At 36.6% G+C, this 233,456-nt stretch overlaps 2 protein-coding genes across 13 annotated transcripts; one reads left to right on the top strand and one right to left on the bottom strand.

Annotated features, from left to right (window-relative positions):
- Positions 1 to 16,274: 16,274 nt before the first annotated feature.
- On the bottom strand, positions 16,275 to 172,300 carry ATM (ATM serine/threonine kinase). 6 transcript variants are annotated; one of them, XM_015100899.4, is made up of 64 exons: positions 172,165 to 172,300; positions 171,841 to 171,980; positions 160,905 to 161,000; positions 160,710 to 160,822; positions 158,080 to 158,225; positions 154,090 to 154,254; positions 146,972 to 147,137; positions 146,080 to 146,318; positions 144,325 to 144,488; positions 135,496 to 135,665; positions 133,784 to 134,155; positions 132,842 to 133,033; positions 132,006 to 132,101; positions 130,676 to 130,901; positions 125,984 to 126,109; positions 125,304 to 125,429; positions 124,346 to 124,435; positions 121,917 to 122,088; positions 120,899 to 121,098; positions 118,378 to 118,460; positions 118,125 to 118,280; positions 117,238 to 117,313; positions 116,977 to 117,107; positions 113,554 to 113,668; positions 111,733 to 111,906; positions 110,710 to 110,879; positions 109,049 to 109,295; positions 105,789 to 105,904; positions 104,596 to 104,722; positions 103,845 to 104,044; positions 98,367 to 98,541; positions 97,655 to 97,819; positions 93,885 to 94,017; positions 92,460 to 92,555; positions 88,882 to 89,053; positions 84,966 to 85,107; positions 82,929 to 83,105; positions 78,421 to 78,598; positions 76,443 to 76,530; positions 73,698 to 73,853; positions 71,024 to 71,132; positions 69,045 to 69,133; positions 68,843 to 68,945; positions 62,333 to 62,481; positions 60,875 to 60,979; positions 59,506 to 59,625; positions 56,635 to 56,869; positions 55,997 to 56,164; positions 54,087 to 54,200; positions 53,318 to 53,535; positions 52,621 to 52,828; positions 51,638 to 51,751; positions 51,107 to 51,265; positions 50,513 to 50,651; positions 49,381 to 49,463; positions 47,938 to 48,078; positions 47,004 to 47,120; positions 38,802 to 38,951; positions 35,890 to 36,055; positions 34,479 to 34,565; positions 26,888 to 27,002; positions 26,104 to 26,167; positions 18,503 to 18,639; positions 16,275 to 18,408 (listed from the first exon to the last, which is right to left on the bottom strand). In XM_015100899.4, the coding sequence occupies exons 3-64, from the start codon at positions 160,974 to 160,976 to the stop codon at positions 18,225 to 18,227; spliced, it is 9,186 nt and encodes a 3,061-aa protein (XP_014956385.3). In that variant the 5' UTR covers positions 160,977 to 161,000; positions 171,841 to 171,980; positions 172,165 to 172,300; the 3' UTR covers positions 16,275 to 18,224. The 6 variants fall into 6 exon arrangements, with proteins under 6 accessions (XP_014956385.3, XP_042088820.1, XP_042088817.1 ...); XM_042232886.2 differs by having other exon boundaries at positions 71,024 to 71,111; XM_042232883.2 differs by having other exon boundaries at positions 171,841 to 171,977.
- A 245-nt stretch (positions 172,301 to 172,545) lies between these two features.
- Positions 172,546 to 225,324, top strand: LOC101104855 (protein NPAT). 7 transcript variants are annotated; one of them, XM_004016542.5, is made up of 18 exons: positions 172,546 to 172,681; positions 184,435 to 184,553; positions 197,592 to 197,652; positions 199,244 to 199,316; positions 200,857 to 200,897; positions 201,389 to 201,607; positions 202,714 to 202,795; positions 203,726 to 203,801; positions 207,549 to 207,640; positions 207,722 to 207,809; positions 211,579 to 211,675; positions 212,506 to 212,634; positions 214,853 to 216,520; positions 217,948 to 218,060; positions 218,136 to 218,244; positions 221,201 to 221,261; positions 221,363 to 222,518; positions 223,711 to 225,324. In XM_004016542.5, the coding sequence occupies exons 1-18, from the start codon at positions 172,645 to 172,647 to the stop codon at positions 223,786 to 223,788; spliced, it is 4,299 nt and encodes a 1,432-aa protein (XP_004016591.3). In that variant the 5' UTR covers positions 172,546 to 172,644; the 3' UTR covers positions 223,789 to 225,324. The 7 variants fall into 7 exon arrangements, with proteins under 7 accessions (XP_004016591.3, XP_060255674.1, XP_060255675.1 ...); XM_060399691.1 differs by having other exon boundaries at positions 221,363 to 225,324; XM_042232887.2 differs by lacking the exons at positions 172,546 to 172,681; positions 197,592 to 197,652; positions 199,244 to 199,316 and having other exon boundaries at positions 184,453 to 184,553.
- Positions 225,325 to 233,456: the final 8,132 nt, after the last annotated feature.

The raw sequence follows: 233,456 nt of genomic DNA, 5'->3' as shown, positions 1-233,456 counted from the left end.
CCAGGGAACGAGCTTAGGTCTCCTGCATTGTAGGCAGATTTTTACTGTCTGAGCCACCAAGGAAGCCCAAGAATAGTGGAGTGGGTAACCTATCCCTTCTCCAGGGGAACTTCCTGTGCTAGGAATCAAACTTGGATCTCCTGCACTGCAGGTGATTCTTTGTCAGCTGAGCTACCCAGGAAACCCCAATGTATATTTAAGAAAAACAAATTTATTCATATAATTTACATATACATTTACCCCTTTTGAGTATTGTTTGAATTTTGACAAATGTATAAAGTTATGCAATTTTCTCCACAATCAAGATATAATCCATTTTTATCACCCCTAAAATGTACATCTTTGCAGTCAATCCACCACCCCATGCCATGCCACGCCACGGGAAATGACTGATCTTTCAGTCACTACCATACTGCCTTCTCTAAACTGTTACATAAATGGAATCATACTATATGTAGTCATTGTTGGTCTTGTTTCTTTAGGATTATGCTTTTGAAATTCAATCTTGTTGCTGCATATTTCAGTAGTTTATTTCTTTATTGACTACTGTTCCATTACATGGCTATATTACAATTTCTTTATCCATTCACAAGATTGATGGACATTTGGTTGTTTCTAGTTTTGGACCATTACTGAAATAATGGGGAGTGGAATTGCTAGGGCAAATAATAACTATAGGTTTAGTTATCTATTTATTGATGTATACTTGCTTTACAATGTTTCAGGTATATGTCAAAGTGATTCAGATATATATCAATATTTGTTCAGATTCTTTTCCATTATACTTTATTACAAGATATTGAATATAGTTCCTTGTGCTATACAGTAGGTCATTGTGTATTTTATATATAGTAATGTGTATCTGTTAATCCAAAATTCCTAATTTATCCTTCCTCCCTTCCCCTTTGGTAAACAAATAACTTTTTGTTTTCTAAATGAGTCTATTTCTGTTTTGTGGATAATTTCATTCATGTCATTTTAAGTGCTACATATAAGTGATATATAGTATTTGTCTTTCTCTTTCTGACTTATAACACTCAGTATGACAGTCTCTAGGTCCATCCATATTGCTGCAAATGGCATTACCTCATTCTTTTCTATGGCTTGTATTCCATTGTGTATATGTACCACAATTTCTTCTATTGATGGACATTTAGGTTGCTTCCATGTCTTGGCTATTGTAAACAGTGCTGCAGTGAAAATTGGGGTGCATGTATCTTTTGCGGCCATGTTTTTCTCCAGATATATGCCCAGGAGTGGCATTGGTAGTTCTATATTTAGTTTTTAAGGAATCTCCACACTGTTCTCCATAATACAATTTACATTCCTATCAGTGTACGAGGGTTGGCTTTTCTCCACACCCTCTCCAACATTTATTATTTGTAAATTTTTGATAATGGTCATTCTGAGCAATGTGAAGTGATACCTCATTGCAGTTTTGATTTACATTTCTCTAATAATTAGTGATGTTGAGCATCTTTTCATGTGCCTATTGGCCATCTTTATGTCTTATTTGGAGAAATGTTTATGTAGGTCTTCTACCTATTTTTTGATTTTTTTATATTGAGTGGTATAAATTGTATATTTTGGAAATTAACTCTTTATCACTTGCATTTGTTTACAAACATTTTCTCCCATTTTGTAGGCTGTCTTTTCACTTTGATTATGATTTCCTTTGCTGTGCAAAACTAACTTTAACTAGGTCTCATTTTTGTGCTTGTTTCCATTACTCTAGGAGACAGATCCAAAAAAATATTGCCACAATTTATAGCAAAGAGTGTCTTCCTTGTTTTCCTCTAGGAGTTTTATATTATTCAGGCTTATATTTAGGTCTTTAATCTAGTTTATTTTTGCATGTGGTGTTAGAGACTGTTCTAATTTCACTCCTTTACACGTAGCTGTCTAGGATTTCCAGCAGCATTTATAGAAAAGACTGTCTGTTCACTATTGTATAGTCTTGTTTCCTTTGTCATAGATTCAGTTCAGTCGCTCAGTCGTGTCTGACTCTTTGCGACCCCATGAATCGCAAAGGCCTCCCTGTTCATCACCATCTCCCGGAGTTCACTCAGACTCATGTCCATCGAGTCCGTGATGCCATCCAGCCATCTCATCCTCGGTCGTCCCCTTCTCCTATTGCCCCCAATCCTTCCCAGCATCAGTCTTTTCCAATGAGTCAACTCTTCGCATGAGGTGGCCAAAGTACTGGAGTTTCAGCTTCAGCATCATTCCCTCCAAAGAAATCCCAGGGTTGATCTCCTTCAGAATGGACTGATTGGATCTCCTTGCAGTCAAAGGGACTCTCAAGAGTCTTCTCCAACACCACATAATTGACCATAAACACTTGGCTTTATTTCTGGGCTTTCTATCTTGTTCCATTGACCTACATGTCTGTTCTTGTGCCAGTACTATACTGTTTTGATTACTGTGGCTTTGTACCTTCATTGTATAGTATGAAATCAGGGAATGTGATTCCTCCAGCTCCATTTTCCTCCCCCCGCCCCACCCCCACCCCCGCTCGCCTCCTGCCGCACCCCCCCCCACCCCTGGCCTCCGCCCAAGGCTATTTTGGCTATTCAGAGTCTTTTGTGCTTTCAAATAAATTTAAAAAAAGTTTTGGCCCAGTTCTGTGAAAAACATCATTGGAAATTTGAAAGGGATTGCACTGAATCTGCATATTGCCTTAAATAGTATGGTCATTTTGTGTGTGTGTGCACATTGTTTAAGTTGGGTCTGACCCTTTGTAATCCCATGGACTGTAGCTTGCCAGGCTTCTCTATCCATGGAATTTTCCAGGCAGGAACACTGGAGTGGGTTGTAATTTACTCCTCCAGGGTCATTTTAGCAAATGTTTAACTATCCTAGGGGATGTAGAGTGAATAGCCTTTCACTGTGATTTTAGTTTGCATTTTCTAAATGACTTATGATAGTGAAGATCTTTCCCTGGAGAAGGCAATGGCAACCTACTCCAGTATTCTTGCCTAGAGAATTCCATGGACAGAGGAACCTGGTGGGCTATAGTCCATGGGGTCACAAAGAGTCAGATACGACTTTGCCTGTGTGTACTGAACTGTAACTTCCTCCAGTTTTAAAGGAAAACTGGAGAAGGAAATGGCAACCCACTCGTGTTCTTGCCTGGAGAATCCCAGGGACGGGGGAGCCTGGTGGGCTGCCATCTGTGGGGTCACACAGAGTCGGACAAGACTGAAGCAACTTAGTAGTAGTAGTGAAGATCTTTAAAATGCTTATCCACAATTTGGTATCTTCTTTGGTGAAATGTCTCTCCAAAAATCTTTGGCTAATTCTAAATTGTTTATTTCATTATTGTGTTAAAAGACTTTAAAATGTTTTCTAAAAACAAACCCTTTATCAGATACTATTTTGCCAATGTGAGTGGTGTTTTCATTTTCTTTTACGATGTCTTTTGAGGATAAAAAGTATTTAACAGAGTTCCAGTTAATATTTTTTTCTTTTTTAATTCAATTTTTAGTTTATGCTGGGGTATTGTTAATTTACAGTGTTTATTTCAGATAGACATTAAAGTGGTTCATTTATACATACATTTATCCATAATTTTTTCTTAATATATACATTTTATTTAAGTATAGCTGATTTACAATGTTTTAGGTGCACAGCAAAATAGTATTCATGTACACATATATTATATTTGAACTTATTTTCCATTATGTTATTATAAGATATTGACTATAGTTCCCTGTGTGATATAGTAAACCTTTGTTTCTTGTTGCATATCCATTTTTTAAAATTAGAAATCTAGCATGCTATTTATACTAAGTCAAATAAGTGGAATCAAAATGTCATACAGTTCTTAGGCAAAAATTCATAACATTTGTAATATATATATTACACATATTATTTATATCAGTTCAGTTGTTCCGTCATGGCCAACTCTGTGTGACTCCATGGACTGCAGCACACCAGGCCTCCCTGTCCATCACCAACTCCCAGAGCTTACTCAAACTCATGTCCATTGTGTCAGGGATGCCACCCAACCCTCACATCCTCTGTCGTCCCTTTCTCCTCCCACCTTCAATCTTTCCCAGCATCACGGTCTTTTCCAATGAGTCAGTTCATCGCATCAGGTGGCCAAAGTATTGGAGTTTCAGCTTCAGCATCAGTCCCACCAATGAACACCCAGGACTGATCTCCTTTAGGATGGACTGGTTGGATCTCCTTGCAGTCCAAGGGACTCTCAAGAGTCTATATATGCATACAAAAACTTTTCCATTATGCTTAATAAAGGTTTGAGAAAGAACATCAAAAAACAAAATGAAACAAACTAGATAAAAATAAAAGATCATCATATAGCTCAGTTGTTTTTAACCATGGCTGCTCACTAGAAATATATCTGGAGCTCTGGAGAAAAAAAGGCAATAACTAGGCATTTGTATTTTAAAAAACTTTCAAGATAATTCTGATATGCATCTGGATTTTTAAAAGTGACCACAGGTTTTTCTATTTTGGTGTTATAAATTTTTGGTGATATAGAGTACTATTATTTTTCTCTTACCAATCATGATACAATGGTATCAAATGAGTAATAGTTACATAACCACAATAGTAAAACATGTTTATCAGTTTTCACAATCAATAGCCAGACAAAAAATAAAAGATAATTATAATTGCAAGCCATAATGGGAACATGATTAACCTAACAATAGAAAATAATTACATATAATTTGAGGGTCAGGCAGACTAATGTGGTAATATATGGACGTGAATACATGCATAAGTTTTCATCTACCCAACCAGTCTGTCTTTTGGTTGGTACATGAATCCATTTACATTTTAAGGTAATCATCCATATATATGATACTATTGTCTTTTTAATTTTTAAAAATTGTTTTAGGTTTATTTTGTGTAGGTCTTTCCCTTCACTTGTGTTTCCTGCCTAGAGAAGTTCCTTTAGCATTTGTGGTAAAGCTGGTTTGGTGGTGGTGAATTCTCTTAACTTTTGCTTGCCTGCAAAGCTTTTGATTTCTCCATCATATCTGAAGGACAGTCTTGCTGGATAGAGTATTCTTGGTTGTAGGTTCTTCCCTTTTGTCACTTTAAATATATCATGCCATTCCATTCTGGCTTGTAGAGTTTCTATTGAGAAATTAGCTGATAGTCTGATGGGAGTTCCCTTGTATGTTGTCTTTATTCCCTTATTGCTTTTAATATTTTATCTCTGCCTTTAATGTTTGTCAGTTTGATTACTATGTGTCTCGGTGTGTTCTTCCTTGGGATTAGCCTTCCTGGGATTCTCTGTGCTTCCTGTACTTGGTTGATATTTCCTTTGCCATGTTCAGGAAGTTTTTGGCTATTATCTCTTCAAATATTTTCTCAGGTCCTTTCTCTCTTCTCCTTCTGGGACCTCTATAATGTGAATGTTGTTGCAGAGGTCTCTTAGGCTGTCTTCATTTTTTAAATTCTTTTCTCTATATACAGTTCTGTGGCAGTGATTTCCACCCTTCTGTCTTCCAGGTCATTTATCCATTCTTCTACCTCAGTTACTCTGCTACTGATTCCTTCTAGTGTATTGTTCCTTGGAAGAAAAGCTATGGAAAATTTAGAAAGCATATTAAAAAGCAGAGACATTACTTTGCCGACAAAGGTCCATCTAGTCAAAGCTATGGTTTTTATAGTAGTCACATATGGATGTGAGAATTGCACCATAAAGGATGAGCACTGAAGAACTGATGCTTTTCAACTGTGGTGTTAGAGAAGACACTTGAGAGCCCCTTGGACTACAAGGAGATCCAACCAGTCTATCCTAAAGGAAATCAGTCCTGGGTCTTCACTGGAAGGACTGATGTTGAAGCTGAAACTCCAATACTTTGGCCACCTGATGTGAAGAACTGACTCATTGGAAAAGACCCCGATGCTGGGAAAGATTGAAGGTGGGAGGAGAAGAGGACGACAGAGGATGAGATGGTTGGATGGCATCACCGACTCAATGGACATGAGTTTGAGTAAACTCCGGGAGTTGGTGATGGACAGGGAGGCCTGGCATGCTGCAGTTCATGGGGTCACAGAGTCGGACATGACTGAGCAACTGAACTGAACTGAACTGAACCAGAGAAAGTGTGCTGCTAGGCGCCCTAGGAAGTTTTCTAAATAAGGTCACTTCACCAAGATTGGAAAAGCTAACCAACCTACCTAGTACTTAGAAATAAACAGAGAATTAGGCAAAATGAGGAGATAGAAATTTATGTTCCAAATAGTGGAATAAGACAAAACATCAGGAAAAGAACTAAACAAAATATCTATCTATCTATCTAACAACAAAATATTTATCTATTAGATAAAGAGTTCAAGGGAGATTGTAAATGTGCTCACTGAACTCTGGAGAAGAACGGAGAACACCATGACAATTTAAGCAAGGAATTAGAAAATATAAAGAAAAACCAAAAACAGTTGACAAATAAAATAACTGAAATAAAAAATAGACAAGAAAGAGTTAACTGTAGATTAGATAATACAAAGGAATGGATAATCAGATTAGAAGACATAGTAGTAGAAATTCCCAAACTGAACAGAGAAATGAAAAAAGAATTTTAGAAAATGAGGATAGTTTAAAAGACCTCTACGACAACATGCTGCTGCTACTCTGCTAAGTCACTTCAGTCGTGTCCGACTCTGTGCGACCCTATAGAGGGCAGCCCACCAGGCTCCCCCGTCCCTGGGATTCTCCAGGCAAGAACACTGGAGTGGGTTGCCATTTCTTTCTCCAATGCAGGAAAGTGAAAAGTGAAAGTGAAGTCGCTCAGTTGTGCCTGACCCTCATAGAACATACTATTAATAGCATTCACTTTATAGGGGTCCTAGAAGAGGAGAGAAAAGGGAAGATGACTTATCTGATGAATAATCACTGAAAACTTTCCTAACAAGGGGAAAGAAAAAGACATCAAAGTTCATGAAGCACAGAGAATCCCAAACAAGATGATTCAAAGAAGTCCACATAAAGACACATCATAATTGAAATTGCAAAGGTGGCCTAGCGGTTAGGATTCTAGGCTTTCACTGTTGTGGCCTGGGGTTCAATCTCTGGTCAGGAAACTGAGATCCCAGAAGATGCCCAGTGCAGCCAAAAAAAAAAAAAAAAGTTTTTAATTAAAATCACAGAAATGAAAGGTAAAGAGAATTTCAGGAGCTTCATGAGAAAAGCAGTTAGTAAAATACAAAGAAACCTCCATAAGGGAATCAGCTGAATTTTCAGCAACAATTTTATAGGCCAAAAGGGAGTGTCATGATATAGCCCAAGTGATAAGTGGCAAAAACTTACAACCGAGAATTCCCTACCTGGCAGGCTGTCTCTTAGACCTAAAGGAGAGATAAAGAGTTTCAAGGACAAACAAAAGTTAAAATGGTTCAACACCATGAAACTGGCTATATTTATATGTTATAGGGAATTCTCTGGTAGTCCAGTGGTCAGGGCTCCTTGCTTCCACTGCAGGGGGGATGGGTTAGATCCCTGATGAGGGAACTAATATCCCACATAGTGAAACCAGAAAAAAAGAAAAAAATGTTACAGGGACTTCTCTAAGTAGACAGGGAAAGGTGACAATCTACAAATAGGAAAATTATGAAAAGAAAAATCTCCATGGTAAAGACAAACACATAGTAAAGGCTGTTGATAAACCACTTATAAAATTACTGTAAAAGTTAAAAGACAAAAGTACTAAAACACCTATACAGACAACAAGTGAAGAAATATACAAAACAAAGCAAAAAAGTAAAATACCATGTTAAAAACATTAAATGCTGGGATAGGGGAGTAAGAATATATAGTACAAATGCAGACTGGTTGGAATGCATTTGAATTTAAGAGATCATCAACTAAAATAATCACATAAACATATATCGTATTATATAGGACCTTTGTGGTAACCAGAAACCAAAACCAATAATAGATACAAAAGAAGCATAAAGGAATGCAAACATAAAAGTAAAGAAAACCATCAATTCACAAGGAAAGAAGAAAAAAGAAGAAAGAAAAAGTAACTGTAAAATCAACCAGAAAACAATTAACAAAATGACAATAAAAACATGTGTATCACTAATCACTTTAAATGTAAATGGACTAAATTTTCTAACCGAAAGACACAGAACAGTTGAATATTCACTGTTGAAAGACACAAAACAGAAAAACAAGACCCATACATGCTGCCAACCAGAGACTCATTTTAGATCTACAGACACACACAGACTGAGTCATAAGATGAAAAAAAGGTATTCCATGCAAAAGGAAATCAAATGAAAACCAGGATACCAATACTTAGATCAGACAAAATAGATTTTAAAACATACTGTAACAAGAGACAAAGAAGGACATTACATAATGATGAAGGGATCCATCCAAAAGGGTGAAACTATGTCAGGGTTCAACAAACATAGGAACACTTAAATACACAAGGCAAACATTAGCAGACATAAAGGAAGAAGTTGATAATAACACAGTATTTGAAGGGTTAACACCTTATTTGGGACTTCCCTGGTGGCTCAGACGGTAAAGCTTCTGTCTACAATGCGGGAGACCTGGGTTCAATCCCTGGGTCAGGAAGATCCCCTGGAGAAGAAAATGGCAATCCATTCCAGTACTACTGCCTGGAAAATCCCATGGACAGAGGAGGCTGGTAGGCTACAGTCCATAGGGTCGCAAAGAGTCAGACACGACTGAGCGACTTCACTTAACACCTTATTTACATCGATGGATGGATCATCTGACAAAACCAGTAAGGAAAAACACTGGCCTTAAATGACACATTAGACCAGATGAACTTGATAGACATATACAATACATTCCATCAAAAGTAGCTGAATATACATTCTTTTCAGTGCACGTGGAACATCTTCCAGGAAACATGCTAGGCCAGAAAACGAGTCTCAATAAACTTAAGAAGACTGAAATTGTATCAAGTATCTTTTCTGATCACATGCCATGACACTGGAAATCAATCTACAGGAAAAAAACTGCCCCCCCCCCAAAAAAAAATGGGGAGGCTAAACAACATGCTACTGAACCAATGAGTCATTAAATAAATCAATGATGAAATTAAAAACTGCCTGAAGACAAATGAAAATAGAAACACAATAATCCAAAATCTATGGAAAAAAGCAAAGCAGCTCTAAGATGGAAGTTTATAGTAATACAATCCTACCTCAGGAAACAAGAATTATCTCAAATAAACAATCTAAAGTTAGATCTAAAAGAACTAGAAAAAGAACAAACAAAACCCAGAGTTATTAGGAAGGAAATCATAGAACTCAGAGCAGAGATAAATGAAATGAGACTAAAAAAAAAAAAATTAATGAAACTAAGAGGTAGTTCTTTGAAAGATAAACAAAATTGACAAACCTTTGTATCAGAATCATCACAAAAATGAAAGGCCCAAATAAATGAAATCAGAAATTAAGGAAGAGAACTTACAAACAAAAGTCCAGAACCAGATAGATAACTTCAACTAAATTCTGTTCAACATTTAAATAAAAATTTACACCTGTTATCAAACTATTTCAAAAACTTGAAGAAGAAGGACACTTTTATAAGACCAGCATCACTCTGATATTACAACCAAAGATATCACAATACGAGAAAATTACAGGACCAAATTACTGACAAATACAGATGCAAAGATCCTCAACAAAATATTAGTAAGTGGAATTCAACCACATATTAAAAGGATCATAAACCATGAAGTGGGATTTATACAGGGATGAAAGGACAATTCCAAACCCACAAATCAATGAAATATACATCAACGAATTGAAGAATAAAAATCCCATGATTATCTCAATAAACACAGAACTTTTGACAAAACTGAACACCCATTTACGATAAAAAGTCTGAAGACAGTGGGATAGAGGGAACATAGTTCAACATAATAAAGCCCACATATGACAAAACTATAACCAACATAATACTCAATGGTGAAAAGCTGAAAGAATTTTCTTTAAGATCAGGAGTAGGACAAGGATGCTTATTCTTGCCACTTTTATTCAACATAGTATTGGAAGTCACAGCCATAACAGTCAGATGAGAAAAAGAAAGAAAAGGAATCCAAACTGAAAAGGAAGAAATAAACTGTCACTGTTTACAGATGACCTGATACTATATATAGAAAATCCTAAAGATGCCACCAAAAACCTATAAGAATTAATAAAGGAATTCAGTGAAGTTGCAGGACACAAAATTACTATACAGAAATCTGTCTTGTTTCTATACACTAAAAAACAAAATATGAGAAAGAAAAGTTAAGGGAATAATTCCAATTAAAATTACATCAAAAAGAATGAAATCCCTAGGGAAAAAATCTAAGGAGGTAAAACTTTTCCAACATACTTAGAAAACTAAAATACATTAATGAAAGAAATTGAGATGACACAAATAGATATACTGTGCTCATAGGTTAGAAGAATATTATTAAAATAACCATACTACCCAAGGCAATCTACAGATTTAATGCAATCCCTATCAAAATACCAATGGCATTTTTCACAGAACCCAAACAAATAATTTTGTAAATTGTATCAAAACACAAAAGATCCAGAATAGCCAAAGCAAACTTGGGAAAGAAGAACAAAGCTGGTGGTCATCATGCTTGCCGATTTCAAACAATACTACAAAGCTACAGTCATCAAAACAGGATGGTACTGGTATAAAAACAGGCAGATAAATTGAACAGAATAGAAAGACTAGAAATAAACCTCCACACTTCTGGTAAATTTATCTACAACAAAGGATCAAAAATATGGGAAAAGACAGCCTCTTCAATAAATGGTGTTGAGAAAACCAGATAGCTACATGCAAAACAATAAAATTGGACTATTATTTTTCTATACCATATACAAAACTAAATTCAAACCAAATTAAGTCATAAAATTCCAAGAAGACAACAAAGGCAGTATGATCTTTGACATTGATCTTAACAGGGAAATTAGGACAAATAAACTAACATGATTAATGAAGAAAGCTATCAGGAAAATGAAAAGGCAGTCTATTGCAAAGGAAAAGACACTTGCAAAGGACAAATCCAATAGGAGGTTAATATCCAAAATATATTCAACTAAACATCAAAAAAACCAAACAACCCAATTAAAAAATAGAAGTCTTAAGTAGATATTTTTTCCAAAGAAGACATACAGATGGCCAACAGACATGAAAAGATGCTCAACATCACGGATCATCAGTTCAGGTTCAGTTCAGTTCAGTCGCTCAGTCGTGTCCAACTCTTTGCGACCCCATGAATCGCAGCACGCCAGGCCTCCCTGTCCATCACCAACTCCCAGAGTTCACTCAGACTCACGTCCATCGAGTCACTGATGCCATCCAGCCATCTCATCCTCGGCCGTCCCCTTCTCCTCCTGCCCCCGATCCCTCCCAGCATCAGAGTCATTTCCAATGAGTCAGCTCTTCGTATGAGGTGGCCAAAGTACTGGAGTTTCAGCGTCAGCATCATTCCTTCCAAAGAAATCCCAGGGCTGATCTCCTTCAGAAGGGGTGGCGGCTGAGAGGAGCTAACCCGCGTCCGAGGCCAGGGGTGGCAGCCGAGAGGAGCTACCCAGCGTCTGAAGTCACTGGCGGCCGGGAGGAGACACCCCGAGTCCGAGGCCAGGAGCGGCGCCCGGGAGGAACCATCCCCTGCTGGAGGCCAGGGGCGGCGCCCGAGGCCAGGGGCAGCGGCTGGGAGGAGTACAGATCAAGGAAATGGAAAACAAAACCACAATGATATCACCTCTCAAAAAAGCCATCATCATAAAAGCAACAAATTACGTGTTGATGACAAGGATGTGAGGAAAAGGAAACCATGGTGCACTGTTTTATGAGAAACAGTTGTGGAGGGTTCTCAGAAAATTAAGAGTAGAATCGAAATTTCGCTTCTGGATGTCTACCCCCCACAAAAAAAACAAAACTCAAAAAGATATATGAATTGCAATTTTCATAGCAGCATTATTACAACAGCTAAGAAATAAGTGCAACATGAGTGTCAAGCAGTAGACGAATGGATAAAGATGTGGCATATAGAATGGCATATCAGTCAGCCATTAAGAAAAGAAGGAAATATCACCATTGGCAGCAACACAGATGGATCTAGGCAGTAGAGTAAGTATAGGAAGTGAAATAAGTCAGAGAAATACAAATAGCACATTATGTCACTCATATGTGGATTCCAAAAACCAAAACAAAGCAAAATGAAAGAAGACTGACATACGCAGAGAATAGGCTGTTGTCAGAGGGGAGACAGTGTAGGGGCAAAATGGGTGAAGTGAAATTAAGAGGTACAAACCTCCAGTTATAAATAAGCCTGTGGGATATAATATACAGCATAAAGAATATGGTCAATAATACTGTAATAACCTTATATAGGGACAGATGAGTATCAGATTTATGGGAGTGATTTAATAAGGTATACAAATGTCAAATCACCATCGAGTACACCTGAAGCTAACATAATACTGTACATAAACAATATTTCAATTAAAAAAATAAAGTAAAAACAAAGCAAACAAAAAGCAAATCTGCAATCAGTTGAGTGATTACCATTTTCTCTTAAAATGCTTCCAACTCTTCAGTCATGGATAAAATTTTTAAATGCTGCTTAAACAGTAAGAAATATTAAGTATTTACAAAGAATTATAAATCTACAGTGAATATTCTAATACTAGGCAACATTTGGGGTGGTTTTCATATGAAAACCTAACATTAACCAAAGCAGAACCAGGTTTTCAAGAACTGTCAAAGGAGAATTGTTTTCCTCCTAAAACTGATGGTTCCTTGCAATAACACTCATTGGATTTATAAAAAGTATACAATGTTTTTTTCTTGCAAGAATGACTTCTACATGCATTAAGATGGCTACAATTGAAACAAAAAAATTCAGAAAATAACAGGTGTTTGTGAGGATGTGGAGAAATCAAAACCCTTGGGCACTGTTTGTAGGAATGTAAAACTTTGACCACTATGGAAAACAGCATGGTGTTTCCATCAAAAAATTCCAAAATACCATATGATCCAGTAATTTCAATTCCAGTACATATCCAAAAGGATTAAAAACTCTTAAAGAGATATTTGTACACCCCTGTTCAACAGCAGCATTATTCACAATAGCAAAAAGAGGAAAGTAACGCAAATGTTTATAAACAGATAAATGGATAGACAAAAATGTGATCTATACATACCATGAAATGTTTTTCAGTCTTTAAAAAAGAAGATTATGATATAGAGCAACAGGAATGAACCTTATTAATAATAAGGTGAAATAATAAACCACTGAAATAATTCAGTCACAAAAAGACAAATGCTTATACGAGGAAGCAAGGGCAGTGAAATTCAGACAGACAGAATATAGAATGGTGGTTGCCAAGGGCTGGGTGGAGGGGAGCATGGGGAGCTGTGGATGTGTACAGACTTCAGTTTTGCAAGGTGAAAAGTGTGCTGTAGATTGGCTGGATTACAGTATGAATGTACTGTACCACTACTGTATACTTAAAAATGGTCAAGATGGTAAATTTTATGTTACATCTATTTTACAGTTTTAAAAAACAGCAAATCACATTAACAGGTGACCAGCTATGAACACACACAAGCAAGGCAAGATCTACAAGCCACACCATGACCATTTCTTTCCTGGTTTGGAAATATGTACTAACCTTACACTTTCAACACTATGTATCAATGTTTCACGCTCTCAGCATGTTAGTGACAACAAAAAATGTCTTCAGATGTTGCTAAATGTGGGGCAGTGGGAAAGTAAAATAACCCCCTAAGACCTACTGCTTTAGAATTACACATTGTACATTAGTGTAAATGTATGTACTTTTACATATTGCTGTATGTTCAAAAAAATTAAACATGTTGTACCTCATGGGAAAAGTGATTTTCAGGGAATAATTTTCATTAGGTTTTTGCCTTATTCATCAAGTTCAGAGTCTATTCTCTGTGAACACTTTGTACTATTTTCATGCAAAATTCACTTTTTCAGAAACTGGACAAAGGAGCTTGAAACTCTAAGAGAAGACCAAAATTACTGATTTTTTAATAATGATAAATATGCAGAATGCAAACTTTACATTTAGAGTATCACGATCTTTGTGTCTGTCATATTGTAGTATATTTCTTATAGACTCTAGAAATGTCAACTAGATCGCTCTCTGGCCTCTGCTCCCAAAAAAGAGCATTCATTTGGCTTTCTGTTACAAGGTAATCAAGAAAAACTACTATTTAGAAAGAGATACATCATACTGGTCTGTTGACATGTAGCAGACTTCCCAGTTCACACTACACTGTAAACTGCCTATATACCCCAGACTATGAGCTCTACAGGGATGGATATGCCCTTCTAGCTTACTGTTGTGGAGGAGGCAATGGCACCCCACTCCAGTACTCTTGCCTGGAAAGTCCCATGGATGGAGGAGCCTGGTAGGCGGCAGTCCATGGGGTTGCCAAGAGTTAGACATGACTGAGCGACTTCACTTTCACTTTCAGGCATTGGAGAAGGAAATGGCAACCCACTCCAGTGTTCTTGTCTGGAGAATCCCAGGGACGGGGGAGCCTGGGCTGCCATCTATGGGGGTCCACAGAGTCAGACACGACTGACGCGACTTAGCAGCAGCAGCAGCAGCAGTTTACTGTTGTTTCCCTATGAACCAGCACCATGCCTGCCACACAGAACACTCAAAATATTTGAATAAAATGAATGAGTCAGCATATTTTTTAAAAAAGATTTATTTTAAAACAGGTAACAGAGTAACTGCAGCCATGAAATTAAAAGACGCTTGCTCCTTGGAAGAAAAGTTATGACCAACCTAGACAGCATATTAAAAAGCAGAGACATTAGTCAACAAAAGTCTGTGTAGTCAAAGCTTTGGTTTTTCCAGTAGTCATGTATGGATGTGAGAGTTGGACCATAAAGAAAGCTGAGCACCAAAGAATTGATGCTTTTGAACTGTGGTGTTGGAGAAGACTCTTGAGAGTTCCTTGGACAGCAAGAAGATCCAACCAGTCCATCCTAGAGGAAATCAGTCCTGAATATTCATTGGAATATTAAAGCTGAAATTCCAATACTTTGGCCACCTGATGTGAAGAACTGACTCATTGGAAAAGACCCTGATACTGGGAAAGATTGAAGGCAGGAGAAGGAGACGACAGAGGATGAGATGGTTGGATGGCATCATCGACTCAATGGACATATGAGTAAGTTCTGGGAGTTGTTGATGGACAGGGAAGTCTGGTGCACTGCAGTCCATGGGGTTGCAGAGAGTTTGACATGATTGAGTGACTGAACTGAACTGAACAGAATAATAAAGATATACATTCAACAGTACTGAAATAAATCTACATAATATATATAATTTCATTAAGATGCAGTTAAAATATTTAAAGTGGAACATATGTTCATATTTCAAGCCAGTATACTAGCTTCTAGGTATTTAAAGGCTAGCCTACTTTAATCTTTAAAAAGACCAAAGATTTTCCTCTGTGTTTATTTGCTTTAAGCCATATTTAAATTTTTAGCCATTTCTAAGCATATATATTTTAAGTATATACTCTAATGACCATGGATTTATTTTACCTACTAATTAGGAAGATGCTTTGGGGTGGTATGATCAGCACAGAGAATAGTGGAAGGGATATTATCTCCCTTAATCTGAACACAACTGTCAAGTCTATAATTTATTTGCTTTTCTAGTAGCTTCTCTCCTTGGTTTCCAGTGACCTTATGAGCAACTGACTGGTGAAGCCTAAATTCTTTTCACTTGAAAGATTTCCACATTAAAGACTGTCCATATTAAACCTGTACCTTCTTCAGTTTATTATATTTGGGTCTTGGACAAGTTATTTTATTTCCCCAGCTGTAAGCTGAGATAATATCACTAATCTTGTAAAAGATGCTGCATATAAGGTATGTCAGGTACTCAGCATACAATAAATATTCTATCATAAATATTTAAGAAATTCAACCACTCATTATTTGTTCCCAGTAAATTTCTATCTTATTCATTTCCAAATAGTGTTCCAGATGTCATAATTTTTAGAATCTTAATTCTATCACCTATGAATTAGTTATTCCCTCTGGTTGTTATCTGGCAAGCTTTTCACAGCCTGAATAAGACAGGAGTTTTACAGCATATCATTCAAGGTTGAAGAGTAGATTAATAATGTTACTCAAAACTATCTGGATCTATCAATTAGCAAGAATCAGCGATGAATTCACTTACCTATGCTATCATCTAGCTGATCATTTCTTATTCCAAGCATCAATATTTCAAGGTTTTTTTTTTTTAATTTTTAAAAATCTTTTTACTTCTCAAGGCTTTCTTAAAGACATTCTAAGTTTATTGCATTCCTTCGATTCACTATGGTAATAAAACTACAAATATATATTAAATATTCATTTAGGAAATTTATAAGAAAAAATATATATCACAATAAGCTTCTAATTTGAAATACAAAACAGAAAATTTAAAAAGTTTCCCAGAAATCAAACTAAGAAATTTATAGTACGAAAAGTTCTGAGATTGTTTTTGGAGAGAAGAGAAGGTAGAGAGATCAGATGAGTGAAAACCTGACACTGGCAACAGAAACAAATACCAAGAAACTGCTTATATAACCACCTAAGGTACAGACAAAAAGAACGCTCAACCACCCATTTCTTAATCTCTGCAGATACGGACAGCTTCCTAAGGATGGAGGATTATATTCACCAAGAGACAAGTCAGTAGTTTTACTTGTTTGTCTAATGACAGTGTGTGGACAGAAGGGTTCCATTTCTAGCTGTATATCAAACTTGATACCTAAACCCCTCCCTGCCAACAAAACACACAGAAATGCTATATACGGTACAAGAAATGTTTTTTAAATGCATAACAGAAGTTATAAGAAAGAGGAATTTCTTATGGTCAAAAATTTTTCAGTTTCAGAAGGAAACTAAAAACCAGAGTAAACTTGCCAAATTCACTAATCTATGAATTCAGCTGTAACATCTCTAAGAGGACTTTAAAAGGGCAATAATTAAATGCATCTCCCCTCGTGTCTACAATAAAGTTGGGACACAAGCAGCTTTACACTAGCCCACTAGCACAGGAACATAATGAGGAAAAATATCTGTTTTGGCCTGGTAGTCTTCTCTCAGTAAGTGTATGGTTCTCTTCAGGTCAGAGCCAAGAAATTAAAGTAAGAGTAGTCCTCTGTCAGTGATAGCCCTGGAACTATGACATAACCAGACATAAAACTTTTCTGGAAAGAATTATTCTTAATCCAGGCCACTCAAGATTCCCATGAGAAAGTTCTACTGAAAATTAGTACACCTTGTAAAATCACAAAATACATGGATAAACAGTCCACCAAAGATAAGACCCAATATATACAAACAGAACCTAAAGTTAAAAAAACAAAAACAAAAAACTGGACATCATGAAACAAATAATAGACAAACCTGAAGAATGGTACATACCTAGAAATGAATAACAACTTTTAAAAGGAGAAATCCAATGAATAGTTTAAAAAGATTATATAGCGAGTGACAAGAGAATTCATGAACTAGAAGACAGATATGAAGGCATTATAGAAAGATAAAGTACTGGAAACACAGAGGGCTTAAAAGATAAAAAGAGACTAGAATGAGAAAGTCTAATAAACATTTCTGAAAAAAAAAAAAAAGTAACCATACTGTATCTGTGAAATTTGTTTTCCATATCATAACATCTTCATTATTGAGCAGCACTGAGTGACCTTACTATTGAAAATCCAACATATTTACTTACAATGGTATATAGATGGTTATAATTTTTAAGTTTTTCTTTCCTTTTATAGACTAATATTAAATAATTTATCATTCATATGTAATATCTGGGAAATAAGTTTTAATTAAAAGCTACATCAAAGTTAGCAGTATATTTATTTGTTCTGACTGTAACAGTGATTTTACTGATTCAGTGATTCTACTGAAACTGATACAAGTATGTACTTGAGAAGAAAAAACAAATGTTTAGCCTAGAATTAGAGCATGATTGACAGTTATATCTAAAGTATGAGAAAACTGTTGCTTGAGACTAGTAAAGCAACTTTAGGGAACTGAAGCAAGTATTAAACATTTTTTTAAAAAACACAGTAATTCACTTAGTTCAATATTAATACTTATTCAGAGTATGTGGGTGGGTTAACAATGAAGGCCAAAGTACAATTTATAAAGGCTGAATCCAAGGCAATCACATGCTTAATATCACACCCAAGCTTTCCATCCTGGGAAAAGTCGGCTGAGATTTTTCGGGTCCATGGCCTGCTGTATGAGCAAATTCACCTGTCCACCAACACTGAGCACGGTTCCTTCCTCTACTCCTTTTAGTTTCTCTTGCAGTCTCATCAAGACACGTTCAGCTACTTTATTGAAACTCTGGTCAATATCACTAATGACAAAAACAAAGATTTTAATGAGGTGGAACAGTTTAAAGGGTCTTGGGAACAGGAGAATCGGAACAACTGTCAACAGATCCTGCTCACCTGAGATTTCGTTTGCATTCCTGGTCATCTGCATTTGGAGTGGAATGGAGCTCACTTTCATCATCTGGCCTCTGTTGTAAATATAAAGCTTTTAAAGGATTCATGGTCCAGTCAAAGAGAGGATCATATAGGAGGACCTAGATAGAGAACATATGCATTAGAAGAACAATGTGCACTTTGACCAGTATTATAATAGAGACCAATTACACGGCAGTTGATTGGAATGGAGGGGCAAACTTATCACATGTGCTTCATACTTCCTTGTGGAGAAAACTGCACTAACACGATGCTCTGGGCTTCTCCTCCCATCTGAATCCATTCTTCGTCCCAACTGGGTGCTGTGACATTGTCTGACCCATGGTTCCTGATGGAAACTTAATCAATTAAAAGGGCATAAGCACTAGTCACGTTCTTTCTTTCTCTCTCATGTCTTGATGAGTATGGTCCTGGGTAAGAACATTTGCTTGCAGGCCTCAATTCTCCCGGTGAGCTGGACCAAGGGATAGATTGGGGTGTAGGCGGTGGACAGCAGAAGCAAGTCTATTTGGACCTTACTCCTAAGCCATATTCTCCAACAGTTGTATCAGTGATAAACCTGACATTCCAATCTCTTACTTTTTAAAGTATTATTTAATCTAATTAATTTATTATATTTCTACACTATAAAGCTATTCTTTACTCAAGTTCAGACCATATTCTTTTTTAAAAAACTTATTTAATTGGAGGATAATTACTTTACAATATTGTGATGGTTTCTGCCATACATCAACATGAATCAGCCACAGGTATACATGTGTCCCCCTATCATGAACTCTTTTCCCACCTCCCTCCACCCCCTAGCTCTCTGGGTTGGCCCAGAGAGAGCACTGACTTTGGGTGTCCTGCTTCATGCATCAAATTTACACTGGTTATCTCTTTTACATGTGGTAATATACATGTTTCAATGCTATTCTCTCAGAGCATTCCACCCTTGCCTTCTCCTAGAGTCCGAAAGTCTGTTCTTTACATTTGATCTCTTTTACTGTCCTACATGTAGGATTATCATTACTGTATTTCTAAATTCCATATATACACACACATTAATATACAGTATTCATGTTTTTCTTTCTGATTTAACTTCACTCATATAATAGGCTCCAGTTTCATCCATCTCATTAGAACTAACCCAACTGCATTCCTTTTTATAGCTGAGTAATATTCTATTGTGGATAGAATATTATGGAAGTTATGGATAACTTCCTTATCCATTCATCTGCCAATGGACATCTAGGCTGCTTCCATGCCCTAGCTATTGGAAAATAGTGCTGCAATGAAGAGCGGGGGACATGTGTCTTCTGTTTCCCTTGGGGTGCCTGCCCAGCAGTGCAATTGCTGGGTCATATGGCAGTTCTATTCCCAGTTTTTTAAGGAATCTCCACACTGCTCTCCATAGTGGTGGTACAAGTTTGCATTCCCACCAACAGTGTAAGAGGGTTCCCTTTTTCCCACATCCTCTGCAGCCTTTATTTGTAGACTTTTTATTTTTTTTTTAATTTTTTTTATTTTTTATTTTTTATTTTTTTCACCCTGCAAGAAATAACAGCACTTTATTTTAACTGAAGTTAAGGACAAAAGCTGGCGGTTCTCTGGAACCACCTCACTGGATATCATCATCATCAAGAGATCTTCAAAAGTCTGCGTGAACTGCCTTTTCATTGGCTGCCAAGTCCATCAGCGTGTAGACTTTTTAATGATAGCCATTTTGACCGGCATGAGATGATTCATAATTGTGGTTTTGATTTACATTTCCCTAATAATAAGTGATCTTGAGCATCTCTTCATGTGTTTATTAGCCATCTGTATGTCTTCTTTGGAGAAATGTCTGTTTAGTTTTCTCACTTATTTTTTGATTGGGTTGTTTGTTTTTCTGGTATTGAGCTTCATGAGCTGCTTGTATATTTTGGAGACTAATTCTTTGTCAGTTGCTTCATTTGCTATTATTTTCTCTCATTCTGAAGGTTGTCTTTTCACCATGCTTCTCATTTCCATCGTTGTGCAGAAGCTTTTAAGCTTAACTAGGTCCCATTTGTTTATTTTTGTTTTTATTGCCATTATTCTGGGAAGTGAATCAGAGACGATCTTGAGGTGATTTATGTCAGAGTGTTCTGCCAGTTTTCCTCCAAGAGTTTTATACTTTCTGGTGTTACATTTAAGTCTTTAAATCCATTTTTGAGTTTATTTCTGTGTACAGTGTTAGTTTCATTCTTTTAAATGTGGTTGACCAGTTTTCCCAGCATCACTTATTGAAGAGACTGTCTTTTCTCCATTGTATATTTTTGCCTCTTTTGTCAAAGACAAGGTGTCCATAGGTGTGTGGATTTAACTCTGGACTTTTTATTTTGTTCCACTGATCTATATTTCTGACACAAAGCCAGTGCCATACTGTTTTGATGACTGTAGTTTTGTAGTATAGTCTGAAGTCAGGAAAGTTTGATTTTTCCACTCCCATTCTTCTTTCTCTAGATTGAGTTGGCTATTTGAGGTTTTGTGTGTTTCAATACAAATTGTGAAATAATTTGTCCTGGTTCTGTGAATAATACTGTTGGCAATTTGATGGGGATTGTGTTGAATCTACAGATTGCTTTCAGTAGTATACTCATTTTCACTATATTGATTCTTCCAATCCATGAACATGGTATATTTCTCCATCTATTTGTGTAACCATCTATTTGTGTAACCTTTCATTTCTTTCATCAGTGTTTTATAGTTTTCTATATATAGGTCTTTTATTTCTTTAGGTAAATTTATTCCTAAGTATTTCACTCTTTTCATTGCAATGGTGAATGGGATTGTTTCCTTAATTCCTTTTTCTGATTTTTCATTGTTAGTGTATAGGAACACAAGGGATTTCTGTATATTAATTTTATACCCTGCAACTTTACTATATTCATTGATTAGCTCTAGTAATTTTCTGGTGGCATCTTTAGGTGTTTCTATGTTGAGGATCATGTCATCTGCAAACACTGTGAGAGTTTTATTTCTTTTCCAATCTGGATTCCTTTTATTTCTTTTTCTTCTCTGATTGCTGTGGCTAGGACTTCCAAAACTATGTTCAGTACTGGTGGTGAGAGTGGACACTTAAGTATGTGCTTCTGTCCTGAAGAGTTTCTATTGAAAGACCAGTAGTTATCCTAATGGGGATCCCCTTGTATGTTATTTGTTGCTTTTCCCTTGCCGTTTTTAATATTTGCTCTTTGTGTTTAATTTTTGTTAGTTTGATTAACATGTGTCTTGAGGTTTTTTGCCTTGGGTTTATCCTGTTTGGGACTCTCTGGGTTTCTTGGACTTGGGTGGCTATTTCCTTCCCCATATTAGGGAAATTTTGGGCTATTATCTCTTTAAGTATTTTCTCATGCCCTTTCTTTTTGTCTTCTTCCTCTGGGACATGTATGATTTGAATGTTGGTGTGTTTAACATTGTCCCAAAGGTCTCTAAGGTTGTCCTCATTTCCTTTTATACCTTTTTCCACTCAGCTTCACTTATTTCCACCATTCTGTCTTTCACCTCACTTATCCTTTCTTCTGTCTCAGTTACTGTACTATGGTTCCCTCCATAGTGTTTTTAATCTCAGTTATTGCACTGTTCATTATTGATTGACTCTTTCTCCCAGATTCTTGTTAAACATGCCTTGCATCTTCTCAATCCATGTCTCCAGTCTATTTATCAGTAACTCCATCTTGTTTTCAAGATTTTGGATCATCTTTGCTATCATTATTCTGAACTATTTTCGAGGCAGACTCCATATCTCCTCTTTTTTGTTTGGTTTGGTGGGTTTTTATCATGTTCCTCTACCTGCTGGGTATTTCTCTGCCTTTTCATTTTGTTTAGATTGCTGATTGGAGTCTCCTTTCTGCAGGCTGGAGGGTCATGGCTCCTCTTAATTGTGGTGTCTGCTTCCTGTGGGTGGGGTTGGACTAATGGCTTATTAAGGTTTCCTGGTTGAGGGAACTTGTGTCTGTGTTCTGGTGGATGGAGGTTGATCTCTTCTCTCTGGAGTGCAATTAAGTGTCCAGTAGTGAGTTTTGTGATGTCTATGCGTTTGGTATGGCTTTGGGCACTGTGACTCCTAATATTCAGGGTTGCGTTCCTGTTTTGCTAGGGAATTAGCATCAAGTGTCTCACACTGTAACTTGCTGGCTCTTGGGTGGAGCCTGGCTTCAGTGTAGGTATGGAGACTTTTGGGTAGGCTTATGTCTATTAATATTCGCTGGCATCAGGAATTCTATGATGGTCTAAAGTTCTGGAGTTGAGCCCCCTGCCTCTGGGTTTTGGTTCTCTTCTTAGTAGCCTCAAGATTTCTCCACCCACAGAGCTTCTTTGCTTATCTTGGCTTCCTCTGTTTGCAAGTCTCTTCAGTGTCTAATCTCTGCCCTGACACGAGGAGGTGAAGGTGGCCACTTATTCATGCTCACTCGCTCAGTTGTGCTGTGGAGAGGAACACTGCAAACAAAATTGGCTGGTATGTGGGTATGTGTGGGGAGTGCTCACAGTGGATGGACCACACTGCGTTTGCAGCAGCCCAAAGCGGCATGTACTTCCCGGGTACACTGCTCAGGCTCCCAGGTGCTCTATGAGGGCACTGTCCCAAGTGGACCCTACATTTTGTGCACTTCACAGGTCCAAGCTGCTCAGGTGACCGGGTGCTCAATGAGCACACTGTCCCAGGTAGGCCATGAATCTTATGTACCTACCCAGTCCTGACCGCTTGGTTTCCCAGGTGTGCCACAAGGGCACAGTCCCAAGTGCGCTATGTATCTCTTCTGGAAAGCTGGTTTCAGGTTGTGACACTCCCGGCTGATGTGACCCGTCCAGGATCCCAGCAAGATGTGGTTAGTGACAGGCAGCCTGCTCACAGTTTGGTGGGAGATGTGATCTCGGGGCCAAGACTGCAGTGGCCCCTTGCCTTCTGCCTCTGGCTGCCGCACTCCTGCCTCTCTGCCTCCAGGAAAGGAGGGTCATAAATGGCAGCAGGCTTGCTTTCCTTTAGTATTCTTTAGGGCACAACCCTTTGTTCTGTGAGCATGCCAGGTGTCACTGTGCCAGTTAGAGCCTTCCTGCAGGAAAGGTTCTTTTTTTTTTTTTTTCTATCTGGTATTCCCACGGTTAGGGTTGCTATGTCCCTTTAGCCCCCTTAGACTGTCCTCAGGCCATTCAAGCCCAGTCATCCTAAGGACCAATGATGCAGCCCACACCTCCACGCCCAGCTTCTATTTGCTGCAGGCAGACACAATCATCTGAGCTGTTTCTCTGTGGTAATTGTGGTTAGGTGCATATTCTTGGTATTTTATTTTCTGGTTATGTTGCCCTCTGAGATTCCAAAGCTCCCCACTGATCCCTCCTGTGAGAGGGTTTCCTCTTGTGTGGAATCTTCTCCTTCACGACTCCCTCTCCAGGACAGGTCTCTGTCCCTAAATCCTGTGTCTCTCTCTTCGTCTTTTATCTTTTGTTCTACCTCCTTTTGGGTTGCCTTTCTGGGTGTTTGGTGTCCTCCACCAGTGTTCAGAAGTTGTTTTGTGGAAGTTGCTCCACATTCAAATGATCTTTTGATGTACTTGTGGGGGAGAAAGTGATCTATCTCCCTGTCCTATTCCTTGCCTTCTTCTATACATTATTCTTAAGGCTCTTTCTTTTTCACTAAGTTCCAAATTTGGGTAGGAGAAAAAAGGTATAATTTATTGAAAACTTCTCAGAACCAAAGGTCTAGTGCTATGACTGGCATTCTGAAATCTATATATGGAGTAGTGTTTGAATACCAAACTAATTTGTAAACATAATGACAGGAGAGTAGACTAAAATAACATTCCAGAGGACTGGGATCCAGCAAAACTCTTGAGACGTACCCTGATAAAGCTGAAGATACAAAGTCCATAGTGAGGTCAATTGGGAAACTATTCTTGACGATTGGGACAACCACACCAAATAATTTGAGGAAATTCAGACAGAGTTACAGAGGAAACAGTAGACAGATCAGTAAAACACACAAAGTTTATAAAACTCATGTTACAGTTATTACAGGTGAAGATGCGGATCAATTATCAAGTCTGAAACTCCCCAACAGTTTACATCTAAGTAAAATCTAAAGTACTCACACTCATGTAGGAACCCCTAGATAATCTGTTCACTTTTAGCTATCTAATTTTATACTCTACTACTCTTTAAACAATGAGGCTTCTGAGCAATTTGGCATTCAACCAGTAAAACTTCTGAGGCATTGAGGGAATTACCCTCTTTCAAATACCAAAGGAACCCCTAAATCAACCCAGGCACAAAAAAACCTTTTGACTGAGACTGAGCAGAGTAAAATACTGGGGAATATATTAAGTTTCTTTGGATCTTAAATCAATTTGAAAATTTAGATTTTTTTGGCTTAAAGGCAAAAAAGCAAGATAATTTAATTTTAGAACTTGATTTCTGCATTACTGAGGCATCCATGTTATCATTTATTCTTGCTGCAGAACTAACGGCAAACTGTAATAAATGATAACTTGTATAAATATAATATGGGAAAAAGGAAAGCTTTTCCAGCCTTGAGAACAGCACATCCTTGGAATTAATTTTATCAACATAGTATTGGGACCTATTTTAACACTCTTTGTACCAAAAATCTATATTGCCACCAGCAGTTGAAAGATCTATAAAGAGGACTTTGGTTTATAAAGGTTGCAGACACAGGACCACCTTAAAAGACTATTAATTTCACCCTCCTTGGCATATAGTTCTGGCCATTGTTGATCATAGGTTTAATGGTTAATGCCAGTGAATTAACAGAGACTCTCAACCTTGGCTGCCAGTAGGAGAACTTTTATAAAATACAAGTGTTCTTGCCTCATCCCTAGAAGTTCAAATTTGATCAACATCAATGTTGTTTAACTCAACTCTACTTCCATGCTTCTCTGCGGAGGATACTCTCCTGGTCTCTTGCCCCCCATACCCTGTACTAGGAGAGAAAAGGACTGCCTCAGATACTCAATTCTCACTTGGGTAGAATTAATGTCATAAGCACTGGAAATTCGCTGGACTCCCTTCCCTTTCTGCCCTGATCAATATGAAGCAGTAATCCTGATGGGGTGTTTAGGCCCTGTAGGCCCAAACCCCACTTAGTGGGCTGTCCCCAGGTTAAGAAAGTAGAGAGGCACTGAGGTGGCAGCAGCAGCAAGCCAGTTTGGCCCTAACTCCTCAGTCATGTTCCTGCAGTAACACTGCTGACACTCTGATCTCCATCTATCTCACTACATGGTTATGAACCTGGGCAGTGGAAAGGAGATATAATTTACTGATTTCTTTTAAAACTCCAAAGGAAACCATTCTGGAAATAATACCATACAAGATAACTAAGATGTCAGTGCTGATGTACGTATTGGAGACTAGAGGTTACTTATAGTGCTGTACATTCCAAGAAACCTGAGGGGGCTGAAGGCATTTCTAAACCACCATTAACTCTCCTGCTGCCAGTATCATCCCACATCTTTAAAACAAAGTACTGAACCTCAAATCAGTGCCCTCCTAACAAGACAGCAGTCTATTAGGCAGAGAAATAAAAATTTCCTTATAATATACTTTACCTCTACAATGGTTAACAGGGTTTCCTTAGAATTTCTCATTACCTCCATGGTTTTCTCACAGCATCTACAAACACATTGTAAATATGAATTTACATGAACATTTTCAATGTATCTTTATCTCCTATATATTCCTGTCTAGTGTGCTGAAACTATTTTTGTTAATCCCCAAATTAATATCTCAAAGAGCACAGTACTTGGCAGAGTGAGTTTTCAGTAGATGTTTCTGAAAAGAATATAAATAGGTATGTGAATATAAGCTTAGCGTTTATAAGAGTAACAAGGTACTACTATGAAACATTTCTTTCAGTTGATTATTATGGTAATCAATAGTTTACTTTCACTAGAATCTGCCAAGTTAAAAGTTGAGTGTGTAGACTAACGAAATATTGAGTATTGTAGACCTATGCTGGGAAAGCTACAGGGGACTGTAAAGTTGGCAGGAATTGGTATCAGACCATAAACTTCTTTAGGATAAATTATGCACCCAAGAATGAGTACCTAATAGAAGTTCTGAGCAACAAACAAAGATTTAGCTAGGACAGAGGTGTGAAAAGTAAAGGCAGGCTGCTTTCAGAGGTAGTAAGGGAGAACAGTAACATTATGTGTATTATATTGAGTGACATCCTAGGCGGTTTGAAGGAAAGGGAAACTACTGTTTTTATCCATAGTCAGTAAAGCACTGGAATGTAATTCTAGCAATGAATTCTACAATCTATAGAAATCAATAATCTGAATAATTTTGACACCAAAAATCATCTACCCTACCTTACCTTATTTGGCTTACCTTCTGAAGACACCTTCAACACCAGTAATGCCCATCCCATCCACAATATCTCTGGTAAGTCTAAAAGGAACTGTTTCAGGAGTAGGAAGGATTTTGCCCTGTTCAAAAGCAACTCCTAAAGTAAAAAATATAGTGAGGTTAGGAGGTCACAGAGCTAATTTACTTTCCTCTCAACTGGCCTGTGAACTTTGCAGAGGCACCAAATAACTTGTCACCAATATTCAATCAGTATTAGAACACACAGTCATTTATTCTATGCTCTGCCTGCCTTATCTTCAAAATGCTCCAGAAAAATCAATCTCAAATTTTAAAAAACAAGTTTAAAAACTATTTATTAACATATAATCAGAGAAACCTATACTAAAGGGTGACTTTTAAGAATGAGGTAGTGAAGGGTAGAATTTAAAATGCAGAAGATATGTATATATATCTTTTACTGATTTTTCCCCAATGGTAATATCTTGCAAAAAACTATAGTACAATATTACAACCAGGAAGTTGACACGAATACAATTAAGATACAGAATATTTTCATCACTATAAGGATCTCTAATGCTATATTATTGTTGTTCAGTCGCCAAGTTGTCTGACTCTTCATGACCCCATGGACTGCAGCACACCAGGCTTCCCTGTCCCTCACCATCTCCCAGAGTTTGCCCAAGTTCATGTCCATTGAATTGATGATGTCATCCAACCATCTCATCCTGTGTCACCCCCTTCTCCTTCTGCCTTCAATGTTTCCCAACATCAGGGTCTTTTCCAATGAGTCAGTTGTTCGTATCAGGAGGTCAAAGTATCAGAACTTCAGCTTTAGCATCTGATCTTCCAATGAATATTCAGGGTTAACTTTCTTTAAGATTGACTGGTTTGATCTCCTAGCTGTCCAAGGGACTCTCAAGAGTATTCTCCAGCACCACAACTTGAAAGCATCAACTCTTTGGGCTCTGCTATATTAGCTTATGCTGTATCAGGCATACCTATTTACCTCCCAAGGCCTACCCCTACTCTCTCTTCTTCCAGTAATCACTAATCTATTTTCCATTTTTATAATTTTGTAATTTCAAGCATGTTTTATTAATGGAGTCAAACAGTATGTAACCTTTGGGAATTAGTTTTCCCCTCAACATTAATTCTCGAGAGAATCATCTAAACTGTCATCTATACTGAGTTGCATTCCATGGTATGAATGTACCATTTTGCTTAAGCATTTGCCCATTTAAAGGACATCTGGATTGCTTCCAATTTAGGGCTATAATTTGTGGTACAGGTAAGTATCCTTTTGTGTGCTGAATTTACTGTTTATCTTATTTGATGAAATGGCTATTCATGCCTTTTACCCATTTAATAACTGTTTTGTTTTGTTTATACTGGTGAAGTTTGAGAGTTCTTAGCGACTATGCTTTAGGTGTCAAGTCTAAGAACTCTTTGTCTAGCCCAAGTTGCTGAAGATTTTCTCCTTTTCTTTCTCTGTTGTCATACTGGATGATTTCTACTCTTCTGTCTTCATGTTCACTGATCCTTCCTTTTGCTTCTTGAGCTTAACCACTGAGTTTTAAAATTTTAATTATTGCATTTTACTGTTCTAAAATTTTCACCTGGTTCTTTCATATGTCCTATTTTTATGCTGAGACTGCTTCCATGTTGAGACTTATTACCTTTTCATTTGTTTTAAACATGTTTCCAATTGCTCCATGAAGCATTTTTATGATGGCTGCTTTAAAATCTTTTTCGGATAATCCTTTGTCATCTTAGTGCTGATATTTTTTATTTTTCATTCAAACTATGATTTTCCTGACAAATGATTTTCAATTGCAATTGACCTTTTTGTATATTACATTATGAGACTCTGGATTTATACTTCTGCTTTTGCTGGCTTTTGAAGTAACCACACTGAAGTAACTGCTAAGTGATGATAGAAGACCAGATTCCTCAGTTGGCCTCCTCTGACATCCAAGAGGAGAGGGGGTTCCTTGCTATAGCTGGGTGAGACTAGAAGTCCAGGCTTCCTGCATGGTTTCCACTGACACCATGGGTGAGTTGGAGGAAAAATAAGGTTTGAAAATATAGACAAGGAGGTAAACAGAATATATGTTACAGTGAGATAGTCTAATATATTGTTATTGGAGTCCCAGAAAGAGAGGGGAGAATCTGGATGGGTACTATAGCATTACTATGACTTAGAATATAGCAGAAGTGACACTGTGCCAGTCGCATGCTAGCTCTTAACTTCCACTTCCTTCCTCTTGGAACCCTGAGATGTGTTATAAGAAATTCAGGTTATATGGCTGATTCATGTTGATGTTTGGTAGAAACCAACATAACACTTTATGGTAATTATCCTTCAATTAAAAAAAAAAAGACCTCAGGCAAAGATGAACAAATCTTAGGGAGAACTACTTTAAAAAAATAAACTAATATACTTTTAATCACACACACACAAAAAGTTCAGGTTACTTTGCAATACAGAGAGGTCACATGGAGGAGCAATGAAACATCAAATGTATAAGAAGCCATCCTAGAAACTGGCCCAGTTTAACCCTAAGGCAAATTCAGCCCCACGTTCTGACTACAATAGTATGAAAGATCCTAAGTGAGAACTGTCCAACTGAGTCCAGTCAACCCATAGACTATGAGAGATAATAATAGTAGTTTTAAGCCACTAAGTATAGGGTGGTTTCTTATGCAGCAATGGATAGTCAAAGAGATACACAAGAAAAGCAAATCAATTAACAAAGTCATTCAAGTGTATGGATATTGAGATTTTACAAAACCTATGTAGCCAGCATTCCAGAAGCCCCACCCCATCTCCCTAACAATCATGAACCACCTCTTCAAAGGGTTACCACTATCCTGACTTCTAACACTGTAGATTAATTTTATCAGTATTATACAGTATATATTCTTTCATATCTAGATTCACTTAACTTTGTATTTGTGTTTTCCATGTTGTGTGTGGCTATAGTTCATTCAATGTCACTGTTATACAGTATTTCATTTTATGAATACAATGCGATTCATTCACAGATTTTCCTTTCCAAGTACTAACCAGCCCCAATCCTGCTTAGCTTCCAAGATCAGACAAGACTGGATGCATTCAGGGTGGTATAGTTATAAACTATTCATTCATTCTATTTGTGATGGGGGTTGGGGTTATTTCCAGTTTGGAGTATTATGAATAGTACTACCATGAACATTCTTATACACATGGTGTATATTTCTACTGCAGTGGAATTGCTGGGTCACAACTCCCAGCTTTAGCAGATAATGCCGAACAGTACCACAAAGTAGCTATACCAATTTACTTTTCTCATTTATAGATGCATTTAGCATGGCCTGAACATAGGTTGGCATACTACTATCTCTACTTTGTCCCTTCTAGACCACTGTCCTTTCATTCTCATGCAAAATTTCACTCCTCTACTGAGTTCCCACATTCAGGCTCTAACAACTCCACTCATTCTCACATTTACTATACCCCAGCTTCTAAGAAATACTCTCAAATTCATTGAATGTTGACATGGATCTAGCTCATGATCTTCCTCTCTGTCCTAATTCTGGAATTCGTTCTGGGGAAAATCACTTTATTTTTTTTTAAATTTTTGTTTAATTTTTATTTTTACTTTATTTTACTTTACAATACTGTATTGGTTTTGCCATACATTGACATGAATCCACCACGGGTGTACATGCGTTCCCAAACATGAACCCCCCTCCCACACCCCTCCCCATAACATCTCTCTGGGTCATCACCGTGCACCAGCCCCAAGCATGCTGTATCCTGCGTCGGACGTAGACTGGCGATTCGATTCTTACATGATAGTATACATGTTACAATGCTATTCTCCCAAATCATCCCACCCTCTCCCTCTCCCTCTGAGTCCAAAAGTCCATTATACACATCTGTGTCTTTTTTGCTGTCTTGCATACAGGGTCATCATTGCCATCTTTCTAAATTCCATATATATGTGTTAGTATACTGTATTGGTGTTTTTCTTTCTGGCTTACTTCACTCTGTATAATCGGCTCCAGTTTCATCCATCTCTATGATCTTATCTGTTCTAATGAAATTCAGTTTTACTCTCTCTTAGCAAACCACTAAGTGAAAACTTACACTATAAAACTTCGGTTCAGTTCAGTCGTGTCCAACTCTCTGCGATGCCATGGATTTGCAGCATGCCAGGCTTCCCTGTACATCACCAACTCCTGGAGCTTGCTCAGACTCATGTCCATCAAGTCGGTGATGCCATCCAACCATCTCATCCTCTGTTGTCCCCTTCTCCTCCTGCCCTCAATCTTTCCCAGCATCAGGATATTTTCCAATGAGTCAGCTCTTCGCATCAGGTGGCCAAAGTATTGGAGCTTCAGCATCAGTCCTTCCAATGAATATTCAGAGTTGATTTCCTTTAGGATTGACTGTTTGATCTCCTTGTCTAAAGGAATTTCAAGAGTCTTCAGCACAACAGTTCAAAAACATCAATTCTTGAGCACTCAGCTTTCTTTATGGGCCAATTCTCACATCCTGGAGATGTGAGAACTCCTGGAAAAACCATAGCTTTGACTAGATGAATCTCTGCTGGCAAAGTAATGTCTCTGTTTTTTAATATGCTGTTGCTAGGTTGGTCATAGCTTTTCTTCCAAGAGGCAAGCATCTTTTAATTTCATGGTTGCAGTCACCATCTGCAGTGATTTTGGAGCCCAAGAAAATACTGTCACTTTTTCCATTGTTTCCCCATCTATTTACTATGAAGTGATGGGACCAGATGCCATGATCTTCATTTTTTGAATGCCGAGTATTAAGCCAGTTTTTTCACTCTTCTCTTTCACTTTCAAGAGGCTCTTTAGTTCCTCTTCACTTTCTGCCTTAAGGGTGGTGTCATCTGGATATCTGAGGTTATTGATATTTCTCCTGCAATCTGGATTCCAGCTTGTGCTTCATCCAACATGGCATTTTGCATGATGTAATCTGTCTATAAGTTAAATAAGCAGGGTGACAATATACAGCCTTGACATATTCCTTTCCCAATCTGGAACCAGTCCATTGTCCCATTTCTGGTTCTAACTGTTGCTTTTTGATCTGCAGGAGGCAGGTAAGGTGGTCTGGTCTGGTATTCCCATCTCTTTAAAAATTTTCCAGTTTGTTGTGATCCACACAGTAAAAGGTTTTATCATAGTCAATGAAGCAGAAGTAGATGTTTTCATGGAATTATCTTGCTTTTTCTACAATCCAATGGATGCGGGCAATTTGATCTCTTGTTCCTCCACCTTTTCTAAATCCAGCTGGAACATCTAGACTATAAAACTTATCATCTCCTAAAACAGTACTTTCTAAGTAATCTTAAATTCTACATTCTAATCAAAACCTCTTCTTCTACCCCTTTATTCTTATTAAATACTCTTCAAACTCATCAAGATTTCTAGTCTGTTAGTCTCTCTTCTTTCCCTACTCTGCTCAGGATATAGCCTGCAAAGTTGATTACTCTTGCTAGTACTTTAAATCTTCCTGGCCCCTTGTTCCTCTATGCTTACCATTTCAAAGTAGAACTTAACTCTAAGGTTATTGAGTACTGCTGGAAGAAATCATATGATGACACTACAAATTTAGGATTATGATCCTAGGAAAGCATCCCTTAAAATACTTGGCCAGTCTTATATATCCCTTTCTAGTCAACTTGTGGTATCATCTCCATGGTACCCATTTAAAAATTTTTATTGTTCTTTTAGGGTCCGTTACCATCCCTCCAATTCTTAGCAAATAAACATATTTTTCAGTTCTCAGAGAAGATGGAATAGCAAATATAATTTCTCAAATTACCCTCTAGTCAAAGAGTTTCCTAATGATAATGTGTTCATCCTTTCTTCTACATGCTTCCAGTATAAAGCCAACTCTATACACACATACTTTATGATTTCCCTTGCTATTTTAATCTTTTTGTCTCTCCTATAAGTACATCCCATCTTAAGAAAGCAAATGCGCACATTCTCTGGCAGTCCAGTGGTTAGGACTCCACACACTCACTGCCGAGGGCCCAGGTTTGGTCTCTGGTCAGAGAATTAAGGTCCTACAAGCCATGCAGTGCGGCCAAAAAAGGAAAGAGAGCAAATGAATAAGAATAAATACACCTCAAAATCCCAAAAATGGGTGGGGGAGGGGACCAAATATTTACCTCCCATCTCTGTAACAAATTTCTCTTTATTATTCTCTCATTTCTAAACTTCTTGCAGAACAGTTCCACATTATTAGCCTACATGTCCTTAACTTCCAAACCTCCATTCCATCCTTGCCTTTTCACAATCTCACTTCCTCCATTCTATCGCAAATTTACTAAGATTGATTAATTAAGTTCAAAGGCCTATTTTCAGGATTCATCTTATTTGACCTTTCTGCATCAGATACTACTGAGCAGAGAGCTTCTTTGTCCATGAAAATTTATTCTCTCTTGGCTTCCAAGATAGCCCTACTTTAGTTTCTATGATTCTATTACTTGGTGGTTATTCCTCATTTTTTTTTCTGACTCAGCCTTTTTCTTCCCCTTCTTTCTTTTGGGCCCTGCTGTGTAGCTTGTGGGATCTTTGCTCCCCAACCAGGAAATGAACCTGGGCCCTGGGCAGTGGGAGCACTGAGTCCTAACCACTGAACCACTGGGGAATATTCAAGACTCAGACTTCTGTTGGTATTCCTTACAATTCTACCATTAGTCCTCTTCATCAAGAATGATGTATAAGATTAGCACCTCCCCTAGTCCAGTGACTAACTGTACTCTATTTGCTTAAAGTTCTACATCTCTTACTATTTTCAACATCTTTACTTTCCTATATATTAAACTGCCTACTTCCCCTGGAAATGCCATTAATATCTCAAAACTACGCACAAAACTAAGTTCACCAGTTTCTTATTTTCCACGAAACCCGCTGTTTTCCTTAGTTAGAAGCTTCAGTTATCTTGGAGTACCCTCTCCCTTTTTTTCCACATCTTATATCACTGGTGCAAAATTACTACAAAAATGTCCCTAAATCCAATCTCATGGTCCATACAACTTTAGTCCAAATCATCTCTTGTTTAAACTATTATAATCTCCCCTAACTTGTATTCCTACTGCTAATACTGTTCTCTAAATTATCTTTCCAATAAACAGGATTATGTTCTGATCAAATATATCTTCATTCACTTTCCATTGTTTAAAAGATTGAAGTTGAAACTTCTTGGCCTGGCTTTTTATAATCTCGTACCAGTCTATATCTCAAGCTACTCAACTACATACAAACTTCACTCCAGCCACACTTAATTTCTCACCATTCCTACAACATTATATCTTCAATATCCTTCCCTTCATTATCTGCTCTATCTTCTCTCCAGATTATCCTTTCTTTCTCTTCAACCTGGCTTAAATGTCACTCATTATCTGAGGCAGAATTAGCTACTCCTTCCAGTATCACTGTGTTTAAGCTTTTTTTTTTTTTAAATAAGCAATATTTATTGTTTTGATATATCTGTCTCTCTTTCAAAATCGCAATCCTGGTAGGCAAACAACAACAAAAATTTCTTGATGACCAAATATTTACTGAACAAAGAAATATATCTTTGGTTACTTACCTAAATCTATATGCACAAGTTCTGCTGACTGCTCATTTATCAAGATATTCTGTACATGTCTATCACCAAGTCCAAGTATGTAACCAACTAGGAAAAAAAAAAACCAACACTTAAAATCACTAATATCATCTATTTCTATAACACAATTAGCCATAATTTGAACTAATACTATTGACTATTAGGCTTTTTTGCCTACTAAAGGAAATGTCGTATATTTTGTACATTTCCTTTTGGCCATGTTCAGTTTAAGTTAAATCTTGCCAGCTATTTTAATTTATACTGCATTTTACAAATCCTAGATGATTTGTTTAAAAAAAAATTTTCCCTTTACTAATACATACATTTATTCAAAAATTTGTACTTCAAAATAAGTGTGGTTAAAATTGAGACCCATTATTTACCAAAGCAGCACATTATATATACTCAGATATTTATTAAGTATACTTTTAAATTGAGATGCCTATGGGTAAGTTCTTCATTCTTCAGTGAAACTTTCTTCTGCTTGATGAATTATATGTAACACAAATTAATCATTAATTCATTTAGTTAGGTATATATCCAGGAAAAACTACATTTCTATTTTTAAGACAGATGATAGCATGCTTTGAAATGTTTTTAACCTAATCAAAAACACCATGAGATGTTACAGAAAAAATAGTGAACAGAATGTCAGGATGCCTGGGATGCATGGCTAGCTCTGTCATTAACTGGGCCTACTTTCCTGTTCATAAAATTAGTTGAATTCAATGTAGAAAAAAAGAGGGTTTCACTATTACCCAGAAACTTTTCAAAACATACATGCCCTGCCTTCCTGGTATACTGTACCTAAGTGATGAAAAGAGTGTTCTTTCATTAAAAACAATAGATCACTGATATTCCTGTTAGTTTCGCACTCTAAGATATTGTTAACTGCTAATTACTGTTAATTCCAAACTCTTAGAAATTAGAAAGTCAAAATATATATTGTACACAGAATATTTAAATATATATCATTATTCCTATTCTTATTAAACAGAATCAATCATTGGGTGTTAATATCATAGTGTTACAAAGGTTGTATGCAAAAGACCAGTAACAATTAAAGGAAATAACTTAAATGGAATTATCATGAGTTTTATTATTTTCCAAAGAAAATCCCAGAAAATAATACATTGACGGAAGAGAAAATAAGACATATTCATTATTAAGTAAAGAAGAAAAATAATCAGTCTTATTTCTCTTCCTGGAAAAAAAAGAAATTCTTTCCTGCCAAAATAAGAAGAGCTATATTTAGAAGCTAAGAATCAGGATCAACAAGAAACACAATGATCTAATGATGGTGGCTTGGTAAAAACCATGATCACCATCATCATCTCCCTGGAACACAGAATGCAGGAAGTGCTGAATCTACTAAAATGTAGAAGACGATTACCAATAGAAGAAGTAGCCACACTCCGAGTATAAGCCAACCGTTTCTCAAACCACACTGCTGGATCCAGGAATTTTTCCATGCAGAAGTAACGGAAAACTGGTTGAAAATTTTGGCAAATCTCCATGAAAGTTTCATATTTCTCTTCAAAAGACTTTTTCTGCATATCCTTTAATAGATAAAATATAAAATTATTTTCTCAGTATTGTGTTCAACTAATATGTACTAGTAGTTTCAATAAGAAAATGGTACAGTAGGTATAAAGGCAATAAAAAGAACTAGACATTATCTTTGCCTACAAGAAACTTGTCTGTCTGGAAAATTCCATAGACAGAGAAGTCTGGCAGACTACAGTCCACGGGAGTCACAAAGAGTCGGACATTACTGAGTGACTAAGCACACACACACGAAGCTACAAGTCTGGTCAGGGAAGCAATTAATAACAAAATATAAACCTTTTAGGGTTTTCATGTTAATTTTAGGAGAAAGAGGCACACCAACAGTGACTGTTATTTGTTTTAATTCAATTGTAATTTGAATGATTCTGTAACCTATGTGGAAGTCAACACAAAAATGCCAAAGATAGCTCCATATATTATTAGGTATATCACAGATCTAGGGGTATGATAAGAAAAAGGAAAAATCAATCACGGGTTGATTGAATCTTGACTGTGGCAGCAAGGCAGCCGAACATCTCAGATCTGTTCTTCAACACTTCCTTTCTATATAATAACTTCCTGAAACAAAGCTTATCTACATTGAAGGGCTCAATTCTCATCTATGGACTGATGACTTTAAAATCTGTATCTTTTTAAAAAAGTTTATTTTTAATTTGAGGATAATTACTTAATATTGTGATGATTTCTGCCATACATCAACACGAATCAGCCATAGGTATACATATGTCCCTTCCTTTTAAAAAAATTTTTATTGGCGGATAATTGCTTTACAATATTGTGCTGGTTTCTGCCATACATCAACATGAATCGGTCACAGGTACACATACGTCCCCTCCCTCTTGAACTTCCTTCTGTCTCACCCCATCCCATTGCTCTAAGTTGGCAGGGGGCATTGGATTGAGCTCCCTGTGTCGCACAGCAAATCCCCACTGGCTATCTATTTTTCTTGCTATTCTCTCAATTCGTCCTACCCTCTCCTTCCCCTACTGTGTCCACAAGTCTTCTCTAAGCCTGTGACACCACTGTTGCCCTGCAATAATATCTACACAGACATTTCTGTGTAGAAGACATACAGATGGCCAACAAACACTTGAAAAGATGCCTAACATTCCTCATCATTGGAGAAATGCAAATCACATCTGTGTCTTTGGCTCAGGTGTTTTCATTAAGTTCCAGCCTGGTGTGCCTCTCCAACTTTCAATCAATATCTTCACTTGGATCACTTCCAAATCGACACTAATTCACCTTCTCAGATCTGGCAAACCTCAACCACTTCCTTTATTCATCAACATGGTAATAATAATTAGCCTCTCCATCTACTCCATTATCCCAATCAGGAAACTGGGCACCACTGATACTCTTTTTCACCAACCCCACTTATAAACAGCAACCAAATCATATCAGTTTTGCCTCCTTAATTTTTCTTATGTGAACTGCCTGTTCTCCATTCCTACTGTTATTCTCTTAGACTGAATCTCATGCTTCTAGTCAGCTTTCTCAAAATATGAGTGTTGTCAGAGTTAGTTTTCTAAAATGCCTATCTGATATTACTATACTTCTCAAGGGTTCTCTATTGCTTACAGGACAAAGTCCAAATTTCTTAACACTTCCTATGGCAGCCCTCCACTTTTTGATTAATGACTACTGCTTCAGTCTCATCTATTCCTCCTCAAAAACTAAGCCTATACCATCTTTACCTGCCTGTTTGTGCCTCCTTCCCTTTTGCTTCTATGTTCCTTCTTCCTGGAAAACCAATTCATTTATAAAACTCACCTCAAACACCATCTCCTCTATGAAGTCTTTTTTTAAAAATAAATAAATATTTGTCTATTATTATTTGGTGCGTTAGCTCTTAGTTGCAGTACATGGGATCTTTCATTGTAGCAAGAGGGCTTCTCTCTAGCTGCAGCACATGGGCTGTTGCACGTGGGATTTAAGATCCCAGACCAGGGATAAAATCCACGTCCCCTGCTTTGGAAGACGGGTTCTTAACCACTGGACCACCAAGTCTTGAATCTGATTCTCTCCATTCTTTCCTGTCCCAGGTAGAACTGATCACTTCCTCCTCTGTCCCTACACAAACCCTTGCCTCACAACACCTATAGTGCTTTACCATACATTTTAAAAAATATATAACAGAAAGCACAACAAAAGAAAAAGTAAATAGATTTTAGAGTTGGACAGACAAAGTTTAAATCCTTGTTCCATTATTTATTAGTTCACTGACCTGGGGGAAGCTAAATTCTCAGAACTTCTTTTCATCTTAAAATGGGATAAGTATGATAGTGATTACTCATATTTGTGAAGTCCTACCATAGAACCCAATAAAGAGGAGACATTCAATAAATGTCACTGATTGGGTCAATGAATGTCAGACCAGATGGCCAGTGTGATGTGATGTGGCAAAAGTCTTAGAAAGTCTCTCTCTCTTTCATAATTTTTTTCTTTTTTGGTTTTAGTTAGTATTTGTTTGTTAAGAATTACCTTACCCCAAACTGGAAGCAAATTAGCAAACATTGAATAATGTTACGTTTCTCATCCAACAAGGGTTGACACAACATAGTTTAAAAACTTTCCTTTCTCATTCACACAAACTTTCATTCTAGTGAGCATACTGTCTTATACAATTACCTGATGAAATTAAAACTTTTTATATTCCCCAATATTTGATAACTGTCCATTTTAATAAGCTACCAGATAATCTTGTAATAGCATATATATTTGAATGTTACTCACCATCATTTTCTTTTGGCAGTGAATGGCACTGAAATCCTTTGGCCTGTATCTTTTATGAGCACCATTCTCATTGTTAACAAGAAATTCACCAATAGGGACAGTTCCTGTGCACCATTCAAGAACACCACTTCGCTGAGAAAGGGGAACCACCTGAAGTTACAGATTAAATATCTTTTGATTATGGATAGGCGTTAAAGAGCATGTGAAGATTATTTAATTATCAGAGTTGGTGTGAAGCATTTTTTCAAGTTGCATTACTGCAAGTTGCATTACAGAATGTCCATAGGAAGAAAGCAAATAAATAAATGAAATAAATAAATGAAAATAAATGAGCTCAAACAGTAAGATTTTCTATCCTGATGCTTAGACTTCTAAGAACGTGCTCTTCTCTCAATCTTCATGGTTCTCTGAGGGGTCAATTCTGTTCATTGTACTCATCATTTGTGACTGACCAAGACATACTTAGGTTACTCCATCTAGCGGAGGAATTAACTTTGCTTTTCTTATGCCTTTAATATAAAATTCAAAGAATTTTACTTTGGAAGACATCAAATGTAGTCTTAATTTGGGTATACTTTAATAATTGAAAGTGTATGTATTCTTGCTTTGTAGTCTCGTTAGCTACACCAAGAGGAAATGTATTCCTAAACATACTGTAAAATGAGCACTTTTACTAGAAAGATTAAAATGATTAAAAATTATGACATTATAAATATACATAAAAGTAGAAAATAATATAAAAACCCTTTTACCTACTAAACAGCTTTATGAAATCTAAGATTTTTCATATTTGCTGGGAAAGAGACAAAACTCTCTTTGTATTCCTCACTGACCCTATGCCCCTCCATACCAACAAGATGACTGCTACCTTACTGCTACCTTGCTTATCATGTTCACATATTTGGGGGTATACAGTACTTTTATTTCAAAGCTTTATATATATATGGCTTCCCTGGTGGCTCAGCAGTAAAGAATCTGCCTGTAATGCAGAAGGCACAGGAGCTGTGGGTTCAATCCCTGGCTAGGGAAGATCCCCCTGGAGGAGGGCATGGCAACCCATTCCAGTATTCTTGCCTGGAGAATTCCATGGACAGAGGAGCCTGGAAGGTTGCAGTCTACAAGGCTGCACAGAGCCTGAAACGACTGAAGCAACTTAGTACAGCACAGCATGTATATATATGTAACTATAAGCTTTAAATAAAGATATTTAAACTATATGTATGTTTTGCAATTGCTTTTCTCTCAATCAACATTATTTTATTAATACCTTTAACTGTGTTAGTACATTTAACAACTCTGAATTAAAGAGTTATTCATTTTATTCATTTTAACAACTAAGTTATTCATTTTAACAACTCTGCATTGTATAAATATACCATAATAATCCAATTTATATAACTGGAATACTGATTAACATTTACATTGTTTCCAGATTTCCCCAATGCTGCTATCTCCAATGCTATTAGTTTAATAATGAATATATTTCAGTTTTTCTAGGGTATACATGTACCTGCAAATTGAAGAGCTGTGTCATTCAGGATATGCATCTTCAACTTAGTTAACATATACTGGTAAATAACTATCCAAAGTAGTTGTACCAATTTATTTTAGCAGAGTCTATTCTATAACCTCCCAACACGTAGTATTTATCAAGACTTCCACATTTTGTCAATCCAAGAGATGTGTAACAGTATCTTATTGTGGTTTTCATTTGTATTTTCCAGATTCCCAGGAAAGCTGAGTACAACCTGATAGGCTCATTGGCTATTCAAATGTTTTCTTCTTTGAACTGCCTTGTTTGTATCCTTCACCCTTTTTTACTCACTGGCTTGTCTTTTTATTACTGGTCTGTAATAGCTATATCCATATTCTGTACATAAATCCATTTTTGTTATTAATAACAATCCTTTTTATTATCAACATTTTAAAATTTGTCTTCTCAGCCACCTGTCTTTATAGTATCTTTAATTCCATACATTTTTAATTTTAATATACTCAAATGTTTTATTATTTTATGTTCTACATCTTAACATAGAGGAGATTTCATTAATTTACTAACTATGTGTTTTGAGAGTCTATTATGTCTTACACATGATGCTAGGGCACTGAGAATAGAGCGGCAATGAGGCAGATGAAGAATATGTCCTTATAAAGCTTCATTCTGGTGTGGGAACACATACACTAATAGACATTTAATGATGCCAGATAACAAGTATAATAGAACAAAACAGACATTTAAAAAAGTAACAGTTACTTTTTTATATGGTCAGAGAAGGCATCTCCGAAGAGGTGACACTGGAGAAAAGCCTGAAAGAATAATAACCTAAGGGAAAAGGTTCATGCAGAGATCTGAAGAAAAGAGTAGTACAAGCAGAGGGAAGTGAAAAGCCCTGCAGCGAAACAAAATCGGCATATAAGGTGCTTCAGTCCTAAGCCACTACTCCCCGACCCCCTTGCCTGCGCATACCCCTACTGTCTTCTGCCCCCCTGCCCTTCCCCTGAAGTGGTCCCCAGCAGCTGTGATCCCACAGCAGGGTACATGCCCCTCCCGTGTGGGCTCCCCCTCAGTTTTTACAGTGTCTGGGCCTTGAACCCTTTCTGATTGTCATCTCTGGATGAGTAGGCTCAGGGCTGGCACCCTTTCTCAAAGATACCAAAATGAGGCTAGTTCTAGATGAGCTAGTTGGTGGAGGAAAACACTGCTGCTCAGATCCTAAGACCCTAAGCCTCCAGATGTTCACAGGCCTAAGCACTGGAGTCCGGCAGAACAGGAGCTATGCCCTGAAGCTCCTAAGAGGAGCCTCTGCAAAAGATTTGTGTTTTAAAGCCTTTTTCAGGGCTTCAGGCTTCCTTTTGCCCTGTGCCCAGCCGCCCTGGTTAAAGGGGTGAGTGGAAGGGTTTGCCAAGGATCATGGACACAGAGTAGGCCCTGTTACCGTGGGTCTCAGGCTACTCATCACTTTTCTTGTAGGAGCATAACCAGGAGCAAATGAGGCAGGGCAGAGAGGGCTGGCCCCTCCTTTCTTCCCATCCTCCCTCAGATGTTAAACTGTTTCCAGCAGTAGAAGGAGGCCAGTGATTTTGAGTCCCATGCTGTGTATCCTTCCTGAGCCTGTGCTCATACTCAGGGCCAAGAAGTTCCCAAAACAAGGCCCTCTCTTTAGGGGCAGGGCCATAATGTCAGGAGCAGTGCTAGATCACAGGCATTTTGGTAGGCAACAATTAAACAGGTTCTGGCTGCCTGTTAATGTGGGAAGGTCTCCTAATTGGGTACAAGAAAAAGGAGCTAGAAGAACCCTGGCTCAGAAGACTCCACTTGCTCCAGTACGTCACAGTGACCCTGTGGGTGATGGCCTTGTATTGAGGGTCCACTGGGAGTTGGTGGCTCATTGGAGCCTGTTCCTACCCTCAGCCTGGGTCTTCCCCAGTGATGTTAAAGATAAATATGATTTCTCCATCTTCAGCTCTTTTCATTCTCCAAAAATGCACTTAAACACTCTGCACTGTAATTGTCTGTCTGTTTCCCCTGGTAGACTATGAGCTTCTTAAGAACTAAGACTATGTTTTATTACTTCTATATCCCCAACACCCGGTAGAGTATCTAATACACCACTAGGCATGTAAACAAACAATTATTGAACAAATGAATGAACAGATCTCATAGTCTTTCCAACTTTTTTCCTTCCTGCTTAAGTACCTCTAAATACCTTCCTCCCAGAAAATCCAGCTTTATCTTTGACTTTGAGCTAGCTGTGACCCTAATGCTTGATCACATTAACATCCTTACCTCCTAATATATTCCATCAAAGATCTCTTTTCTAAAATTACTCTCCATTACTCTCTAGTTATTGGGGGGCGGGGGGGGGAATCAAACCCTTCTTTTGTTAAGAGACTGATGGAGAAAGGAGTAGGCTGGCTTCTTTCTATCTCATTTTAGAGATGTTGGTTGATATAAAAACATTGAACTCAAGTTTCAAAAGGCAAATGGCAATGTTTTTCATAAGACATAATGAAGAATTAAGTACAAAGCTTCTTTCAGTATTTAAATATTATTTATAAGACACTGATTTTAAAAAATGAATCCTCTCATATCTAAGATTTTAGGCTAGTTGTTCAACATACTTTCTAAAAATGTAGTTTTGGTAGAGATAAATTAGCCCAGTCCCAGGAATTCTGGTTATCAGAGGGCTATGTCTCAGTGCCAGCAAAAACAATACTTTGTCTTCCTCCATTCCATGTGATTCTCTCTGATATCTTATGTTCCTCAATATACAAGTCTCTCCTTTGAGGCTGCATTTTGACATCTGGGTTGTTTTTGTTGTTGTTGTTTGCTCACCTAGTCGTGTCTGACTTTTTTGCCACCCCTTGGACTAGAGCCTGCCAGGCTCCTCTGTCCATGGGATTTCCCAGGCAAGAATACTGGAGTGGGTTGCCGTTTCTTTCTCTAGAGGATCTTCCTGACTCAGGAATCGAAACCACATCGGCACTGGCAGGCAGATTCTTTACCCCTGAGCAACATTTGCACACCAAGAGTTAATTCCAGGCAGTCAATGACCTGGCTTGTTGTTACAATGGTCACAAGAAGCCTGAATGACAGATTGGGAATGACTCCACAGAAGACTAGGCAGACTGCTTCATTACATACAAGATAGTACTTTCAGGAACCTTTAACTGAAATCAAGAACAACTAGCAACAAAGCTACAACACAGCTTTCACATTTTTGGAGTAATCTCAAAATAATATAGATCTATTGGCCTAATAATACAATTTTAAACAATAAAGTCAAACCCAAACTCTCGTATTTAGGGGTCATTTAAAATTTTTATTATTATTATTTTTCAGTTTACTTAGCTGTGCCACGTCTTAGTTGCAGCACATGGGATCTTTGATCTTCATTATGGCAGGTAGGATCTTTAGTTGCAACTTGTTAAAACTCTTAGCTGTGACATGTGGACACTTTCTTAGTTGCAGTTTGTGGCATCCAGTTCCCTGAGAGAGCTTAGACCAATGCCCCTTGCCTTGGGAGCACACAGTCTTCCAAAAGGACATTTTTTAATATTCAAATATATAACATTAAATAATTCCATTATTTAACTGGTAAAATAGTTCTCTGTGAAAATCAGATATTTAAAAAGTTACCAGGTAGAGATGGAGTTTAGTTATTTTTGCCTTCAAAATATTTTAGGTCAAGGTCTTCTCTCATGCTTTATAGCAATGAACTCTGGAAACCAAATTGTATTATTTGCTTGGAAGCCTGAGCTGCTTTCTGAGAAAACCAGGGTGATGCTATAGCCCAAGGGCTTCCCTGGTGGCTCAGTGGTAAAGAATCCACCTGCAATGCAGGAGATGTAGGTTCGATCCCTGCGTCAGGAAGATCCTCTGGAGGACGCATGACACCCCACTTCAGTATTCTTGCCAGGAAAACCCCATGGACAGAGGAGCCTGGCGGCTACGGTCCACGGGATTGCAAAGAGTCAGACACGACTGAAGTGACTGAGCACTTACAGCCCAAATCTGCTGCAACATATCGGATCCTAGCTCTCTAGTCATTGCTTTCACCATCTAAAAGTCTAGCACTTAGAGCACAAAACTTCCCTTTCACTCATGTTACTGAATATCTGCCCTCTAAAAAATTCTGAGCAATCAGAGGAGAAAGTTAACAGCTCATCAACTTTGCCCTACAATGACGCTAAACCAATACATAGCAGATTAACTAGACTGTTGGGTCTCAAAGTGTGGTTCCTAAACTGCAGATGCATCAGCATCACTTGGTATCTGGTAGAAATGCATATTCTCAGGCTCCATTCTAGAATCAGAAATTTTAGGGGCTCAGCAATCTGTGTTTTAATAGACCCTTCCAGGGACTAGAATGCCTATTAAATTTGAGTAGCACTGATCTAAACCATATCAAAGATCAGATTTCACAGATCTTGAATTTTAACTTTTGCTCTTAGCATTCCATGAGAACTCGCTTTTTGTTAACTGGTACTGGAAAGCATCAAGTTAACAATAAATTTCTCACAACTTTGAAAGTAAGAAAAAAGTGTGCTTTTTTTTTTAATGCTTTCCCACTCTTCAACTTCATCCAACTAATAAGTGAGTTTTATATTTCTATTTCTGTAGGCAGTTAAAAAGCTCTAAAAAAAAATCTCAGTTTTCAGTTACAATTAGCCTGACTCAATCAGAATTTTGGTGGGTAGATTTAATTTCTTCCCTGCTCCCCTATTTGGTGTTTTTAATTTAACAATTATTTTTATAATTAAAAAAATGTTCACTGAGGGCAATTCAAAATATATTTAAAAAACAGGTACTACCCATAATCCCATCATACCCAGAGTTAATAGCATTTAGGGAATTTTATGTCAAAGCTATATACTGATTTCTTACACATGTATATATAAACATCTGTCAAGGCTACTTTGGTTTCATATGACTGGACAGAGTCCACTTTCATGTATTGCTTTTATCAAGAACATTTTAGTCATTCTCACCAATATATTTTTCAAGATAAACTTTTACATCATGTTTCCACATTACAAAATTTTTACTGGAATTTCATTGTCTATGCTAATTTGAAATCAGCTGACATTTTTCAGTCTGTTCCCATTTACGATGTGGTACTTTTACCTTATGCTAATTTTCCTTTTTTCTTTCTTGTTACATTTGTATAATTTTTTTTTCATACAGTCTTGCATCTTTCTTATTATCATTAATCCTAAGCAGCTTATTCACATTATAAACATTATTGTATTTTTAATTATATTTTTAAACTAATTTTAGTTGATGGTTGGGATACCTTGAGTTTAAGTAGGGTTAACTTGCTGGAGAAAATAAACACTTGTTGTTTATATACCATTTTGCAGGTTTAAGAAACAGATATGGGGCTATCCTAAGTGTCTCTGAAAGACTGCTTCTCTAGTAACACACAGTAATTATCTTAATTTGTTTATATCTTCACAGAAATAGAAACAACGAATAAATAAATAAGCCTTGTTACAGCAGTGACAGAGGAATAAAAGGCAAATAGGACACAGAGGAATGAAACCAGAAAGGAACACCTATAGAAAACACATCCTTCAAAATAAAAGTTTATTGCAATTTTTAAAAATGCAAATGTGCTAGATGAGCATTCATGTAAGGGTCAAAGATGATTAATAGAATAATGTGACTTAAGAATTATCTTCTCAAGCAAAATGCTGGAGGAAATGCAATTGGGACATCCCCCTATTAAAGGTAATCTGACAATATCTACCAAATTATACTGTTACCCATCAACTTTAGGAAATCTATCCCACAGATTCACCAGTGCATATATGAAATATGTTCAATGTTATTTATTGCAGCACAGCACTGCTTGCTACAGTAAAGGACTATAAATGACCCAAATGCCTATTTATATGATGAGGACTTGTATGATAATTATGTACTAATACATAAAGCAGTTGTTAAAAAAGCAAAAAATTTCTATAATATATTGCTGAGTTAAAAAAATATTGTTGTCTCTACTCTAGGAAAGTGGGGAAAATAAGGAATTATATTCATATATTCTATTTGTATAACACTGGAAACAAATGAAAATGGTACTTATACGAATAAGAGATGGTGGGGCATGAGGTTTACAGGGAAAGGGAAGGGGTGAGAGAAGGCTTCCCTTTTTATACCTTTTGCTACTATTGGATTTTTGAACCGTGCAAATGTATTACCTAGTCAAAAACTAGCATATTTAAAAATTTAAAACTCTACATTATATAATGTATTCTTCACTGAATCAGTATTTTCTTTTTAACATCATTTCTCTTCTAAGAGCACTTTTATACCAGAAATAGGCCAAATGGTCAAAGATAAAGGGAAAATACTTTAGCTGATTATAAGAACAAGATTTCTTGAAACAAAAAAATAGTTGCAATTAACAGTAATGTATACTTTACAAAAGAAAAATACTGTTTAAATCAGAGCTTAGCAATATATGGCCTTTGGACCAAACCCAGTCCCAAACTATTTTTGTATAGCCTGCGAGCTAAGAATGGTCTTTCAGGTTTAAAGGGCTATCAAGGAAAAAAATAAAGAATATGCACCAGAGACCTATGTATGTGGCTCACAAAGTCTAAAATGTTATCCTTCAGGAAAGTATTTGCTGACCCCCTACCTCAATAATGGCGTCTTTTATATGTCCTTTATGAAGCAGCAGAAATAAAAGTTACCTTATAAGTACAAATAGTCAATTTCCTCTTCCTGGTTTCAGTATTTCTCTGCAGTAATGTATTACACATCTGGAAAACCTGCTGCATGACGGCATCTTGTCTCAGGTCATCACGGCCCTTCAGAATAATCAAAACACAAATAACTAAGCACAGTTCATTTTCTTTACTATAAAATCACGCAAAATCATCTGAGGACAGCCAAAGGGCACTTGGAAATCAATCTGAGGATCTGTGCTCCCCTTAATAGTCTCTTAAGTAATTAAGACCTAATACTATTCTTTCGTTTGTGTGTGTAACACACAAACACATGAACAAAAGAATAGTATTAGAATAAACTACATCACTGTAGACCAATTTAGAAAAAAGAAGTATCCTTCCCCACTCCCCATCATAGCTGCTTTTGTAACTAAAATAATTAGAATGCCTACACTTAAGGGCACACTGCAAAACACCAAGGTGGGGGAGCACTGTTGTCTCTCTGCTACTTCCCAGCAAGGCCCAAAGCGTAAAAGCAGAGTAAGGGAGGCGTGCTATTCCTTTCAGATACGTTTAAAACAGCACTCAGCACACTGTCAGACCCAGGACATTGAAGCAAGGACCTTCAACTTGAACTATTCAAGAAAATAAGCAACACTCAAAATTTTTTTTTCATAACAAGTAGGCTAACGGTTAAACCTAACCATATTTATACATGTAAAAAGTATTGTTTCATTTCAACCAACTGTTAAAATAAGGCTGGTCTTTCAGATACACACACAAAACCATGAGGAAAAGCATTCTGCTTCTAGAAGACAATTTCTTTCTACTTGTCTTCCTCACCTGTAATTATTGAGAACAAAACCAAAGAGCCAAAATAAGAAGAAAATATCTGTTAGTTTTTCTTTGATGTTTTCATTAATCCACTAGGAACCACACCACAAAAGCAAAGTCTCACCTTGACAAGCTGTCTCCTTTCCTTTCCATCAGAGCCCACACAATCTATTATTTTTGGTAAATTTAAACCTCCTGCTAAACGAAATTGTTCTTTAAATGACTTTATAGTCACCAGATTTCCATATTCTCCTGTGGGGTCCACCTAATAAAGTATATGATAATACCTTAGTATTCAATTTGCATTTAAAGAAAAATGAATTTTAAATGACAATTTTAATATTAAGCAAAGGAATGAATGACAATATGCTGTTGGTTAAGAACAGAAGTGGTAACTTTATAAATGAAAGAAAGGAGATTTGACATTGGAAATGCTTCAAAAAGCAATATAGATAACACAATTTACCTCCTTAAATATCTCTAATATAAGAAGTTAGATGAGTGTTGCTGAAAAAACTATATTCAATAACCCTGGTTCAGGAGTTACCACTGATCTGTGAATGCTAAGTCATCAATATAAATTAACTCATCTCCTCACAAAAACAATAAGAGAAATTTTAGAAAAGTATGGAGAAGAGTTTTCTAGGTTTTAATTGCTAAATCTGGCAGTTTCACAAGATATTTAAATAAGTAACTTTGCTGATAGGTTATTACACGATGAAGCTACAAATAACCATACATATTAAACATTAAACTGCAAACTCAAAGGAGAGATTTTACAATGTAGTTAAAATGATCATTTTCTAAACTGTAATCTTTATTTATTATGGGCTTCCCAGGTGGCTTGGTGGTAAAGAATCCACCTGCCAATGCACGAGACGTGGGTTAGATCCTAGGGTTGGGAAGATCCCCTAGAGAAGGAAATGGCAACCCAGTCCAATATTCTTGCCTAGAAAATTTCAAGGACAGAGGAGCCTGGAGCGCTGCAGTCCTTGGGGTCACAAAAGAGATGGACATGACTTAGTGACCAAACAACCTTTATTATTATATTTACCCCTGCCCACATCGTACTTCCAGCAATAAAAAACCATTAGGACATAGCTGAAAGTGTCATGTATATTACAGTCAATACTGTAATATATATTGTATTATTTAATATTGTAACACATCGCAGTCAATACATTCTAACATGTACAGAATTTTAAAACTCAATATAAAACAATTAGGAACTTTCTTGCTCAGTTAAAAATTAATATTGACATAAACACACAAAATATTTCCTTCTTCTGGCCAATGAAAATACCAATAACAGCTTACAGACTTCTTCATAAGAAAGATGACAACTGTAAAAACTGAAGGAAATAGAAAAGAAAGCAGGAGAGATCTTTAAGTATTTTAAGTCTTGGGCAAAGGGAATCCAATAAAGAAAAAACTATTGGTTGAAACAAATGAAATTGCCAATAATTAACCAATTTTGACCTACAATAAAAGGCTATTTCAAATGGTTTAACTTGCTAAAAAGTAATTTAGTTTAATTAAAAAATCAAAACGGTTAATAGCAAATTACCTTAATTTCCATAGTAGGGACAACAACATCTTCTAAATTTTTAAGTTTGATAATGGGCTGGTCTGCTGGAATATTTATGCCTTCTGTATTTAAAATAAAGAAGTTTCAGTGACAACTGCAAATTGAGCAACAGTATTGTAGGTAAAGCAGGAGAATTCAGCAGATACCATAAACCCAAACTATGGCTAATCTGTGGTTCTGATTTAGAAATGAAGACCAAAGACTTGGGACATAATGCCGCTCAGGGTCAGGGCATAGCAATGAGTAATGTGGCTTACAGATGAATTTGCAGGTTACCTGGCACTGGTAATTAGACCAGACTCCACCTGAGGTGCCAAGTTGGACAACTTAAGATAATTATATAATAGTATGAACAGCACATAGATAATGCTATACATATTATTATTAAATGTGACTAAACAACATGACAGTATTCTTTGTTTGCTTAGAGGAACACTATGAGAAGCCTCATTTTTATTTTAAAATAGTAAGAATTTAACTATGAAGACATGATTCTGAACGGAAAAAAAGAACATAATTATTAAAGTTTGGGGAGACAGATACACACAACCAAATTATAGCAGCTTATAATTATTTAAAGAGACACAGCAAGAAGAGTGATGGAGAAAATGATAGTCTTTTCATTTTTAAGTCCTAGAATGCAGTTATCTGTTAAAAATCAGTTCCACAACAAGATATTAAGCGAAAAAGTAACTGGAGGGGTATTGAAGGCTTTTAGATAAAAATAAAGTTTTGAATTACGTGTGAGTTATAATCATCAAAACTTTCATATCTATAATTAATGTGAGTTGAGCAGATTTACATTCTGTTCTGTAATTAAAATATCCCTATAGAGAATAAGTGGGCTTCCCTGGTGGCTCAGCAGTAAAGAATCTGCCTGCAATGCAGGAGACTCAGATTCAGTCCCTGGGTTGCGAAGATCTCCTGGAGAAGGAAATGGCAACCCACTCCAGTATTCTTGCCTGGGAAAATGGGAAATCTTATGGACAGAAGAGCCTGGCAGACTATAGGCCATGGGGTCACAAAACAGTCAGATATGACTTAGCACCTAAAAACAACAACAGAGATTAACATAGCAAGAATGCAACATTCATTCTTTCAAATTGCATACTTCTCTGAGTCCTCCACTGAGTGGCATCTAAATTTGCTAGTATAATATAAGCATCACAAAGTGCCTCAACACTTCTGACCATCTGAGGTCTCCTACTTCGGATAGTACGTATTATTTTGTTAGCAGCCTCGGTTCGATCCTAATAATAAAATACAAACAAAAAATATTACAAAAGCAAATATGCAACATTAAAACTTTTAGAGTTATAAAAACAAAAAAATGGAATTTATGTACATATCTAGACAATGGAAGGACTATAATTCCTCAGAGACAAAGCAGTCACTGTATTATGAATGAAACATATCAAAGGTATAATAATCTCAAGAGTAAATGACTTGGGTGCCTTGTAAAATCTATTTTTTCTTTCCTCATTACGCTGAGGAAAAACAGTAAAATACCTTTGGTATCTCTTATGCTTTGAGAAATATTCAGGAATTTTGAACCAGTTTTAGGTAGCATCATAATAACAAAGGATTTACAAATTTAATATTGTAACAATACATACTCTTTGAATTCCTGAGACTTAAGAAAGGAATATTTTGAGAAAAAATGAATATCGCAATTAAAAAAGGTATGCATGTTCAATCCAAATACCTCATCAAGCTGAGAGCTTTGTTTAGGTGCATTTTTAGTAATTCTACTCCTTCTGGCTGCCTCTGGTTTGGTCAAAAATTCATCTTTGTTTGCATTTGCTAAGGCCAATATGATAAACAAAGTGTGATGAGGATGATCCATTGAAATTCTAGAGATGAGCTGTCAGAAAATTAAGAACTGTTAATTTTATGGAAAGAAAAAAATTAAAAATCCATAACTTTTTAAATTTAAATTTTGCTTAACATTAAGATACGTTTTACTGTGCTAGATGCTACAGTGGGTGGACTGTGTGTGGGGGGCGGGAGTGGTGATGTGGTATGTATGGGTGAGAGAAGTATATGAGGAAAAACAAAGAGAAAGTGAGTAACATGTGGCATATGAAAGGAGACGAAAGAGAATATTCTTGCCCTTATATAACATAATAAATATGACTGATGATACTTTTTTGTGTAGCCACTTTCTAGAGTGGAACAGTAATATACAATAATATAAAAGAAAAGCAATTGTGGTTTGATTTTCATGTTTACTTACATTATTGAGGACTTCATGAAATCCTAGACCTCCCATCATCTTGGTCCCCATTCTAGCAGCCAATTGGTACATAAGAGGCAAAAATTTGTATGATGGAATCTTCATTCCATCTCTCTGCCATTAAAAAAATACAAAATTAAAAAGCAATGCATTTCAACTAGACCTCATATCTAAAAAAATACAAAATGCTCCTCTATTAGTGCAATCATCAAGCAGACATATTTTTTCCTTATCATTTATCTTAAAGTCTAGATTGACTCACTGGTAAATCATGTTTGAACCTGTACCAGATTGCATTCAAAAGTGGAATACTTGGTACTGCTTATATTCCAATGAATCCAAGGAGGACAAACATTGATCTAAGGACTATTGTAATCTTGACTCCTGAGAAGTCAGTGTGAATAAAATGGAATAACTATTTTCCCCTCCATTCTAAAAGTAACAGGATTTAATGTACACTAGTAGCAGAAATTTGTTGTATCTCTTATGAGTATTCTCTTCAGCCAGAAGAACTATTTTAAGCTTCAAACTGATTGAAATATAACTTTAGATGTCAATAAAACCCAAGATTTTTAAATAAAAATTTATAAAATTCTACTGCCTTAATGTTTTCTTAAAATGGTTTTTTTCCATTTAAAAAATAATTTATTGTAAAAAAAAAAAAAAAACAAAGAGAAAATAATAGAGCAGGGGTTAAAAAAACACCACCTGTGATCACATCATCTTTTAATTGCTTTCCAAATTTCCCAGTCTAGCATTCTGGGTACTTTCCAATGGTAATTTAAATGCTACAGGAAAAGACTGACCTAAATTCTCTCATATCCACATAAACCTATATCATTAGAGTTAGTTAAGTACCTATGTGCAGTGCCCTAAACCAACTGCCAAGGATACAAAGTATACAAAATGCATGACATTTGAGGGGCTAATGGCTTAACTTTTAAAGCACAGGCTAGAATACTGGGGTGAAAAAGAAAACTTGCCTTCATCATGCCATTGACTTCAGAAACTCCAGAATTTTCAAGCCAGAGAGAACAAAGACGAAATATCCACATATCATGCCCTTCACCACTTAATAAGCAATTGATGTAATTTTCAACTGCTTTACATAAGAAACGTTTACGATCCTCTTTCAATGCACGGAGTGCACATTCATCCAACTCTAGCTCTCGCTGAACCTTTACTGTGTATCTTACATTGGATAATTAAAATAAAACACAAAAGCTGTTAAATTTTATAGAACTACAAAATCAAATAAGATATAAAATATAAATGAAAAATCAGGTGTCCATCTTTGGAGAAAAAGCAACATTCTAAGAATTATAAAGAGAATAAACTTACTTTTGTCTTTAAGTTTCTGCAATTCAAAAGCTATTTTAGGCAACCAAAGTAGACTCTATGCAAGGTATTTCATTAACTTTATTTTCTACTTACACTAAAATATATATAAAAGCAGGTTTGAAAAAAGTATTTAATTACATCAAACTAAGTAACTCCTCTCTAATTTCAACACATATCTCTTTTTCAACTATGATACCAACAAACAAACTAAAAAAGCAAAACAAAAAGTTAACACCAGTATATTTCACAATTAGTATAGAGCCACAGCATGAATTCCTATCTGGTTCTGTATACCTGTATAAATACTGTATATCTTGTTACTTGTAGACCCTCAGTTACCTGTTGGTCTGGATTTTATGTTCCCTAAGTAGGCCAACTTCCTCCTTGGCTCTTTTCAGAAGAGCTTGCTTATTTTCAAATTCTGAGGATTTCATGTAGTTTTCAATTCTTTGGTATTGAGTATCTGAGAACCGTGCTAATGAGAGAAATGCCTTCATTTTTCCATTTCTCAGGCCATCATTGCTTTCTCCATCATAATTTTCAGCAACTTCCACAGCCTTCAAGAAAAAAACAATCCATTTATATTTACAGATACTAAATGCATCTAAAGAATTACTCAGATCAAAGAAATATCCACAGTAAAATTTAACATATATATATGTATATAAGCTAAATTATACAAAATACAGTACTTTGAGTTTTCAAAACAATTTTGACAGAGCAGAAACAACAAATAGCTAATATGTGTAAAGAATGGTACAAAAACATAAAGCTCTATAAAACTAAAAAAACATATTAGGCTTTTCATGTTCATTTATTAGTAAAGTAGCTATTTTAAAAATTAAACTATATGAATAAGAGGGAGAAACAGGAAGCTCAAAGGTGGTAGAAGCACTGGGTTGAGAAGATCCCGTGGAGGAGGGCATGGCAACCCACTCCAGTATTCTTGCCTGGAGAATCCCACGGACACAGGAGCCTAGCAGGCTACAATCCATGGAGTTGTTAAGACTTGGACACCACTGAGCAACTTTCACTTCATTTCACTTCTATGAAAAGATCAAATGTATTTATGCTAAGCGATTCTATTAGGGTTCCTCAAAAACCTTACCTTTTCTAGATAGGTCTGCATGATGACTGCAGGATTTTCTAAGCAAGTTTCTGCTAACCAAGTGCCACAAACTCTTAGACATTCTGTGTATATAAGTTTTAAGTTGGGATCATTCTGTAAAGGAAAGCAAAGTCTTAAAATGTAATTCATTATCATGACTGTACAAAAATATCTTCCATGTAGGAAAAAAACAGGTTAAAAATGTCTTTCATCATTTGCTTTCAACTTACAACTATTTTAATAATTCCAAATATTTACCTTTATAAAATAATCATTCTCTACTACTAGTACTATTATTACTATTATTGAAACAACTCACATATATTGAGTACTTTTATATGATTGGCATTATTACTATATAAAATAATATATAATAATTCAGTTAATCCTCACAAGAATCCTATGAAATAAGAACAATTATTATCCTTAATTAGAAAACTACAACTGAAGTACAAAGAGGGTAGGTAACTTCAGGGTCCATCAGTTCAGTTCAGTTGCTTAGCTGTGTCCAACTCTTTGCGACCCTATGGACTGCAGCACGCCAGGCCTCCCTGTCCATCACCAACTCCTGGAGTTTACTCAACATCCTATCCATTGAGTCGGTGATGCCATTCAACTATCTCATCCTCTGTCATTCCCTTCTCCTCCTGCCTTCAATCTTTCCCAGTATCAGGGTCTTTTCCAATGAGTCAACTCTTCACATCAGGTGGCCAAAGGATTGGAGTTTCAGCTTCAACATCAGTCCCTCCAATGAACACTCAGGATTGATCTCCTTTAGGATGGACTGGATAGATCTCCTTGCAGTCCAAGGGACTCTCAAGAGTCTTCTCCAACACCACAGTTCAAAAGGATCAATTCTTCGGCCCTCAGCTTTCTTTACAGTCCAACTCTCACATCCATACATGACTACTGGAAAATCCATAGCTTTGACTAGATGGACCTTTGTTGGCAAAGTAAAGTCTCTGCTTTTTAATATGCTAAGTTTGTCATAGCTTTTCTTCCAAGGAGCAGGGTCTTTTAATTTCATAGCTGCCAAAACCATTTGCAGTGATTTTGGAGCCCCAAAACACAAAGACAGACACTGTTTCTCCTGTTTTCCCATCTATTTGCTATGAAGTGATGGGACTGGATGCCATGATCTTAGTTTTCAGGGTCCATACTGTTAAGCAATATTTAAAAAATCATACCATGTGAGCTCCCAGGGCTTGGTATAATGATACATTCTCTAATAAAGGAGGATGTTCTACAAGTTTCCATTATCCAAAAGTACAAAATGTTGATATTCACCTAGTAGGTATATGTCAGAGGGATATCACTGAGTCCAAACCTTTAAAATACTTCATGATTCCTACAAATGCTGCTAAATTTGTCCATCATATGCTGGAGACAGAGTTGAAGAAGCAATCAAGTTTATAACAACTAATATAAAATATATATGTACATTATAGGTAATGGTAGATAAAATATCAGATGTGATGTTTTCAGGGTCTTTGAATTGACCACCTAATTATTTCAACTTGCCTTTTAAAAAAAGTTTTATTCTCTTATGCATTTCCTCTTGCACTTTTTGTCATTTCAGATCTATAGTGTCTATTTCATCTTTGTTTCCCACACACCCTCCTTGATTACTGTAGAAAGTTTTAAAAAAATAAGGCTTATAATTGGGATGAATTAATCTATGATGAGATGGACTGATAGAAATGTTGTAAATAGGAAAACTGAATACTGTCTAAACTTTTACAAATACTAATTTTCAAGACTCCTTTTTATAATTTCTTGTTCATGGATCAGTAATTTCAAATCTTTAATAAAATTAGTAATTATATTAAATTTTATTTAAAATATTATAAAGCACAGTAATCTTTCTTATTACAGTAAAAACTAATTCAACCAATAGAAAAAAAGTGAACCTCTGTACAACTGGCATCCAGCTTCTTGATCATTTGCTTGAGAATACTCAGGGCAAGACTCTGTTCCTTTTTTGCCCAGAATACTTGTGCCTCCTCCAGTTGCCACTCAGAGACTCCACTACTAGCTGAATTATACTGTTTAATTTGAAATATTGCCCTTTCAGGGAGCTGAAATGAAAATAAAAAATGGAAATAAACATTTTTACTATTACTACTACTACTTCTACTACTACTGATAAAAGCAGTAAGGACTTGACAATTTTTAAGATTGTCTTGTAAGTGCATCTCTGCCTTCCCTAGCCCCCATATCTGCCTATCTGTTTTTCTCTTTACATAGAGACACATATAATTATGTGTGTGTTTATACACAGTATATACAATCACTGAAATGTTATACATATAGAAAGTTAGGTAGCTCCTCATTATTTAACCAGGAAATTGAGGATTAGAGAAAGACTTGTGCAAGACTCAAATTCAGGTCTAATTCCAAAAGGAGAAATCTTAAACAACTATGCTATACAATGTTATAATAGCAATCTGTCTCTCAATGACATTTCTTTTTACTTATGCTTTCTATTTTCTAGGTAATAAAAAGGCAAGGTCAACGAGTGAGATGACATAGTTTTAAATCTGATTACCTGTGTGTTCTTGAAAGTTCGGGCTAATACAGAGAGTTCTACGAGATGCTTGGTGAGAATGTCCTTCAAACACTCTCTTTGGGAGTTTTCCATTTCCTTTTCCATCAAGATCTCCAAAATGACTGTGCGTAGGGCCATTATAGGCTCCTGAAAACTAAAATCACTGTCTTTGAGAAGCTGGGAATGTTTCCACCACTTCATGTACACTTCAGAGGGCTGCCTATCTGTTACCGATCTGAAAGCCAAACCACAAGGTTCACATTAGCAACAGAAATGAAAAAAGGGTGCTATTATGCAGGTTCTAAAACTTAAGATTTAATAAACACTAAAGGAATTTTTGCAGCAACATGACTGGAACTTCTAAAATAAACCAAAAGAAGAATCAAAGTTTAGAAATCTACAATATGGTCAGACCTCGGAAGGTCAGTCAGCAGAGAACCCAACAGACGATGAACATTTTAAAATTTTCTTTCTTTTTAAAATTGAAGCATAGTTGATTTACAATACTATAGTAGTTTCAGGTATATAGAAGAGCGATTCAATATTTTTATATAGATGCTACTTTTAAGGTATTCTTAAAAATACTCTTCAACCTCGCAAAAAGCAGCACTTTTAAATTACCATTCTTCTGAAATGAGAACGCATTTATCAGGCCTCTCATTCAGAACATCTACACCTCTAGTACAACTTCAATGATCCTCAAAGAGGACCGTCACCAAGGAAATGAAATAAACTCATTATCTACCGTACCCATCAGGCACAGGGCATGACTCTGCAAAACTGTAGCTATTAAAGCAAGCACAATCCAATGAAGGAAATGCTGGCATCTGGCAAAGGTTTCATATACCAATATTATTTATTAAAGGAAGAGAAAATACATCTTGTACAATTAGTTCATATGAGCAGAGTGCTTCCCAGGTGTTCAAATTAAGCAATACTGTCCAATCCTTCAGGAGTACTATACGGGGAGAAATCAAGATAAATGAAGCAGGGAAACTAAGATGATGACCTTAAGGTGATGTAGGAAATGAAAGTTCTTTTAGTTGCTTGATGAAGAACGAAACAGTAACACAAACTCACAGGAACCAAAACTTTAATTCCTCCCAAAATGATCTTAAGAGCAGCAAGTCTCAAATTTTTTAATCTCAGGAAATCCTTTATACCAGCACTCCCCAACCTTTTTGGTACCAGGGATGGGTTTTGTGGAAGACAATTTTTCCACAAACTGGGGAGCTGGTGGGGTGGATGGTTTTGGGTTGATTCTCATAAGAGCTCATAACCTAAATATCTTGCATGTGCAGTTCAGTAGGGTTCGTGCTCCTATGAGAATCTAAGGCTCCTGCATGCGAACCTTGAGGAAAGGTTGTAAATACAGATGAAGCCTCACTTGCTTGCCTGCTGGCTCACCTTCTGCTGCGCGGCCTGGTTCCTAACATGACATAGCCCGGGGTTTGGGGACCCCTGCTTTACACTCTTACAAATTATGGAAGACTCCTAAACAGCTTTCATTTACAGTTCAGTTCAGTTCAAGTCGCTCAGTCCTGTCCGACTCTTTGACCCCATGAACTGCAGCATGCCAGACCTCCCTGATTATACTTATTAATATTTGGGCTTCCCTAGGGGCTCAGACGGTAAAGAATCTGCCTGCAATGCAGGAGACCTGGGTTCAATCCCTGCATTAGGAAGATCCTCTGGGGGAGGAAATGGATACCCGCTCCAGTACTCGTGCCTGGAGAATTCCATGGATAGCAGAGCCTGGCAGGCTAAAGTCCAAGGGGTCACAAAGAGTCAGACACGACTGAGTGACTAAACATTTTCACTATTAATATTTACCTTATTAGAAACTAAAACTGAGAAAAATCTAACATGTATTAAAATTTATTTCAAAATAAGAATAATAAATCAACTAAGTATCACACAAAGTTTAGTGAGAAGAGCACTATTTCACATTTCTATGAATCTCTTTGATGTCTGGCTTAATGGAGACACTTGAATTCTCATCTCAGATTGTGCATTTAGTTTGCTGTGCTATGATGTTTGGTTAGAGAATGTGAGGAAAATCTAGCCTTATATAGATACAGAAAAGGCAGGAAGATGATAACAGTCTTTTCAAATAATTGTAGCTATTCTCTGATACCGCACCAAAATGTCACTATACATCATGAAAGAATGAAAGCAAAAAAAAAAATTTTTTTTTCCTATAATTTTAACAATAGTTTTAATTTCCTGAACCCCTGAATGGATCTTAGGGCCTGCAGGATCTCTACACTACATTTTGTGAACTGCTATACTAGAACCTAGGTATTTGTTACCAATTCGTCAAACTTTTCTTCTTTAAAATTCCCTAGCAGAGAAAGATCCAGAAATACTGCAAAGTGTATTCCTTTCCACTATTATAAGGGGCAATCTCCCTTAAACATTCCATATTCATTAACATTGACTGTTTACTAAGAATTAGTCACCACGAAATAGCAATAGGGATACAAGAAGAAATAAGTCCCACTTTTAGGGATCTTCTAGTATAGCATGGCAGAGTATACATAAAGTAACAGTAATGCAATGCAGTACTAAAACAGTGGAGTATATATAATATGCTATGATAAAAAACATGAGGAAATAATTTCATCTGGGGTAGAACAGGGGAAAAGCTGTAAAGAGAAAAACACAAAGTTAAATTTAAAAACTTGAATTTTTATAGTGAGTATTTTTGAAAATGTTTATTTTAACAAGATCACAGATCATTAGGTCAACTAACTTATACTGTGATAAAAGGAAAGGAACCTATGGCTGGTCTCTATACAGCTTTTATGTTTTAAAGTCACTTTGGTAACAGGTTGTGCTTAGGGATACATAGTCATTTGAATCACATACCTTGAGAAAAGTTCTCCAATGTTTTCAAGCTCTCCAATGGCCTGCAATCTGCTAAGTGTAGGGTAGAGGGAATACACAGACTCAAGACTGCCCTTACACAACTCTTCCACTTCTTTAACTCTAGTAGCAGAAAAGACAAGACACTTGAAAACTAAGATAAAATTTTTTTTACAGATGATAAAAGTTGAGTTCTCATTATAGACCTGTGTCTTGATTTAATAATAGCAATATTCAGAAGCACCAGCATAAGTTAGTGGAAACAAAGTAAGCCTTGGAATTGTATGGACTGAGATCTAAATTCTAGTTTTAACAGTAATGACTGTATAACTTTGCGCACATTACTGGATTCCTCTGAAACAAAGTTTTTTCACTTCCAGAATTATTTTGAAGGTTAGAGAATACATACAGAAAAAGTCTAACAAAGTAGCCACCACACGATAAGCATTTAAATGGTAGTATTACTTCTGTAAAAAAATACAGGATTTATTAGGTCACAACTACTGTTAACCAAAAAACGTTACATTTGTTTAGCCTGTTATAGTTAAGCTCTTTTTTGTGTATTATCTCATTTGTGCCTTTAAGTACTAACTCATTTTACAAAAAGAACATTAAATGCTAAGAGAGGTAAATGACACACAACCACTAGAGACACGATTAAAATTCTCAGTACATTTGTCCAGGAAGAGAACCAAGGGATGGGAAACAATAAGACTTTTCAGGGTTCAGCATAAATAATGGATCACGGTTCCAAAAGGAAATTTTATTTTTAAAGATAGCATATATTTGAACACATAAGCAAAGAAAAATGTATTATATAAGAAAAAAAAAAAGCTCATATAAGTACCTAATGTATGAGAATGCTCTTACATTTAAAACAAAAAATTTAAAGGTAACAATGGTTATATATATATAAACATGTGTGTACACATACGTGTGTGTATATATATATATGTATATATATTTGTCAAGTGTCTGTTAAAGAATTCTTTCATATAAAGCATTCAAAATATGAAGATACAGAAAACAATTGTTAAGACAGGAACACTCGTAGTTCTTATGCAAACATGTTTGCAAAAGATAAAATTCATCTGAGCACTCATTTCTCAGATGTAGAAAAGCTATGAAATTGTCAACTGTTGAATATTTCCTCCCACTTTGGGAATTCTGAGTTTCAACACTGATTCGTATGAATTATGAATTACACAAGTAATTTTTTTTGAGGGAGTCAAGGGAATGACAAAAAACAACCTGACCACAGCTATTAGGTCCTTATCCTTTCACCAGTGTAAATCTTTGTGCTGAAAGTATTCTTTAGGTTTTCAGAAAAGCAGCAATGATCAAAAACAATAACTCTTTCTTTTTACAATACCTGGCATGTTTGAGACTTTCATAAAAAGTGGAGAATTCTCTGTCTCTTAGAGATTGCAGAGCATTGTACAACAACTCGTGGTAACTGGTTCTTTCCATTTCTTTGCTGTGAAATAATTTAAAAATCAGAGAAAAGAAATTTTTAAAAACAGAGAATCCTGGTGTATGTGTATAAACAGCTTCACCAAGAGGCAAAATTTTAAGCTATAAGTAGAATTATCTCCATTTTAAAAATGCATTTCTAGAAAATTTGGTAAGAATCATGAAGAATTCTGTGGATCTTTAAATTCTTCAGGCAGAAAAAAGCAAATTTCTCAGATTTTTTTTCCCCTAGGCTCTAAACATGTTATATTCCCATTTATTTAGGAGATGAACACCTACTATGTGTCTAGTACTAGTCACCAGGTTCTAGATGCAGTGAGTCCATTAGTAGACAAGTCAGATCAGGCCCCCATTCTCATGGAGTTTATGTTCCGGTTTGGAGATGGACAATAAATAAGAAAAATACCAGGACAAAAGACATGTAGAAAAGTAAAACAGGGTAACAAAACAAATGACTGAGTGGTTACTTTAGAATGGAAGGTCAGAAAAGATCTCTCTGAATATGCCACATTATTAAATTACAATCTGACAAGTAGCCACCTTCATGGTAAGAGGAAAAAAAAGAAGATATATATTTAAGGCTTTAGGTACAGTTTGGCCTAATGGAAAAAAAAAAAAAAAACAAGGAGGACTATGTGGCTGAAATACAGCATGCAAGGAGAAAAACAGCATACGGAGATTCAGAGGCAAGTAGGAATCAGCTCACAGAGTAAACTGTTTCTAAAATACAAATGCATACCTCTGATTTTACAGCAATCTAACAGTTTGAAATCTGACTTTCTAATTAATGAATTTTTTTTCTATGAAAGTGATTAAACATACAATTAATGTGATTTAATTATTCTTTGGTTTATATCATCAAAAGACTTTTACATGAATGCATAATCTTTTATTAGATTAGGTGCCTGGCTTTTCATTCAGAACACATGGGGACCTTACATGTAGGCTAAAGTAATTGTCTTCCTATGCTATTGATTTAGTAGTATTTTATATAAATTATTTCACAAATAAACAGTCTTTTGTGTACCATCCAGTCAATAAAAGGGCCAGCTGAATAAATAAAATGTTTGCAGCAGGTAGTGGGAAGGAAAATGCCTGACTTTCTCTTTGGATTTGTAAATAATACATGAGAAGATTCTCATGAGAAAAGAACTTTTATATTTCTCTTTTCAAAAATATCATGAGGGTAGAGGTGCAAAGAGAATGAAATTCAAGCCTGTGTACATTGCTTATTACTATGTTACTCAAACATTTAGCTTAACAGTATCTACAAAACATAAAAACACAACTCCCACTATAAAAACAGCTCATTGTTTATAACTAGAGAAATGGCAGTTTTAAATGTCTCAGTTCTTACTTGACAGAAATGCAGTGGTCCCACTGCATATTCCTCCATGCTACTTGGTAATGAAGTTCCTGTAGTTCAGCACACCACTCTTTATTTTCATGATCTAATCCTCTTAAATAGATGGAAAGAATATGGCAGAGTCCCAAATTCTGCAAGGCCTGAGCAGGAGTTAAAAAAAAAAAGTAAACAAATAACAATACTAGAGAAACAAAAAACAGCAATCAAACATAAAAAGTAAATTTCAAAATTTCAGTAGTTCACAATATCACTTAAAATCCCAAAATATTGTTTGTGTGTTCCCCCTAAAACATGAAGACAGAGCTCAAAGGGCTCTGACATTTGATAAAAGAATGGATAAGGAATATTAGCCAGGAATATTAGTAACAGAAATGATAACTTCTGGGACAAACTCTAGTTCAAACTATGAGAAATAGTTTACATGAGATTTTTCATACAAAGGAATTAATTCATGACCAGGCACACTGTATACAGTTCAAGAAATGTCTTCTATTGTTAGCTAAGATTATGACCAACAAATATATACTATCTTTTTAAAAAATTATTTTTAATATAAATTTATTTAATTGGAGGTTAATTACTTTACAATATTGTATTGATTTTGCCATACATCAACATGAATCTGCCACAGGTATACACGTGTTCCCCATCCTGACCGCCCCCTCCCTCCTCCCTCCCCATACTATCCCTCTGGATCATTCCAGTGCACCAGCCCCAAGCATCTAGTATCATGCATTGAACCTGGACTGGTGATTCATTTCATATATGATATTATACATATTTCAATGCCATTCTCCCAAATCATCCCACCCTCTCCCTCTCCCATAGAGTCCAAAAGACTGTTCTATACATCTGTGTCTCTTTTGCTGTCTCGCATACAGGGTTATCGTTACCATCTTTCTAAATTCCATATATGTGTGTTAGTATACTGTATTGGTGTTTTCTTTCTGGCTTACTTCATTCTGTATAATAGACTCCAGTTTCACCCACTTCATTAGAAAGGATTTAAATGTATTCTTTTTAATGGCTGAGTAATACTCCATTGTGTATATGTACCAATTTTTGGTAGAATTCAGCTGTGAAGCTGTCTGGGCCTGGGCTTTTGTTTGCTGGAAGATTTCTGATTACAGTTTCAATTTCTGTGCTTGTGATGGGTCTGTTAAGATTTTCTCTTTCTTACTGGTTCAGTTTTGGAAAGTTTTACTTTTATAAGAATTGGTCCATTTCTTCCACGTTTTCCATTTTATTGGCATATAATTGCTGATAGTAGTCTCTTATGATCCTTTGTATTTCTGTGTTGTCTGTTGTGATCTCTCCATTTTCATTTCTAATTTTATTGACTTGATTTTTCTCCCTTTGTTTCTTGATGAGTCTGGCTAATGGTTTGTCAATTTTATTTATCCTTTCAAAAAACCAGCTTTTAGCTTTGTTGATTTTTGCTATGGTCTCTTTTATTTCTTTTGCATTTATTTCTGCCCTAACTTTAAGATTTCTTTCCTTCTACTAACCCTGGGGTTCTTCATTTCTTCCTTTTCTAGTTGCTTTAGGTGTAGAGTTGGGTTATTTATTTGACTTTTTTCTTGTTTCTTGAGGTATGCCTGTATTGCTATGAACTTTTCCCTTAGCACTGCTTTTACAGTGTCCCACAAGTTTTGGGTCGTTGTGCTTTCATTTTCATTCATTTCTATGCATATTTTGATTTCTTTTTGATTTCTTCTGTGATTTGTTGGTTATTCAGAAGCGTGTGGTTCAGCCTCCATATGTTCGAATTTTTAATAGTTTTTCTCCTGTAATTGAGATCTAATCTTACTGCATTACGGTCACAAAAAATGCTTGGAATGATTTCTGTTTTTTTGAATTTACCAAGGCTAGATTTATGGCCCAGGATGTAACCTATCCTGGAGAACGTTCTGTGTACGCTTGAGAAAAAGGTGAAATTCATTGTTTTGGGGTGAAATGTCCTATAGATATCAATTAGGTCTAACAGGTCTATTGTATCATTTAAAGTTTGTGCTTCCTTGTTAATTTTCTGTTTAGTTGATCTATCCATAGGTGTGAGTGGGGTATTAAAGTCTCCCACTATTATTGTGTTATTGTTAATTTCCCCTTTCATACTTGTTAGCATTTGTCTTACATATTGCGGTGCTCCTAGGGTGGGTGCATATATAATTGTTTTATCTTCTTCTTGGATTGATCCTTTGATCATTATGTAGTGTTCTCCTTTATCTCTTTTCACAGCCTTTGTTTTAAAGTCTATTTTATCTGATATGAGTATTGCTACTCCTGCTTTCTTTTGGTCTCTATTCGCATGGAATATCTTTTTCCAGCCCTTCACTTTCAGTCTGTATATGTCCCTTGTTTTGAGGTGGGTCTCTTGTAGACAACATATATAGGGGTCTTGTTTTTGTATTCATTCTTCCAGTCTTTGTCTTTTGGTTGGGGCATTCAACCCATTTATGTTTAAGGTAATTATTGAGAAGTATGATCCCATTGCCATTTACTTTATTGTTTTGGGTTCGAGCTTATACACCCTTTTTTTGTTTCCTGTTTAGAGAATATCCTTTAGCATTTGTTGGAGAGCTGGTTTGGTGGTGCTGAATTCTCTCAGCTTTTGCTTGTCTGTAAAGCTTTTGATTTCTCCTTCATATTTGAATGAGATCCTTGCTGGGTACAGTAATCTGGGCTGTAGGTTATTTTCTTTCATCACTTTAAGTATGTCTTGCCATTCCCTCCTGGCCTGAAGAGTTTCTATTGAAAGATCAGCTGTTATCCTGATGGGAATTCCCTTGTGTGTTATTTGTTGTTTTTCCCTTGCTGCTTTTAATATTTGTTCTTTGTGTCTGATCTTTGTTAATTTGATTAATATGAGTCTTGGGGTGTTTTGCCTTCGGTTTATCCTGTTTGGGACTCTCTGGGTTTCTTGGACTTGGGTGATTATTTCCTTTTCCATTTTAGGGAAGTTTTCAACTGTTATCTCCTCAAGGATTTTCTCATGGTCTTTGTTTTTGTCTTCTTCTTCTGGGAATCCTATGATTCAAATGTTGGGACACTTAACACTGTCCTGGAGGTCTCTGAGATTGTCCTTATTTCTTTTAATTCGTTTTTCTTTTTTTCCTCTCTGATTCATTTATTTCTACCATTCTATCTTCTACTTCACCAATCCTATCTTCTGCCTCTGTTATTCTACTATTTGTTGCCTCCGGAGTGTTTCTGATCTCATTTTTTGCATTATTCATTATATATTGACTCTTTTTTATTTCTTCTAGGTCCTTGTTAAACCTTTCTTGCATCTTCTCAATCCTTGTCTTCAGGCTATTTATCTGTGATTTCATTTTGATTTCAAGATTTTGCATCATTTTCACTATCATTATTTGGAATTCTTTATCAGGTAGATTCCCTATCTCTTCCTCTTTGGTTTGGTGGGCATTTATCCTGTTCCTTTACCTGCTGGGTATTCCTTTGTCTCTTCATCTTGTTTATATTGCTGCATTTGGGGTGGCCTTTCTGTATTCTGGCAGTTTGTGGAGTTCTCTTTATTGTGGAGTTTCTTCGCTGTGGGTGGGGTTGTACAGGTGGCTTGTCAAGGTTTCTTGATTCGGGAAGCTTGTGAAGGTGTTCTGGGGGGTGGAGCTGGATTTCTTCTCTCTGGAGTGCAATGAAGTATCCAGTAATGTTATGAGATGTCAATGGTTTTGGAGTAACTTTGGGCAGCCTGTATATTGGAGCTCAGGGCTGTGTTCCTGTGTTGCTGGAGAATTTGCGTGGTGTGTCTTGCTCTGGAACTTGTTGGCCCGTGGGTGGTGCTTGGTTTCAGTGTAGGTATGGAGGCGTTTGATGAGCTCCTGTCGATTAATGTTCCCTGGAGTCAGGAGTTCTCCGGTGTTCTCAGGGTTTGGACTTAAGCCTCCTGCTTCTGATTTTCAGTCTTATTTTTACAGTAGTCTCTAGACTTCTCCTTCTATATAGCACCATAGATAAAACATCTAGGTTAAAGATGAAAAGTTTCTCCACAGTGAGGGACACCCAGAGAGGTTCAGAGTTACATGAGGAGGGAGTTAGAGGTGACCCGAATGAGATAAGGTGGAATCACAGCAAGCTAACCAGTAATCACTTCCTTATGGGCACTCCACCACTGGACCACTCAGAGATGTTCATGGAGTTATACAGAGAAGAGAAGAGGGAGGAAGGAGACAGAGGTGGCCAGGAGGATAAAAGGGGGGAATCAAAAGGAGAGAGGCAGATCCAGTCAGTAATCAGTTCCCTAAGTGTTCTCCACCGTCTGGAACACACAGAGATTCACAGAGTTGGGTAGAGAAGAAAGGGGGTAGGGAGGAGACAGAGGCGACCTGGTGGAGAAAAAGGAGAGTCCAAAGGTGGAGAGAGCAGTCAAGCCAGTAATCTCTCTCCCAAGTAAAAATGGGTACTGAAGATTGGGTTCTTACAGGTACAAAATTGATAACAAATACCAAAAAGCAAAGATTAAAAATCTAGAGTAGAGTTTGGAATTTCAAAAATACAATAATAGAGAAAAGAAGAAAAAAAGAAAGAGAAAAGAAAAAAAAGTCACAAAAATTATAAAATATATATATATATAAAGTTTGCTTTTAAAAAATAGGGTTTTTTTTTTTGCAAAGTAATAGTAGGTTATAAAAGTGAAAATTTAAGGAGTAATAGAGGACTTAACATTTTTTTTTAATTAAAAAAAAAGAATGATTGTAAAAATAGTAAAAATATATCTAGGACTTTTTCTGGTGTTGTTGTGGGTATTGTGGGGTCAGTTCATTTTCGGATAGTTCCTTGGTCTGGCTTATATTTCTCAAGATCTATAGGCCCTTTCCTATGTAGTCAGTACTAACGGCAGGGTTTTAATCTATTGCACCTGTCACTTCCAAGGTGGTTCCCTCTGTTTTAACTTCTTCTGTTTGCTGATCCCTTCAGTGTCTGATTTCCACCCTGACACAAAGTGGGTGGTGGTGGACACTTTTTTTAGGTTTAGGCTAACTTGTTCAGTCATGCTGTGGGGAGGGAGGGATGCTGCAAACACATAACACTGGCGTGTGCTCGCAGTGCCTCAGCCACACTGGGCCTGCCCCCACTCACGGTGCGTGTGCCCTCCCTGCCCACACTGCTCAGGCTCTAGGTTGCTCTGTGGGGAACCGTCCAGAGCCGGCCCTGGGCTGTATGCACCTCCCAGGTCTAAGCTGCTAAGGTTCATGCACTCCGGTAGTCCTCAGAGGCGCAGACTTTGGCCTGTGTTTTGTGCCCTTCCCAGGTCCAAGCAGCTCAGGTTGATGAGGTGTTTGGCAAGTGTGGTCACTGCAACTTATCGCCTTCCCCATCCCTGCCACTGGGTTTTCTGGGTGTACAACTGGCGCACCTTCTCTGGCGGATGTTGACCATCCAGAACCCCAAGAAGTCTTAGTTAGCAAAGAAGCCTGCTTGCAGTTTAGTAGATAACGTCTCTCTGGGGCTGCGATTGCCCCCTTCTGGCTCTGGCTGCCTGTCACCGGAGGGGGATGGTCTGTAGCCGGCTAGTTCTGTTCGGTCCTTTGTTCTGCGAGCGGGCCTGGCGGTGTCTTAGGTTAGGGCTTCTTGTGTGGTAGCTATCCCACAGTCTGGTTTGCTAGCCCAAGTTAGTTCCCTCAGATTGCCCTCGGGGCATTCAGGTCCAGTCCTTACTCTAAGCGGTGCAGCCCGTGCCTCCCTGACCATCCCCCACTCGCTAGTGGCAGGTGCAGGCGTCTGTGCTGCTTCTCCTCTGGGGGAGTAACCATTGGGCTTGTAATCTGTGGGTTTTAATTATTTATTTATTTTTCCTCCCAGTTATGTTGCCCTCTGTGCTTCCAAGGCTCACCACAGATTCAGCAGGGAGAGTGTTTCCTGGCATTTGGAAACTTATCTTTTTAAGACTCCCTTCCTGGGACAGAGCTCTGTCCCCACCTCTTTTATCTCTTTTTCTGTCTTTTATATTTTTCCCTACCTCCTTTCGAAGACAATGGGCTGCTTTTCTGGGTGCCTGATGTCCTATGCCGGCATTCAGAAGTTGTTTTATGGAATTTACCCAGCATTTAAATGTTCTTTTGATGAATTTGTGGGGGAGAAAGTGGTCTCCTCATCCTATTCCTCAGCCATCTTAGGAATGCCCTCCCACTTTCACTTTTTACTTTCATGCATTGGAGAAGGAAATGGCAACCCACTCCAGTGTTCTTGCCTGGAGAATCCCAGGGACGGGGAAGCCTGGTGGGCTGCCGTCTATGGGGTCACACAGAGTTGGACACGACTGAAGTGACTTAACAGCAGCAGCAGTTCTATACTATCTTTCAGGTCAGTCATTTGTCCAATTTACTTGTGTATCCTTCTGAGTATTAATCCCAGTGAAAGAAAAATAACCTTCAGTCTTAGCCTTGGAGTTCATCTGGTTATGTAAACAGTCCACTGATATACTGAAATAATCTGAGCACTACACAAGCAGTGCTTTACTAAAGCAGAAAAAAAGAGTACCTGAATTATTCCTGCCTGACGAGTTGATGAGGAGATTGTTGTCTCAAGGTCATATGTTACTAAGGCCTTCCCCCACATTGCTTCATGTTCATATGTTCGTAGTCTATAAGAGAAGAGTTTTTAAATGCCTTTGAGTTCTATATGCATGTAACTTCTTTCATAACAGAATTACTATAGCATTATCTATGAAAAAGCAATATACCTAGTAAGGGGTTGTAACATTTTCCCTCCACCACAGCCATAAAGACTATCTGGCTCTCCTATACTTCTGTAGATTTCTAAAAGCAGATCCTAAAAACAGAAAAAATTTTTTTTAAAAATTGAAGGGAAAAAATATCAGTTAATGAATTTAACAAATTTAAATTACATAACATGTTATAAAGGTAAAATATAATGATATTGAAATATATACTAAAGATATGGATTACCAATACAACAAACTGATCCGAGACAACAGAATGACTATGGACTACTTGAAAAGAATTGCTCACAATTTAATGAATTAGATAAGATATAAATCCCAACCTATGATGCTTCTAACATATGCAAAAAAGCCCATAAAAACAAAAGCAAACAATCCTGTCAACAGCTAAAACTGTACATGGGAAAATGAAGTTCTGCAAAGTCTTACTCTTCAAAAGTGAACTTGGTAAAAAAAAGTTGTAAGGTTTTCTTTGAAAGAAAATTCAAAGTTGCACTATGTAATAATTGGCAAAATGTGATATAAAGAATTGGTTTGAAGATTCAAACTTTGCAATAAAATTTACTCAGGAAAGAATTGATTCTGTTTAAAATAATCTCAGTAAAATAAAAATGAAAACAGAAAACAAAACAGAAAGAAGCAAAGGAAAAAAAAACAAAGAGAAATGACATTGCATAGAAAATTGATTAAGCACTTTAAATAACTTAATGGTAGTTGCTCCAGGAAATATTTTCTAAATACAAACTGATATTGGCATGTTTATCATTCTAATCAAATTGTTTCTATTCATAAGGATGAAATCAAGCCCACAAGTGTTGGAACATTTAGTCCTGAAGCTAGCACAGTACCTGGAGCACAGGAGATACTCCAAAAACTCAGAAAAGAGGATAAAACTATAAACTAGCAAAATAGAGGAGAAAAATCAGGAAAACAGTATCAAAAAGGCAGACAGAATGTATTTCAAGTAAGGCACAGTTGATGGTGTTAAGTGTTAAGTCAAATTAAGGAAGAGGCTGAATGAAAGGTGAGGACTAGACTTAGTAACATCAAGTTTATGAGTGACATTAGCAGGTGCTATTCAGTGGAAATTGAAACCTTCTTTCACAAGGTTTGGCTGTGATGGGAAGGGAGAAAAAAGGGTGTCACATTAAAGAGATCAAAAGGAAAAGGGAAATGATTCTATGTTCATTTGAAGGAAAATGTTTTTAATAAGAAGAGTCTGAAATGTTTGAATATATTGAGAAGAAGCATGGCACAATAAAAAAATAAAGTTCTTGACAGTTGAAAAACAAAGCACAGAAAAAAAGACAGCAGGAGAAACTGTTTCTCCGCTTTAACAAAAGGAAAGATTACAATGGGAGCAGACAGATGCAGGAAGATTTCTGTTTGACAGTGTCATATGGTGGCACTTCCTATCTATGTCCCCTATTTTGTTTAAGAAGTAGGAGACACAGTGAAAGCAGAGAAGAGAACATCAGAGATGTAAGCAAACTGAAGAAGATCAAACTCATTTTAAAGGAAGAAAGGTCAAATTAAGAGTCAAATTTAAATTTTTAAATTTAAAAATTTATAGAAGAAGCAATCTGCCCTGAGATGTGATATACAATAAACAAGTAAACAAATAAAAATATAAATGTTAAGTGCTATGAAGAAAATAAACAGAGTACTGTAGCAGAAAAATATATGGTATAATTCACCCTATGAGATAGGTGGTTGTACTTTCATCTTTCTGATAAAGGAGCTCAAAGTTGAAAAGATTAAGTAATTTCTGGAAGATTATACAACTAAGGAATAAGGATAGAACTCATTTGCCTAATCCAAGGCCTAAGCTTCAAACCATGAATTTAACATATTTGACAGTCCAAAAAGTAACTTCAGTTTGAAAATCAAATGACAAATCTATATAGTCTTTATAACAAAACAATAGTCTAAAGTGTAAAACAAATATTAACATTTATAATAAAGTCTATAATATATACCTGTAAACTTATCCCAGTTTCTTCCTTACTTTTTTCACTCAAACTGGAAATAGTTGTATTTTGGCTTCCTTCTTCAAATGTAAGACTTCTGTTTGTCACAAGAGCATCTCTTTTAATGGGAATATACTATTTTGAGACTTGCTAATATGTATACCATAAACTTTGAAAGAAAAAACTAACAAAGGTTACAAATAAAATATAATAAACCATTTATACTTGAAAACAATACCAAGCCTAGAATAGAAAAGGAATTTGTGAGTATTAGGTCTTTGAATGAAAATTACATTTTAACCACAGTCTCATTTATGGAAAAGCAATATGCCAAAATATACTTATTTTTACAGAGCTTAAAAATAGAGCAGAAGCCCTTGAGTTCAATTCCTAAATGTTCTGTCAGTGATTTAACCTGAAGTTTAACCTCACTGGGGCTTCCCTAGTGGCCCAGAGGGTAGAATCTGCCTGCGATGTGGGAGACCTGGGTTTTGATCCCTGGGTCAGGAAGATCTCCCAGAGAAGGGAATGACTACCCACACCAGTATTCTTGCCTGGATAATTCCACAGACTGAGGAGCCTGGCAGGCTATAGTCCATGGGGTTCAAAAGAGTCGGACACGAATGAGCGACTTAACACTTACTTACTTAACCTCATTAATAAACACAGGCATGCAAATTAAGACCACACCTGAGATACCACTTAACACTTGATAATTTGGCAAAACTTAAGAAATCTGATAGTGTTGAAAAGGAAGTGGACCAGTAGAACCACAGGTAATAAGTGACAGAATTAGAACTCAGATTTGTCTACATTTTGCTATTAACTAACTTGAATAGGAAACCTAAGAGAGCAATTCACTTTTGTGACCTGATACGTTTGTAAACTATTGATTTGTATTTTGCTTTTATACTTTTCCTGATCACTTTAGATTTACCAAATTCTCAGTTCACCTGAGTCACTGAAGAAAATCAGCATTCCCTACCCTTTCTATGGGAAAGGGAATACCCACTCCAGTACTCTTGCTTGGAGAATCCCATGGACAGAGGAGCCTGCCAGGCTACAGTCCATGGGGTTGCAAGAGTTGGACATGACTTAGTGACTAAACCACCACCACCCTTTCTATACACCTCATGTCTGTTTGCCCTCCCTTGTCCGTTAGGCATTTGAAAAACAAAAAATCAGATTGTCAAAGCAAACAGCAAGTCCCATTTATGAAGCACTTCTCCCCTAAAGCTAACCAAAATAAAATCCAGGCACCTTTGCTTGTTAAACAAGCAATTTTGCAAAAGTTTGCCACATTCTATATAATCACTTATTCTCAAATTAAAAGAGCTTTTATTTATACTCAGGTAAGAACTGTTATTCACCCCTGATTAGTAAAAAATGTTATTCTATGGCACCAAGATACTGAGGTACACTCACATTAAAATTACTACAAAGTATGCAGGGTTTCTGCCAAATTTTTAAGACCTAAAGTAGTCAAAAATCAATTTCTTAGTCATTTCACTTATCTTTATACAAAGTAAAGTCTTAAGCGTTCACAAACATGTCAATTACACATTATACATATGATCTACACACTGTCAATTTTGGGGGGTATTTTAATAAAATCTAGAAATTACATTCCAATTCTATTAAGCTATAGTTTATAAGTATACTGATATATAAGGGTATACTGATCACACTGTAGATTTTTAACAGTTTTTAATTGAAAAGGAGAAATTAAATGAGAGCATTAAGCGAACCAGTCTGAGTCTACTAAATTAATCATATCTGAACTAGGATCTGAACTCTGGTGCCTGGTTTTCCACAATCCAAAAACCATACTGCTTTCAGCTTAATGATAATCCAAAATAGAGATTATAGGTAGCAAGCATAAGAAATGCATCAATATAACACTTCTTTGCTATTTCAATTTTGTAGTATGAGTGATTTCATGGTGGGAAAGTGAGGCTAACTATAAACATAAATATTTACTGTAAAGCAATTATTCTCCAATTTAAAATTAATTAATTAATTAAAAAAATAAACACTAAGCTATTTCAAATGAACGAAGATTTGAGGAAGGCCATTCGGACAGTAAACTGTATTTTTTACTCTTCAAGTTTCTTGGCTACTTTTTGCTTTTTTCTATTATCTAATATTATACTTGTTAAACTCTTATGAGAGTTCTAACTCAGAGGAAAAGCAAAGTAAAGAAGTAGGAATCCAGGCAGACACCAAAACAATGAAAGCAATTTAGTCACAGAAAGCAATCAGGTTACATTACTTCTAGTCAGTAAGTAAAATGGATCTTGAATAAAGTGGGAGAACAGTGGTAAACTTAATTTAAAATTAGGGAATCATTCAACCATTTGAAAAATAATTATTGATCACTTACATAAAGTTCCCAATGCTAATTACTACAGGGAATACAGAGAAAAGTAAGGATGATCTCTGTCCTCCAGAAGTTTATCTGTATAATTTTTATAATTATTGAGTAATAAACATCTCTAGTTCAGGGCAGAATTGCTTATTTCTTTAACATACTTTTATTATCTTTCTCCTTAAAAGGTAGAAAGTGCTTATTTAAATTATCTTTTAAATGGGAGAGTGGTAGTAAAACACATCTTTAATATATACTTTTAATGAAACAAATTCAACACCAATTTTACAAACCAAAACTTCCAAATCCCGTTACCTTTTCTCTTGATCATCCAAGTTCTTCTTATCTGCATAGATTTCTGCATAGAGCAATGCTGTAAAATGAGCAGCACAAGACTGAGCTACTTTGGCAACCTCTAGATAATTCAACTCCAGCCAGAAAGCATCATCAAAAACTGTTCCTGAAGAAGGTCTAAAGAAAAAATTTAAATATAGTCACATCCATTTCTTTAACTTACATACCAAAAGTATGCTGATATAGAATACAATGGTAGCCAATGCTAGTTAAAAAGAAAATTACATTCAAATAACCAAAAACTACATATCCCCAATATATAACAATAAACACCTAAGATAATACAGAGTTCCAGCACTCTTTTTGGATCACATACCTATTAGAAAATCTGATAAAAGCTATGGACCATCATCCCATAAAATTTTGAGGTTCATACTTGCCCCTCACCAAGGGATCCATGGACCACAGGCTAAGAATAGGCTATACAGTATACAGTAAAAATACATACACAAGTCGTATTAAATGATCAATTTAATGAAAATATTGTTCTTCTAAGACACTTTTACACGTCATTCCTATTAGTTATTTTTCTTCTCAGCTAGTTGCCTAGGTTGAGGTTATTTAACAAAAATTTTCCATGGTTATAACAGTAGGCCCTAATTGGAAGGGATGATATTATCTTTCTCAAAACAATTTTATAGAGATGCGACAAGGCAGTAGTTAAGAAAATTGGTATTAAAGCAGGAAACTCTAGCTAAGTTCAAATCCAGCTGGGTTACCTACTATAAGCTGTATGAATTTTGGAATGTAACTTCTTAAGCCTCAGTTTCTTCATTTGCAAAACCAGGAAATAATATATACCTCAGAGAACAGCTGTAATGAGCAAATAATGTTTATAAAGCTGATGAATAAAGTACCTATCACATAGCCAAGACTTTTAACTATAGCTATTCTGAGAAACCAGTCCTAAAGGAAATCAGTCCTGAGTGTTCATTGGAAGGATTGATGTTGAAGCTGAAACTCCAATACTCTGGCCACCTGATGCGAAGAGCTGACTCATTTGAAAAGGCCCTGATGCTGGGAAAGATTGAAGGTGGGAGGAGAAGGGGACAACAGAGGATGAGATGGTGGGATGGCATCACTGATTCAATGGACATGAGTTTGCGTAAACTCCGGGAGTTGAGATGGACAGGGAGGCCTGGTGTGCTATAGTCCATGGGATCACAAAGAGTCAGGCATGACTGAGCGACTGAACTGAACTGATTCCGAGAAACATGAACCTGAACTCAAGTCCTTACTCTGTATTCTATGTCCCAGCCATATTCTCTCAAGAATCTTCTTTAAGGCCTTATTTAGAATAAAAACTTAATATTGAGAAATTTTATCTTCTTGAAAGCTAACCAAAGTAAATACTTCTCTAACTCAATGGTAAATATAAAATGAATAATTCAGAGGTGAAACTGCCTCCCAACACTGAGAAAAGAGATGCTGCCAGTTAAAGTTTTGAATGGGGTTTCTCACAAGAGGATTCAATATAAAACAATACAGTGAATCAGTAACTTTCTAACCAGAAACACAGACACTGAAAGGCCAAAGACTTCTTTTTCTAAGCATGAGATGGCAAGCATGAGGAGGATACAGAGGAGTAAATTTTTAAGATGTAAATGCATTTAGGTCAAAAAATGTTTTCAAATTCCACTACCAATTTTTTATTTTTCTCCCACTATTCCCTCCCACTCTTTATCAGTCACTGCCACTACCACCATACAAACTAATGAGACATCAATGCTTACCTATTCAAGTTATAGGCTTACTACATTATTTCTTTAAAGTTCTGGTCAACTCTGGAGCAGTACAAACCTGTCGACCATCCTCTCTATCAATTCCTGTACTCATTGTTAAACATCTCAAAAAAAATAATAGGAACAAAAATACTGAATTATAAAGCAATTAATCAGAATCAAGATAATAACACTGCTATAAACAGTATCACTATATAGAATCACAGATTTTGAGGACCATGTAACACAGTAAAGAAACTTGTGCTTCATAATAAAGACAAATAAAGGAACTTTTTTACATAATTCTAACTACTTTTGAGACAAAAGTAAAGAAAAAAGTTAAAAGAGGAACAATGCAACTAAAAGCAACCTGGAAAATCACTATTCCTTTCCCATTACTATAAACGAAATAAACTAAAGCCCCCAGAGACTGAATGATTTAGCAAAGATAACACTGTTCCTATTATAGCTGGAGCTAGAATTCAGTGCTCAGTCGCTCAGTTGTGTCTGAGTCTTTGTGACCCCAAGGACAGTAGCCTTCCAGGCTCCTCTGTCTGTGGGATTCTCTGGGCAAGAATGCTGGAGTGGGTTGCCATTTCCTTCTCCAAGAATTCAGAGTTCCTACAGTATTCAAAGTCTCATAATTTATCTTGTAATAACCTATAATGGAAAATAATCTGAAAAAAAATACATATATATAACTGAATCACTTTGCTGAACACCAGAAACACAATATTATAAATCAACTATACTCCACTTAAAAAAGTATTTAGAGTTCCTGACTTTGATTTCACCAAATCAAAGTCATATTCACCCTGAATATGGATTTATTCATATGGATTTATTTCAAGCAGATATAAGCACCACACATATTAAATAGAGCACCTTGTAACAGCCATTACCTCAAATAATCATGTTAAAATTCAGTCAGCAATAACCAGTTACACTTCTAAATACTCAAACTCAAGACCAGTAGTCACATTACCTCTTTTGTCTCCTCATGTAGTCCACAACAGCAAGCATCGTTCTTTGTGATTTTTTATCCACATGGCATCGAAAAAAGTGCTCTGACTCTGACAAAGAAAGAGATGTCCCATCAGTCCCAGACAGGTGTGCTTAGGCGTCCTCTTTTGCCTGGAATTATCTTCCTTACACTATAAGGTTCTAGCACAAAATGGGCTCTTAATAAATATGAATCAACAAATGGAATTTAATGACATTTCTTTTTCTTTTAAAAGAAACTATATACTTAATAAGATTAAGAATTTAACTAATTTATATTTATTTCTGAAGAGGACTAATTCATTGATTTAGAAACTATTTACATAGGACTTTTTAATGTACTAGGTAGGTGCTCAGTATACAATGGTATAAGAAAGACTATTTCTGACCAAATGGAACTCAATGACTAGCCTAAGAGACTCTTAACACAGTGTGATGTATGCTATGATAAAGTTTAGAATATCAGAGAGGTATATTAAAAAAAACTCTGAACAAGAAGCGTTTCACAGAAAAGAATGGTATCTAAAAAACTAATGTTTCATTTGGAGAGGAAGAACGAATAGTGTTCCAGACAACAGTAAGATGGCTGAAACAAGAACGAACATGGAGAATTTACTGAAAGATTTCACTGTATTGAACCACAGAGCTGGAAAGCAGCTGTGGACAAAGAAAAATAGATGGACTAATGTTATTTATAACACAGAACTCCCAGGATTTGGTGATGAGATGAGACATGTGAGAAAGGTTTCAGGCTTAAACTACTGCATGCTCTTTATTGAAAAGAGGAGGCTGGGGGACAGAGGTGAAGATGATAAATTTACCTTTGGACAGCTGAATCTGAGATGTACTAGGACATTCAAATGAAGGCAGTGAGACTTATGGACATCAGAAAAGAAACCATTTGATAGACATCTATATACTTTCCTTTTCAATCGTAGGTTTTACATGTGAAATTTAAAGTTTCATTTACAACAATAAAAATATTGGCATAAAATAAAACTGCCTGGTTTTATGTTTGAAAGGCTATAGCACAAACATGCATAAACAACTGATAAAGATGAAAAACAGTCTTAGTTAACTGTACTGGTCTTGAAGTACAGTATGTGAATCTAGTTTTATGTTTGTACATAAAATACATTAATAATACATATTCAGGATGTATTAATCTGTAAGTTAACATCACAGATCTATAAATCTTTTCCTTTTTTCAAATTTAGGTTTGAAAAACTGACCAACAATGAGCCCTCAACAATGTATTGATGTTATTGTTTAGTTGCTAAGTCATGTCTGACTCTTTTGCGACACTGTGAACTATAGCCCACCAGGCTCCTCTCTCCATAAAATTTATCAGACAAGAATACTGGAGTGTGTTGCCATTTGCTTTTCGAGGGAATCTTCCCAACCCAGGGATCAAATTCACATCTCTTGCATTGGCAGGCAGATTCTTTACCATTGAGTCATCAAGGAAGCCCATGTGTATTCAATTCTTGGTTTAACTTCTCCTGCAATAAGCTCTCAGCATGGGAAATACTTCTTATACAACAGCACGGAAGGAGGGTAAGTTACAAAAGTTTAAGTAAAACATAGTCCAATTTTTCTTTAAAAAAACTAATGTATATGCCAAATGTTAATTATAGTAATCCCAGATCACAGAACTATAAGTAATTCTGCCAGCAACAAGCACAGTGTTTAATATGCACTAAATACTCAATCAGTTGCTCCATTAATACTAGTCTATATTTAATGAGAGGGTACTATGCATTAAGTATTATCCTAGGTGTTTTACACACAATATTTCATCGAAAACTTGTTATAACTTTTATCTCCATTTTACAGATGGCAGAATAGATGTTTAGAGGTTATGAGATTAAGCCTACAAAGTGCCTTGATGGGACTCAAACAATATCTTTCTCTAGAACTGAGACTTTAACAGTATAAAGTTGAGAAATTTAACAGAATACCTGAATCCAAATTTGCAGGGGTTGTAGATCGGCTTGTTTGTGAAGAGTGTTTGAAACAGCTAGTGAAAAATCCCTGAATGTGTGTAGAAAGGAGATTTCTCCATGATTCATCTGTATCTTGTAGTAGAATATCATGAATCAAATATGGAAGCACAGTCTGACAAAAGTCAGTTTTCACCTAAAATATACAAACACATCCAGTCAATAGTTTTGAGTAAAAACATTTTACTTAAAATATTCATTCCCTGTTAATGACATAAGCCACGAACTTCATATACTACAAAAAAGGTACAAAAAAATATGCACGAGGTAGTGTTGTTTTTTTTAATCAAACTAACCTGGAATATCCATATAGAACAAATATATAACACTGAAATAGTTCATTTCCAGTCAAAGCTATTTGCATATAATGAAATAGGGTATTGCTTACAAATATAATTACTATGTGACTATTGTAAAAAATATTTGATATACGAAAAGTGTTACTAATAACAGATTTGACAAAGGGGAAAATGAGGATCAACATTTAAGAGAAAAAGCTGAAAATAGGATTTTAGCACTTTTTCTACATAGAATGAAGAACTCTAACAGTCATGTTTAAAAGTTTACATTTTTAATAAACCCTAATTTCGGAGCTGACTGTGGCTCAGATCATGAACTCCTTATTGCAAAACTCAGACTTAAATTGAAAAAGGTAGGGAAAAACACTAGGCCATTCAAGTATGACCTAAATCAAATGCATTATGACTATACAGTGGAAGTGACAAATAGATTCAAGAGATCAGATCTGATAGACACTGTGCCTCAAGAACTATGGACAGAGGTTTGTGACATTGTACAGGAGGCAGTGATCAAAACCACCTCCAAGAAAAAGAAATGTAAATAGGCAAAATGGTTATCTGAGGAGGTCTTACAAATAGCTGAGAAAAAAGACAAGCAAAACACAAAGGAGAAAAGGAAAGATATATACAACTGAATGAAGAATTTCAAGAATAGCAAGAAGAGATAAGAAAGCCTTCCTCAGTGATCAATGCAGAGAAATAGAGGAAAACAATAGGATGAAAAAAATCATGGCATCCAATCCCATCACTTCATGGCAAACAGATGGGGAAAAAATGGAAACTGTGACACACTTTATTTTCTTTGGCTCCCAAATCACTGCAGACGGTGACTGCTGTCATGAAAGACGCCTGCCCCTTGGAAGAAAAGCTATGAAAAACCTAGACAGCATATTAAAAAGCAGAGACATCACCTTGCTGACAAAGGTCCATATAATCAAAGCGAGAGCTGGACCATAAGGAAGTCTGAACACCAAAAAATTGATGCTTTTGAATTGTGATGCTGGAGTAGTCTCTGGAGACACCGTTGAACAACAAGGAGATTAAAACAGTCAACCCTAAAGGAAATCAACCCTGAATATCCATTTGAAATACTGATGCTAAAGCTGAAGCACGAATACTTTGGCCATCTGATGTGAAAAGTCAACTCATTAGAAAAGACCTTATTACCGGGAAAGATTGAGGGCAGGAGGAGAAGGAAGGACAGAGGATGAGATGGTTGGATGGAATCATCAACTCAATGGACATGAGTCTGAGCAAACTGCAGGAGACAGTGAAGAAAAGGGAAGACTGGTGTGTTGCAATTCATGGGGTTGCAAAGAACTGACTCAGTGACTGAACAACAATAACAAAGAAAGCATGTCACAGATTTGATGCAGAAAAAGCTTCTGACACCCATTTATGATTTAAAACACAAAACAAAAAAACTCTCCAGAAAGCAGGAATAGAGGGAACCTACCTCAACCTAATAAAGGCCATGTATGACAAAACCAAAACTAACATCACACTCAACAGTGAAAAACTGAAAACATTTTCTCTAAGATCAGAAACAAGATGTCTACTCTCGCCATTTTTATTCAGCATAGTTTTGGAAGTCCTAGCCATGGCAATCAGAGAAAAAAATAAGAAATAAAAGAAATCCAAATTGGAAAAGAAGAGGTGAAACAGTCACTGTTTGCAGATGACATGATACTATACATAGAAAACCCTAAATGTGCTACCAGAAACTTCTAGAGTTATTCAATGAATTTGGTAAAGTTTCAAGATACAAAGTTAATACACAGAAATCTCTTGCATTCCTATACACTAACAATGAAAGACCAGAAAGAGAAATCAAAGACAAAGTCCCATTTACCACTGCATTAAAAAAATAAAATAGGATTTCCCTGGTGGTCCAATGCCTCCCAACACAGGGGGCATGGGTTCAATCCCAAGTTGGGGAACTCACAAGGCTCATAGAGTGGCCAAGGGAAAAAATAAAATAAAATACCTAGGAATATACCTACCTAGGAGGCAAAAGACCTGTACTCAGTAAACTATAAAACACTATCAAAAGAAATCAAAGATGAAACAAATAGATGGAAAGATATACCACATTCCTGGACTGGAAGAATCAATGTTGTAAAAATCACTATATCTACCCAATGCAATCTATAGATTCACTGCAACCCTATTAAACTACCAATGGCATTTAACCAGATCTAGAAAAAAATTTTACAGTTTCTATGGCGAGACAAAAGACCCTGAATAACCAAAGCAATCTTGAGAAAGAAAAATGGAGCTGGAGGAAATGGGCTTCCTGACTTCAGAATACACTACAAAGCTACAGTAATCAAGACAATACGATACTGGCAGAAAAACAGAAATATACATTATCAGTACAGGATAGAAAGCCCAGAGACAATGCCATGCACATATGGTCCCCTAATCTATGACAAAGGAGGCAAGAATATACAATGGAGAAAAGACAAGTCTCTTCAATAAGTGGTACTGGGAAAACTAGACAACTACATGTAAAAGAATGAAATTGGAACACCTGTTAACACCATCCACAAAAATAAACTCAAAATGGATTAAAGACTTAAACGTAAGGCCAGATATTATAAAACTGTAGAGGAAAACATAGGCAGAACACTCTGACATAAATCACAGAAAAATCTTTTTTGATTCACCTCCTAAAGCAATGAAAATAAAAATAAACAAAGGGGACCTAACTAAACTTAGAAGCTTTTGCACAGCAAAGGAAACCATAAATGAAATGAAAAGACAAACCCACATAATGGGAGAAAATCTTTGCAAATCAAGCAAGAGACAAGGGACTCCTCTCCAAAATGTACAAATAGCTCATGCAACTCAGTATCAGGAAAAAAAAAAAAAATAAATAAATAAATAAAAAACTGGATGGAAGATCTAAATAGATATTTCTCCAAAGACACACCAAAGACATGCCAAAAAGCAAAAGAAAGGATGCGTAACATCACCAATTATTAGAGAAATGCAAATCAAGACTACAATGAGGTATCACCTCAATCAGTCAGATGGCCATCATCAAAAACTGTACAAACAATAAGTGTGGCCTCCTACACTATTGGGAGAATATAAGTTGGTATAGTCAATATGGAGAATAGTATGGAGGTTCCTTAAAAAACTAAAAATAGAGCTACCATATGATCCTGCAAGCCCACTCCTGGACATATTTATCCAGAGAAAACCATAATTCAAAACAACACAGGTACCCCAACGTTCACTGCAGCATTATTTCCAACAGCCAGGAAATGGAAGCAACCTATGTGTCTATCAACAGAGGAATGGATAAAGAAGATGTGGTACATATATACCTGGCCATAAAAAGAACAAAATAATGATATTTGCAGCAACCTGGAGGGACCCAAAGATTGTCAGACTGAGTGACTTAAGTCAGAGAAAGGTAAATATCACAGCTTTTATTTAGAATCTAAAAAAATGGCACACATGGATTTATTTACAAAATAGAAACAGGGTCACAGAGTCAGATGTAGAATATAATTTATGGTTCCAGGATAGGGGGTGGGTATAAACTGGGAAACTGTGACTGACATACACACACTACTATATATAAAACAGATAACTAATAAGGATCTATTGTATAAAACAGGGAACTCTTTTTAATACTCTTTAAAGATTCATATGGGAAAAGAATCTAAAAAAGAGTGGGTACATGTATAACTGGTTCACTTTGCTGTACAGCAGAAATCAACACAACATTGTAAACCAATTATATTTCAATTAAAAAAAATCACAGAAAGTTAATGACAATGACCTCAATAGAAATAAATTTAAAAAGTTAGAACAGACCTTTGGTTAACACAAATAATTTCTAATCATCTGTATTTTAACTATCATTAGTAACATGTTATTTATGACACCCCCTTAGAACTCATCTGCAATGTAGCTACCTCACAGCTGAAAAGTCCTATATAAAAAGATGCTCTGTTGAATGGGTTCACAACAGCTGAGTATAAGTTATTTTGCATGAAGGGGATGTGCAGTACACAGAACTCTTTTTTTATATATAGGCCATGAACATGAACAAAAAAGCAAAATGGAATGGGACAAGAAAAGAAAATTATGATGAGAAAGCTCAAATTAAAAAAACAGAAGTAGAAAGGGTATGAGTCAGACTAATCTTACCTCACACATTGGCTTTAATAACTGAAGGACTTCACTTTTTGTGCCACCACTATTCAAAAAAGCACAAGTCAGTGTCTTTAACCAAATGTCATGATTTTCACTTTGAGGAATCCACAGGCTTGTATCATCCAAGCCTTCTAAAGGACTTTCTTTGTCAAGACTTGGTACTTCTAAAAACTAGAAAAAAGTGATCAGAAAATGTAAATACAGTAACCAGAAACACATTTTATCTTTCTTATGCCAAACAAATATCTAGGCATAAATAAACATGTTTCCAAATAAAATTAAATATAGTTAAAACTAAATCTAGAGGCATCAGTTACTTTTAAAAATTAAAATACAATTATGCTTATGAAAGGTAGAATCTGTTGAAAATTTACTGATCTAAACAGGAGGAAACTTCTACTCTCAGTTTATTAGCGGTATGTTGAATCACAGACTCTCTGCCTTATATATGTAACCAGTCCAAATCTACCATACAGAACTGATTTCAGGATGAAATGAAATTTTAAAATCTTAAAACTGCAATGTTTTACAGGTTACAGTATTCAGTTCAGTTCAGTTCCTCAGTCGTGTCTGACTCTTTGCAACCCCATGAACTGTAGCACACCAGACCTCCCTGTTCATCACCAACTCCTGGAACTTGCCCAAACTCATGTCCATTGAGTTGGTGATGCCATCAAACGATCTCAACCTGTCGTCCCCTTCTCCTCCTGCCTTCAATCTTTCCCAGCATCAGGGTCTGTTCTAATGAGTCAGTTCTTCACATCCAAGTACTGGAGCTTCAGCTTCAGCATCAGTCCTTTCGATGACTATTCAGGACTGATTTCCTTTATAATAGTTTATAATTTGTAATGTTCCTTATACTTTTATAATTTATAATTTCAGGACTGATTAATAAGTTTATACTGCCAATAACTTCATTAAGACCAAAATTATATTTATGATACATTATGTTCCTGAAGTTAAACTGGTAAAAACTCAATGGCATATTTCTCAGTTCCTTTATGAAAAGAAAATATTAAAGAAAAATGCTTAGATTAAAAAAGAAAATTAAAAGATGCTTACTCCTTGGAAGAAAAGTTATGACCAACCTAGATAGCATATTCAAAAGCTGAGACATTACTTTGCTGACTAAGGTCCATCTAGTCGAGCCTATGGTTTTTCCAGTAGTCATGTATGGATGTGAGAGTTGGACTGTGAAGAAGGCTGAGCACCGAAGAATTGATGCTTTTGAACTGTGGTGTTGGAGAAGACTCTTGAGAGTCCCTTGGACTGCAAGGAGATCCAACCAGTCCATTCTGAAGGAGATCAGCCCTGGGATTTCTTTGGAGGGAATGATGCTGAAGCTGAAACTCCAGTACTTTGGCCACCTCATGCGAAGAGTTGACTCACTGGAAAAGACTGATGCTGGGAGGGACTGGGGGCAGGAAGAGAAGGGGACAACAGAGGATGAGATGGCTGATGGCATCACCGACTCGATGGATGTGAGTCTGAGTGAACTCCGGGAGTTGGTGATGGACAGGGAGGCCTGGCGTGCTGTGATTCATGGGGTCGCAAAGAGTCAGACACGAGTAAGCGACTGAACTGAACTAACCTGAAGAGTTCTTAAGTCTCTTTCATAGAGTCCTTTCAGTGGAACCTTGTTATGTCTGACATCAACATGAAAAAGGGAGAAATCTAGGTCATCTTAAATTTCACATTAACTTATTATCACAATACCTATAAACTACACCAGGAGCAATGGCTTGTATCTGGTCAAAGAAAGGGGTTTCCCATTCCTTGAAAAAAAAAGCCTGTCATTAAGAACTCCTCCTATGCGCCCCCAAATCAATGATAATTTCTCTAGGCTACCTCTCCCAGCTTTTCCACACTGCCATACCTAAAAATACAAATCTCTTGGGTTCAAATTATAGTTGAAATTATTTCCAAAAAACATTAAGTGTAAGCATAATTAAGCAATATGACATTCATAGCCCACAGCAAATAGAACTGTTCTAGATATAGTGGATATTCAATAAACATTATTTGAGAGACCTTTTTTCTTGATGTTCTAAAAGGCTGTAGATAGATCAGCATGGGATCAGTTGTTGCCTTATAAATATCCCAGAAACTATGTCCAGTTTTTGTGGTTAAAATGCTTTTCAAACAGGTAACAGCTGCCGCTCGCACTTTGACACTGAAAAACACATATAATTCAAATGTCACAAAGTATATCAATATTAATCTTAATGAGTGTGAAGCAACTCCTTATGAAAAAATTAAAACCTTAAATTATATTAGGAAACCTTTGCATTTATTAGGAAATTTTACACCTATAAAATTGGGTAACATCAAACAATTACCAAAGCAATTTTTAATATCCCTTTAGTAAACCTGAGTTACTAATTACTGTAACAGCAATTCCTTTCATTCACTATAAGAAAGTTTATGACTTATTATAAATTAAAAAGTCTCATAAAAAGAAATACTTGAAAATAACATTGACTAATGAGGAATGAGAATGACAGAATACTAACCACCCACAAAAAAATATTTTGATAACATTTTCTCTATGAGAAACAAATAATTTGGTGTAACAGAGAATGGAATTTCCCTACAAATGATAACATTATGTCTAGAACAATTTTAAACAAACAGTAAGTGAAAAGGTCCTTCTCTTTTTCAAAAAATTAAGAAAAAGGAGACTGTAATACAACAGTACTGAAAACATGATAGCTGACATAAAATGTCTTAAACCTTATACTATATGTGATAATGAGCTATCAAGTAAAGGCTTAAGTCCCTTTAGGAGTCTGAATTTAAGATACAGAAGCATAAACCCTAAACTTGATTCATCCTTCATTCTGTTATCTTTCTCTGTCTCCTCCAAATTCATTCAGCAGGTCCTGCTGCTCTGTGTTAAAAATATCCCCAGGTTCCATTTCATCTTCACTGAAAGTGAAGTGAAAGTCTCATCCAACTCTTTGACACCATGGAGTGTAGCCCATCAGGCTCCTTTGTCCATGGAATTCTCCTGGCAAAGATACTGGAGTGGGTTGCCATTTCCTTCTCCAGAGGATCTTCCTGACCTAGGGATCGAACCTGGGTCTCTGGCATTGCAAACAAATTCTTTACCGTTTGAGCCAGCAGGGAAGCCTGCCTTCTGCCACCCTTCCTCTGCACTACTGCAACAGTTTCATAATCAGGCTTCCTATTTCCATTTTTGCCCTATCACAAGCCATTTGCCATATAAAAGTCACAGTAAAAGGATTAGTTGCATCATAACTACCCTTCTTAAAACATAGCTTCCTTATGTATTTCAAATAAAATCCAAATTTATTAATCAGACCTTTCTAATTTCATTTAATGTCATCTTCTTCCACACCAGGCTTTTCCTGATCCCCAAACACAGGAAGCTTCTTTTTACTCTAGCTATTCCCTGCCTGGAATGTTTTATTACTAATCATCTTCCAGTTAATTCCTGAATATGCAGTTCCACTAAATGACATTTCCTCACAGAAGCCTTCCATGATTCTGCGAATTCCTTAGTTAACATCCCTTTGTATACCTGAGGTCCCTCAAACATGTAATGATTTTTTTCCTCTTACAAAAAAGACAGGAAAAACAAACTGTACCTATTCCCTGCGGTTCTCAAGTTTAAGTCACACTAGTATTTTTGTGCACCTTTTTCTGAAAAATCAATTGCAAATTTCTGTGTAACAAGCGAAACACAAAGCTTGCAAATTTTCTGTGGAAAATCTCTTCAAAATCTGTATCAGATACACTTTGAAATACATTGTTTAGAATGAGATGAATTAAAAAATGAATAGAAGAATGGCTAAATGTAATAAAATAAGGATAATAATGGTAGAATATAGTAAAAATCTAGGTGGTAATTATATGGGTATTTACTGCAAAAAATTCAATTTTGCTGTATGCTTGAAAATTTTTCTAACAAAATGTCGGGAAGGAAACCATGCCAGCCCTTTCACTGTAACAACAATAAAAGAGAAAGATACATGTCCTTAAAATCAACAATGAAAACATAGCAAGTAGACATTATTGCCAATCATTTATTCCCCAAGAGAAGGAGAGGGTGTTACAGGGAAACAGATGCAAAATACCTTTTTACCATAGTATGGGAGTACATGCCTGCTCAGTCATGTCCAACTCTTTGCAACTCCATGGACTGTAGCCCACCAGGCTCCTCTGTCCACAGGATTTCCCAGGCAGGAAGACTGGAGTGGGTTGTCATTTCCTTCTCCAGGGGATCTTCCTGACCCAGGGATCGAACGTGCTTCTCCTGCATTGGCAGGTGGATTCTTTACCACTGGGCCACCTGGGAAGCCCTATTCACCTTAGAAACATGCCCAATTGTGGGCAAAAATCATTTGAACCCAGTCCCCAAAAATAGTGGTGATGAAATGCTCAAATATATCAAAAATAAATCCATTTGACCTTTGAACAACAAGGGTTTGAACTGTATAGATTCACTTATACAGTTTTTTTTTCAATAGTAAATACTATACCATCTGCAGCTGGTTGACTCCTCAGTTACAGAACCATGGATAGAGAGCCCCAACTGTAAGTATACATGAATTTTCCACTAAGCAAACATTCTTACCCTCACATTGTTCAAGGGTCTGTAAATAATAAATAGATAACTGCAAATAGATAAATGGGGAGGGGACGAGAAAGTAAAAGTAATCTCATAATCAGCAAGCTGAAATTATACTAACTGTTACCATTTTGTTTCGTATTGAGCATTAATGGGAAAAAGAAAGCCATGTCTGATTAGCTTAAAGCGTTTGGAGTTATAATTCCCACTCTTTTAAAAGGATACAAATTAACTTATTTATAAAACAGAAACAGACTTACAGCCTTGGAGAAGGAATTTATGGTTGTCAAGGGGGAAGGATGAAGGAGAGAGATAGGGAGTTTGGGATTGACACATACACACTACTATATTTAAAGTGGATAACCAACAAGGATCTACTGTATATAAAGCACAGGGAACTGTGCTCAATGTTATATGGCAGCCTGGATGGAAGGTGAGTTTGGGAGAGAATGGATATAATATAGCCGAGTCCCTTTGCTGTCCACCTGAAACTATCACAAAATTGTTAATCCGTCATGAAGGTGAAGGTGAAGGTGAAGGTGAAGTCACTCAGTCGTATCCAACTCTCTGCGACCCCGTGGACTGTAGTCTACCAGGCTTTGCCGTCCATGGGATTCTCCAGGCAAGAATACTGGAGTGGTTTACCATTTCCTTCTCCAGGGGATCTTTCCAACCCAGGGATCGAACAAGGGTCTCCCGCATTGGAGGCAGATACTTTAACCTTGGAGCCACCAGATAAGCCCTGGTATAATCCATTATACTTCAATATAAAATAAAACTTTTTTTAAAAAAGGATCAAAACGTCTAGCTGAGATTTGATTTTGACAAGTGCCCCAAATACCACCATTTATATTCCCCTATCCTAATGCTTTCTGTAGAACCACTTGGTAGTTTTGCACTATTTATTTGTCTAGTCTACCCTTCCCTGGTGGCTCAGCTGGTAAATAATCTGCCTGCAATGCAGGAGACCTGGGTTCGATCCCTCGGTTGGGAAGATTCCCTGGAGAAGGGAACAGCTACCCACTCTAGTATTCTGGCCTAGAAAATTCCATGCGATTGCAAAGAGTAAGACAGGAGCGAGCAACTTTAAATTTCACTCTCACTAAAATTTAACATGCATCTTGTATAGTATATACATCATGATAATAAGCACCTGGCACATAGGGTTTTAGTAACTATGTGAATTAGTAAAAATACAATGATTTTGACTAAATATCTAAGACTAAAAGTATGGCAACTTAAAGGAGAAAGTTATTATTATTTAGTTATTGGAAATGTTAATTTATATGAGGTCAATCTTGAATGTCAAATTGAGGAAGTGCTATCAGACACAAGGTATCATTAAATACTCACCAATCTTCTACCAGAGTATTATTCAGGTAAGTCAGCACTACGAAGGTCCACTGAAGTTCTTTATCTTCAAATAACTCAAGAGCCTTGTTATAAGATGTATCTTTACTATGTTGTATAGCTATTGTAGAGAAATCTATAGGACCCACTTCTCCCAAGCAGCTTCCAACAGCCTCTACATATAGAAATTTCAAGTCAGTAAAGTTATAGCTAAGAGATCACATATAAAACAGAAATTTTCTACTTTCAAAAATATGGTTTTGTCATCCTTTAACATGTAAGTGTTTCCTCATAGATGTTGAATAGATTAAAGAAGCTACAAAATACTGCATCATTTCCTTTACATATTATCCATCTGGGTAATATTTTCCCCTATAAAATCATATTCAAGAGATAGATTAACTAGTAAAATGTAGATACTAAGGGAAGTCTAAATACAGTCACTGTGCATGCATGCATGCTAAATTGCTTCAGTCGTGTCTGACTCTGTGCGACCCCATGGACAGCAGCCCTCCATCCAAGGGATTCTCCAGGCAAGAATACTGGAGTGGGTTGCCATTTCCTTCTCCAATAGCCACTGTATGTATCCACTTTTAACTGAGGTATTACATAAAGTCCATAAATCTTACACACTCAGTTCAGTGAAAATTCACATATACATGCAGGCACAGATATTTTCTTTCCATCTATATTATCACTACCCAAATGAAGATAGATGTTTTCAGGATGCCAGAGGGCTGCCTCATGTTCTTCCCCTGTCATTATGGTATTTAATAAAATACGTTAAAAAATTATTGTCTGCATGTTGATCTTGTACACTGCGATTTTGCTGAATCTGCTTATTATCTTTCTGATAGTAGCTTTCCTATACATTTTCAATTTAAGTCTGAATTTTGCAAGAAGGAGTTCATGATCTGAGCCACAGTCAGCTCCTGGTCTTCTTTTGTTGACTGTATAGAGCTTCTCCATCTTCTACTGCAAAGAATATAATCAATCTGATTTCAGTATTGACCATCTGGTGATGTCCATGTGTAGAGTCATCTCTTGTATTGCTGAAGACGGTACTTGCTATGATCAGTGCATTCTCTTCACAAAACTCTGTTAGCCTTCACCCTGCTTCATTTTGTATTCCAAGGCCAAACTTGCCTGTTACTCCAGGTATCTCTTGACTTCCTACTTTTGCATTCCAGTCCCTTATGATGAAAAGAACATCTTTTTTGGGTGTTAGTTCTAGAAGGTCTTCTAGGTCTTCATAGCCATTCAACCTCAGTTTCTTTGGCATTAGTGGTTGGGGCATAGACTTGGATTGCTGTGATATGAAATAGTTTGCTTTGGAAATGAAAAGAGATCATTCTGTCACTTTTGAGACTGCACCCAAGTACAGCATTTCGGACTCTTTGTTGACTGTGAGTGAAAGTGAAAGTCACTCAGTTCAGTTCAGTTACTCAGTTGTGTCTGACTCTTTGTGACCCCATGAATCACAGCATGCCAGGCCTCCCTGTCCATCACCAACTCCAGGAGTTCACTCAGACTCATGTCCATCGAGTCAGTGATGCCATCAGCCATCTCATCCTCTGTCGTCTCCTTCTCCTCCCACCCCTAATCCCTCCCAGCATCAGAGTCTTTTCCAATGAATCAACTCTTCGCATGAGGTGGCCAAAGTACTGGAGTTTCAGCTTCAGCACCATTCCCTCCAAAGAAATCCTAGGGCTTATCTCCTTCAGAATGGACTGGCTGGATCTCCTTGCAGTCCAAGGGACTCTCAAGAGTCTTCTCCAACACCACAGTTCATAAGCATCAATTCTTTGCTGCTCAGCTTTCTTCATAGTCCAACTCTCACATCCATACATGACCACTGGAAAAACCATAGCCTTGACTAGATAGACCTTTGTTGGCAAAGTAATGTCTCTGCTTTTCAATATGCTATCTAGGTTGGTCATAACTTTCCTTCCAAGGAGTAAGCATCTTTTAATTTCATGGCTGCAGTCACCATCTGCAGTGATTTTTGGAGCCCCCCAAAATAAAGTCTGACACTGTTTCCACTGTTTCCCCCATCTATTTCCCATGAAGTGATGGGACCAGATGCCATGATCTTTGTTTTCTGAATGTTGAGCTTTAAGCCAACTTTTTCACTTTCCACTTTCACTTTCATCAAGAGACTCTTTAGTTCCTCTTCACTTTCGGCCATAAGGGTGGTGTCATCTGCATATCTGAGCTTACTGATACTTCTCCCAGCAATCTTGATTCCAGCTTGTGCTTCTTCCAGCCCAGTGTTTCTCATGATGTACTCTGCATAGAAGTTAAATAAGCAGGGTGACAATATACAGCCTTGACGTACTCCTTTTCCTATTTGGAACCAGTCTGTTATTCCATGTCCAGTTCTAACCGATGCTTCCTGACCTGCATATAGGTTTCTCAAGAGGCAGGTCAGGTGGTCTGGTATTCCCATCTCTGGAAGAATTTTCCACAGTTGATTGTGATCCACAGAGTCAAAGGCTTTGGCATAGTCAATAAAGCAGAAATAAGATGTTTTTCTGGAACTCTCTTCTTTTTTCCAGGATCCAGTGGATGTTGGCAATTTGATCTCTGGTTCTTCTGCCTTTTCTAAAACCAGCTTGAACATCTTGAAGTTCACAGTTCACGTATTGGTGAAGCCTGGCTTGGAGACTTTTGAGCATTACTTTACTAGTGTGTGACAAAGTCACTCAGTCATGTCCAATTCTTTGCAACCCCATGGACTGGATAGTCCATGGAATTCTCCAGGACAGAATACGGCAGTGGGTAGCCTCTCCCTTCTCCAGGGGATCTTTCCAATGCAGAGATTGAACCCAGGTCTCCCGCACTGCAGGTGGATTCTTTACAGGTTAGCCACAAGGGAAGCTCTGTTGACTATGAGGGCTACTCCATTTCTTCTAAGGGATTCTTGCCCATAGTAGATATAATGGTCACCCAAATTAAATTCAACCATTCCAGTGCATTTTAGTTTACTGGTTCTTAAAATGCCGATGTTCACTGTTGCCATCTCTTGTTTGACCACTTCCAATATACCTTGATTCATGGACCTAACATTCCAGGTTCCGATGCAATATTGTTCTTTACAGCATCAGACTTTACTTTCATCACCAGTCACATCCATAACTGGGTGTTGTTTTCGCTTTGGCTCGGGCTGTTCATTCTTTCTGGAGCTATTTCTCCATTCTTGTCTAGTAGCATACTGGGCACCTACTGACCTGGGAAGTTCATCTATCAGCGTCATATCTTTTTGCTTTTTCATTGTGTTCATTGGGTTCTCAAGTCAAGAATAATGAAGTGTTTGCCATTCCCCTCTCCAGCAAATATGTACAAGCCATTTTAAAATTAATAGCTAGGCAATTAATCACTAACTTTTTACTTTATATGAATATCTAAGGAAGGAAAATATGAAAGGAGGGCTGCTTAAGGATACTTGAACTAAACAGAAATCTAACTAGCACCTCACATTTCCCCAGTATTTCAGACAACAAATTTTGCTGATTTTTAAAATGCTATGAAGATAACCACTCAAACAAAAAAACTCATATTCACTAAGCCAAATAGTTTACCTAAAACTTCTCTTTCACCAGTGTGGTTTACTGCCATCTTGGATAACTGCAACAAGCTGACAACTAGCTTCACCATTATGCCATCCTGAGGGTTATCTAGAAGCAGTTTTGAAAAAATTAGTTTAAGTTATGGTGGAGACAACACTTTTCTTTATAATATATTCATATATTACATTGTGTGACTAGAAAACTTCAATGAAGATTTTAAATTATGGGCACTTCAAAAATACAAAGTAAATGAATGTATCCGAACTTTCTTCTTCAATAGAATCATGGGGAAACATTTGGCAGCAATATTTGGAAGTCAGAAAGAGAAAAATGTCTTAACAAATTGTACAGAGAAATCAATACCTTTAGCAAAATCACACTTAGAAACACTAAAATTATTCAGCATTAAACTAGAAGGAACCTTGGGAGAATGCCTGGTTTTTTACCCTCTTGCATTTAGAATAGACCAGCCCTGTCCGATAGAATTTTCTGCAATGATGATAATGGTCTATAGTCCATGCTGTCCAATGACAGCCACAAGCCACATGTTACTACTGAGAACTTGACATGTGCTAGCACAACAAAGAAGTTGAACTTTAAATTTTACTGAATTTAAAGTCATTTAAATTTAAATATAAACAACTATTAGCTACATTGGTATGAATCAATAAAATACCCAAATATACAAAAATTAGATATACAAAGAGAAAGTTCATGTTTCATATATATATACATGTATATACATTTATATACCTCAAGAACAAATATTCTAGAAACTCAGAATTCAGATGGTCAAAACAAAATTAATTTTTAAAAGTACTGAGGACAAAATTCACAGAATAGAAATAAGAAGTTAATGAACACAGGATGATGAAAATCAAAACATAAGTAGAAAATATTTCCACCAAGTGCAGTACTATAGTAACCTAAAAACTAAAATCAAATCAACTTAAAAATGGAAGTTTTCTTAAGTTTAAAAAAAAACGCTAGAAACTCATATACAAATAAGTATGTAGATACAAAACAGACACATACATACATACAAACAAAGCACATACATACAAACAAAACACATACATGGCTAAGATGCTTAAAATGAAATGTTTCTTTTATTTAAATAAACTGGGGTAGTAGGCAGAGAGAGATTATCTTGCATGCCTCCCTTTAAAGAACTCAAATTATTCTTTTCAGCAGCAGCAAATTGTTAACATTTTTTTAAGTGGCAGAATAAACATGGACATTCCGGCACAGGTCCAAAGGATGGATAAAATGGGAGTAATTCAAGGAAAGGATACAACTTAGAAAGTCTTTTATAACTAGATGAGAAGTGATTAGGGTCTGAACTAAATCTGTGGCAATTAAACCAACAGCAAGAATTGTAAGAGATTCTTTCAAAAAGAAACAGATAAAAATAACCCAAGTCATTAAAATGAGTACCCTGAGATGCTCTCATAAGATCCATCATCTGATCTTTATGTTGCTCTAGTTGTCTTCGAAGATCCTTCAATCCTTCAAGCCTTGTTAATGGAAGTGCATCATAAGCACTTACTGAGAGAAAATGGTTGATTTCCTAAAAGAGAAAATCAGCTAAAAATGTAACTTGCTTTTGACATATATTGGTTGAGTCTGTAAAATAAAATTTCTAAAAATCAGTTAATGCCATCCACAGACACTGATTACTATCACTGTTACTACCAAACAAGGTGGAAGTAAGTTACTTATTTCACTTCAAATCTTAGTGTTTTAATCATTTAAACTCTAATAGACTCTCTCATGATAAAATAGTTAGAGTTTAAGATTGTTACAGCATACTCAGAGGGAAAAACTTAAACTTGTATTTATTTATCACTACAATTCTAGTTTTATGTTTCAGTATATTTAACTATATTTTCATATTGATTATAGTCAAATATAGAGTAAAATTATAGTAACATTTATAAGGAAAACTGAACATACTTTTGAAATTTATAAGGGTTAAACAAGATTAAAACCTGCAAAACTCTTCAAAAAGTTACATATCATCTCTAATTCAAGCATTATATTTTCCTTCAGAGGATCAGATGGTAATTTTAAGATATTAATGAATTTTATGTGTATATTTCATCAAGCATATTTTATATTATACTTCTTTAATACTTAAATTCAGATTTTTACCAAGAAACTTTGATATATATACTTTTACTGCAAAGCAAGAGTATATTTAAAAATTCAGTTTTTTCTCTGTTGAGTTCAGTTCAGTCACTCAGTCGTGTCAAACTCTTTGCAACCCCATGAATCACAGCACGCCAGGCCTCCCTGTCCATCACCAACTCCTGGAGTTCACTCAGACTCATGTCCATCGAGTCTGTGATGCCATCCAGCCATCTCATCCTCTATCGTCCCCTTCTCCTCCTGCCCCCAATCCCTCACAGCATCAGAGTCTTTTCAACTCTTTGCATGAGGTGGCCAAAGTACTGGAGTTTCAGCTTCAGTATATTCCTTCCAAAAAAATCCCAGGGCTGATCTCCTTCAGAATGGACTGGTTGGATATCCTTGCAGTCCAAGGGACTCTCAAGAGTCTTTTCCAACACCACAGTTCAAAAGCATCAATTCTTCGGTGCTCAGCTTTCTTCACAGTCCATACATGACCACAGGAAAAACCACAGCCTTGACTAGATGGACCTTTCTTGACAAAGTAATGTCTCTGCTTTTCAATATGCTATCTAGGTTGGTCATAACTTTCCTTCCAAGGAGTAAGCATCTTTTAATTTCATGGCTGCAATCACCAAGGGTAGTGATTTTGGAGCCCCCCAAAATAAAGTCTGACACTGTTTCCACTATTTCCCCATCTATTTCCCATGAAGTGATGGGACCAGATGCCATCATCTTCATTGTCTGAATGTTGAGCTTTAAGCCAACTTTTCACTCTCCACTTTCACTTTCATCAAGAGGCTTTTTAGTTCCTCTTCACTTTCTGCCATAAGGGTGGTGTCATCTGCATATCTGAGCTTATTGATACTTCTCCCAGCAATCTTGATTCCAGCTTGTGCTTCTTCCAGCCCAGTGTTTCTCATGATGTACTCTGCATATAAGTTAAATAAGCAGGGTGACAATATACAGCCTTGACGTACTCCTTTTCCTATTTGAATCCAGGCTGTTGTTTCATGTCCAGTTCTAACCGATGCTTCCTGATCTGCATATAGGTTTCTCAAGCGGCAGGTTAGGTGGCCTGGTATTCCCATCTCTGGAAGAATTTTCCACAGTTGATTGTGATCCACAGAGTCAAAGGCTTTGGCATAGTCAATAAAGCAGAAATAGATGTTTTTCTGGAACTCTCTTCTTTTTTCCAGGATCCAGCGGATGCTGGCAATTTGATCTCTGGCTCCTCTGCCTTTTCTAAAACCAGCTTGAACATCTGGAAGTTTACAGTTCATGTATTGCTGAAGCCTGGCTTGGAAAATTTTGAGCATTACTTTACTAGCGTGTCAGATGAGTGCAACTGTGCGGTAGTTTGAGGATTCTTTGGCATTGCCTTTCTTTGGGATTGGAATGAAAACTGACCTTTTCCAGTCCTGTGGCCACTGCTGAGTTTTCCAAATTTGCTGGCATATTGAGTGCAGCACTTTCACAGCATCATCTTTCAGGATTGGAAATAGCTCCACTGGAATGCCATCACCTTCACCAGCTTTGTTCGTAGCGATGCTTTCTAAAGCCCACTTGACTTCACATTCCAGGATGTCTGGCTCTAGGTGAGTGAACACACCATCGTGATTATCTTGGTCATGAAGATCTTTTCTGTACAGTTCTTCTGTGTATTCTTGCCACCTCTTCTTAATATCTTCTGCTTCTGTTAGGTCCATACCATTTCTGTCCTTTATTGAGCCCATCTTTGCATGAAATGTTCCCTTGGTATCTCTAATATTCTTGAAGAGATCTCTAGTCTTTCCCATTCTGTTGTTTGCCTCTATTTCTTTGCACTGATCGCTAAGGAAGGCTTTCTTATCTCTTCTTGCTATTCTTTGGAACTCTGCATTCAGATGCTTATATCTTTCCCTTTCTCCTTGGCGTTTTGCTTATCTTCTTTTCACAGCTATTTGTAAGGCCTCCCCAGACAGCCATTTTGCTTTTTTGCATTTCTTTTTCATGAGGATGGTCTTGAACCCTGCCTCCTGAACAATGTCTGAACCTCAGTCCATAGTTCGTCAGGGACTCTATCAGATCTAGTCCCTTAAATCTATTTCTCACTTCTACTATATAATCATAAGGGATTTGATTTAGGTCATACCTGAATGGTCTAGTGGTTTTCCCTACTTTTTTCAATTTCAGTCTGAATTTGGCAAATAAGGAGTTCATCATCTGAGCTACAGTCAGCTCCTGGTCTTGTTTTTGTTGACTGTATAGAGCTTCTCCATCTTTGGCCACAAAGAATATAATCAATCTGATTTTGGTGTTGAACATCTGGTGATGTCCATATATAGAGTCTTCTCTTATGTTGTTGGAAGAGGGTGTTTGCTATGACCAGTGCATTTTCTTGGCAAAACTCTATTAGTCTTTGCCCTGCTTCATTCCGTATTCCAAGGTCAAATTTGCCTGTTACTCCAGGTGTTTTTTGACTTCCAACTTTTGCATTCCAGTCCCCTATAATGATAAGGACATCTTTTTTGGGTGTTAGTTCTAAAAGGTCTTGTAGGTCTTCATAGAACCATTCAACTTCAGCTTCTTCAGTGTTACTGGTTGGGGCATAGACTTGGATTACTGTAATATTGAATGGTTTACCTTGGAAACGAACAGAGATCATTCTGTCGTTTTTGAGACTGCATCCAAGTACTGCATTTTGGACTCTTTTGTTGACCATGATGGCTACTCCATTTCTTCTAAGGGATTCCTGCCTGCAGTAGTAGATATAATGGTCATCTGAGTTAAATTCACCGATTCCAGTCCATTTTAGTTCGCTGATTCCTAGAATGTCGATGTTCACTCTTGCCATCTCCTGCATGACCACTTCCAATTTTGCCTTGATTCATGGACCTGACATTCCAGGTTCCTATGCAATATTGCTCTTTATAGCATTGGACCTTTTATCTGTTAGCAGGACAGACTTCAGGTTATGCTTTTTTAATCACAATTTTTAGAAAAGACCAGTTTTTCCTTTGAGAGGATTAGAGACTTCCAGAAAGTATTACTATCCTCTCTAATACAAAATAGCAAGATGACAGAATAATTATTACCTCCAAAAGTGAAAAGGGTCCTCTACTGTATTTGATTTTCTGCTGAGTAATACGCAAATCCTTAAAGACAACATGGTCAGGAAAAGGATCTAAAAGTTTAATTGTCATATACAGATTTTCATTATCCTTGTTATCAATCACTAAGAATTTCAACAAGTCCAACACCTAAACATAATTAAAAAAGAAAAAATCAAGAGAAATGGATTAATTTTATGTTAAAGTAAAACAAATATACCCACTGTAATAAATGATACAAACTCTATTAACCTGGTTTAGATAAAATGTTCTAATCACTACTAAGGCACCTAGCTACTATGGTTTCTGGGCTTTCAAATAATTCAACAAACATATAGGGCCTTTACTATAGGATGGACACTGAGGAACACGGTTGTCAATATTACTGAAGCATTTCATATAATATCTCTTACACCATCAGAGTAGTGTGAACTGGATCCCTAGTTTTGACTACCTCTATATTTCAGTATAAGTAAGAAAGAAATCAGGTTATTTATTAGATCAAAATTACTAGGTACTATATGACAAAAAGATTACAAGGATTAATTCATTGAGAATGTTTTCCCCATCATTTTTCAAAGACTATTTTCACTAAAATTATTGATTATACCAAGTAAACATGAAACAACTAGTTCTTTCCAAGAATACTTTATCAATATATTTCAAATATCATATTGAACATGATTTGGGCAATTACCTGTTCCTGAACTTCCATCTGATCATCCACAAGGGGTATAAGTGTACCAACAATAACATGAAGATGACTTTCTAAAGCATCCTTACAGTAAGTTACCGCTGTGTGGCAAACCCGGCTTAATAGGTCACAACAAAGGGAGAAGGTACGTAATGACACATCCATGAAATGAGAAGGCCTAACGTGGGGGAAAAAACAATAAGTTATAGGACACTATTTTGATATCAACTTGTTCAAAGGTCATTATTGTTCAACAGCTCTAATTCTGATGTGGCATAACATAAAAGTTAGTTTCACATCTAATTCTTTAAAATTAGATGTTTAAATTCCAAAAACAGAAGAGACACCAAGAAAATGATAGAGTAGGCAGCTCCAAGCTCCCATGACAGAAATACTGAAAAACGAGCAAAGTGTATGAACTTTGTTAGAACTCTGTGAAACAGCAACAATCAAGCAATCACTGAATCAAGGAAAAGGAAACTTAAAAACTAGGAAAGCTTTGTGGTGATTTTACTTGTCCTTGCCCTACATCGTCCCCAGCCTGGCAGCATTCATGAAAACTTCAGATCCCATTTCTAATGTGGGGTCCTGGTCCTTAGTTCTGGATGGAGCAGAAGTGAAGTGACAGTCACTCAGTCATGTCCGATTCTTTGTGACCCCATGGACTGCAGCCCACCAGGCTCCTCTGTCTATGGGATTCTCCAGGCAAGACTACTAGAGTGGGTTGCCATTTGCAATAGCACCTAAAATAATTAAACATCTAGGAATAAATTTAACCAAGGATGTGAATCGCCTATACACTGAAAATTACATAGCATGGATGAAGGAAATTAAACCCAAGTAAATGGAAAAACATCCTGTATTCATGGACTGGAAGACAAACTGTTAAAATATTAACACTATCTAAAATAGTCACATATTGAATGCAATATCCATCTAAATTCCAGCACGTTTTTTGCATAAATGGAAAAACTGGTCAACAAATTCATATGGAATTGCAAGGTATCCAAAGAGTCAAAAAAATTTGAAACACAAGAAGAAAATTGGAGGACTCACACTTCCTGATTTCAAAAGTTACTATACAGCTACAGTAAGCAACACAGTCATTCCTAAAGGAAATCAACCCTGAATATTCATTGGAAGGACTGATGCTGAAGCTGAAGCTCCAGTACTTCGGCCACCTGATATGAAGAGCCGACTCACTGGAAAAGACCCCGAAGCTGGGAAAGATTGAAGGCAGGAGGAGAAGAGGGCTAGAGGATGAGATATTTGGATAGCATCACTGACTCAATGGACATGAGTCTGAGCAAACTCTGGGAGATAGTGAAGGACAGGGAAGCCTGGCTGTAGTCCCTAAGGTGAAAACAACTGGACACGACTTAGCAACTGAACAACAACAAGCAACACAGCATGGTACTGGCACAAGGCAAGACCAATAGAATAGAACTGAGAATCCAGAAATAAACCCATACATCAATGGCTAACTGATTTTTGACAAGGGTGAAAGAATAGTGTTTAATAAATAGTGCTGGGACAACTAGATTTCCACATGCAAAAGAATGAGACTGAACCCTTAACTCACATTATTTATAAAAATTAAAATGAATCAACAACCTAAATCTAAGAGCTAAAATCATAAAACTCTTAGAATAAACTCTAAGGGTAAATCTCCATGACCTTAGATTTGCTAATGCATTCTTAGCTACAATACCAAAAACACATGAAATGAAAGAAAAATAAGATAAATCAGACCTTACCAAAATTAAAAATATTTGCTCATCAAAAGACATTATCAGGAAAGTGAAAATTTTATAGGATGGGAAAAACTACCTGCAAATCACATATGAATTCAATATCCAGAATATATTTGCAAATCACATACTGAGTTTAAACCCAGAAAATATAAATAACTCCTACAGCTCAACAACAAAAAGATAATCCAGTTTTTTTTCTCTATTTTTATTGTATTGTCCCTCATCCCAAATCCCCCTCCCACTTCCCTTCCCATCCCATCCCTCTGGGTTGTCCTGGTGCACCGGCTTTGCCTGCATGTTGCATGCACTGAACTTGGACTGGTGATCTATTCCACATATGCTAATATACATGCTTCAATGCTATTCTCTCAAATCAGTTTTTGATTTGAGAGACAATCCAATTTTTAAAATGGGCAAAGGATTTAAATGGACATTTCTCCAAAGAAGGCATACAAATCATCAATAAGCTCATGAAAAGATATTCCTTAGTAGTTAGCAGGAAAATGCAATGAGATACCACTTCATGCCTATGAAACAATCCAAGTTTTCATCATGAGATGAATGAATAAAAAAAGTGTCATATATCCAATGTTGTTGTGCTTAGTCACTCAGTTGTGTCCAACTCTTTGCAATCGTGTGGACTGTAGCCCACCAGGCTCCTCTGTCCATGGGGATTCTCCAGGCAAGAATCCTGGAGTGGGTTGCCATGCCCTCCTTTAGGGGATCTTCCTAACCCAGGGATCAAACCCAGGTCTCCCACATAGAAGGAGGATTCTTCATCATCTGAGCCACCAGGGAAGCCCAATGGAATGTTATTTAGCCACAAGAAAGCATGATGCTGGATAAACACTGAAGATATGCTAAGTGAAACAAGCCTACAGGAAAGGGCAAAGAAATTATGATTCTGCTTATATAAAATACCTAAAACAAGGAAATTTTAAAAAGACAGGAAGTAGATTAGAAGCTATAAGGGCTATAGGGAAAAGGAACTGTGTGGTTATTGCTTAATGAGTAGAAAGGTTCTATTTGAGGTAATAAATAAGTTGTATTTGGAAACTGCAATGACAGAAATAAAAATTAATAGCATACCATGAACATAACTAATAGCACTAAATTGGATATTTAAAATATAGTTAAAATGAGAAATTTGATGTTATATATTTTAACACCATAATAAAACCTAAAAAAAAGAGAAGGAAAGAGACTGAATGACTTAAAGTACACACACATACTGCTGTGCTGCTGCTAAGTTGCTTCAGTCCTGTTCGACTCTGTGTGACCCCAGAGACGGCAGCCCACCAGGCTCCTCCGTCCCTGGGATTCTCTAGGCAAGAACACTGGAGTGGGTTGCTATTTCCTTCGCCAATGCATGAAAATGAAAAGTGAAAGTGAATTTGCTCAGTCATGTTCAACTCTTCACGACCCCATGGACTACAGCCCACCAGGCTCCTCTGTCCATGGAATTTTCCAGGCAAGAGTACTGGAGTAGGGTGCAATAGCCTTCTCCACACACACATACATATGACTTAAAATTAAACTTATATTTTTAAAAAGCAAAAAAGAATATGAGAAAACAAAATGGAAATAGATATCTTCATATGCTTTGAGGGTTTAAATTTATTTGATTACAATGTTATCTACTAATAAGAAAGCAATAGAATAATTATTAAAACCAATAGAAAGTATAGAGATGCTAAAAAGAACATACATCCTCAAATCTATAGTGATACTGTGATTTATAATAAGAAATATATATTTGGTCATTGTCCCTACATCTGGCAGTGTCCCTAAAACTTATGGAATTTCCTGTGATGAGAGCAATAAACAAGTCTATGTTGATGAAGTATCTTTGAGGAAGCCTCTAAGGATGTGGGCTGGTTGCCAAGAGAACCAACCCTATAATTAGAGGGTTGTTTCTGTTCCACCTCTCTGATCAAGAAGGACTTTCCCTTCCATCAGTCACCAATGGCTGATGATTCCTCTGTTAACACCCAAAAGGATGGGGTTTAAGGAGCTTCTGGGTTGGTGAACATTTGCAGATATGGGGAGAATGAAGTGACTGGAGATACCACTTAAGCTCCATGCCCTTTCCCCATACTTTGCCCTATTTATTTCTTCCATTTGGCTGTTCCTGAGTTATTTCTTTTTGTAATAAACCAGCAATCTAGTGAGTAAATAGGTTTCTTAAGTTCTGTGAGCCACTCTAGCAAAATAATCAAACGCAAGGAAGGGGGTTATTGAAACCTCCAGTCTATAGTTTTCAACTGAAGTTTGATGAGGTTGGAGAGAGGGTAGTCTTGTAGGACTGAACTCTTAATCTGTGGGATCTGACACTATGTACAGGCGGGTACCAGGTGATGTCTGAAGAATACCCTGGGTATGCATTGGGAATCCCCCTTCCTTCCCCTTACCACACACTGGAAGTGGTGAGCAGAACTGCTATGGTAACATGTATTTATGGCCATGTAAAATTAGCATATTTAAAATGTTAAAGAGAAGACTTTTAATATTTAAAGACTTCTAGAGCTGTGGAAAATTCTGAAAGAGATGGGAATACCAGACCACCTGACGTGCCTCTTGAGAAACCTATATGCAGGTCAGGAAGCAACAGTTAAAACTGGACATGAAACAACAGCCTGGATTCAAATAGGAAAAAGAGTACATCAAGGCTGTATATTGAAACCCTGCTTATTTAACTTATATGCAGAGTACATCATGGGAAACGCTGGGCTGGAAGAAGCACAGGCTGGAATCAAGATCGCCAGGAGAAATATCAATAACCTCAGATATGCAGATGACACCACCTTTATGGCAGAAAGTGAAGAGGAGCTAAAAGCCTCTTGATGAAAGTGAGAGGAGAGTGAAAAAACTGGCTTAAAGCTCAACATTCAGAAAACAAAGATCATGGCAACCGGTCCCATCACTTCATGGGAAATAGATGGGGAAACAGTGGAAACAGTGTCAGACTTTATTTTGGGGGCTCCAAAATCACTGCAGCCATGAAATTAAAAGACTCTTACTCCTTAGAAGAAAAGTTATGACCAACCTAGATAGCATATTGAAAAGCAGAGATATTACTTTGCCAACAAAGGTCCGTCTAGTCAAGGCTATCGTTTTTCCAGTGGTCATGCAAGGATGTGAGAGTTGGACTGTGAAGAAAGCTCAGTGCTGAAGAATTGATGCTTTTGAATTGTGGTGTTGGAGAAGACTCTTGAGAGTCCCTTGGACTGCAAGGAGATCCAACCAGTCCATTCTGAAGGAGATCAGCCCTGGGATTTTTTGGGAAGGAATATGCTAAAGCTGAAACTCCAGCACTTTGGCCACCTCATGCGAAGAGTTGACTCACTGGAAAAGACTCTGATGCTGGGAGGGATTGGGGGCAGGAGGAGAAGGAGACGACAGAGGATGAGATGGCTGGATGGCATCACCAACTTGATGGACTGAGTCTGAGTGAACTCTGGGAGTTGGTGATGGACAGGGAGGCCTGGCGTGCTTCAATTCATGGGGTCGCAAAGAGTTGGCGATGACTGAGCGACTGAACTGAACTGAACTGAACTGAGAGCTGGAGAAGTAGTGATTCACTTTGTAAAATATAATATATATATATATATATGTAGCAAAATTCAGAAAATAATACTCTGGCTTTTACCCTGTAGAAGCATATAAGTTTTTAATTAAGATGAGGGTAGAAAAGCTTCTTATATATTGGTCTAAATATATCATTTACCTTTGGTTGATATAGTGAATCAAAGTATAAATAACATCTCGAAGAACAAAGGCCCAAGCTCCTCCTAAGCCACTCTTTATATCGTTCATTAATAAACTAACAAACAGGTGATATATTTTAATAATTCTGTGCCTTTTGTAAACATTATTTGTCTCAGCTGCTTGCTCACATATGGCTAGAAGAATTTTCTGATAGGAATCCTAGAAAATAAAGATACATTTAGTAAAACCTTGCCTAACCACATATACTCAGACATAATACATACATTTTTATATTCAGATTACAGAATTCTAAATTTCAGAATTTTGCTTGGAGTTTTGATATCAAATGCAAAATATCACTTTAAGAAAATTACTATCTTAAATTTTAAAAAACTTGTCAGTTTATTTCATTTTCAGATAGTAAACAATATTTAGTAGTATATTCTTAAAAAAATACATATATACACACTTCCTGAGCCAACCTGACTAAAATGACGAAATTCAGCCCTCATATGTGACATATTTCAATTAATACTGACAAGTAAAATACCAAGATATAAACTTGTATATGAGTGTTTTTCTTAATTTATTCAAGTAAATTTTCCATTTGTTTACTTTTTTCTTTTTAAAATGTACTTATTAAAAAAATAATAAAATAAAATGTACTTATACTTAACGAAAAAATAAAAATAAAATGTACTTAAACAGATTCTCTAGCTGAAAAATATGGAATTCTCTCTTTAGGTGTTATACTAGTAAAGTATACTTACAGGGCTTTTGGAAAGAATTTCTAAAATGCTTTTAAGCTTGGTTTTATGGCAATTGCTGATATAGGCAAATGTCGCTTTAATCACATGTGATGGAAAATGAGGTGGATTAGGAGCAGGATCCAAATCCCTAAGAGTTATAGAAAAAATCAGTCATCATTTTCAGAATAAAACTATCAAGAAAAAACATTTTCTTGATAGATCAGTGAAAATTCAAAAGAAAAATTTAGATTATAATAACCCCAAATTTTAGTTATTCTCTAGGTGAAAACTAGACTTTTAATAAAATCACAAATGACACATTACAGTCTATATACATCAATCAGAATACCTAAATAACTTTCTAGGAGGTAGTCAATAATTTGCTTAAAAAATCGTTAATAAAGTTAACAGCAGTTATAAAAAATAGACCTAGTTATCACTTTACTGAAGGTATGAATTAAAGCTCTATTCTAGTACTTTAAACTCAATAATATCTTTTAAAATTAAATTATTTATTTTAATTGGAGGATAATTACTCTACAATATTGTGATGGTTTTTGCCATACATTGACATGAATCAGCCATGGGTATACCTGTAAACAAAATAACATTCAAGACAGCAATCAAATACTACACCAAATGAAATTACACATGCAGAAGTATTTTAATAGGTATTATTACTGTTTTATATCCTTTGTATTGTATAGCATATAAAAAAAGTTAAGGATGTTTTCAAGTACCTTACAATCAAGGTAAATGAATAACAATGTATATGGATAACTCTACCATTCATAAACAACAAGTAGGTTTTACACGCAAATGAAATTGCAATATAGTAAGATTCCACTAGCAAAGGAGAATGGTGATACAGAAAGCCAAGTCACAGATAAGGAGAAGAGAACAAAGAATAATGGGTCATGAAGAAGAAAATTTCATGAGATAGGAGATGGCACAATGCTCAAATATTACAAAAAGACTGAGGATACAAAGGTTACTGAATTTGCAAACAAAGTGGTAATTAAAAGAGCAGTTACTATGAAGAGGCTACAGTACAGCAGATAACTTCAATTCAAAGGTAACTATTTTAAAAGAAACAATTTAAAAGCACAGTACATGTCTAATAACTGAAATAGACATTTGAAGGTGTCAACTAATAAACTTCCCAAGGACCTTCTCAAATTGCAGCTAATCCTCTAAATTAAAAATATCCATACCCTGAGAAGTCACAGGGGTCAGTGCTTTGGCTGGCACCAGAAGTTGCTGGTTCATGTAACGTCATCAATAACTCCACTACAATCTCTGGTAAATTACTAATGAATAAATGATCAATCTGCAAGGATACAAAATAAAATATATTTAAGTTTTCCTGTCTGTGATCTTTAAGTCAGCTAGTTTAAGGGGTTCACGTTATTGTCTCATTTCCAAAATTATTCAGTGATTACAGAAGGAAGTAGTTATCAAAGATCTAAGATCTGTAAGATATGCAACTAGCACCACTTTTTTCTGCTATGCAGCCAACCTACAGACTCAAAGGAAAATAGGGAAATCATATCAAACAAGACTCTCTTAATCCACCTTTTTCATTTAATTTTAAAGAATCACTTTAATGAGTAAGGCTTCAGGTCTAGCTTGAAATTCCTTAACCTAATCACTTTCCTGCCAACCAAATTCCCCACTGATCTATACCGCTCATCAATCTGCATTTTACCTTTATTTGAGAACACTATCTTAGAGAACTTTACTAGTAAGGATTCCCAGTGACTGGCAATTATCAACCCTTTGTTCCCTGCATATCTTTCCCCCAGATTCCAGCTTGGTTGATATCCCAAATTCTGAGGCTAGCTGCTACCCACGTCATTCAGTTCAGTTCAGTCGCTCAGTCGTGTCCGACTCTGTGCGACCCCATGAAGCGCAGCACACCAGGCTTCCCTGTCCATCACCAACTCCCGGAGTTCACTCAGATTCACGTCCATCGAGTCTGTGATGCCATCCAGCCATCTCATCCTCTGTTGTCCCCTTCTCCTCCCGCCCCCAGTCCCTCCCAGCATCAGAGTCTTTTCCAACTCTTCGCATGAGGTGGCCAAAGTACTGGAGTTTCAGCTTTAGCATCATTCCTTCCAAAAGAAATCCCAGGGCTGATCTCCTTCAGAATGGACTGGCTGGATCTCCTTGCAGTCCAAGGGACTCTCAAGAGTCTTCTCCAACACCACATTTCAAAAGCATCAATTCTTCGGCACTCAGCCTTCTTCACAGTCCAACTCTTACATCCATACATGACTACTGGAAAACCATAGCCTTGACTAGACGGACCTTAGTCAGCAAAGTAATGTCTCTGCTTTTGAATATGCTATCTAGGTTGGTCATAACTTTTCTTTCAAGGAGTAAGCGTCTTTTAATTTCATGGCTGCAGTCAGCACCTGCAGTGATTTTGGAGCCGAAAAAAATAAAGTCTGACACTGTTTCCCCATCTATTTCCCATGTCATTAATACTAGGTAAAAATCCTCCTGGACAGGAACAGACTCTTCATCACCCACTTCTTGCTACAGGCAGCCTCACAAAAGGCATAAGTTCTCTAAATAAAAAGAGTGGGTGTATGACATTACACCTCAGCCAAATGAACGAGAACTATAAAGTCTTAAAAGGTGTTTTTTGTTAGCTCTCCAAGTGATGAATTACAGTGCTTTAAACCAAAAGGCAAATGGGCTCATTTACTATCTTTACCTTTTCTACACAGAGATTTGGAAACCCTTCCTAACAGCAAAAATATTCTGGAATGTGGCACAACAGAAATCTAATGTAAAGATCTTAGCCTTTCCCTGTAATGTAACATTAGTTACATCATATCATCAATTCCAAGGTTTCAGCCCTTTTAAAAATCCAGCCCTATTTCCAGTATATCTGGAATTAGTAAGACAAACTGGCCAAGTCTGATTAATATCAGAGGAAAAATTAGTGAGTTTCCCTGCACATAGGTGACAACTTGACTTCCTTAATTTTATGTAATTTTCTTACAAGTAAATCTCTAATGTTTAAGCTAAAGGTACATAAAAATAATTCAAAAAAACTCAGATATCTAGGTATATATAAACAATCTTATAACTATATATTTTAGGCATTCAACAACTGACAGTTATAGAAGACTGAAAGATTGATAACAGTGGTACCATCACTTATCCACAGAAAAAAGAATCTGGATTGATTTAGATAAACTGCATATTAGAGAAACAGAGAAAAAAATTAACTTAAAACAATGATGCTTAATGAAACTGAGACAAATAAAAATTTATGTCTTTAACAAAGAAACTAAGAAATTATTTTTGATTTTTAGCTCTCTTTGTTCTTGAGACTAGTGTTTTAATCAGGGTTTAATGTAATCACATTTCCCATCTAGACTTATTCTGACTCAAAATTGCTTTCTTTTGATTTGAATACATAAAGAGGAATACTAAGAGTAGATCTGCTGAGAAGTCTAAGCTGGAAGATTGGGTAAAAGGGTCTGGAAGCAGACTGCCTCTCATTAATTCCATACCCTTTGGCAAGCCAACATTCTGTTCCAACTGCCTTTTAGGGAGGGAGCACCACTGCTCACCATCTTCCTCCAGCCTACAGACTTACAACCAGCTCTGAATAGGAATAGCCCACCTAAGCAACTAAGAGACTTGCTGGTCACAGATAACTAGGCAATGAAAAAAGAGTCTGATGAAGTTTATCCAATTGTAATAGTAACGTTGACCAAGCTTTGTTAGTCTTCCTTTGCTTATGTTAAAAAGTGGAGAGACCAATTTTCTTTCACTTTAAAAAGTTTATATATGTATCTGAATATAAGTTGCCTCAAATAATTGTAGATATGTATAAATTACTATAAAAGAAACAAGCTGTTAGGTCCTTTTTAACTTGACTCCATCTTTCATCAAATAATGAGTACTTGATATACACTAGATAGTTGGGATACATCAGAAAAAAGAAGAAAAATCCAACCTTTACAAGTACTTATAGTGGAGAAGGTTGATAAAAACCAATGAACATAATTCATAAGTAAGCTACATCATACATTTGAAGGTAGTAAATGCCATGGAAAAAGCAGAGAATGGGAACATGGGATTGTACTCTTCCTTCAAAAATGAAGGGCTAAATGATAGTCAGGAGAAAGTGAAGATTTTCTATACCTTGTTCAGCATTGCTTGAATTTAATAACCAGTTTGTATTCATGTATTACTGCCAATGAAAATGATATTTTACAAGGAAAATGTGGTAAAATTTTCCAAAGTTAAAAAGAAAATTCCTGATTAAAAACATTTAAAAACCAATCAAGAGGAAAGAACACTGTACAATAATAAAAAAATTAATGGTTTGCCTATGTGAGATAGTGATTATCATAAAATATTAAATTTAATTGCATAAGTGATGAATAGCCTGAAGTTACACCTCAGATCAACTATGGGATAAAAGGTATTGTAAATATTGAAGTCATACCTGTTTTCCTAATAAGCTTTCATCTTTAAGCGTATCATAGACTTTGGTAGCAGTCTCTCTTTGCTGTGCCATCCCACTGTCTTCTGTACCCTCATAAGCAAAGTATGGAAGAATATTTACAAGAATCTTTGGAAAGGAGTCTGTCAGAAGACTTTTCCAATCCTCTTGAATTTGATTAGCAATTAACTTTACTTCATCAAAATGACTTCTAATCACTAGAGGTGGAATCAAAATTTTATAACAAGACCTAAAAATATAAAAATTAAAAACATACATTAAAAATATAACTTTTCAAAATAAAACTTTATAATATGGTCCTTAAAATAACAGAATGGTTTTGGAAATTCCTGGTGTTCCAGTAGACTCCAATGCTTCCACCATGGGTTCAATCCCTAGTCAGGAAAGTAAAGATTCCTTGAGTCATGTGGTGTGGGCAAAAAAATAAATAAAATAAATAAAATGGTTTAGTAAGCTTAGAGCATCACTTTATCTAGATCATTAAGCATTCTTACTCTATAAATAAAGACATGAAGTTAAGTAAATTTTAAATAGTCACACTAAAAAAACCAGAGACATTAAGAGTATTATCACCCTAAAGGCATGATGAAAAACAAGTGAAAATGAATTTACATTTATTTCTTCTATATAATCTTTATGCAAAATTATTATATAGTGAAAGGTGAAAGCAATTTATAAATTCAAAGATATTTGAATAGATATTGGCAAAATGAACAAGCAATAAGGACTATTGTTGCTACTGCTGCTAAGTCACTTCAGTCGTGTCTGACCCTGTGCAACCCTATAGACAGCAGCCCCCCAGGCTCCCCCCGTCCCTGGGATTCTCCAGGCAAGAACACTGGAGTGGGTTGCCATTTCCTTCTCCAATGCATGAAAGTAAAGCCACTCAGTCATGTCCGACTCTTCACTACCGCATGGACTGTGGCCTACCAGGCTCCTCCATCCGTGGAATTTTCCAGGCAAGAGTACTGGACTGGGTTGCCATTGCCTTCTCCGAATAAGGACTATGAAACAATTACAGATTGCCTTCCCATATCCTGATATTTAAGCATTATTATTTAGTTGTTTCAAACCACTCCATTTTCAAAATTGTCTTCTCCAGACTTGGGAGTTAGCAAAATAAATACCTGTATATTAAACTTTAAATCATACAGAAATAACTAAATGGCCCACATTCAAACAGGAGAAAAGAAAAACAGGGCAAAAATAATCAGCCACCAATAATTTATCTTTGATTTTTCACAGGGAAAATTATTAAATATTAAAGCTGAAACAGACCTTAAAGATCTCTATACATCCTTGTGTGTGTACGCAGTCATGTCCCACTCTTTGAGACCCCATAGACTGTAGCCTGTCAGGCTCCTCTATCCATGGGATTTTCCAGACAAGAATACTGGAGAGGGTTGACATTTTCTACTCCAATAACTCCAGTAAGAAACTTTACAGTAAGAAACCAAGACCCAGTGGGTGTTCTTGTGGCTTGCCTAAAGTCATGTAACTGGCTTACTGGCACAGCTAGGACCAGATCCTAAGTTAACTGATAACCTTCAATATGCTTTCATTTATAAAAGCTGTCTTGATTCTCATAATATCATTAATACCTAATTTTAAATATCTCTCACATGTGCCATATGCAAACCTACCTATAGAAATCTTCAATGTTTGTGTAATTTAATAAAATAAAAGGAAAAGAAGATATACTGTATTCAGGATCTTGAAGATTTAGCCATTCCAATACCAAGTAATCCAAATGAGAAGCCATGAAATCTTCTAAACATCTATATCCAAAAGTCTCAGAAACTTTCTTTAAAACCTATACAAATCAAAAAAGAAGTCAATGTTTTAATAATGAAATAATAAATTACTTATATCCTTAATTTTATTTACAGTATGGCTTTGAGCATTCATGTAAATTTTCTATCCCTTGATTAACTTATCTGTGCTGCTGTTGTTTGTTATTTAGTCACAAAGTCATGTCTGACTCTTTTGTAACCCCATGGACTGTAGCTCACCAGACTCCTCTGTCCAAGGGATTTCCCACTGGGTGGGGAAGATCCTTCTCCAGGGGATTTTCCCCACCCAAGGATCAAACCTGGGGAAAAAGTTCCACTGGAAACCATGCTAGTTACATCAAGCCATGATCAATCATTGGTTTATCATGTAAAAATAAAGGATGGAAAGGCCTGGAACTTCTCAAACCATGAGTGCTGAGGTGTTGGACCAGGGGCGGGAGCAAATGTTCTACAACACTGGACCCTGGTCTTTCTAATCATGCAACTTAAAAGCTTTCCATATCTAAAATTTGGACTTCTTGCCCCACTAGATTCCAAGGTTGTGCTCCATAATCCACCAGGCAAAATATGTATTGCTTTTTTATCTCCATGTATTTTCCCAAAAAAATACTATCCGAGAGGGTCTGGTCTGAATGATGACAAGTCACTCTTATTAGTTCAATGACAGTCTTGTGAAATACTCTTAAACTGAATGTAAAAAATGATACTGTATACAAATAAATATACTCTTACAAGTTACTGCTTTCCAATATTCCAAATCTAAAAATTAAAACCATCTTCAACTCTTTAATAAATGTCATGTTTAAAATCTAGCTTTAATTGTTTAAAAGTTATCCAAGGATGATTATAATAAAAATATTCATACATACATACCTTTTTAACAAGGTGAGGCTCTAGTCCATTCTCTTTCACAGACTTGCATAGGGCGAATAAAGCCTGCTTTTCACAGACAGGGCTGCAGTGTAACACCACAGCTATCATCATCAGTAAAGTGGCTTTTCTATTACAAATCTCATCCAAACTTTCAGAGTTTTCAGTTCTGTGGGACTTTAGAATTTTTTAAACAATATGTAATGTAAATATTTAAATATTCCAAATAAACGAACCAGGCTAACACCAAAGAATACCACAACAACATCTAAACAGCCAGTGAACAGTTTTAAATCCCATAGTGATGGAGTTAAAGAGATTATGAGAAAGGACCAAAGTTGCTACAGTGGGAAAGACTGCTGTTGATAACACCTCACAGAATAAGAATCGTCAAACATTTCAATGAAGTATAAAGCACTTTGAAGAAAAAAGAAGAGAAAAAAAGTAACTGCAGGAACGTGAGCAACACTAAAATCTCATCAACCACCAAGTATTACATTCTAAGATGTTTTACCATCTTATTACCATTATAACAATATATATAGCTCTTTATCCTTTAAAAATATCATAGATATCACCAAAAAAACCTAATAAAGTCATACTACTAGATAAAATGATACATGCTTCTGGCTTAACAATCAATCATTAAACTCTTCCAACAGCCATAAACATTTTTTTGACTTACTGTAATTGATAGAAGTTTATTTTCACTTTTAGAAAAAACTGCCAGTCAGTGATCCTATTTCTATTTTTGGTACAAGAAAAAGTAAGGACCTAATTCCTTTACTAAATGGCAATCACTGACATGTTTAAAAATAGTTATGATGTTCCCAGGAAGTCAACTCCTTTACCTGTTCTATATGAGAGACAGGTCTAGAGACTCTCTAACATTTTAGTTAAAGATTTACTTTTACTGGGAACAAAACCAGCTGCCCTCTAAATGAATAGAAGATTCAAGTTCTTCTTATAAACTAGTTCATTACAGTCTGCTTCTGTTACTGACATCTAAGATGGAATTAGCTTTTTTTGATAGCCATTACAATGTTGGTTCATACTATGCTCTCAAGATGTAAAATTTCTCAAGTCTTTCTCCAAATAAACTGCTGTCAGGTCAGTGTTTTCTCTTTTTGTACATGACCTGCTGATTTTAAAATATATCATATACGTTATCTCTAGTAAATTTTATATTATTTACACTCATTTTTGTAATCTCTTGAAATCTTTTTCAAAATTCACATTTTTTTTTTTTCATGCGATTCTGCTTTTCAGTTTTGTGCTGTTGTAGAACATATAATCATTTGGGTAACTGCTTCACATACTTTTAACAAACCCATCAAGGCATATATGAATGAATAAATTCTACCACTAAGACAACTTCTGCCATTTGAAGAAAAGATATTATTCTACAGAAAAATATGAAAATAATAAGGTTCATTAGAGAACACAAAGATAATTTGATCTTCCCAATTAGAACTTTTTTTCTCAATCCATTTCTTTCTATTATTACCTGTTGTGAATTAGCTTTTAATCAGATCTTATGAAATAAAATTTTAAGCTAAAAAATAAGCCATTTATACTCCCATAATAACTCAGTAAATTCCATTTTTCCCACAAAAATGCTGCATATAAGTTGAACCAAAAGAAACTGCCATTATTAAACCAATTTTGACTTATAAATGAAGCAATTTCAATCAATTCATATAGCTGTTCTAGTCTAACTATGAACAATTACATATAAACTATCTTAGCCCAAACTTGGTAAAATAACATATGGCATATTTATAGAAAGTATATATAATAACAAATATATATTAATAAAATTACCAATTCTCTCATTCCTTCCTGAGCTTTAAAGTATGCATTTTCAAAAGCTGTTTGCTGAAGTTTCAAAGGAAGTGCTTTCAATGTGGAAGAACCTCGTTTTATATGCTGAAACAACCTTAAAAAAAAAAAAGCAAAAAGTGAAATGATTTTTAATCTTTACTTTCCAAAGCATATTTACAGGGCAAAAATAAATCACTTTGTGAGACATACTAACATATTAGGTCTTTTTTTTTTTTGTATATTTAGTTTATTTGAGGTTACTTTCTGTTTTTTTTAATATAAATTTATTTAATTGGAGGCTAACCACTTCACAATACTGTACTGGTTCTGCCATACATCAACACGAATCCGCCAGGGGTACACCCGTGTACTCACATCACTTTGTGAGACATACTAACATATTAGGTCTTCTTTCAAAAGACCAAGGAAATTAAGTCTAGTAGGTTCAAAGCTTCTAATATTAGGACCTTTACCAAACATCCCATTTTCTCCTAGAACTGAAAAGTGTCTCAAAAGATTTTAGCTTATTGCCCAAACTTGAATATCCCTGAATGCAAACTAACCAGAAAAAAAAATTGTCCTCTGGTAAAATATCAACAAGAAGCCGCCACAGGCTATTACACCAACCTGTCTAACATTTAATCACAACTTAAAAGTTATTGCTTCCCTGATAGCTCAGTTGGTAAAGAATTTGCCTGCAATGCAGGAGACCTTGGTTCAATTCCTGTGTTGGGAAGATCTGCTGGAGAAGGGATAGGCTACCCAGAATTCTTGGGCTTCTCTGTAGGCTCAGCTGGTAAAGAATCTGTCTGCAATGCAGGAGTCCTGGGTTCGACCCCTAGGTAGGGAAGATCCGCTAGATAAGGGAAAGGCTACCCACTCTAGTATTCTGGCCTGTGCAGTCCATGGGGTTACAAAGAGTTGGACACGACTGAGCGACTTTCACTTTCTAAAAGGTATTAGCTTTAATGTCTTGATGTTCCATTAAAATTATTTTTATGTGGTAGAGGAGAGCTGATTAGTGCTTTTCTGCATAATGTAACATCATATTTGAGGACAACTCTTTTGCCTATTTTGTCTTTTACCCTTTTATATTAATCAAAACATATGAATGTATCAACTTTTTGGTATTTCTCATTCCTCAGTTTCTCCAATCTCTCTTCAGCAGCTTAATATTAAATATCTAACAAGTAAACAACCAATAAATAAATAAATACATTCATGCTGTTCATGAATTTATGCATTTTTGAATCCTAAGAGATTTTTTAAATGTCAGCACTACACTGCTTTATTATATTCAACTTGTTATCCTCTGTAACCCTAGGTCTTTAATTTCTGCACATATTTTCTTTTTTAAGTATTTGAAATAAAGCACACATTAGCAAACATTACAATGCACTGTGATTTTACTAAAAATAGTCCTAAACCTGAGGAATTAGACATGTTTCTGACCTAGGAAAACATTATTTTCACAATATCAAAATTTTGGACACATCATGTGTTCTAACACGTATATTTATGCAACTGTGTGGTAATCTCTTCAGTGTTCTTTAATTATTGGTCATCTACATTTAAACATAAAAACTGCTCAAATGATTTTTAGCTTTGATGTTTTAAGCATAATGTAATTTTTTTTCAAATATTCATTGATTTTACAAAGTATTAAACACCTGGCACATTCCAAGTGTTATTTTAGGTGCTAAATACACAGGAAAAGAGACAAAGACAAACACTCTCTCGAGCTCATATCCTAGATAAATGTGTTAAAATTAATATTTCAACTGGTGATAAATGCTATAGAGAAAAATAAAGCAGAGAAATTTTGTTTATAGGAGAGTGAGGTGGGAAAGGCAGAGGTAGGTTACAATCTGGAGTTTTAAAATCAACTTAATAACCCATTAAACATGTAGTTCCTAAAATTTAATATTTGCTTCTTCAGGTTGTTATTGTTGTTCAGTTGCTAAATCATGTGCGAATCTTTGTGAACCCATGAAATACAGCACGTCAGGCTTCCCTGTCCTTCGTAAGTTTGCTCAAACTCATGTCCATTGAGTCAGTGATAACAACCAAACATCTCATCCTCTGTTGTTCCCTTCTCCTCTTTCCCTCAATCTTTCCCAACATCAGGCTCTTTTCCAATGAGTCAGCTCTTGGCATGAGATGGCCAAAGCAGCTTCAGCATCAGTCCTTCCAATGACTATTCAGGGTTGATTTCCTTTAGGAATCTCCTTGCTGTCCAAGGTACTCTCAAGAGTCTTCTCCAACACCAGTTCGAAACCATCAATTCTTTGGCACTCAGCCTTCTTTATGGTCCAACTCTCACATGTATACATGACTAATGGAAAAACCATAGCTTTGATTAGACGGACCTTTGTTGGCAAAGTGATGTCTCTGCTTTTTAATATGCTATTTAGGTTTGTCATAGCTTTTCTTCCAAGGAGCAAGCATCTTTTAATTTCATGGCCACAGTCACTGTCTGCAATGATTCTGGAGCCCAGGAAAATGAAATCTGTCACTGTTTCCACTTTTATCCCCATCTATTTGCCGTAAGTGATAGGACCAGATGCCGTGATCTTAGTTTTTTGAATGTTGAGTTTTAAGCCAGATTTTTCACTCTCCTCTTTCACCTTCATCAAGAGACTCTTTAGTTCCTCTTCACTTTCTGCCATTAGAGTGGTGTAATCTGTACATCTGAGGTTGTTGACATTTCTCCTGGCAATCTTGATTCCAGCTTGTGCTTCATCCAGCCCGGAATTTCTCATGACGTACTCTGCACATAAGTTAAATAAGAAGGGTGACAATGATCAGCCTTGATGTATGCCTTTCCCAATTTTGAACCAGTCCGTTGTTCTATGTCTGGTTCTAACCGCTGTTTCTTGACTCGCAGACAGGTTTCTCAGGTGGCAGGTGAGGTGGTCTGGTATTCCCATCCGTTTCAGAATTTTCTACAGCTTGTTGTAATCCACACAGTCAAAGGCTTCTTTAGGTACTCAAACATAAAACACATTCTTGTGGGAGAATCACTCCAATGCCTAATTTTATGTTCACTTGAATAAATATGATTATAATTAGCAAAACGTCAAATGTGCTAATTTTCATTTTATAAACTCATGTAAAATCTCTCTAATACCTAAAAGCCCTGTGTCTCTAATTGGGAGTAGACACATCTCAACCACTTACTAGATGTACGGCACTTACCACCTTACTTTATCTGTCTAAGCCACAGAATTTTCGTTACTAAATTAGATAAAATAATCATATCTAAGTGAAAGAGCTGTCAGAGTTAATAAAAAACAATGCCATGCATACAGTCTATGCTTAGTAATCATATTTTAATATCACTCCTAGTGAGCTATAACTGTGCTAGACATTGAACTGCTATCTGCAGCACTCCAGATACTTCATGAATACTTGACCCATTACCTATTGATTGACTCCGCAGCCAACATGCGAACTTGGTGATGATTATCAGCAAGAAACTGTGGAAATACTTCATTTACAGGAAGATCTTTTCCCTTTACATTCAGAATAGACCATTTTGAATAAGGATCAGCCTATGGGAAAAGATGAATTGAGTTAAATGTGAAATACTAAGAGAAAAACTACCCATTAACAAATAGAAATAAAGACTGCTTTTAAAACGTCACTGGAGACCTTACTAATAATTAAAGTGGAATAACTCACCTCAAGCAAAGTTTTAAGGCAGTTTACTAGTGCCATTCTTACAGAGAATGTACTTTTCCCCTCCTTTGTTAAGTGCCTGAAATTAAGTACATGTCTTAATATCAAGTAATTATTCCAGTAAAAGCATAGTCAAAAAAAAAAATCACTGGACATTAAGATTATTCTAGACAGCTTCCAAAATTATTTTCCATGATAAATTTAATTCTCACTATGCAGTATATACCAATATTCTCACCTTTCAAAAATTCCAGCTAAAATAAATTGGTTTGAAAAGCAGCTTATTTTAATATATTTGTGTCATATGATTATGCCTCATTTGGGGGCTATCACACTTCAGCTAACCATGTTATTGAAAACATGCTTGAAAAGGAAAACATTTTAAATGTTGTATATCAAAGATTTAAAAAACTATATTCTGTACTGATTCAGAAATGCTTACCCACCAAATGGTATTAGGGTTCTGAATTACATATATATGCTCCTCTATAATATCTTAGTATTATTTCACACCGTGACTCTGTGCATGAAACAATCAGATACTGACAAGGCCAACTTGTTCACTTTAGGAATATAAACTACTCAACTGATTTATTAGACTTGTTGCACTTTGCTTTAATTCATCATACTTGTCAAACTATTAAGTGATTCAGAATTCAAAGGGAAATACACTAAACTCACTTTAGGAAGCCAAGCCTTAAGCAGAAAACAATTTAGGTCTTCAAGCAATTAAGAAGGGAAATACAAGTTACATTTCACTATTGTTAAAAAACGTATATAGCTACATTCAAGGATTAGAAGAAATCACTAAAGTAGAAACGCAAAGTTTGCATTTGTATGCAAAAGTGGCAAAAGAAAATCAAGAACTCCATAAAATAATCTATACCCACCAAAATGCTCCAATCACTGTTAGAAACTGTCCTTGAGCATCCCTTGTGTTCTCATCATCCATATTTCTGTGACATAGGTTCATCACTACGTGAAGGACATGGTTTAAAATGGTTTTACAAACATCTTGGTCACGGTGATAAGATGAACACACATTGCTGTGGTGGAAAAAATTTAACTTTATCAGCATAACAGAACACACCAGTTTGGTTTATAAATTGAGAGTGAATATTCTATATGGTTTTAATGTCTTACGGTAGTGGTTTTAGAAGTTTTGCAACATCTTCCATTGGCAAGGGATATTCTTCTCCAGGAAGCGCCTTTAAAAGCACTAGATACTAAGATGAGGGGGGAGGGGGGGAGAATTAGTTTTTTTTCAAATGATATTTATCATTCACTTAAATAAATACATATATGTAAACCATAAATTCACATATATAAATACATGTGCCTATACATACACACTTGAGCAGTGAATTTTTTTTACCAGGCAATAGCAGGAGAGCTTGAAGTCAAAGAGAGTGGGATACAAATCCTAGCACCACAATGTTACTACTTGTGTGGTTTTAAAACTTGCCTTCTCATCTGCCTCTTTGTATTCTCAGCTGTAAAATAAAGATACAGCACTTACCTGGCCAGATTACTGTGAAGATGAAAGGAAATGAATGTAAAGGTCTAAATTTTTTTGACAGCATTCAGTGAGTGACAGTTGTTATCACTGTTGGGATTAACTGCCTGAGCAAGAGTCTGAAACTATGTCACCACCCTCTCAAAACAATACTTGAGGTTTAAAACTTCAATGGTTAAAAACTATTCTATTAATGAATTTTAGAAAGCAGAGATAATTATGCACAGTGAATAATTCATATATCCTGACTTATCATCCTGTAGGCTCTCTATGGTACAATATAAAAGGCTTCTGAGCAACTACTAGCATAATGGTAAGTTATAACTAGGCAGCCAGTTTCTGACATGTCAAATAATTTTCTTGCTGTATTAAGAATCAGAATCCTTCCCCCCCCACCCCGTTCATCTATATTTACAAAAATGTTTCTTACTCCTTCTGATATTATAAAAAGAACATTAAGTTCAGTTCAGTTAAGTCGCTCAGTCATGTCCAACTCTTTGCAACCCCATGAATCGCAGCACGCCAGGCCTCCCTGTCCATCACCAACTCCTGGAGTTCACTCAGACTCACATCCATCGAGTCAGTGATGCCATCCAGCCAACTCATCCTCTGATGTCCCCTTCTCCTCCTGCCTCCAATCCCTCCCAGCATCCAGTTGGACCATTTTAAATATTTGCCATGAGAGTCATGTGTGATATTAGTGAGTGTCTTGAAATGACTTTTAATATCAAAGCCCCAGAAAAGCATACAGCCCTCCCAGCTGGTTGGGGCTAGAGACATTACTAGAGTGTTGCCAGGTTTGAAACCAAGGGATCAAACAGGACTCAACTAAGCATATTTGCCAGAGCTACATGATCAGCCAGGATGCTCACCAAAGCTAGAATATGACAAGAAATTCTATCAGGGACTCAACCTAAATATTTCCAAGGGATTCTAATCGGCATGTTTCCCATGGTTGGGGAAATCACCTGATATGTTTGCCAACTTGCTGCCTGTTACTAGGGATATGACCATAGACTCATCCAGCATACTCACTGAGACAGGAGATCCCCCAACATGTTCACCAGCACTGGGGCCAAGCACCCATGGTCAGGAGATAAGTTATATGCAATAATATTAAGTAAACAAATCCATCGAGGTTAAGTGGAAAGCCAGATTTCTTACTGTTAGGAAGAGAGCTACACATATGGACAGAGAAAAATAAATTCTACAGTGCTGGATTGGAATTGGAGATATCTATCAGTAAATGAGTAGGCTGATGAAGGAAGCAAAGGAAAGAGATTATTTTTATTAAGTCTAAATCTAATGAGGAAACATGAGACAAATTCAAACAGTAGGATTCTATGCAGCAGCTATATTATTCAAAATAGTCATGAAAGATAAGGAAAGAGTAAACAACTCTTCCACACTGAAAGAAACTGAACAGACCTGGGAACTAATAAACAATCAAATTTTTAGTTAACATGATACAATGTTAATTTCTTGATGATTATACATCAATGTTAATTGATGTATAATTAACTGTACAATGTTAATTTCTTGATGATGATACTGTAGTTATATAGGAGAGCATCACTGTTTTTAGAACATATACACTGAAGTAAATCAGCATCATATGTGATATTTAATGGTACAGAAAAAATTATGTGTCTGTGTGTGTGTGTGTCTGTGTGTGTGTGTGTATGGGTATAGCATGCAGAGAAGGATAAGTCAAATGTAGCAAAATGTTACCTACAGAGGCTTAGGAATGAAATATAGGGCATTCTGTAGTATTTTAACTTTATAGCCACTTTGAAATTACTTTAAAGCATATAAACCAAGGTCAAGGCAAGACTCAGGCTTCAATAACAATGTTATGTATTATTTTTACAATCAGAGTCTGTACTTCTTGGCCTGGTTAAAATAATTTATAAAAATTATACCCAAAGAAAAGAAATCTATCCAAAGTCCATTCAAGTCTTAATGTTACAGTATCCACTTAAATGTTTTCACAATACACTAAAAATGTATTTTATAACAGCCTCAGATTCATTTCTCAAGGAAGCAATTTCAATTCTTCAAAGGAACAATGTGATTCTTATATGGCAGTCCATTACATTTAGCTAGCAAGATCAAGTACACCCAAAGCATTTCTTTCCCTGAACTCACCATGTGTAAATGAAGAGATCTCGTAGGATCTAGCATGCTAGAATCAATTAACATTAATAATTCCCTTCGAATATCAGCTGCCCTAAATGACACAATGTTAGTCTGAGCAGTGGTTACACACATACACAAGAACTTGAGTATGTCTAAAGAAAGTAGATCTTGCTTTGATAGATGTTCTTCAGCTAAAGGATTCATGGCACCTAAAAATAAAAAGCACTTATTAAGACTAACAGAGATGGGAAAAAAACAAAGGCTAACAGAGGTGTAAAATAACCACATACATTGAACATTAACACAAGTACCTTCCCTGAACAACAGAAAAAGAAATAAAAATATATGGAAAGCAAAACTATAATAAATTTGATTACACCCTAAAGGCTTCAAAATTCTTTATAAAAGGTTACTCTAGGATTCTGTCATCAAAAAATAGTCTACGGAAAAATCTACATGGGCAAATATTCACTGCAATACCATTAGAAAGGGATGTAGATTTCTGACCAAAAAAAAATGGCCTAGTAAATTATGGTATGTATGTTAAATATGCTATTATACAGCCATTAAAAAGTATGATTATCAACAGCACAAGTACCTAAATGAAAAAACTGCTTCCAGTTAATGTTAAAAGAAAACAGACAAAGGTATAAAAAGGCATCTGAATATTGATGCTGATTATAATTTTGAATTATATGGGTCTATGCAGAAATAACAGAAAAAAGGTAAACAACGATTGCATTATGGGTGCTTTTGCACATCCTGCTTATTATTTCCAAATAACCAATATGTTTAGTTGTCCAAAAATGTTTTTATTCTTTGGCAATTATTTTAAATTCGCCCATGAAGAATAAAATAGGAAACTGATAATAAATTCAACTAAATGTGAGATAATTCTAAACTGTATGAAAGGGAACAATCCCAAAAAGCAAATAAAATGAGCACAAAATAGTATATATGAAGTCTTATAATATCAAATAATACTAGAAAGGTAAAAAAAAAATCTCATGCAATAAAATGTATTTACCAATAGTAATTTGGCTCTTTCCAGATTCATTTGCATCAGTAACACTACTAGCAGGGGAATCATTAAATAGACTCGCGTATGACTGATCCTCCATCCTCATTTGATTTTCATCAGAATCTTCTTCCAGTGATTCTACTTCTCCAAAGTCAAAAGGCTTTTTGATAATGAATGCCTTCAAACAAGAGAAAGAAAGATGTTTCAAGCTGGCTTCTTTCAGAAGTACTCTGCAGTTAAAATTGACCTAATCAAACAATTCACGAATCAGGTGTATAAAATGGATATATAATCTGTACTGTCTATATAGCAGAATAATGCACAATCTTTACAAATGACTTCTTACATTAAGAAACTTCATAATACTGCAAACTGATGAGGATGAAGGTAAGATTATAATGACTATATAGAGGAGAGTATGACTATTTTGGAGGACAATGACAATATCTATCAAAAAGTATCAATAAAATTCATATTCCATTTGAACAAGAAATTCCATTTCTAAAATTTTCCTACATCCTTCAGAGGCACAAAAAGAAGTATACAAAACTAAGAAATTTACTGCAGAATCTTTGGAGAAAAAAAAAACCATTTACAATTTTAATTAAGATCAGTTGGGTTAAAATACACATATGCTATTTTCATATATAATGAAACACCACATTGGTGCAAAACAAGAAAATAAGTAACTCTATAAAGCAGCATGGAAAGATGACCGAGATTTATCATTAAATGAAAATAATCGTTACAGAATATTCTTTCACTTATTAAATATTTGAATATCTACTATGTGCCAGGCACTGTTCCAGACAAAGAAGTATGCAAACCATTGATATGAAAAAGAAAAATATATGTTGCTTGTCTAGTAAGGTTTTTGTTTTTATGAATAGAGAATGCTTTTGAATTTCGGTATGTTATACGCAAGTAATGCTCAAAATTCTCCAAGCCAGGCTTCAGCAATATGTGAACTGTGAATTTCCAGATGTTTAAGCTGGTTTTAGAAAAGGCAGAGGAACCAGAGATCAAATTGCCAACATCCACTGGATCAGCGAAAAAACAAGAGAGTTCCAGAAAAACATCTATTTCTGCTTTACTGACTATGCCAAAGCCTTTGACTCTGTGGATCACAATCAACTGGAAAATTCTGAAAGAAATGGGAATACCAGACCACCTAACCTGCCTCTTGAGAAATCTATATGCAGGTCAGGAAGCAACAGTTAGAACTGGACATAGAACAACAGACTAGTTCCAAATAGGGAAAGGAGTATGTCAAGGCTGTATATTGAAACCCTGCTTATTTGACTTATATGCAGAGTACATCATGAGAAATGCTGGGCTGGAGGAAGCACAAGCTGGAATCAAGATTGCTGGGAGAAATATCAATAACCTCAGATATGCAGATGACACCACCCTTATGGCAGAAAGTGAAGAGGAACTAAAAAGCCTCTTGATGAAAGGTAAAGAGGAGAGTGAAAAAGTTGGCTTAAAGCTCAACATTCAGAAAACAAAGATCATGGCTTCTGGTCCCATCACTTCAGGGCAAATAGATGGGGAAACAGTGGAAACAGTGGCTGACTTAATTTTTCTGGGCTCCAAAATCACTTCAGATGGTGACTGCAGCCATGAAATTATAAGACGCTTACTCTTTGGAAGGAAAATTATGACCAACCTAGACAGCATATTAAAAACCAGAGACATTACTTTGCCAATCTAGTAAGGCTATGGTTTTTCCAGTGGTCATGTATAGATGTGAGAGTTGGACTATAAAGAAAGCTGAGCGCCGAAGAATTGATGCTTTTGAACTGTGGTGTTGGAGAAGACTCTTGAGAGTCCCTTGGACTGCAAGGAGATCCAACCAGTCCATCCTAAAGGAGATCAGTCCTGGGTGTTCATTCAAAGGACTGATGTTGAAGCTGAAACTCCAATACTTTGGCCATCTGATGCGAAGAGCTGACTCATTTGAAAAGACCATGATGCTGGGAAAGATTGAGGGCAGGAGGAGAAGGGGATGACAGAGGATGAGATGGTTGGATGGCATCACCAACTCAATGGACATGGGTTTGGGTGGACTGCAGGAGTTGGTGATGGACCGGGAGGCCTGGCGTGCTGCAGTTCATGGGGTTGCAAAGAGTCGGACACAACTGAGAGACTGAACTGACGTCATACAGAAAAAAGTATTGAGTCTGAATGATTAATTTCCAACCACTTGGTCTATTATTACTCATTGAGAAATTAACAGACAAGCACTATGGTATTGATAATAAGAAGCAAATACATTCTCTCCTGCAAACCAAATAACTTTATTAAATTTCCACATTTTTAAAGTATAAGATGCCATATACTGTGCGATACATCCCTTTGCAAAGAAATTTCAAAGTTATAAAAAGTATGTTAGAGTCAGTGAAATATGATAGTAAAACAGGAAGCATACTTACTAAACTTTTACAAATATCTGCAATGTCATTCATTAGCTTTGATGTTAATAATCGTAAGAAGAAGCCAGATGCAATCTTATTTGGACTGTGCTGTAATTAAGAGAAAACAGCAAGCAAAGATATAAAAACAATTATTCTTCACAGATAATATTTTCTCTTAGTGAATAAAATGTACACTTTCTTTTATACTGGAAATTCTCTATCAGAATAAGCATGGATAAATAGTTTACTATTAGGAACAAGACATACATTGCTTCAAAAATACTAACCTCTTTTCTTAAAGTAATAATAACTGTAGCAAATACCTTGTATTGGATACAAACAGCATTAAAGTAAAATACCAGCTACTGCCCCTAAACACACACAGGAAATAGTCATAGCTTACAGTATATTCTTCCATTCTCTCCTTCCCCTTTTAACCCCCCAAAAAACACTTCTAAAAATATATGCTGATAATATTGATATGGCCATGTACTTAACATTACCTTTAGAAGATGTTTCCAGTTATTATCAATACTCTGGCCTGAATACCCCTCAGGCCTCCTTCAAATCAAAACAGAGATTACACATAGCAGCAATCTTTCCACTAAATTTTATGTAAGTCTATCCGGGCAGAAGAGGGTAACATATGTGCCTGAATAGTTTATCTCATACCTGGCAGTCAAAAAGCTTTTATTAAATGAATGAAAGTACACTGGCAATAAGTTATCAATTAGCTGTTATATAAAAGGAGTAAGACAATCTCAGAAACTTTCCTGAGAATATTAGTTTTGTGAAGTTAGTTTCATGAGAAACTCAGATTACCTGCTGCTTTATTCATCTGAATACTACCTTAATTTATCAATTTAATTTAAAATCAGTATTTCAACTTATGAATGGACCCCCAAAACAGTAAGGACATCAACCAGTTATCAAACTCCTGGAGAGGCTACACTGTCAAGCAGGAAGAACATCTTACCTTGGAACAGTTATGTAAGCAACTTGTACATAGATGTATCATATTTCTCAATGAAACAATTCTAGGTTCTTCACTTGTCTTATTTTTAAACAAAGTGATACTTTCTCCAGCACACTGCATTAGAGACTATTAAGAAAATAAGAAGGAAAAATCCAAACTTCAGGTAAAATCGAGGCTTATTGAAGGCTTTTTTTTGTTTTACTTAACAGGTAAAATTAATGCTTTCAAGAAGTTATTTTGGTTACATAATTAAAAATGAACAATTTTTTAAAAACAACAAATTTTATACCATGTTATCTTTACAAATCACACAGCTGACAAAACAATACCCAGACACAGAAGTTAATTTCATGCTTAGAAAGATTATTTGACTAATGCTTAATTAAGAATTCTTTAGGATAACTGCTCCAGGAAAAACTTTTTAAAAGGATAGATAAAAATCCTTACTTTTGTTAATGAGATTAATTTTCAACATGATATTATTTCAATTGCTGCATTTATATTGGCTTAAAATAATTTCAAATCTTAAGAAAAGAGACATAGTATTATCTCCTCTCAGACTACATGAATGAAACAGTTAACCTATATAACAGTTTGTTTTCCAAACAAATATACCAATTTTCCCAGGAATATATTTCATTCAAATTAATCCAAAACACTATTGATATAAATCTTCCTACCTTGGCTTTCTGGAATAATTCTGATTTGTATGCTTCCTCTTCAGCTAAGACACCCAGGTAACAATAGCAGCCAAGAACACCCACCAAAAGACTTGAACACCGGACAAACATCTCTGAATTTGAAGTCTTAAAATATAAAAAGTTCAAGTATACAGAATAAAAAGTTATATATTTCATAAATCATTTGGAGTACTATTGTTTTTTGCAAGAGCAAATTTTGTCTTCACATTAAAAACTACAGTTAAACAAATTAATAGTGCCATAATTCTGATCATCTCTAAAAAACATCTAAGGGATCCCTGCAGAGCTGTAATAACCAGGGTTCTCAGGAAATACAGAAGTATGTCCTGATGGCCAAGTAACACATCTTTTTCTAAAGTGGCTCGGTGTATTGCCCACATAAGTCCTTAAATATCTAACGTAAGGAAGAAAGAAAGAAAAAACTGATAGGCAAATAACTATCTATAGTTCTTAGAACATGAGCAGAAATCAGATTTATTCATAAAAAGAGACATTAAAATGACATTTTCAGTTTCTAAGAGATAAGGACCTTGATTTACTCAGTTTTCAAACTCCACAGACAAGTACAAGATATTTTTACCAATAGCTACTGTCAATCAATTTTATAGAATTATGTAAGAAATGTGCAAACGTTACAAACAAAAAAAAGATTTTCAGATTTTTCTGTTCCTATATTATATGAAATGGCATTTTAGGAAAAATCACAGGAGATCTCATTACTCTGTAATGAATGTAGTTGTAACTGTAATCCAGAAGAAAGACAGTAATTAAGAGCAAGATAGATCAAATAGGCATGTTGTCCTCTCTCTGGTTCTTTGGATCATAAGTTATGGCTACTGAATCTAGCCATAGTAGCTTGTAGGTTTTATTTTAGTCAACAAATACTTTAAGATTTATTGTATAATAAGGTATTGAAGAAGATACAAAGATCAAGAGAAATTATATATGCCCTTTAATGAGCTTCTAGCATAGTAAATTGGGAGATATCAAGGGAACAGTTTGTGCAAGTATGGGCACGATAAATGACAGAAACTGTCAGGACCTAACAGAAGCAGAAGACATTAAGAAGAGGCGGCAAAAATACAGAGTGAGTAAGTGATAGTTGTTCAGTCATGTCAGACACTTTGCGACGCTATGGACTGCCAGGCTCCTTTGTCCATTAATTCTCCAAGCAAGAACACTGGAATGGGTTGCCATTTTTTTGTCCAAGGATAAGCAGAATAACTATACAAGAACACACAGAAGAACTATACAAAAAGGTCTTAATGACTTGGATAACCATGATGGTGTGGTCCCTCACCTAGAGCTGGATATCATTAGGAAGCATTCTACAAAACAAAGCTCGTAGAGGTGATGCAATTCCAGCTAAGCTACTTCAAATCCTAAAAGATGCTGCTGTTAAAATGCTGCACTCAATGTCAGTAAATTCAGAAATTTCACCAGTGGCCATAGAACTGGAAAAGGTCAGTCTTCATTCCAATCCCAAGAAAGGCAATGCCAAACAGTATTCGAACTACCATACAACTGCACTCATTTCACATGCTAGCAAGGTTAGGCTCAAAGTCCTTCAAGTTAGACTTTAACATCATGTGAACTGGAAACTTTCAGGTGTAAAATGTAAGTTTTGAAGAGGCAGAAGGATCAGAGATTCAACTGCCAACATTCGTTGAATCATGGAGAAAGCAAGGGAGTTCCAGAAAAACATCTACTTCTGCTTCATTAACTAGGCTAAAGCCTGTGACAGTATTCAGTTCAGTTAAGGCCAGTTGCTCAGCTGGGTCCGACTCTTCGTGACCGCATAGACTACAGCACACCAGGCTTCCCTCTCTTTCACCATTTCCCAGAGCTTACTCAAATTCATGTCCACTGAGCTGGTGATGCCACCCAACTATTTCAGTGTGTCATCCCCTTATCCTCCTGCCTTCAATCTTTCCCAGCATCAGTGTCTTTTCCAATGAGTCAGCTCTTCTCATTAGGTGGCAAAAGTGCTAGAAGCTTCAGCTTCAGCATCAGTCTTAGTATATGTGCTGCCGAAGCAAGCACAGCATCAGTCTTTCCAATGACTATTCATGGTTAATCTCCTTTAGGATTGACTGGTTTGATCTCCCTGAAGTCCAAGGGACTGTCAAGAGTCTTCACCAACACCACAGTTCAAAAGCATCAATTCTTCATGCTCAGCCTTCTTTATGGTCCAACTCTCATTAAAGCAGAAGTAGTCAATAAAGCAGAAGTAGATGCTTTTCTGGAACTCTCTTGCTCTTTTCTATGATCCAATGGATGTTGGCAATTTGATCTCTGGTTCCTCTACCTTTTCTAAATCCAGCTTGTACATCTGGAAGTTCTGTTACACAGTGTTGAAGCCTAGCTTGGAGGATATTGACCATTACTTTCCTAGGATGTGAAATGAGTACAACTGTGTGGTAGTCTGAACCTTCTTTGGCATTGCCCTCCTTTGGGATTGTAATGAAAACTGACCTTTTCCAGTTCTGTGGCCACTGGTTAAGTTTTCCAAATTTGCTGGTGTATTGAGTGCAGCCCTTTACCAGCATCTTTTAGGCTATGAAGTAGCTCAGCTAGAATTCCATCACCTCTACCAGCTTTGTTCAGTGATGCTTCCTAAGGACCACTTGACTTCACATTCTAGGATGTATGGCTTATGTGAGTGATCACATCATCGTGGTTATTCAGGTCATTAAGATCTTTTTTGTATAGTTCTTCTGTATATTCTTGTCACCTCTTCTTAACATCTTTTGCTTCTATTAGGCCCATATCATTTCTATCTGTTATTGTGCCCATTTTTGCATGAAATTCTCCCTTGGTATCTCCAATTTTCTTGACGAGATCTCTAGTCTTTCCTATTCTATTGTTTTTCTTTTTTTTTTTTGGCGTTGTTCACTTAAGAAGGCTTTCTTATCTCTCCTGCTACTTTTTGGAACTCTGCATTGAGATGGGTATATCTGTCCTTTTCTTCTTTGCCTTTCACCTTCTCTTCTTTTCTCAGCTATTTGACAGTATGGATTACAACAAATTGTGGTAAATCCTTCAAGAGATGTAAATACGAGACCACCTTATTTATCTCCTGAGAAACCTATATGCAGATCAAGAAGCAACAGTTAGAACCAGAGATGGAACAAATGACTAGTTCAAAATTGAGAAAGGAGTATGACAAGGCTGTATACTGTCACTCTGCTTATTTAACTTATAAGCAGAGTTCATCATACAAAATGCTGGTCCAGATGAATCACAAGCTGGAATCAAGATTGCTGGGAGAAATACCAGCAGTCTCAGATATGCAGATGATACCACTCCAATGGCAAATAAAGTGAAGAGGAACTAAAGAGCCTCTTGATAAAAGTGAAAGAGAAGAGTGAAAATGCTGGCTTGAAACTCAGCATCCAAAAAATGAAGATCATGGCATCCAGTTCCATCACTTCATGGTAAATAGAAGGGGAAAAAGTAGAATCAGTGACAGATTTTATTTTCTTGGGCTCCAAAAATCACTGCAGATGATGACTGCAACCATGAAATTAAAAGACGCTTGCTCCTATGACAAACCTAGACAGCATATTAAAAGCAGACATACCACTTTGCCAACAAAAGTCTATATAATCAAAGCTACAGCTTTTCCAGGAGTCATGTGCAGAGTAAGGGCTGAACCATAAAGAATGCCAAAGAATTGATGCTTTTGAATTGCGGTGCTGGAGAAGATTCTTGAGAGTCCACTGGACAACAAGGAGATTGACCAGTAAATCCTAAAGGAAATCAACCCTGAATATTCATTAGAAGAACTGATGCTAAAGCTGAAGCTCCAATCCTTTGGCCACCTGATATGAAGAGCCGATTCACTGGAAAAGACCCTCATGCTGGGAAAGACTGAAGACAAAAGGAGAAGGGGGTGGCAGACGACGAGATAGTTAGACAGCATCACTGACTCAACGTACATGAGTCTGAGCAAACTCTGGGAGACAGTAGAAGACAGCAAAGCCTGGGATGCAACTCCATGGGGTTGCAAAGAGTCAGACATGACTTAGCGACTGAGCAACAACATGAAAATTAAAAGATACATGGCTGAGATTATCAAAAAAGGCTTTCATGAGGATTTTGACATGTGGATTATTTGAACACATAGAAATGGGTAGAAAGACATAGGAGTTTTGGTAAGAGAACAGCACACACAATGAGAATTTTTTGATTTTAAGATGACATCAGAAATGATATGTAAGACATCACTAAATGACTGCTTAAATATGGGTGACTGTTAGTTCATTTATCAATGACTTCTCTCCCTTTTCAAGTGCAACCAAAATCTATTAGATTAGTTTAAATTATGTCCTTTTCTGTTCTTATAAAATTTCCCTCCTCTGAATTAAGGTTCTTTTTCATCAAATAATTCGTATATTCAAAACTATTATTACTGCCCATTAACCTACCCAAAGAAATCTACTTTTTTAATGTCTGTAAGAATTTCTGGTTAAAAAAATAATTATTTTTCTTCAGTTTTACTTTTTTCATTCTAAGTTTTTTCCCAATTTGTAGACATGTGCTATTACTTTGCTTTTAAAATTAAGCTTCTCATCATTCTTAAGGCCTTTCCTGACACTATTTCTCCTTCCTAACAGTCTACCAAAGTAGAATCAAACACAGGCTTTAGCTCTTCTTGAAAAATCTCACCTCAGATGAGTAGTTACTTAGAAGCTGTTCTGATAGTCTCAAAAGATAGCGATCCAGTGACTCCTTGAGGTTTTGGTGGACAGAAAAGCCTACACTGGATTGGTGCTTCTCTATTGTATGTTCTTTCACAATGGTTAAAAAATCCATCTTGTCAAAAGTTGTCTGAAGAAACAGATCTTCAGCTTCTGAGAATGAAGGTTCTTCTGTATCTTTTTGGTGTTGCTCACTTTAAAGAAGTAAGATTTTAAATTTATAAGATCAAATTGTCTACTATTTTACCTTCATACAGCATCAAATAAAACATTAACTTAGCATTAACACTGAATCTATTTTATTCAAAGATTGCTCATGTAATTAGTGAATTATTCTTTTAAATGCTTTTCTTCTTTGGATTTTGATAACTACTTACATTGAATTTCATTATTCAGTAGCAATTTCACTAACAAATGGACAAGAGAAATAAAAGATTCAATCTAAAAGGCAAATTCAGGAAATATCAAAAAAACATTAATTAACAATAGATATAAACATTAAGAATAACATTATCTAAGGGACTTCTCTGGTGGGCCAGTGGTTGAGAATCTGCCTTGCAATGCATGGGACACAGGTTTGATTCCTGGTCAGATCCCACATGCAGTGGAGCAACTAAGCTTTCACGTGGCAAGCACTAAGCCTGTGCACTCTGGAGCCTGCTTGCCACAACTAGAGAGCTCATCTACCGGGCCCACGTGCCAAACCGAGAGTCTGTATGCTACAATAAAAGATCCCACGTGTCGCAACTCAGACTCGAGGCACACAAATAAATAAAGAAAAGAAAATGAAAAACAAATTGTCTGAAAACTTTTCCCTTTTTTTCACATTTCTCCAAAATGTAGATTTATTTCGTATTATGCCCTCTTGAGAAAGACTAGAAACTTCATGCCAGTGAATCATTTTCAGTCACAGTGATAAACATAAGCCTCTGAAGCCAATCGACCAAAATGGGGTTTTTAGATTTTTGTTTTCCCTATACTAAATTATCATTAGTTTTTAAAGTAGTCATTCAGATTTTATTTGACATATAGAAAAACCCTTTCCCACATGATGTTTATGTTCTTAATATCCCATCATAAATACATTACAGAACATAAATTATAATTATTGAAATAAAAGAAATTTAATTAAGAAATTTTACTTAAGAAATTTTAATTAAGAAATTTTCCCTTGCCTAACAGTTATAATTTTTTTAATTGACCAATTTGGTTCACAATTTTTAAGATGTAGCTACCACTCTGCTAAAATTATTATCTTTGTTAATTAAAACAACACAGAACTCCATTAGGAAACATACCATTCTGGCACACTTTGGAAAAAATTCATCGCTGCTTTACAATTTTTCATAGTGAGACTCACGAGAATTTTCTCCAGGGTAAGATGAGGAAAATTACTATGAAGTAAAAATATAGATCTTTACTTAAAAGACCAAAAGCCATTTAAAGCATTCTTTAAACTTAAACGCCCACGCTTAACTAAAAATATTGATCTCTAAAATTTGGACCCCAAATTGAAACTGTTTCCATCTGTACTAAATTTCTTAACAATTGAAAAAGTACTTAAGGAACATAAACTTTTTGTTACTATCATTTTCAGGACTTCTAGATATAGGACCACATTCAATTTTCAAAGAGCCTAAACAACTGTGAAATTAAAGTCAAATCACTAGGATCCAGAGGAGCCCCTTCAATCACTCAGTTCCAATTACTGACTGAGGAAAGGTTAAGTGGGCAAGTTGCTCCCCATTTTAGTGCTTAGGTACCAGTTTGTCTTTTTTCATTTCTTTCCCTCATTAATTTAACATATTTAGCCCAGAAAGCATTCTCCTTATGATTCCACGATATACCTGAGTGGATGTATGTTCAGATGGACCTATTCAGGGACAATCATAAACATGTAACTCTCACTGGTCTAGGTAGTGAGAGAAAACAAAGTAAAAGAACTTGGGCAAAGATTCAGGTACAAAGACACAGAACACTATAAAAACAAAGGGACTGCTTAATAGTTAGGACTAATTCTGGAAAATCCTGGAAAATCACTGCAAAATAAAGCCATCTAGTATCAAATAAGAAATGGAGAGCACCTTACAAAATAAATTTTAAAAGCAGCAGCATGCTAAGGAACTCAAATTACCTGCAAAGAATTGGAGGTAGTTCTGTACTGTCTTCAAAGTCATCCTCTAACTGACAGAATAAGAGCCATTTCATTATCAATTCCTTTAAAGAATTTCTGCTTACATCACATATATTTTTCTCAATTCCTATTTTTACTGATTCTGGAACTACACAGATTGTCAGTGCCAAAGTCAAACAGCATACTGCAGGACTGTCGCAAAACAAAAGACAATTAATATTAAAAGTAAACTTTTTGCATAGAATACAAACTATGGTTACCAAAGGGAAAAGGAGGTGGGAGAGGGATAAATTAAGAATTTGGGATTATCAGACATAAATTACTATGTGTAAAATAGATATACAACAAGGTCCTACTATATACAGAAGGAACTATATTCAACATTCTATAATAAACCATAATGGAAAAGAATACGAAACAAACAAACAAATATATATACACACACACACACACACACACACACACATATAGAAAAAACTGAATCACTTTGCTTATATACCAGAAACTAACACAATATTGTAAATCAACTATACTTCAGTTTTAAAACAATTAGGCTCTTAGAGGGACAGGGACCATGTGTATCTCTTTACTACTCTGTGGTCAATTTTTAGGACATGTCCTGGCACACGGTAGATATATAAACTTTTATGGACTAAATGAGCACAAAAAATTCGACTACATTTGAGAAAATTCTTGACTAAGTACTATCTTATTGTAACAGTATGCAATACTAAAAGAAATAGTTTATTCTATTTATGAGCAAACAGATATGTAATCTTTAAAACTGGGTTTAGTAATCTCTTCATATTTCAAACTTATTTATTAAGACTTCCTTAACAAACGAAAGAATCTGAAACAGAATTTAACATATTTTTAACTGAAGTTAGAAATTACAAAAATCAGGAAATATATGCTGCAAAATATAATTAATAGTCAACTTACCATGAAGGTCTACAGGCTGACCCAGTAAATAACTTCCAGAATTCTCTGTCAACCTCAACTAAACTGCCTTGAATTATGGCTCCAAGTAAGCCAAAGTTTTCTGTTTGTATTTGTTCAGAACTTATACCACGAAAAGTAATAGACCAAATTTTAATCCAGATTTTCAATAAATCTGACTTCAGTGAGCTTTCTAGGTTTGACCTCTTGCCTTGACACAATGCAACTTCCATAAGACATCGTAACACATATGGTGTGCGTTCCCCATGTCGCTGTTGAGGTAGAAGCTGGTATAGTATCATTAGTAATGGTGACAACTCACAGTTAGGTAAACTTGCAGGATATTTTGATATTAATTGAGTTGCGATTTGTAACCTAAAAAAAAAAGTACAAATAATTTGAAAATTATTCTACTGCATTAAGATGCCAAAAGAAAATAAATATATAGACATAGTACTCATACAATATCCTAATTAGAACATTGTCATCATCATTTTCCAGACTACCCTCAAAATAAACTGGCTGTTAGTAATTATTTGGTCCTACTTCCTAAAGTGGCAAGAAGATTGACAACATTTTGGCTAGCTGGGTAAGCTATCATATTTTGCTCACAAATAACTAAATTTGCTTATAAATAACTAAATTACCAATATTCTACTTCTTACTGCACACTTCCCTGCCCTTCAGCCACCAACAACATACCTTTAGAACAAAAACCAAAAAAGAAATGTTTCCCCCGACATTAATTCAGTTAATTCAGTATTTGCTGCCAGTTCCCTAGAATGTGTGCGACTCAAGAATAGGAACTATAACTTATTCACTCTCTACCCCTTATGCCTGGCACATAGTAGGTGTTCAATAAATGACCTCACCAAATGGACAAATTAAAGAATATGAAACAGGTACCATCAACTATAGGAAATAAATAAGAATTTGGCAGTAAGTATCAAAATCAATATATATCCCCCCCTAACAACTCAACTATATTTAAATATTACATTGACATGGGAAAAATCATAGAACATTATTCACAAAAGTATGACTAATCTATGAATTTGTAACTGTTCTTAGGCTAGCTGCTCAACCTTTCTCAGTTGCAGTTTTCTTTTTGGTAAAACAAAAAAGGCTGAACTGTAAGAATTCTATAGATTCCTACTAGACCTAAAACTTTGTGATTTCACAGAATTCCACAATTTATATAATTACTTAAATAACTGTGAATGCTATGTAAGACTAAAGAACAGAGCAAATAATAAAAAGTGCCTTTAACATGGAATAAGGTTCAAATTATTCTCCAAATTCTGAATGCTATCTTTAATTTCTTCCTAATTTAATTATATTAGAAGGTGCTATGCATGGTAAAATTTCTTTCTGTTGAGGTATAGAACTCAGTGAATTCCAAGAGGCACACTGTACAGATTGCCCACCAATCAGCCATTTCTCCCTTCCTTCTTGCTATGGGAATACGCATAGAAAAGGCCCTAGTTCTAGCCCCAGGAGATGAGTCATGAAGGTGGTTATCTCACCAGATCCTGGTTATCTCAGTAAGTGGTTATCTCAGCATGACATTCCCCTTTAGTCAGTAACTGCTTTGGGAGTGGCCAAGTGTGACCTAGTTCTGGCTAGGCCAGTGAGGTAAAGGAATCTACTGGAGGTCTTGTGAGAAAAATTAATGAGACTAAAATGACACTGAAAGAGAAAAAAAGAACACTTACCAAGGTACAATTTCAAAATCATTCTGTGACTTCTGAAGGTGATCTTTTATTACTTCCCAGCCTAATTCTATCTTCCTCTTTTTGCAAGGTACACTGTAATCAGTAAGTTCTTTTTGTGTGGTTGTGTAAGACTGAGAAATCTCCAAAGATCTAGAATCTTCATTAAAAACCTGAAAAATAACAAAGGAAAATATATTTAATATTGCTATTATTTCTAATAGTTTAATAGAAAAAAAAGGTTCCTCCTCAGCTGACAATAAGGTTAGTCATAAGGAGTAACAAATTACTGAAATATATGGATATGACATATAGAAATAAACATTTTGCAGATAATAATGGCTCTCTAGAAAGCAGACATTACCAAGTAGAATATTAGCTATACTGTTTGGGAAAATTTACTAAAAGCACCAAAACATCTAAAAGTAGAGAAAAAATCCCAATTTTCAAAAGGATTAAATCAAAAATTTAGTGTTAAGAAAATATTTGACAAGCGAAATCATCCTTGCATGGTACCCAAATCTCTGGGGAAAATCTTTACTTAAGAAACATTAAGTCTCAATTTCACTTATTTCTGCTCTAATTTTTATGAATTCTTTCTTTTTAGTAACTGGGTTTTGTTTGTTCTTTCTCTACCTCCTTTAGGTGTAAGGTTAGGTTATTTATTTGAGCTTTTTCTTATTTTCTGAGGTAAGCTTGTATTGCTATAAACTTAGATGTGTCTCACAGGTTTTATTTGTTTTTAGTATTTTTTTAATATATACATTTTATTGAAGTATAGTTGACTTAACAATGTTTCAAGTGCACAGCAAAGTGATTCAGTTATACAAATACACATACATTATTTTGGAAATTACTTTCCATCATAGGTTATAACAAGATATTGACTATAGTTCCCTATGCTATACAGTGAACCTTTCTTGCTTGCTACATATCTACTTTTTAACTATAAATCTACCATTCTATTTATAATAAGTCAAACAAATGGAATCAAAACTTCACAATTTTTTTAGTCAGGCAAAGATGCATGTTTTCCAAAATTTTTATATTTATAAGTATTTAAAAGTATATATAGTATATAATATAAATATTATAAATATTCATATATATGTATACAAAAGCTTTTCTACTACATTGATAAAGGCTTCAGAAAGAACATAAAAAAAGGAGATGGAGAATATAAACTAAATGAAATGGGAACAGTGATTATGAAATAGAAAAAGTGAAACAAACTAGATAAAAGTAAAAGATCATTGAATAGTCCAGTTGCTTTTAAACATGACTGCTCTTATAAACTTATTTGGAGCTCTGGAGGAAAAAAAGCTGTATCTGAGCATTTGTATTTTTCAAAACATTTGAAGATAACTCTGATATGCAACTGGATTTTAAAAAGGAATATCAGGTTTTTCTACTAGATCCTAGTTTTGATAATACAGAATTCTATTACTTTTCTGTGGACCAATCATGATACAATGGTATTAAGTGAGTAATAGTTACATAATCACAACAGTAAAAGATGTTTATCAGTTTTCACAATTAATAGCCAGACATAAAGTAAAAGATAATTACAACTGCAAGCCATAATGGGAACATAATTAACTTAACAATATAAAATAATTACATACAATTTGCGGGGGGTAAAGCAGAGGTAAGTGGAAGGGCATACACGCACATGCTCTCATCCACTCAGTCAGTCTATATCTTTTGGTTGGTGCATTTAATCCATTTACATTTAAGGTAATTATCAACAGAGGAACCTGGCAGGTTACAGTCCATGGGGTCCCAAGAGTCGGACATGACTTAGCAACTAAACCACCACCACTACCACCACCACCACCATCAATATGTATGATCCTATTACTGTTTTCTTAATTGTTTGGGGTTTATTTTCTGTAGGTCTTTTCTTTTTCTTGTGTTTCCTGTGTAGAGAAATTCCTTTAGCATTTGTTGTAAAGATAGTTTGGAGGTCCTGAGTTCTCTTGATATACGCTTTGTCTGGAAAGCTTTTGATAGCACCATAATATGTGAAGGCGAGTCATGCTGCGTAGAGCATTCTTGGTTGTAGGTTCTTCCCTTTCTTCCCTTTCATCATCATACCATTCTCTACAGGCTTGTAGAGCTTTTATTGAGAAACCAGTTGATAGCCTGATGGGAGTTCCTTGTGTGTTATTTGCTGTTTTCCCTTGTTGCTTTTAGTATTTTATCTCTGCCTTTAATTTTTGTCAGTTTGATTACTGTCTCAGTGTGTTCCTCCTTGTGTTTATCCTTCCTGGGACTCTCTGTGCTTCCTGGATTTGGTTGACTATTTCCTTTCCCATGTTCAGGAAGTGTTCAGCTATTATCTCTTCAAATATTTTCTCAGGTCCTTTCTCTCTCTCTCTGTTCTCCTTCTGGGACCCCTAATATAATACGAATGTTGGTGCATTTAATGTCCAAGAGGACTCTTACGCTGTCTTCATTTCTTTTGATTTTTTCCCCTATTTTCTGTTCTGTGGCATTGATTTCCACCATTCCGTCCTCCAGGTCATTTATCCATTCTTCTGCCTCAGTTACTCTGCTCTTGATTCCTTCTAATGGCACCCCACTCCAGTACTCATGCCTGGAAAATCCCATGGACGGAGGAGCCTGGTGGGCTACAGTCCATGGGGTCGCTAAGAGTCGGAGACGACAGAGCGACTTCACTTTGACTTTTCACTTTCATGCATTGGAGAAGGAAATGGCATCCCATTCCAGTATTCTTGCCTGGAGAATCCCAGGGATGGCAGAGCCTGGTGGGCTGCCATCTATGGGGTCGCACAGAGTTGGACACGACTGAAGCAACTTTGTAGTAGTAGTAGTAGTAGTAGTAGTAGTAGTAGTAGTAGTAGTAGTGTATTATTCATTTCTGTTTGTTCTTTAGCTCTTCTAGGTCTTTGGTAAACATTTCTCACATCTTCTCAATCTTTTCTTCCATTCTTTTCCTGAGGTCCTGGATCATCTTCACTATCTTATTCCAAATTCTTTTTCTGGAAGGTTGCCTATCTCCAATTCGTTTAGTTGTTTTTCAGGGATTTTATCTTGTCCCTAATTCTCAGACATAACTTTCTGCTTTTCCATCATGATTAACTTTCTGTAAAATGGTTTTTGTTTTAGCTGCTATGAGACTGTGCTTCTTGCTTCTTCTGTCTGCCCTCTGATGGATGAAGCTAAGAGGCTTGTGTAAGCTTCCTGATGAGAGGGACTGGTGATGGGAAAAACTGGGTCTTGATCTTGTGGACAGGGCCTTGCTCAGTAAAGCTTTAATCCAATTATCTACCGATGGGTGGGGCTGCATTCCCTAATGGTTGTTGCTCGCCTAAGGTGAGCCAGTCCTAGGGTCTATGGGCCCTATGGTAGGGTTAATGGTGAACTCCAAGAGGGTTGATGCCAAGGAGGAACATTCCAGTGCCCCGTCCCTGTAGTGAGTCCCTGCCAACCCACAAGGCCCTCGAACACCATCAGGTAGTTTTGGTTCAGTTTCCTATGGGGTCACTGCTCCACTCCTATGGGTCTCAGTGAGCACAAAATTTTGTTTGTGCCCTCCAAGACTAGAGTCTCTGTTTCCCTCATTCCTCTGGAAGGCCTATAATCAAATCCTGCTGGCTCTCAAGGCCAGATTCGCTGGGAATTCCCAGTCCTTTTGGCAGATCCCCATGCTGGGAAGCCTGAGTTGTGGTTTAGAACGTTCACAATAGTGCAAGAACAACTTTGGTTTTACTGTTCTCCAGTCTGGGTGACCCACCCAACACGTGTGGGATTTGATTTTATCATGATTGCACCCCACCTACTGTTTCGTTGGGGCTGCTTCTGTGTCTTTAGACGTGGGATATCTTTTCTTGGAGGGTTCTAGCATACTCCTATCAATGGTTGTTCAATACTTAGTTGTAATTTTGGTACTCTCACAGGAGGAGTTGAGTGCACGTACTTCTACTCTACCATCTTGAACTTGAAGTCCAGTTTTATTTATTTTTTTAATTTTATTTTATTTTTTTAATTTTATTTATTTGTTTTTGGCTGCACTGGGTCTTTGTTACTATGCCTAGGCTTTCTCTAGTGATGGCAACCAGGGGCTACTCTCTAGTTGAGGTGTGAGACCTTCTTATTGTGGTGACTTTTCTTATTCAAAAGCATGGGCTCTAGAGTGCATGGGCTTCCATAGTTGCAATGTGTGGGTTCAGTTGTTTTAGCCAATGGGCTTAGTTGCCCCATGACATGTGGAATCTTCCTGGACCAGAGATCAAACCTGTGCCCCCTGCACTGGCAGGCGGATTCATAACCACCTTAACTGGACCACCAGGAAAGTCCTCCAATAGGTTTTAGATAAACGGAATAGAGACTAAAAAAACAATAGAAAACATCATTGAATCTAAAAGATGGTTCTTGAAAAAATAAAATTGATAAACCTTTAGCTAGACTCATCAAGAAAAAAAAGGGAGAGGGCACAAATCAATATAATCAGAAATTAAAAATAAGTTACAGCTAACGCCACAGAAATGCAAAGGATCATTAGAGACTACTGTAGGCAACTGTATGCCAATAAAATGGACAACCTAGAAAAAACAAATTCTTAGAAAGGTACAGTCTCCCAAGACAGAACTGGGAAGAAACAGAAAATGTGAACAGACCAATAAACAGTAATGAAACTGAATCAGTAATTTTTAAAACTTCCAACAAGCAAAAGTCCAGCAACACATGCCTTAACAAGTGAATTCTATAAACATTTATAGACTTAACACCTATCCTGAAACTTTCACAAAACTGTGGAGCCAGGAACAATTCTGAACACATTCTGTGAGGCCAGCATCATCCTGATACCAAAACCAGACAAATATATCATAGAAAAAGAAAACTACAAACCAATATTACTGATGAACAGATGCAAAAATCCACAACAAAATACTAGCAAAAAAAAAATCCAACAATAGGTTAAAAAGATCATACCTTATGATCATGTGGGATTTATCCCAGAAATGCAAGAATTTCTCAATATTTGAAAATCAGTAATATGTTATACCACATTAACAAGGTGAAAAATAAAAATCATATGATCATCTCAATAGATAGAATATAAAAAACTTTTGATAAAACTCAACATCCATTTATAATGAAAACTTCCTAGAAAGCAGACGGAGGAAACATATGGCGAAAAGTTGAAAGCATTCCTCTGAGATCAGGAAAAGAAAAGAATGTCCACTCTCACCACTTTTATATAATATGACTTTGAAAGTCCTAGCCATGGCAATCAGAAAAAAAAAAAAAAAGGAATCTAAACTGGAAAGGAAGAAGTAAACTGTCACTGTTTTTGTGGATGATAGGATATTATACATAGAAAATCCTAAAGATGTCACCAGAAAAACTACAAGAGTTCATCAATGAACTGGGTAAAGATGTAGGATATAAAATTAATATACAGAAATCTGTTACAATTTTATACACTAACAACAAACTACCAGGAAGTGAAATTAAGGAACAATCCCATTTACCACTGCCTTAGAAAGAATAAAATATCTAGGAATAAACCTTTTGCCTATAGGAGGCAAAAAGCCTGTTCTCAGAAAACTGTAACACTGATAAAAGAAACTAAACGCAACACAAACAGATGGAAAGATATGCTGTTTTCTTGGATTGGAGAAATCAATATTATTAAAATGACCATATTACCCAAGGCAATCTATAGATTCAACACAATCCTTATCAAAATGCCAATGACGGACTTCCCTGGTAGTCCAGTGATTAGGACTCTATGTTTCCACTGCAGGGGTGGGGGGTGGGAGGGGGGAATGGGTTCAATTCCTGGTTGAGGAACTAAGATCCTGCATGTTGTCTGTGGCCAAAACAAAATGACACTAATGATATTTTCCCCAGAACCAGATCAAATAACTTTAAAATTTGTATGGAAACACAAAAGACCCAAAATAGCCAAAACAGTCTTGAGAAAAAGGAACAGAGCTGGAGGAATCACACTCCCTGCCCTCAGACTATACACACTACAAAGGTTATGATAATCAAAAGAGTATGGAACTGGCACAAAAACAGACACATAGATCAATGGAACAGTGTATAGTAGAGAAATAAACCCTTGTACTTATGGTCAGTTAATGTATGACAAAGGAGAGAAGAATATACAATGAAGAAAAGACAGTCTCTTCAATAAGTGGTGCTGGGGAAACTGGACAGCTACATGTAAAAGAATCAAATTAGAACATTCTCCAACACTATATTTTAAAAAAAAATTGGATTAAAGACCTAAAAGACTGAATACTAAAAACCTCCTAGAGGAAAAGATAAGCAGAACACCTTTCAATATAAATCATAGCAATACTTTTTTTTATCTGCCTCTTAAAGAAAAGGGAAGTAAAAACAAAATAAACAAATGAGACCTAATTAAACACACAAGTTTTGAACACCAAAGAAAAGTACCCACAAAACAAAAATACAACCTAATGAATGGGAGAAAATGTTAGCAAATGATATGACCAGTAATGGGTTAATATCCAACATATATACACAACTCATATAACTTATCAAATAAACAAACAACCTGATTAAAAAATGGGCAGAAGGGGAAATTCCCTGGTGGTACAGTGATTAGGAATCTGCCTGCCAATGCAGGAGACAGGGGTTCGATCCCTAGTCTGGGAATATTCCACATGCCACAGAGCAACTAAGGCCTTGCTCCACAACTCATTGAGCCTGTGTGCTGCAACTACTGAAACCCATGCACCTAGAGTCCATACTCCATAACAAGAGAGGCCAGCACAGTGAGAAGCCAGTGTACTGTGATGAAGAGTAGCCCCTGCTCACCACAACTAGAGAAAGCCCATGTGCAGCAACAAAGACGCAGTGCAACCAAAAATAAAATAAATAAAAAAATAAGTTTTTAAAAATGGGCAGAAGACCTGAACAGACATTTTTTTTAAAGAGGAAATGCAGATGAACAACAGGCAGAAGAAAAGATGCTCAACATTGCTAATTATCAGGGAAATGCAAATCAAAACCACATCACCTCATCGCTGTCACAATGTTTATCATGGTTATCATCAAAAAGAACACAAATAACAAATATTGGCAAAGACATGGGGAAAAGGAGTCCCTTATACACTGTTGGTGGGATGTAAATTGGGGCAGTTAATGTGGAAAACAGTTTGATGGTTACTCAAAACACTAAAATCAGAATTACCATACAACCCAGTAAAATTCTCCTGGGTATATAGCTGTAAAAATCAAAAGTACTAATTTGAAAAGATATATCAACCAATGTTTATAGAGTATTACCTACGACTGCCCAGATATGCCAGCAACTTCAGTGTCCATCAAGAAATGAATGGATACACACCCATACACACAAATGAATACTACTCAGACGGTAAAGCGTCTGCCTCCAAAGTGGGAGACCCGGGTTTGAACCCTGGGTTGGGAAGATCCCCTGGAGGAGGAAATGGTACCCCACTCCAGTACTCTTGCCTGGAAAATTCCATGGATGGAGGAGCCTGGTAGGCTACAGTCCATGGGGCCGCAAAGAGTCGGACACGACTGAGTGACTTCACTTTCACTTTCTTTCAGTCATAAAAAAAGAAAGGTCTGCCATTTGCAGCAACACGGATAGACTTGGAAGGCATTTAAATGAAATAAGTCAGAGAAAGACAAATACTGTATGATATCAAGTACATGTGCAATCTAAAAACACAACAAATGAATATAACAAAAAAGCTGCAGATGCACAGATATAGAGAACAAACTAGTGGTTACGAGTAGGGTGTCTTAGTTGCTCAGTTGTGTCTGACTCTTTGTAACCCCATGGACTGTAGCCCACCAGGCTCCTCTGTCCATGGGATTCGCCAGGCAAGAATACTACAGGGGGTAGCCATTCCCTTCTCCAGGGGATCTTTCCAACTCAGGGACTGAACCCACGTTTCCTGCATTGCAGGAAGATTCTTTACCATCTGAGCCACCAGGGAAGGGGTATACAAACTACTGAGTGGGAATTTATTGTAAGGACATATTGTACAACACAAGAAATATAGTTAATATTGTGTAGTAACTGTAAATAGAATATAACCTTTAAAAATTGTATTGAAAATAAAAGAAATTTTTAAATTTTTTCTATACAGAAAAAAAAAAAAACCCAAAAACCACTAAGCCATCACCTCATGAGCTGGTAAACAAAATGTAATATATTCTTACAACTGAATATTATTCAGCAATAATGAAATATTCATGGTACAACATGGAAGAACCTTGAATACATTAAGCTTAGTGAAAGAAGCCAGACACAAAAGACTGCACATTATATGATTCCATTTATACAAAATGACCAAAACAGGCAAATTGACAAGAGGCAGAAAATAGATTAGTGGCTGGGTGCTAGGAACTGTAAGAAGCAGGGAATTGAAACTGACTGCTAATAGGAACAAAGTTTATTTTGGCAGTGATGGAAAGGCTCTGGACTTAGTGGTGATGGGTGCACAACACAGTGAAAATGCTAAAAATCACTGAATTATATATACTGTTTAAAATAATGAATTTTATGCCATATGGTTTTTAAATCAGTAGGGAAAAAAAAAGGAAACACATAGGGTTAGGATAACCTTATTTCCTGTAGATAACTTTTTTAAGAATGGAAAAGTTCATTGTCAGTTTTTACTAAGTTTATATTTGCAAGATAGTTATCTTGTAAGTTAGAAGGGCAATTCTAAATATTTATGGTGTTTTGAAAGGAATCAACATGTACAGAGTAATTTTATAGGCTTTTTACAGGCCTAATAAAAAGGAAAATGAATGGGAAATTTCAAAATGTGACAAGATCTACTATACCTGGTGACAAATATCTGCCATCAATTCAATCAAGTTTTCCTTAACAGCAATATTACGAGATCCTGAAGTATATTTTCCTCTGCTTCCTATATGACTTATTTCATTAACTAGCAAATCATACAGGTTGTATAAAATACTTCTCCACTTTCTTGATTCGTAAGCACCTGTAATGTTAAAAAATAATTAAATTAAAATATAATCTATATATACAATCCATTTGTACCACCAACTCCCACAAAACCATTCAGCTGTTAAGGTGGAAACATTAGAAGACATCTGGTACAGTCTATTTACTACTAATGGCTCCTCTGACTATATCCTTGACAAGCTCTACTTCCTAATGATGTCCACCTCACACTCAGTTAACTGTATACGCTTTGAGGAGAGAAGAAATAAAAGAAAGTTTGATTGAAATTTTGATTAAATTGGTTAGAGAAAGTTTGATAAGAATATGGAAGAATTTTAAAAAATAATACAATTAATATGTCCCCTCTTTTATATGAGAACCAACTTCTCTGTATGCCTTTGTTTAACAGAAAAACATTACCAATTTCTTCAACCAGTGTACAAATACCATGTTATCCAGACATCACATCGTCATCTCTCCTCTTTCCCTAGACACACTCCAGTCGACTTACGTCTCTTAAAAATGCTTATTCTACAAAATCTCATGAGTGTACCAGAATACTCACAATTCTGATCTAACAAGTATGAGGAACAAACAGTGGGGCTATTACTTTCCACAAACAAAGAACCTATTTAAAATCTATTACTGAATTTAATTTAATCTATTTAAGAATTTAATACAATCTATTAATATAGCCTAAAACTGTATTAACATTTCTGACAGCCTTATCATCTGCCAATTTTCAATTCATCCTAAACATACATTTAACTAAAACCCTAAATATATCACACCATGCCCAAATAAGCCTAATTTTCATTCTGGTGAGAGCTATATGAAAGATGAAAAACTGAGAAAAGTCACTATTCTTTGACCTATAGTCATTTCATGGGCTATAAATACATCTAACTATGTATGCTAGAAGAATGCACAAAACACACACAGCTGATTGTGATAAAGTAAGGTCATTATACTAACCATGATGAATTGGCTTAAAAGCTAGTACAAGCAAGAGTCAAAACATAGCCTAAGCACGAGTGAACTCATTCAATTCCGGTTCTACCCACTTAAATTCTTGTCTACTGAATGGAACTACACCATCCAAGCAATACTCTTGATGAAAGATTAACTTAAAGGAATGAAGGGAGGATAAGTCATTTATTTTCAGTTTTCCTAGCAAACAGAAGCCTGGAATAACTATGAGGTTTGAGACAATATGTATTTATCTTCATTAGGAACTGACATCTAGCTGGTTCAGTCCATATTTATCGATTTTATTTTTCTAATAAAAGCAATACATATGTAGATAAACAAGATCTTGCCTTCTGTGTCACACCTCTTAGCAGCTAATTATTACTACATAATCAGCTCCTAGAGGAAACAGTGTCTCATCTTTGTACTCCTTATAAAATGCAGAACTGTACTGAACAAATGGCAGTGCATGATATGATTTGCTACCATAGTTTCAATTTTTTTTTTAAGAAAGTGAAAGATATCCTCATGACTAATTCTATTACCATGCATAACAATCCAGAAGAAGGTCATAACCTCCTAATCATACAGATTTCATACTTAACCCTTTGCATATCAATGAAGAAACAAATTCAAAATAGCAAAAACTTTCTTTATACCTTTATCTTGAGTTTTGGCTCCCTTTGGATGATGGATATAAATTTGTAGCTGAAATAATTCAATAATTACTTCTTTTAAGGAATTATTAAGTCTCTGTTGAGTCCAAATATAAAGTAAGGTAGGAAGAATTTCATCTCCTAATTCACACACTCGAATTCGAAAGTTAACAGACAAAGTCTTGAGGAAGATAATAAATGCTGCTAAGATATGATTTAGACCTGCAGAGCTCGTTTCTTGTCTGTAACATAAAATAAAAAGACTTAATACAACAGGGGAAAATGTACAAACTGAAGACAGTTATGAAGTTGCACACTGAAAGAAAAAATTTGACATCCAAATAATAACCTTACTTTCAGACTTGTTCAGAAAAAAAAAAAAAAATCATAGCAGCATTGCATAGCAACAGCAAAAAATAGTTCTTAATTGGCACTAGGAGATCTGTTCTCTCTCCCTGCTACTAAAACACTGTCTAAAAATAAACTAATTCATAATACCTACCACTTACAAAATAGTTCACATTATAAATTGGGTAATGCCACACAATAAGATCTTGATATTTCCAAAACACATCCCCAATTCATTTTATTCTTAGCCCATCTTATACCTATCTTCGAAAATGGGGAAAACAAAAATTCTTAGAGGCCATAAAGCTTAGCCTGTTATTAAAAAAGCAAGACATCTCCCCACTCAAGAACATTATTTCACGTTCTGAATACTGAATATTCAGGAAGTACTGGACCTAACACTTTCTTAGGGAATCCACTAGTTCTACTATAACAGGTCCAATGCTTTCCTAAGACTGGTAAAAAATTGTAGTTACTCAATATAAAACACAGTCTTGTAAAAGGATCAGATGAATTTCCAATACAAAACAAAAACAGATTAGATTACCGTGCCTGGTGAATAGCCTTACAAAAAAAATCCAAAAATTTGAGATTTAATCCATCGGTCTGTGAACAGCATCCTTTGGTCACAACTTGAATTATTCTTGCCACCAACACTCTATTAATGTCTTGTGAAGGTTTAAGATATAGACTACAATACACAGAGAACAATTCTTAAAAAAAAAAAAAAAGTATTAGTTATGTTTTTAAAAAGAAAACTGTCAAAACATTTAATTTAATTACATGCCACAATTCAAATTTCGGTAATCCCATAAACAAAACATTAAAAATTATACTAATTTATATTTAATACAGTTAAAGAATCCCATCAATATTTAACTTTATAAATTAAACTGTCTTCAAAACAGGAACAGGGCTTCCCTGGTGGATCAGTGGTAAAGACTCTGCCTGCCAGTGCAGGAGACGCAGGTTTGATCCCTCGACCAGAAGATCCCACGTGCTGCAGAGCAGCTAAGCCTATGTGCCACAACTGCTGAGGCCCACATGCCCTAGAACCTGTGCTCTGCAGCAAGAGAAGCCACCGTGAAGAGAAGCCCAGGCACCACAACTAAAATGTAGCCCCTGCTCACCACAACTAGATAAAAGTCCCCCAGCGACAAGGACCCAGCACAACCAAAAATAAATAAAAATCATTAAAAAAAAAAAAAAAGACAGGAACAACTACAGGCAGCAAAGTATGTGAACATTAGTTTAAGAGCCAGACCTCAGACTTAATTTCTCTATTCCTAAATTCCTTTGGCTAGGCCCAACAAAACACTTGAAACAGTGTGTTCTCCAGTTTTATATTGTTCTATGCTAGTTGCCTAATAATGTGTGTAAAGTGTGTCAGGAAGTATGAAAAGACTCAGACTTTATGCTATTTGCAATCTAACAAATTAAAATAACAGGGGACTTCCCCAGTGATCCAGTGGCTAAGACTCCACACTCCAAATTCCGGGGGCCCGGGTTCGATCCCTGGTCAGGAAACTAGATCCCATATGCTGCAACTAAAAAGATCCCACATGCCTCAACTAAAAGATCCTACATGCTGCAATGAAGACAGAAGATCCCATGTGCCACAATTAAGACCTGGTGCAGTCAGATAAATGTAAAAAAAAAATTAGAATACCAGTTTTATGGATACTGACAGAAGACATGAGATTCCTAATCAGAGAAAAAGGACAATTTCTCACAGCAATGATGGGTATCCAGAGTAGCCAGAATGAGTAGAGTAGCCGACGAGTAGCCAGAATATCTTTTTTTTTTTTTTAATTTATTTTTGGCTGTGCTGCATCTTCACTGACGCGAGCAGCAGACACTCTCTAGTTCCAGTGAGTGGGCTTCCCACTGAAGTAGCTTCTCTTGATGCAAAGCACAGGCTCTAGGGCATGTGGGTTTCAGGAGTTGCAGCTCCCAGGCTCTAGAGCACCCACTCAACAGTTGTGGTGCATGCGTTTAACCGCACTGTGGCATGTGGGATCCTCCCAGCTCAGGGATCGAACCCATGTCTCCTGCACTGGCAGGTTGATTCTTTACCACTGAGCCACCAGGGAAGTCCAAGAGTCAACTTGTTTCTATAATTTTTCTTTATTGTTTTCTGTGTTCATTGATTTCTGTTATTCTGCTTGAAGTCTTTGGATTTTTCTTTTTCAAGTTCTTGAGATAGAATCTAAGGTATATATTGATATACTTGGAATCTAAGGTATATATTGATGTATTTATATATATATATACTTGATATATTTCTTCTTTTCTAATGTAGTCATTTAATTCTATAAATTGCTCTCTCAACATTGTCAACATTTGTGAGATGTGACTAAAGCAGTGTTTAGAGAAAAATTTATTGTATTAAATGCATGTACTGGGAAAGAAGCTCTCAAATTAATGATCTACGTTTAAGAAACTAGAGAAGAAATGAAACCCCAAACAAACAGAAGGAACTAAAAATGATAAGACCAGAATCAGTAATGAAAGAGGCAATATCACAACAGAGCCTAAGCATATTAGAAGGATAATAAGACAATATTTAAGAACTTTACACTCATACTTTCAACAACTCATATGAAATGAACAAATTCTTAAAGAAACAAATAATCATATATCACTGAAATATATAACCTAAATATATTGCATCTATATTGCATAACCTAAATCTTGCATCTATTAAAGAAACTGAGTTCATAGTTAAAAACCTTACAACAACCATGACCTTCAAATTCAATATATAAAATAGATAATACATCATGCCCTAGTAGGATATATAGCAGGAACATAAGGTTGAGTCAACCTATGAAAAACTAATCAACATTAACTCACCATTATCAATAAACTAAGACAAAAAGCTCTATGATTATCTCAATATATGCAGGAAAAAATTTAACCTAATTCAATAACCACTCACGATTAAAAACCATGAGCAACCAAAATAGAAGGAAATGTCCTCAGCCTGTATCAATAGCTAACATGATAATGAGCAAACACTGAATTGTTCCACCTAAAACCAGGAACAGGACAAGAAAGGATGTCTGTTCTCACCATTCCTAATCAAAATCATATTGGAGGAAAAACTATTAAAACTCTTAGAAGAAAATAGAGGGGGAAAGTTTCATGACATTAGATTTGGCAGTGATTTCTTGGAAATGACCCCCAAAGCACAGGCAACGAAAGAAAAAATAAACTGTATTCATCAAATCAAAACCTTTCATGCATTAGAGGACCGTATCATCAGAATTAAAGGCAATCCATAAAAGTCAGTATAGTCTAAGCTATGGTTTTTCCAGTGGTCATGTACAGATGTGAGAGGTGGACCATAAAGAAGGCTGAGTGCTGAAAAATTAATGCTTTCGAATTGTGGTAATGGAGAAGCCTCTTGAGCATCCCTTCTTCAGCAAGGAAGATCAAACCAGTCAATCCTAAAGGAAATCAAACCTGAATATTCATTGAAAAGACTGATGCTGAAGCTCCAATAGTCTGGCCACCTGATGTGAAGAACTGACTCATCGGAAAAGACCCTGATGTTGGGAAAGACTGAAGGCAGGAGGAGAAGGGGACGACAGAGGATGAGATGGTTGGATGGCATCACTGACTCAACAGACATGAGTTTGAACAAACTTCACTCCAGGAGTGAAGGCCAGAGAAGCCTGGTATGCTGCAGTCCTTAGGGTTGCAAAGAGTCAGACGTGACTTAGCAACTAAAGAACAACAAGGAATTGTTAGGGGAAGCACACTGACTGAACCCACCCACCCTGGCCAGACACCATAGCAATCATTTGCATGAGTTGTTTTATGAAGGAGGTCCTGGTAAGGAACACAGAGCTATTAAGCCACCCCCAACTGGAAGAGTCCGTTGGAGAAGGGGACGACTGAGGATGAGATGGTTGGATGGCATCACTGACTCGATGGACCTGAGTTGACCAAGCTCCAAGAGCTGATGATGGACAGGGAAGCCTGGTGTGCTGCAGTTCATGGGGTTGCAAAGAGTTGGACATGACTGAGTGACTGAACTGAACTGGAAGAGTTCAGGAAAGGTCAAAAGGTGACATCACGTGTCTAACCACCTCCCAGAATCCTTCTTGCTGACATCCATCTTGGATGAGCAATGCTTGTGCCACCAGGAAGGACTCTGAGTCAGAATGACTGGCCAAAGACAACCCAGAAACTAACCCCATCACCATAAGCCCTGAGACTGCGAGCCACGTGGCAGAGCAGTTCTCCTGGGTTCCCTTACCCTACTGCTCTCTGCCTGGGCACCTCTTCCCAATGAAATATCTTGCTTTTTCAGTACAGGTGTCTCCTTGGACAATTCATTTCCAAGTGTTAAGACAAGAGCCCACTTTTGGGCCCTGGAAGGGGTCCCCCTTCCTGCAACAGAATGGGAGAAAATATTTCCAAATCATGTATCTGATAAGGGATTAATATTCAATGTATATAAAGAACTCCTACAATCCAACAACAACCAACCTTATAAAAACTGGGCAAAATATCTGAACAGACTTTCATAGAGAGATGATAAACAAATGGCCAAATAAGCATATGAAAAGTTTGACATCACTAGTCATTAAAGAAATGTAAACCAAGATTACAATGAGATACCACCTCCCATTAGGATGGCTATTATCAAAAAAAAAAAGAAAGAAAATGAAGTGCTGGTGAGGGTGTGGAGAAATTGGAACACTTGTCCATTGCTGGTGAATATATAAAATGGTGTAGCCCTTGTGGAAAACAGTATGGTGAGTAGTTAAAAAATTAAACATAGAATCACCACATGATGTAGCAATTTCACTTCTGAATATATAGCCAAAAGAATTGAAAGGAAAGACTCAAAGAGCCATTTGTACACCCATGTTTATAATAGTATTATTCACAGTAGCCTAACATACAACCAACCAAAGTGTCCAATGACAGATGAATGGGTAAAGAAAATGTAGTATATATAAACAATGGAATATCATTAAGACTTTAAAAGGAAGAAAACTGATGAATGCTACAACATGTGAACATTATGCTAAGTGAAATAAGGCATTCAGAAAAGGACAAATATTGTAGAATTTCATTTATAGGAGGTAGCTGCTGCTGCTGCTAAGTCGCTTCAGTTGTGTCTGACTCTGCGTGACCCCAGAGACGGCAGCCCTCCAGGCTCCCCCATCCCTGGGATTCTCCAGGCAAGAGTACTGGAATGGGTTGCCATTTCCTTCTCCATAGGAGGTAGCTAGAGTAGTCAAATTCACAAAGACAGAAAATAGAATAGTTGCTGGAGGAGGAAGAGCTAGAGGAGGAAGTAGGGCAGGTTCTTATTTAGTGGATACAGTTTCAGTTTAGGAAGAAGAAAAAAGTTCTAGAAATGAGTGGTAATGGTTGCACAATAATGAATATTCTTAATACCACTGAATTGTATACATTAAAATGGTTAAAACAGTAAATTTTATGTTATGCATATCTTATCATTAAAAAATACTTATACTAAGGTCCTAGCCAATATAAGGTGAAAAAAGAAATCAGGCCACATGGCTCAGTAAAACTCTCTATTACTTGCAGATGACAGGACTGTCTAAACAGAAAATTCCCCAGAATGAGCAAAAGAGGTGTTAGACCTAATAAGAGAATGATGTTAGCAAGGTTCCAGATCAATATGTTTATTTCTGAACAATATGGAAAAGAATGTTTTTAAAAGACAGTAAAATTTACCAACTACAACAATATAAATCTAACAAAACTATACAAATTCTGCATATGCTGATAAAAATCAAAAACGACCTAAATAAATGGAGAGATATATCATGCTCATGGACTGGAAGAGTCTATGTTGTTAAGATGTCTATCTCCCCTAAATTGTTCAACAGGGTCAAAACAATCCAAATAAAACTGCTGCAGGATTTTGTAGAAATTAACATGCTGATTCCAAAATATATATAGAAATGTTGGTTTAGTCTTAGGCCATCTTCTCATCTCATATTAAACCCTCTACCTAGACAATTTCATCCATAACAATGTCAATAGCCACCTCTACCAAATATATTTTGAATGTAAACACCTCTTGAGCAGACGCTTTAACCTCTGAGCTACCAGGGAAGCCCAGAATTTCATTAGAGAAGTAAATTTCAGAGACGGTAACTAACTTGAAAAATTCACCAAAAAGACTGATTATTACAAGTGGAGGTAGTTTCCTTAAAAATACAGAGAATTTCAGAGAATGTGCCAGATGGTGGAATCATTATACAGAGACTAGAGGAATGACTGCCTATTTTTAAGAGAGACCCATCATTACAAGCAATAATCTTGTACAAAATCCTAAATATTGAGGCTGAACTATTTTGGTGACGGATGTGTTGGAGTATCCTAGACATCACTGGCCTATTCGCCAAAGTCTGCTTCTAGGCTTTCTGAGGCCCTGTTTGAGATACAACTTCCTTTGTGCTCAGAAAAACAGCAAAGGCCCCAGATAGCTAAGAAATTAACCAACAGCTGAGAAGACCTTTATTCATGTAGGAACAGTAGAATACAACACAGGGCACCAATTAGGTCATGGTTTTACAGTCCACAAACATCTTATCTTGAAATGATAAACTGACAGTAAAAAAATACAGATACACGTCTATTAAGTTATCACAACTTATCTTGAATCCTTCTCAATGAAAAATACTGAGTTTCTAAATTTTCAGAGGCAGCTATATTAGAAGACTTTGACAGCTGGCTTAAAGTCACCTCGTTAAAGCCAAATACCATTTCCACCCACTAAGCCAACCCAGAGACAGATATACTCTACCTCTGAAATAAATAAACTCAAAAATTTCAGTCTCTGACCAAATTTCCTTTGTGGTCACTTAGTACTTCTCACCTAGAAACTGTAAACAATTCCTCGCTGGCATCCATCCTACTTTACTTACCTTCTAAGTCACTGAGTCCTATATATTCTATTATAGTATTTTTTGATAAAGAATCCACCTGCAGTGCAGGAGACCTGGGTTCAATTCCTCAGTTGGGAAGATCCCCTGGAGGAGGGCATGACAACCCACTCCAGTGTTCTTGCCTGGAGAATCCCCATGGACAGAGGAGCCTGGCGGGCTACAGTCCATGGGTCGCAAAGAGTCGGACACAACTGAGTGACTAAGCACAGCACAGCACCTTACCAGTGACCTGCTAACTGCCTAATCCAATTGATACTTCTGTGTCTTACTACCTCTACAACACTTGAAATGCCACACCTCTTCCAACTTGAAACTCTCTTGCTTTCCCTTTTATGATACCCCTCTCTCTTGGTTTTCTTCTTTCTACTCTGTGAATCATTGTTGAGTTTAGGTGTTACTGATCTGTGAACTCAATTTCTTCTAACTTTGGGTTTACTTTGTTTTTTTCTGTCATTGGACTGCCAAGTCTTTGAGGAGAGAGATGGCATCTTTCAATTCTGCAATTTAAGTTCTGATAGCAGGCACCAAATACATTATTAGTGATAATAATTTAGGAAGTAAATAATACATAAAAGCTGTTAAAATCTATAACCATTTAATTTTACCAAGGTACTGTTAAACTGTGAGGTCATTTGGGAGATATATATAGTTTCTCAATGATATTTTGGCAAAATTTCATTTCACAAGGAAAAAATCACAAACAACAAACTTCAGAACATACCGAGCCACTGTTGCTGAGATATTTCACACCAGTATTTCCTCACTGAAAGAATGTCCTTCAGCAATATATTGCTACAATCAGCTCCATAAATAGCACCACTGGATGAATCTTTCACTGTATATATGATATAATTCAACAGTTCTTGACATTTCAGCCTGGGTGCTCCTATTTAAAAGAAACAAGCAAAAACATTAATCTCAAGAAAAATATGTTAAGGACACTTGGAACAGCAACTGTATGAACCTCTTTCTCATAAAAGAGTGATTAGAAAATTACAGCCCTTGGGGCAAAATTCAGCCAATCATCTGTTTCTAAAAACAAAGTTTTGGGAGGTGGGAGGGGCGTTCAGGATGGGAAATATGGGTACACCCGTGGTGGATTCATGTTGATGTATGGCAAAACCAATACAATATTGTAAAGTAATTAGCCTCCAATTAAAATAAATAAATTTATATTTCAAAAAATCCAAAAAAAAACCCCACCTTTTATTAGACCACAGACATATCTATTAACTTACATATTGTTTATGATTACTTTCAAGCTAAAACGGCAAAGTTGAGTAGTTGAGACAGAGACTATATAGCCTTCAAAAGTCAAAAACATTTATATCTGGTCCCTTTACCAATCTGCTAGTCTGCCAAATCTGAAGGATTATATAACAAAAATAATCATTCACTCTATCCTTAATAATTCACAATTTCTGACATTAGACCTAAAATAATTCAGTTTCTTGATGTTTTTAATAAAAATCTAAATTTACTAGAATAAGATATTAAGGAGACTATTATTTACTTTGAAAAGAAAAATTACTTTCAAGTCCTATAATAGCATTTATTGCATACAAATATATAAGGTTATAATTAGTTTTGTTTATTAGAGGTCCTGAAAGTTTTATATATACATATATATATATACATAAATACATTATATATATATACATATATATAAAATGGATATATTCTTAAAGGTAACAAAGTACATTTAAAAATTACTTAGTTACTTTTGTTACAGTAAATCATGCTGGTGTCACAGTTGAAATTTTTCATATTTCACTATTAACAACCTTAAAATTGCATACATATTTTTTGTTGCAAGCTATGAGCAAGTCATTATGTACATCTGAATATATACTAGTTTAGGGTTTTTTATGATAAGACTAGTTGTATTCAGTATATATGTATGGTAAATAAAAATACACTGATCAACTAAAAACATCACTGCTCCTTGGCCTTTTGTCTAAAATATTATTTTTACTATTGACTTGTATTATAATTTTAGAAATCTGGCTAATGATGAAATGCACGATCACAATATCCTCTGCTGTAACACCCTGTGCATTTGTCACTTATAGTCTTTGTAATATTTTCTTAACTATAACTTCTGTCATAGTTGAACAATATTTGCTTACTGGTTCCTTTCCAGATACCTCTTTTTTTCTCATCTGTTTCTTTCATCAAACCTTAGATGTTAAGCAAGTCTGGCAAAATTTAGACACGTGTTAAATTCCCATCAACCCTCAAACCGTTTGAAAAAAAAAAATTAGGAAGTGAGATAACATGATAGTAGCAACCTGGTCTCACTCTGAAATTAACAATGTTTAAGCTACAAAGTAAAACTCAAAAGCAAAAAAGCCTTAAATAAAAATACACTTTAAAATGTGATCTCCATTGTCAATTTTGCAATAGAAGGGTTTTTTTCACTTTAAAGCAAAATTCTAAGCTGCATACTTTTCTGATGGGCTACGAATGAGCTACAAGTCTCTTTCATTCAATCATAAACTCTGTAAGACCATATTAAGATCTATTAAGAGCCCAGCAGTAGTAGCCAAGAACACAAATTTTAATAGATGCAGAGCAAAAGCAGGTGCAAAAACATTTCAGTGTGGTTTTCTTTTGTCTATGAATGGAGTTTCTTCTCAGGACTTGGAGCTATCCACATGAAACGGCAACTCAGAAGAGATAGAAAACTAAATTTTTGCTAAAGTCATTATCTTTAGACTCAACTTTCATCCTATCATTCTGAAGTATCATTTACTAACAATTCTATATCCTTCTACTTAATGTTTACCCATATTCAGCTTTTCTGATTCTTAAACTAAACTTAGCATCACAAAGCCACTTTCTAAAGAGTAAACAGTTTGAGTCCAAGTTCCTAAACAAATATTTCTGCTTCTAGCTTTTCAGCACTGTATGACAACCATTTCCTTACAGAAAGCAATTTCTGCATTCTGGTTCAAAATATTAGCTTTTCAAAACATCAGCCGTGTAACTATAAAATGGGAGCCATGTGGCTCATCAGGAGCTAAAAAGAACTTATTTATTTATTTATTTATTTATTTATTTATTTATAATAAGCACGGTACTGATTGAGTATGGGTTCTGACTGCCAAGAAAGCTAATTGATCTTAGAATGAATTAGTTAAGAGTATAGAATAAAAGATATTCAAGCCCTGTTCCACTCCATACCAATCAGAATATGCCTATAAGACTGAGTCCCACACGTTTTAAGAGAGAGAATAAAACTGAAGAATATTTAGAAAAGTGACACAAAAGTAGGCCATATGAGCTAAAGGAAGTAGGTCTGTTTAGTTTATAGAAGACAACTCAGGAAATATCATGTCTAACTTCAAATATCTCAAAGGACGTCATATTAAAAAGATTAGTATTTTTCTGTATTATCTCAGAAAATAGAAGCAGTAACAAACAGACAAATTTTCCCTACTATGAGAACTACTCAAAGATAGAAAAGAAAGTCTCAAAAGGTATGTTTAATCATTGAGAATATTTCAGTGCCAGGGACATATAGATGGGATTCAAGAAAAATGGGTAGCAAATTTTTTTTTCCAAGCTATAACGAGTAGATTCCTGCCATGCAAAGTCCATAATTGAGGTCCTGTTACAGTAGCCTCTGGGAATTCATTTCTTTCTAAACCGTACCTGATACAGAAAAAAAGGAGGATGTATTCTGTCTGCCAGCAGAAGCGGAGGCAATGGAGATTGCATTCTAGACCCAGTGGCTGCCGGCAGCCTAGATACCTGCATGTGACCAAGGGATGGGGATCCAGGGGGAGCTGAGAGGTCTATTAAGTGTTCAGATTTGAAAGGCATCAAACCATCCCTCCAGCTACAAAAGCACCTTTGAAAACCATGACATTATCTTCTAGAGGTTAAAAAAAAAAAAATTGTTTAGTCACTCAGTCACGTCCAGCTCTTCATGACCCCATGGACTGTAGATGGCCAGGCTCTTCTGTCCATGGGATTTCCCAAGCAAGAATACTGGAGTGGGTTGCCATTTCCTTCTCCAGAAATAATATCTTTTAATTCTTCCAACCCTGAGATTCTATCATTCTATGCTTGTATAACAGACTTCCCTTGTGACTCAGCTGGTAAAGAATCTACCTGGAATGAGGGAGTCCTGGGTTCAATCCCTGGGTTGGCAAGATCTCCTGGAGAAGGGAAAGGCAATCGACTCCAGGATTCTGGCCTGCAGAATATTGTATAATCCATGGGGTTGCAAAGAGTTAGACATGACTGAGCAACTTTCACTTTTTCACTATGCTTGTATGCTGCTGCTGCTGCTAAGCCGCTTCAATCATGTCTGACTCTATGCGACCCCACAGATGGCAGCCCACTAGGCTGCTCTGTCCCTGGGATTCTCCAGGCAAGAATACTGGAGTGGGTTGCCATTTCCTTCTCCAATGCATGAAAGTGAAAAGTGAAAGTGAAGTCGCTCAGTCGTGCCTGACTCTTAGCGACCCCATGGACTGAAGCCTACCAGGCTCCCCCGTCCATGGGATTTTCCAGGCAAGAGTACTGGAGTGGGTTGCCATTGCCTTCTCCTGTTTGTATAAATTCCTCCAAATATTTGAAGCTATAATATTAAAAATCATTATATGTACTAGAAATCAGAGTTACTACTCAACATTTATCTCACCATATTGAGACCAAACTCATGAAACAATAACCCATTAAGCCAAGTAACAGCACTTACTTTTATTTGCACATTTGATGAAGCCCTTGACCAAGCTACTGATTTCTTGCATCTTTTTCTGCCTACTGGCTTGGGTCGAGGCCGATACATTTTGTCTTGCTGTTCTCAGACATTCTGTTTCTTTCTGAATATATTTCTGTAAAAACCTTCAAAAAATGAAATGGAATTCCAAAAACTTGTTAAATACTAACATTATTTTTAATAGTTTCAAAATGTCCTTCATGCCATCATAAAGAGCTTTTAAACAACACTTCTTCAAATAATGTACACTAACCAAAACAATTACATTTCCAAGGCCAAGCCCTCAATACCAATTTAAAGTCTGGTCTACAAAGTTCTTAATCTGTTTACTTCCATGATTTTCTACTGCTTTCCTGCTTGCTTTCTCATTTATCATTAAAAGCTTGCAATACAATTAAGAGCTCTCAATTCTTTCTCACCTCTTTCTGCTATTTAGTACATGACCTGTGTGTGTGTGTGTGTGTGTGTGTGTGTGTGTGTGTGTGTATTACATGACCTACTATTAGGGAAATTAAAATGGAGGAAGTCTTATACAAGCTTCAGAAGCAACAGAGCAGGCCTGTCACTTGCTTCTGATCTGCCTGGACACTGCCTGGATTTCATACCTGCCTGCAAGCACAGCAAGTCAGGCGGCACTTGAGATAAGAAAGGAATGGGTCTTGGAATCTCTTAAGCCCCTGAGGACCTGGCCAGTTCCCCAGGGTCTAAAAAGTTTTATGACTCACAAGGTGAAACCACATTGTAAAAATTAAATCAGTTTCATTTGTGCATGCAAACTGAAGATGGTAACAGTCTGTGGCCTGGGATTATAAACAGGAACCCCTAAAATAGCAATTTGAAGTCTCACCCTTGCGGTGGACATACAGCCCAGGACATTCTCCCAGTTGGGACTCCAGATTGCTGTTAACAAGGGACTTTCCAGCACTGTTTAAGTCTGAATGTTGGTTGGCCCAATCTGGTGATGTATGTGCTGTTACTCTTCTCTATTGTTTCTATTTCTGTTCTTTTAATAACTGCAAGGAGATCCAACCAGTCCATCCTAAAGGAAATCAGTCCTGGGTGTTCACTGGAAGGACTAATGTTGAAGCTGAAACTCCAATATTTTGGCCACCTGATGCAAAGAGCTGACTCATTTGAAAAGATCCTGATGATGGGAAAGATTGAAGGCAGGAGGAGAAGGGGATGACAGAGGATGAGATGGTTAGATGGCATCACTGACTCAATGGACATGAGTTTGGGTAAACTCTGGAAATTGGTGATAGACAGGGAGGCCTGGCGTGCTGCGGTTCTTGGGGTTGCAAAGAGTCAGGACACAACTGAGCGACTGAACTGAACTGAAATTAAGTTAAATAATCATCTATTAAAAGTTGAACTTATTTATTTGTAACAAGTGATTTCTTTTGTTAACAAATCCTTTGAACCTAAAACAAAAGTAAAACTATCAGCAAAATAGGGACCTCCTTCCTAAAGAGTTGGTAAGTTTTCTAGCCTTAATTTAAATGAAGTCTGCCTATAAGATATTCAGGATTAGCTGGAAGTGTTAGGTACATAGATGGCCTACATGATCAGCTTATGAAAAATATTCATATTTAGATAATAACTGTATTTGTAGTAGGCTTTTCTGGGGACTCAGTGGAAAAGAATCTGCCTGCAAATGCAGGAGATGTGGATTCAAAACCGGGGTCAGGAAGATCCCCTGCAGAGGAAAAGGCAACCCACTCCAGTATTCTTGCCTGGGAAAGCCCACGGACAGAGGAGCCTGGTGAGCTAGAGTCCATGGGGTCACTAAAGAGACCAGAATAAGTGACTAAAACAACAAAAATTATTTGTGTCATCTGAAATAAAGTAAGGAACCACAGGAAAAGAAGTATGTATTTTTCATGTTATCCACGATGAAATCCTCAATGGTCTGTCTAGTGCCAAATAAAAACTAAAAAATAAAATAGATTATCTATTCTAAACACTCAAGAATTAATATATACTCATATTTCCTTAGACTGAAAATGTTCTTTCAAGTTTATCAGTATTCTACATTACTTTAAAATACTTTCTCTTTCCTAAGTCTTACCACCTATTTCTAGTTATGAATGGATTTCATAATTGAAAATTATGCCTTTATATAAAAGCATCAATTCTGTTTGTCACTCCAGTCAAGTAATGAATTGTCTTTCCAAAGCATAAGTTTTGTTAATTGCATTTATATGGAATTTTTCTAAAATTCTTTTTTACTTTTTATTATATTTATATATGGCAGTTACTTAGAACAATATTTAAAGATATCAAAGTTATAAGGACTTAATATAACTTAATTTTATTCTCTAATTTGAAATAAAGTCTTATGAATGAAGTGATATGAAAGAAATTCTCTCTCAAGTGAGATATATCAAAGACATTTTATTGAACAAATAACTCAAAAATCTTAATTTTTTTATATGAACATCCTTTAAAAATTATGTTTTAGATAAATATTGAGCATCAATTTCCTATGCAAGGCACAATGATATACAAGGAGCAAAGATAAATTGACCTATATACACACAAAAATATCACAACAGAAATAAAAGTGAAAGAGAAAAGAAAAGATGAAAAAAAAAACTAGAATCGAATACCTAAAAACAGCATCCCAATTCAAATATTTCCCTTGTTTGGAATCTGAATGCTGATCTAAATGTCGAACAGTTTCAGGATCCTTAATCAGGCGCTTAAATTTCTCAATCTCTCTCTGAAAATGAAAAAGAACAAAATAATGAGTTACCAATCACACATTCATTTCAAAGAAAGATTAAATTTAAGTAATTTACTACCTTTCGCTCTGTAGCTCTATCGAGTTCTAGTTGACGGCAGCAAATAAGCAGATCATTAAGTGCTAGACTCATGATTCAGAATTTCAGAAAACGTATCTGTAAAAAAATACATATATATGTAAAATTATTTCAGATTGTGGTATTATACAGTTAGATCTAACTGTATAACTAGAGGCATATTACAAAGCATAATGATTTTTCTTAATATTTCCATTTTTAAATGATTTTCTTAGAATATATCAAAACAAAGCCTTAACATGCAAATGTATTGAAAATAAGAAATGTATAATTTACTTTATTGTTCTGAGACCTCTCCTAAGAAACATGACATTTATATTAAAATATAAAAGATGAATTAAAAAGACTGTCAGGTAAAGAATAAGGAAAAGAGCACTTGAGGATTTAACACTAACTGAACTATTCAAAAACACCCTTTCTTATAGTGACTTGCCATTTTGCTGAACCAAAGCTTAAATTCTGTTTTCGAATTGATATGTTAAGAGGTTCTCAGAGCTAGTAAGCCCTGCCAAGCACTTACATCTCAACTGGATTTATAGTTCTCATTTAATACATAAAAATAGAGGAAAATGATACTATTGTTAAACAAGGAAACGAAGGAAATTACACACTATAGTGACAACCTTGTAAATGTCAAAGGTCTACTATAGCTTACTATGCCTTAATACCATTGCAGTAGACCTCCTTTCAGATTTTTTGATATACTCAAACCTTTCTTCGATAAACTTAAAAAATAATCCTTCAAGAAAAGGGTTGTTCTAGTATTTCTGAGCCTTTTTACAAAGAAGCTTCATTATTGTTACTAAAAATATTTATAAACAAAAAAAAAATGTCCGTATGTCTATTATATCTACACTACATATACATCTCAAGAGGAAAAAAGGAGGGTTGAGTCCTTTCCCCATCTTTTCACGTAAGTTCTACTCAATCTTTCAAGATCAAGCATGTTTTTCTCCCCCTGCAATATCTCACAGAATCTTAAAATTGGGAGGAACAGAAAGACCATGTCCAATCTTCCTATAAAGGAAGAAATTTCTCCAACAAAATTACTACCGTCTCTTGACACTCAGAACTACCTCTATTGGCAGATAGCTCTAGTTGTCTTCTCCATTTATATTCAACAGCTGTTTTGATTCCTTTGCCCCTATTACAACCTCCTTTCAGTTCAGTTCAGTTCAGTCTCAGTCATGTCCAACACTCTGTGACCCCATAAACTGTAGCACACCAGGCCTCCCTGATCATCACCAACTCCCGCAGCTTGCTCAAACTCATGTCCATCGAATCGGTGATGCCATCCAACCATATCATCCTCTTTTACAACCTCCTTTACTGTGCTGTATAATATAGGCCATTGATTACTTGATGGTCATTTTCATTTGACTGTATGTTTCTTGAAGACAAGAACTGTTTTCATTTTTCCATTATAGTTTTATCAAGAACTCTCCCTTCTTTCTTAATCTTAGTTTAAGCCCTCTTGAGTCAATAATGAAAATAAAATTGGGATTCTAACCAATGAAATGGTTTTGCCAGTGATCATGTATGGATGTGAGAGTTGGACTGTGAAGAATGCTGAGCACCGAAGAATTGATGCTTTTGAACTGTGGTGTTGGAGAAGACTCTTGAGAGTCCCTTGGACTGCAAGGAGAGCCAACCAGTCCATCCTAAAGGAGACCAGTCCTGGGTGTTCACTGGAAGGACTGATGCTGAGGCTGAAACTCCAATACTTTGGCCACCTCATGTGAAGCACTGACTCACTGGAAAAGACCCTGATGCTGTGAGGGGTTGGGGGCAGGAGGAGAAGGGGATGACAGAGGATGAGAAGGCTGGATGGCATCACCGACTCAATGTACGTGAGCTTGGGTGAACTCCAAGAGTTGGTGATGGACAGGGAGGCCTGGCGTGCAAAGAGTTGGACACGACTGAGCAACTGAACTGAACCAATGAAAACACCTTAACAACATCCAAAGAACCATAAAGGCAGGCACCTATATTCCTAATATGTTACTTGCAATGTGAAAAAAATGCATGCTTACTGAACATGTGACACTTTCAAGAAATGGTAGCTCTAAAGTTTTTTTTTTAAGCTGTGTTGACTTTGCTTTTCTCCCTATCCATCTCTCAGAGATTGATTATTTTCAAGAAAACAAAACAGTTCAGTATTACCTATATAAATACGAAATGTTCCTTCACTGATACAAGCAACAATATTTACTTGGCAACTACTGTGTTCAAGGCACTATGCTAGGGGTAGAAACTCAAAGAACAAATCCTACCTTCATGGAGTCATAACTAGTTGGGGAGAGTAACAATAAACTAGTACACTGATAAGTCAATGCATAATTCCAAATTGTGACATATGTCTCAAAAGAAGCAAATACTATTTATGGCCACCTGATGAGAAGATCTAGCTCACTGAAAAGACCCTGATGGTGGGAAAGATTGAGGGCAAGAGGAGAAGGGGACAAGGATAAGATAATTGGATGGCATCACAGACTCAACAGACATGAGTTTGAGCAAATCTAGAGATAGTGAAGGACAGGGAGGCCTGGCGTGCTGCAGTTCATGGGGTCGCAAAGAATCAGACATGACTTAATGACTGAAAACAACAAAAAATAAATAAAATTTACTTTTTATAAACTACCAAAGAAAATGTATCAGAGGAGCTTAAAATAAAGCCAAGATCTGAACGAACTGGTGCCAATCACAGAAAGAGTCAAGAGAACCCAACATCTTAGAGATGGAGACTAGCTTAGCCAAAGGTTCCTAAGATGGAAAAGGCAAAGAATGTTGGAGGAACTTAAGATGACTAGAGGAACTAGAGTAGTTAGCTAGAGTAAGAGTGTCACTAGATAGAGTTTAATTCAATTAATACATTAATCCACAACAATTTAGGTTCCACTCCCAACATGCAACTGCTATGATAGGTATTTCTTAAGTAATAGCTTCTGAATTGGCAAATCCATTGTCCTTTTCTGATCTCAACCAAGTTGATCCCTTTGCATAATTTGACAATGATGTTTATATCTGATCTTCCTGCCCTTGGCATGCCATTTTCATCTTAATGGTAAAAGTGTGGGCTCTGTGGTCAGACTGTACTAGTTCATATCCTGGTCCTGACACTTAAAAGCTGCATAACCTTGTTGTTCTTGTTGTTGTTCAGTTGCTCAGTTGTGTCCAACTCTTTGCAACCCCAAGGACTGCAGCACAACATGCTTCCCTGTCCTTCACCATCTCCCAGAGCTTGCTCAAACTCATGTCCACTGAGTTGGGGATGCCATCCAACCATCTTGTGCTCTGTCATCCCCTTCTCCTTCTGCCTTCAATCTTTCCCAGCATCAGGGTCTTTTCTAATGAGTCCGCTCTTCACATCAGGTGGCCAAACTATTGGAGCTTCAGCTTCAGCATCAGTCCTTCCAATGAATATTCAGGGTTGATTTCCTTTAGGATAGACTGGTTGGATCTCCTTGCAGTCCAAGGGACTCTCAAGAGTCTTCTCCAACACCACAGTTCAAAAATATCAATTTTTCAGTGCTCAGTCTTCTTTATAGTCCGACTCTCACATCCATATATGACTACTGGAAAAACCATAGCTTCGACTATACAGACCTTTGTCAGCCAAGTAATGTCTCTTTTTAATACACTGTCTACGTTGGTCATAGCTTTTCTTCCAAGGAGCAAGCATCTTTTAATTTCATGGCTGTAGGCACAATCTGTAGTGATTCTGGAGCCCAAGAAAATAAAGTCTGTCACTATTTCCATTGTTTCCGCATCTATTTGCCTTTACATGCACTTTCCCTTCTATCTGGAAGGTTCCTAGAACCCTGCAGGGCAATTTAACACTGCAAGGTCTTACCACAAATGGAACTGATTCTCCCAGGTTCAGTTTCTACAGAACCTCATCCACTCCTGTACCATCACAATACTCTTCTATCACATTTTCACTCTGAATGGTAATAGTCTTTTTACTTATCTATACCTGGTAAAAACAGCACCCAACACTCTCGAGTGCTTAAGGTGGAGCCCTAAACTGAGGTCATAGGTGTGGAGCCCTGTACCGAGGTCACAGGATAGAAATTTCTGCAACTGATGAAGCCCCATAGCAACTGTTGCCATGAGCCTCTGTATGTAAACTGGCCAGCACCTTGACCCCATTCCTGTAAAATACCCATTCTATAGCATCCTAACCAATCACCTAATGCCACCATCCCAGTAGGAATTTTCTGTCTTGAGGCTATAAAAATTGGCTAGAAGCCTGCAAAAGTGTTCGGCTCTCCCTTGAGCCAGCCCACTGTTCTAATGGCCTCTACCACTCTAATTTTACTCTCCTCTCATTCTTCCTCATGTCTGGAAATTCTTTTCCAACCTGTGCACAGGCCACGACATTTTTGGTTGCCTGTGTGGGGACTTGGGGTCTCTTCCCCTACCTCCTGGCCTCTCGTTTCTCACAGGGATCTCTGCCAACAGGCAAGTGGCTATGGAAGCAACTGAGGTCGTCTGGCCAGGGTCACCCCCTGGTGTATTCCAAAGGCCCCATTGCTCTCTGCACCCCAGTAGCTGTCACGCAGATGGGTGAAGGTCTCTCCTTTTGACACCTTTCTGAGGATTAGGCCAACCAATATTGTGTGGACACAGGCCAGGCACTTAAAAGCCACTATGGCACCTGCCACATGAAGACACCTGTGTGAGGATAAGGGAGTCATAGAATGAATCACACCACAAGGGCATCTACACCCTAGCAAGACAACTTCCATGCTTCATGTCAAGCACATAGTGGTTGAATCAAAACAGAGCCCATCGTCCCCTGGCCACCGCCTCCCCAGTAGGATTGTAAGGTGGATTTCTCAGCCTATCTTCCCTGTCACTTTCACTTCTTTCCTTTTTAGTCCGGATTGATTTACAGGAGCCTAGGTGTTGCCTCTGAGTCATTCCAAGAGTGCCCTCCACATTTCAGGGAAATGCCAAATGGTGAGTCACCCAGTCACTCCTGAGAATATCTTTCTCTGCCTGGGTCACACAGTACCTTAGCTGAACAGTTCTCAGGGGTCACCTCTCACTGCCAGATGCACTTGTTGGGACGGTCAGCCATTTTGTGCCATCAGTTGCACGAAGAGATCACTGGAACAAAAGGGACGCCTGTCGGCTGGTGACTCTCAGTACCCTCATTATATGGCAGGCAGACTAACAGTGGGTTCTGATATGTCCTGGGAGCCTCTGTCTCAGACTCACCCCTTGGCTACATTATCTGGAACTGGAAAAATTTGACCCTGCAAAAGGCCTGGACCCAGTACAAACTGGGGGACCAAAAAAAAAATGTCCTCTGAATGACATACTAGATTGTAGCACGATCCTTCAACTTGATCTCTTTTGCCAAAATTAGGGAAAGGACTCAGAGTTTCCTTATGTTCAGTCCTTCATGGCCCTTAGAATCTGGATTTGAGGGACTCATGCTGCATGTTTCTTTCTGTTGCCTCCCTATCCCATCCCCCTCTGCCTCCTTCTTCATCAGATTTCCTAGACAACCCCTACTCAACCTTTCCTATCCCCATTTGATATCTATTGTTGGAGACTAGGAAAGGATTCTGAGGTTCCCTTTGGTCCAGGTCTTTCTCCTATATCCAAAAGGCTGAGGGATCAAAAACTCTCCTGAACATTCTAGAGAATTCCCTTCTAACTATTCGTCTCTCAGGGTAGGGGGGGACCAAGCTTCCTTCCCTACCCTTGCAAATTCCCTTACTCCTTCAGATTCTTCTGATCAAACAAGACCCCACTTCTCCCAGACAGGCAATCCAAGATTTTTATCAGTTGATCTGTCCCTGACATGAGAGTCAATTTGAGCACTATTTGGTCTATATTTTAGTTATAAAACTATCACGACAGAAAGGAAAGATGACTTTTTCACACAGGATGGCCGTATATTGATTAGACTCTGGAGAAAACTGCTTAAAATGAAATTTTTTTCTTAGAAACTTGCAAAAACAGTTCTTTTTGCATATGCAATTAAAAACAACTAGCTTGTTAAAAAGGCCTGCCTAGGGAAAACTTGATGTTAATCCTTGCCAGGCCCTTGAAATACAGAGCCCACTTTGCCTGAGACCTCAGCCTTGGTCAAATTAGAACTTTAAGTCAAGAAAAAAAAAGCATCAAAGAGACATTTTAAATCTCAACTGGAAAACTATGAGTTCTCTATCTGTCCATCTGGACTTATGTATTTCTCAGCGTGTATCTTTTTTGATAATACTGAAGTTAAGATATAAATGAGCTCTAACTTAATTGGCCTCAAGAAAAGTAATTGCTTACAAATCAAACAATTCTAAATACAAGAGAAACTTAACTGAATGAATCTGAGGTTCATGTGAACTGGGAAATATTCAATATTAAGTATCCAGTATTAATGTTTGTTTGCTAATCTAACATAGACATGTCAAGTCATTAACATTAAGCATAATATTTTCATTGTGCCTAGGTTTAACATGTTAAATATTGTCATATTTTATATCTGTTACATGTTTGTCAATGAGAAAAATATCTTGAGTGACGAAACTTCTAAAAAATAATATGCAAGTGATATGAGCTTTTAGATAAACTCTATTAGGAATAAATATACTTTAAAAATGTCTGTCTAAAATAGTCTTTCCAGATTTTGTTAACCTGAATGTCTACAGTTGTGCTAAACTAAGTGATAGAAGTTTATTGAATACCTAGGTCATTTCTAAATAAGATTCTGAAATATTCATCACTGAACACTAACGTCCTTTTACAGAGAAACTAAAAGAGATTTGGGACTATTCATAAATATGTTTGGTGCTACTCTGAGATGTTTTCTATACGAAAGCTAAGGTTTTTTTTTAGAAATTATCACTGATATTTATGCTTACCTATCTACAGAATGCTAATATAAAGGTCAGTTCTTGGTTGCTTAAGAAAAGTAGGCTGTATGTTTTTAATAAAGAAGGTATGAGGAATGAAACTGCATTTTATGAAGGGAAAAGGAAGTAAGTCTGACTTACAGGTGGTTGCTTCAGGATGCGAGAACAAAGTAACGGGTACAGAAAGTGATAAGAAGTTTTGTGGAAAGTGGACCCTGAGAAAAGTTTTGTCCATGATTTGAACTAAGTTTGAAATAAATTTAAGTAAATTTGCTTTTAAAGGAATTTAAATGCTGGTGCAAAACTTAAATTTGGCCTTTCTCTCTGTTAAGAGGACATACTTTCTTCAGATGTTGAACTGCTTCTAATAATAGATTTAAGTTTCTTTACCTCTTAATTGATCTGTTCTATATTTGCCTTTGAAATCCTTTCTGCTACTTTGGCTAAGTGAATAACTACTGTTTCACAGTGACCAATATGAGCCTATCTGACAGTTATAAACCCTCTTATTATTTATTGACAAAACTTCCCAAATGATTTGACTTTTAGCTAACTTTGGGATGCTTCAGAAGGACCCTGAGACATTCCAAAAAGAGATATTAAATTACTTGGGTTCATCTGACATGTTAAATTATATGCAGAGTACTGTTGGAGGAATGATGAATCATCTCAGGTTATATTGTATGGTTGATATCCTAAAAATTATGTGGAATACATGAAAATCTGATATGTCCTGGTAAAATGTCAGTTATAATTCTAGTTACCTACCATGTTAGAGTGTTACATGTCACAGCAATGACCAGGTTTCTTTGTCAATGGCAATTTAATCAGATTCTAAACATGTCTTCTGTAGTTTCACTCTGATGTCTTTGCAAGAATACTGCTACTTCAAGATTTATGGAAAAGACTTTTCTAAGGTTAACCAAATAAACATATTTTATTATTAACAGTAAGCTGGTACCAGACTGGAATTTGGTCTTCTCTCTCTGTTAAGAGAAAAAGTTTTCTTAGAATACAGCTTTTGATCACAGATTGTGAATTTCTTTGCCTTTAAGTGATTTATATTTGTTTCTAAAATCTTTTGTTACTTTGTTAAATAAGCATTATTTCACCATGATCTATAAAAATGATGGTAGATGTAGACAAAGCTCATTCTGCTTCTACAAAAATTAACCCCTGTCAATTTAAAACATGGCAATAGTCCACTCAGAGAATGGTCCACTCAAATCCACCCTTTGAGTGTACCACTCCACTCAGAGTCTACACAAAGAGTCAGACACAACTGAGCAACTGAATTGAACTGAGTCTACTCCTAAATTGGGGAATTAAAAATGGGTGAATAGCTGTTAATCAGAGTCGGGGCTAAGGTAAATCCAAGATGGCCACTTGGATTTTCCCAGCTCCCTGACAAACCTCAATTTTATTTGATGAATTAAAGCCTTCTCTGGCTACAGGGTTAATGTCCTCACAATGGAGAGAAAAAAAAAAAATATATATATATATATATATATATATATATATGCTTCACTGAATATTAAGTTCTAGCTTTGTTAACTAAGGTCTATTTACTAAGACTCACTTCTGAGATAGCTGTTATATCACTCCTGCTGCTGCTAAGTTGCTTCAGTCGTGTCTGACTCTGTGCGACCCCATAAACAGCAGCCCACCAGGCTCCCCTGTCCCTGGGATTCTCCAGGCAATAATACTGGAGTGGGTTTCCATTTCCTTCTCCAATGCATGAAAGTGAGAAGTGAAAGTGAAGTCGTTCAGTCCGTTACATTGCTAAAAGGCTTAATTAGATTGACACCAAGCTATAGTCTGCCTAGTCAAGGCTATGGTTTTCCCAGTTGTCATGTACGGATGTGGGAGTTGGACTGTAAAGAAAGCTGAGCGCTGAAGAATTGATGCTTTTGAACTGTGGTGTTGGAGAAGACTCTTGAGAGCCCCCTGGACTGCAAGGAGATCCAACCAGTCCATCCTAAAGCAGATCAGTCCTGGGTGTTCACTGGAGGGATGTTGAAGCTGAAACTCCAATACTTTGGCCACCTGATGTGGAGAGCTGACTCCTTTGAAAAGACCCTGATGCTGGGGAAGATTGAAGGCAGGAAGAGAAGGGGACAACAGAGGATCAGATGGTTGGATGGCATCACCAACACAATGGACATGGGTTTGGGTGGACTCCGGGAGTTGGTGATGGACAGGGGGGCCTGGTGTGCTGCAGTCCATGGGGTCGCAAAGAGTCGGATATGACTGAACAACTGAACTGAACTGAACTGAAGCTATAGCCATTTAACAACTAAGTCAGATGACCTGGGCACATACCATGCTATACCTAATGGAAGTTCTTGACTTAAATTCTTACTTATGATCTTACTAACAACTGCTAGCTATAGTATATTCTATGTCACCTGTTTCAGAAACTTGTTTCTTGTGTTACCAAATGAATGACTAAGCCTATGATAAAATGCTGATATGCAGTTCCATATGAGATCAACTATTTTAATAATATAACTCTAGACATGGGAAGAAGTAACAGAAGGGAATATTTTCCTGGACCAAGAGGCCACTAAAACATGGATGGTCCAGAGACTTTTGCTACTCACAAGGCCTGGTCTAGTAACAGTACACTGAGTGACCTATCAATGGAATCTTCACTAGACTTGGGAATGAGCCTTCCCCGCATTGTGGGACACAGGGGCCATGAAATGCCTCCAAAACATGATCAAAAATGTGGCTATGAAGGGGCCCTGCTGACTGGACATTGGTAACTGCCAGCTGCCTTTACAAAAATTAAATCATGACCACTGCAAGCTGCTGAGCTTCAACAGCCCCTAAAAGTTCAGGGTAGAGATCAGAAATAAGGCACTCTGTCTTCTGGGAAAAACTGGAAGAACAAGCCTTCAGAAAGTCAGATGTTTTCAGGTCAAGATTTTTATGAGCCCAAATTCTTGCATTCTCTCATACCCAGAGAAACACTAACGTTACAGACCAATGTCTGGTCTTGGTTCTCCTGGTGAGCCCCTCAGCAGTTTTTCTACTTCTATTAAGCTTTGGGCCATGTTTTTTTAACTTTCTTGTTAAGTTTGTTTCTTCTAGAATACAACAAATAAATCTCCAAATAGTAATACGACTAGAATATCCCCCAGCCAACACCCAGACAATGCTGGAACAAGCTGCCTTATCATTTTGTGAACTCTCATCTCCCTCTGTAAATGCACCCTGGCAGAAAGTGGGCATTGGGACTCAGGACCCCACAATGTCCCTGCCCAGCTTGGAGAAGCCAGAGCGGTCACTGCCCCATTCCCCAGTGACCTGTGTCCCCATGGCCCAAGACAAGGATAAGGTAGGTAGACAGGTAGTCATGAGCAGGGTGTTAAGCGGCCAAAGTTTGGCCCATAAATAAAAAGAGGGGGGAATGTGGAGCCCTATACCACGGTCACAGGATAAAAATCTCTGGAACTGACCAAGCCCCATAGCAACTGTTGCCATGACCCTCTGGATCTAAACCAGCCAGTACCCTAACCCCATAATATGTAAGATACCCACCCTACTATCCACCCTATAGCATCCTAACCAATCATCTAATGCCAGCATTCCAGTTGGAAGTTCCTCTGTCTTAAGGCTATGGAAATTGGCTGCAAGCCTGCAAAAGCGTTTGGCTCTCCCCTGAAATGGCCAGCTGTTTTAACAGCAGCTCCCACTCTAATAAATTTTATTCTCCTCTCATTCTCGGAGAAAGCAATGACACCCCACTCCAGTACTCTTGCCTGGAAAATCCCATGGATGAAGGAGCCTGGAAGGCTGCAGTCCATGGGGTAGCTGCGGGTCGGACACGACTGAGCGACTTCACTTTCACGCACTGGAGAAGGAAATGGCGACTTACTCCAGTGTTCTTGCCTGGAGAATCCCAGGGACGGGGGAGCCTGGTGGGCTGCCGTCTGTGGGGTCGCACAGAGTCGGACACGACTGAAGCGACTTAGAAGTAGCAGCCTCTCATTCTGCCTCCTGCCTCGAAATTCTTTTCCAACCCCCACACAGACCACGACACTTACCACAGGATAAAATTACCACAGGGAAGGTAGTACAGTCAGCCGACAGTCAGAATTTTGAACTGGAGAGTGATTCCAAAGCCCAAGCTGTTAATCAGGAGATGCAGTTTAAGCCTCCACAAATTGCTCGCTGATTAAAACTACTAGTTATAAGAGGGGAGAAAAAGATGATTAGTCAAGCCATCTTCTTCAGCGGCCCTACAGTTGGACTCGGCCGAAGCGGAATCTCTGTAAGCGGTGATGTCCGCAGCCTACAAGCCCGCTCAACCTGCCTCCCCCAAGGCCCGAGCCGGCTGTCCAAGCACTATCCCGGCTTTCGGATCAAACCTGGAGTGATCGTGCAGCGTACGTTTCCAAAGGAAGCACTAAGGCTGACTGGCGCCGGGGCACTGTCTGCCCACGCTGGCCAAACACGTACGCTCTACACTCCCAAGAATCGCTTTCCCAAACACAGGGCTCGTCTGAGGGAAACACGCGTGCGCCCTGTCAGCCAATGGCGTGCGGCCCTGCATCCTCCGCTCGCCCTCTAGCGCCGGCTCTGCCTCTCCGCTCCCGCCTTCCCGCCCCGCCCCCATCCAAATGTGAGGGCGGATGTGACGACAGCTCCAAGTAGAACGTAGGCGGGTTTCTTTTCGGCGCCTTTCTTTCTCCGGCGGAAGCGATTGGCTGGCGGGGAGCGAAAGAGGCGGGACAAGTTGCCGCGAGTTCAGTGCCGCCACTGGAACCGGGAGATGCGGCGCAGGGGCTGTCGCTGTGTTGGTTTTTATCCGAGTCTCGTCTCCTACGGTTCCTTCTGGGGCTTCGATCATGCTGTTACCTTCGGACGTAGCCCGGCTGGTATTGGGTAAGCGCCGGCGCGGGAGGGAGGGGTACTGGATCAGGCTAAGCCGGACGGAAGGACCTTTGGAGCCAGAGGTTTTTCCCAGGGTGGGGAAGCTTTGGGGCTTTGCCTCCCCACCTACAAGTTCAGACTGGCGGTGAATCTTCTTCAGTGGGAGGCTCGGGCAGTTTAAGTTTCTTTATGTGTGAATGCTCCTCTCTTCCGAGACTCTCTGGCGAGGGGCGGCTGAAGAGAAACTCCGGGTGGAACACCTGAGGCCCGGATTTGGAGGGAAAGTCAGGCCTGCACACTTAATTAGAATCCTGCAGGGGAGTTGCCTACGTGATGGATGGACTGCGTTTTCTTCAACCTTGCGCTCACTTTCCCGTGTCAGAGCTGGGGCCGAATAAGAAAAAATAAAAGACTTCCCCAGCCGCCCAGCTTTAGCGAAGGACCTTCCTGACGGCCTTCTCATAACTTGCCTTTAGAGCGACGAATTTGGAACAAATGAAGTGATCCTGCCTCTCTGTCCCCCCAACCTCCTGCAAGAAGTCGTAGAATGTAGAGGTTTGAAACGCCAGTTGCATACTTTTGAGACAGCAGCAATTCCTTTTTTTTTTAATTAGCAAGACTTTTCACTGGAAATGCCTTCCAGTTGAACGTTTTCTAGTCCTAGTTTTTCCTCAGTTTGAAGAGTGACACTGCCAGTTGTCAGGGTGTATTGTCTGTGCAGGAAACGGGTTTTGTTGTTTGTCGCCTGAAAGAATAAAGAGTATTGTATTAGGGGAATGAGAGCCACATAAAACTCAAAACCGGAGCCAGATTTACAGACATCATATATGAATGGTTAAATGGTAAACATTTGTTCTAAAACTTCCCTTCGTATCCAAAGGCCATTACTAACATTATTTCACTGTCAGAAAAATCCATTTCTTATTCCTTTTTAAAGTATTCTGCCCTGTCAAAAAAAAGAAAAAAGTTTTTATGCACAGACTCTTGACAGGCACATTTTGCAGGAAACTTTAGAGGGTAATGGTTCTGCCATCTGTTTTTGGAGAAAATAATCACTTAAATTTAAACTCATGTTTTGTTAATGTTTGGTTAACTTTTTGCCCACTTTATCAAAACTGAATATCAACAGTTAACCTACATCGAAGAAGAAAGCTGTCTATCCTGTAATTCTTATATTAATTAGGCTTATTTGTAAACAGATCCAAAGTAGACTTTCACAAAATTCACAATAATACTGACATACTTATTGTGGTAGCTGTCTTGTTTGCTTTGTGGGATGTTTAGCAGCATCCCTGGCTTCTATCCATTAGATGCCAGCAGGGACGCAATTCCTGCCTTCACCCAATTGTGAGAATAAGTGTCCAAATATTGCCAGTATATTTCCTGGAGGGCAAGGACTACTGGCCTTAAGAAAGCAGTACAATTTTCTAACTGGAATAATTTAAACAAACTTGTGAGAGTATTCTAGACTTCCTCCTTCTTTAAAAATGTATTTAAATTACAGTCATTGTTTCTTATCCTAAAATTCTTATTTGTCATTCACATTCCATTTTTATTGCCTCCAGTCCTAACAGTATGCGTCCCATTTCCCCTTTGGACTGTTTTCATAGTTTCTCATATAGTCTTGCAATTCATCTTATTTGTGGTTACAAAAATCTGCCTAAAGTATTCACACTGCACCTCCAGTTTTAATAGTTGAAAGAGTTGTGCACTTACCAGAAATTTCAAGTTGTGCAAAAGAATATATACTACCAAAAAAAGCAAATCTCACCACTCTTGCTTTTTTCATTTAGCATTATCATGTCACCGCGGAGATCTATGAATCACAAAACTTAGTGACTTAAAAATTAACAGTTTTATTCTTTGCCCATGATTTCTTCTGTCAGTACTCCCTCCCTCTCAGTACTCCTTCAGTCCTTCTCATCGTTGCCCCTTTTGTTCATCATGTTCTTGCAGCAAATCTTTGGTTGCTTAGTATGTTCCAGGCACTGTGCCAATTGCTAAAAATTGAGTTCTCCCCCTTAGAATTTACATAATTAGGTTTTTTACCCTTACCCGTACATACCAAAACACTTTCCTAGACCCCCACCTCTTATTTTATCTAATGCTCTATGTTACTGTATCACAAGTCAAATTTATTCAAAGAATAAGCTCTCCTTAGTTACTGTACTTCCTTACTTAACTTAAATTCTTCAACATACTGCACTGACTTTAGTACCTGCTACTCCATTTAAGTAGCCTTCTACCTGGCTATATCCAGCTATTGCCTTGCTAGAATTTCTTTAAATATTGTACAGTTAAAAATATATACATCAAAGTGCCATTTGTTGTTTCTGGGCCACTAGTTTTGGTTTTATGTCATACAAGGTATTCTGCGGACCTAATCCTTCAAGTCTCTTGCCTCATCTCAAGTTCTCAACATATGCCCTATGCCCCAGGCATTCCAAACTACTTGTAGTTTCTGCATATACTCTTGTTAATGTATTTTGTTCCCTCTGCCTACAATGTTTTTCTCCCTCTCTTCCTAGTACACTTGTATTTAAGGTTCAGGTCAATTGTAATCTCAAACTGTTTCCAGCAGGTACAGTTAGTACTTTGTCCCTACAAGCTCTGGTGGCATTGTAGATTACTTGTATCATACTCTTACTTTGTTTTACTGTAGGTGTGTGTTTACTTACTCTTTTTTTTTTAAAATATAAAATTTAACCATTGTAGCCATTTTTTACAATTCTGTGGCATTAAATACAATCATATTTTTCCGTAACCATCACCATCATTCACTTGTAGAACTTTGCCTTCACAAACCAAACTTACTTTTTGACCTATTTAGTATTCCTTGTTTGTGCATGCTCACTCATGTCCAACTCTTTGCGACCCCATGGACTATAGCCTGCCAGGTTCCTCTGCCCATGGAATTTTCCAGGCAAGAATACTGGAGTGGGTTGCCATTTGCTACTCCATTCAGTATTCTTATTCTAGAATTAATGTACAGGCTTCAAGAGTTGTGGGAGGCCCCAAACTATCTGTAAAGTTTTATGTACAGGTGGGGCATTTTTTATAGGTGAAGTATCCAGAACTTTCTTTAGATTTCTAAATAAATTTGTTCCTTTCTGTATGAGTCAGCGTCCATTTAGGAAAACTGAAACTAATCTGAGTATTTAGCATGGAAGAATTTAATGAGGGAATTGGTTACACTAGTGAAAAGCTAAGAAAACAAGCAGCTTACATGAGCCAACCTGGAGGGTAGTAAACAGCAGGAAACCACTCTGATATCAGGACAAGTAGAGATGAAACCCAGAGGCTGGTTTCACTATGTGAAAACTAGAAGGTAGACTTGGCTGATGTGGGAGCAGTAGTAGAGGAAATTCTACAAGGGCAAAGAGGAAATGGGAGGAAAAAACCATGGCTCCCAATAACTGCCCTCCAGTCTCCCACTGGTGGTTCCCATTGATTTAACCCAGTCAGAAGCGAGCTGACATGGAACCCAGGAAATCATCTGCAGTGGGGTCAGGTTTCCTGTTCTCCAGTACAGAGCAGAGGACGCAGGAAGAGTAGATTTGAAGGCAAACAACCAGGACCGGCATACCCTGTGAAAGTTGAAGAGCCACTGGTTCTATTAACCTTTACATCACTGTATCACTAAGACATAGATACTTAATAAATATTTATAAAGGTATAGCTCTGATCATGACCTTCCCCTTTGTCGACTGAATAATATGTCACTTATTCAGATTCTATTATTTATTCATAATCGTGTCATTGATGACATTTACAACATTTTATGATCCTCATCCCTTCTGTGTTTTCAGTTGTATTTCCAACTGTTTTCCATCATAGATTCTGTGCTTCATTCAAACCAGGCATGTTCTTCAAACATGCTCCATATATGCTTTCCATCAGCTTTGTTGACTCATCTCTTCCTTGAAACGTACATAATATTCCCCACGTCACTTTGTACTTTCTCTAGCCCCTATAAAATAAGTCTAATTGTCTTACCACCTTTGCTTTTTATTATAGTTATTTGCATATATATCTTCTGGGTCCTTGTAGATTATAGCTTCTTTTGGAGAGATTTTCTTTGTTATCTGTGGATCTAGTAATATAAAGCACTGGAAGTTAAGTCTTAAGATTTTAAGGACTTTCCTGGCAGTCCAGCAGCTAAGACTCCGCCCTTCCATTGCAGGGAGCACAGTTCCATCCCTGGGCAGGGAACTAAAATCCCACAAGGCACATGGAGGGGTGGTGGGGGTGGGGGAATCTCAAACTACTGATATTTTGGAGAAACTATTACAATATGTAAAGGAAATATTTTCAGATAAGGGGATTAGCTCTCTCTTGCTTTCTTCATCTGATGCATCTCTCTTTATCTTTCCCACTCTATAAATAAGAGAGGGCAGAATCTTGGCATCCTAGTTCCTAAAACTCAAAACCCTAGATTTTGCGAGAATTTTGTCTTTCCCTTTTCAATTATGTTTTCCCTTCAGTCTATTTTATTACTCATTACTGGGAGCTTCCCAGGTGGCGCTAGTGATAAAGAACATACCTGCCAATGCAGGAGACAAGAGATGCAGGTTTGATCCCTGGGTGGGGAAGATTCCCTGGAGGAGGGCATGGCAATTTATCTTTTCCTCTGTATAAATAGAGATAAGAGAGGGCACACTCTTGGCATCCAAATTTCAAAAATTCAAAACCCTAGATATAGCTTGGATTTTGCCTTTTCTTTTTCAGTTATGTTTTCCCTTCAGTCTATTTTGTCATTACCTCCACCGAAAAGCAGGAACAGGACAATATTAAGAAAAAAATTCAAGTTACCTATTTGAACATAGGTCAGTAAGTTTACACAAAAGATGTAGTTATCTTAAACTCTAAATTTTTTTAAAGGAATTTAAAAAAATATTTTGATTGAAGAGTAATTGTTTTTTTTTTTTTAATAAAAGATAATTGGTCTCTATTTTGTGTTCTCATTGTAGCATTTTAGATTTCAGATAATTTGTACACAAAATTTCCCCCATTATTCTGATTGAGAACTGGTACAGTCAGGTACTCAAGGATGATAAATAAGCTTTTTGTGGGAATGTAAATGTAAAAATAAATGAGCATAAAGCAGTCAGCTGTCACTTTAACGTTATGTTGGAACTTTCTGGACAAAAATAAACCAGAATGCATCAGGCCTGAAATGTGTATTCTATAGTCCAAAGTTGGGCTTTTTTTTTTTTAAGAGCAGAAGACATACGTCTCAGATACTGCTATTTAAAGATGCATTTTAACTTTTTAAACACTTGTTAAAAGACATTCTAGCTTTTTAACACAGCCTTTACTCAAGTGTAGACTATACAAAACTATAATATGAGAAGCCAAAAACTGACTGAGCTTTGGTGATTCTTTTTTCTGGCCACACTGCTTGTAGGATCTTAGTTGCCCAAACAGGGATTGAACCCCAGACCTCATCAGTGAAAGCACAAGAGTTTAGCCACTGGACCACCAGGGAATTCCCGCCGTATTTTCTAGAAATGTTCACTGTATATCATTACATTCAGTCTTGGGCCGTGTTTCTCAAACCTCATTTTGCTATTTTCCCTGAATACCCCTTGCGTGAAATTTTAGTGTTAGAAATTCAGTATCAGTTCAGTTGCTCAGTTGTGTCCAACTCTGCGACCCCATGGACTGCAGCACACCAGGCTTCCCAGTCCGTCACCAGCTCCTGGAGCTTAGTCAAACTAGCGTCCATCAAGTTGGTGATGCCATCCAACCATCTCATCCTCTGTTGTCCCGTTCTCCTGCCTTCAGTCTTTCCCAGCATCTGGGTCTTTTCAAATGAATCAGCTCTTTGCATCAGGTGGCCAAAGTATTGCGGTTTCAGCTTTAGCATCAGTCCTTCCAATGAATATTCAGGACTGATTTCCTTTAGGATGGACTGGTTTGATCTCCTTGAAGTCCAAGGGGCTTTCAAGAGTCTTTTCCAACACCATAGTTCAAAAGCATCAATTTAGTGCTCAGCTTTCTTTATGGTCTGACTCTCACATCCATACATGACTGCTAGAGAAACCATAGCTTTGACTAGGTGGACCTTTGTCGGCAAAGAAATGTCTCTGCTTTTTAATATGCTATCTAGGTTGGTCATAACTTTCCTTCCAGTGAGTAACCATCTTTTAATTTCATGGCTGCAGTCACCATCTGCAGTGATTTTGGAGCTCAAGAAAATAAAGTCTGTCACTGTTTTCCACCGTTTCCCCATCTATTTGCCATGAAGTGTTGGGACCAGATGCCATGATCTTAGTTTTCTGAATGTTGTGTTTTAAGCCAAGTTACAAATAGACTGTTTATATGTTGTATGTATACCTGTGATTTATGCATAAAAGACATATTTTATTCATTCTCTTTCCTCCCCAGTACCAGTTGTCACCCCCTGGGGGCTGTGTCACTGTTTTTGAGAATACTTGATCTAGAGGAAAGCAAATCTACTTTAAGGAATTAGATTTAATGCCATTACCTATTACAAGCCCCAAGTGATTACCAGTGTATCTGGGGTGATTAGTACTTTTAAAACTTTCTACCATAAAAAGAAACAGTTTGGGTTCTTCAATTTAAATTTTGAAGCATATAAAGAAAAAGTGCTGACTGCCCTGTTTCCATGATGACTCTAGTGGTCTCTAGGCTATAGTGGTCTAAATTTCTATAGTGGACTATAGTGGTCTAACTTCTAAATTCATGAAATCGTAGTGGTGGCTGACTTCAGTTCAGTTCAGTCGCTCAGTCGTGTCCGACTCTGCAACCCCATGAATCGCAGCACACCAGGCCTCCCTGTCCATCACCAACTCCCAGAGTTCACTCAGACTCACATCCATTGAGTACGTGAAGCCATACAGCCATCTCATCCTTGGTCGTGTCCTTCTCCTCCTGCCCCCAATCCCTCCCAGCATCAGAGTCTTTTCCAATGAGTCAACTCTTTGCATGAGGTGGCCAAAGTACTGGAGCTTCAGCTTTAGCATCATTCCTTCCAAAGAAATCCCAGGGCTGATCTCCTTCAGAATGGACTGTTTGGATCTCCTTGCAGTCCAAGGGACTCTCAAGAGTCTTCTCCAACACCACAATTCAAAAGCATCAAATCTTCAGCGCTCAGCCTTCTTCACAGTCCAACTCTCACATCCACACATGACCACAGGAAAACCCATAGCCTTGACTAGACGGACCTTAGTCGGCAAAGTAATGTCTCTGCTTTTGAATATACTATCTAGGTTGGTCATAACTTCTCTTCCAAGGAGTAAGCGTCTTTTAATTTCATGGCTGCAGTCACCATCTGCAGTGATTTTGGAGCCCCCCAAAATAAAGTCTGACACTGTTTCCACTGTTTCCCCATCCATTTCCCATGAAGTGATTGGATCGGATGCCATGATCTTCGTTTTCTGAATGTTGAGCTTTAAGCCAGCTTTTTCGCTCTCCTCTTTCACTTTCATCAAGAGGCTTTTTAGCTCCTCTTCACTTTCTGCCATAAGGGTGGTGTTACCTGTATATCTGAGGTTATTGATATTTCTCCCAGGAATCTTGATTCCAGCTTGTGTTTCTTCCAGTCCAGCATTTCTCATGATGTACTCTGCATAGAAGTTAAATAAGCAGGGTGACAATATACAGCCTTGACGTACTCCTTTTCCTATTTGGAACCAGTCTGTTGTCCCATGTCCAGTTCTAACTGTTGCTTCCTGAGCTGCATACAGGTTTCTCAAGAGGCAGGTCAGGTGGTCTGGAATTCCCATCTCTTTCAGAATTTTCCACAGTTTATTGTGATCCACACAGTCAAAGGCTTTGGCATAGTTAATAAAGCAGAAATAGATGTTTTTCTTGAACTCTCTTGCTTTTTTGATGATCCAGCAGATGTTGGCAATTTGATCTCTGGTTCCCCTGCCTTTTCTAAAACCAGCTTGAACATCAGGGAGTTCGTGGTTCACGTATTGCTGAAGCCTGGCTTGGAGAATTTTGACCATTACTTTACTAACGTGTGAGATGTGTGCAATTGTGCGGTAGTTTGAGCATTCTTTGGCATTGCCTTTCTTTGGGGTTGGAATGAAAACGGACTTTTTCCAGTCCTGTGGCCACTGCTGAGTTTTCCAAATTTGCTGGCATATTGAGTGCAGCACTTTCACAGCATCATCTTTCAGGATTTGAAACAGCTCAACTGGAATTCCATCACCTCCACTAGCTTTAACTTATTCCAAATAATGTGACTGTCAGAAAGCCAATCATAAAAACTGATTTCAGCTGGCTATAGTTATATAAGGGTTTATATTGGATTGTTTATTTGTGAAAAATGAAAAAAAGGGGGGGAAATAGCCATCATTGATCCACCTAATTTCACATCAAAGGTGATTTTATATTTTCAGTGATGGGGATATTGAAATTGTAGTATCTGAAATAAAAGGTTTCTTCTAAGTGTTTTCTCACACTCCAAACGACAGTGTCTTTGTTACTTTGATTTCTTCTATAGCATTAATTAACAAGAGGTTGGAAAACTGATTGATCAGCAGTGAGTACAAAATGGTGCATGCTATTTTGTACTTAATTTTTTCCTCCTAACATTTCTCTCTTTTCCTACAATATGCATGTATGTGTGTGTGTGTTTGTATCACTCAGTTGTGTCCGACTCTTAGTGACCCCATGGACTGTAGCCCACCAGGCTCCTCTGTCCATGGGATTCTCCAGGCAAGAGTACTGGAGTGGGTTGCCATTTCCTCCAGGAGATCTTCCCAACCCAGGGATCAAACCCTGGTCTCCTGTGTCTCCTGCAATGCAGTGGATTCTTTACCGCTGAGCCACTGGTGAATGGGTACCAGCATCACAGCCAGTGCATATGTGTGTGTGCTTAGTAATGTCTGACTCTTTTCAACCCCGTGGACTATAGGGCCCCAGGCTCTTCTGTCCATGGAATTTTCCAGGCAAAAATACTAGAGTGGGTTGCCATTTCCTTCTCCCTAAAACGGGACGATTTCCTTGGCCTTTTCTTTTTTTAATGCTCATATATAATAACTTTGCAAGCCTTCTCAACTTTTTGACTGGTAGGGCCTGGTTAAAGATACTATTCCAGGAAAGACTTTAGTAATAATTGCCTTGTATGCATGCATGCTGAGTCACTTTAGTTGATCCGACTGTGTGACTATGGACTGTAGCCTGCCAGGCTCCTGTGTCCATGAGATTCTCCAGGCAAGAATACTGGGGTAGGTTCCCATGCTCTCCTGTAAGGCATCTTCCCAACCCAGGGATTGAACTTGTGTCTCTTATGTCTCCTGGATTGGCAGGCAGGTTCTTTACCATTATCGCCACCTGGGAAGCCCCAAAATTGGCTTAGTAGTTATTAACTATTATACTAACACTGAGGTAAATATATTATAAAGGGAATCTAGTATCTTGTAACAGGAGTATGGTATATAGAGAATTCAAAGAAAAAATTCTCTGAGGAAGTGATAATTACTTCAGTAGACCTGAAGAATGAGTTAGAATTAGCTAGGCTAAGAAAGAACATCCGCAGTGGCTTAGCTGTAAAGGACTTGACTGCTATGCAGGAGATGTAGCAGGAGCTGTGGGTTCAATTCCTGAGTTAGAAATATCCCCTGGAGGAGGGCATGGCAACCCACTTCAGTATTCTTGCCTCGTAAATCCTATGCACAGTTCATGGGGTGGCAAAAGAGTCGACACAACTTAGCAAGTAAAAAGAACAGTGACACCAGCCTCTCCCTTTGGAGTTTCCCTGGTGGCTCAGATGGTAAAGAATCTGCCTACAATGAAGGAAAAGTGAAAGTGAAGTCGCTCAGCCATGTCCAACTCTTCGGGACCCCATGGACTATATCCTACCAGTCTCCTCTGTCCATGGAATTTTCCAGGCAAGAGTACTGGAGTGGGTTGCCATTTCCTTCTCCAGGGGCTCTTCCCGATGCAGGGGTTGAACCCGGGTCTCCTGCACTGCAGGCAGATGCTTTACCCTCTGAGCCACCAGGGAAGCCAGGGAAACCTAGCTTCATTCCCTGGGTCAAAAAGATCTCTTGGAGGAGGAAATGATTACCCACTACAGTACTCTTCAGCTTCCCTGGTGGCTCAAATGGTAAAAAATTTCCCTGCAATGTAGGAGACCTGGGTTTGATCCCTGGGTTGGGAAGAATCCCTGGAGAAGGGAACAAATACCCACTCCATTATTCTTGACTGGAGAATTCCATGGACAGAGGAGCGTAATGGGCTGCAGCCCATGGGGTTGCAAAGAGTCAGACACAACTGAGCGACTAACATTCACACACAAGCTAAGAAAAGATAAGCTGCCCAAGCAAAGGCCATGGCACATACAGTGTTCTTGAAATAAGAGCATTCATATACTGAAAAGATGTTCAACATTGCTACACTAATTATTAAGAAACAACAAAACTATAATAAAGTACCTTCTCACACACTTTTCAAAATGGCCATTATTAATAAATTTCACAAACAACAAATGCTGGAGAAGGTGTGGAAAAAAGGGAACCCTCCTACACAGTTGGTGGAAATGCAGGTCACTGCAGCCACTATGGAAAACAGTATGGAGTTTCCTCAGAAAACTAAAAATAGGATTGCCATATGATTTAGAAACCCTACTCCTGGGCATATATCCAGACAAAATGGTAATTCAAAAAGATAACATACGCTTATGTTTATAGTAGCACATTCACAACAGCCAAGACATGGAAACAACCTACATGTCCACTGACAGATGACTGGTGGTACATATATACAGAGGAATGCTATTCAGTCATAAAAAAGATGAAATAATGCTATTTGCAGCAGCATGACTGGACTTGGAGATTATCGTGTTAAGTGAGTCTGTTTAGGTGATGGCCATTATAAAAGGCATGAAGTGCTCTCTCTTTGTGGTTTTTATTTGTATTTCCTAATGGCTAGTGATGTTTAGCATCATTTCACATATCAGTTGACCGTTCCCTTTTCTTCTTCAGAGAAATGTCTCTTCAGGTCTGTCACCCACTTTTTAACTGGATAATTTGTTTTTTTGCTCTTGAATTGTATTGAGTTCTTTCTTTATTTTGGTTATGAATACCTTATCAGGTATATGCAAATATTTTTTTCCCATTCTGTCGGTTGTTTTTTTCATTTTGTTGATGGTTTCTTTTGCTGTGCAGAAGCTTTTTAATTTGATATATTCCAGCTTGTTCATTTTATGTTTTATTACTTGTGCATTAGGTGTCAAATCCAGATAATCATTGCCAAGACCCCTATCATTGAGCTTTTTCCTATATTCGTCTAGGAGTTTCATGCTTTCAGGTCTTAGGTTTAAGTCTTTAGTCCCTTTCAAGTTACTTTTCATGAGTGTTGTAAGACAGGGGTCTAGTTTCACTCCTTTATATGTGAATATACAGTTTTCCTAGCACCATTCATTGAAGAGATGGTCTTTTCTCCATTAAGTATTCTTGGCTCTCTTGTCAAGTTTAGTTGACCATATATGCTGGGGATTATTTTTAGACTCTCAATTCTGTTCCCTGGTCTATTTTTATGCCAATACCATACTAAATACTCTATTTATTATGACTTTATAGCCTATTAACTAGAGTTTTTCTTTTAAACAGCTATTTTATAAACTCTGCTTTGTACTGCAGCACAATTGGTGTTTCTGGTAAGGCTGCAGAATTCCATAATGTTCATCTGAAGTTGCATCTCTGATATGAAATTGCTATAGTGTTTAAAACAGCAGTTTTCAGAATTTACTGACGTTACTGAATTCCATTTTATGTTTCATTTAGGATACTTACAACAGGAGAACCTTACTTCTACCTGCCAGGCTTTTATTTTGGAAAGTTCAGACTTAAAAGAATATGCAGAACACTGTACAGATGAAGGTTTTATCCCAGCCTGCTTACTGGTGAGTCATTCGTTCCTTAAGGAAGTATTTCATCATTGACCAACATAAGACACTATAAACACCGCCTCAACAAACATTATTGACCATAGGATTTTTGCAGAAACTAACGCCTTTGGCCAGCGATTTGTTATGTAAGTCAGTATTGAAACACTCCTGTCAGTAGTGTTCAGGTAACAAAATACATATTAATATGAGTCTGATTGATATTGTGTTAAAAACCAGCTTATTAGCAAAAATCAAAATGGGCAGAAATTTGATAGTTTGTATTCATGCGTAAGTGGGAAGACCCAAAGAAGACTAGCTCTTCTTTTCACACATATAAATAAAGCTGGGAAGTGAATTACAACTTTGATTTTGAGAATCAATTTTAAAGTGACACCCTCATTTCTAATTAGTTTCACAACTGTTTGTCCTGGGGCTTACTTGTTTATTGCCTATTAAGGGATAAATATTTGTATGCCTCCAGAATTCATATATTAAAATCCCATCCCTCAGTGTCATGGTATTTAGAGGTAAGACCTTTAGGAAGTATTAAGGTTTAGATTAGGCCATGAAGTTGGGACCCTCATGATGTGGTTTAAAAAGTGAAAGAGAAATCTGTTTCCACACACCAAAGGCCATGTGAACACACATCGAGAAGGGGGATAAGGCCAGGAATTTGGTCCTCACCAGGAACCAGATCATCTGGCAACTTGATCTTGGATTTTCCAGCCTTCAGAAAGAACAATGAGAAATAAATGTCTGTTATTTAAGCCACCTGATCTATGACATTATATAGCAGTCCAGTCTTTCCTATATCTGGCTTTCTTATAGTTGCTTACTTCAGAATAGTATAAAACAGATATCTTGATATCTTGTCACCTGTGTTTTAACTAGACCAATAGAGCATTGTTTGGTGGATAATGGTGGATATATACTAGAACTACATTATTTGAAATGGCATTTAGTCATTTTATTTTAAGCATAGATCCTTAGATTCATTTCGGCTGTCACAGACAACATGATCATCTATGGAGGAAACCTAAAAAAAAAACCCTATAAAATTGCCAGAGTTTTAGCAAGGTCAGAGGATACAAAGTGTTTAAAAGTGCATCATATATCTTTATACCTACAATGAACAATTTTTTTTCTTTTCTTAAAAAATTTTTATTTTTATTTTATTTTGCTTTACAATACTGTATTGGTTTTGCCATACATTGACATGAATCAGCCATAGGTGTACATGAGTTCCCAATCCTAAACCCCCCTCCCACCTCCCGCCCCATATCATCTCTCTGCATCATCCGCATGCACCAGCCCCAAGCATCCTGTATCCTATAGCAAACCTAGACTGGCGATTCATTTCTTACATGATAGAATACATGTTTCAATGCCATTCTCCCAAATCATCCCACCCTCTCCCTCTCCCACAGAGTCCAAAAGTCCATTCGATACATCTGTGTCTTTTTTGCTGTCTCGCATACAGGGTTATCATTACCATCTTTCTATATTCCATATATGTGTGTTAGTATACTGTATTGGTGTTTTTCTTTCTTGCTTACTTCACTCTGTATAATAGGCTTCAGTTTCATCCACCTCATTAAAACTGACTGAAATGCATTCTTTTTAATGGCTGAGTAATACTCCATTGTGTATATGTACCACAGCTTTCTTACCCATTCATCTGCTGACATCTAGGTTGTTTCCATGCCCTGGCTATTATAAACAGTACTGTGATGAACATTGGGGTGCACGTGTCTCTTTCAATTCTGGTTTCCTCAGTGTGTATGCCCAGCAGTGGGATTGCTAGGTCATAAGGCAGTTCTATTTGCAATTTTTAAGGAATCTCCACCCTGTTCTCCATAGTGGCTGTACTAGTTTGCATTCCCACCAATAGTGTAAGAGGGTTCCCTTTTCTCCACACTCTCTCCAGCATTTATTGCTTGTAGACTTTTGGATTGCTGCCATTCTGACTGGTGTGAAATGGTACCTCATTGTGGTTTTGATTTGTGTTTCTCTGATAATGAGTGATGTTGAGCATCTTTTCACGTGTTTGTTAGCCCTCCATATGTCTTCTTTGGAGAAATGTCTATTTAGTTCTTTGGCCCATTTTTTGATTGGGATATTTACATATTTTTCTGTAATTGAGCTGCAGGAGTTGCTTGTATATTTTTGAGATTAGTTGTTTGTCGGTTGCTTCATTTGCTATTATTTTCTCCCATTCAGTAGGCTATCTTTTCACCTTGCTTATAGTTTCCTTTGTTGTGCAGAAGCTTTAAATTTTAATTAGATCCCATTTGTTTATTTTTGCTTTTATTTCCAGTATTCTGGGAGGTGGATCATAGAGGATCCTGCTGTGATTTATGTCGGAGAGTGTTTTGCCTATGTTCCAGTTTTCTTGTTTCTGGTCTTACATTTAGATCTTTAATCCATTTTGAGTTTGTTTTTGTGTATGGTGTTAGAAAGTGATCAAGTTTCATTCTTTTACAAGTGGTTGACCAGTTTTCCCAGCACCACTTGTTAAAGAGACTGTCTTTAATCCACTGTATATTCTTGCCTCCTTTGTTGAAGATAAGGTGTCCATAGGTGTGTAGATTTATCTCTGGGCTTTCTGTTTTGTTGCATTAATCTATATTTCTGTCTTTGTACCAATACCATACTGTCTTAATGACTGCAGCTTTGTAGTAGAGCCTGAAGTCAGGCAGGTTGATTCCTCCAGTTCCATTCTTCTTTCTCAAGATTGCTTTGGCTATTCGAGGATTTTTGTATTTCCATACAAATTGTGAAATTATTTGTTCTAGTTCTGTGAAAAATACCACTGGTAGCTTGATAGAGATTGCATTGAATCTGTAGATTGCTTTGGGTAGTATACTCATTTTCACTATATTGATTGTTCTGATCCATGAACGTGGTATATTTCCCCATCTATTAGTGTCCTCTTTGATTTCTTTCATCAGTGTTCTATAGTTTCCTATATATAGGTCTTTAGTTTCTTTAGGTAGATATATTCCTAAGTATTTTATTCTTTTCGTTGCAATGGTGAATGGAATTGTTTCCTTAATTTCTTTTCTACTTTCTCATTATTAGTGTATAGGAATGCAAGGGGTTTCTGTGTGTTGATTTTATATCCTGCTGCTTTACTATATTCATTGATTAGCTCTAGTAATTTTCTGGTGGAGTCTTTAGGGTTTTCTATGTAGAGGATCATGTCATCTGCAAACACTGAGAGTTTCACTTCTTCTTTTCCCATTTGGACTCCTTTTATTTCTTTTTCTGCTCTGATTGCTGTGGCAAAAACTTCTAGAACTCTGTTGAATAGTAGTGGTGAAAGTGGGCACCCTTGTCTTGTTCTTGTCTTTAGGGGAAATGCTTTGAATTTTTCACCATTGAGGGTAATGTTTGCTGTGGGTTTGTCATGTATAGCTATTATTATGTTGAGGTATGTTCCTTCTATTCCTGCTTTCTGGAGAGTTTTTATCATAAATGGATGCTGAATTTTGTCAAAGGCCTTCTCTGCATCTATTGAGATAATCATATGGCTTTTATTTTTCAATTTATTAATGTGGTGAATTACATTGATTGATTTGCAGATATTGAAGAATCCTTGCATCCCTGGGATAAAGCCCGCTTGGTCATGGTGTATGATCTTTTTAATGTGTTGTTGGATTCTGATTGCTAGAATTTTGTTAAGGATTTGTGCCTCTATGTTCATCAGTGATATTGGCCTGTAGTTTTCTTTTTTTGTGGCATCTTTGTCAGGTTTTGGTATTAGGGTGATGGTGGCCTCATAGAATGAGTTTGGAAGTTTACCTTCCTCTGCAATTTCTGGAAGAGTTTGAGTAGGATAGGTGTTAGCTCTTCTCGAAATTTTTGGTAGAATTCAGCTGTGAAGCCGTCTGGACCTGGGCTTTTGTTTGCTGGAAGATTTCTGATTACAGTTTCAATTTCTGTGCTTGTGATGGGTCTGTTAAGATTTTCTATATATATATCATCTACCGTAGCACTCAACAAACAAAAATAAGATACTTACGTAATAAGGCTAACAAAGTATCCATAGACTCTGTATGCTAAAATTTGTATGAAAGAAATCAAAGACTTGAATAAAAGGAAAGATACACTGTGTTCATGAAATGAGCAACTCAGTACTATTAAGATGTCCATTCTCTACATTTTGATCTATACATTTATTACATTTAAAATCCCAACAAGTAATTTTTTTTTGTTTTGAAATGGCCGCTTATTGAATATATCTGACCTGCAAGGTACCATGTACATCCTTTTGCTATTTACACAGTTTTTTCAAGAATAAACTGACAAACTATATCTAACACATTCGCTTAAGGGGAGTGGCTAACAACGTGATACACAAGTCCTTGTGTCTGCCTAAGGGAAATATAAGTCCTGTACATATAAACCTTGAAATTGCAAACTTTCAAAGATGCAAGCATGCCACTTACTATCAAGATATCACCGGACCATTTTTTTTAAGAGAGCAAATAAAATTGAATCCATCAAGGAACCAGAACCTGTGCCTTCAAAGTCAGGTGTGAATGGAATTGCAGCTTTCCATCCATCTATTACTGACGATCCTTCAGCTCTACCATCTCCCACCTCCACTTCCTCCTCCAGTCAGTAACGTTCTTCTTGCCTTTTGGCTCCATGCCAGCTGCTGTACTACTGTTCTTTTCAAGGTACTGTACTATAAGGTTAAAAATGGTTTCTCTTTTTTTTTTTTTTTTTTTAAGTAAAGTCAAAACTGTTTTCTTTCCGTTTATTTTTTATGTATTATTTGTGTGAAAAGTATTATAAACCTATTACAGTGCAGTACTATATAGCCAATTGTGTTAATTGGGTACCTAGGCTAACTTCGTTGGACTTACAAACAAATGGGACTTATGAACATGCTCTTGGAATGAAACTCATTCACACGGAGATTTAATGTAATCAGCTTTCATTTTGATACCAATTAGGATGTGATTCTCCTAATATATGAAATATCTGCCAGGAACATACTCGTCATCAGTAAACTGATGATAACATCTTATAAATTATACAGATTGACAACTCTTGACAGCAGGACCTCACTTAAACTGATATTCATAGCCCTTTTTAAAAATCTAAGCCTGTATAACTGTTTATCCATTTAGTTGTAGAAATGTTAATATTATATTGTGGGATACTGCCCCAACCCCAACAGAGTTATTATATAATATGCAGTTTATGTCAATAATCTGAAATTTAAAACACATTTAAGAGTGATGCTGATAATGGGGGAGGCATTGTATATATGGAAGCAGGGCTTTATGGAGAATCTCTATACCTTCCTCTCAATTTTCTTGTGAACATTAGATGCTTTTAAAAGTTAAATAACACATATAATCCCTACAGTTTCAGGGATTTGGGGGCTTCACTGCCAATGACTTGATACTCTTGGGTTCTTTATTTATTTAATGACAGTACTTATAAAGAATGAAAGTATTCAGGGAAAACTACTCAGTAAACTGTTTAGAATTCACATCATAAAATAAGGTTTATTCCAGAAATAATTTATCCTTTCTGCCAAATACTTTATATAATTACTTGTCAAACTACAAAAAACATTGTTCCAAAAAACCAAATAAGTCCTAATCACATTTTTAACATTAACTTATATTCCAGTATCAGATTGGCTTATATTGAATTGGTTAATTGCCAGTAGTTGATTTTTTTTATAAGTAGCACCCAAATAAAAGATAATTTTTCCCTTTATTATTTGTAATGCCTTTCTTTGTTTTACAGTCTCTTTTATCAAAGTACTGCTACCCCAGCTTTCTTTCCATTTCCATTTGCCTGGAATATCTTTTTCCATCTCTTCCTTTTCATTCTGTATGTGTCTTTCGATTGGAACTGAGTGTCTTGTAGACAGCATATAACGTTCATACTACCTTTACAGTAGATGATCCACTACTTGTACTGTGTTTTTCTTTACCAGTGAGGTTTTTGTTTTGTTTTTTAAAATAATTTTTATTTCTAGCTATGGCCTTTACTTTTCCATTTAAGGAAGTCCCTTTAAACATTACTTAAAAGGCCAGTTTAGTGGTGATGAACTCCTTTGGTTTTTTAACGTCTGGGAAACCGTTTCTCTCCTTTAGCTGGCATGTGAATTTTATGCTGAAATATCCTCTGATCATCTTTGTATGTCACGAGTTGTTTTTGTCTTGATTCTTTTAAGATTCTCTGTTTATCTTTAACTTTTGACAATTACACCGTGTCTTGCCGTGGGTCTCTTTCATTTCATTTCGTATGGGAGTATATGCTCTCTGTATTTGGGTGTCTTTTCCTTTGACAAATTAGGCAAGTATTCAGCCATTTTGTCTTTAAATAGGTTTTCTTTTCTTTCTCTCTTCTGCTTCTGGAAACTCTGTTATGAGAATATTCGTGTGCATGATGTTGTCCCAGAGATGCTTTTCATTCTTAATCGGGTGATTCTCACTACCTTGTCTTCCAGGTTGCTGATCCATTCTTTGGCATTCTCCAGTCTGTCGATTCTCTGTAGTGTTCTTTTCACTCCAGTTACTGTGATCTTCAGTCTTTATTGGTTCTTATATTTTCTCTTTGTTGAAGTTCTCCCTTGAGTTCATCCATTCTTCTCCAGAGTTCAGTGAGCATATTTTTGACTATTACATTAACCTCTTTATCTGGTGAATTGATAATCTCTGTTTTGTTAATTAGTTCATTCTCTGAGGTTTTGTCTCTTTGAAAGGTACTTCTTTGTCTCTTCATTTTGCCTAACTTTCTGTATTTGTTTCTATTATTAGGTGTATAAACTGTGTTTCCTGGTCTTGAAACAGTGGCCTAATGTAGAAGGTGTCCTGTGGGCTCAGTAGAACAGTTCCCCTGTCACCAAAGCCAGGTGCTCTAAGGGTATCCACTGTGTGGGCTGTGTGCACCTTGCTGTTGTGGTTGAGTTGCAACTGCTGTGGGTGTGGTGATGGGCAGGGGCCTGAGGCCCAGCCACTACTGTCACTGGCTTGCTGATGAGCAATGCTGGTCCCTTGGAGGAGGAGCACGGGTACCACTTAAGTAGTATTGTGGAAAAATAAGCCAGATAGTTCTTAAAAAGGATATATTCAAGGACTCACATTGCTTGGTCTTAAGACTTAACTAACAAGCAATAATAATCAGGATTGAATGGCATTAGGAAATGATTAGGCATTGGATCAGTGAAACAAAATACAAACTTCAAATGTGATTTTTGACAAAAGTTCAGATAATTCACTGGAAAAAAGGATAATCTTAACAACAAATGGTGATAGGACAATTAGACAACCAGGTTTAAAAAAGAAAAAAAAAAGAAAATTTTTGCTCTATAAAAAAACACTGTTAAAAGAATGACAGCTATAGGGTAAGAAAAAGTTTTTGCAGCTCTGAAAAAGGGATTGTGTGTAGAATATATAAGAAACTTTTTTTAACTGAATTTTTTCTTTAATGGGCAAGAGATCTGAAGATCCTTGCCCAAAAAACTATAGGACTGTCAATATAATGTGAAAAAAATACTCCACGTTATTATCTGTTAGGAAAATGACTGTGACTAACCTAAGCAGATACTAATACATACATGTTAGAATGGCTAGTATAAAAAATAATTTTTAAATTGCTGCAAAATCATACAGCTGCTTTGCCCAACAGCTTGGATGTTGTTTTTTAGGTTAAACAACCTAGTCCCATGTGAACTAGCATTCATACACCCAGATATTTATCCAAGTGAACTGGAAAACTTATATTCACACAAAAACATACTGTTTATCTATGATGTCAAAAACTGAAAATAACCAAGATGTCTTTCAACAAGTGAGTAAATAAACTGGTATGTTCTTCTTACTAAGCAGTAAAAAGCAGCACTGATGACTCATAATAACGTGAACGAATCTTAAAATTTTTCTTAGTTCTTCTAAGTAGGCAATGTTAACAAGTAAGTTAATACAGATAGTGGGGCCCAGGCTTCTCACTCTGTGAGAAAGAAAACACAAATAAGCATGAGACCTGCGGTGTTAAATTATATAGTCAGAGATATCAGTACAAATTAATGTTTATTTTAATATATGTATAGATGTATTCAGAAATAATGTGAAGTAGCCTGTCTGTGTGTGTGTGTAGCACTGTGTGCTGTAGGGTCCTAGCGGCAGTGATACCCTAGTAACTACCAGCAAATCTACCACCCAGATCTTTACTTCTCATTGTTCTGGAGGCTGGGAAGACCAAGATGAAGTGCTCCTGTTTCAGTTCCTGGTGAAGGCTGTCTTCCTGACTTATAGACAACCTCCTTCTTGCTGTGACTTCACATGAGTTTGTGTGTGCTAGTCGCTCAGTCATGTCCAACTCTTTGCAATCCCATGGTCTGTAGCCCACCAAGCTCCTCTGTCCATGGAATTTTCCAGGCAAGAATACTGGAGTGGGTTGCCATGCCCTTCTCCAGGGGATCTTTCCAACCCAGGAATCAAACCAGGGTCTCCAATTGCAGGTGTATCCTTTACCTCTAAGCCACCAGAGAAGCCCTGTATGAGTTTATGAGGACATAATTCATTATATAGCATTCATTCAGTTATTTTTTAGCTATTAAAAGCAAGTTATAATGACTAGGTTAGTATTAGGCAATTCCTTAACTTCTCAGACTTTGAATAACATAGGAGCTTCTGTACTGCAACCAACTATATGCAAATAAAATGGACAACCTAAAAGAAATGGGGAAATCCTCAGAAAGGTACAATCTCCTAAGACTGAACCAGGTGGAAATGGAAAATATGAACAGACCAGTCACAAGAACTGAAATTGAAACTGACTAAAACGCAAAGGTCCAGGACAAGGTGGCGTCACAGGCGGATTCTATCAAGCACTCAGAGAAGAGTTAACACCTATCCTTCTGAAACTATTCCAAGAAAACTGCAGAGGAAGGAACATTCTCATGCTCATTCTGTGAGGCTACCATGTCCCAGATACCAAAACCAGATAAGGATACCACAAAAAGGAAAAATTACACACCAATATCACTGATGAACACAGATACAAAAATTCTCAACAAAATGCTGGCAAACCAAATCCAACAATACAGTAAAAGGATCATGCACCATGGTCAAGTGGGATTTATCCCAGGAATATAAAGATTTTTCAGTATCCACAGATCAGTCAGTGTGATACACCACGTCAGCAAAATTGAAGAATTAAACACTATATGATCATCTCAATAGATATAGAAAAAGCTTTTGACGAAATTCAACACCCATTTATTAATATGACAAAAACTCTCCAAAAAGCAGGCATAGAGAGAACCTGTCTCAACAAAGGCCATATACAACAAACGTGCAGCTAACATACTCAACGGTGAAAACCTGAAAGCATTTTCTCTAAGATCAAGAAAAAGTCAAGGATGTCCACTCACCACTTTTCTTGAACATCATTTTGGAAGGCCTACGCACAGTAGTCAGAGAAGAAATGAATCTAAATTGGAAAAGAAGTAAAACCATCACTGTTTGCAAATGGTGTGATCCTGTACATAGAAAATCTTAAAGATGCTACCAGAAAACTAGAGCTCATCAATGAATTTGGTAAAGATGCAGGGTACAAAATCAATACATAGAAATCTGTTGCATTTCTATACACTAATAATGAAAGATCAGAAAAAGAAAGAAACAATCCCATTTACCATTGCATCAAAAAGAATAATAAAACACCTGGGAATAAACCTACCTACTAGTCAAGGCTATGGTTTTTCCTGTGGTCATTTATGGATGGGAGAGTTGGACTGTGAAGAAGGCTGAGTGCCGAAGAATTGATGCATTTGAACTGTGGTGTTGGAGAAAACTCTTGAGAGTCCCTTGGACTGCAAGGTGATCCAACCAGTCCATTCTGAAGGAGATCAACCCTGGGATTTCTTTGGAAGGAATGATGGTAAAGCTGAAACTCCAGTACTTTGGCCACCTCATGCGAAGAGTTGACTCATTGGAAAAGACTGATGCTGGGAGAGATTGGGGGCAGGAGCAGAAGGGGACGACCCAGGATGAGATGGCTGGATGGCATCACGGACTTGATGGACATGATTCTGAGTGAACTCTGGGAGATGGTGATGGACAGGGAGGCCTGGTGTGCTGCGATTCATGGGGTCGCAAAGAGTCGGACACAACTGAGCGACTGAACTGAACTGAACAAAGGCAAAAGACCTGTATTCTGAAAGTGATAAGATGCTGATGAAAGAAAGAGAAGACACAAACAGATGGAAAGATACACCATGTTCTTGGATTAGAGGAACGAGTACTGTCAGAATTGACTATACTACCCAATATAATGTATAGATTCAATGCAATCCCTATCAAATTACCAGTGGCTTTTTTTTGTTTTTTTCTCCCTGGGACATATGGGATCTTACTTCCACAATTTAGGGATCAAACCCATATCCCCTGTATTGATAGTATGGAGTCTTAACCACTGGACCATCAAGGAAGTCCACCAATAGCATTTTCACAGAACTGGAACAAAAATTTTTTTAATTTTATGGAGACCCAAAAAACCCTGAATAGCTTAAAGCAGTCTTGAGAAAGAAAAATAGCTAGAGAAATCAGGCTTCCTGACTCTCTTAGACATCTAGAGTCATCAAAAGAGTATGGTACTGTAACAGAAACAGAAATATAGCTCCATGGAACAGGATTGAAAGCCCAGAAATAAACCCTGTGGTCAATTAATGGTCAGTTATGACAGGAGGCAAGACCATACAATGGAGAAAAGAGAATCTCTTCAATAAATGGTGCTGGGAAAACTGGACAGCTACACGTAAAGGGTTGAAATTAGACAGTGTCTGACACCATATACAAAAATACACTGGATTAAAGACCTAAATGTAAGACCAGATACTATAAAACTCCCAGAGGATGACATTGGCAAAATACTCTGACATAATTGCAGCGATATTGTTTTAGATCTATCTCCTAGAGTAATGGAAATAAAAACAATAATTTAAAAAATGAGAACTACTTAAAAGCTTTTTGCATAGCAAAGGAAACCATAAACAAAATGAAAAGGCAACCCCCAGAATGGAAGAAAGTATTTGTAAACGATGCAATTGATAACGGTTTAACCTCTAGAATTTACAAACAATTCGTGCAGTCAATAAATAATACAGCTAAATCTAAAAATGGGCAGAAGATCTAAATAGACATTTGTCCGAAGAAGACACACAGATGGCTAAGAGGCACATGAGAACATGCTCAACATTGCTAATTATTACAAAATACAGGTCAGTACTGTAATGAGATATCACCTCAAAGTAACCATCATCAAAAAATCTACTAGCAAATGCTGGAAAAGGTATGAAGAAAAGGAAACCCACCTATAGTGTTGATGGGGATATAAATTGGTACAGCAACTATGGAGAAAAACTAAAAATAGAGGTCAAAAAAGCTAAAAATAGAGCTACCATCCAGCAAACTCACTCCTTAACATATATCTGGAGAAAAACATGGTTCAAAAGGATAGGTGCACCACATGTTTTATGAAGCACTGTTTGCAGTAGTCAAGACATAGAAGCAACTTAAATGTCCATCAACACATGAATGGGTAAAGAAGATGTACATATATACTATGGAATATTATTCAGCCATTAAAATGAATGAAATAATGCCATTTACAGCAATGTGGATGGACCTGAAGATTACAGTGCTAAGTAAGTTAGACAAATATATGATATCACTTATGTGTGGAAACTAAAGAAAATTATACAAGTGAACTTACTTATAAAACAGAAACAGACTCACAGTATTAGAGAACAAACTTATGGTTACCAAGGGGGAAGGTGGGGAGGAGGGATAGATTGGGAGTTCGGGGTTGACATGTGCACATTGCTGTAATTAAAATAGATTATCAACAAGGAACTATATAGCACAGGAAACTGCTCAATATTCTTTAATAACCTAAATGGGAAAAGAATTTGTAAAAGAATAGTTACATGTATATGTATAACTGAATCATTTTACATCTGAAACTAGCACAACATTGTTAATCAACTATACTCCAATATAAAATAATTTTTTTAATAATACAGAAGAATAAAATAGGAATCTGCAATGAAAGTTCAGGAGAGGATAGAAAAATAATTAGCTACTATGTGTTAGACATTGTCTTAGATATGTTACATATATCCTCAATCTTCACCACAAAAAAATAATTGTATTAAAAAGTCATATGTCTGTTTTTATATATGAAAGTAAGCCTTAGAAAATCTGGGTAATTTTTCACACATACGGTAAATGTAGAACGTAAATCCAAAACTGTTCTAAAAAATCCTTGCTCTTCCCTGTTCTATTATATGACCTCAAACTTGAGTCTGTTAAAACCTGCCCCTTATTATTGATATAAAAGTGGTGGGGAATGGGGTGACTTTATGAGATGATAGACGTGAAAATAGAAAAGGTACTGATCCTTGGAAAGGATATCTCTTACACTCAGAGTTTTTGCTTTGCTCTTTGGCAGATGACATTTGGCATTGAACGGTAGGAAGGAGTAGGTCCTTATTTGTGGGACTGGATCCCTACCTCCCAAACTGAAAACTGCATTCCTGCTGTTGTGCTATCTTAGCTAAAGAAACACAGTCACAATATCTTATTCACATAGACAAGGTTCTCTACCCACAGAAGAATTCAGTCCTTGAGGAGTGACTATTTTCATTTTTGATGACTTGTGCTGTGCTTAGTTACTCAGTTGTGTCTTAACTCTTTGCAACCCTGTGGACTGCAGTCCTCCAGGCTCCTCTGTCCATGGGGATTCTCCAGGTAACAATACTGGAGTGGATTGCCATTTCCTTCTCCAGGGGCTCTTCCCAACCCAGGAATCAAACCCAGGTCTCCCACATTGAAGGCAGGTTCTTTACCATCTAAGCCACCGAGGAAGTCCTTTGATAACCTACTCTTTACCATTTCTTTATCAACTATTTTTTAATCTATATCTTTTAGTAACTTTTATGGTGAAATATGTCATAGTGGGAAATTATTGGTAGTATTATATGGTTTTGGTAATGCTTGATCTTTTTCTTTTCAGTCTTTATTTGGAAAAAATTTGACAACAATTTTGAATGAATATGTAGCTATGAAAGCAAAAGGTAAGAATTCAGGTTCAGGGATGTTTTGTTTTTTGTTTGTTTTTTGGTCAGTTTTTTACAGCACTTATCTAATTGTTTTAATTAGAAGTGATTTTTTTTAAATTTTGAAATACTTTTAAAAATTCACTGGGAGATAGCCAATTAAAGTCTGTTTATATTGAGTGATAAATATAACACTTTCCTAAATTAGTGTCTTGAAGAGGAAAGTTAAATTTATTCTCTCATATTCGTTATTTCTGTAGTTTGCAACATATTAAGAAAAGATTCAGCAGTAAAGAATTAATTCGTACAAGTGATAACATTTTAAAATGTAAGGTTCACGTTTATTGAGTACTGTTTATTGCAACATTATGCTAGGTGCTTTCAGAGGTTTTATGTCAGTCCTTAAAATAATCCAATGAGAGGTATTGCTTGTTTAGATCTATTAATTTATTCATTATTTGACTGCATCAAGTCTTAGTTGCAGCAGAGGGGATCTTTGTTGCATCACGTGTGATCTTTCACTGCAGCTCACAGAACTCTCCGGTTGTGGCACATGGACTCTAGAGTTCTCTAGTTGTGGCACAAGGACTCCAGAGCATTCTTCAGGCTCAGTAGTTACTGTGCATAGGCTTAGTTGCTCCACAGCATGTGGGATCTTAGTTCCCCCAGCAGGGATCCTCCCCCAAGTTCCCTGCATTGCAAGGTAGATTCTTAACCACTGGGCCACCAGGGACGTTCACTAGACCTTAAGTATCAGAAAATTAAGGATTAGAGAAGCCAGATAACTTTTCTAAAATCACAGAACTAGAAACTGTAGAAAGTAATAAGCCTAGAATTTCAAAGTGTGAATTTCATTTCTTTCTCTTCAATAAGTTTGATCATTCTACCAAGGTTTTCTTTTCCCAAACTATCTTAACTATCTTACAGGAATATTTAGAGTGTAAATGACCTCAGAAACAATACGTTATTGCAGTACAAAGGTTTATATCCCACTGTTATGTTGGTAACTTTCTCTTGTTTGAGCTTTTTAGAAGTATATAGTAAAGAATATAAATACCTTGAATTTCCTATCAAGTGTGGCTTTAGAACACATCCTGAAAAAGACTAATTAGTCCTCCAGAAGTTTATCTGTAATTCTGACTAATTAGTCCTGCAGAATTTTATCTGTAATTCCTAAGGAGTTGCTGAGAAATCACAGTGATTTGGACCTGAAAACACTGGATACAGAAACTAATTTCTATATTTACATGAGTTTGTATAATTTTATAAATTTATAAATCAAATTATTTTGACTTTCAAATGTCACGTAGGTAGAACAAAGATTTAAAATAGTTTGTCTTTTTATTCAAAGAAAATACAAGATTATTGATCTAAAAAAACTTCATAGTTTTCACAAGTTTCCTTTTCCCTCATATTGTATCTGATCCTCAGTGACTTGAGCAAAAAACGCAACATCATTATAGCTCTGCAGGTTTTTTACAAAATAGGCTTATTTCTCAGTTCCCAACATAATGTCAGCAGCTGAGAGAAAAGTTTTCCTTATTGATTTTCTGTGTCTGTTCAAATTAAATGATGGATTTTTTATGAAACATTTCCTCTTATGATTTAGAAACATCAAATGATGTCCCAGCAATTATGTCATCTCTGTGGAAGAAGTTAGACCATACACTTTCTCAGATCAGGTAATAAAAGGCTTATACAATCAGCTTATCAGAATGTGCATAATAATTTTGGAATGGAAGCACAATTAAGAATCACTTCACATTTAAATCTTATGACACACACTGTGCATTTATTTAACATTGATCTAATTTTGAAATTATGCTAGAGGTTATTGATATTTGTCTTTGATTAGATAATTTTAAATAAATTGTGTACTTTAATAAAATATTTAGAAATGAGGAAATTAATGATATTCCCAGGTTCCCGTAACAATTTAGAGGCAGATCTCTGGCTGAATACAAATCTAGTCCCAGTCTTGGTGGATACAAATCTACTAACTCAAGCCCCATATGACTTCCCTTATACAGTTGCATCTTCATTACACATGCAGAAAATTGATAGGTATGTGTAATCCATGCCTCCTTTGTTCTGCCCTTAGAAAGGAACAAACCCAAATAATAACACTTCTGGAATCTTCTGCTTTTAGAATTTTACTATGTCATGGCCTTGGAATGCTAGTCTCACTATCTTTAGAATAGGTATCAATTTTATAACATATCTTATTCAACTTGAGTCTGGTATGAAAACCATCCTTTCTTACACTTTCTCCCAGAGCTACAAGTGAATACCCAACTTCAGCAGGGGCCTCGTTTCATTCCTCAGCTGAATGGCTCCCAGTGCTTTTTGTGTGACTCTGTACTACATTTTATTTGGTAGTCTTACTCTTATTCCCCTTTCCTGACTTCCCTTTCCTCTTCCATTCCCTTGCAAACAGTCTTCAAAGACATTAACAACACCTATAGAATATTTATAAGTTACTGCAACGTTTCATTGACAAGGTATTACATTAAAAAAGAAACCTCCTAGCCAGGTGTTCTTGAAGGTTGGTTTGTGTGCTATTAAAAATGCTTGTTTGGTTCAGTAAGTTTTGTGGCTCTTGTTGGCAGACACTTATTTGACAGATTTCTGAGGAAAATAGCACAGTATGATTGTTTACAAAATACATGGGTAACCAGTTCGTAGCAAAAGGAGAATCAGTTTATATTGTGAATTTTCTTACCTGTTTGCTTTGTTCCTTCTCTAGAAGTTTGGTGAAACAATGTCATAGTCATAAATTTGATGAAAGCAGGATCTCTTGAAATCAACTTGGATTCTGAAGTATTTATTTATGCAGTTATACGTAAAATCAAAATTTCTCTGGGAAGGCATTTCTATAGTTATAAAAGATAATTGATAATTGTAAAATATATATAGCTTTCTTAAATATATTGAGTTCCTACATTCAAAGCAAATTGTATTATTAATGGGATTTCAAAGCTCTTATTGCATTGGATAGAAACTTGATTATTAAAATTATGCATGTTTGCATTTTTATATGCCACTGTTTTTTTCCTAAAGCAGATAAGATTTGGTTACCCAGAAAAAAAGTGCTTATCTTTTTTATCTGAGAGAAGTTTCTTGCCTTTTAACTCATAATTTACTTCAGGTCTAACTGTAACTAAATCAGAATGTATCTTAGCAACAGAAATTTTTTAATGTCTAACTACTTTTGTTTATTAGGAGCATGCAAAGTTCCCCAGGGTTTGCTGCCAATCAGAGAGGTTGGTATTCAACTTTAAACTCTAAATAATGTTCGGAATTATTTTAAACTCAAATATAATATCAGATGAGCGTTTTTGTTAACAATACATGTTGCTGAATTTACATTTTGTTGAAACTACTGCTTTTCTAAGTACCATTATATTAGAAAATAATATTTTCATTTATTGTAAAAATATGCAATTTAAATAAATCTTATTTTTCTCATTGGCTCTCATGTATTCATATCTTTTAATTCTCATTCCATAAATTTGTTTTCCTGATTGTGGAGATGTTATCAGTTTTAATTATTACAGAAGAAATGTATTCTTGGATTTTTAAAATTTCAAGTGTACTCAATTTTAGTTTGTTTCTTGTGAAATTATCACATAAATAGGTGATAATTCTAGGGGCTATTTTTTAAGTTCACTGTTAAATATGTAGTAGAACATATATTGTAATTCCCAAACTACTCTGACAGTGAGTTAATTTTTTAAATGCTCGTGTGTTTCAGCCCGAACAAGAAATGGGATTGCAGAAATCAAACGGCAGAGAAGGCTTGCATCTCAAGCAGCTCCTGTCAGTTCAGAGCCTTTACCGTATCTTTTAGGACAATTTACCAATTCTCCTTTGACAGCTACACAAGTTATTAGGCCATCTGGCCAAATTTCAACTCCTTTGAGGTCAGATTTTGTAGTAGTCAACCATTCACAGTCACAAGACACTATGACCAGTAAGTTTACATTTTGTGCTTTTGAATTTTGTTTTAATCAAATTGTGTGAATGAAATGATGTGATAATATCTTTTAGATTAGAGGCTAGAAGTGGGTAAATTTAGGTAGTATGGGTGTGCTCACTCATTCAATTTGCCATTAAATAAGCATATTATTAAATCTGTGAGACATGTTAGTCTGGGATTCTTTTATCTGTTCTAACTGACATCCAACCTTGAAGTCTCTTCTAGTTCTCACTTATTTGCATTAATTGGGGGAAAAAAACCCTCTTATTTGCTTTTAAAAGTAACGCACATTATATGTGAACACTTTGTTCAGCTCTTTGGTCATAGTAGTCTGTCCTACTGAAATGAGGAATGTTTTTCTGGTTAACCTCCATCTCTACATGTTGAAAATCCTGCGTATTCCTATCTGAATTTTAGAGCTAAGGATAAACTGAGAGGTCATCTAGTATTTCTTGTTTGTTATATACTTGATAGTATTAAAAGCACATGATATTTAGGAGCAAAAGGCTAGTTAATATCAGAGCTGGGATTAGAATTGAGGTGTCACCTCTCTTGGTTCTTAGACCAGTCTTTTTTTCTCTTTGTGCAGGTAAATGTATTGACAACCATTACATTCTCCCTTATTTCCATCTTTTCTCCAATTTCTTTTAACACCTCTGGGTAAAAACACTTACCCAGTATATTTAGTTTATACTTCTTACAATTCGTTTGTTCTGCCATGGTATTTTTTGTTGAAACTATTCTGTATACTCTACTTTGTATTTTATTGTAAAATCTTAAGTCATGGGGACTATATTTTATGTATCTTAATATCTTCTGTTGGAGAAGGTAATGACAACCCACTCCAGGATTCTTGCCTGGAGAATTGCATGGACAGAGGAGCCAGGCGGGCTACAGTCCATGGGTTGCAAAGAGTCAGATACAACTGAGCAACTAACATGCACAATATCTTCTGTAGTGCCTTGCACATAGTAGGCACTCAATATATACTAACTGAATTTAAAATAATCACTATGTAGTGCTATTTTTATTCAGTTAATTCAAGTTTCAATAAACTATTCTGTTTCCTTGACTTACTGTTTTGTTCTCTTAAAATACAGTTGGAGAGGCTTTAAATAATAATACTGGTGCTCAGGAAAGGAAAAATCATGCCAGTTTAATGTCTCCTGGTAGACGCAAAAGGTAAATGCTTTCTAAAAAGACATGTTTCCAGTAACCGTTACAAAAAAATTACACAAGGATACTTACATTATGAATAAAGTAACAAAATTGCATTAAGTACTTGAGACTCTACTATTATAGCTGTTTCAAAGCACTTTTGTTTAACTTTATAATCTCCCTGAAATCAGATTGTTTCAGAAATCAATGATCTAGAAATGTGTTTCATTAGAAGTGTTTTTTCTGTAATAGTATAGAAAAACATACTAAAATTGATGTTAACTCAGATTTTTGGGAATAATCATTTTCTATCAGCATATTTTAGGGTCTACAAACGTATATTTAAACTCCTAAACTGATAATTAAAAATCTTCTCAGACATTCTCTGAGAAGTATTCTTTCTGTCCTGTTTAGCCCATGTGTCTTTGTTTGAAGAATATTTCAGAAAAGAGAGATAATAGTTTAAAATGTTTATGCTGTTTTCTCAATTGCCATGCCCTGGGTATTTTTGTTGGAATGTTTACTGTTGGTTGTCTCTCGTTCAAGGCTGACCTCGGCCTCTTTGGCAAGACTGCATACTTAACCACATGAAATTATAAAAGTACTGTAACAATATCTAACATTTATAAGAACTTTGACCTTTTTATAAAGTCTTTACATATACTTTATGTTTATTGAATTCTTTCATTAACCCAGTAAAGCTTTAGTTTTATCCCATTATAAAGTAGGTCAGAGGGTACCTGATGGAGACCATATAGTTAATAAGTAATAAAGCTAGATCTCAGATTCATTTCTCAATTCAAGACTATTAATGCTTTTCAACTCTACTGCTCTTTGTTCCTACCACAAATAGAGAAAATATCTTTTCCACCATGACTAAGATTTGTATTTATATGTAATGATCATTGGATTATTCATACTAGTTAAAAGACAAGCTTTTAAAATGTGTTTCAGTGAATCTCAAAGGAAGTCTGGGCCTCATTCAACAATACGAAATTTGCAGGATCCAAATGCATTTGTAGTAGAAAAAGTAAGTGACCTTCCCAAACTTTGTAACTTAAGATATTCCTGAGTTTATTTATAACTATTCATATGTATATAATTTATATAAATATATAATGTGTGTCTGTGTAAAAGGTAGCATTTCTGTAAAACTACAGTAGAGGGAATTCCCTAGCAGCCCAGTGTTGAGGACTCCACGCTACCACTGCAGGGGTCCAATCCCTGGTCAGGAAACAGATCCAGCAAGCCACACGATGTGACACACAAAAAACTGCCATAGAGTTGCTTTGGGATAGACTGTAAGTGCAAAACTGTGGACTGTGGTCCACTAGAGGCGGGGGGAGATGGCAAACCTCAGTATTATTAACACAAGAACCACAGTATGAAAAGGCAAAAAGACATGGTACCGGAAGATTAACTTCCCAGGTTGGAAGGTGTCCAGTATCCTACTTGGGAAGAATGGAGGGCAATTACTAATAGCTCCAGAAAGAATGAAGAGGCTGGGCCAAAGCAGAAACAGCACTCGATTATGGATGTGCCTGGTGGTGAATGTAAAGTCCAATGCTATAAAAAACAATATTGCATAGGAACCTGGAATGTTACGTCCATAAATCAAGGAAAATTGGATGTGGTCAAGTGGGAAATGACAAAAGTGAGCATTAACATCTTAGGAATCAGTGAACTAAAATGGATGGGAATGGCTGAATTTAATTCAGATGACCATTGTATCTATAACTGTGGGCAAGAATCGCTTGGAGAAATGGATTAGCCCTCATAGTCAACAAAAAAGTCCAAAGTGCGGTGCTTAGGTGCACTTTCAAAAATAACAGAATGATCTTGGTTTGTTTCCAAGGCAAACCATTCAGTATCGGTTATCCAAGTCTATACCCCAACCACTGATGCCAAAGAAGCTGCAGTTGACTAGTTTTATGAAGACTTATAAGACCTAACTAACACCAAAAAAAGATGTCATTTTCATCATAGTGGATTGGAGTGAAAAAAAGTAGGAAGTTAAGAGATACCTAGAGTAACAGCAAGTTTGGCCTTGGAGTACAAAAATGAAGCAGGGCAAAGGATAACAGTTTTGTCAAGAGAATACACTGGTCATAGCAAACACTCTCTCCCAAGAGCACAAGAGAAAACTCTACACCTGGACATCACCAGCTGGTTAATACCGAAATCAGATTAATAATACTCTTTGCAGCCAGAATGGAGAAGCTCTGTACAGTCAGCAAAAACAAGACCAGGAGTTAACTGTGGCTGAGATCATTAGCTCCTTATAGCAAAATTTGGGCTTAAATTGAAGAAAGCAGGGAAAACCACTAGGCCATTCAGGTATGACTGAAATCAAATTCCTTATGAATATACAGTGGAGGTGACAAATACTTTAAGGGATTAGATCTGGGAAACAGACTGCCTGAAGAACTACAGACAGAGGTTCATGACATTATGCAGGAGGTGGTGACCAAAACCATCCCAAAGAAAAAGAAATGCAAGAAGGCAGAGTGGTTGTTGAGGAGGCTTTACAAATAACTGAGAAAAAAGGAGAAGTGAAAGACAATGAAGAAAGGGAAAGATACACCCAACTGCATGCAGAATTCCAGAGAATAGCAAGGAGAGAGAAGAAAGCCTTCAGTGTACAAGGCAAAAGAAATAGAGGAAAACAATAGAATGGGAAAGACTAGAAATCTGTTCAAGAAAATTGGAGACATCACGGGAACATTTCACACAAGGATGGGCATGACAAAGGACAAATATGGTAAGGACCTAACAGAAGCAGTAGCGATTAACCACAGCTGGCAGGAATACACAGAAGAGCTATATAGAAAAAGTCTTAATGACTCAAATAACCAAAATGGTGTGGTCACTCTCCAAGAACCAGACATCCTAGGGTGTGAAGTTAAGTGGGCCTTAGGAAGCGTTACTAAGAGCATGGCTAGTGGAGGTGATGGAATTCTAGCTGAGCTATTTCAAATCCTAAAAGATGATGCTGTTAAAGTACTACACACAATAAGTCAGCAAACTTGGAAAAGTCAACAGTGGCCATAGGACTAGAAAGGATCAGTTTTCATTCCAATCCCAAAGAAAGGCAATACCAAAGAATGTTCAAACTACTGTACCGTTCTGCTCATTTCACATGCTAGCAAGGTTATGCTCAAAATCCTTCACACTAGACTTGAGCGGTATGTGAACTGAGAACTTGCCGATGTAAAAGCTGAATTTAGAAAAGGCAGCAGAACCAGAGATCAAATTGCCAGCATTTGTTGGATCATAGAGAAAGCAAGAGAATTCAAAAAAAACATCTGCTATTTCATTGACTATGTGAAAGCCTTTAAGGCTGTAAGTGTCACAAACAAACTGGGGGAAATTCTTAAGAAATAGGAATACCAGACCACCTTACCTGCTTCCTGAGAAATCTATATGCAGATCAAGAAGCAGCAGTTAGAACTGGACATGGAACAGTGGACTTTTTCAAAATTGGGAACTCTACAATAAGGCTTTATATTGTCACCCTGCTTATTTAACTTGTGTGCAGAGTACATCATGCTGGATGAATCACAAGCTGGAATCAAGATTACTGGGAGAAATATCAACAACCATAGATACGCAGATGATACAGTGAAGAGAAACTGAAGTGCCTCTTGATGAAGGTGAAAGAGGAGAGTGAAAAAGCTGGCTTAAAACTCAGCATTCAAAAACTAAGATCATGGCATATAGCCCATGACTTCATGGCAAAATGAAGGTGGAAAAGTGGAAACAGTGACAGGTTTTATTTCCTTGGGCTCCAAAATCACTGTATCACTGTGGATGGTGACTGCAACCATGAAATCAAAAGACACTTGCTCCTTGGAAGGAAAGCTGTGACACACCTACACAGCGTGTTAAAAAAACAGACACAAAGGTCTGTATACTCAAAGCTATGGTTTTTCCAGTAGTCATGTACAAATGAATGTGAGTGTTGGTCCATATAGAAGGCTGAGTGTGAAAGAACTGATGCTTTCAAATTGTGGTGCTGAAGACTCTTAAGAGTCCCTTGGACTGCAGGGAGATCAAACTAGTCAATCCTAAAGGAAATCAACCCTGAATATTTATTGAAAGAACTGGTGCTGAAGCTGAAACTCTGACACTTTGGCCATCTGATGTGAAGAGGCAACTCATTAGAAAAGACCCTGATGCTGGGAAAGATGGAAGGCAAAAAGAGAAGAGGCAGGAGAGGATGAGATGGTTAGATGGAATCACCAACTTGATGGACATGAATATGAGCAAACTCCAGCAGATAGTGAAGGCCAGGGAAGCCTGGCATGCTGCAGTCCTTGGTGGCACAAAGAATGGTACACAACTGAAGGGACTGAAGAACATCATCAAGACTAGGGATATTTACCAGTAAGAAGCAGTCTAGTCGGAATAGCTAACATGTGCAAGTGCACCAAGTAAGAAACAGAAGTATGTTTAAGAAACTGTAAATACATTGTTACTGGTTTATGCAATATAATAGGACATTTTTCCAGAATAGAGTCAGCTTATTTAAAACCTTGTATGAAAAGCTGCAGAGTTTGGAACTATGTAGTTCGAAAGTGAAAAAGAAGTTGGTGAAGGATCTATGAAAATATTTGTAAGCAGTTAACATAGTAATCTGTTATTAATATGGAAGCCTCCACCATAACTTTTGAGTTTCTACCTAAATTTATTAAAACTATCCAGGTTCCCTTGATTCCTTTTAGACAAATAACAATACTCTATCTTGTGCTTTTACTAATACTGATTTCTTTTTCAGCAAATGGTTATTGAAAATGCACGAGAAAAGATACTAAGCAACAAGTCTCTTCAGGAAAAGCTTGCAGAAAACATTAATAAATTTTTGACTAGGTAAAATATTTGTGTTTAAAATACCTAATTGTTTTTGCCTGGTTGAGAACTACAGTAAAAGTTTTCCTTTGTGTATTACAGTGACAATAGTATTGCTCAAGTACCTAAGCAAACAGATAGCAACCCTAGTGAACCAGAGACTTCGATTGATGAACTCCTGGGACTTCAGGTATGGTTAAGGGTTGTGGGGGTAGTGGGGGGGGGGGTGGGGGGGGGGGGAGGTGTGTGTGATTGAAAAGCCATGGCTAACCATATGTATAAGATGCTTTAAAATAATAATTAAAATACAGATTTCCTTCATTATCCAAATGTAATCTGTTCCTAAAAATGTGTTAGTGAATTTTCAACATCAAAATTGCAATACTTTTTCCTGTTTTATTAAAAAATAGTTGGTATACATCACTGTCTAAGTTTTAGGCATGTGATACAATGATTTGATTTAAATATGTTAAAATTGCTTTATTAAGATGGTAAAATAAGACATTCCTAACCCATCTAGTAACTCTAACCAGTTCTTCCAGCTATCAGTAAAATTTTCCTGCATCCATACAACAACCAATCATGTATTTCTTAGTATTTAATAATTAATGATTCATTAGTAGATGTATTTTTGTTCAGTAAGCAGTACTGTGCAGTATATATAAAATAAATTACATTTCTTCTGCACCTGCGTAAACTATATAAAAAGTAAAGAAATAGTGAAATGATATATTAAATTTATGTGAAGAATCCAGGTAATATTTAGGAAAATAAAGTGAGCATGACACTTTAAAAAGAAGTTACTAACTAAATGAATACTTGTCTGTGAGATTCACTGCTGAGAGTATATATATAAGGGCTATAGTCATTTGCTGTCCAGTGACAGTGAAGATGAAAGAGGATGAGCTGGTAAAGGAAAAATTGAACAATATGTGTTTTAAGATTTGTAAATATCTTTTTGAAGAGCAGCTGAGATTGTGGTTGTTGCATAAGCTCTTACTTAGACTCTGAGATAAGGTAGTCATTTTGTTGCTGTACCACAAAATGAATTCATAATAATGAATTCATGATAGTAGTTTATTTTCAGATGATGAAATCTGAGTAAAACCACTCAGGTTTTTTTTTTTTTTTTTTTTGGTCACTTCCTTCAGAATACTTAAAAAAAGCTTTATACATTTTCCTATAGTGAAATTCAGTAAATTTTAACAAAATATAAACAAGCTTTTTGAAAGCAACGTGGCTTCCCCGATAGCTTAGTTGGTAAAAGAATTCGCCTGCAATGCAGGAGACCCCGGTTCTATTCCTGGTTCAGGAAGATCCGCTGGAGTAGGGATAGGCTACCCACTCCAGTATTCTTGGGCTTCCTTGTGACTCAGCTGGTAAAGAAACCACCTGTAATGCTGGAGACCTGGGTTTGATCCATAGATTGGGAAGATTCCCTGGAGAAGGGAAAGGTTACCCACTCCAGTATTATGGCCTGAAGAATTCCGTGGGCAGTCCATGGGGTCGCAAAGTCAGACACAACTGAGCAACTTTCACTTTCACTTTTAAAATTATTTAGTAGTCTTCCACTGTCTTAAAGTTTAACATATCCCCTATTCTAAATTTTTATAATCTTCAACTCCTTGCTTATATTTTCTCCACAAATACATCAGGTGCTTACTGTAACGAAGATACTCTATTAATAGATACTGTGGGAGGTTATAAGAAAATGAAGACACAGCCCTCTGTTCATGGTATTCATAATATTGTATACTGGGGAAAAGTTAAAAATTCAGATTTCAATATCTGAAAGAACAGCAATGGAGTAGTACATGCATCAGCTTCACTAAGAGAACAGAGCCACTTGTACAAATAGGTAAATTTTAAACATATTTTTATACATCTTTGTAACCTTGGGATAGGCAAGATATCTTGAGTTATACAAATCACTGACTGTCATATTTTTAAAGACTTCCTTAAATTCAAAATATGTGCTTGTTAAAAGCAACATTAAAGGGGCTTCCCTGGTGGCTCAGTGGTAAAGGATCCACCAGCCAATACAAGGGACACTGCTTTGATAACTGATCTGGGAAGATCCCATATACCCATGCACCACAACTGCTGAGCCTGTGCTCTACAGCCCAGAAGCTACAACTGCTGACCCCACGAGTCACAAGTGCTGAAGCCGAGAGACCGTGCATCACCACAAGAGAAGCCACCGCAGTGAGAAGCCTGTGCACCACAACTAGAGAGCAACCCTCACTTGCTGCAACTCGAGAAAGGCCCATGCAGCAACAGCACAGCACAGCCAGAAGTAAAAAAGAAATAAACTTGGTTTTAAGTTTTAGAAAGTATTTTTAAAAAAGCATCATTAAAGAAAGTTAAAAGGCAGACTGACAAGTTTGGAACATGTATTTCAGGATTCTTTCCATTATGATTTTTAAAGTTTGAATGTAATGAGAAATTTACTAGAAAAATGCTTTTCCTCAGCAATAACTTTTGAAGAGGTTATGCACCACTTCATAGTTTGATTAACATTGGATTGTTGATTCTTGGCGTTATTTACATTATGATAGATTTTTCAAGTTCATAGATAAAGAAGTATTTGTTCAAGCTCCTGGCTTTCTTCTAAATCACATTTCATCCAGAATTATTGATGTTCTCTTTACATCTTCATTGTCAAAAGTTAACTGGTTCTTTAGTTTCTCTTTTCATTTTATGGCCATTTTTATTTTAAAAATGCACCCTTTTAATCATTTCATGAGAGTTCCACCTTATCTCTTGCTCCACATGAATTTCCTCTCCCTTGGGATCCAAATGTATGCTTCACCAGAATTGAAGAATTTAAACAATATAAAGGTAGCTATTGGCATGCTGCTTTTAAGGATAAGCTCATAAGCAAGGATTATCCAACATTTAGAGGAAGTATTTAAAATGTGGATACAGGGACTTCCCTGGCAGTAAGGAGTTAAGACTCCTTGCTTCCACTGAAGGGGGCACAGGTTCCAGCCCTGATGAAGGAACTAAGATCCCACATGCTTCATGGCACAGCCAGAAAAAGTAAAAAAATTTTTAAAAATAAAATGAAGAGACAAAAACAAGCAGATAAAAAGAGTGAGATAGATTTATATTGGAGGATCTAGAAAGCAGTGTACAACAAACTAATATGGAGAAAGCTAATTAAAGAACATTATTAAACCAAAATCATAAAAAAAGATATATGAGGTGGAATACTGGACAAAGGTGGTCAAAAGGTACAAATTTTCAGTTGTAAGTGCAGGGGATGCAGTGTACAACGCAGTGACTACAGTTAACACTGCTGTAACAGCTGAGGTTAGGGGTGCTGACCCCACATGCAGTCAAAAGCCCACTTCATACCTTATAGTCAGCCCTTCGTGTATCAGTACCACAGGTGCAAATTCAGCCAGAATTGGATTTTGCAGGGCTATAGTACATATTTATTGAACAAATTCTGCATGTAAGTGGACCTGCACAGTTCAAACTTACATTGTTCAATGGTCAACAGTATTTGAAAATTAAGAGGGTATATCCTAAGAGTTCTCACAAGGAAAAAAAAATTTTTTTTTTCTTTTTAAAAAATATATATGAGACGATGGATATTTTGGTAATCATTTCACAGTATCTGTACGTCAAGTCATTACATGGTATAACTTAAATTTACATAGTGCTGTATCTCAAGTAATAAAGAACATTGCAGCTTGATTTTACTTTGTCTACATAAATATTCCTAGGTTTATTTTATTTTAATATTTGGGAATATATTCACCAAAGTGATTAAATAGTAGAATTAGGAAACATTTCACTTTCTATTTGCTAATCTTGTTTTAATTTGAGTGAATAGTGTTAAAATCAGAAGAAATTTTCTTGGAAGGGAATAGATGTCCAATAATTACTTTCTTGATGTTAAACCATATCACTTCAATTGGAATCACTTTTGTTTGTTTTTGTTTTTGCAGAGTGAGATCCATATGTCTGAAGAAGCTATACAGGATATATTGGAGCAGACAGAATCAGATCCAGCATTTCAGGCACTCTTTGATCTATTTGACTACGGTAGGTAGACCATTTCTTTCAAGATAGTTCGGAAAAAATGTTTCTTCAATTTCTTTGGAGAAGTAGTCTAAATGGTGAAATAACATTTCCCGGAGCATCTAGAGAAAGTTCCTGTGTTTTCATATGAAAGAGTTTTTTCTTTCTTTTTAATTTTGTCTGCACTGGGTCTTCATTGTGGTGTGTGAGGCTCTCTAGTTGTGGCATGTGAGCTTAGTTGCTCTGAGGCATAGGGAATCTTAGTTCCCTAACCAGGGATTGAACCCACATGCCCTGCATTGGAAGGCTGATTCTTAACCACTGAACCACCAGCAAAGTCTTGTTTTTTCTTAAAGATACTTTACCTGTAAAAATAGATAGCAGTCTTGTGGGTGAGAGGGATAGTTTTGGGCAGTATTTCCAGTCATCAAAAATGTGTTGTGAAAAAAAAAATGTATTGTGGTCTACTACTATGCACACATTTTACTAAGCACAGTTGGATAATACAAAATAAATAAAAATATTTGGCCATTGCCTTCCATCTTATGGCCTAGTGCAGTAGTGCTAAAAGTGTAGTCTCCCAACTAGGAGATCAGAATTATCTGAGAACATGTTAAAAATGCAAATTCTTGGACCTGTATGTTATGATATATAGTAAAGTATAAGAACTACTGGTCTAGAGGAAAAATCATACTTGTCAATGATACATAAGGCAACATGTTAAAAACCATAATCAAAGGACTATAATTAAAACCAAACTTTAATATTTGCTGACCACTGTCAAGATGTATTAATTGATGCTTATTTTTATTTTGGTCATTTAACCAATTGTTTCCCTATTCCCGTTTTAACAGGTAAAACAAAGAATAATAAAAATATATCACAAGGCATTTGCAGTCAGCATATGGAAACCAATCCAAGTGTAGTCTTAGCAGGTGAAACTAATCTAGCAGTTAAAGGTACTTTTGAAACAGAAGAATCTGGTAAGAATTCAGTTTTGTTAATATAAATCCTAATATCAATCCCAAAATCTCTAAGGCAGAAAATGTTTAATTTGAAAATTGTTTGAGCTATTCCCATGCCCACTTGTTCCTTCATGATGCAGTAGACTTGACATGCACAATTTGGTGTGACTAGTATTGACCAATTCAACCAAAGTCTATAACTTCAAACATAATTTTTTGATGCATATATTCAAAATAAATCCCTAATATGTAAGGTTGATTTGTGGTATTAATCACCCAACCTAGTAAGCAAATACAGCTGAGTGTTCAGTATCTATCCCTCTTATTTAGAGGAAATTGTATACTCTCCTGAAGGTTCTGAATTAATAGATTTTATGAGGTTTTAGGTCATATTCCTGTATGTTTACTAAGTCACTTCTTACGTTTCTGCCTACTAGAATACCAGTATAGCACATAATTGTCCTACAGTAACTGATGACAGGCAGTGAATATGTCTGTCTTAGATCTTTTAAAATTTTGCCAAGTTTTTAAAAATTTCATTTTTGTGATGCATGCTAAGCCACTTTTCAGTTATGTCTGATTCTTTGTGACCCATGGACTATAACCCGCCAAATTCTTCTGTCCATGGGATTTTCCAGGCAAGAATACTGGAGTAGGTTGCCATTCCCTTCTCCAGAGGATCTTCCCCACCCAGGGATCAAACCCACGGTCTCGTAAATCTCCTGCACTGGCAACCAGGTTCTTTACCACTAGCACCACCTGGGAATCCCGTAACACTTGCAGAAGTGTACAGTAAAAATATACTTTGCTCATTGAATTATCAGCAAGCAAATACCCACATAACAATCTCTCAGGACAAAAAATAGAATACTGCCAACACCACAAAAACGTCTGTTTATATCCCTTTCCAACCACTATTCCTTTCATAACCATTATCCTGGCTTCCCTTATGTTATCCTGGCATCTCACACTGGCTAAACTTTATGCCTGTTTGGTACCACTCTATCCGTTTCTGTCTATACCAAGGTATGCCAATGTAATCTTTTCTGTTCATCTGTTCTTAAATCCCATTACTCCTTCCAACTCCATCAAAAAACGTCATGACTTCCAAGTTTCACATTATGTCTTCCAAAACCTAGTTTTGGAATATGTCAGACTATATTCCTACTGAGAGTCCTTTGCCTGTACCCAAGCCCAATCCTCCATTTCTTCTTAGGCTGAGTTGTAGTAGGATGTCTTTCTCATATATACTATGTGTGGAAGACTGTACCCTGCCCTGCACAAAATGAAACTTGAAATCCTATTTGCTAAGAAAGTCTCTTCCCATGTGATTAAAACTGACTACCTGGATATAATTTCTACTGATTTCCCCACAATAAGGATTTTCATGTGCTCCATACCCACTATTATGTTACCAGTGTCACATTAACAGAATTTGATATGGTTGCTATACATTTTTCTAGATTTTTCCCATTATATACTTCATATTGTTAATGTTTTCTAAACTGTGAATGATGTATAACAGTATATCAGTATTTTCTCAAATGCCCTTTTTTCTAACTATCGCACTTTTATTTGTCAAGGTCTCCTCATGACATACCTCTTTTATAACTTTCTCACATTCCATAGGCTCGAAAAGGTGCCTTTTGTTCCTATACTGTTACAGTTATTAGTATGTTTTATTATGACTTCCTATTCTGTATCTACCTCCCTTTCTAGATCACCAAGGGCAAATTGGGTCATTCATCTTTATATCCCAGTACCAATCATATGATTGATATTCGGTGTGTAATAAATCTTAAACAGTACACAGTAACATCAAATGTTAGTTTTGCAAAATGTACATTGCCCCATTTCACCTTCGTCATGAATATATCAGATAGTATGGTAGAAGTTGAAAAGTCAGCTGTTTTGAAAAAACTGTGTGTTTGTAGCCAGTTTTTATATATTGGTACATATTAAATGTTCTTAAAAGTATATATTCTTTTCTTCATATGTCATCTGTTTTCTAAAAAGCTTGAAAAACAATTTGACATGTGTATAAACAGGCATCAGTGATAAGAGAATTATCTAAATTTTTTGATACTCAGAAAATGAGAGAATTTATCATATTTCCATTTGCTGGTATGTCAAAGATTAGTCATCTCCTTGGCAAAATAGGTTTAACACTAAAGAAGACTACCTCAGGCTGTTATACACACTCACCATATGTTCCTGCCATCCTAATATTTTGCAGATGATCCATCTGGTCAACCCTCATTTTGTACTTCCTATCAAAATGAAGACACATCAAATGTTTTGAAGAATGGCAGCAACCATGATGAGCTTAGACAGGAAGCCCAGGAACATTTTTCCCACATAGACACTAGCATCCAGAAAAAGGCATTTAAAACAGTTGTATCTACTGAACAGAAGTGTAACCTTGATATTACCTTTGAGTCTGTGCCTAGTTTGAGTGACTTTAATGAAAGAGTAAACTCTGATGCTGAATGTAATCAGCATTGTGCTGAATTATACACCAGTCAGATGTCCACTGAGACTGAAATGGCTCTGGAAGTTGAAAAGAATTCTTTGCCTCCAGGTGTACAGAATGAGTCTCAGTTACAGCCTCATCAGTCACCTATACCAATAAGTTCAGTTGTTTCCCTTGGTGGTGAAACTAACAGTGAGAACTTAATTCTTTCTGGAAAAACTTCTCAACTTTTACCCCAAAATATTCCATTAGCTGGAAAGGCATCTAAAAAAGGTCAGTTTTGTGAAAGTTCTGATGATACAAGAAGACTTAAAGCTGATTTCCATGATTCCAAGTCACCAGATTCTAGAGAAATTCATCAGAATAAAATTGAAATTAATAGTGTGTTACCAGTTGCATCACAGCCACTTGCAGATTGCCAAGATAATTCTTCACTTCAGATATTACCTGCATCTATTGAAAATTCGGGTTTAACTGTATCTGAACAAAAAGTAGAAATTCACCTTGAAGATTCAGTGTCTTCAATTAAACAACCGTCTAATGATTCATCATCTATTGAGTTAAATCATACAATACATGAAACTCAGTCCTCCAAGTCTGAAAAAGCTTCTTTGGATTCACAAGAGCCTTCATCCTCTGTAAAAGAAGATGGAGAAAGTATTTTCCTCTCTTTAGGTGAAAATAACTGTGAAGAAGTAACAATGATGCCTTCAGAAAGTAATCCTATAGAAGATAGACATTCTCTTCCTTCAGAATCTGTGTGTTCTTCAATGAGGGAGTCTCATCCTGAGTCCCAGAATACTAATAATAAACCTGCTAATGACAAATCTGCAGAGATAGATGCATCAAATATAGTCTCTCTGAAAATTATTATCAGTGATGATCCATTTGTTTCCTCAGATACTGAGCTTAACAGTGCGGTTTCTAGTATCAGCGGAGAAAACTTGCCAACTATAATTTTGTCTTCTCCTGCTAAATCACCTTCCAGAAGTGCAGAATTAGTTAAATGCCTGTCTTCAGAAGAAACCACAGGTGCTATCTCATCTGCTGAAGGAACTGGGGATTCAGCCTCAATGGAACAGAGCCTTTTAGCACTCAAACCTGAAGACTCTACAGTAAACCACATGCAGAATGAAGACAGCATTGCTCTTTCAACCAATGTTACGCCATGTGTTTCCAAGGATGGGGGATACATACAGTTAATGCCAGCTACGAGCACAACTTTTGGCAATTCAAGTAATATTTTGATAGCTACCTGTGTAACTGATCCAACAGCCTTAGGCACAACTGTCAGTCAGTCAAATGTTGTGGTGTTGCCTGGAAATTCTGCACCTATGACTGCTCAACCTCCACTATCTCAATTACAGACACCACCAAGGTCAAATAGTGTATTTGCTGTCAATCAGGCTGTGTCACCCAACTTTTCACAAGGTAACTAAGAACATCATAGTAAAGTTCATTTCTCTGGAATGGGATCAACTTTCATTTGTGTGTGTAGTGATTGATTAGAAGGTAATAAATCATGGATGATAGTATAAGATTCAGAAATTTGTCCCCTCTGGAATTCAGTGGTTTACTTTTTCACTTCTTTCCACACTTCTCAGTCCATGTCTAAGCTACAAGAAAAAGAGAGCAGTGGGGAGACTAATTCATCAAAAAGCTGTATACCTACTAAAACCCAGTGTTGTAGGAAATTTTTCTTAAATAGCTGTTAACAGTCTTGGTTTTCCAGAAATTTATTACCTATGTGGACAGATTTCCAAGACAAAAACTTGAATTTCTCCCTCTGTAATACCCTTTGTAATTTCTCACTATTTTCCACCTTTGAAAATTGATCCCTGTCTTTTGAATTCTTTGTTTATAGGAGGACTTGAGGCATTTATGACATGCCATTTTATATGTAGTTCGTGATTGAATGCCTGTCATAGTGGTCATTCTTGACTGTATGTTCCTTGTAGGTGGAGTTTGTGGTGCGTTCATCTACACTTATTTATTGATTCCCAAGCTCTTTTCCCTTTTTTTTTTTTTTTTTTACATTTAGGCATACAGTTAAAGCAGATTAAATATCAGCAGTTGAGTATCAAGCCTGATGGATCTAAAATTAAAGAAAGGGTCGAAATTAGTAGGCCGTGTGGGTCTTTAGCCAAAGTTTAGAGAAATAAGTAGTATTTGGAGTAAAAGGAAGGGAATCTTAAACAGCACAAGGATAGGTGGGTATTTGAGAGACTGAAAAGTGTTCATGAAGGTGAGGAGATCAAACTTACAGGAGCAGTTAATGAATTTATTAGGAAAAGATTCATTTACAGGACAGGGTTAAATGAATTATGATAGCTATAGACCATATGGTTGACATTTCCATGTGAACATTGTACTTTCCCCCACAGTTTTGACTGGTTGCTCACTTATCTGGACCTTTTTGGACAGATACCACTGACATAATAGTTTGGGTTTGTGAGTAAGTCTTAGATTTATCAGTCTTCAGTTAGGACCTAATTTTATGGTAAAAGATTCAGACCTGAAACCTGTACTACCAACTTTTCAGTCAATTTCACTGCTTTTTCTAGAGGGGAATCAAGGTTACAACTCTAATATGATCTCCTGGCTATAGAGTCTTATGATGTTTAGCTTGACTAAGTGCCATAGAATACTTTACTTCAGATTGACTTTTTCTCAAGTTGTTAGCCTTGCTGTTGTCCCTGAGTTAATTATTTTAAAGAGAGTAGATTTATATAAAAAGGAATTTATAATTGTATAGAATTTATTTTAAATTAATTATTACTTTGGTGCCTTGTATTTATGAGAGAAAAATCGCATTTTATTGAGAATTGTTGTTTTTGTTGTCATCGTTGTTTTTGAAGGATCTGCCATTATAATCGCTTCTCCAGTCCAACCTGTACTTCAAGGAATGGTGGGAATGATTCCTGTGTCTGTGGTTGGACAGAATGGAAATACCTTTTCTGCTCCTCGGCAGGTAAGATTTATGAACTGAAAATGGCTCAGTGCCAATTTTCAAACAAAATACAATTAATGGCTTCTTCTCTTCTAGGTCCTTCATATGCCTTTGGCAGCACCTGTATGCAATAGAAGTATCTCTCAATTCCCTATCCCTCAAAAATCTTTGAAGAGTCAGGGACTAAAAAATAAACCTTGTACAGGTATGTTTTTGAGTTGATTCATGTCAACTTTATGTAATGTTTTTGTTTTTTGTTTTCTTTAATACTGATAGCTTTCCGAACGGTGATTGTCCAACCTTTGCTTAAAGTTTTCTGCAGTAATTAGAAAAAAAGACAAATGGAACAGAACAGAATTTAGAAAGAGATCATGTATTTATAGGAACTTGTATGTAGTAGAGATAACATCAGAAGTCAGAAGAAATCGAATGGTTTGTTTAATAAATGAAATCTACTAGCTATTATGTATTACAGGGAAAAAATCATCTCTTCCTCACACTATATATAAAATTAGGAATTCCAAGAAGATTAACAGGTAAAAGTGAACAGCAAAACAAATAATAAAAGAAAATATAGGAGAAGAATCCTAATGAGGGCTGAAATAAAGTATTCCTTTTGAAAAATTAAAAAAGAATAATTTATAAATTGAAAAAATGTGATAATGCTGACTAAAGTTAATGATTTTTAGTACAACAAAAGATAGCATATGCATGAGATTTTCATTCAAGATCTTTATGAATATTGCGCTGAGTTCTCAAACTTCTCTAGCTCAGACTTAATCTTCATGGGTGACAAAATGCCTAACCTTCAGAACTTTTGACTTGTTTCATTTCTAAGTCTTTTTAATATTCTTTTCAGCCAATCCCTCCCATCCCTTTACCTTTAATTTTTTATTAGACCTATGTAATTTTTAACAGTCACCTCTCTCAAAATACTCTCATTTTCATGGATATACCATTGAATCTGTTTTCAACCAGTGAGAGCTCTTACTATCTGAATCCTCACCTTTACCTGAATTTTCACTTGGGTTCATTTCCTTCCCTATCCAGGCTAAACCCCACAATCTACCACATCAGCCACTTTTCCCACTATTCCTAAACACTTTGATATTCACATTCTTCTAACATGTCTGCTTGACACCCTCTAGTCATGGATCTATGCAGCCAGCGATTTCTCTGCCTTTATACCTGGGCTTCTTAGCATTGCTTTAGAACATCACTTTGCTGACAAAGGTCCACATAGGCAAAGTTAAGGTTTTTCCAGTAGTCAAGTACAGATGTGAGAGTTGGACCATAAAGAAGGCTGAGTGCCAAAGAATTGATGTTTTGAATTGTGCTGAGGAAGACTCTTAAGAGTCTGTTGGAATACAAGGAGATCAAACCAGTCCATCCTAAAGAAAATCAACCCTTGAATATTCATTGGAAGGACTGATGCTGAAGCTGAAGCTTCACTACTTTGGCCACCTGATGCGAAGAGCTGACTCATTAGAGAAGCCCCTGATGCTCGGAAAGATTGAAGGCAGGAGGAGAAGGGGACAACAGAGAAGGAGATGGTTGGATAGCATCACTGACTCAATGGATATGAATTTTCACAAACTCCAGGAGATAGTGAAGGCTAGGGAAGCCTGATGTGCTGCAGTCCCATGGGGTCTCAAAAAGTCAGACACGACTTAATGACTGCAGAAGTGATGCCATTCAGTAACACTTAAAATTTTCTCACCCTCACTGCCATTTAATGATCATTTTAAATGTTTACCTGTCTTCCTTTTCTCCCATTTCTCCTTCATACTATGTCATACTTCCACAGGTTTTCTCACATCTATTCAGTCACTACTGTCCTCACTCTAAGCCAATGATTTTGCTTTTTATCAATAGTAAAGTCCATTTTTTCACATCACTCCCACTTAATATGTACCCATTCATCTAAAATCATTCTTTCCTTTTTGGTTCTTTCTTAGAGAAATATTTCATTCTTTTTAAGGTTAATGCAGTCTACCTTCTGTCTTCTGTGTATCTTCATCTTCTCTTTCTTTGGCTCCTTCCCTCTGTGGCTGTTCAACTATGGATACAAGGACCATTCCCACCATTCCTTTAGGTTTTTTCCACCTACCAGTCCTTTATCCCCAACCCTCTTTATCTCCCAGTCTTTCTTCATCCATATTATGTCCTTTCTCGTCTTCCTATTAAAACTGTTTAAAGTCACCAGTGACCTCCTAATACTGCCATATGCATTGGGTGTTCTCCATTCTTACCTTACTTTACTTCCCTCTAACAGTTGATACTGTGGGTAGCTTCTAGAATGAATGCATTCCTCCCTTTCTAATTTTATGTAACTTAAGATCTACATAACTCTGCATATCTAAGTCTCACTTCTTCCTCAAAAACCTCTTCTGCCTACCTTTTTCCTCTTGGTTAGTGTCAACACGTATTCCTCATTTATTTTTCACATCCGTGCGAGTGCCCATCTGTAAGACCTTCATCATCTCCTACCTCTAATATTTTTAGCCATCTAACTAGAATTCCTGTTTCTAATTCATCTTCTGTGCTGTCGCTAGAGTGACTTCCTAAAACAAATCTATTCATGCATCAGCCCTAGTTAAAACTCTTAAAAGATTCTCTATTAAACCTTTTGAATAATACACAAAGTCCTCCACAATATCATCTTTGCTTTCCTTTCCAGCTTCATATCTTGCTGCCCTTCCACATAAACTCAGAAGTCCTTGGAAATTAAAATATGGATATTAAAACTCCAGAGCATGTCATCTGAGTGACAGAGGCTTGCAAACATGACACCTTAAATAAGCCTTCTGTCTTAATTTTTAAATAGGAATAAAGTGTTTTCTTTAAATAACTTTTAAGTACTGCCCTTAACTACTACATTGATCATTGTAATTTGTAGATCGAAGACTGGATTCACTTTTGCCTGGAGTTGAAGCAGGTCATTTGTTACATATTTATACTTCTTCAGTAAAATGGTCATCTTGTATATACTACCAAAGTGTTTTTTTAGATCCAGTATGTGAAAGTATTTCATTTTTTAAATTAGCTATAGCTTAAATTTTTCTCATGATGTCAGATTCTGTGATCTGTTCTATTTTCTTTCAGAAAAATGTACTTTCAGGAATGTTTTTCTTTTCTAATTAACTTGTTTATAATTCCAGGGAAACAGGCAAATAATTTGGTGGATTCATCAAGTCACTCAGTTGGATGTCATGCACAGCGGTGAGCATAAAAGTAGTTTCTGTCTTAGAGTATTTGAATGCTCAAGTTAAAAACAAAGAATTTCTTTATGTGGCTAAGAAAAAAATTCTTTTTTCTTGTAGAACTGAAGTTTCTGACAAGATTATGGCCACAGATCTTGGGAAAAAATTGGAAGAAACCACAGTTCCCTTCTCAGTAGAAAGTACAGTTCCAGTTAGCAAGCCATTTGAAAGCCACAGACGTGTGCTCTGTTTTGATAGCACTACTTCTCCTGTGGCAAATACACAGGGGACAAATCAAAAGTTGGTATCCCAAAGCAAAGAAAGAAATGACATTTCATTTTCTAACCTTGACTCACCCATTGTGTCCTCCACCTTAAAACCCCCTGCTAATAATGCTGTCAAAAGAGAGCGAGAGAAACCTTCTATGCCTAAAATTTTCTCTAAATCAGAAACTGCCATTGGCCGACATGCCACCGTAAAAGAAACTCAGTCAGAAAAGAAAGTTTCACCAACAGAAACTATACTTGAATCTTTCCATAAAGCAACAGCTAATAAGGAGAATGAACTGTGCAGTGATGTGGAAAGGCAGAAAAATCCAGAAACTTCAAAACTGTCTAATGGGCAGCAAAATGGGGGTGTGCGGAATGAGAAAACTGTAACTTCACTTCAAGAGCTCACCAGAAAACAAGGCACATCCTCAAACAGTAAAAATATCTTTTCAGTAGGTGCACCTGTGAAGGATTTGAAACAAGAACAAACCAGGTCTGCCAGTTCTTTGATTAACCCACTCACCAAACACACCACAGAAATGTTACAAGATATTCAGTGGCATAGCCCAGTAAATAGACTCACAGATAGTACTGATTTATCTATACCCCGAACATCTGGCTCAGGAGCAGGGGAAAAACTTAAAGAAGAACCTACAGATGGTATCAAGGTCCCTTCTAGTAGGCGTTTTGGTGAAGACAGCACGCCCAAAGTAATGGTCCCTCCTGTCACGCCAGACTTGCCTGCTTGCAGCCCTGCCAGTGAAACAGGGAGTGAAAACAGTGTGAACATGGCTGCCCATACATTAATGATTCTCTCCAGAGCAGCCATCTCTAGGACTACTTCATCTACTCCTCTAAAAGACAATACCCAACAATTTAGAGCATCTTCACGGAGCACCACAAAAAAGCGGAAAATTGAGGAACTAGATGAGCATGAGCGAACCTCCCGCACTTCTAATAAAAGTCTTGCAAATTCATCAATGCCAATGAAAAAGAAGAAAATTAAGGCAAGTGTGAAAGTCTCTAATTTCAAAACCACACGCTGCCCTTCTTTCAGTGCTCAGGTTAAAGGTCTCATCATTTTTTGCCATAGCTACTTAACATTTAATCAAGATAGCTTTGGGTTTTGATTGACAAAATACATTCTCTAGCAGTATCTCTCAGCCATTGTGGTACTCAGAAGTTAAGTAGGTGAAACATTTCCAAACAATTGCTAAGGCATTTATTTATAAACATCTTCCTTGGGAAAAGGTGTTTGGCGGAAAGAATGACATAACATGAAAAATTGGGAAGCCACTGTTATTTGTAATTATTAGGTGAAAACTGCTGTGCAGCCCCTTCATCTTAGGTTTCTTTCCCATGTCCTGCCATCTCTTCCATAGATTCTTATACTTGTTAATATCTAGAGCAATGTAAAAGTTAAATTTACCTGTCTTTAACCATGCTTACCTGAGGAAAGTAATATAGGATTATCACTGATAAAGTCATTTTTCCTCAATCTGTTTAGCCATTTGGTAAGTGGAATATGAAAAGAAAGGTTTAAAATGTCATAAAGGAAGTACCATATCAAGGAAAGAATCCTGGTTTCTGAGCCTGGGCTGAATCCTGCATCTCCTGCTTATTGGTTCTCCTGCTTATTGGTTCTATTACCATTATTAAATAGCCTGTAACATCTCTTGAGTCTTAACTGCATCATTGGACGTGAGGTTACACACATCTTACCCAATGGCTGTGAGAATAAATGTAGTATTTATAAAGTGCCTGGAGTATATTAAATATTTGGAACTTGAAAAGTACTTGTTACTCTTAAAATCTTAGTAAAACTTTCTGAGGTTTATGGTTTAGCAGTAATGAGTACCTAATTAGCATGTTCTAGCTTATTATTAGCATGTTCTATCTTGTCTCTTTCAACATTCATATACTCTGATGAATTTGTATAATGTTTTGTGCTCTAAAATAATGTTGAGGTACCATTGAAGTATAGTTTATTAAACTTGGATTTATAACAAATTGTGTCTACCTTTCTGTATAACTAAAATTCTAATGAACTAAACTGTTTCAACAAAAATTTTGGTAGTGTATGAAGTTCTACATGACTTAATAAGAAAGCTAGCTTGTGGGCCTTGTTTAAGTTTGATATGTCAACTTAGTTCATTTTTTCTTTTTTTCTTTTTCTTTTTTTTTTTTTTTTTTTGACAGAAAAAGAAGCTACCCAGTTCATTTCCAGCTGGAATGGATGTGGACAAATTTTTGTTATCATTGCATTATGATGAGTAAATATTGTGAACATATAAGAACAGTGGCTATTTAAAACTATGATTCCTTAAACTATGAGTGTAGGGAATGAGATACTGACAGAATCTGAGAGCATGACCTGCACTTTCTTTCATTGTACTGAAATTTCACTTTATTTCTAAATCATGCTGTTTTAAAGCAGCTTCCTAGTTTGTAAATAGATGTACCTGGTATTGTGGAAAAAACATTTGCAGAAATGTAAGTAAAGCCAATCTGCAGAACTGTATAGCTTTAACAATTGCATCTTGTTAATATTGTGTAAATCTTGTTGAAATAGAGGTTAAATCAGCCTGATGTTCTTTTATTTTTTGATTTCTTATGATCTCTAATTTTGAAACTTATTCATCTGGAACAGTTTCTCACTTTGAGTGGGAAAATTACACTTTTCCTTATAAATTGCCTTCAGTACTTGTCCTGCATCTATCTGAAGACAGCCAGTAATTAGTGCAGAAGTGATAAGGAATTCAAATGTAATAAAGTAACCAGAAATTAACGATTTGGGGTTTTTTTCTAGAGTGAATACTTTGCCACTCCTGACAATTGCAGTAAAGATTATATTCCTAAAATTTTACACTTTGTCTCTTCTGGTTGTTCCAGTCCCTTTGTTTTAAGGAGAGAATATTAATGCCATTTGAACACCATTCGAGTGTTCTGATCTTTCATTTATAACTTGTAAGATCTTTTACAGAACTTTAAGCATTTAGACTATTGAGCCATAAAAAGTTTAGTTATGTAGTAGTTGAAATTTCTTGGTATGTATATACTTCTCCCCTAAATACTGGGGATTTAAAGAATTGCACTAATTCATAAACTTTTTACATAGTAGTGACCAATGCACATTTAATTTAAATTTTGTGTTCTATGTTAAAGCTTGTATGGAGGATTATCTTCTGTTGTCCTTTTAGAAAGCCATGTCCATCATAAGATGTAAAAAGAGAAATCATAGTTTTCTATTTTAATTTAGTTTCTCCTAAAATGGGCTGTGTTACACTTGGATAGAGGATGCTGTCTCTGTACCCCTTATTATAGAGTTACTCTCAAAAGGTCCTTAAGGAGAATGAAAGGTGCCTTCTGTATGTTAGACTCACACACATCAGTCAAGTTGAAGAATAGGTTTAAACCTTTAAATGAGTACAGAAATTATAATTCATACTTAACCAATTGTGCCTAGATTTTAAAGTATGTTCTCTTAAGTGTGTTCTGTTTTGTTTAATATCAGTATATGCAAGGTTTTTCCTGAAAATGTCTATATTTATGAGTTATTTTCCTCAACTTTTTTTTTTTTTTATACTGGGCCTTTAACATCCTAGTTCCTACTTTAACACAACAGTTCTCAATGTGGAAATCACGTCTTACTTGCTGAACCTTACTGCAGAAATTTGTGTTGTAATAAATTTTTATGATATGGAAGTGGTCTGTTTCTAAAGAACTAGGGATAGTTAATACAGTTAATGTTTATTTAACTCAGCTTGATACTGTACAGTTAGGTTTGAATAAATATTTTCATTAACTTCAAAAGTTTGAATTCTTTCATATTGGCAGTCATTCTAGTTTAGATACTTTTAATAAATCCCTTTGCAAGTCAGTTCTTGTTTTCAGAAGTTTACATAATGCTGAAGATTATCAATTTTCTTCTCATTCAATTAATTTGTATATGCTAAGTACTAAGAATTCATATACTAGTAAACTCACTTTCTTCAGGATTTTTTTTTGTTCACTTGGCCAGGATCCACTAGATAAATAGTATAAAGATAATTCAGAGCTTTCATTTATGTTCAAGAACAAAACCATAATTCCCATTTTACCTTAAAAGTCAAAATGTGCTAGACTTAATTGATGTACCTCGTACTCTATTTTTGCAACTACATGTAAGTCCACTGTTTATTTGGACGTTAGTGTATTCGGTTGTATGCCAAATCTGAGAAGACTTGTAATTAAAATATTTGATTGTTTTAGCCTTGTATATTGTGAGAACCATTTAGTAAGTGTGTTGAAATTGCATGTTAGTTCAAGTCCATCAGCATTCAGCCAAAGGCTAGATGTCATGACTAATAGGAAGACCAAGGTTAAGCTTTGATAAAAGAAGTCATTTTAAAAGCACTTTGCTATATATTCTACGTTCATCGTTTTTCAAGCCACCATCTTTCAGTCTCAGACTTAACTTACTGAAATTACGTATCAAATTTTGACTTTAGTATTATGCTTTCTCTTTTAATAGAATTTCGTCTTTTTGTAAATATTGGATAACATTTTTGCATACTTTCTGGTCTTTTTGTCCTAAATTATTTTTTCTACATAATTGAACTTAAAACTGTAAATACAACTTCCTTGTTTTTTATTTTTACTTCAAATAATATCAAGCATTATCCAGTTTTTAGCTCTTATTAAAAAATAACTAGCAGTGACATGTTCATAAATAAATATTTATGTTTTCTATTATTTCCTTAGGCAGTATTTTAGAGGATGGAATTACCAAGTCAAAAAGTTAGTGTACATCTTTTCAAGGATCTCAATACATTTTGCCAAATTCTTTAGAAAACTTTATTTCAGTTTATATTTCTGGCAGGAAATTGTCATTTCTTCCATAGCACATTCTTATCCCTTACCACAAATAATATTCAACTGTATCATTATTGGTTTCCGTTGACTTCTTACTTCTTGATTTGTTAAAATTAGGATAAGCTCTTCATCTATATGTAATTTGTTTCGATACCTGATACGAAGAAAGAATCAGTACATTTTCCCCTGAATATTTAACATTTGACTCATATAACTGCTTAAAATAAGATTTATCTCTTCACATACATGTATAATGTCTCTTACCCTACATGGATTCCCAGTCTCTCTTTATTCACAATTCTAAAATCCAAAATGTTCTGACAGCTAATTTTTTCTCTTAAGTTTAGCATCAAAATTCATTTCAAGGCAAAATCTGACCTGGTTTGACCTGAGGCTACATGAATCTTTATATCTTTTGAAACAGATATTCATATTTTTCTGGAAGAATAGTAATAAAGAGGTGTTTGATACATATATTACTTCTAAAAAATCCTAAATATTCTGAATGCTGACACCATTCAGAGAGTTATAAAATCAAAGGTTTTGTACCTATATTAATAAATTTGTATACATATAAATACAGTATATAGTATAGTGTATAGATTATTTTGTGCCGTTGATGAAAGCATTATAGCTTTGTGTCTATTGTAACTATTCTGATTTTTTTCAAGAATTCATCTCTTATATGCTTCCAGACTAACTTTAGAATCACTTGTATTTTTTCCAAGTTAAAATACTTGAATATTCATTTGAAATACATTAACCCTATGAGTTAACTGATACTGAAAGAAGCTAACAGTAATATGGTATATATCCATAATTTTGTAGTTATCCCTATTCTCATAAATTTCTTGTTAAAATGGATATTATGTTGTTTTTTGCTATTTTTAGGGAACTGCATTACAGTATTTTAACTAAGTAAAATTTTTATGGAAACCTAAAAGGGAAAAGGTGCATAAAATATTGTTATATAGTTCAGTGAATTTTCTAAAAGTACACAGATCCACACAAATCACCAAGATCAAGACTAGAATATTATCAGTACCCTAGAATCACCCCATATTCCTTCTAGTAACTAACTGCTAACCCCACAGGTGATTATTCTGACTTCTTAAAACTATAGTTTTAGCTCTTCTTAGCTTTGCATAGATAGATTTATCAGGATATGGTAAGTTTTACTTCTCTTGCACAGTCGAGATCCATTCATGTTGTATCTAAATCAGTTGTCATAATTGTAGTGATTTTTCATTGTTTTTACCCACATTGTATTGTACCACTGTTAATCTCTTGTGTATTTGAACATTTAGATTATTTCCAGTTTGGAGCTGTTATGAACAGAACTCCTGTGAATATCCCTGTGCATGTTTTTTGATGAATGTATTACACTTTTCACTTGTGTGTGTGTGTGTGTGTGTGTGTGTGTGTGTATGTATGTATATATATATATATATATTTAGGAGGGGAGTGTTGGGTTATATGGTTGCATATATCTAACCTTACTCAGATTTTTCAGTTTGCAGAGTGGCTATACTAAATTACATGACTGTCAACAGTGTAAGGAGAGTTCCAATTGTCAATCACTTGATATAAGTTCTTTTTCAGATGGACATCTAAAGTCTGAATATTTTGCCATTTTTTCTTCTAAGTTTTATTCAACCTTTTATAGTTTGATAAATTGTCCATCTGTAATGGATTTCCCATTTGTATATCCAGTTAACACACTACAATTTGTTGAGAGGGATTCCCAGGAGGAGCAGTGGTAAAGAATCCACCCTCTGATGCAGGAGATGTGGGTTCGATCCTTGGGTCAGGAAGATTCCTTGGAGGAGGAAACAGCAACCCATACTAGTATTCTTGCCTGGGAAATCCCAAGGACAGAGAAGCCTGGTGGGATACAGTTCATGGGGTGGCAAAGAGACAAGACTTAGAACAGCATGGCATATACAGCACATTTATTAAAGATTATCCTTTCCCAAATACGTTGTACTGTTATGCTCTCATAAGCTGGTAAACTGAGTATCTGTGGATTTGCTTCTGGACTCCCAATCTGTTTCATTGGTCTGTTTTTGTAAAGATATACCAGTAGTGCAATACCTTAAGTACTGTAGGAAGTCTATTTTGTCTTTTTGGACCCCTTACGGAATGGACTTTATGGAGCTAATGACCTTGCTGATGCTTATTTTTTCATTTGCTACAGATAAATTGTTTCAATATAATTATTTTCTAGTCTCTTTGTTGTTGTTCAGTCACCAAGTTGTGTCCAACTCTTTGTAGCTCCACAAACTGCAGCATGCCAGGCTTCCCTGTCCCTCACCTTCTCCTGAAGTTTGCCCAAGTCCACATCCATTGTATCAGTGATGCCATCCAACCATCCCTTCCTCTGTTACCCCCTTCTCCTGCCCTCAGTCTTTCCTAGCATCAGGGTCTTTTCCAGTGAGTCAGCTGTTCACATCAGGTGACCTAAGTACTGGAGCTTCAGCATCAGCATCAGTCCTTCCAGTGAGTATTCAGGGTTGATTTCCTTTAAGATTGACTGGTTGGATCTCCTTGCAGTCCAAGGGACTCTCAAAAGGCTTCTCCAACACCACAGTTCAAAAGAATCAATTCTTTGGTGCTCTGTCTTTATGGTCCAGGTCTCACATCTGTACATGACAACTGGAAAGACTATAGCCTTGACTATGTGGACCTTCGTCGGCAAAGTGATGTCCCTGCTTTTCAATGTTCTGTCTAGGTTTGCTGTAGCTTTTTCCTGCCAAGAAGTAATATTCATGGCTTCAGTCACCATCCACAGTGACGTTAGCAGGAAATCTGTCAGTGCCTCCACCTTGTCCCCTTCTGTTTGTCATGAAGTCATGGGCAGGATGCCATGACCTTAGTTTTTTTAATGTTAAGTTTTAAGCCAGCTTTTTCACACTCCTCTTTCACCTTCATCAAGAGCCCGTTTAGTTCTTCTTCACTTTTTGCCATTAAAGTGGTATCATCTGCATATCTAAGATTGTTGGTATTTCTCCCGGAAATCTTGATCCAGCCCATAACTCTTCTAGCCCAGCATTTCACATGATGTGTTCTGTGTATAAGTTAAATAAACAGGGTGACAATAAAAAGCCTTGTACGCCTTTCTCAATTCTGAACTAGTCAATTGTTCCATATAAGTTCTAACTGTTGCTTCTTGACCCACATAGAAGTTTCTCAGGTGACACTTAAGATGGTCTGGTATCCCATCTCTAAAAGTTTTCCAGTTTATTATGATCCATAGAGTCAAAGCCTTTACCATAGTCAATGAAACAGTAGTACATGTTTTTCTGGAACTACCTTGCTTTTTGTATGATCCAGTGGATGTTGGCAATTTGATCTCTGGTTCCTCTGCCTTTTCTAAACCCAGCTTGAACATCTGGAAGTTCTCGGTTCACATACTGCTGAAGCCAGCCTAACTTGAAGGATTTTGAACATAACCTTACTAACATGGGAGATGAGTGCAATCTTAGGAATTGGGATGAAGACCTCTCCAGTCTTATGGCCCCTGCTGAGTTTTCCAAATTTGCTGACATATTGAATGCAGCACTTTAATAGCATCTTCTTTTAGGATTTTAAACAGCTCTGCTGGAATTCCATCACCTCCACTGGCTTTATTGGCAGCAGTGCTTCCTAAGGCCCATTTGACTTCATACTGCAGAACATCTGGCTCTGGGTGGATGACCCCATGTGGTTATCTGGGTCATTAAAATCTTTTGTACATTTCTATACATGCTTGCCATCTCTTCTTGATCTCTGTTTCTATTAGGGCTATACGGTTTCTCTCCTTTATTGTGTCCATCTTTGGATGACATTTTCCTTTGATATTTCCAGTTTTCTTGGAGATCTCTAGTCTTTCCCCTTCGGATGTTTTCCTCTGTTTCCTTCCATTATTCATTGGAGAAGGTTTTCTTGTCTCTCTTGCTTTTCTCTGGAACTCTGCATTTAGTTGGGTGCAACTTTCCCTTTCTCCCTTGGTTTTTGCTTCTCTTCTTTTCTCAGCTATTTGTAAGGCCTCCTCAGACAACCACTTTGCTTTCTTGCATCTCTTTTTCTTTGGGATAGGTTTGTTTGCTGCCTCCTATACAATATTATGAACCTCTGCGCATAGTTCTTCAGGCATTCTGTTTACTAGCTCTAATCCCTTGAATCTATCTGTCACCTCTACTTAATATTCATAGGGGATTTAACTCGTACCTGACTGCCTTCGTGGTTTTCCCCACTTTCTTTAGGTCAAGCCTTAATTTTGCTATAAGGAGCTGATAATCTGAGCCACGGTCAGCTCCAGATCTTGTTTTTGCTGACTGTATAGAGCTCCATCTTGCTCTACAAAGAATGAATGTAATCAATCTGATTTCAGTATTGTTTTTGATGTCCATGTATAAAGTTATCTCTTGTGTTGCTAGACGAGGGTGTTTGCTATGTCTGGTGTGTTCTCTTGGCAAAACTCTGTTAATCTTTGCCCTTCTTCATTTTGTACTCCAAGGCCAAACTTGCCTGTTACTGCAAGTATCTCTTGACTTCCTACTTAGGCCTTCCAATCCACTATGATGAACAGGACATTCTTTGGTGTTCTAGGTGGTCTTGTAGGTCTACATAGAACTGATCAGCTTCTTTTCTTCACAGCTTCAATTTCTTCTTACAACAAATAGTTATTTCTGTTACAACTAATAAAGATCAAAGTAGGCTTTCTTGTCATATTCTTTAATAGGAATGCTGAGTATAATTTTGGCTTTTGTTTGTAGTGTTTTAAGAATTTCTATTGGGAGTTCCCTAGTGGCCCAGTGGTTAGGATTTGGGGCTTTCATTGCCATGGCCTGGTTTCAATTTGTGGTCAGAGGACTGAGATCCTATGAGCCACCAGCCAAGAAAAATGTAAAAATATTATATCAGGATTATCTGTTCAACCTAGTTGGATGCTCTTCTCATATCAATTATTTTTATTAAATAAAAATTAAACCCAGAATTTCTTTTTATATTTCTAACCCTAATATTGTATACTTGGCAGTCTTAGGTCACTGGAACATAATAAGCATTTTAACATCTAGCTGCTACTCTAGCTGATGCTGATTTTTATTTTATGTGACGTTTTTTTTAATGGATAGTTGGTTTACAATGTTACGTTAGTTTCGGGTGTATAGCAAAATATTCAGTCATATATATATTATATATATGTGTGTGTGAATATATGTTTTTTTCAGATTTTTCCCTTACAGGTTATTACAAAATATTGAGTATAGGTCCCTGGGCTATATAGAAGATCCTTGTTTGTTATCTCTTTTATTAGTAGTTGTGTGTATATGTTAATCCTATACTCCTAATTTATCCCTCCCCCACCATTGCTCCTATGGTAACCATAAGTTTGTTTTGTATGTCTGTGGGTCTGTTTCTTTTGTAGTTCATTAGTGTTTGTTTTTTGGTTTTTGGGTTTTTTTCAGATTTCACATATAAACAATATCATATATTTGTCTTTCTCTTTCTCGGCTTAGTTCTCTTGGTATAATAATTTCTAGGACCATTCGTGTTGCTGCAAACAACATGATTTCATTCTTTTTAATAACTAATGTATATATATATATATCATATTTTCTTTATTCATCTGTAGAAGGACATTTAGGTTGCTTTCATGTCTTGATGTAACAGTTTATTTAGAATGGAATACAAAATTGAAACTAAATCACCAATAAATTATCTAAGACTGAAAGCTTTTGCAGAAGCAGTTCAGTTTATTTTCCCCCAGTTTTCTTTCAATCCGATTGTTCTTGTCAGACTTACGAGTTTTTACTGAATTAAATTATATTTTCTAATTTTTGCTTTTGTTCTCTTCAAATTACATGTAATTTTTTTCTAACAAAATCACCTCTTGACATTTAAAAACATTTTTTTCTGATTCACTAATTGCTTATTGTTTCTTATTTTTCCTAAGCATTTGGTCAACAAACAATAAGAATTTAGTTCTGATTTCAACTTTATATATCAAAATTGGAAAATAAGTTACTTTCATTGTATTTTCATTTTTTTCTATCTACTTAGAATAAGGTAGCATGCTTTTTTATTTAAATATTATAGTATTTTTATTGTTGTGGCTAAAAGAGTAAAATTTCTGTAAGTGTTTTATGGGTGCTTAAAAACAAGTATTATGTTTATAAAGGTACAAGGTTTGATATTTAATTGTTTACTATCAAATCCCATTTAACTTCGCTTTTAACACTTGATATAAACATTTAATTTCCCATTATAATTATCTTGGATATAGTTTTTAGTTGTTTGATGTTAGTGTGTAATCTGTAAGTAGCATAACTTCATTTTTTTAACCTTTATTGAGATATAATCGGCAAAACTGTAAGGTGTTTAAAGTGTACTGTATATCATGATTTGATCTACACATGCACTGTTAAAGGCCCATCTAGTTATTTGCCACATCTATCACCTCACATATTCATCTTTTAATTCGGGGAGGGGGATAATATTTGACTTCTACCCTCAGCAAATTTCAGTTTCATAATACAGTATTATCATCTGTGAAAGTGAAAGTCACTCAGTCGTGTCCCAGTCTTTGGAATTCTCCAGGCTAGAATACTGGAGTGGGTAGCCTTTCCCTTCTCCAGGGGATCTTCCCAACCCAGGGATCGAACCCAGGTCTCCTGCATTGTAGACAGATTCTTTACCCCCTGAGCCACAAGGGAAGCCCAAGAATACTGTAGTGGGTAGTCCATCCCTTCTCCAGAGGATCTTCATGACCCAGGAATTGAACCAAGCTCTCCTGCATTGCAGGTGGATTCTTTACCAACTGAGCTATCAGGGAAGCCCATTATCTACAGTCACCATGATATACATTAGATCCTCAGACTTTATTCATGTTATAACTGAAATTTCGTACACTTTGACCTCTTCCTATTTTTCTTGCATACCCCCTTCCCCTAGTTTTCCTACTGATTTGGTTTTGGCGCTTCTTTTTGGTGTTTTTTAAAATTTTTTCCCAGATTCCATGTGTAAATGATTACCATGCAGTATGTGTCTTTCTGTCTGGCCCATTTCACTCAGCATCATTCTCTCAAGATCCATATATGTTGTCACAA

The sequence above is a fragment of the Ovis aries genome, chromosome 15 (genome assembly GCF_016772045.2).
Source record: "Ovis aries strain OAR_USU_Benz2616 breed Rambouillet chromosome 15, ARS-UI_Ramb_v3.0, whole genome shotgun sequence".
Taxonomy (NCBI): Eukaryota; Metazoa; Chordata; class Mammalia; order Artiodactyla; family Bovidae; genus Ovis; species Ovis aries.
The sequence above is the reverse complement of the archived record's forward strand: the minus strand, read 5'-3'. Positions and strand labels throughout refer to the sequence as shown.

Bases quoted from the DNA above. Each gene is read 5' to 3' on its own strand.
- LOC101104855 (XM_060399691.1), top strand. From the start codon at position 172,645: ATGCTGTTACCTTCGGACGTAGCCCGGCTGGTATTGG. The intron at 202,796-203,725 runs GTAAATGCTTTC...AATGTGTTTCAG, and splicing joins TCTCCTGGTAGACGCAAAAG to TGAATCTCAAAGGAAGTCTG. The intron at 221,262-221,362 runs GTGAGCATAAAA...TTTTTCTTGTAG, and splicing joins GTTGGATGTCATGCACAGCG to AACTGAAGTTTCTGACAAGA.
- ATM (XM_015100899.4), bottom strand. From the start codon at position 160,976: ATGAGTCTAGCACTTAATGATCTGCTTATTTGCTGCCGTCAACTAGAA. The intron at 132,102-132,841 runs GTAATTTGAGTT...TTTACTTCATAG, and splicing joins CTACCTCCAATTCTTTGCAG to TAATTTTCCTCATCTTACCC. The intron at 73,854-76,442 runs GTAATGTGACTA...TTTTTTCTTTAG, and splicing joins TACATGAGGAGACAAAAGAG to ACCTTCTTCAGGAACAGTTT.